Source organism: Bubalus kerabau, chromosome 18 (genome assembly GCF_029407905.1).
Source record: "Bubalus kerabau isolate K-KA32 ecotype Philippines breed swamp buffalo chromosome 18, PCC_UOA_SB_1v2, whole genome shotgun sequence".
Taxonomy (NCBI): domain Eukaryota; kingdom Metazoa; phylum Chordata; class Mammalia; order Artiodactyla; family Bovidae; genus Bubalus; species Bubalus kerabau.
The window spans coordinates 73598816-73837861 of NC_073641.1; the positions used below are offsets into that span (position 1 = coordinate 73598816).

The 239046-nt window shown below is 54.6% G+C and overlaps 4 protein-coding genes across 7 annotated transcripts; 1 reads left to right on the forward strand and 3 right to left on the reverse strand.

Moving 5' to 3' along the window:
* Positions 1-39583: 39583 nt before the first annotated feature.
* On the forward strand, positions 39584-73729 carry SLC9A3 (solute carrier family 9 member A3). Of its 2 annotated transcripts, none has more exons than XM_055554734.1 (16): positions 39584-39825; positions 62713-63015; positions 64709-64869; positions 66114-66192; positions 66789-66966; positions 67454-67674; positions 68666-68868; positions 69313-69402; positions 69486-69556; positions 70300-70429; positions 71457-71572; positions 72005-72134; positions 72318-72494; positions 72622-72694; positions 73088-73198; positions 73482-73729. In XM_055554734.1, the coding sequence occupies exons 1-16, from the start codon at positions 39609-39611 to the stop codon at positions 73727-73729; spliced, it is 2508 nt and encodes an 835-aa protein (XP_055410709.1). In that variant the 5' UTR covers positions 39584-39608. The 2 variants fall into 2 exon arrangements, with proteins under 2 accessions (XP_055410709.1, XP_055410710.1); XM_055554735.1 differs by having other exon boundaries at positions 69340-69402.
* An 8359-nt stretch (positions 73730-82088) lies between these two features.
* Positions 82089-108884, reverse strand: EXOC3 (exocyst complex component 3). Its single transcript, XM_055554678.1, has 13 exons — positions 108818-108884; positions 107518-107720; positions 104867-105086; positions 95316-95997; positions 92167-92284; positions 91766-91891; positions 89257-89357; positions 87352-87462; positions 87114-87264; positions 85940-86062; positions 83854-84015; positions 83515-83642; positions 82089-83176 (listed from the first exon to the last, which is right to left on the reverse strand). The coding sequence occupies exons 2-13, from the start codon at positions 107659-107661 to the stop codon at positions 83005-83007; spliced, it is 2238 nt and encodes a 745-aa protein (XP_055410653.1). The 5' UTR covers positions 107662-107720; positions 108818-108884; the 3' UTR covers positions 82089-83004.
* Positions 108885-115407: 6523 nt separating this feature from the next.
* On the reverse strand, positions 115408-201928 carry AHRR (aryl hydrocarbon receptor repressor). The gene is made up of 11 exons (XM_055554852.1): positions 201838-201928; positions 191728-191800; positions 182275-182456; positions 158006-158121; positions 135574-135663; positions 127657-127786; positions 126709-126845; positions 121735-121934; positions 117055-117116; positions 116715-116856; positions 115408-116377 (listed from the first exon to the last, which is right to left on the reverse strand). Exons 1-11 carry the CDS (start codon positions 201926-201928, stop codon positions 115408-115410), a joined length of 2193 nt encoding a protein of 730 aa, XP_055410827.1.
* A 13696-nt stretch (positions 201929-215624) lies between these two features.
* Positions 215625-231558, reverse strand: PDCD6 (programmed cell death 6). Of its 3 annotated transcripts, none has more exons than XM_055554730.1 (6): positions 231354-231556; positions 230508-230569; positions 224702-224746; positions 223702-223854; positions 219383-219492; positions 215625-216361 (listed from the first exon to the last, which is right to left on the reverse strand). In XM_055554730.1, the coding sequence occupies exons 1-6, from the start codon at positions 231446-231448 to the stop codon at positions 216263-216265; spliced, it is 564 nt and encodes a 187-aa protein (XP_055410705.1). In that variant the 5' UTR covers positions 231449-231556; the 3' UTR covers positions 215625-216262. The 3 variants fall into 3 exon arrangements, with proteins under 3 accessions (XP_055410705.1, XP_055410704.1, XP_055410706.1); XM_055554729.1 differs by having other exon boundaries at positions 223696-223854; positions 231354-231554; XM_055554731.1 differs by lacking the exon at positions 223702-223854 and having other exon boundaries at positions 231354-231558.
* Positions 231559-239046: the final 7488 nt, after the last annotated feature.

Sequence of the window (239046 nt, forward strand, 5' to 3'; positions counted from 1 at the left end):
TGGAAACACAAAAGTCCCAGGATTGCCAAAGCAAATCTTAAGGGAAAAGAACAAAGCGGGTCGCATAACCCTCGCAGATTTCAGACAAACTGCAAAGCTATAGTAATCAAAACAGTGTGGCAATGGCGTAGAAACAGACGTACAGCTCCGTGGGACAGAAGAGAGGGCCCAGAAATAAGCTCAGGCACCCATGGCCGATAATCTCTGACAAAGGAGGCAAGAATGTAAAATAGGAAAAGGACAATCTCTTCAGCAAGTGGTGTTGGGAAAGTTGGACAGCCATATATGAATCGGTGAAGTTAGAACACTCTCTCACACCACCCACAAAAATAAACTCAAAAAGGCTCAAAGGCAAACAAAAGACACAACTCCACAAAACCCCTAGAAGAGAACACAGGCAAACATTCCCTGACATAAATTGTACCAGTGTTTTCTTAGAAAGTGGGAGTCCTGCCAGGCAGAGCTTGTGGGGAAGCTTGGCCCTGCCTCAGAGACCTCCTGCCGCAGGCCTGTAACCTGCCTCTAGTCCTGAGGAGTCCCCCCAACAGACCCAACTCAGGGACTTTCTGCAAAATAAAAGAACTGGAACGGTCAAATGTCACAGCTAAAACAATGCTCAGTGTGGGGCTGGAGTCTCTACTGAAGGACATATGGAACCTGAGGACCGGAGTGTGGTCATGAATTGACTTAGCATCCTGACTCGGATGTACAGGGGGACAAAGGGACATCTCGTTCATGATTTATTCTCAAATGGTCTAGAAAAAGACCTACAAATAACTTTTGCTTCAATTACAGTGTAGAAACACAACAGGCTACCTAGATCCACCCAACAACCATGCAAGCTGTTATTGTTGGCTGTTGTTCAGTCACTAAGTTGTGCCCAATTCTTTGTGACCCCATGAACTGCAGCACGCCAGGCTTCCCTGTCCTCCACTATCTCCCAGAGTTTGCTCAAGTTCATGTCCACTGAGTAGGTGATGCCATCCAACCATTTCATCCTCTGCCACCCTCTTCTCCTTTTGCCTTCAACTTTTCCAAGCATCAGGGTCTTTTCCAATGAGTCTGCTCTTGCAAGCTGATTATGCTACAAATTCATAGTTTTTATAAAACATTCATTTTTACTTATTTACTTGGCTGTGCCAGGTCTTAGCTGCACACGCAGGATCTTTAGTTACAGTACCTGAGTTCTTAGTCCTCAAATTTTCTGTGTCTTCTTTGCTGTAAATCTGGGCTCATGTAGCCTGGTCACATTCAGTGGGTTATAATTTGTTCCTGTCATTCTTTATTTTCCTGACCGAATTGCCCCAGATTCAGCCAGGGGCAGCCTGCTCACGCTGGCTCATGCTCCTCCCACTTGGCCCCACCTTTCTTAAACAGCTCCTCACTTTCTGACCCAAGATTTCTGGCCCCCTGTGCCTCGCTCACCCCAGCCCTGGATCATTCATCCCCCAGGTGGCTCTGGGCTCCTCTGGTGAGGACCGTCCCAGAAACCCAGGTCTGGGCACTGGGCCTGCTCAGGGGTCTTGGGCTTCAGGTCCCTCCCCAGCCGCCCTGCTCTGAGGCAGGGAGCACATAGGCTGTTACATCTCCAGTCCAGTTCAGTTCAGTTGCTCAGTCATGTCCAACTCTTTCAACCCCATAGACTACAGCACACCAGGCCTCCCTGTCCATCACCAACTCCTAGAGCTAACTCAAACTCATGTCCATTGAGTCGGTGATGCCATCCAACCCTCTCATCCTCTGTCGTCCCCTTCTCCTCCTGCCCTCAATCTTTCCCAGCATCAGAGTCTTTTCCAATGAGTCAGTTCTTCACATCAGGTGGCCAAAGTACTGGAGTTTCAGCTTTAGCATCATTCCTTCCAAAGAAATCCCAGGGCTGATCTCCTTCAGAATGGACTGGTTGGATCTCCTTGCAGTCCAAGGGACTCTCAAGAGTCTTCTCCAACACCACAGTTCAAAAGCATCAATTTTTCGGCTCTCAGCTTTCTTTATAGTCCAACTCCCACATCCATACATGACTACTGGAAAAAACCATAACCTTGACTAGACGGACTTTTGTTGGCAAAGTAATCTCTCTGCTTTTTAATAAGCTGTCTAGGTTGGTCATAACTTTTCTTCCAAGGAGCAAGCGTCTTTTAATTTCATGGCTGCAGTCACCATCTGCAGTGATTTTGGAGCCCAGAAAAATAAAGTCAGCCACTGTTTCCACTGTTTCCCCATCTATTTCCCATGAAGTGATGGGACCAGACGCCATGATCTTAGTTACATCTGTTACAGTCTGTTGCCCCTCAGTGATGTCTGCATCCACCTGTGTGTTTTGAAAATGATGCACTTGCACAGGTACCATCATTTCCAATCCAAGACAGAGTTTATCGTCGTTTTCTCTCTTGAAATCTGCAACTCCCTGTGCTGACAGTTGAAAAGTCAGGTCCCCTTGTTCTCAAGGTGCTAACGCCCTTGACCGCTTTGGGAACAAGGGCTTTGAACACCTGCAGGCACAAAGCCGCCCCTGAGGATGGCTCACGGCCCTCGCCTCCTGCGTCCTCCCCTCCCCGAGGCTCCAACAGCCTCATGCAGGGTCACCCATGTGGGTGTCTCTCCCCTGCAAGAGTTCTGACACCGTGTGCCAGGCCAGGCCTCTGTCCCCAGCCCACCTCCCAGCCCCCGACCAGGGGTCCTCACCCGCAGTGGGCACAGGGACGTGGGAGGAGGAGCTGGGATGAGGGCCCAGGAACCTGAGCCCGGCATGGAGGAAGGGGGTCCAGCAGGAGCAGAGGTTCTGGGGCGCCTGAGGACACGGGGAGGTTTGTGACATGCACGCCCGGCTGCAGAGCCCGTGGCGAGGACCCCGTGGCCCGGTGCTGGGCCTTCAGAGGGCGTCATCAGAGGTGGTGCGCCCCCATCCCGAGGCAGTACTCCAGGCAGAGACGGGGGCACCTGATAAAGCACCAATCAAATCCTTCATCTGCTCCTATTTCATGTAATGGGCAGACCAGTCTCCTGATGGGTGGGGCTGGCCTTTATCTCCCAGCACAGGGAAGTGGGCTCCCTGCAGGGCTTTGAATGCCTGCAGGCACAAAGCCGCCCCTGAGGATGGCTGACGGCTGGTGCAAAGGGCGAGAAAGGAGCCAGGCGCTTCTGCGGAGACGGCTGGTGCAGGGCGAGGGTGCAGTCAGCAGAGGCAAGGTGAGGAGAAGGTTCGGTTTCGGATAAATTGGCCCGAGAGAAGCAGGCAGAGTCTCCCGGAGCTGTGGGAACCCACAGTCGGACATCCTGAGTGCAGGGGGGAGAATGGTGGGTGTCCCTCGTCCAGCCTGTGGGCCTGAGACTCTGGCCTGTGTGCCCTGGTGATGCTGGGCTGGCTGGTGGACACCGGGCACCCACGGGTGCTTGCCAGCCCCAAGCCGGGGCCAGTGCCTGCCGCTCCCCAGAGCAGCAGTGGTGGGGTCTCTGTGGCCAGGCTGCAGTGGGTCTGAGTGGCCCTTCCTCATGACTGTGTGGACCCTCGTGGCTCTGTGGTCTGTCCTGGGTGGGCGCATGCATCGGGTCGGGTCCACTCCTGCCTGCGGGGCAGGCCTCCTGGACCGTGTGTGGGTCCTTGCTGTGGTCCTGGGCTCCCTGTGCCTTGTGGTGATCTCAGGTCAGCACTGCCTTCCGGAGCAGCAGGTGGGCCCCAAGGCCTCGGCGCCCCTGCTCAGAGCTGTGGGGGCCGGGCTGAGCCGGGGAGGCTGCTGGGCTTCAGGGACCTTTGGAGGGGCGATGACCCTCCGAGTGCACGGGCCCCGTCCTGGTGGACGCGCCAGCGGTCAGAGCCCAGGGCTCAGTGGGGCCTGGGCCAGGGTCTCCTCGGCGCTCCTCCGGGCATGTGTGCACTTGGCTGCTTCTATATGGGGAGGGAAGGATGAATGGCAGCCACCCCCATATTTCCACAAACTTAAACTGGCGGAGTCTGAAGTGTGATTATTCCTTATAAGCACGTAGCTTTTGGTAAAAGTGCAAAGAATAAATCATTTGGCTCTAAGGGAAAATGGAACTTCAGGGCTATGGTATTAAATTAAATTAAAAACTGGCACCCAGCATGATATCAGTGAAGACCAGACAGACTGTGTCCTGTCTGAGTCCAGTGACCTCTTCGCACACGGGGGTGACTTGGCCAGACCCCTCCCCACGGGGCTGTGGTCTGCGTGGGGCGGTCACCCCGGGCGTGCACGTGCGGCTGTGGGTGGCTGAGGGTCCCTCCCAGCCCACCAGCTGCCAGCGACCACACGTCCTTCCTACTGGTGTGCATGCTGGCCCTCAGGTAGCCGAGTCCTGAAGGCCCAGGACGGTGAAGAAATGAGGGTGGGACGCTCTGCTCCTGGACGGGACGCTGACAAGATGCGGGGCTCCCTGGCCCCAGAAAGCTCCCCGGGCAGGAGCACACGTGCGCTCACCTCCCTGCCGTGGCAGACGGCCGGCCCTTGGGGTCTGGGCGAGAGCCTGGCGAGGCCTGGCCCGACCCGCGTCCTCCCGATGAATGACCCAGGGCTGGGAAGGGACTAAGCCCGGCGGTATCACCCCTGGCCGCAGGGGGCCGAGGCTGTGCCACTCCCAGGCTGGACGTGGGGAGGGGCAGCGAGGCCAGAGCCCCGGGGGCACATGCAGTGCTCCCTGAGTCCAGGCGGGGCTGCGCTGCCCGCCCCGGAGCGGAGACCAGACGCAGGAGGCACCCGCCATCGGCGGCAGCTCAGCGGGGAAATCTTGGCCAGCGCGATAGCACTCTGACGGCGGTGGACGCAGACGAGGCGGCGCTGGGCAGGTGGTCCCCTGGCGGGCCAAGGGAGGCAGGCCATCCTGGCCACTGGCCGCCCTCTGAGGGCTGGAGGACGGGCTTGGGGGCAGCCGGTGTGTCTCGGAGGAGCGGTGGGAGGGAGAGCAAGCGGGCTCTAGCGGAAGCCTTGTCTTTCACGGGGACACACAGCGTGTCCACGTGCGGATGGCATCCTCCGAGGAGGGAGCTGGACCCAGGCTGCCGGGTGAAGGACGCGGGCAGCAGGAGGGCCCAGGATCCGCTTAAACTCGGGGCGCTTTGCCAAGGGGGTCCCAGGGTGACAGTGTGAAAAATAGGAGGCCGAAGAGGGAAACTCGGGGGGCACTCGTGGGCGGGGCATGAGGTGGGGCAGGGCAGGCCTGGGTGTCAGCGACGGGAGGTGCCCATTCGGGGCAGGGGTGGGGTTGGCAGGATCAGGTTGGCCAGGCTGGGGCAACCAGGGCCAGGCGGGTGGGTGCCAGGACTCCCGAGCGGAGGGCCCGGGAAAGGGCCTGCATGCGTCTCCGCTGGTCTGGAGCCAGTGAGCTGAGGATGGGGGGGCGTGGCCTGGGGCCAAGGTCTGGCAGTGGGAGGTCTAGGTGGGACCCCGGGTTTAAGGGCTTTCAGGGAGGATCTAGGGCGGCCCGCTGTGGGTGCACAGAGGCAAAGGGAGGGGGTCTGGAGGCGAGGGCATGGATAGAGAGAAGGGACAGAATGGGGTTGGTCCTGAGGACTCAGGGCAGAGGGAGGCGAGGCCCTGGGTGGGGAGGACGTGGTGGTCTCTTCACCCCAGGGAACAAGGGTGGGTGCAGGCCCAGACCTCGCCAGCCCTGCTCGTGACCCTGGCGGCAGGTAGAACGTGGGGGGCAGTCGCTCGAGGGTGGACTGTGCACAGGCCCCACAATGGCCTCCCAGCGCGTCACCTCCCAGACCTCCGGGGGAGGCTGTCCATCAGCCAAAGGCAGGCGCTGCGGCGTCCGCGGGCGGCGGGTGGGGGCGGTCTGCTGGTGACGGGCTGGTCCGGGTGGGGCTATCCCTCGTGCGAGAGCTCTTCTGGGGAAACGCGGCCGTGCTGCACGCGTGCTGGAACCGAGCTGGGAGCAGGCCGCTGGAGTCGCCCCCTCCCCCGGCCCATCAGCGAGGCAGAGATTCCCTCACCCCAGGTTCCTGAAGCTCAGGGGTGAGCAGGTCTCTGCATTTCAGGCTTTCTGCTAAGTGGTATCTCGCTTTGGTTTTGTTTGGGTTTGCTTGGTTGCTGGTGTCTGTTTACATGTCTCCTCTCCGAGTGTTGGGGTTTCCACGATGACGGCACTGCTGAGCTTTTGATCCGCCCTCTTTGCTCTGTGTGTGTGTGTGTGTCACACACACACACACACACACACTCACTTGCTCAGTACTGGCCGATTCTGGAAGCTCTTTATGTAACCGACACCGATGCTTTTTTTACCCATGTATGGTCACAGGCCTCCAGCCTTTCCTCCCTTAAAACCATGTCTTCTGAGTGCATAGGAGAGTTTCCTTTCAATGCAGTCAGATTTATCTGTGTTTCACGGTTAGTGTATTTTGTGTCCTATGTAAGAAATCTTTCTGAATGGATGCCTAGGCTTTTTTTCCGAATAGACACTCACTTGTCCCAGCACGCTAAACTCACAATGGCCATCCTTTCCCCGTGACCTGGGAAGTACCTTTGCCACGAGTCAAGGGGCCGTGTGCTCTCTCTGGGTTCCCCATAGCTGCCACCATCTGCTCACTTAACCTCACGCCAAATCCAGCCTCTCCTCAGTGCTGTGGATGTTGGCCCAGACTCCCAGGAGTGCACGGCCCCTGTCGCAGTCTGCTCAGGCTGGGCCACTTGGACACAGGCACACGGTCCCTCAGGTCTGGAGGCTGTCCAGCCAAGATCCAGGCTCCTCCCGAGGCCGCTCCCTGGGCAGGTTGAGGGCCATCTTCTGAGGCCCAGGTGACCGTCCTCTGGTGCGGGTCTGTGGCCTGCTCTCCTCTTCTCACAAGGACCCCAGGCACTTCGGATCAGAGGCAACTCGTATTACCTTATTTAACCTTAATTACTTCCTCGGAGACTGCATCTCCAAACACAGCCTCACTGAGTGTTAGGGCTTCAACACAGACACGGGGGGTAGGCACATTCTGTCCACACCACCTGCCTTGTTCACCTTCAAGCGTGTTCTGGGCTCTTCGGGGCCTTGAGTGTGTCTGTCAACTACAGCAAAAGTTTTACTGGGATTTTTAATGGGAATGTGTTGACTCCACAGGTAAACGTATTTTACAAACTGAGTCCTCTGATCCAAGAACACGCTCTATTTCTGTTTTAGGGGCCAAGAGCAGCCCCTCCATAAAAGAAGGGTTTGCGGTTAATCAGCTTGTCCCCGGGTAGCATCCTCTTCTCCCTCAAGCAGGTGAGGTTGTGGCCTCTGCTGTAGACAGACTGGATGTTCAGCAGTGTTGGCAGCTGGGTCAGCCTTGGTATGGTGATGTGGCACTTCTGAGCCCACGTAGAGCCTCTGTCTCTGCGCCTGGGCCATTTGCCCATGGGCTCACTGAGCAGAGGACCACAGGCCTCTGTCTACTTGCTCGTGGAGAGCCCTCTGCTGCTGACCTCCCTCAGTGGGCTTTCAGGAGGGACTCCAACCTCTTAATGCCCTGTGTTTACCCCAAGAGGTTCGTCCACAGCTCCATCTCCGTCCCAAAGGCCACCTTGTCACCAGTCTTGCAACCAGAAACATGATTTGCTGCCCAGGGCAACATTTGCAATGTCTGAAGATAATTTTGGTTGTCCCACCGGGAGCAGAGTCCCCTACATCTAGTGAGCAGAGGTCAGGGACATTGCTAAACATCCTACAAAGTGCAGTCCTTCCCATGAACAAAGAATTACCTGGCTCTGAATGTCAACAATTGAAGTTGGACCCTTACCTCACACCATATAAAAAAATTAACCAAAATGGATACATGACCTAAGTGTAAGACCTAAAACTATGGCTCTTAGAAGAAAGCCTAGGGCAGAATTTTCACAACATTGAATTTAGCAACATTTCTTTGATATGACTCCAAAAGCACAAACAATAAAAGAAAAAAACTGACAAAATGGAATTCATGAAAATGTAAAATTCTTGTACATCAAAAGACTCTATATACAGAATAAAAATACAAACAGTAGAATGGGAGAAAGTGTTTGCAAGTTATATGTCTGATAAGGATTTAACATTCAGAATACACAAAGAACTTCTGAAACTCAACAACAGAACAACAATTCAGAAATGGATTAAGGATTTGAATAGACATTTCTTCAGAGAAAATATACAAATGGCCCATACTCACATGAAAAGACACTCAACATCATGAATCATTAAGGAAACACAAATCAAAACTACAATGAGACACCGCTGCACACTCAGAATGGTTTCTATCCAAAAAAAAAGCCACCAAAAAGAAGTAGCAAGTATTGGCAAGGGTGTGAAGACGCTGACATCTCTGTGCATAATTGGTGGGAAGGTACCTGGTGCCAGCTCTATGGAAAACAGTAGGAAGGTTACTCAAAAAGTAAAAAATAAAATTACCACCTGATCCAGGATTTTCACTTCTGGGGATATAGTCAGAAGAACTGAAAGCAGCCTCCAAAGAAATGTCTGTACATTCACGTTCACAGCAGGATTAGTTGCAAACGCTGAAGTGTGGAAGCAACCTAAATGTCCGGATGAAAAGAGAGCAAAATGTGAGACATCCACACCATGGAATACTGTTCAGTGTGAAAAAGGAAGGGGCTTTTGACATCTGCTGGAACATGGATAAAACCTTGAGGCGCCAAGTAAAATAGGCAAGGCGCAAAAACACAAATACCCGGTGATCCCACTTACATGAAGTCCTAGAGAATTCCACTTCATAGAAATAGAGTTGTATGGTGGTTGGGGGGGACTGGGAGAGGGCAGTGGGTGTTTAATGGGGGCAGAGTCTCAGTTTGGGAAGAGGAGAAAGTTCTGGGGATGCTGCGGGGGATGGTTGGACCGAGGCGCTTAATGCCGCTGAGCTGCGCACTGCCGAGCGTGGAGACCACAGACTTCGTGTTACGTGTGTTTCACCACAGCAAGGACGTGGGGGCAACGACACCAAGGCCAAGGCTAAGGGCCCGGACCAGCCCTCCTGGCAATCTGCCCACGCCCCCAGCAGTCCTGCCCGTGTCTGTGAACCCCTTACCTTGTGGAGCTCGTGACCTGTATTCCTGCCCGCGTCCCCACACCGCCTTTCCTCTTTGGCCCGGTGATCCGTGCGGCCACATGGAGGGTCCCCTTTGGCTGAGGTCGTCTCCTGGGGGTGTCGGCTGTGTCTGTGGCGGATTTGCTTTCCTTGCCTCAGTTCCGTTGCTCAGTCGTGTCCGACTCTTTGCGACCCCATGGACTGCAACATGCCAGGCTTCCCTGTCCTTCACCAACTCCCAGAGTTTGCTCAAACTCATGTCCATTGAGTCGGTGATGCCATCCAGCCATCTCATCCTCTGTCGTCCCCTTCCTCTCCTGCCTTCAATCTTTCCCAGAATCAAGGTCTTTTTAAATGAGTTAGTTATTTGCATCAGGTGGCCAAAGTATTGGAGTTTCAGCTTCAGCATCTGTCCTTCCAGTAGATACTCAGGACTGATTTCCTTTAGAATTATCTGGTTTGGTCTCCTTATGGTCCAAGGCACCTGCCTAGAAACATCTTTATTTTGCTTCACTTTGGAGGACACTCTTGGTATAAGACTCTGGGGTGGCAGGTGCGCTCTCCCTCCATCACCTTTCAGGTGACATGCAGTTTTCTTCTGACTTCCATTTTCAAGGTCAGGAAGACTTGCTGTATTACATAGCAAGGTTTATTATAAAATCCTCTATTAAGAGCGTGTTACCTTGGCTCAGGAATATGTAAATAACAGAATTAGGTTTTTACTTCAAACAAAATATTTGGATTACTTGTCTTTTTCATACCTATTTACAGAAATTCTAGTTTTCCAGATGCTGATCTTTTGCCGATTCTATGAGTTACAAATATCTTTTCACAATCTATAGCTTTTGCTTTTGCTTTTTTCATTTTAAGGTATATTTTCTTGAAGAGAAGTTTTGAAAATTTGAAGTTAACTTACTGCTAAACCTATATTTTGAATTGTTTTATTTTTTCTGTGGTATTTCCCCTCCACCTTGAGGATGATATGATTCTTATTTAGCTTTTGTTTAAGCAAACTTGTAAATATGTAGTCAGTTAGCTAAAGGTTAATAAGTAACCTCAAAGGTGTCGACAGTAAAATCCTCATCCTGAATTGGTCATAATAATGCTTACGAAGCATCTAGCTCATCTCTGCCCCAGAGGAGGGGGGTCTCCATGTAGCAGGTGTGGGTGCCTGTCTCTCCTCAGTCATCGCAGGAACATAAGACACTCCCAGGACCACAGCGCAGCTCACCTTTGGGAAGGACTGCTTGGCCAGGCAGTGGCACAAGCTGTGTTTCTTATCTATGAAATAACACAGTGACAGCGCCTATCTCACTGTCTAGGATAAAGATGAGCTGATACAACGCTTACACTGTGTGCCCCACTGTGTCAGCTACTCTGCTGTTTTCCTAAAGGGCGTTACACTGGACTCTCAACAGTGTTGGTGGTCCAGGCAGCATGGGTGGCCCAGGCTGTGTGGGTGGTCCATGCAGTGCGGGTGGTCCATGCAGTGTGGGTGATTCATGCAGGGTGGGTGGTCCATGGAGGGTGGGTGGTCCATGCAGTGTGGGTGGTCCAGAGAGTGTGGGTGGTCCATGCAGTGTGCGTGATTCATGTAGGGTGGGTGGTCCATGCAGCGTGGGTGGACCAGGCTGTGTGGGTGGTCCATGCAGGGTGGGTGGTCCATGCAGTGCGGGTGGTCCATGCAGTGTGGGTGATTCATGCAGGGTGGGTGGTCCATGGAGGGTGGGTGGTCCATGCAGTGTGGGTGGTCCATGCAGTGTGCGTGATTCATGTAGGGTGGGTGGTCCATGCAGCGTGGGTGGGCCAGGCTGTGTGGGTGGTCCATGCAGCGTGGGTGGTCCGGGCAGTGTGGGTGGTCTGGGCAGTATGGGGTCTCAGCAACGGGGAGATGACCATGGAGTCACCAAACTCTGCTCTTTTCCTCCAGCAAGGCTGCTGAGTGCACTTCAGGTCTGCTCTGGGGGCTGGTTGGCATCCTAGCCAGGCTGTAACCACTGGGCATTTTCTCAAGCCTGTGGCCGCTCTGCTGGCCTTGCCCTCGGCCTTTGCCCCGGGAAGCAGTGGCTGTCCAGCAGGTGGCAGGCCGGTCACTTCCTTGCTGGGCCGCGGGCCTGGAGGTCCTTTGCTTTCTCCCTCCTTTTCGACCCGCCACACAGAAGGAACACTGTCATCCCAGTCACTGTCCTGTATCGTGGGAATATCCATGCTCCTTCGGTTTATTTTTACACGATTTTTACACTTAATAAGAAAAAAGGCTAGGAGGTCAGAATCCAGAGAACACCGCTGAGCACCCTCCCCGAGAAGCTCCAGGAGCCCTGGGTCCCTGAAAGGTGAACGGGGGCCACCACCCCATCCCCAAGTTGGGAGGAAAAGTGCAAGGTCAGGAGGAGGGAGCCTGGATGGGGACTTCCCAGAGTCCCAGGGGAGCAGGCTCTCTGCCTCTCCTGCTGACCCCTGATGCAGAGACATCCCAGGGGCACAGAGGTCAGGTTCCTGGGCAACTCTGGTCTCCAGAAACCTGAATCTTCCCCTCACTTCTCCACTCAGTCACAGAGAGGAGAGACACCCAAACTCCACAGGAAGACAGATGCATAGCTGTACCTTCCTTTTCAGCATCAAAGTCCCCCATGTGCCACTTCTCAGCATCTTACCATCCTCAGCTTAGGGAAGATGGAGGGGTGTGTCTCTGTGATAAGCAGTGGAGAAGCTGGAGGTCTTCTGTCCCTTCACCCTCCAGCACAGAGGGGGCCCGGGGCACTGCTCTGGGCACTTCCAGGAGGTGGAACCCACCCTGTGCGGGGCTCCCCCCTGCTCTGCTGGCCACATCCCTGAGTGTCCATGCGGCTCTCTGCCTGACCTGCATCTTGGCCGCAGCCCATGTGGCCCAGGCACCTTGGAGAGGAGAGATTCGCCCTAGGGACACCAAGGCCCGGACACCACCGGCTTCCTGCCAGACAGTGAGCCCCTGGGCACCCCCTTTCCCATTTCTGGCTAATTTTTCCCTTCAAGTATTGGTGGCTGCGTCTTTTACTTTGGGCTCCCCCGTGGCTCAGTGGTAAAGAACGCGCCTGCCAGTGCAGGAGACACAGAAGACGTGGGTTCGATTCTTGGGTTGGGAAGATCCACTGGAGAAGGGAATGGCAGCCTGCTCCAGCATTCTCATCTGGAGCATCCCATGGACAGAGGAGCCTGATGGGCTACAGGCCATGGGGTCATAAAGAGTCGGATGCGATTGAGCCTGCATGCTTGTCCTTTATAGCAGATGTTCTGAACAGGAAGAATCCACAGGACACAGCTGTTGCCCTTCATCCAGTCCAGCAGGAGGCACATCTGGCTTTGGTTCGTGCTCCAGAGAAGCTCTGGTCCAGTCCTCAACCATGTGGCTGGCGTCTTCTCTGAAAGGAGCTGGGTGTGGGCCCCGGGAACAGGGACATGGCTCTCTGTGTGCGGCGGGGTCCTGGGAGCGGCCCCAGGGTAGAGATGTTTGGGGTGAGCTAGTAGACCCACAGCTGTGGACACCCTGGGTGTCCTGCCACCTGGCCCAGTGACCATCTTCGGGCGCAGTTTGCTGCCTTCTTAAGGTGGGGCCTCGGACCTTCCCAGTGAGGGTGGGGGCCCTGGCCCCTCTGGGAGGGGACCTGGGTGGCTGCCCTGCGTGGTGGGGCTCGGTGCTCATGTGGTTACTCACAAGACAGCAATGTGAGGTCTGCCATGGGTTCATAAAAGTTAAGGAAGCCTCCCAAGGGCCTCTCGGGCAACTTCCCGGGCACCGCCCCTCGGGCTTTCTATTTATAGGAGCTCCCTGCTGGGTCTAGCGTAATTACATGAGCGGCTGAGATTCCTTTGGGAAGCAGATGGGGCGTCCACCCTAAATAACAACCAGAGTGCTTTGGTGAAAGGTAAAGGCTTGTTTATTCCCCACGTCATAAACTGGCTATGGAATGAGCACTCTGCGGCGGGCACCTCCTGGGACCTCACCGCCTCTAGGGCCTTCCCGTAAGGACGTGCTGCGTGGCTGGTCAAGACAGCAAACGGGTTGAGAGGGGGGTGGGGGGAGACACCCTAAGTTGCAGAACCAGGGGCTGTGCCCCCTCCTGTGGCTGGTTTGGGTTCTCCTCAGAGCACGCTTGGCCGTTACCCACAGCTTAGTCTAGACCAGATGCTGGGCACAGACTGTCCGAATAACTCTATTCTATCCATTTGTAAGCCACATATGTTCCCCGTAAAAGATCTGGAAGCTGTGGAGAAGTAAAAGTTAATGAAATAAAAGCATCCCAAGCTGTAGGTCTGGAGCGCTGTGGGGACAAGACGGCAGTCCGCACTCACACGTGACCACCTCTCCTCTGTCGTCACCACCGCGTGGCACCTATCAGGGTCCTGACTTTGTTACCTCATGTCACAGAGTGAACATTTTCCCATGTCGTTAAAATTCTTTCCAATTTTAAAGGAAGCATAACATCCATCAGATGACTACACTGTAATTTAATCAGTTCCTTGTTCAGGCCGCTTATTGAAAAGCACTTAATGGACTTAAGTGCATGTCCATGTGCACATGCCCTTCAGCCCCACCCACCCCAGTCCCAGCACAGATCCCACAGGTGTCCTCACACTTCTGGTAACAAAGGGGCTGTATAAATGACACCTGGCCCAAAGACAAGACTATCCCAGGCCCACATTGAAGTTGCTCCTTCATGGATCACAGCCTAGCTGTGGCAAAGGGGCTTGGGGAACACAGTGAAATGATGAGCCACACTGTGCAGGCCTCCCAAGACGGACAGGTCATAGTGAAGAGTTCTGACAAAGTGTAGTCCACTGGAGGAGGAAATGGCAAACCACTCCAGTATTCTTGCTGCAAGAACCTCATGAACTGTATGAAAAGGCAGAAAGATTTGACACGAGAAGATGAGCACCCCAGGTCAGCGGTGTCCAATATGCTACTGGGGGGAGCAGAGGGCAATTACTAACAGCACCACAAAGAATGAAGTGACCGGGCCAAAACAGAAACGACTTCATTTATGATGCCTGATGCTGTAAAAACAATATTGCACAGGAACCTGGAATGTTAGGTCCATGAGTCAAGGTAAATTGGATGTGGTCAAGGAGGAAATGGCAAGAGTGAACAGTGACATCTTAGGAATCACTGAACTAAAATGAACCAGAATGGGTGAATTTAATTTAAATGACCTTTGTATCTACTACTGTGGGCAAGAATCACTTAGAAGAAATGGAGGAGCCCTCATAGTCAACAGAAGACTCTGAAATGCAGTACTTGGTGCAGTCTCAAAAGCGACAGAATGATCTCGGTTCATTTCCTAGGCAAACCATTCATTATCACAGTAATCCAAGTCTATTCCCCAACCACTGATGCCTAAGAAGCTGGAGTTGACCAGTTCTATGAAGACCTACAAGACCTTCTAGATCTAACACCAAAAAACGATGTCCTTTTCATCATAGGGGACTGGAATACAAAAGTAGGAAGTCAAGAGATACCTGGAGTAACAGCAAGTGTGGCCTTGGAGTACAGAATGAAGAGGGCAAAGGCTAACAGTTTTGTTAGGAGAATGCACTGGTCATAGCAAACACCCTTTTCTAAAAACACAAGAGATGACAACACATAGACATCACAAAACGGTCAATACTGAAATCAGGTTGATCATATTCTTTGCATAAAACAGATTGATTATAAATTTTCTCCAAAGATGGAGAAATTCTATACAGTTAGCAAAAAGAAGACCAGGAGCTGACTATGGCTCAGATCATGAACTCCTTATTGCAAAATTCAGACTTAAATTGGACAAAGTGGGGAAAACCACTAGGCCATTCAGGTATGCCCTAAATCAAGCCCCTACAGTGGAGGTGACAGATTCAAGGGAAGAGGTCTGATAGACAGAGTGCCTGAAGAACTGTGGACAAAGGTTCACAGCATTGTAAAGGAGGCAGTGATCAAGACCATCCCAAAGAAAAAAATGCAAGAAGGCAAAGTGGTTGTCTGAGGAGATTTTATAAATAACTGAGGAAAGAAGAGAAGTGAAAGGCAAAGGAGAAAGGGAAAGATATACCAAACTGAATGCAGGATTCTAGAGAACAGCAAGGAAAGATAAGTAGGTTTTCTTAAATGAACAGTGCAAAGTAATAGAAAAAAAAATAGAATGGGAGAGATTAGAGATCTCTTCAAGAAAATTGGAGATATCAAAGGAACATTTTGTACAAGGATGGGCATGATAATGGGCAGGAAAAAAAAAAGGACCAAACAGAGGCAGAAGAGATTAAGAAGAGGTGGCAAGAATACACAGAAGAACTGTACAAAAAAGGTCTTAATGACCTGGACAACCATGATGATGTGGTCACTCACCTAGAGCCAGACAACCTGGAGTGTGAAGCCAAGTGGGTTTTGGGAGGCATTACTACGAACAAGCTATTGGAGGTGACTGAATTCCAGCTGAGCTATTTAAAATCCTAAACAATGATGCTGGGAAAGTGTTGCACTCAATATGTCAGCAGGTTTGGAAAACTCAGCAGTGGCCACAGGACTGGAAAAGGTCAGTTTTCTTTCCAATTCCAAAGAAGTGAAGTGAGTGAAACTCATTCAGTCGTGTCCGACTCTTTGCGATCCCACAGACAGTCCATGGAATTATCTAGGCCAGAATACTGAACTGCGTAGCCATTCCCTTCTCCAGGGATCTTCCCAACCCAGTGATCAAACCCAGGTCTCTTGCATTGCAGGAGGATTCTTTGCAGCTGACCCACAAGGGTAGCCCAATTGCAAAGAAAGGCAATGTCAAAAAAATGTTCAAACTACCATACACGTACACTCATGCTAGCAAGGTTATGCTCAAAATCTTTCAAGCCAGGCTTCAGCAGTACATGAACCAAGAACTTCCAGATGTACAAACTGGATGTAGAAAAAAGGCAGAGGAACCAGAGATCAAATTGCCAACATTTGTTGGATCATAGAGAAAGCAAGGGAATTCTAGAAAATATCTACTTCCGCTTCATTCACTACACTAAAGTGTTTTGACTGTGTGGATCACAACAGACTGTGGAAAACTCTTAAAGAGATGGGAACACAGACCACCTTATCTGTCTCCTGAGAAACCTGTATACAGGTCAAGAAACGACAGAATCAGACATGGAACAACTGGTTCCAGTTTGGGAAAGGATATGACAAGGCTGTATATTGTCACCCTGCTCCTTTAACTTCTATACAGAGTACATCATGCCAAATGCCAGGATGAATGAATCACAAGCTGGAATCAAGATTGCCAAGAGAAATGTCAATAATCCCAGATATGCAGATAATATCACTTTAATGGCAGAAAGTGATGAGGAGCTAAAGAGCTTCTTGATGAGGGAAAAAGAGGAGAGTGCAAAAGCTGGCTTAAAATTCAACATTCGGAAAACTAAGATCATGGCATCTGGTCCCATCAGTTCATGGCAAATAGATGGGGAAACAATGGAAACAGTGACAGACTTTATTTTGGGGGGCTCCAAAATCACTGCAGATGGTGACTGCAACCATGAAATTAAAAGACGCTTACTCCTTGGAAGGAACCTAGACAGCACATTAAAAAGCAGAGACATCAGAGATGTCTCTGTGTCAACCAATGTCCATCTAGTCAAGGCTACGGATTTTCCAGTAGTCATGTATGGATGTGAGAGTTGGACTATAAAGAAAGCTGAGTGTTGAAGAATTGATGCTTTTGAACTGTGGTGTTGGAGAAGACTCTTGAGAGTCCCTTGGACCGCAAGGAGATCCAACCAGTCCATCCTAAAGGAAATCAGTCCTGGGTGTTCATTGGAAGGACTGTTGAAGCTGAAGCTCTGATACTTTGGCCACCTGATGAGAAGAGCCAACTCATTGGAAAAAACCCTGGTGCTGGGAAAGATTAAAGGCTTAAGGAGAGGGGGACAGCAAAGGATGAGATGGTTGGATGGCATCACTGACTCAATAGATATGAGTCTGGGCTAATCCAGGAGATAGTGAAGGACAGGGAAGTCTGTTGTGCCGTGATTCATGGGGTCTCAAAGAGTCAGACACAGCTTAGCAAGTGAACAGCAACAATATTAAACTTGGCACAAAATGGATATTTATTCCTTGTGCACTTTTTGCTAAAGGACCCTGGGCAGGTGGTGCCTGCAGAATTGGGCAAGGCCACCATGTCAGGTGTCTGGTGGGACCCACAGAGCACAGCCCCAGAGGTACTGGGTCACTTGTGCTTTGCATCTGCCCAGTGTGGTATTTGGGGCAGGGGTTCCCTGTGGCTCACATCGCCTCAGGGGCAGGACCCCAGCCCCAGCTCGATGGCTGACGGCTAGCAGCCTGGGATCCCAGTGCAGGTGGGGGCAGGGCCAAGGGCTTCCTCCACCTGGAGCCTGGCCTCAGGTGAGCAAAGCAAGGAGCCCCTTGGATGCCCCTGAACAGCAGCACCATGCAGAGCAGGCTGTCCCCAGGGGAGGCTGCCAGCAGGAGCCTCATCCCACCCCGACCTCTCCGTGGGCCTGGATGCCCTGGGCCAGACAGCGCACAGATGGGAAGGGCAGGACCCTCCACAGCACTGGGCAGCATCCCCAGACAAGCCACACTCCGCTGGCTCCCAGGGGCAGGCTGGCCCTGCGGCCTGGGCACAGAGCTTGCCCAGGGGATCCCTGCCCCGGCCCAGCCCCCTCCCCTGCCTCACCAGGCTGCCCTCTAACAGCCGTGTCTCTGAGTCCAGACTCCCTCAGGCCAGACCCAGGCTTGTCCCCTCACTGGGGCCGGGCATGAACAGCCTTGACCCTGAGCCCCTGATGTCAGCCCTGGACACGACAGACCAGCAGGTGCCCACGGCATTGCAGCTGCACCTGGGGACGGGGAGCTCCCCTCCCTGGCCCAGTGGGGCCTGGGGCCTAGGGCTGGGACCACAGCCCTGAGGGAGCTCTCTCTGCGGGGGTCAAGGCGGCAGGAGGGAGACCTGGGACTGGGGAGGCTCCTGGGAGCCCCAGAGCATGCCCTCTGCTTCCCAGGCCCCATGCTAGGCCCTGTCTTCTGCCCGGGGATCCTGGGTACCCCCTCTGGATGTGAGCGGGTGGGCGGCAGTGCAGGTGGGAACTGCATTCTGGATCGTCCAGGACACGCCAGGCCCAGCCTGAGCTTAGAGACAGTGGCTGCCTGGTTCCAGGTGCTGGAAGGTGGGGGCCAGTCACACCTGTGACTCCAGGGACTTGACTTGTGGAGAGGGGCCATCTCCCAGACCCACTCACCTGTCTTCTAAAAGCACATGTACAGGCTGCCCTAGGCTGGAGCAGCATCACCCAGTGACAGTGACAAGGCCGCAGTGACGGTGAGAAGGTCACAGTGATGGTGAGAAGGCCACAGGGATGGGGACAAGGCCACAGGGATGGGGACAAGGCCATAATGACGGTGAGAAGGCCACAGGGATGGTGAGAAGGCCACAGGGATGGGGACAAGGCCATAATGACGGTGAGAAGGCCACAGGGATGGTGAGAAGGCCACAGGGATGGGGACAAGGCCATAATGATGGTGAGAAGGCCACAGGGATGGTGAGAAGGCCATAATGACGGTGAGAAGGCCACAGGGATGGTGAGAAGGCCACAGGGAGGTGACAAGGCCACAGTGAGGTGACAAGGCCGCAGTGACGGTGAGAAAGCCATAATGACGGTGAGAAGGCCACAGTGATGGGGACAAGCCGCAGTGAAGTCAAGGGCAGAGCTCGGCCCAAGGCCTGCTGGGACCCCACAGGCCAGCCCCAGTGGAGGGTGCTGGAGGGTCACAGCCTGGGCAGGCTGGCTGCTCACTTCCTGTGGTCTCACAGCCTCCACTGTGGAAAAACCTCATGCGGGCTCCTTGGAGTCAGGGTCACCCAGTGGCGGGCAGGCCTGTGGGGCTGGATTTCCCGACAAGGCCCTGGCAGCCACTCCTGGCTCTGGCAGGACAAAGTCACATTCCTGCACCACTTTCCTGGTACCTGCCCGGTACCTGCCCAGAGCTGCCAGCGGCCGTGGAGGCTGAGCCTGCGGGAGCCAGGAAGCAGCCGTGGGACTGTGGGAACATCCCACCCGCACCCCTCAGGGTCCAGGGCTGAATCTGCAGGCTGGGGAGGTGGCCCTCATGGCCTTGGGGGTGCGGGGAGGCGGCAACCCGAGGCTGTCCTGTTCTGGGCGTTCAGTGGGGCTGGGGGCCCGGACGGGGCCTGACAGGGCCCGGGGACAGGAAGGAGGCCTCCGTGGGTGGTTGGGGCTGCCACCTCCCCTGGGAAGGCTGGCTCTGCACATCAGCTGCAGTAAGGCGGTGGGGTCCTCGGGAGTAGCCGGCGGGCGGCCGTGCCAGGCTCTGTCCCGGAAGCCCTGTATCCGATCGCTGAGCTGCAGGCACTGTGCTTGCCCACCCAAGTCCAGGCAGGAGCCCCTCCCGCCATCAGGAGGGGACAAGCCTCTGCTCTGACAAGTTCCCGGCCCCGCCGCTTTTCCTCGCTGTTTGAACGACACGATGTCCAGCTCTGTCAACTGCTCCTGACGGCTCATTACTTCTCCTTGTTGATGAGGGTGCCATAACCCACTCAGGGCCCAGGGCAGCACAGAGCAGAGACTTCACAGAGCAGAGACTTCAGGGCTGCGAGGGCAGGGGTGTGGCCCGGGTCACAGTTCTTGGGGACGGCTATCACCGCCCCACACCCTTCACCCCATGAGCATGGCCCTGACCACACTGGTTCTCAGGTCTGGTGGTGACAAGGCCCCAGCGAGTGTCCCTGGAGGAAGGTATGAGGCTGGGGGAGCAAAGCCCCTGGGCCCCTGCCTCGTCTTGCCCTGGTCCCACAGGCTGACAGACAGCCCACCCGGCTTTCGAAAGGCCAGCCTGGCGCCTCCAGGCTAAGGGCCTGGACCAGACCAGGGAGGTGTCACCAGCCGGGTGCCACAACCCTGCACGGCCTCAGGCCATCGCCAAGGCCTGCTCATCCTAAGCCTAAATGCATATCCTGTCCAGACAGGACGGTGGCATCTTTTCTTACTTTTGCTGTCGTTTTAAATTTTTTAAGGCTTTATTTTTCTAGAGCACTTTTAGATTCAGAGCAAAATTGAGGGGAAGGCATCTTTTTTTGGGAGCCTCCTGCACTAACAGCCGCCTCCTCTTTGAAGGGGCTTTGGCCAGCTGCCCCGCGACCCAGAAGTAGGAAGCAGGACTGGGCCTGGTCCTCTCCTGGGACCTGGGGATCCAGGCTGGCATGGTGGACCTGGCATACTGCTTTTTCTTTTGTTTTTTAAAATGTATTAGTTAATTTTATTTGGCAGATAATTACTTTACAATATTATTTTTGCCATACATCAACACGAATCGCCCACAAGCATACATATGCCCACCCCAGCCTAAACCCTGCCCCCACCTCCCTCCCTATGGTATCTCTCTGGGTTGTCCCAGAGTACGGCCTTGGGTGCCCTTCTTCATGCACCAAACTTGCACTGGCCATCCGTTTTACAGTCGGTGATGTGCATGTGTCAATGCTGTTCTCTCAGATCATCCCACCCTCGCCTTCTCCCACTGAGTCCAAAAGTTTGTTCTTACTTCTGTTTCCTTTCATGCCCTGAGTAATAGTTTCCAGGTTCATCCACTTCATTAGAAAACTGACTCAACTCAAATGCACTCCTTTTCATGGCTGAGTGATACTCCATTGTGCCTACGTACCACACCTTCCTTATCCATTCATCTGCAGATGCACATGTCTTCAGTTCAGTTCCGTTCAGTCACTCAGTCGTGTCCGACTCTTTGCAACCCCATTAACTGCAGCACGCCAGGCCTCCCTGTCCATCACCAACTCCCGGAGTTCATTCAAACTCATGTCCATCAAGTCAGTGATGCCATCCAGCCATCTCATCCTCTGTCGTCCCCTTTTCCTCCTGCCCCCAATCCCTCCCAGCATCAGAGTCTTTTCCAATGAGTCAACTCTTTGCATGAGGTGGCCAAAGTACTGGAGTTTCAGCTTTAGCATCATTCCTTCCAAAGAAATCCCAGGACTGATCTCCTTTAGGATGGACTGGTTGGATCTCCTTGCAGTCCAAGGGACTCTCAAGAGTCTTCTCCTACACCACAGTTCAAAAGCATCAATTCTTCGGCACTCAGCTTTCTTCACAGTCCAAGTCTCGCATCCATACATGACCAGTGGAAAAACCATAGCCTTGACTAGACAGACCTTTGTTGGCAAAGTAATGTCTCTGCTTTTGAATATGCTATCTAGGTTGGTCATAACTTTCCTTCCAAGGAGTAAACGTCTTTTAATTTCATGGCTGCAGTCACCATCTGCCATGATTTTGGAGCCCAGAAAAATAAAGTCTGACACTGTTTCCACTGTTTCCCCATCTATTTCCCATGAAGTGATGGGACCGGATGCCATGATCTTCATTTTCTGAATGTTGAGCTTTAAGCCAACTTTTTCACTGTCCTCTTTCACTTTCATCAATAGGGCCCACTGCTTTTCACTTGAACCCCACAAAAAACATGCAACTCCACCAGGGCAGTAAAACTGCAGCAGTGCACCATGATTCCCCACGATTTACCCCCAATTTCAATCTGCCTGCAGCTGAAGGGATGAGCCCTGGGGGGGTCCCGCAGCCGGGTCCAGATTGGGCTTGGCCCTGCCCCTGCTCAGCCCAGGCCCCGCCCACTCAGCCCAGGCCCCGCCCTCGCCTGTGGCTCTAATGGGGGGCGTTGCTTAGGGGATGGAGAACAGGGACCTGAGAGCCCCCAGGACAGGGGACAAAGGGTCGAAAGGCCGGCACAGCAGCGCCTGGCCGACTGAGGGCGCCGAGCTCCCCGGAGCCCGCTTGTGATGGGCGGGGAGGGGCGGTTCCCAATGCGCCTATTGTCTCTTCTGCTGCCCCAGACCCCGGGTCTCACTGAGCTGATTCTCAGGCGCAGACGCCTCACCCTCCGCACTGCACCTCCCCAACTCCCATGGCCCCCACCCCCAGCTCCAGCCTCCCTCCACGGCCGGCTGGAGCCAGCCTCCTCCGCGGAGGTCCCTGCAGACTCAGGAACAGGCCCCAGCTCATCTGGGGCCCAGAGCCACCCCAGGTGGGGCTGGTCCACACCTGTCCCCCTGGTGGGCACACCCCGGGCTCGTGTGCCGCCCGCGATAGCTAGGGACAGCGGTCCAGGGACAGGACGTGCCTTTGGGCAGACTCTCCAAGCCTGGAGCCTGTGCTGAGGCTGTGCTGTGGACCCCATCGTGGTCCTCACAGTGGGTAAGACAGGTCTGGGTTGGCTCCCGAACAGGCCAAGGAAAGGGCAGGCAGGAGGTGATCTGGGCTGAGCTGGCTCTGGACAAGGAGAAAATGGAAGGTGTAGAGGTCAAGGCTGGCCTCTGGGGGGTCCCCCATGGTGGGAGGACAGAGAGCAGGGGATGCAGGGGGAGCCCAGAGCCCATGCTGAGTCTCAGAGATGGGCAGGGGCCGCTTCTCCAGCCACAGGGCCTGGGAGACCAGCCTCCGGGACTCCGTGGGTGCCCTCCCCAGCGCTCCTGCTGGTCTGGAGGGGAGGGGAGTGGCCAGTGTGGGGAGGCCTCTGGCCCGGACCAGAGGGGAGGCTCTGTGGCCTGAGGGGCCACCTCTCCTTGGAAGCTGCTGTCCCATTGTGGAGGGCGGTCTGAGCCCCGCTCTGCCGTACACATCAATTAGCAGAGTTAATACATAACCCTGCGCCCGTGGGTATCGCACGAGCGCTGGCAATACTGTTTGATAAGGACTTGATGAGAAGCAGGGGAAACACCTGATAAGAGCCTCCTCTCACCGTGAACCTCACCAAGGTCAGGAGGAAGGTCCAAAGGGAGGGTGCAGACCCGCCCCCGGCCACCCACAGGGGGCCAGCCACAGGGGTGGCCGGGGTCCCCATGCTGAGACCCTTGGAGCTGGAACCCCTGGGACCCCTGCTGCTGGGGTCCCTGCCACTGGGACCGCTGGGACCCCTGGAGCTGGAACTCCTGGGACCCCTGGGACCCCTGGCACTGAGACCCCCCTCCATGCTGGGACCCCCTGCACTGGGACCCCTGGGACCCCTGACACTGAGACCCACCCCCCCATGCTGGGACTCTGGAGCTGGGACTCCAGGCACCTCTGGTGCTGGGACCCCTGGAGCTGGGACCCCTGACGCTCCACCAACATCTGGACCACCCCTGGAGAGCTGTGGGGTGATGCCTCCATGGCCGTCTGTATTAAAAGCTGAGGTTTTCCTGTTCTCACTACTTTGCGCCAATGGCTGCCCCAGGCCACAGCCTTGACGAGGGGCCGGTCACTCAGGTCACCCCTGGGAGCCCAGGCCTTCCCGTCTCCACGGGCTTTTCCCTCTTGGCTCACAGACAGCAGTGCTGGAAAGCAAGGCCGGGGCGAGAGGCTGTAAGGTGACCCATCGGCCTGCAGGCAGCTCCCTCCTGAGCACGTCCCGGCAGCAGGTTGTGCAGAGTGCGGCTGCCGGGGCTTCAGCAGGAACACGCTGCTCAGCAGGAGGGCTCAGCTGTGCCTGTCCCGGCCGGATGGCCAGGGGAGGGGCTGGTGACAGAGTACCCACGCCTGCAGCTCCCCAGGTGCCCCTGCCGGTGGGTGCAACCTCCTGGGGCACCTCCGGCCCTGCCCTCCACCCAGGGCCTCTGCCGTGTTCAGGCCTCACCTCCACCCTCCTTCTCAGGGCACACCCTGCCACCACCCTTCTCGGTGCATGCGGGAGGAAAAGGAGACATGCACGCGTGTCAGAGGGCAGCGCCCATGGACTGCTCTCAGTGGGCCCAGGCACCATCCCGAGTCTCCGAACACTCACACACACACCTGGCCGAGGGCAGCTTTCCACACAAACGTGGGGGCGGCCAGCGCTGGGGGCAGGGGCATCCAGGCAACCATAGAGCAGCGTGGCTGCCTCTGTTCTTTCTGGTTCATTTTCACAGACGCCAAACTGTGTTAAATAAAGGACACTGCGGTCCCAGCACAGAGGGAAACCCAGGGGACTGAGGAACTCCCCACGCCGTCCAGCCTGTGAGCTGATCATGAGCAGACGGTACGCATTTGACACAGTGTCAGAATCGCAGGATTACTGAGAAAATACTGTCAGTGTCCACTCTTGTTCTCAGGCTGGCCACAGGGGAGGTGAGCCGGCCGGGAGGGGATTGACCCGGCAGTTCTTCAGGAGGACCCCGAGCGAGCAGCCAAGAAAAACAGCCTTGTTTTCACAAGCTGAAACACAAGAGCATGAAAGATTGATTTTTGAAAATATTCCTGAAATCTAAACTGCAGCTGGCGTTCCCTGGAAGTGGCTGTTTGGGCATCTCAGGTTCGGGCACCAGGGTCCACCCTGGGCTTGGCTGGAGCTGGTCAAGGAAGCAAGCTCAAACTGGGGAAGAAAACCTTGAATTTCCATCCTGTCCCCAGCATCCCAAATCTGTGCTGTGACCTCTGCACCCAGCTGGCCCGGCCGGGGGGCTGCAGGAGGCGTGGGGAGTTGCCTTTCCACACCCTCTCTGGAGCCACTAAGCGTGACTCAGATGGTACTGTTTTCCCAATTCTTCTTAGAATTACACTCCATAAACATGGCAAATCCTATTTCTGGAAAGAAGTCCCATGGCCATGTCTCCTTTATAGCCCACAATTGACCTCGGCCCAGCCAGGGCCGCCCCAGGATGGCCTGACCCACTGGCACCCTCGCTGCCTGGCCCTGGGCAGTGCCCAGCCTGGCTCCGGGACAGGGGGCGCTGGTGAGGATGGAGCAAGCCCTCCTCAGCAAGCCCCCAGGGAGGGGCCCCCTGAGCTAGTTGGAGCCGCCTGAACCCAGCGGAGGGCTGACAGCGCCCACCCCCGAGCTGCGGACAGCAGGAGGGCTTCTCCGGCCACTTCTCAGGTGAGCGCCTGGGATCCCGGGACTCAGCCCGGGGGTGTCGGCTCCTGCCCGTGGGGCAGCCTGGGGCGAACCTGTGTCTCTGTGGCCTTCCCAGCTCTTGTCCTTCCTGGAGCCGCGTTCGCCCTCGTCTCACAGGTGGGGAAACCGAGCCACCGGAAGCCCACGTGCCCAACAGTGCCCCAGCCCCATGAAGCGCCTGTGTCCCGGGAGCCTGGCACGCAGGGTGCCTGGCAAACCTCGTGCCCAGAGCTGGTCACCAGACACAGGGAGGATGCACCAGGGCCAGGCAGCGCTGCAGAGAGCGTCCCACAGGCCTGGGAGGATGCCCACTGCTGGGCAGCAGGCCGACTCGCTGCCTGGGGACGCTGGTCTCCACCAAGGGCAACTCGGAGGCCGTCCTGACGACCCTGGCTGTGGGGCTGGTGAGCGGCGTCCCTGGGGAGTCCCTGGCAGGGGTGACAGGTGATGAGGGTCCAGGGCCTGGGACATCTCAGGCCCTGAGTGGTGGTGCAGGGGAGGGATCCGTGCCCGCCGGGGCCCCAGCTACGGCCGTGCCCGCAGCTTCACTCGGGACAGTCCTGCGGGAGACGCACAAAGGCAGGTCCTGGCTGACCATGGGGCCCGGCCACCTCCCACCTGGGCTTCGGTGTCCCCTGGAATCCAGTGCACCCCCGAGAGGGCAGCGGTCTGCCAGGGCCGAGGCAGGGGCATCTGGGAGCCTGGGGACAAGCGTTTGGAGACTGAGGTTGCCCTGCCTGCCAGCTCCACCCCCTCACCAAGGAGGCCAGAGGCCCCAGCGCCCCCGCCCCGTCCCTGTGGCTCCCTGGCCTGCGGGAGACACCAAGGGCTTCCGGGGCCAGGTGGCCTCCCTGGGTCGTCTTCCTCCAGTGGGGAGGCTCCTCCAGGAAACTCGTTTCAGTTTGGGGGGTCTCTCAGGGGATTCTGGGCCAACAGGGGTGGCCCCCCTCAAAGAGGCCACAGGGGTCCCCAGACCCTGGGCTGCGTGAAGTGCTTGTGGCCTGCAGCATCTCGACAGAGGACCCCCCCGCAACGGCCCCCCTCCCGTGACCAGTGCAGATTCTGGGGCAGGACGCTCTGAAGGGCCCAGGGACCGGGAGGCCAAGGAGCAGCCACGGGACGGCCTGGGTGCACAGCGGGTGCCGGGGCTGGGGTCTGCCTCCTGCCCGGACACGGATGAGCGCCCCACGCTGCGCCAGCCCCTGCCCACCGCTGGGGTCGCGGCCTCTCGGAGGGTCACTTGGGACACCGTGGGCACAGTGCGTCCCGGCCTCCCCGGGCAGGCCAGTGGCGCTTCTGCCATCAAAGCCCCAGCAGAGGCGTCGGGCCGGGGGGACTGGGGCCCGCGCGGCCCAGCCCTTGCTGACCGTCCCACAGACAGCGCCCTTTGTCCCCCTGCTGTCCTCCCGGCCATGGGGAGAGGCCGTGTGGGGGCCGGCAGGGCCGCGCCCGTGCCCCGGACACCGAGTCCTCCAGGAGCCGCCCTGTGCTGAGCAGTCTTGCGTGAGCGGCCTTGCTATCTAAAAGGCTAATTTGTGCAAATGAGTGTCCCGCTCACCGGCCTCCGCCCAGGAATGCACCTTCCCACCACGCCGCACACATTCCTCTCCCGGAAACTTTCCATCCTCAGCCGGCCTGCTGGGGGCCCAGAGCCGGCCTCAGGGAAGCCGGCTCCCCGCGTGGCGTCTGTCTGCCTTTGGGTCCAGGCGGTACCAGGGCCGATCAGGGCCACTTGACCAGGCGCTCGGGGGATGGAGCAGTTCCGAGGCCCAGGGAAGTAGGGCTCCAGGGTTCAGGACTCAGACTCTGCTCATTGGTTCTTCCGGCGAGTCCCCCACCCCGAGCCTACAGGGGGATACCCCCACAGCAAAGTCCGTGGCACCCCTGGTAATGGGTCAGTCCCACCGGTGGTGGTCCCAAGCTAGCCAGGGTGCCAGCCTGAGCCGCAACGGGGGCATGGGGGTCTGGTCCTTTTCCCAGTGCCAGCAGCCTCTGCCACCCCAGGCCCCATCTCTCCAGGTGCCAGGGCCCCCCAACCCAGCACCTCGGGGGCCATGAACTCCAGGCTCACAGAAGGCCTCTGACTCTGAATCCGAAGCCGGCCACGCAGACGCTGCTCACACTTAAGAATGAGGCCACAAGGGCAGGTGCACGACTGTGTTCACAGGCCCCTCTCCCAGCACGTCAGCAGGTGTTCTGAAGTTACTCCCAGACGAATATCTCCAGGTTCTTTTCTTTCTCTTTTTTCGGCCTTGCTGTGTGGCTGGCAGAATCTTAGTTCCACAACTAGGGACTGAGCCGCCCAGGGAATTACCACCCTGGAGGCTGTTTGAAGAACTGCTATCAGGAGAGAAAGTGTTTAAAAAGCTGACCCCTTAGACTGAATGAAGTAAGTCAGAAAGAAAAACACCAATACAGTATATTAATGCATATATATGGAATTTAGAAAGATGGTAACGATGACCCTATATGTGAAACGGCAATAGAGACACAGATGTAAAGAACAGACTTCTGGACTATGTGGGAGAAGGCGAGGGTGGGATGATTTGAGGGAATAGCGCTGAAACATGTATATTACCATATGTGAAACAGATCGCCAGTCCAGGTTCGATGCATGAGACAGGGTGCTCAGGGCCGGTGCACTGGGATGACCCTGAGGGATGGGATGGGAAGGGAGGTGGGAGGGAAGGTCAGGATGGGGACACATTACACCATGGCTGATTCATGTCAATGTATGGCAAAAACCACCACAATATTGTAAAGCAATTAGCCTCCAATTAAATCAATAAATTAAAAAAAAAAAAAAAAGCTGACCCCTTCTCGGGGAATGGGGCTCATCCCCAGAGCGTGCGAGCCTGTGGCCCGTGGAGCACAGCGGCCTGTCTGGGAGCACGGAGCTCTAGGGGCGATGCCAGCTCCGAGCCCCAGCCTCTCAAGTCCTCTGCATACGCACACCACCAAGCCCAGCCGCCCCGCTCTGCCGTCGTCCCCTGGCCTTCCCGGCAAGGGTTTGCGCTCAGCCTGGGCTGACACTCTTGATAGCTGGGCCAGGGGTCGGGGGGCTGAGGGTGGGGCCAGGCAAGCAAGGCGCTCAGGCCCAAGGGGCGGGCCACGGGCTCCGGCACCCATGGCCGCCTGTGCTACATGCGGCCCTGGGAGGTCAGAGGAGCCGTGCCTGGCTGTCACACCTGCCCCCATCACCGTCGGCTCCCAGGACAGGGACCCGCCGCGGGGCATGGTGCAGGGTGCAGACTCGGCAGGGCATTTACAGCTGTGCTCCGGGCAGGAGGCCGCTCTGGGGAACTCGGTCTGCTCAACACAAATAAGAGCTTGCCTGAGGCAGGTGGAGTCTAGGCCCAGCCGATCCCCCTAGGCCTTCTGGTTCCAGGGAAGCGTGAAGGTAGAGACCTCAGGAGCATCCTGGTTCCCCTGCCCCAGAGGGCGGAGGCACACTCAGCCAACTCCTTTCCTCTTCAGTGACATCCAGGAGCCGCAGTGACCAGGCCTGGGAGGGCGGAAGCCATCTCGAGCAGGGCCCAGCCTCGTGTGACCTGCAGGATCGGGCTGGTGGCCGCCCCTAGACATGCTGAACGCCCTTTCACGCACGGTGGGCACAGCCCCACAGCCCCAGGACTCAGCACCACGTTTCCTGGAGGATCAGACACCCTGCTCACAAATGGCGGGTGGGGCAGGCACTCGGGGTTCCCAGCTAGCACGCAGCCTTGGGGTCAAGCTGCAAGTCCTGTGGCATTGACTCTGGGGGTAAACCGGCCCTCCCAAAGGGGGCTTGGTGGGACTGGGCCAGGCCCAGAGCCAATCTCTGAAATGTAGGAAAATCCGTCAATGGAGCCGACCCAAAGGTCAGCCCTACAAACCCACTGCACCCGGCTGGGACACATCCCAGAGTCCACAGGGGGCTTTGGGCCTGGGGGAGGACAGAGGAGGAGCCCTGGATGACCACTCACCTGTGAGAAGCCCTGGGGACTCCAACAACACCCTTAGTTCAGTTCAGTTCAGTTCAGTAGCTCAGTCGTGTCCGACTCTTTGTGACCCCATGAATCGCAGCACGCCAGGCCTCCCTGTCCATCACCAACTCCCGGAGTTCACTCAGACTCATGTCCATCGAGTCAGTGATGCCATCCAGCCATCTCATCCTCTGTCGTCCCCTTCTCCTCCTGCCCCCAATCCCTCCCAGCATCAGAGTCTTTTCCAATGAGTCAGCTCTTCGCATGAGGTGGCCAAAGTACCGGAGTTTCAGCTTTAGCATCATTCCTTCCAAAGAAATCCCAGGGCTGATCTCCTTCAGAATGGACTGGTTGGATCCCCTTGCAGTCCAAGGGACTCTCAGGAGTCTTCTCCAACGCCACTGTTCAAAAGCATCAATTCTTCGGTGCTCAGCCTTCTTCACAGTCCAACTCTCACATCCATACATGACCACAGGAAAAACCATAGCCTTGACTAGACAGACCTTTGTTGACAAAGTAATGTCTCTGCTTTTGAATATGCTATCTAGGTTGGTCGTAACTTTCCTTCCAAGGAGTAAGTGTCTTTTAATTTCATGGCTGCAGTCACCATCTGCAGTGATTTTGGAGCCCCAAAAATAAAGTCTGACACTGTTTCTACTGTTTCCCCATCTATTTCCCTTGAAGTGATGGGACCAGATGCCATGATCTTAGTTTTCTAAATGTTGAGCTTTAAGCCAACTTTTTCACTCTCCACTTTCACTTTCATCAAGAGGCTTTTTAGTTCCTCTTCACTTTCTGCCATAAGGGTGGTGTCATCTACATATCTGAGGTTATTGATATTTTTCCTGGAAATCTTGATTCCGGTTTGTGTTTCTTTCAGTCCAGCGTTTCTCATGATGTACTCTGCATATAAGTTAAATAAGCAGGGTGACAATATACAGCCTTGATGTACTCCTTTTCCTATTTGCAACCAGTCTGTTGTTCCATGTCCAGTTCTAACTGTTGCTTCCTGACCTGCATACAAATTTCTCAAGAGGCAGGTCAGGCGGTCTGGTATTCCCATCTCTTTCAGAATTTTCCACAGTTTATTGTGATCCAAACAGTCAAAGGCTTTGGCATAGTCAATAAAGCAGAAATAGATGTTTTTCTGGAACTCTCTTGCTTTTTCCATGATCCAGCAGATGTTGCAATTTGGTCTCTGGTTCCTCTGCCTTTTCTAAAACTAGCCTGAACATCAGGAAGTTCATGGTTCACATATTGCTGAAGCCTGACTTGGAGAATTTTGAGCATTACTTTACTAGCGTGTGAGATGAGTGCAATTGTGCAGTAGTTTGAGCATTCTTTGGCATTGCCTTTCTTTGGGATTGGAATGAAAACTGACCTTTTCCAGTCCTGTGGCCACTGCTGAGTTTTCCAAATTTGCTGGCATATTGAGTGCAGCACTTTCACAGCATCATCTTTCGGGATTTGAAATAGCTCAACTGGAATTCCATCCCCTCCACTAGCTTTGTTCATAGTGATGCTTTCTAAGGCGCACTTGACTTCACATTCCAGGATGTCTGGCTCTAGGTGAGTGATCACACCATGGTGATTATCTGGGTCGTGAAGACCTTTTTTGTACAGTGCTTCTGTGTATTCTTGCCACCTCTGCTTAATATCTTCTGCTTCTGTTAGGTCCATACCATTTCTGTCCTTTATCGAGCTCATCTTTGCATGAAATGTTCCCTTGATATCTTTAATTTTCTTGAAGAGTTCTCTGCTGCTGCTAAGTTGCTTCAGTCGTGTCTGATCTGTGCGACCCCATGGACTGCAGCCTACCAGGCTCCTCCGTCCATGGGATTTTCCAGGCAAGAGTACTGGAGTGGGGTGCCATTGCCTTCTCCATGAAGAGATCTCTAGTCTTTCCCATTCTGTTGTTTTCCTCTATTTCTTTGCACTGATCGCTGAGGAAGGCTTTCATATCTCTCCTTGCTATTCTTTGGAACTCTGCATTCAGATGCTTATATCTTTCCTTTATTCCTTTGCTTTTCGCTTCTCTTCTTTTCACAGCTATTTGTAAGGCCTCCCCAGACAGCCATTTTGCTTTTTTGCATTTCTTTTTCATGGGGATGGTCTTGATCCCTGTCTCCTGTACAATGTCACGAACCTCATTCCATAGTTCATCAGGCACTCTGTCTATCATCTAGGCCCTTAAATCTATTTCTCACTTCCATTGTATAATCATAAGGGGTTTGATTTAGGTCATACCTGAATGGTCTAATGGTTTTCCCTACTTTCTTCAATTTCAGTCTGAATTTGGCAATAAGGAGTTCATGATCTGAGCCACAGTGAGCTCCTGGTCTTGTTTTTGTTGACTGTATAGAGCTTCTCTACACATGGACATCACCAGATGGTCAACACCAAAATCAGATTGATTATATTCTTTGCAGCCAAAGATGGATAAGCTCTATATAGTCAGCAAAAACAAGACCAAGAGCTGACTGTGGCTCAGATCATGAACTCCTTATTGCCAAATTCAGACTGAAATTGAAGAAAGTAGGGAAAACCATTAGACCATTCAGGTATGACCTAAATCAAACCCCTTATGATTATACAGTGGAAGTGAGAAAGAGATTTAAGGGCCTAGATGATAGACAGAGTGCCTGATGAACTATGGAATGAGGTTCGTGACATTGTACAGGAGACAGGGATCAAGACCATCCCCATGAAAAAGAAATGCAAAAAAGCAAAATGGCTGTCTGGGGAGGCCTTACAAATAGCTGTGAAAAGAAGAGAAGCGAAAAGCAAAGGAATAAAGGAAAGATATAAGCATCTGAATGCAGAGTTCCAAAGAATAGCAAGGAGAGATATGAAAGCCTTCCTCAGCGATCAGTGCAAAGAAATAGAGGAAAACAACAGAATGGGAAAGACTAGAGATCTCTTCAAGAAAATCAGAGATACCAAAGGAACATTTCATGCAAAGATGGGCTCGATAAAGGACAGAAATGGTATGGACCTAACAGAAGCAGAAGATATTAAGCAGAGGTGGCAAGAATACACAGAAGAACTGTACAAAAAAGGTCTTCACGACCCAGATAATCACCATGGTGTGATCACTCACCTAGAGCCAGACATCCTGGAATGTGAAGTCAAGTGGGCCTTAGAAAGCATCACTACGAACAAAGCTAGTGGAGGGGAAGGAATTCCAGTTGAGCTATTTCAAATCCCGAAAGATGATGCTGTGAAAGTGCTGCACTCAATATGCCAGCAAATTTGGAAAACTCAGCAGTGGCCACAGGACTGGAAAAGGTCAGTTTTCATTCCAATCCCAAAGAAAGGCAATGCCAAAGAATGCTCAAACTACTGCACAATTGCACTCATCTCACACGCTAGTAAAGTAATGCTCAAAATTCTCCAAGTCAGGCTTCAGCAATATGTGAACCATGAACTTCCTGATGTTCAGGCTAGTTTTAGAAAAGGCAGAGGAACCAGAGACCAAATTGCCAACATCTGCTGGATCATGGAAAAAGCAAGAGAGTTCCAGAAAAACATCTATTTCTGCTTTATTGACTATGCCAAAGCCTTTGACTGTTTGGATCACAATAAACTGTGGAAAATTCTGAAAGAGATGGGAATACCAGACCGCCTGACCTGCCTCTTGAGAAATTTGTATGCAGGTCAGGAAGCAACAGTTAGAACTGGACATGGAACAACAGACTGGTTGCAAATAGGAAAAGGAGTACATCAAGGCTGTATATTGTCACCCTGCTTATTTAACTTATATGCAGAGTACATCATGAGAAACGCTGGACTGAAAGAAACACAAACGGGAATCAAGATTGCCGGGAGAAATATCAATAACCTCAGATATGTAGATGACACCACCCTTACGGCAGAAAGTGAAGAGGAACTAAAAAGCCTCTTGATGAAAGTGAAAGAGGAGAGTGAAAAAGTTGGCTTAAGCTCAACATTCAGAAAACGAAGATCATGGCATCCGGTCCCGTCACTTCATGGGAAATAGATGGGGAAACAGTAGAAACAGTGTCAGACTTTATTTTTGGGGCTCCAAAATCACTGCAGATGGTGACTGCAGCCATGAAATTAAAAGACACTTACTCCTTGGAAGGAAAGTTACGACCAACCTAGATAGCATATTCAAAAGCAGAGACATTACTTTGTCAACAAAGGTCTGTCTAGTCAAGGCTATGGTTTTTCCTGTGGTCATGTATGGATGTGAGAGTTGGACTGTGAAGAAGGCTGAGCACCGAAGAATTGATGCTTTTGAACAGTGGCGTTGGAGAAGACTCTTGAGAGTCCCTTGGACTGCAAGGAGATCCAACCAGTCCATTCTGAAGGAGATCAGCCCTGGGATTTCTTTGGAAGGAATGATGCTAAAGCTGAAACTCCAGTACTTTGGCCACCTCATGCGAAGAGCTGACTCATTGGAAAAGACTCTGATGCTGGGAGGGATTGGGGGCAGGAGGAGAAGGGGACGACAGAGGATGAGATGGCTGGATGGCATCACTGACTCGATGGACATGAGTCTGAGTGAACTCCGGGAGTTGGTGATGGACAGGGAGCCCTGGTGTGCTGCGATTCATGGGGTCGCAAAGAGTTGGACACTACTGAGCAACTGATCTCTCTCTGATAGAGCTTCTCCATCTTTGGCTGCAAGGAATATAATATAACAACACCCTAGATCTGCATGAACAGCGACTCGGAACACAGCAGGGCAGGGGCGAGTGAGCAGGGACCACGGGAACTCGGATGGGGGGTCCCCGTGTGGCCACCGCTGCCAAGGCCAGCCCTGCTTGTGTCTCCAGGGCTCTGCTGTGCTGTTCTGACACGCATGTGCAAGGACCCACTTCCCGTGGGTTGACTGGGCAGCTGGGGTGTCGCTGCTACGCACACAGCCTAGCGGGTCAAGATAACCTTTGCTGACGGGAAGTGAATAAAGAAATTCCTGGGAAATGAATGAGTCCCAAAGGCAGAAGAAAACATTTGTGCGCATGGAGGCATTTGAGCTAAGCCTGAGCAAGCGACAGAACAGAGTGGAGCTGAGCCCTGGGTGAGCGCTGTGGCGGCCGAGAGACGGACGCCTGCTGCCCAAGCGCGCGGCAGGAGGCCCCCTGGCAATGCCTGGGCCCTGACCCACGGTCACCAGTCACACACGCTGGTTACAGGTACGTGCACGAACATAAACCCCGTCAGACCCGACGAAAAAACCAACGACGCACTTGGAAAATAAAGACACAGGTTGAAAGCCAAAGAAAGGAGCAGGGTGCTCCACGCACACATCATCAAAAGTGTCTGCAGGGCGCCGGAGGAGACGTCAGGCAGGAGCGTTAGGAGAGAGGAGGGGGCCGTCCACGAGGACACAGCCGTCCTGCAACACGGCTTGAACACAGAGAGCAGAAGCTGACAGACTGAAGCACAGACAATTCTCCTCCAGAGAAGAAGGTTTTAGCATTTCTCTCAGGTACTGAAATTAGTAAAAGTACAGACTTGAACAACACAATTAATCAACTTGACCAAATGGACTAATAATGGAATGCTACATCCTTCAACTGCAGAATACACACTTTTATCAAGCGTCCGTGGAATATTTACCAAAACAGCCCAGACTCTAAATCACAAACAGAGGTTTAACAAACGTGGAAGGGCTGAAAACACATGCTGTGCATTGTCTGGCCATGCTGGAATTTTTTATTAGATTTCAGTGACAGAAAGACAGCAGGAAACACCCTGCCCCCAAATATTTGGGAATTTAGCGATTGCCACATAAGCCTCACACATCTAAGTGACCTTTGTCAAAGGAGAAACGACAATGGAAATCAGAAAATATTTTGAACTGATAAGGAAAAGCACAACATATTAAATCCACCAGAATGCAGAAAAGTAGTTTTCAGGGGAAGCTTTACAACTTTTTTTTACTGGAAAAGTCATACATTAAAAAAGAGAAACACTGAAAATCAGTGAACTAAGGTTTCAGTTCAAGAAGCTAGAAAGAGAGCATCAGAGAAAAGCAGAGAAAGAAAGAAAGTGACAGTCATGTCTCTGAAGCAGAAGGAGGACGGCAGAGAGCGTCAGCAGGGCCGGAGCCGGGGCGCCGAGCAGGCTCTGGATATGGACAAGCCCCCAGCAGGGCTCACCCCTTCGAGGGGGAAGACGGGAGTCACCAGCAGGAGCAAGCAGAGCGGCACGTCACCCAGAAACGTGCAGACTTAAAAGGGATCGCAAAACACGATGGCGGCTTCCCCGGTGGCTCAGTGGTGAAGGATCCGCCTGCCAATGCAGGAGACACGGGTTCAGTCCCTGGTCTGGGAAGATCCCACAGCAGTGGAGCAGCCAAGCCAGGAGCCACAACTACTGAGCCCCGAGAGTCCTAGCGCCTGGGCTCCACCGTGAACACCAGCACGCCACGTCGAGACAGCAGCCTGACTCGGCGCAACTAAAGAAGAGCCCACACGGCACTAAGACCAGGCACAGCCGCGGAGAAACAAATAACAAAAAAAAGCAACACTCTGGTGAGCTCTGCATCAAATAAACACGATGTTTTTGATGAAAAGGCAAAATCCTTGAAAATTCAATTTACCAACATGGACACAGACAAAACACAAAGTCTGAACAGTCTGAGATTGATGGATGAAATTAAATCTATAAAGCTTTTGCGCCTAGAAAAGTCCCTGGAGAATTCTCGCACAGCGTCTTGCATATCTTGCACGTCTGGAGTTTTCCAGAGGTATTTCTTACGTTTGATGTTGTGTAAATAGTACTTTTCAATTAGCTTTCACTTCCTAAAGAATTTGCTGCTGGGGGCAGAGCTGGAGGCGGTTTGCAGCTGGCAGCCTTGCACATCCACTGTTTAATTCTAACTGTGTGTCCAAGTTCTTGGGATGTTGCCTGTGGGCAGCAATCTCACCTGCCAAGATGGCCAGTTTGCTCTCCCCTCCCATTCCTAGCCCTTCTGTTCTCTCTCTGAAGACAGCGGGCAGGTGCCCTTGACAGGTCCTGGCCTCGGGACAGCCTCTCAGAGATTCTCCACTAACTATTCAGTGATTGAAGATACTACTTATGATGACAGATGAGTAATAAAACTCACTCGGTTCTAAGTTTGCTACACTTTTCTTCTTGCCTTTCTTGGCCAGAGTGGATTTTCCATTTTAGTGAAGGCTCTTTTGGTCTCTGTTGGTGGTCACAGGGTGAGTCCAGAAGTCAGGCTGTCCTGGGCTCCGTGGGCTGGCCTGGGGGCTGGGGGGGGGGCAGGTCACCAGGTATGAGGTCCAAGGTGCCCCCAACTGAGGGGTTTTCATGGGTCCCAGGAGCACGGGCTGCGGGCAGGGTCCAGGGAGGGGGAGGATTGGCATGGCCCCTGGTCGAGGTCAGGGTCTGCACTCAGCCCAGCCCCTGAAGTGCGGACTGTGCATCGCCCTGCGGGGCCCATGAGCCCTGGAAACTCCATCCCACCTTGGACCCGGGTCTGGTGGTGGGACCTGGCAGTGACGGGAGTGTGAGTCCAACCCCAGGGCTGAGGAAAGGCCACGTGGGGGCTCATCACCAGAACCAAGCCCTGTCGGGCTTGACCGTGGACTCCCAGACTCCAATCCTGTGAGAAAACAGGTTTCTGATGATTACCCCATCCCATCTGGGGCGCTTCTTTCTGAGGCCACGCCTCTGCAGGCAGACCCCCTGGTGACCCAGGCTGGGGGGACGGAGGGGAGGCGGGCAGAGGGGGTGGCTCATGGCTGTCTGAAGGCCGCTGTGAGCAGGGCGGTCATCAGGGTCCTGAGGACGCTTCTCAAGGCACCCCCCCCCAAAATGCAAACAGCCCTCTGGGTGCACTTGGTCTTGCCACTTGTCCCTCTGTAGATGGCAGCCTGGGACCAGGGCAGGCTGCAACCCTGCCTAAAACCACATACCCTGTTAGAGGCTGCCCACCCACCCACGGCCGCAGTCCAGGGCTGACACTGGAGAAGTGGTCGGGGGAGGGGCCGGCAGCTGGGCGCGGGGTCGGGAGGGGTCAGGAGGGGACGGTGCACACCCCACACCGTGATGCTGACCAGGCTCTCTGGGGAGGCTGGCATGGTTCTCAGACCATCCACCCTGGAGATGCATTCATCCTGCAGATGCCCACAAACACAGCCACGCAGCCAGATTCCTCACCTGAGCGCTGCCCGCTGCACAAGCTGCCCCAGGGCTCACCCACCACTGCAGGGGCTCGCTTCCCTTCCTCTGTCCCTGGCAGCCTTTGGTCACCTCTGTAACACCCTGGCCATGGCCAACAATGGCACTGCAGAATCTGTGAGTCCACACAGTAACACTCTGCTCTTCTGCCCCTTGAACGGCTCCGTGGGTCTCAGAGCAGCCCCTCTCAGGAGGAATGCCGTGAGTTCTTAGGACGGGGGACCAAACCCCAGGGGCTGACAGGACACACGGGGCACGCATCATCCCAGCAGGGATGGGAGTGTCCTGTGTGATGGGAACACGCAGAGGCCACTCTTCCTGAAGGCTTCGCTCGGAGCCCCAAGAAAGGAACGGCGTGGACTGGGCTGCAAGCACCCGAGCTGGTTCGATGGCTGTCTCTGGGACAGGAGGCTGAGGGTGGAGCTGGGGACAGACACACGGCCACGGCTGAGCCGCCACAGCCCAGTGCTTGGGCCGTGTTCCTGCTGCTGGGGGCCACCCCCACCCCGTGCTCATGGCAACCTTTGAGGCTGGCCTTCCTCCCCCTGCCAGGACCCCCAGGCTACCTCAAGGCAGAGGGACACCCAGGGAGCACTGAGGCCCTTGGCAGCATCTTCCCAAAGAGCCAGCCAGCTTCACCCACCACTCAGAGCTCAGCCACTCAGCAAGCTCCCCCATGGAGCAGAATTTGAACTTGCTTTCTCTCCACCACACCACTGGTGGCCACTTCCCACCAGCAAGAAACAGGGGACGACCCAAGGGGTAGTCACAGTGTTCAAGTCTCCTGGGACCCTGACACAGACTCAGGTATTAAAAGATGCCCCCACCCACCTCCACACCCACGCATCTGCCCACCTGTCTGTCCCTGCATCCAACCAGCATCTCCCAGGGGCTCTGTGTGTTGGGCAGTTTCAGGGCCTTTGTGGAGCCCTTCACTTGTGGAAAGATGTTCCCATGGGGACAGCAGACCTGCCCGGAGCCTGGAGGAGGGGAGACCTGAGTCACCCCTGTGAGCTGAGATTAGCAGCGGCAGGAGGAGAAGGTGACATGAGAGCAGGCGCCTCAGGAAGCAGCGGGGACGCTGAGGGGGGTCCCCAGGGCAGGCGCTGAGGGGCTCAGGGAGGGGCCGGGGCCTGTCCTCTCAGAGCGGGGCCCACAGGAGCAGACAGGCCGCTGAAGGAGGCGCAGGGCTCTGAGCCGCTGTGGGCTGGCCACAGGCACTGAGCAGCCGGCAGGCTTTGGGGAGTTCTGAAGGTGCTGTGGAGGGTATGCTGGGGGCTTGGAGGCTGGGGGCCCGGAGGCCAGAGGGACTGGGGGCTGAAGGACCAGAGGCCAGGGGCCTGGAGGCCTGCAGGTGGGCTGGGGTGGGGGGGGAACTAGAGGCCAGGGGCCTGGAGGCTGGGGGAACTGGAGGCTGAAGGATTGGAGGCCGGGGGATTGGAGGCCAGGGAGCTGGAGGCCGGGGGCCTGGAGGCCGGGGGACTGGAGGCCGGGGGCCTGGAGGCCGGGGGACTGGAGGCTGGGGGCCTGGAGGCCGGGGGACTGGAGGTGGGCGCCTGGAGGTGGGCGCCTGCTTCTGAGTCCTGGGGGAGCCACTGGCAGAGGAGCCGTGGTGGGCTCTGGGAGACAGGGCGGCAGCGTGTGCCTCTCCCGGGCCAGGTGCGCCGTCCAGCTGGCAGCAGAGGCTGGCCGGGGCTGAGGCCTGGTGGTGGAGCTGGCCAAGCCCTGGGGGAGAAAGGGCCCCAGAGTCCCTCCACTGGAGGTCCAGGGATGGGGGGCAGCGCGGAGCTCCCAGGTCAGAGGGAGGGGCCCTCAAGAAAGGAGGAGGGGAGCCCCCGGTGGGGAGGGCAGAGGGGCTTGGTTCCACCCACCCGAGGCTCTGGGGGGAGGCCCCGGTTTGTCGCCCAGGGGCTCCCATCAGGAAACACAGGTTCCAGGTGGACACAACAGCAGGCGGCTGGAGGCCTAGCCCCTGCCCGGCAGGCTGCCGGGAGGCTCCGGAGGGCCCCTCGCACGGCCTGGAGGGCTAAGGAGCGCCCGCAGTGGTGCCCACAGCGGCCCGGGCACCTCTGGAAGCCGGTCAAGGGCCGCCGAGGGGCGCCCAAGGCACCGCGCCCCGACCCCGACGCGGGGATCCCGGGCCCCCGACCCCAGCCCCTCCCGCGCTGCCCTCCCCCTCATGGCGAGGCGGCTAGCGAGGCTGCGCCCTCCGCCCGGGTCCCAGGAGGGCGGGAGGAGGAGCGCGCGGGGCGAGGACGGAGCGGCGGATGAGGGGCAGGGGGCGCGCCGGTGGGAAGCTGGGACAGGCGGCCGGCCGGGCCGGGTGGGTGTGCGCCGGCGGCGGGCGGGCTGGCAGAGAGCCGGCGGCTGGGTCTGCGCTCGCGTGAGCGCGGGGCGGGCGGGAAGGCTCCGCCCCGGGGCGGGAGGGGGCCGCCGGATTAAAGGCCACCCCGGCGGGCGGGGATCCGGACAGCAGCCTGTACCCAGAGCGGGCTCGGCTCCGCGCAGCCCAACGCGAGTTCCGCGAGCGTCCCGCCGAGCGCACCAGGGCTCCCGCGTCATGAGCATCCGGACAAGGCGCTGAGCGACCACAGAGATGTTGGGGCGCTGGGCTCCGGGTCCCGGATGGGGGGTCCTGCTGGCGCTGCTGCTGGCGCTGGGCGAGCTGCCGCGAGCGCGGGGCGTGGAGGAGGAGCCCGGCGGCGCGCACGGGGGGACACAGGGCTTCCAGGTGGTCACCTTCAAATGGCACCACGTCCAGGACCCGTACATCATCGCGCTGTGGATCCTCGTGGCCAGCCTGGCCAAGATCGGTAAGCTGCCCGGGGCTCCGCGGGCGCGGTGGCGGGCCGCAGGCTCTGCAGGCCCCCTCCTGCGCCCCCAGGTAACAGCTGGCCGTCCGCGCCGCCTTCCTCCCCGGCTCCGCCGGCTCCGCGGTCTTCCCTGTGGAAGGGGCGCGTCTCAGCCGGCTTCCGGGAGGTCAGGTCGGGGACCGCAGCGGCCAGTCCTGGGACTCAGGTAGCGCAGGCAGAGGCTCAGAGACCGGCGAGCCTGGCCGGACCCGGAGCGCGTTGCGCGTGGCCGACAGGAACCTGGTCCTGGCCGGGCGGGCGCAGCCTCTTCCCGTCCCTGGCTCCCGGGTCTCCGCAGTCCCGGCTCCTTCTGCCCGCAGACGTCCATGGTTACTCCGCGCTGGGGCTCCGGCAGCCAGCTTTTCTGTGTGTTGGGCTTGTCCGGGTCGTTAGTGTAGGACGGAGGGAATGTCCTTGCCTTCCAGCGCTGGAGCACTCCGTCCCCAGTGCAGAAAGAAAAACGGTGCCACTCAACATGAAGTGCAGTGAAATCCTATTTATAGGAGCGAGTTTTCCATTGACAGTGTTTCTCTATTAAAAATCCTGGTCTGAAAGATCGCTCTTCTCTTGACTTGCTCCACTGAGCCGGCAAAGTGGGAATTGCAGGAAACTCCAGGCAAGGTGACAGGAAGGTCAGCTTTCTCAGGAGCAGCTGAGGACCAAAGTTTCCACACCAGGGAGGGTCTTCCGGGGTGGTGGACATGTGATGGCGTGTGTGTCTTAGCAAGTGAAGCGGGGGAAACTCTGTTGGCGGGGGGTCTGAGGACACCCCCACACACTCACAGAACAGCCGGGACTGGGACGGGTCAGCAGTGGTTTCCAAATGGGGGTCTGGAGGGCACGGCCTCCTCAGCAGGATGGGAGGGGCAGGCTCTGGGGAGAGTCTGTCCGAGGACTCTGGACCTGGCTTGGGGGGTTCCTGGTGGCGGCTGGTTACAGATTGCTTCTGCTTCAGCCTCGCCTGCGTGTGTCCGCTCTGCAACCAGCTTCCTTTTAAGTCCGTCACGTCTTTCTATTTCTTCAAGCTCTCTGGTCTCTTCCTTACCACTCTGAAGTCTGTTCAGTTCCCTGGCCCTGCCTACCTGGCCTTGAGTGCCCTCCACTCGCTGGCTTTTTGTGGGAGTTCCTGATGTCAGAAGTGAAATGTGAGCAAGGGGATATGGTCTCACATGCTAAGTCTGCCCTGGATGTCTTTGCCTCGGGGAACCTACCAACACTGGTCACTTGCTGGGCAGGTCCAGCCTCCCCGGGGCTCTAGGAGCACCCTGACCTGAGGCTCCTCTGGGAGCAAATTGCACAAAACTTTCTGTGCAAGTCCAGCCCGGGTCCAGACGCGGGGCATGCACGTGGAGGGCCGGTGTTACTCTCCAGGAAGAGCCTGCCCCATGTCTCCCAGGCACACCTCCCGAGGGGACCTTCTCTGGGAGGGTGCTGCCTTCTCCAGCCTGCTCCGTCCTGAGTCTTGAGGGGGGTCTTCCTGCCCCACCCCTTGCCCTTTCAACAGCTCCACCTGAGGGGAACTGCTGGTTCCACTTGAGGGGGCGCGAGGCAGACATTGGGGGAGGCTTGGGTGGGCACGCCAAGGAAACTGAGGGGGGCCCCAGAGAGACCTGAGGGGCTGCCCTCTGCCCTGGGCCCCCGTGCTGCCCTGCATTTGGTGGCTCCCCCTCCCCGCTTTCTCATCGTAGAACGCAAGCCGGGCCCACGCCCCGTGCCCAGGCCCCTCCCAGCCTCGCCCCGTCCTCCGGGACCTGATGCACCGACTCCCGTGGGTCCCCAGGGCCCGCGCCTGGGCGTCCTGTGACCCCACGTCCGGAGCCCCTCCTTCCAGCTCTGTCCCCTCCTGGCCCCTCAGCTGGTCCCCCCCCTTGCAGCCCCGCCAGGCCTCCCCACCCGCACCCAGCCACCTCCAAGTACCCATGTGCCTGGGGACCCCACGGGGGGCAAGTCCTCCTTCTCGGCCAGCCCGGGGCCCTGGGTGGGTGACGTGCTCCCCGGGGGTCTTGAGTCTGCAGCCACTGACCAGGACCCACTGGGGCCTCGGAGCAGGCTGGACTCCTTCTTCCTCTTCCTGTTCTGTCTCCTTCGCCTCCCCTGGGGGCCGATGCTCCGTGGGCCCACATCGGCCGAGTTGGATCCTGAAGCTGGGGCCACACTGAATGGGGGTCCGCCTGGGATGGGGTATCCGGGCAGCTTCCAGAACCAGGGCCTAGAGGTGGGCAGAGGGCAGGACCCCCCTCCCCTGCCCTCCCGCCTGGACGCGGCGTTCCCAGGGCGGGGGGCAGGGGGTGAGGGCAGCACTGATTTTTGGCCGGAGCTGCTGGGAGCTGCTTTCTCCCCCTGAGCCAGCAGCCACAGGGGCAGGCGGGGATTCACCACCTCCCTCCCCACCGCCCCTCTCAGGGCGGCCCCCAAGCCACCCCCGCCCGACCCCAGCAGAAACACTCCAGGGAAGACGAGTGCCTGTGGGCCCCCTGGCTTCAGAGGAGGCGGCTTGGGTCGGGGGCTGGCAGGGGCGGAGGCCCCAGCCGTGGTGGTCCTCGGAGGCCTTGGCCCTGCCCACGCGGCCCCTGGGTTTGCAAGGGGTTCAGTCGCCTCCTCCCTCTTCACCAGCCTGGGAGGAAGGGGCTCTGCAGGGGGCGCAGGGGGAATCTTTCCTAATCAGAAGGGTCCCCTGGGCACCCTGAGGAGTAGCTGGGGGCCTCGGGCGTGACCCTCTTCACACACACCCCCAGCCCCGCCCAGACCTGGGACTCAGAGGCCGCAGCAGCCTGGCCCCTGGAGACGTGAGCCCCTCTCCTGTCCGTGTGCCCGCTGGACTCCAGCCTTGGGGTCACAGCTCCTCATCCACCAGGCTCTGCTCCCCGGGCCCCGGCGCCTGGCACTTGGAAACTGTCAGCGCAGCTTCTCACTGGGTCAGCGCGACTGCGGCCCGGCCCAGCCCTTGCCAGGGGAGGGGGCACAGACCCCCGCGCTGGGACACCCAGGGCCTCTGTGCTGACTGGATGCCACGTCAGTGGTTTCTCTCAAGGGCAGCCTCCGGGCGCCGGTGTGGCCCCTGGGTGCCGGTGTGGCCCCCGGGCGCCGGTGTGGGCCCCGGGCACTGGTGTGGGCCCTGGGCACCAGCACGGGCCCCGAGGCGTGCTCCCGGGCTTTGGGGAGTGGCGGACAGTGCTGACCTCCTGGAGTCGAAACCAGGCGCCTGTGGGAATTCCCCAGTGGTGCAGTAGCGAGGACTCTGCACTCACGGCTGACGGCCCTGGTCCTATCAGCACCCCACTGCTGTGTCCAGCCCCTATTCCTCTTTCCTGCGGGAGCACCCTCCTCCTGTGGCTCCCACTGAATTTTCCTCACACCCCTGAGGGGGTCTGTGAGAGGGTCTGGAGGAGGGGGTGACCGGGAAAGGCTGGGTGAGCCGCAGGACAGCTTGGTGGGTGCTCCCTGGTGTAGACGAACCCGTGGGCCCTAGTGGACCCCAGCCTGGCAGGACAGATGGACCAAGGCCCTTTGGCCAAGGCCTGGGATCAGGGCCGCTCCCTGGAGCTGCCTCAGGGCCGGCGTCCCTGTGCTGAAGTTGTAAAGTCTCCCTTCTCAGGAACCGCCTGCAGGAGGATTACTGCGGCTGTAAAACAATCGGCATTTGGAGCTAAGGTGTCTCTCTGGAGTGTCCCAGGGACGAGGGGCAAAGGTTGGGAGGTGCTGACACCCCAGTCCTGCCTGCTCGGCAGACGGGACGCCCTGGGGAGCAGTCTGTCTGGCAGCTTCCCACAAGGGCGTCCAAGAGAACCACACGGGACTACAAGACAGGGGCCCGAGCTTGCTGACCCCTCTGCTGGGCCCTCCCGGCCCGTGCCCGACCGGACCCCGCATCGTCTGCCCAGCGTCCCAGCCCCCTTAGCGGGAGCATGGAGCAACCAGGGTCCCCGCAAGCCAGGGCCAGCTCCCCTGGGCCCTCCTCCGCCCACCCCGCCATCCCTCAGGGAAGGGGCTCTTCTGTCTCTGCCCCTGCTGGGCCCAGGGACTGACTTCCCCGCACTGGGGCCCAGGCTGTGGGGTCCTCCCCGGGCTGAGGGGGGCTCAGCTGGGGGCCTCACCCCCGCACCAGGAAGCCTTGAGGGTGGCCTGGGTGTGCTCCTGAGAGAAACCCGCTTCGCCAGGGTGGCTGCACACCTGTGCCTGCTCCATCCAAACCCCCCTCGCCGACCCTGCCCATGGTCTCCTGTCCCTGCTCCACCCCTCTCATGCTGGGAAGTCTGTCTCCCTCCATCTGTTCAGGGCGGGGGGTCAGAGGGGTGCCAGGGAAACCCAGGGGCCTGCGAAGGTCACTCTCCCCACCAGCCCTGCCTGCAGAACCCATCAGATGGGCCCTCAGGTCACCCCTCAGCACCCAGGCCTTCTGTCTGAGGCAGGGCAGCCCCACAGAGGTGGCACAGAGCCCCAGGCCTGGAGGCTGGCCCGCCCGGCCCTGCTCCTGCAGGTCTCTGCGGACACTTGTGCTTGGCCGGACAGCGCTGGACAGTGAAGGGACAGACATGGCAAACCCTCCAGGAGCTGGCCCAGCAAGAGGCTCCTGAAGCTCCTCAGTCAAATTCTTAACCGAATTATCACACAGCCTCCCGTGAGGGGTGCATCCGGTGACCACCTGGTGGGCTTGCAAGGCTGGACCTACTCAGAGCCCGGTGGGCGTGGCGGGGTTCTGGGGTTCTGCGGCGGGGGCAGCTCACCCCTGAGGCCTGGCCCATAGCAGCTCCCCCACGAGCTGAAATTCTGTGCATTCACACCCAGTCCTGCCTTCTGGCACAAGACTGGACAGAGCAGACCCACAGGCTCAGACGCGCGGGCCACAGCGTCTGCACAGCCAGCTCACGTGCCCCCATGAGAAGCCTGGCCCAGGGTGCACGCGCAGCGATGACCTCTGGGCCTGAACGTTTGTTTATTACTGAGGCCGACGTGCTGGGTTCTTTGCAGCTGTAGCTCCTAGCGCTCGTTTAACATTCATTTTGCCAACACTAATGCTGCCACGTGCCTGGTAGTACCCCGGCTTCTGATAAAACAGAGCAGACCTCCCTCAGGGTGCGTCAGTCCCCAGGGGCAGGTGAGGTCAGCCACGGGACCTAGCACCATGTGCCAGCAAGGGCAGGGAGGGCGGGCGGAGGCCTGGGCAGGAGAGAGCCCGCGGCTGGTGGGTGCCTCCAGGGTCCAGCTGGCCCTGAGGTGGCCCCAGGGTCCAGGTGGCCCTCAGGTGGCCCAGGGTCCAGCTGGGCCTGAGGTGGCCCCAGGGTCCAGGTGGCCCTCAGGTGGCCCCAGGGTCAAGCTGGCCCTGAGGTGGCCCCAGGGTCCAGGTGGCCCTCAGGTGGCCCCAGGGTCAAGCTGGCCCTGAGGTGGCCCCAGGGTCCAGGTGGCCCTCAGGTGGCCCCAGGGTCCAGGTGACCCTCAGGTGGCCCAGGGTCCAGCTGGGCCTGAGGTGGCCCCAGAGTCCAGGTGGCCCTGAGGTGGCCCCAGGGTCCAGGTGACCCTCAGGTGGCCCAGGGTCCAGCTAGGCCTGAGGTGGCCCAGGATCCAGGTGGCCCTCAGGTGGCTCCAGGGTCTTGCGAAGGCCCTGAGGTGGCTGTGGGGGGCACGTTCTGGCCTCCAGGCCCCTTGTGCCCTGGGGCGGGGTGAGGTGCCATCTCACCTCTGCCAGCCTGACCAGCCTGTGGAGCCAGGGCTGAGGCCCCGGGTGGTGCCTCAAGGTCGTGGGGTCTGTGCTTGGAACTGCTATGTCTCAAGTCCACACCTGCAGGCCAAGTGTTTATGTGCCCGTTCTAGAAAGAATGGAGAGGCCCCGGGGCTCGCTGGACACGGGGGGTCAGAGTCCAGGCTGAGGGGTCAGGTGGTGGCCAGGGTGCAGGCTTCCCGTCTGGGGGACAGTCAAGACGGGCCGCAAAGGGTGGGGCTGGCAAAGCAAGAGGGGCTGGGGAAGGTGGTTCGGGCGAAGACGCCAACCAGGGAGCAGAGCATTGATGAGAGGGATGGCCAGCAGGACCTGGGGAGCCTGCGGGGGGTCAGTGGGGAAGGGGACAGGCTGGGGGCGTGGCCTCGGGCCGGCCTTGAGCCCGGTGGGCCAGGTCCCAGTCAGACTCTGCGCTTCAGGCGCAGACGTGGCCCGGGCAGGGGAGGCCGGGTGTGGGCTAGTGGAGGAGGGCGGGGCAGGCTCCCTTCCCTCTTGGATAAGTCGGGAAGCTCCAGGGAGCTCGCCACCTGCAGAGATACCCTGCCGAAGTCCAGCCAGTTGTGAGCTCTCAGCTGGGAAAGAGAGGCAGGACATGGAAGCTGGAAACGTCTGTCTCCAGCAGCTTTCAGGACAAGGAGGAGGGTGAGGGGCCACCAGCTCACAGGGCTCTGCTCCTTCTCAGATTTAGCGAGCCTGGATGTCGGACCGGAGTGGACACGGGCCCTCAGCCTCCACAGCCACTCTCCTAGAACGTGGCCCTAGCACGGAGGGGGCGTGGTGCAGCTCAGCCCCCGCTCCTGCTCGACATGGGCCCGGCTGGACAGGGCCACCCCGGGGCCGTGCGCTCATGCCCGTGGGTTGAGAGTTTCACCTGTGGCACCAGCTCAGATCTAGCTTCCGTGTGGCCGTGGACCTGGGGACCTGAGGTCCCCTCATGTGCCTCTGGGTCCCAGCTCTCCCTGCCAGTGTCCATGAGAGGTGTGTGAGACTGGCTCGGGGTCTGGTGCGTGCTTGTGTTGCTTTTGGCCCCAGGCCCCGGTAGCTCAGCAGAAAAGAATCCACCTGCCATGCAGGAGTCACAGGAGACACGGGTTCAGTCCCTGGGTGGGGAAGGTCCCCTGGAAGAGGGAATAGCTACCCACTCCAGTATTCTTGCCTGGAGAATCCCACGGACTGGGGAGCCTGGCGGGCTACAGTCCATGGGGCTGCAAAGAGTAGGACACGACTTAAGCGACTTAGCACGCACGCACATACCCCAACACAGTCAGGAGCACTGGCCTGGACACGAAGCACCTCCGTGCAGCAGGAGAAGCTGGCCCTCAGGGAGGGCTGCTGCAAGGAGCCTGTTGTGGGGGGGGGAGGCAGGGGAAGGATGCTTGGCCCCCGAGAGTTGTGTACTGGGCTCACAGGGGCCTTTCCAGCAGGAGTAGTCACCGGACATCCCCTCCAAGGGCAGGACCCCAGAGCTGATGTCAAGGACTTAGCTTTTCCCGGCACCAGAGCTCAATCGAATCTCAGAGTCTGGGGTGAAGTAGAAAAGGAGAGCTTTATCGCTTTGCCAGGCAAAGGGGTCTACCGTGGGCTCCTGCTCCCAAAGCCATGTGTCCCCACTGGGGAGGACAGTGACCCGTTTCACAGTAATTGTTCAGAGGGCGTGATCAGCTCATGGACATTCTTCTGATGGGTGGGTGGTGAGCTAAGTAGGAGTTCACATCGTCAGCCTTCAGGTCCGACTGGTCTGGGGTCTGCATGCTTGCGGGCAGCATATAGTTAATCATTAATGCTCCCACCTGGAGGGGTTTCCGTATCTGCAGAATGGCTCAGAGACACCGGTGTGTGTCCCTTGATGGGAAAACAGGACCTTGCCCCAAGGCTGCTCTTGATTGTCCCTCCCTGGTCTCTATCCCCTCCCTTCCCTAATGAACAACTGCTTGAATCTGCCCCTTAGAACTCAGGGAAGGTCATGGAGGCGGAATGAAGGCTGCTTCCTGTAGCCAGAGAGTGGGGGACATAAGGCCTTGTGCCCCGGGGGCGCTGCAGGGCCCTGCACAGAGTCAGGCCTGCTGTCGCTCTGCCTGCGGGCGGGGTGGGGGTCCATCTGCCTCCAGCTGCTTTGCAGAGCCAGTTCGGACGGAGGCTCCTGGGAGGCCATGTCCTACCCTGGCCACACCTGCAGGGACTCGGGGGCCAAGCGGGGTGAGCCCAGGAACGTCAAGTGTGCCTGCCGCCCCTTCCACACCCCCGAGGTGGCAAAGCCGTCCTCCTGCTCCTTCCTTGACGGTTCATTCGGGACCGGCCACCCAGCAGCCCCGGGCGGATGTGTCATGGCCTCAGACTGCCTTCAGCTTCTGGGAAGCTGGTGAGACCCCTGGTTCTCAGGCCAGTTCCAAGAGTTCACATCAGAGCTTCTGGGGTGAGGCTGGGGCCAGGCCGGGGCTCGTGGGGCTCCAGGCTCACAGGGCTTCGGGGTGGGCAGTGGGCACTGCCTTGAGTAGGCACGGCTGGGCTGAGTTCCTGGAGGCTGCCTTCAGCCTCATAGGACTTGAGGCTCCACAGGGCCCCCCACGCCTGGCTCCTGCCTGGGCTGTCACTGCACGTAAGAGGCCTTGTGACAGGCAAGAGGCCTTGCTGCAGGCAAGCTGCTGTCCCCTCTTTACCCCAGAAGCTCTGATGTGGGGTGTTGGGACTGGCCTGAGAACCAGGGGTCTCACCGGCTTCCCAGAAGCTGAAGGCAGTCTGAGGCCGTGATGCACCTGCCTCGGGCTACAGGGCAGCGGGTCCCATCTGCACTGTCAACTGTCAACTTCAGCCTCCCCTGGACACGGCCAGGTCCAGCATCTTAACAGGTGCTTAGAAGGTGCCTGGTGGACATTCCGTGAACTCGTAGTCACCCTGCACAGCGCCCAGCTTAGTAAGAGTTCAACAAATAATGGCTGAATGAAAATGAAAATGACAAAACAGACGCAATGACTCCAGACACTAAGTCTGAGGTCAGTGGTGGGAGGCAGGACCTCACGGTGGCGGCCAGGACGGGGCCAGGGCCCTCTAGTGCGGGTAAGGTGGGGCCGGGCACTCCTACCCCCACACCTGTCCCTGCAGCTCCAGCCCCCCTGGTGGGGGTGGGGGTGGTTTAGCGGCCCCATCAGGGCGCTGGCTTTCACCCACTGAGTCTGTGGCTGGAGAGGGTGTTGCATGGAGCCAGCCAGGTGAGGAGTGACCTCTGTGGACCCGCGTCAGCCCCACGCAGGGGCACCTCAAACCCCAACTACTAGTGACCCTCTCAGTGCTGGGATCTCCAGTACCCTGTTGCTAGGATCTGGGGGGAGGGGTCAGCTGACTGCCATTTAAAAGTAGAGTTAGTGAGCAGGCCTCAGGGGTGAGCGTGTGAGGTGGGGCCTGTGGACACACCCCCACGTTCAGCAGTACCCCAGCCCCCCACACCCTACCTTCAGAGGATAAGCTGGAAAAGGTGGGTGGTTTTTCCGGGCAGGCCCTGGGATGGAGAATGTGGCACCCCTTGTGGAAATCTTTTACTCATTAACTCGACAGAACCAAGAACGTTTTGCAGGTCGGGCGCTCTCAGCTCCGAGTCCGGCCTACGCATGGGGGCCCAGAGGCCTTCCCGGCCCAGCACCCCCTCTGCCTTCCCCGGGGTGCTCGCGCAGGGCGCACGGGAAGGTGCAGGGTGGGCGCGCATGGCGGCCGCCCAGGGACAAGGCCCAGCTCTCTCAACAGACCGGGGAGAGGGTTGAAGTCCTGGTCTCCCGCCCCTGAGCTCTGGGACCTTCTTTCCAACATCTCCCCCGCCCCACCCCACCGCGGCGTCCAGCTGGTGCGGGGGGTGGGGACCCCTGCACTGGTCTCTGCAGGGCCCCAGAGGGTACCCAGGGGACTGGCTGTGAGAGGCACCCCGAGGCTTTCCATGGGGACCCCGTTTTCCCCGGGGCCCCTTTGGGTGCTGACGCGCGGAACTTCTCTGGAGGCGGATGTGACGCCTCGGAGCCTAACGCACATCTCCGCGAGGAGGGAGGCGGGCCCGAGGGAGGGGGCCGGCGAGGGGCCGGCGGGGGACCAGCCCCGCGCTCTGTCCCTGGAGGAGCCTGGCCCTGCGCCCACCGCCGCGGTGCCCGCGTCCGAGGGCGGGCTGCCTGGGGCGCGTGGGACCCCTGCATCACCGCCCCCGCCCGCCTCCGGGAGCCGCGGGGCCAGGGTTGGCTGTTGTCAGCCACATCCGCACGGCCCCAGCCTTACCGCGGGCAGTTAAAGTTAAACGAGACGCACCGTCCGGGAGCAAGGTCCTCGGCCCACGGCCACGCCCTGGTCCGCGCTCCGGCCCCCCTCCCGTCGCGGCCCCTGAGGTGTGTGCGGGGCGGGGGCCACAGCCTCCAGCGTCTTGTCCAGGCAGGGAAGTCCAGGGTCGGGCGGCAGACGTGGACCCTGGTCTGGGCCTCAGAGGACCGTCTCCCCTGGAAACCCTCTCGGCCCGGTCCTGCCGAGCGGAGCCGAACCGCGCCCCCCCCCACCCCCCGCCTCGCCTCCCGAGGAGGCTTGCGGCACAGACTTCAGCCCTCGCGCTTAAGGACACAGAAGGTGGCCATGGGGGCAGCACGCGCGCTGTTCTGGCCCCTGTGGGCCCGTCCGTTTTCCTGAAGCAGGTGCCATCCGGGGTCAGCGGTGCAGTTTCCTCCGAACTGACACTGAATGTCCTATTTATGCCCCCCTCTCCCCGACCCAGGCTGCCGGCCTCCAGCCCCGTGCTCGCTGCTTCCAGCCTTCTGCAAGGCCAGCACCTGCTCTCAGCCTCTGCCCTCCACTGGCACCTCGCCTGGCACTCCATGCCTTCGGCCTTAGGGAGACCCCTTTGTGTGGACTTATTCTCCACAGACGCGACTCTCCCACTGCTCCGGGCTTGGCTGTGTAGTGGAGGTGACACTGACCGCCCCCAGCAGCCTGTGACCCACGGGGTTCACGCTGGGGACCCCCGCTCCCCGGCGATGGTGCTCTTCAGGGGCACGTGTCTGCCTCACGGTGCGGGGCCCCTGTGGGCAGGTCACCTGGAGCCCGTGGCAGCCTCCCCGCCAGCTCCCCTGAGAGAACGTGTGCGCCTTCTCCTCTTGAATTTCCTCCCCTGCGCTGGTTCCTCTGTCTTCGTCCTCTGTCTCCTGAGAGACCTCTAACTTCATCCTCCAGCTCCTCCGTTGAGTCTTCAGTTTCTGCTCCAGTATTTTCTCACATTTAACAAAAGGTTTGTAATCGCTGAACGCACTTTTTGGTCGAGGTTGAGGCTCCTTTTCCCTCAGGTTTTCTCACATCATCCGGCCACTGGCTTTCGGGCCCCAGACCTCCCATCCCCACCCCCAGTGGCGGCCAGTGGGGTGTTCTTGCCCGCGGGCGGCCAGACCTCACGGGGCCCAGCGGGAGCCTGTGAGCTGCGTGGGTCAAGGGCTGGGATGCCAGCATTTTCAGGTCCCTCCTTCCTGCTGGCCCTGCCGAAAATCTAAGTATAAAGAAAATAAATGACACTATCGCCCTTTTATCTTTTCCTGATTACACCTTCCTTGCAGGAATCTGACTTTCATCTTTATGGCCGCCCAGAAAGGTCTAGCCTTATCCTCATACGATGAGGAAACCTAGTCTACAAGGGATAAAACAGTAACGTGCTAGTGACCTCAGAACAGAAAGCACTCTAATGTGCAGAAACCCTGACTCTTGATCCCTCAGACAGGTGGGGCTCCATTGAGCAGCCCCAGCAGGGGGGCCATGGGGGCCCCTGGGGGCCAGCAGTGGTGGGTGGGGGGCCATGGGGGCCCCTGGGGACCAGTGGGGGGAAGCATTGGCGGGAGGGGCAGCATCCGGGGACGGGTCCTGGGGCAGCTGCTGCACTTGGTCCTCAGCCTCCTGCGTGCTGGGGGTGCAGAGTGGTCCCAGTGAGGGTGTTGGCAGTACTGTTCTCCTCCAGGGATGAGAACCAGCTACTCATTCCAGCTTCTCTCATGACCTGGTGCCCATGTGGGGTCCTCTGATGGCCTCCCTGCCTTGGGAACCCTTTGCCCTCTGCAGCGCGGTGTCCATATCAGAAATCGATAGTCCCACGGCTTCCTGCTGCTCTGGCTCTGGGCAGTGGCCCATGACAAAGTCCTGGCTTTGGGGGCCATGCTGGGAGCACCTTGATAGCGGTGGCTGCAGCAACAGAGCCGACCCGTGAACGGCAGGCATGGTTTATGACACCTTGGAACATTGACCACACACTTTATCTGCAGAAAACATGTCCTTGCAGAAAACACCTTGCTGAAATTTTTCACATGAAAGTATAAAGGTCGATGGAGGGCTTCCCTGGTGGCTCAGATGGTAAAGGGCAATGAGATGTATTCCTGCTCCCCTACAGGAAATGTTTGCAGATTCTCCAAGCCCAGCACCACCCCCTCCTCCCACCCCCAGCAAAGTGAAGTGTCCTGTGTCCTGGCTCCAGTGGACTTCAAGGCAAATCTGATTGTTATCCTCAGTCTCCAAGCCAACCACCAGCCCCACTGAGGTTGGCTTGTCTCCTCCCACGATGGCTTCCTGTGATGTAATTAACTTTCTGTTCTTGAATCTTAGAACTGTAAAAAATGCCTTTTCTGGTTTGTTTGGCCTCCAGGGCCACCAGCCTCTAGCTTCCTCATTCTATAATAGCAGAGTCACTGAGTACATGCCATTCTGGGCCCTTTTTACATCTCGTGCAGAGAGGGTTCGTGTGGTGCTGGGGTCTGTGTGACCCTGATGGAAACCTTACTTCTTCCTGCCTTGGCTGTTTTTGCTGGTGTGTGCCTGTCATAGCTCGTGTTCAGTGAATCCCTTTGTGGAGTGAGGTCTCAGTGACCTGATCACCAGCTACTCCAGCAAGCACGCCCTGTGACTGTCTGCATGACCCATCTGCACCTGGGCCTCTGCCATGGCTCCCCGCTCGGGGCCCAGCTGGAGCAGCTACTCAACCCCCCTCTTCTGAGGCCCTGGCCCCTCAAGCTTACCTGCCCTGCACCCTAGTTTTTCCTCACACCTGCTCCAGCTTCACTGGAAGACAGATCAGTAGAAATCATCTAATCTGAAGTATTTCTCAAGTCTCTGAGTTTATATTTTTCATCAAATCAGGGACACTTTTGCTCATCATTTCTTCAGATTTTTCTACCCCATTTTCCCTCTTCTCTTTCTAGGGGCCCAACTTTACATACACTGTATCTTTGGTTAGCATCACACACAGCACTAAGGCTCTGTCCACTTTTTATCTTTTTCTTTGTACTTTGGGTAATTTCTACTGTTGTCTCTATTTGCTGTTAAGCTTACCTGTTGACTTTTTTTGTATCAGATATTGAATTCTTCAGTTTTGGAGTTCCAATTTGGTTCTTTTAGATATGTTCTATTTCAAGGGCCAGCAGATTACACCCATGGGCTGGCTGGCTGTGCCAACGGGAGCACAGTGCTGTCCGTCTGTTCATGTCTGCCGTGGCTGTTTTTGTGCTACAGTGACAAATTGAGTGATTGAAAACCAGAATTATAGCCCACAAACCCAAACAATTTACTATCTGGCTCTTTTAGGAAAAAAGAAAAGAAAAAAACCAAATCCTATTCCATTCCACTGCTGAGATTGACTCTTTGTTAATTCATTACAAATATATTTTCCTTTACATCCTTGAGCATGGTTGCAATAGCTTTTTAAATCCTTGTCTGCTACAATGATTTAGCAACGTCTGGGTCACCTTGAGGTCTCCACTGGTTTGTGGGTCCTATTTCGCTGTTTCCTCACATGTCTAGTGCTTTTGCATGGCTTCCGGGATGCGTGACTGAGGCACTGTAGAGACTCTGTCCTGTTAGCTCTTCTGGAGAGCACTGAATTTTGTGGTTGCTGTTGGTCACTGTTACTTTGCCAAGACTGGGCTGAAACTCCAAGTGTGTCTCCCTGTGGTGACAATAGCTGAAATCTCTGGACTTTTAGCTTCTGCAGGCATCTCAGGACCTGCCTCTTGTGTGTGATTCGAGGGTCAACCAGATATTTCAAGAGTTCATACAGAATTTGGGGTTTGGCCTGTCAAGCTCTTTCCTTTCTGGGATCTGCCTCCTCCCTTTTCAGTTACTGTGATCACCCTGAGCTCTGATTTTTCAATCCAGTCAGGCTATAGGCTTCCGTTTGAGTGTCGGCTACTCTGCATGACCCCCAGTAAGACCTGCCCTTTGCAAAACAGCCATAAGGAAACATGGAAATTGATTCGTGCTGGTCTCTTCCTCAAAGCGTGGGTCCCTCTGGTTTCTGTCTTTGGGCTCTCTTCAGCGTTGTGGGTGTTTGTTCCAGACCTCATAGTCATTAACCAGGGCACAGATGGCTAGACGGCTCTGGACAGCGGTTCCTTTGCTGGGACAACGGGAGCGGCTCCACTGGCGCCGTGAGGTGCAGCTCTCACAAACCCCAGGTTACAGCCAGCCGTGACAGCACACGGGAGCAGAGCTCAAGTGTGCGCCTCCACATGTGGAGCTCGTAGAGCAGACTGACGCGGAAGACGGGTGAGAGGGCTCCTGGGGAGAAGGTGCAGCTTGTGGAGAGGGGCTGGTGGCTGCAGACCCACCTGTGGGCAGGGACAAGGCTGCTCATGCGTGGCTTCATTTGAAAACACTGTTATTACTTTTAATATGGTGCTGGAGAAGACTCCTGAGAGTCCCGTGCACTGCAAGGAGATCCAATCAGTCAATCCTAAAGGAAATCAGTCCTGAATATTCATTGGAAGGACTGGTGTTGAAGCTGAAACTCCAATACTTTGGCCACCTGATGTGAAGAACTGACTCATTGAAAAAGACCCTGATGCTGGGAAAGATTGAGGGCAGGAGGAGAAGGGGACGACAGAGGATGGGATGGTTGGATGGCATCACCGGCTCAATGGACATGAGTTTGAGCAAACTCTGGGAGTTGGTGATGGACAGGGAGGCCTGGCATGCAGCAGTCCACGGGGTCACAAAGAGTCGGACGTGACTGAGTGACTGAACTGATTCTGACTGTGTGTAATTATATGCGGCATCATCAGTCACACTGCCATGTGGTTGCTGCCTGCCCTGTAGGGGACGGCATCTGGGTGGATGCCTCTGAAGACAGAATGAGGGTCCTTGGGCCAGTGTCTGTCCAGAAAGGGGCCTCAGGGAGACCACAGCATGGCTGTAGAGAGGACTGGAGAGTCAGAACTGGGGCCTGTGTGGGTTTGAGTCACTGCATGTGTGTGTGGGGTGTCCCTGTGTATATGTCTGGGAGTCCTTGTGTCTGAGCGTCTCTGTGTGCATGTCTGGGTTTCCCTGAGTGTGTCTGTGTGTCCCATGAATGTGTGTCCCCGTGTGTGTGTCTGTGTCGTGTGTGTGTGTCTGTGTGTTTTTGCCTGAGTGTGTGACATCCCAGGTCCCATGTGGACCCACTTGTCCCCTGGAGCAGGCAGAGCCCCGGGCCTCCCACCCTTCTCTCTGGAAGCGTTGCACTGTTTGGCTGCTCTGAAGCAGGTCTGGATGTACACGTTAAAGTAAAACCAAGGGATTTACCGTGCCTCTGCATTGCGTGGACTCAGCTGAATCTGCTGAGAGATCCTGGGGGCGGTGGCCTCGGACAGCCTGAACCCAGGCCCGAGGTCCCAGGCCACGATCCAAGCGGGCGTGAAGATGGTTGGCAGTAACTTCCCAGCGCCCGCCCTACTCGGGGCCCCTCCAGAATGGCTGGCTGGTGCGGGTGCCTCTGACCTTTAACATCAGTCCGAGGGTTGTAATTACAGGTCGAGGCACGTGTCCCGTGCTGTGACCATCGCGTGGCTGAGCTCAATTAGCTGTAACTCGCCAGGCCTCCACCGTCAGTGACCTGTGGGCTGGGAGGTCCCTGTGGAAGGCTGGGCTGCCCCAGGCCAGCCTCACACAGTTCCTGGGGACCAGCCTCCACGAGGCCCCTGGTCTGTCCTGCACAGAGAGCTGTCCTGTCTCCCTCAGGCACCAGCACTATGCGTGGTCCTGGCCACCCCCATAGCTCCTGCCCATGAGGTGGCCTGTGGGTCTCGACCTGGCCCTGGCCCCACAGTGGACGCACACTCAGGCCCCGTGTTGGCCCTTGACACACGAGGTGCTTGAGTCCTGGAAACCTCGGGTGGTCTCTGTCCTCCCAGCCAGTGGGCTTCTTGGCAAACTTGGCTCTGATGGGAAAGGCTGCCCCCAACACTCGCTTCCCAGGGCACTCCCCCGGGACAAGGGCCCTCTGTGTCCACGGCCTGGCTCCGTGTCCTCCACCCAGGCTCTGGGGTGCTGGACGCGGAGATTGCACAGTGGCGTGGCTCGAGGTGCCAAGTTCACTGCTCTGACTTGCTTTGTGGGCCCTTCTGTCTTCAGAGTAAAGGAGATGAAGGTTAGGAGGGTGATTGGGCCCTTGGCCACCAGGCCCTCCTCAGGTCCCCCCAGTGCAAACCGGGGTGCTGGGAGGCGGCGGGGAGGAGCAAGTGGCAATCCTGCGATTCCACCACCATCCTCCCGACTTCCCCAGGAGACCCAGCCACCTGGGGCCTCAGTAGGCGGGAAGGAGAGGGCCCAGCAGCTGCTCTGGCCGCCGGTCGTCCCAGTCATCTCACGGAAGCTGTGGCAGGAGTGTCTGTCCTAACCACACTCAGGCCGAGGCTGAAGGGAGGGTCTGGCCCGCGGGAACACGACCCCACAGGGAGTGGCCACCCTCCTGGTGGGTGGACAGCATCTCCGGGCTGGCCACAGCAGGTGTGCTTGCCCAGGGCGCTTGGAGCTTGGCCCGCTAGCTCCTAAAACGCCCATTATGGGCTTAATGGCTGAGCCACTCACAAATTGCCATTTAAAATCAATCAAGTCTTCAGCTTAATTAGCTCATTACCATGCAGACTGCTGTCTCGTGGTCACGGGAGAAGGGGAGCGCCACCCGCAGCCTGACTGCCGGGTTGGAGGATTGCTCGCAAGGAATTCCCATCATGCAGAGACCCAGAGCTACAGGCAAGGACAGAGAACAGGAGCCCCACACCCACCCCACGGACTGTTGCTTCCCCCTCCCCAAGACCAGAAAGACCAACTGGGAACCAGGGGCCAACCATACACTGGAGCCCTCAGACCACAGGGAGGGCCAGCCCTGTCTGCCCCGAGCGCTAGCTCCAGGCATGGCCTGTGGACCACATGGCGGCAAGCCTGCCTCAGGGCAGCCTCCTGCTGTTGGGGGCGGTGGGGCGGACAGAGCCACGTGATGGGGTGGGAGCGGGAGCAGGGGATGGAGGGCTGTCCCAGAGAAAAACATCGAGAAACGGGAAAGGTCCCGCGGGTTTTGACATCACAGACACAGTAGGGCCGGAGCTCACACTGAGACAGTGTCAGTGACGAAAGTAAAGGCTGGAGAAGAGCGAATGCAGTGAGATCCTAGAAGTAAACTACATACACTAGAAAAGACCCTGATGCTGGGAAGGACTGAAGGGGAGAAGGGGACAACTGAGGACGAGATGGTTGCATGGCATCACCACTCACTCAATGGACATGAGTCTGAGAAAGTGCCAGGAGTTGGCGATGGACAGGGAGGCCTGGTGTGCTGCAGTCCATGGGGTCGCAAAGAGTTGGACACGGCTGACTGAACTAAACTGAACTGACCTTTGAAAGTGAAAATGCACCCGTGCACGTGCGTGAAGAGCTGCCCATTGATAAGTAAAGGCTGATAACTCAGTAACACAGTAGCAAAGGCCACAATACACGGGTCACAGAATAGGAAGAAATGTCTCCCAAATGAGATCAGACACTCAGCCTCACTCACAATGAGACAGTCAGATTAAATCTCCGGGAGATGCCCTTTCCCACCTGCCTGGGATGAGGGACAGGTGTGCCTCCCACTGTGGGCAGGTGAGGCGGGTGTCTGTTCAGGACACAGATGAGTGCTTAGCAGGCCCTGTCCTGCTCAGAGGCGTGTATCCAGTGTCGATGGACACAGAAATTGGAATAGCATGCCCGTCTGTCCACATTGTGTGTGTGTATGTGTGTGCATGTGTATATGTATGTATGTGTCTGTGGTGTGTATACGTGTATGTGTGTAGTGTGTGTATGTGTGTAGTGTGTGTATGTGTGTAGTGTGTGTGTGCATGTCTATGTGTGTGTATGTGTGTCGGAGAAGGCAATGGCACCCCACTCTAGTACTCTTGCCTGGAAAATCCCATGGATGGAGGAACCTGGTGGGCTACAGTCCATGGGGTTGCTAAGAGTCTGACATGACTGAATGACTTCCCTTTCGCTTTTCACTTTCATGCATTGGACAAGGAAATGGCAACCCACTCCAGTGTTCTTGCCTGGAGAATCCCAGGGACGGGGGAGCCTGGTGGGCTGCTGTCTATGGGGTCGCACAGCATTGGACATGACTGGAGTGACTTAGCAGCAGCAGTGTATGTGTGTGCGTGTATTTTTTCTCAGTGGGTGAAAAGTTCAGATCCCTTTTTCTGTGGGTTTTCAGGGCTTCCTTCCAAGCAGGAGCATCTGGTCAGAGGTTAGCCTGTGTCTTATCCACCCTTTGTCCAAATTATGAAGGTTTTCTAGTAGCCACACAGGCATGTGGCGGAGGGTTAGGCTCCGAGCCCCAAAGGGCAGGGTTTTGTTGTTGCCATCATTCAGGGTCACCTGGCTCCTTGGAACCTTCCTGTCCCGCTGGCCCCACAGCTGCCAGAGACAACTGTGATCTGAGACCCGCCGTGAACGTCTACTTTGGGGAGATGTTTGGCTGAAGAGCAAACTCTGAGCCTGAGTTGAAACCAGCCTGCTGTCTCGGCAGGGGGTGTGCTGGGGTTGGCTGGCACTGGCCACACCTGGCCCTGGACCTGACGACCCTGCACTGCTGGCCTCTTCAGAGGGGCCCCCAACCAGTGGTCACCAGATGTGGCCCCCTGGAGCCTGGCCCGGGCAGGAGGCACAGGTTTCTGGGAACAGCAGCTGGGACTGGCAGGGTGGCCCTCCATGCAGCTTACTCGGGGCTCATTTGGGCTTTTGAGGTGCAGGAGCAGAGGCCATGCGCAGCCCGGGAGAAGCGTGGCCTCACAGCAGCCCAGCAAGCTCAGGCTGCACCGTGGTTCTGGCTCTGGGTGGACTTTGTAACTCAGCTCCCAGATGCCAAGCAGCAAGAGGGAAAGGAGAGGACACGCCACCATCTGTGGACTCAGTGAGCCCCTGTGAGGCCAGGCAGGAGCCCAGGCCTTTCTGTGACGGCATCACTCCAAGGGACCAGCACAGACTCCTGGGTCCAGGCCCACTGAGCCTGGCGTCCAGGTGGGGCCTGGGGCCCACAGGGAGGGCTCTGGGCCAGGCTGAGGCATGGGAGCAGGCCGTGAAAGAAGAGACGCATCCCTCTGTCCCTGGTGGGCAGCCAGCTGGGCATGCACGTGCAGGGAGCAGGTGCAGCGAGGCCTGGGCTCCTGGGCTTCTGCCTGTCTCCCCGTCAGGGACCCTCCCATGCTGGGCTCGGAGGGCCCTCTGGGGGATCGAGAGCCTGCAGACCTCAGGGAGACCAAGCTCAGGCCTCCTGCTGATGGGCAGGGCGGGGCCGGAGGGTTTCCAGGAAGCACGGCCCCTACTCTGGCCCCCCAGCCCGAGCTCACAGGCAGTCTCCTGCGTGGGCACCTTGGGCCGTGCAGCTGGCAGCCCCCCTGTGGGCTGGGAACCGTGTCCCATGGAAACAATGAGGCGCCAGCCTCCTGGCCTCTGAGATCGTCCGTGAAGGCAGGATCCCACCCTGTCTTCCTGGGTGGCCGCCCTCACAGGACTCCCGTGAAAACTATCAGAGAAAGAAGTGGGACCTCGTCCTGACATCCAGATGACCTGCTGCTGCCGCGGTGCCTGAGCCCAGGAGGCCTGCGGGCTCCTGGGGGACACCCAGCGGGTCCTCAAGGCCTCAGGGCCCATTCTGCCCCACTGGCTGAGACCTGAGGCTCCCTGGGCTACAGAGCAGAGCCCACTTCTGCCCCACTGCACCTCAACCAGACCCAGAGAAGACTGTCCTGGGGAAGAGAGACAGACCTTCTGAGAGCCAGCATCTAGCCCCCAAATGTCCCAGGTCGCCAGTGAGGAGTCAGGCCGAGGACAGGGTGTGGGGCTCCGGGATCGGAACCCAGGTCCCAGGGGGCTAGGGCACGCTGGCTAGGCTGTTTGCTGGCTGGACCTCGTGGACCACACCCTGTGCTCTGCCTCCTCCCTGACCCCGCTGCTCCTGGGTCCTCGCATCTCAGGAGACAATCCTTAGAATACAAAAGAAGACTTCTTAATAAACAGAACTTTGTTTTCCAGTCACACAGTCATGTCCGACTCTTTGCCACCTCATGGACTGTAGCACACCAGGCTTCCCTGTCCATCACCACCTCCTGGAGTTTACTCAAGCTCATGTCCACTGGTCAGTGATGCCAAACAACCATCTCAGCCTCTGTCGTCCTCTTCTCCTCCTGCCTTCAATCTTTTCCAGCATCAGGGTCTTTTCCAATGAGTCAGCTCTTCTCATAAGGTGGCCAAAGTATTGGAGTTTTAGCTTCAGCATCAGTCCTTCCAATGAATATCCAGGCTTGATTTCCTTTAGGATTGACTGGTTTAATCTCCTTGCTGTCCAAGGGACTCTCAAGAGTCTTCTCCAACACCAAAGTTCAAAAGCATTAATTCTTCGGCACTCAGCCTTCTTTATGGTCCAACTCTCACATCCATACATGACTACTGGAAAAACCATAGCTTTGACTATATGGACCATTGTAGGCAAAGTAATCTCTTTGCTTTTTCATACACTGCCTAGGTTTGTCAGAGCTTTCCTTCCAAGGAGCAAGCATCCTTTAATTTCATGGCTGCAGTCACCAACCTCAGTAATTTTGGAGCCCAAGAAAATAAAGTCTGTCCCTGTTTCCGCTGTTTCCCCATCTATTTACCATGAAGTGATGGAACCAGATGCCATGATTTAGTTTTTCAAATATTGAGTTTTAAGCCGGCTTTTTCACTGTCCTCTTTCACCCTCATCAAGAGGCTCTTTAGTTCTTCATTTTCTTCCATGAGGGTGGTGTCATCTGCATTTCTGAGGTGATTGATTTCTCCTGGCAATCTTGATTCCAGCTTGTGATTCATCCAGCCTAGCATTTTGAATGATGTATTCTGCATATACTTTACATAAGCAGGGTGACAATATACAGCCTCCATGTACTCCTTTCCCAATTTTGAATCAGTCTGTTGTTCCATGTGGCTGGTTCTAACTGTTGCTTCTTGATGTATATACAGGTTTTGCCAGAGGTAGGTAAGGTGGTCTGGTATTCCCATCTCTTTAAGAATTTTTTTGTTGGGATCCAAAACAGTTTGTTGTGATCCACACAATCAAAGGCTCTGGTATAATCAATGAAGCAGAAGTAGATGGTTTCTGGAATTTTCTTGCTTTTTGTATGATGGATGTTGACAATTTGATCTCTGGTTCCTCTGTGTTTTCTAAATCCAGCTTGTATATCTGGAAGTTTTCTGTTCATATACTGTTGAAGCCTAGCTTGGAGAATTTTGAGTGTTACTTTGCCAGCATGTGAAATGAGTGCAATTGTGTGGTAGTTGGAACAGTCTTTGGCATTGCCTTTCTTTGGGACTGGAATGAAAACTGACATTTTCCAGTGCTGTGGCCACTGCTGAGTTTTCCAAATTTGCTGGCATATTGAGTGCAGCACTTTCACAGCATCATCTTTTGGGATTTGAAATAGCTCAGCTGGAATTCCTTCATTAGCTTTGTTTATAGTGATGGTTCCTAAGGCCCACTTGACTTCACATTCCAGGGTGTCTGGCTCTAGGTGAGTGATCACAGTACTGTGGTTATCTAGGTCATTAAGATATTTTTTGTACAGTTCTTCTGTGTATTCTTGCCACCTCTTCTTAATATCTTTTGCATCTGTTTGGTCCATACCATTTCTGTCCTTTATCGAGCTCATCTTTGCATGAAATGTTCCCTTGGTATCTCTAATTTTCTTGAAGAGATCTCTAGTCTTTCGCATTCTATTGTTTTCCTCTATTTCTTTGCACTGATGACTGAGGAAGGCTTTCTTATCTTTCCTTGCTATTCTTTGGAACCCTGCGTTCAGATAAGTATATCTTTCCTTTTCTCCTTGCCTTTCACGTCTCTTCTTTTCTGAGATATTTGTAAGACATAACCATTTTGCCTTTTTGCATTTCTTTTTCTTGGGGATGGTTTTGATCACTGTCTCCTGTATAATGTTACAAACCTCCGTCCATAGTTCTTCAGGCACTCTGTCTATCAGATCCAATCCCTTGAATCTACTTCTCACTTCCACTGTATAATTGTAAGGGATTTGATTTAGGTCATACCTGAATGGTCTAGTGGTTTTCCCTTCTTTTTTCAATTAAAGTCGAATTTTGAAGGAGTTTATGATCTAAGCATGAGTGAAAAAGAGAACTATCTCAAACACCCATCTCTTCTGTCAATATTTCAATTATTTTGAAATCAGACTTAACACGGGATTCTTACCACTTTTTCCTTGGAGTCTTAAAACAAAGGAGGAGTGGCCCCAATAGTGGGACCTCCCTTGAGGTCCTGGCAGGGCTGATGGGCAAGGGGGCCGAGGGATCTGACTGTTGGTGGGCAGACCTTTGGGGTCCTGCTGTCCCCAGGCACATGACTGTTGTGGTGGGGGTGGCTGCAGCTGGGGCGCCCTGGAGCGCCTGGCCTTATAGGCTGTCTTCCTGGAGGGCAGGGGGGACATCCTGCATGGGGGTACTCCCATGCAGATACGGTGGGGCTTCAGGCAGGGTGGGGGTCCAGGGCACCAGATACAGCATGGGGGGTGAGGTCAGAGGGGGTCCGTGGAGCCTGGGGCGTGGGGGCTCTGCTCACCTGGCCTCTGTCAAAGCAGCCACGCAGCCCCTCCAGCCTGACTCTACCATGGGGACTCCCTGTGAAAGGGGGCCATTTTCTGAGCAGGAGGCAGGAGACCTCTGAGGAGGGTGTCCCAGGGCTGGGTGGACTAGCAGGGCCTCTCAGCTGCATGAGCAGGGGCGGGAGGCAGGTGGCCACAGCCCCAGGTTGGGGGCCTTGTTTCCCGAGCTCAAGTCCTCTCCGTGGAGCCAGGCTGGCCCCCTGACTTTCGCTCCCCCCGCAGGCTTCCACCTGTCCCACAAGGTCACCAGTGTGGTCCCTGAGAGTGCCCTGCTCATCGTGCTGGGCCTGGTGCTGGGCGGCATTGTCCTGGCAGCCGACCACATCGCCTCCTTCTCACTCACGCCCACGGTGTTCTTCTTCTACCTGTTGCCGCCCATCGTGCTGGACGCCGGCTACTTCATGCCCAACCGGCTCTTCTTTGGCAACCTGGGCACCATCCTGCTGTACGCGGTCATCGGCACCGTGTGGAACGCGGCCACCACTGGGCTGTCCCTCTATGGTGTCTTCCTCAGTGGCCTGATGGGTGAGTGGGTACCACCACCCGCCCAGGGGTGGGGGGCTCTTGGAGGGTCCCGGGGGTCCTCGGGGTAGGCTCCCAGAAGCTGCGTCTAATAAAGCACAAGACAAAGGAGACAGACTTAAAAGGAGAGTGAGGGTAGGGGTCATTCAGAGATGTCACCAGTGGCCACTTAACCCTCCTGGGTTTTAATTCATCAACAGCCAGTCCACGCCCGTCCTCAGGCCGAGGCATGTGTCCTGCTTGGGAATGAAGTCTGGTCCGACCAGGTTGGCTGGTGGGTGGGGTGTTGGGAACGAGCCGACTGCTGTCCCTCCCCCTTGACAGGGAGGTCGGGTCCAGCCTCAGACCCCAGGGAAGGAGGAGGCGGCCTCTGGCAGAGGGCAACACCTGAGCCCCACGCCCGTGGAGCCCAGGTAAACCTGCCCCTGCGCAGAAGGTTGGGTATCGTTTCTACTCAATCCGGCGGGGAGAAGGCGGGCAAGCCTCTCCTCCATCATGTGGGATCTGTGTCTGCGGCTCTTCCCCTGCCTGTGTTTCCTGCCAGTTGGTTACTAACCTCAGCCCTGGCGTACCTCTGAGGTGCACCCCACCCACCTGGGAGTCGGTCATTATCCACCCGGGAAACGAGCAGGTGGGGCCCTGCTCACTGAGGCCGCAGATACGTGCCGGATGGCACAGCCCTGAACTCAGCCTGGTTCCCGTGTGCCTCTGGGCTCCACGGGCTGAGCTCCCAGTGTTGGGGGTGACAAGGGAGGTGGGGGTGCTGGCACCTCCCTGGGCAGCAGTCTCGGCTCAGCTTTGGCCTCAAACACTTCCACCAGCTGAACCAGACAAGGGACAGGCCCTCTGACAGAAGAGCATGCACCCCCAGCACTCCCAGTGGGGCTCACAACCTTCCTTGAAATCACAGTGACAAAGAAGACACATTGAGAAACACATTGAGGGCTAAGGCACCCCATCTGCAGGAGTCACCTAGGACTTTGTCCTCATCCCTGGACAGTGCGGGCTTCCTCAAGTCCCCACAGCCATCCAGCACCACCCCCAAGCCCAGCCCTGGAAGCCCTGCAAGGCTGGCGTAATGCCAAACACACCTGGCCAGTTCTCCCCAACGCCCGGGCCACAGGGGCCACGCAGGTGACATTAGACTGCCATCCCTGGTGGAGCCCTCAAGTAGTTGGGACAGCCTAAGGCCACTTCTGGCCCCCAGGCCCAAGGGAACGTTCTGGGGTTTGGCTCCCTGAGGGGCCACAGCCATCTGAGGCCTATGCTCCGTTCTTGGGATGGAGTGGTTATGGCTGGGTGTCAGCCAATGTCATGGAGCAGGGCAGCGCCCAGGGGACACCCGGAGCCCGGCCCTGCAGCCGGTGGACAGGGATTGGTCTCTGCTGTCAGTCCGTTCCCGGCTCTGAGGTCTGCCCCAAGGCTGGGGCACACCTCCAAGGAAGGGTCACCCTGGGTGGCCACAGGTGGGCCAGGCAGCAGGTGTCCTGGGGGCATCTGGGCACAGCAGCCCAGCACCCAGAAACCCCGGGCCCCACGGGTGGGCAAGGCCGAAGTGGGGGAGGGTCCTGGAACACGCAGTCCAGCAGCCGTGAGCCCACAGTCCTGTCCCTGGGACCTTCCTGGCAGGGCCGGTGCAGGGAGGACTGGCCCTCCAGGGAGGAGGGCTCCCCCTGATGGTCCACTCGTCTTGCAGGAGACCTGAACATCGGGCTATTGGACTTCCTCCTGTTCGGCAGCCTGATCGCCGCTGTGGACCCAGTGGCTGTGCTGGCCGTGTTTGAGGAGGTGCATGTCAACGAGGTGCTGTTCATCATCGTCTTTGGGGAGTCCCTGCTCAACGACGCTGTCACCGTGGTAAGTGCCCAGCAGGATGCACCTCCTGGTCCTGCTTCAGGGTCTCACTGCTGGCATCCCAGCTTCAGCTGCAGGCCAGGTGTCTGCCCTTGACTGTGGAGTTGTGGGTGATCACGGTGTCATGGAGATCAAGGAGGGGAACTCAGCCAGGCCCAGTGTGCCCCGGCCTGAAGGCTGGTGGTCCATGTTGGCTCTGGGTAGCCCAGAGAAAAGGGCGGCCTGTCCGGATATCAGAGGCCATCCTCCCCACGCTGGCCATGGGCTTTGGAGCAGTGTGGTCCCTGGGGCAGCACAGAGGGCCGGCCAGCGGTGTGGCTGAGCACCTGCCTGGGGTCTCCTCAGCCCTGCAGGTTCGCAGACTTAGTGGGCGTCCAGCCTCCTCTTTGCTCTAAAAGCCCTTCAGCCTCCATGTCCTGTAAACATGTGAACTTCTGCTCAAGCCAGGAAGCTCCTCCCTGGCTCCTGTGAGGCTCATCTTCCTTACGAAGGAGGAAGCAGGAGAAGCAGGGCGCTGTGCTCTGCTCCCCCAATCTTCACAGCTGTGGCATCCCTCCCACACAGTCCCCATGCAGCAACACCACCAGATTTCCTTCCATAAACACAGCTTTGCGATCTGCCCCATGAGGTCCTTCTCCCCCCTGGAGAGCACAGACCTGGAGACACAGAAACATTTCTTCCCAAGGGCCCCACAGCCCCCAGACCCGGGTCGCCCCCAGGCCGCTCCCCTGGACGTGGAGCCAGTGCATCCTTCAGGAGCTTCGCTCAGAGCACAGCGGGCACCTCCCACACACACAGCCCCGCAGCCTTGGATGAGGTGTTAGGCATTTATCGCCACGTCATAGCAGGATGAGGTTTGAATGTCAACAGGCAAAGATGCCAGGGGTGCCTCCCCACTGACGGGGGCCACATAACGGCAAAGTCACTGCAAATGCAACTCTGGGTGTGTCTTGGGAAGCAAACTAAAGATCATCACAGCAGGCTGGCTTTGTGGCCGCCCTGCTTCACTGAGGGCGGGGAAGGCCAGGTTTTCTCTGAGGGTTCTTGTTCCTCCCAGACTGTCCTCCCGCCCCAGACCCCACACTACTGCCCCAGATGAGTTTCCCCCAGTGGTTTTCAGTTTCCCTTCAGATTGCTGCCATGGTCTTCTCACTCGGCCCAAGTCTCACTAGGCCTGGGGCCCAAGACGGGGAGGAGTCAGTGCTGACCGCAGGCTGACGGGGTCCTGTCTGTCTCTGTCCCCGCAGGTCCTGTACAACGTGTTTGAATCTTTTGTGACGCTGGGTGGTGACAAGGTGACCGGCGTGGATTGCGTGAAAGGAATAGGTGTGTGGCTGGCGGGTTGTGTTCCAGCGGGGAGCCAGGGCCAGTGTCTTCTCCGGAACATGGACCCTGTGGGGCAGCATCTGTGCCAGGCTCGAACCCACAGCCTGTGCAGGGAAACATGCTTCCATTTCAAAGTCTCGGTGACAGGCCCCCTCCCTCCCCGGCAGGTTCCACTAATCTGGTTTCCCAGGCCCCAGCCACCCTGGGCGGTGAGGATCATTGCCCCCACAGACCCACGGGAGGATGTGGATCCTGTATCCGGGGTCCTGGGAATCCCTCTGGGCAGGAACAGTTACAGATGGCATTCCTGGGAGCCCAGAGCCTGGTCCTTGCTGTCAACCCCCCACCAATGCTGCTGGTCTCAGCGCTGCCCCCGCGGTGCAGCAGCCGGGCCTCCTTTGGTGCAGCGCTCTCCCCTCCCTGTGGAGCCAGAGCCTCTGTCCGCCGAAAGAATCAGCCTCTTGTTTGCTGAGCTGCTGGTGCCTCTGGGGTCACCCAGGACCTCAATGGGGAACGGTCAGTCAGTCAGGCCAGCTCGCCCACGCCGCAGCCACAGAGGGCCACTCAGAGGCCAGCGGCACTCCTTGTCCTTGCAGTGTCCTTCTTCGTGGTGAGCCTGGGGGGCACCCTGGTGGGCATCGTGTTCGCCTTCCTGCTCTCCCTGGTGACACGCTTCACCAAGCATGTGCGCATCATCGAGCCTGGCTTTGTGTTTGTCCTCTCCTACCTGTCCTACCTCACGTCTGAGATGCTGTCCCTGTCGGCCATCCTGGCGTGAGTGCCCCCTCTCTGGCCGGCCACCCACCAGCCCCTGCATGCCCAGCGGACCTGCCCAGGGGAGGCCTGGCCACTTCCCCGGGCGGGCGGGAACTCCCTATGGGGGAGAAGAATTTGATCTATTTAGTCTTTTAATTAAGGAGTTGGCGTCTTCATAGAGCTGTCCAGGGGCTGCAGCGCCTGCTCTGCCCCCACACAGCCCTTCCCAGGGCTCTGACCCTCAGAGCTGCCCCTCTTCCCTCCAGTGTGGGACCCAGGCCCCCAGAGGCCCATAGACAGTGTCAGGGTAGCCAGCCCAGGGCACCAAGCCCCTAGGAGGAGCCCTGTGCTCACAAAGAGGAGTGCTGATGAGTAGCAGGGGATGCTTGCCCCAGGTGTAGGGGCCCCAGGGTGCTACCTTCCGGGAGACGGGCTTGAGCCCCACGGGGTCTGGTGGCAGCTGAGCCCTGGCCTGAGCGCTCATGGCGGGCTGTCCTGTGTGCAGCATCACCTTCTGTGGCATCTGCTGTCAGAAGTACGTGAAGGCCAACATCTCAGAGCAGTCGGCCACCACGGTGCGCTACACCATGAAGATGCTGGCCAGTGGGGCCGAGACCATCATCTTCATGTTCCTGGGCATCTCGGCTGTGGACCCTCTCATCTGGAAGTGGAACACAGCCTTCGTGCTCCTGACGCTGCTCTTCATTTCCGTGTACAGGGCCATAGGTGAGGGTGTGCGGAGCATGGGGGGTGATGGAAGGACAATGGGAAATGATGGGGGGATGATGAGGATGATAGGCGGATGAGGGGACGAAAGGAGGGTGATGGGAGTAGTGGGGACGATGAGGGGGATAATGGGGATGATGGAGGGTGATGGGGATGATGGAGGGTGATGGGATGGGGGGACGATGGAAGATGACAGAGGGGTGAGGGGACATAATCAGCCAACAGCAGGGATTGGCCACGGGGAGTCTGCAGAACCAGGGACACACATTGGCCCCTGGCCCCCAGCCCTATAGCACAGTGAATGACAGGTTCAAGAGACCTTGGGGAACCTAAGGCTGGCCAGGACATTGGTCACCCTCAGTGAAAGGACAGGCCTTCTCAGTCTTATAGCCTCATCACTGAAATAAGACCACTTTGAGGTACAAGTGGAAGGTTGCAGAAGCCAGGGGAACCCATGTGGCTTCCCACTGACTTACTCTGGATGTGGTCACTTGGGGACAGCGTCAGTCACCATGGCACGTGAGAGGCAGGAGCCCCTGTGGCCCCACCCAGCCCTGGTCCCTGGTCCCTGGTGTGCAGTGCTGACCCAGGGCTGGGGAGGGGAGAAGGCAGTTGGGTGACCCCTACCTGCTCTGGCTGCAGTAGCTGGACTGAGGGCTCAGGGAAATAGAGGCCCTGTGGTTGGGTGGCCTCTTGTCCTGGAGCTGCTGGGCAGTCACATACGTGGTCACACTGAGACCTGGGAATTTCCAGAGCAGCTGGAGCACAGCTTGGGGTGCAGAGGCAGGTGGGGGCCCAGAGAGCTCCAAAGAGGACAAGGGACCTGTGGGCGGGGCTACAGTGGTGCCTCCTGGTCCAGCTCGCTTGCTCGCTCGTGGGAGGAGGCAGCTTCCCAGTGTGAGTCCTCCCCCACTGCGGCTGCAGGGGGTGACGGCAGGGACAGAGGGGCTGCATCGCCCCCCAAGTGCTGAGTGCACGCTGCACCCCACAGGGGTCGTCCTGCAGACCTGGATTCTGAATCGGTACCGGATGGTGCAGCTGGAGATCATAGACCAGGTGGTCATGTCCTATGGCGGCCTCCGAGGAGCTGTGGCCTACGCCCTGGTGGTCCTCCTGGACGAGAACAAGGTCAAGGAGAAGAGCCTGTTTGTCAGCACCACCATCATTGTCATCTTCTTCACCGTCATCTTCCAGGTACAGGTGGTGGAGAGGCCTCACCCTCCCAGGTGCCAGGCCTAACTGGGTTGATAATTTTAGTAACTAGGTGCAGTTTTGTAGGTTTTCATGTGGCCCCACAGGAGGTGCAGCACGATTTGGCCTCGAAACCTCCTTCCTTGGCTGTTGCTGGTTAACAAAGCCCCAGTTAATGTTTCATTGACCAGGAAGGAAAGGGCCCCGCTTTGCCTGGCTCTTGGCTACTCTAAGGAGCTGGCCAGGGGTGTCCAAGGATGTCCAGTGACCCGCAGGTGGCAGGGCCTCCTCTGCCAGGAGGTGGGCACAGATCACCTGGGTCCTGGCCAAGGGGTGGCCCCTTCTGCCCCTTTGGGGTAGGAGGGCTCGGGATCAGTGGGCCACAGTGGGGTGTGGGTCTGGGGTGAGGCCTGGCCCAGCCTCAGGGTCAGGATGCCTATCTTCCAGGGCCTGACCATCAAGCCCCTGGTACAGTGGCTGAAGGTGAAGAGAAGTGAACAGCGAGACCCCAAGCTCAACGAGAAGCTGCACGGCCGGGTAGGGGGAAGGGCTGAGGCAGGAGGGAGGAGAAGGAAGGGGCTGTCCAGGTGACGCTGACCCACTTGCCTCTCCTTCCAAAGGCTTTCGACCACATCCTCTCGGCCATCGAGGACATATCAGGGCAAATCGGACACAATTATCTGAGAGATAAGTGAGTGGCTGCAGTGGCCCCTGACAAACTGAAACAGGAAAATTCAGAGGCACGTTCATCTCAGTTGTTAGTCCCCTTCTTCTTTAACCAGCGACTGTAGGACCCACAGGCCATAGAGCGAATCTCTGGCATCACCATGACCCTAACCCCACTGAGCCCCAGTGACCTCAGAATACTGCCCTCGGAGGACCCAGAGCCACTCACCACCTTGTTCAGGTCCCCGCTTCTCCCCTCCTGCCCCCGGGGTCCCCCCAAGCCCCTTCTCCTAAATACCTCTGCTTCTCCTCCTGGGACTCCCCTTCCACCTTCCTGCCCCTGGAGCCCCTTAAACCCCTTCTCCTCCTAGAATCCTCCTACTTCTCCTCCTGGGACCCCATTCCCCCCTTTAAATCCCCCCCTCCTCCCATCTTCCTACAGGGTTATGCAGTCAGAGGAAATCTGCATGACCGCATTACAGAAGAAGGTTAATCCCACTTTCACGCACACACCATGACCCTGCCGTCGGACAGGAAGGTAGAGCGGCCACAGGGCCGTGAGGCAGCGTTCAGCAGCACATGGAGGGTCATCTCACTTCAAAGCTTGCCTGTGTGGCTGTCACAGTAAATAGAAACTGAGTATCCCACCCAGCAGCTACAATGCTGTGTCCATCACGAGTCTGGATGTTGCTAGGGTTCCATCCCAGGGCTTCACCCAGACCCCGCCAGGTGCTGACCACTATTGGTTTGACCCACCCGTCCTCGCAGGTGGTCCAACTTTGATAGGAAATTCCTCAGCAAAATCCTCATGAGAAGGTCAGCTCAGAAGTCTCGAGATCGGATTCTGAACGTTTTCCACGAGCTCAACTTGAAGGATGCCATCAGCTATGTGGCCGAGGTATTGGCCGTCTCGTCTGCTCTTTTGTAGGCGTGTGGGGGGAGGGCAGGAAGAGGCGAGACAGACCTGTGTGTGGACAGTGCTGGGGTCTGCACCCTGAGGCCCGGCAGGGGTGGGGGCAGCTGGTGGGCGACACACGGTCTTCTTGTTGCCCCAGCTGCAGTTCACCTGAGCTCAAGGGCCCTCAGGCACCCTGAAAGTGGGGTTCACCACAGCTCCCGCTCTGCGGTGCTGGGATGGAGGTCACAGACCCCAGTGAGCACAAGCTCCAGGCTCCAGCCGGGGCGAGGCCATGGGCGGAAGGCCTGTCTTCTGCACCTCTGACCAGCTGAGGAAGTTCAGAGCAGGAATCCCAGCCCCTCTGACCACGAGCCTTTGAGGCCTCGCTGCCTCCCTGGGGCTGGGAAGGTGGGTGGTGACCCCTGCTGGCCGCATCCTCTCCTGGGGACCCTCTATGGCTCCCAGTCCCCACTGGTGACAGGCTCCCAGCAGGGTACCAGCCTCCCTCCCCCCCCTGCCGCCTGCCACCTTGGTGCCTATGATGCAGCCTGTGGGCTCCTCTGCACCACGGTTGTGCCCGTGAGCAACGCCCACAGCACCAGCTTTGCCATAGCAGGTTGACCCTCACCTGGCTGCCCTCCCCAGCTCCACCCTCTCCCTGGAGGTCCAGCTGCTCTCCTAGGGCACCTCACTCGGCAGTGTGACCTCCATGCCTGTGGACTGTGCTCTGCCTGGTTTTCGTCTGTCTCTGGAGGCTGGGGTTTTTCTTCTGGGGAAAACTAGGGCAGCTGGTTTGGAGCCCCCGTGGGGACAGGGCCTCTTCTCCCATCCCGTGGGGATTCCCCACGCTTCCCGAAGCACCAAGTCCTTTGCACAAGCCTCCATGAGCCTCCCAGCTCCAGCGAGGCCTCCACCGTGGTTTCTGGGGTCTTGGCTCTCCCAGGTGCCTTGGGGTCAGTGAACAGCACCCCAGAGTGGGACTCCCTGGGGCCAGGCCAGTGACTGACAAGGCCACCTCCTCTTGCAGGGAGAGCGCCGTGGGTCCCTGGCTTTCATCCGTTCCCCCAGCACAGACAACATGGTCAACGTGGACTTCAGCACCCCACGCCCCTCCACTGTGGAGGCCTCTGTCTCCTACCTCCTGTAGGTCCCCAGAGCCGCTGTGGGCCAAGCTCTCTCCAGGCTCCCCGACCAAGCCACAGGCATGGCCAGTGGGCCTCTTGGGGCTGCCCACGTGGGAAACAGGGCCAGAGCCGGTGGCGTCTGTCACCTGTCGTGTCAGTTGGCTGGCTGGAGTGAGGCAGTGAGCCAGGGTCCAGTAGCCTACTTAAGGAGTGCCCCCTCCCCCACCACCAAAGACAGGGGTGCTGGTCCCAGATTCCAGGCCTCCAGCCTCTGTTCTGCCAGTGCAGGGCAGTTCTGGGCATCACTGCTGGTGCTTTGGAGGGGCAGGCACGCTGCGGGGTCAGTCTTAAACCGGAGGCGGAGAAGGTCTCACCGGGATGACCCCAGGCCCCAGAGGTGCAGGAGGGAGGGCAGGTGGTTGTGCCCACTTGCTCACCAAGGCCCCCGCAGGAGGGAGAACGTCAGCGCCGTGCGCCTGGACATGAAGTCCCTGGAGCAGCGGCGGCAGAGCATCCGGGATGCGGAGGACATGATCACCCACCACACGCTGCAGCAGTTCCTGTACAAGCCCCGGCAGGAGGTGGGTGTGCCCTCGCCAGAGCGGCGCCCCACCCGTCCTGCCCCAGGGCAAAGCACGTCCCTACTTAGTGCAGGTTGCTCCTGGGAGACTGGGGGTTCAGGCCTGCATCCGGGGACGGCCCAGGCCCTGCGGACACGACCAGCTCACCCTAACCACCCCGCCTCCCCCATCCCCCCTGCACAGTACAAACATCTCTACAGCCGGCACGGGCTGACCGCGGATGAGGACGAGAAGCAGGACACCGAGATCTTCCACAGGACCATGCGGAAGCGCCTGGAGTCCTTCAAGTCGGCCAAGCTGGGGATCAACCCCCACAAGAAGGCCGCTAAGCTGCTCAAGAGGGACCGCGCCCAGAAGCGGGTGAGAGGGCACACTTGGGCAGGCACTATCAAGGGGGCACCCTGGCGGCAGGGCAGAGGCCTCCCTGGGGTGGACAGGCGGATCAGGCAGGACCCAGAGCTGTGAGCGGTTTCCTTCTGCTCCTCAGAGAAACAGCAGCATTCCCAATGGGAAACTGCCGATAGTGAGCTCCCTGCAGGACTTCACCATTAAGGAGAAAGGTAGGCTGGGCCATGGCTGGACGCTGGTCAGCAGGAGCTGAGGGGCACCTGAGGGCAGCCGGGTGCCGAAGGCTGTACTTCCAGGAAGCCCGCCCCCTCAGCACCAGGGCCGGGACCACAGGCTGCAGTCACTCTGGGGGCAGGGCGGCGACCTGGGCCATCCCCTTCCTCTGTGGCCCGCCCCTCCTCGAGAAGACCGAGCGTGGTCCTCTCTGCCCAGCTCCATCGTGGTGCGGCCACGTGGGCACCACGGTCCACTGAGCTGCCCAGAGGTGGGGTGGGGGTGGGGGTGTGTGTGGCAGTGAACGGGTCCGGGGCAGTTGGTCAAGGGCTCGGACGAGGTCATCTGCGCTTCCAGCCTTTCCGCTTACGCTGTCCCTTGCCTGTCACCAGATTTGGAACTCTCAGACACGGAGGAAGCCCCCAACTATGATGATGAGATGAGTGGCGGGATCGAGTTCCTGGCAAACATCGCGCAGGACACAGCGACGGACTCGCCCTCAGGTGAGGGGCTCGGCCCTCCGCTACCCACAGGTGATCCCTGGCGGGAGGCCCCGGCGGCGGAGCGCGGTTCACGCGGCCGCGCAAGTGCGGGCACAGGCAGAGGCCTCCGCGCTGAGAGAGGAGAGCGAGAGCCGGCGCAGGGCCGGAACCCCGGAGGCCCGAGACCTTCCAGGTGACCTTCCGTGTGGCCGAGGACCAGCTGCCGTCTGACCCAGGGCTGCTGCCGCCCTCTCTGCCCTTCCGGTGAGCGAGGGAAGCTGACGACCGCCGCCCTCTCTCCTAGGAATTGACAACCCCGCGTTTTCCCCGGAGGAGAGCCCGGGCGTCCTCTCTGGGGTGCCGCCCTGGCTGTGTCCCGGGGAGGCCGTGGTGCCCTCCCAGAGGGCCCGTCTGCAGATCCCCCACTCCCCCGGCAACTTCCACCGCCTGGCGCCCTTCCGCCTCAGCGGCAAGTCCGTGGACTCGTTCCTGCTGGCCGACGGCCCCGAGGAGCAGCCGCACGCCGCCCCGCCCGAGTCCACACACATGTAACTGGCCCGCCGGCCCCCGCTCTGTCCCCCGCTCCTCTCGGCGCCGCCTCAGCCCCGCGCGTCGCGCTCTCAACCGCCGCCTCCGCTTCACTCTGCTCTCACCAGCCTCAGCCTCTCTTCCAGCCGCGCTTCTTTCTTCAGGCGCATCTGACTTCCTGCTTCTCCCGCGAGCGGGGGCCGGGGCGTCCCCGCTGAGTGAGGGTCCCTGTGTGTGAGGGTCCCGCTGGGTGAGGGTCCCGCTGAGTGAGGGTCCCGCTGGGTGAGGGTCCCGCTGGGTGAGGGTCCCGCTGAGTGAAAGTGTGAGGGTCCCGCTGGGTGAGGGTCCCGCTGGGTGAGGGTCCCGCTGGGTGAGGGTCCCGCTGAGTGAGGGTCCCGCTGGGTGAGGGTCCCGCTGAGTGAGGGTCCCGCTGGGTGAGGGTCCCGCTGGGTGAAAGTGTGAGGGTCCCGCTGGGTGAGGGTCCCGCTGAGTGAGGGTCCCGCTGAGTGAGGGTCCCGCTGGGTGAGGGTCCCGCTGGGTGAAAGTGTGAGGGTCCCGCTGGGTGAGGGTCCCTGTGTGTGAGGGTCCCGCTGGGTGAAAGTGTGAGGGTCCCGCTGGGTGAGGGTCCCGCTGGGTGAGGGTCCCGCTGAGTGAGGGTCCCGCTGGGTGAGGGTCCCGCTGGGTGAAAGTGTGAGGGTCCCGCTGGGTGAGGGTCCCGCTGAGTGAGGGTCCCGCTGAGTGAGGGTCCCGCTGGGTGAGGGTCCCGCTGGGTGAGGGTCCCGCTGAGTGAAAGTGTGAGGGTCCCGCTGGGTGAGGGTCCCGCTGGGTGAGGGTCCCGCTGAGTGAGGGTCCCGCTGGGTGAGGGTCCCGCTGGGTGAGGGTCCCTGTGTGTGAGGGTCCCGCTGGGTGAGGGTCCCGCTGGGTGAGGGTCCCGCTGAGTGAGGGTCCCGCTGGGTGAGGGTCCCGCTGGGTGAAAGTGTGAGGGTCCCGCTGGGTGAGGGTCCCGCTGAGTGAGGGTCCCGCTGGGTGAAAGTGTGAGGGTCCCGCTGGGTGAGGGTCCCGCTGAGTGAGGGTCCCGCTGGGTGAGGTCCCCGCTGTGTGAGGGTCCCGCTGGGTGAAAGTGTGAGGGTCCCGCTGGGTGAGGGTCCCGCTGAGTGAGGGTCCCGCTGGGTGAGGTCCCCGCTGCGTGAGGGTCCCGCTGGGTGAGGGTCCCGCTGAGTGAGGGTCCCGCTGGGTGAGGGTCCCGCTGGGTGAAAGTGTGAGGGTCCCGCTGGGTGAGGGTCCCGCTGGGTGAAAGTGTGAGGGTCCCGCTGGGTGAGGGTCCCGCTGGGTGAAAGTGTGAGGGTCCCGCTGGGTGAGGTCCCCGCTGAGTGAGGGTCCCTGTGTGTGAGGGTCCCGCTGAGTGAGGGTCCCGCTGGGTGAGGTCCCCGCTGTGTGAGGGTCGCCTGTTCCGGGCTGTCGGTTAGGAGAGCGCTGGCTCGCGGACCCTGGCACCGAAGGGCACGAGCTTTTCTCCCTCAAGTCCCGCGGCCCCGCAAAGCCCGGAGGAAGCGGGCTCGGCAGACACCCTCACTCGGAGGGCAGTGCAGCAGGCGGAGCAGGGAGGGGTCCCCGAGGCCCGGCTCGCCGCCTCAGGCAGGCGCCCGTCTTCTTCCCGCAGCTTCGCCTCCGGGCCTCGCACCCGACTTGGGCCTGGGGCGTGACCCCCGCTTCCTGACTAGGCGGGGGGCGTCGCGCCGCCCCGCGCTCACGCCGGCTCCTCCCACAGGTGACACCGGCTCCGACGCGCCGCTGACCGGACGCTCGTCCCCGCCCGCCGTCGAGAAGCCCCCTCGCGCGCGCGCCTCCAGCCCGGCCCCGCCCAGCCCCGCGCAGGCCCCGCCCACGCCGCGAAGCCCCGCGCCCGCGGCACCGCCCGAGCCCGATCCCGCGGCGGGGCCCGCGCAGGGGGCGGGGCCGGAGCGCCGCGGGCTGCTGGGCGCACACGCGCGGTCGGCGGCGGCGCGCCGCGTACACAGCCGGCGCTCGTTCCAGCGGCCCCGCGCGCGCCGCCGCCCCGCGCTGCTCAAGCTGGCGTCGCTGCCGCCGTCATGCCACGCGCCGCCGCACGCGCTGGAGCAGGAGGAGACACCGCTGTGACTGCTGGCCACCCCCCGCTCCGAGGTCTGCAGGCTTGACGTCGCCCCCGGGGGTGACCCCCACGGGCGCGCCCCTGGGGGCTTCCACTCCGCCACGGCCGCGCCTTCGGAGGGCTCCACTCCGCCACGGCCGCGCACCCCGGGGGTCTCCACTCCGCCACGGCCGCGCCCCCGTGGGGCTCCACTCCGCCACGGCCGCGCTCCCCGGGGGGCTCTGCCCCAATCACGGCCACCCTCCTAGGCCTTTTAGGGGTTTCCACCTGCCCCTCCCAGCCGAGCCACCGTCACTGCCTGCCCCCACGCATGGTCTCCACTCCGCCACAGCTGCCCATCTGGGGGTCTGCTCGCATGGTCGTATTTTCTTGGGGTTGTACCCTCCGTAGCCTCACTCCCAAGGGGTCTTCTGGTGACCTGCAGTAGCCCTGGACAATCACTGATCCGGTTAGGTGCTGGGATGTACAGGAGCTGAACTCGGGACCAAATGAGCTGCAAGATCTGAGCCGAGGCATTCCCCGGGGTTCCTGTGGAGAGGCCTGCTGCGGGTGGGAAGTGGGCGTGAGCCTTCCCCACCGTCCGGGAGGCTCCCTTGTGGGCCCTCTGTCCACCTGTCCTGGATTTGAGCTGAGCCGGTATTTGTGTATTGCTGTTTCCATGGTCACCCCTGACTCAGGGACAGTTTCTGCTTCAGTTCCTGCCACCTGTGTCCATTCTCATCAGCTCTGCTGGGGAAACGACCCAGATGAGACTTGCCCACCGTGATACCCACCCAGGCTGGCCTCTCCCAAAGCCCCCCTGGACTGTCAGCCCTAGGGTGGGGGGAGCCCTGACCCCAGGGTGGGATGTGACTACTGACCAGGTCTTTGAACCACCTGTCACCTTAGGGACCGTAGGCACGGCTGCAGAAGCATCTTTTGTTTGCTTGTCCTTTTCATGTTGAGATTCCCGGAGCCTGATGCTTGCTCACCCAGCACAGACCTAGCCTCAGAATGGGGCCTCTGGGCACCAGGCCCCAAACTTCCCCAAGCCCCCTGGTCTGTGGCCTGAGCTGCCTCACCTGATGCTGGACGATGGCCCAGGCTGGGTTAGGGGTCGCAGTGACCCAGTGGGCAGGCCCACACAGCCCCAGCAGACATGTGGGCCTGTCAGCAAGCAGTCCTCTTTAGAGTCACAGCTGGCCCTTGGAGGCCCTGAGTCTGCTCACCACAGAGAGGGAATGAGGGGGATTGGATGCCCCCCGCCACCTCACCCACCTCACCCTCAGGGGCTCAGGTGCATGGCCTTGAACAGAGGCCTTGGTCCTCACCTGCTTCTCAGGAGGGTTTGGAGGCAGTCAAGGAGCAGAGGGTCGGGCCTCCTGGAAGCTTCTGTGCAGCAGCTCAGCCCTGCTCAGGGAATTGTTCGCTGTGCTGTGACCATGTCCTCTGTGCGTCCTTGCAGCACCCCCCCACCCCCGACAACTCCGACCATGGCAGTTCGCAGGGCCCCAGTGGCCCTGGTGTAAAGTCTACACTGAGCTGTTGAGAGAAATGGGGAGCAGCAGGGAGGGTGGCTGTGGCCCATGTCACCCAGAGACGGTCCGTAGGCTGATGTGCAGGTCTGCTCACCACCCGAGTTGCTTGCTCAGCTGTCACCAGGACAGGAGTGACATGGTTTGCAATGCTTGTTCTCACATTCACAGCCACTTTGACCCACTCTCTTGAGTACAAGAGCCAGCCTTCGTCTGTCCCACAAACCTGGCGTAAGGCACATTCTCCATCCACTTCTGCAGGGGTGGTTCGTCCGGAGCAGGCGGGCTGGTCCAGGCGCCACAGCCCAGCCGTCCAGCATCTCCAGCTGCCTTAACAACTCTCTTGGACTGCTGGACCCAGATCTGGTTCCTCACTGCAGGGCCAGAGGTTGAGACACCCACGTGACACTGTAGACACTAAACTTCTGCCTGGCCGACCTCCCCTGGGCCAGCTGTGCCGTGGGCAGCAGGCACTGCCTGTTGTCAACGTGCACAGGCTGAGCAGTGTCCGAGGTTCCAGCGAGACATCCAGCCCAAGAGACTGTGTTTGGTCTGTGACACAGCGCTATAAACTGTAGTACTGTGGACACATTTCATAAATGAGAATCTGAGCTGTTCTTGTCATTGTAAAACAGAATGTAAACAGTTTTATGAATGTATTTCCTTAGGAAAACTTGTAAAATTTTTTATTAGGAAGATTATTTATTTAATACTGAACTTTGGCCGACTTTGTGATATAAAGTACACAAATTTAGGAGTCATTCTCTCACTTCTACATTTTCTTGAAAATAATTTTAGTGCAGTGCTCAATGAACTATTGATTTCTATTGTCAGAGATTTAATGGAGAAATTTCATTGAAGCTGGAATGGGAATGTATTTTACATCATGAGTGGTGAAAATTGTGAACGCTGGTTTTGTGAATGTAACCCTGTCAAGCTGTGTGACCCTCATCACGACCATGTGCCTTAAAGCACTGCCCATGTGCTGTCAAAAGTGTCTGGGCGGAGCCCACCCAGACCCTGCAGCAGCCTGATCAAGTCTATTAAAAATATTACAAGATACTTTGGGTGAAAACTTTGTTTACAAGTGAGATCGTATCAAGGAGGTCTTGAGGGGCCGCCTCTCCTGCAGGCATAGTATTCTGGCACTAAAATTAACATGGATGCGCCTCGTGTGTGTGTTTGTGTATGAGTGAGGGTCATGTGGAGGCATCTGTGTGTGTGTGCGTGAGGCTCAGGCTTAGTGCAGAGGCTGAGGGCACAGGCTGAGCACCAGATGTGTGTGTGTGTGTGTTATGTGTGAGGCTCAGGTCTGGTGCAGAGCCTGCATCCAGAGTCTGGAGGGGTGTGTGTGGGCGGTAGTCATGTGGATGTGCCTCTTTCCCAGCATCAGGGTCTTTTCAAATGAGTCAGCTCTTTGCATCAGGTGGCCAAATTATTGGAGAAGTACTGGAGTTTCAGCTTCAGCATCAGTCCTTCCAATGAATATTCAGGACTGATTTCCTTTAGAATGGACTGGTTGGATATCCTTGGAATCCAAGGGACTCTCAAGAGTCTTCTCCAACACCACAGTTCGAAAGAATTAATTCTTCGGCACTCAGCTTTCTTCACAGTCCAACTCTAACATCCATACATGACCACCGGAAAAACCATAGCCTTGACTAGACAGACCTTTGTTGGCAAAGTAATGTCTCTGCTTTTGAATATGCTATCTAGGTTGGTCATAACTTTCCTTCCAAGGAGTAAGCGTCTTTTAATTTCATGGCTGCAGTCACCATCTGCAGTGATTTTGGAGCCCCAAAAAAACAAAGTCTGACAGTTTCCCCATCTATTTCCCATGAAGTGATGGGACCAGATGCCATGATCTTCGTTTTCTGAATGTTGAGCTTTAAGCCAACTTTTTCACTCTCCTCTTTCACTTTCATCAAGAGGCTTTTTAGTTCCTCTTCACTTCCTGCCATAAGGGTGGTGCCATCTGCATATCTGAGGTTATTGATATTTCTCCAGGCAATCTTGATTCCAGCTTGTGCTTCTTCCAGCCCAGCGTTTCTCATGATGTACTCTGCATGTAAGTTAAATAAGCAGGGTGACAATATACAGCCTTGAGGTACTCCTTTTCCTATTTGAAACCTGTCTGCTGTTCCATGTCCAGTTCTAACTGTTGCTTCCTGACCTGCATATAGGTTTCTCAAGAGGCAGGTCAGGTGGTCTGGTATTCCCATCTCAGAATTTTCCAGTTTACTGTGATCCACACAGTCAAAGGCTTTGGCATAATCAATAAAGCAGTAGCAGATGTTTTTCTGGAATTCTCTTGCTTTTTCCATGATCCAGCATATGTTGGCAATTTGATCTCTGGTTCCTCTGCCTTTTCTAAAACCAGCTTGAAGATCTGGAAGTTCACGGTTCACATACTGCTGAAGCCTGGCTTGGAGAATTTTGAGCATTACTTTACTAGCGTGTGAGATGAGTGCAATTGTGTGGTAGTTTAAGCATTCTTTGGCATTGCCTTTCTTTGGGATTGGAATGAAAACTGACCTTTTCCAGTGCTGTGGCCACTGCTGAGTTTTCCAAATTTATTGGCATATTGAGTGCAGCACTTTCACAGAATCATCTTTCAGGATTTGAAATAGCTCAACTTGAATTCCATCCCCTCCACTAGCTTTGTTCATAATGATGCTCTCTAAGGCCCACTTGACTTCACATTCCAGGATGTCTGGCTCTAGGTGAGTGATCACACCATTGTGATTATCTGGGTCGTGAAGATCTTTTGTTGTTTCTTGACCTACATATGGATTTCTCAAGAGACAAGTGAGGTGGTCTGTTATTCCCATCTCTTGAAGAATTTCCAGTTTGTTGTGATCCACACAGTCAAAGGCTTTGGCACAATCAATAAAGCAGATGGTTTTTTTTGGAACTCTCTTGGTTTTTCGATGATTCAGCAGATAGTGCAAATCTGATCTCTGGTTCCTCTGCCTTTTCTAAATCCAGCTTGAACATCTGGGAGTTCATGGTTCATGTACTGTTGAAGCCTGGCTTGGAAAATTTTGAGCATTACTTTACTAGCATGTGAGATGAGTGCAACTGTATGGTAGTTTGAGAATTCTTTGGCATTGCCTCTGGGACTGGAATGAAAACTGACCTTTTCCAGTCTTGTGGCCACTGTGGGTAGACCTGGCCTTAAATGTCCCAGTGGGCCCCAGCCCCCAGGTAGAGCCGCCCGGGGCTGGTAGTCTTCTCTAGTGGGTCACCCTCCAGGCCTCCCTGTCAGAGACACACCTTTAAATAGTTGAATTTTCTAACTTTATTGTAATTGTTTATTTTCGCCTGCACTGAGTCCCAGTTGTGGCACACAGGATGTTTCGCTGCTGTGAGGGCTTAGCTGCTCTGTTGTTTACTTCCCTGACCAGGGACTGCACCCACATCCCCTGCATTGGAAGGTGAATTCCTAACCACTGGACCACCAGGGAAGTCCACTGAAATTTTATTGTATAAAGAAGCTAGCAATTTGCTGCATGGCTCAGGGAACTCAAACAGGGGCTCTGTATCAACCTAGAGGGGTGGGTTGGGGAAGGAGATGGGAGGGAGTTTCAAAAGGGAGGGGATATACATGTACCTAAGGCTGATTCATGTTGAGATTTGACAGAAAACAGCAAAATTCTGTAAAGCAATTATCCAATAAAAAAGAAATAAAAAAAACTAGCAAGTCAAAATCTAGGCCATAGACGTTCTAAGAGGACTCAGTAATTACAGTCCTTTCCATGTTGACGGAAAGCATAGTCTCCAGCAAGGAGGGGGCTTTTTCCTGCAGCTGCCCCCCGCCCCAAAACATAACACTTATTGCTGGAGTTGGCAATCAGGGCTGGGGGGGGGGGGGGCACGGCCAGGGCTGCACCCCCTGAGCCCTGTAGGCAAGTCCTCTGGCCTCTGCAGCCTCTGATGGTCCTGGGCTGGCAGAAGCCTCACCGCGACTCTGTGTTCACCGGGCGTCACCTTCTCAGGACAGTCATGTCTGCTTAGGGACCCACGGCCTCTTCCCACGCAGGAGGGCCTCAGGGCAGCTGGACACCCGTGCTGCCCACCAGCCCTGACTGAGGTCCTCAGCAGAGGAAGAAACCCACCCCACTTCCAGGCCCTGCCTCCGTGTCCTCACTAGGGGAGCGCAGTCGCATGAGGCAGGGGCAGGGGCAGCACCAGGCAGTGTAACGAACACGTGGGGTCAGGAGTCCCTTCTCCCGGCATTTTGGAAACCCGCTAAACAAACCCGTGTCAGAAAGTTTCTGACTTGAAAGGTGTGCTTCCACTGAACAGCAGTGTTTCTACAAACAATGCCAAGACTCGATGTGTCTGTGAAATCAGCTCCCACCGTCAGACCAGGCTGCCCACCGTTGAACCCACTTCCTCCAACGGACACATGGGGCCTGAGCAAGGGGCAGACGCTGGCCTTCAGCACAGGTGCCTGCGGGCCTTGCACTGAGTGGCCTGGAGATGCCCCTTCCCTGGGCGTCAGTGTGGACACCATACCTGGCCACTGGGAGTGGCCCTCTGCCGTGGCCCCCACCATGCCACCCAGCGCATCCTCGCCCTCGGAATGTGGTCGTGTCCAGCATTCAGCTCAGGGCCCACCATGGGGCAGGCGTGTGGTGGCCACCACAGGGCCGGTCACTTGGGTCAGCCGCCACAATCTGCAGTCACCGTGGGTATTTTACTCAAGAAGTAACTCAGAGTGAAAATTCTCTCATTAAGTGGAAAAACAAATGTATTTTCATTATCACGAGGCGCAATAACTAATGACTGGTAACACTCAACTTCACTAATTCAGAAACCATGCACGACTGAATCCTAGACTCTCAGTCTGGTCAAGCAGGAGCTGGACTGGACTGACGTGCTAGCAGACAGCAGCTGGCAGGAAGCCTGGGAGACAGCCATGCCTCTCCTGTGCCAGGATCGGCTGTGAGAACCGCCTCTCACGTCTCCATCTAGGCTGCGACTCCTCCAAAGAGAGTCTTCCCACCAGGATCGGCTGTGAGAACCGCCTCTCATGTCTCCAAGGTTGTATGTAACTCCTCCAAGAAGAGAGCCCTCCACGTGAATTTTCTGCCTCTCGTGAGCAAACAGCACGGCATGCACTCTGGTTCTAGATGGGTGAGGAAGGACGGGGCCCTCAGAGCAGCCCAGCACCCACACACTGTCTGCTAGGAGGAGAAGGGGCGAATGCCGGAGCCATCCTGCAGCCACCTTGGAGTGTGTCCGCCAGGAGCCGCGTCCAGCCAGGTGGCGCCGGGTCAAGACTTCGCCCAGGGCTCCCTGCTCCTCAGGTGCAGGTCTGTAATTCGCTTGGTGTAAAGGGTAACTCGCGGGCGCTCCTGGCATCGTCCACCTGCCTGTGGGTTCACCCACCACACCCACCGCATCACCGGCTGGCAGGTCTGCTCCAGGGGAGGCCTGACCTTGAGCTCAGGCATCTGAAACCTGAAAGCGGCTTCTGGGCGGGTCTGCAAGGTCATCACCGGTGAGGTGGTGGCAGGAAGCTGTCAGTCCCTGACAGCAGTTCAGCGTTTTTATCGAGCAACAGTTTGGAAGTGTGCACACAGGGCGGGGGGTGGGGAGGGGAGTGCTTTCTGACGCGCAGCCATCTGAGGCCGGGGTCACAACGGCTACTTGAGGAGCTTGGCCACGTTGAGGCTGGGAACCACGATATCCTTGAAAATGGGCACGTAGTCGGGGCTGGCCTGGGCCGGGCCCTGCTCCAGTGTCTCGATGATGGTCTGCTTCATGTCCCGGCTGGCGTCTCCCCGCATGGCCAGCAGTGCCCCGATGTGGTCGTCCCTGGGGGCGAGGGGGCATCGGGGTGCAGCTGCAGGGGAGCCCCTCCCTCCCTCCCCCACTAGCCCGGAGGAGGGCCCAGAGACAGCACAGGATGAGCATTCAGAAACCTGTTTGCTTGGCTACCTTCTCCCTGGCACACCATGCCAGGGACACCCGGCACCATGACTCGAGAGTCTCACTATCAACTCGGAAGCATGCTCTGCCCACGTCGCCATCTGCAGGCCTCAGGGTCCTCACAGAAGCCCAGAGCTGCCACACTCCCCCCACCGCGGGGGCTCCCACCTAACACCTGGGACCCTCCCCCTCCCCAGCGACTTCCGGGGAGACTCTGCTGGTACCTGATGTCTGGGTACTTGCTGACCAGAGTCGAGACCTCCAGGTAGAGCAGAGAAGGGTCCGTGAGCTTGATGACCTCTGCGACCGCGACGATGGTGTCACAGCAGCTGTCCATCTCCTCTCCAAAGCCCTGCGGGACAGCAGGGCGCTGAGCGGCACACTACCCGGGGCTCAGCCCCGCGCCCACCTCTTTCAGAGCAACCCCTCAGGACTTGCTCCCCAGAGAGGGCTCAAGAAGGGGTAGGGGGGCAGCCTGAGCCCTCTGACGGACGGGGACACTAAGTGCCCAGCCCCCGCCCCCAGGCCAGGCAGGTGCCAGCAGGAAGAGGCAGTGCACTCACGGAAGCCAGCTTGCGGAAGAGGAAGCGCAGCTGCTCGGCCTCGCGCACCATGCGCTCCGCGCCGTCCTTGCGCTCCTCGGCGCTGCGGAAGGAGATGCGCTTCTGCATGACGGCCCGCAGGTACTCCTGCACCGCGCGCCGGTGCGCCTCGGCGATCATCCGCTGCGGATGGGGCGCGGTCAGCCTTCCCGTCTCAGTGACACGATTCAGTGTCTACAAACTGAGCTTTTCTGAGGCTTTCTTACAAACTCTAATTTAGCAGGGCAGCAAGTTCACCGTGTTTCACGTCTGGGAAAAGGGCAGGCGCAGCAGCCACGGGGCCATAGCCAGAAGCTGGCTCCGCTGGGCGCCCTGCGGCTCAGACCTGTCCTAGAATAAAGAGCCCGCGGGGGCGCCTGCCTGCAGCCTCGCCGGACATGTTCTGGGCACAAACCAGCGCTGTGGGGTTAAGGTAGTGGGCGGCAGCTGGGCCTGCCTGACTGAGACCCCTTCAGGGGTTCGCGGGCCACCTGGAGGGCACTGGGGCTGGTCTCCTCGCCCTGCCGGGCTTGCACACACCTCTGAGTGTCTCAGCTCAGGGGGAGTGTGGAGCTGATGGGAGGACTGGGCTCCGGCCAGGCCCCTGCTCGGCCCCTCCCACATCACACCCGTGCTCAGAGAGCTCCTCAACACTGGTCTCTGCAGACAGCACGATTCTGGAGCATTTTGGAGAAGGCCGTGGTTCTCCCCAGAGCCCACCCTCGGTGACAGACAGACCCCAGGCAGTCACCTGTGAACATGTGAGCACAAAAGTGCTGACACGACACACATCATTAGGGCCCCGAGACACTAGAAGCCCCTTCTAGCAGGGAAGCCAGGAAGCTCCTTCCCGCACTGAACCGAGGGGGACCCCAAGGGCTCCAAACAAGACAAACTGAGATGGCACCCAGCAACTCAGGGACCCAGGTGAAGCCAGGCTCTCAGCAGAGCAGACAATCCCACAGAAGAGGGCGAACCACAAGCCCAGGCTGAGCACGTTACACATCATCGTCAGATCAAAGCACAGAAGGTTCAAAAAAACAAAAGGTGGAACCAAAAACTCTACAAGCAACAAGAAATTCAAAACTGAAAGAAATGGTCCCACCTCTAACCACCAGAAGCTCCCGACACTGGACCATCAGGGACTCCCCTCGAAGTCTGGTGGTTACGACTCCTCGCACCCAGCACAGGGCCCTGGGTTAGATTCCTGCTCGGGGAACTAAGATCCCACATGCTGCAGCTAAACACAGGCGACTATCGAGTCCGCACACTCGAGAGCCCTCGAGCCGCAGTGAAGGCCCAGGGCAGCCTAAACAAACAAAAAAATAAAAACCCAAAACACCAGGTTCTCCCTGCATTACTCTGATGGCAGAGTTAGAATTTAAACTTTCAAGGGGCAAAGATGCCCCTTCCTAGGGGTCCCAACCAGGGCAGCAAGACGAGAGGATACAAAGACACGAGGACCAGACAGGAATCTGCAGGGTGACGCTGCTCACAAATGCAACAAGCGTTTCCAAGGAGCCCTGAGGGGACCTGGAGACCCACCTCTGAGTGTCTGGGCCTGAGTTCCCTGTATTGAAGCACTCATGCTTCCGTAAGGCAGAAACAGAAACCCTGATTTTAAAGCAACAATGGCAAAAACCACCCCACGCCCTGACGATTATCCCTGAGCTTCCCCAGCGGCTGCCTGACACCTGAATGGGGATGGGGGCGTCTCACGGGGCCCGGAGGGACTGGTGAGCCCTGTGCTGAGCGCGGCCCGCCGGGCCCAGAGCACAGACGTGCAGCGGGCACTGCCACTCCCCGGCCTCTCATCAGAGCCGTGGCCGGTGCCCCACCCTCGCTCGGCCCCTCCGCCATGGGGCTCTGGGCCTGCAGCTGTGTGGTGTGCCCACGGGCAGCATGGTGGACGCCCCGTCCCCTCCACGCCCTCCACCTTCAGACACCAGTGTCTCCAACCTGCCTGGGGCACAAAACCACCCCTGAATTCTCACCCTGAGAACTAATGACACCAGATTCTACAGGAGATGCCTGGAGGCTGAGACCACATGGGGCCCCATGCTCTTACCTTTCTATATGGCTTCTTAATTTTGGCAAAATCATTGAAATAGTCTTCCACAGTGACACAGATGATGTCTACAGCGTTTGACCCTAACAGCCACTTCTTTGTCATCAGTTCATTGAGATGTTGCTGGAAGCAGAAACCACAGAAAACATCCTCGTGCCGGCCCATCATGGGGAGCGGGGAGGGGGGAGCCAGGAGTCCATCTTCGCACGCCTGCCTGAGGCTGTGATCATGACCGCCACACTCGTGCAGAAACTGCACACACACACACACACACTTTACCCACACGAGACTGACACTACACCTGATGGAGGCATCTGTGCATGAATGTTTCACCTGCACTGACTACATCTATTTATCGTGTGCATGCTCTGTAACTTATGCACTCAACTATGATGGACATTTAAAGTGTCTCATTTTTCAATTACAAAGAAGAATGCGGTGAATCTGTACGTTTCTGCAGGTGAAATTCCCAAAACCAGAACTGCTCAGTCAAAAGGTAGCAAACTACAACCCTCATGACTGCTGCCTCCAACACATACCAACTGCCCCCCAAACCGCACCAATTCACAGTGCTGCAAAGAATACAAGAGTCTCTTTTTTTCCTCAAGCCCTATCACTGTGTGGTAGAAATGTTCTTAATCCATGCCATCCCGTAAGCAACACAAACACCGCTTTAATCTGCTTTTCTTAGAAGATCGGTAAGACTGGGCATTCTGTCTCCTACTCAGGACATAAGATTACTCCCTTTCCTGTGAAATATTACTCATGTCCTTTGTCTGTTTCTCTACTGTCTTTTTAAACAGTTCGTTTGTTTTCTAACCATTTTTGAGACAGACATCATGAAATATCCCGCCCATAACCCCAGGAGCTCCTCCCTGCAGGACCCAAAACATCATGCCTCTGCTTTTCAGCATATCCTTGTTCCTGCCATCCCTGAATAACGTGAGCCATTTCCCTGTTTCTAAGGAAACTCACTTGCTCGTCACACTCCACGCCTCTGAGGTGACCTGCCTGGGCCTCACTCCTGACTGTGCGCTGTGCTCGGCTCAGTCCAGAACTCGCCAGTGAACACCACCAGCTCCCACCCCGAAACTGACGGGACACTTCCTGGAAGCGTGTCTATGTGACACCGTGTCGGGAGGGCCCAGCGCAGGGCGGGGGAGAGGGCGCCCACCTCCAGGTCCAGGAAGACTTCCTCCAGCAGGCTGCCGCAGCCCTCTTTAGCAATGGCATCCAAAACCCCATCCATGCTCGGCTGGCTCAGAGACACGCCTTCTTCCGCCTCGTGCTTCAGATACTTCCTTTTTAAACTGACTATGGACTCTCTGCAGGAGACAGGGTGCCGTGAGGCGCCCGCCTGCCCGCCGCCCGCGCCCGCGCCCGCCCGCCGGCCGGCCTGCCCCGCGGCTCACTTGAAGGTCTGGCAGTTGTTGACTGCAGCCACCAGGTACTGCACGTAGCAGTGCGGGTGCTGCCGGTCCCGGAGGTGCTCGTCCCTGTACAGCTGCACCGCCTCCTTGTACCTGCGGGACCGGGCGGTCAGCACGGCCTGGCTGGCACCATGCCCAGCGGACAGGCCCACCACTGGCACCTCAGCGGGGGCTCAGACTGAAAGGCTGCGAGGCGGGGGGGCGACCTATGCCAACAGCAGCTCATCAATTAAAACAGAGTATTATAAATTTCATATCAGGCCTTGAAATATGACTCCATATTCTGCTTATACAAATATTCTGAAACATTTTTAACTGGGAAAGTATTATTTTATCTGACATTTAACTCGCCTAGAAACTCATACAGTAGTGTTGGGAATATGATCAAATGTTAGATAAAACATCCTTTTCTGAAACTTTCCCCAAAGAAGTCAAAAGTAAAAATACATAAGACTTTAAGATGTCAAGAGCAGAAACTGAAACGGCCGCACACTTCACTTCTGAACGTTTTCTGGAGATTCTCAGACAGACACAGAAGCAGAAGAACACAGCACACCTGCGTATCTGTGTATGTTTTCAGAGGATCTTTAGAAAGGAGCAAACTGAGAACTGGTGACTAAAGGGGAGTAATTAAGCATTAACTCCACTGTTTTGCCCAAAGCATGGCTCAGTTAACCATACAGCTGAGGCTGACGAGGAGAATGTCAGCTTCACAGAAGAATCCCAACAAGACGCCCTGCTCAAGGGACGACTCTTGCGGGTGGAGGCCCACGGGGACTCCGTGCAGGGCCGGGCTGTCAGCACCTGGGCCACCGGGGCAGGAGTGCGGAGAACGCCTGCTGCATTCCGGCCCAGCAGTGAGGAGACACAGAAGGGCCTCGGCCTTTAGAGTCAGTGTCTGGTCCGGGGCAGACGGCAGGCTGAGGCCCGGTGGGAGAGCCCTGGGCGCTGGACAGGAGGGCGTGTGGTCTCTACGGGCCAGGGGCCTGGGGGCAGGCCGTCCACGGACCTGGCCTGGATATACAACTGTGTGAGCAGGGAGGTCCAACACCAGTGGGGACCCCAAACGCAGCGCGGTGCCGCGGGGGGGCCAGCAGCCACTCGTGGCTGTCGTGTGCAAGTCAATGGCACTGAGGTCAAGGCAGGCAAGCAGGTGAGCCATGCCACAGGGTCTGGCGTCCAGTCAAGCACGGCTGACCCCTGAACAATGTGGGTTTGAACCGCACAGGTTCGTGGTCACGTGCATTTTTTCAGTCACCATGCCCGCTGCCCAATGGGAACCGAGGCTGGCTGAAGCTGCAGACTCAGGACAACGGGCAGGACAGCCGCTTGGGAGGTGCTCTGTGGACCTGCAGCTGCAGCCGCCCTCCAGGGCCCGGATCTTGCTCCGAGTCAACCGTACTTCAGCACAACGGGGGGAGAGGGTGGCTTTAAACAGGCAGCTCTGACGCTGGACAGTGGGCGAAGAGGCTCTTGTGTCACTCTGCTTCTGTGTCTGAAAACCTCCTTCATGAACAGTTCAGAGGTGAGGTACTGGTCTTTGAGTACCTTCCTTCCTTCTGAGGGAAGGTGGCCTCCCCAGCCCCCTCAGAAAATCGGACACCAGGAAGGCAGCCTGGAGGAGGCCCCCGCTCCACCCTGGCAGGAGCTCCACCCCCCTCCCCCTACTCAGGCCCCCCCCACACCCGGGACCCCAGGGGTGCACCCGCACAAAAGGCAGATAGTAAGACAGGGTGTGAGTTCTAAATAGCAGGAGCAGCTGACTATGATGAGTCCAGCCTTAAATTCTTTTTAATACTAGCTAGACTAAAATCAACACAGTTTAGCTTTTCATTTAAAAAAAAAAAAAATACACTTTATAATTAGCGCACTGGTAAGAATACATACCTACTTAAGAAAGAATTCATTTGCTGAAGACACAAAACTAGTACCTTTGTTTTCAAATCTTCACTTATCTGAGCAGCAACTTGAAGGTTCTGCTCGAACATCTAAAAATTGGAGAACTTATGAACTTTGATGTAAAGTCACGAAGATACAAGTTTCCCATATCAGTCCCCCAGAAGTTAACTGATAGTTAGGACAATTGAAATTCAGAGAAAAAAATGAAGCCACTTGAAAAATAACAAATTCAACAAACACACAAAACTTTCTCAGCAGGTTGAAAAAAAAAAAAAAACCCAGTGAACCATTTCCTGATCACCTACAGACAGGCTGACCTCCCCCAGGGGAAACACACGTTCTCACGGGAGATGGGGGCTGGGGTAGCTGAGGTCACATGAGGACCGGTCCCGGCACGCGGGTTCCTTAGAAGAACTGGGAGAATACACCCTGGAGCGGGGGTGCCAGATGAGGACAGGTGGGGAAAGACTAGAAGGCAGAGCCTGCCCCCGTCATCACAGGACATCAGTCTCCAAATAAGGAGAGGGTGGGCCCAACATGCCCGGGACCAGCTTCGTGTTTCAGCAGGAGAGTGTGTGAACATGGCCAGCAACTTCTGAAAGGAGACTGGACAGGCCAGGAGGAGGCAGGCAAGCACACTTGAGGACACAGCAGGCGTCAAAAACCAGACTGCCCCTAAGAGCGCATGATTACCCTGAAAACCCACAGGACTCCCCCAAAGTACACTGCATTAGACTCGCCTAGGCAGTGTTTATGAAGACAAGCCTCGGCCAGCTACCTCAGGAAGTAAGCGCCAGACACATAATGTAATTACTGGGTTGGCCACAACACCCGTCGTTTTTTCCGTAAGATGGCTCTAGTAGCACTCAGTTGTCTTTAGTTTCATTCAAACAATTCTGTTAGACGGTATCCAGACAGCTTCGTATCAGCGTGCGTTTTTCAAAAATTGGTGAATTTTTGTGAAGCCATTTTAACATTGAAAATGGAAGAAAAAAGTAATTTTTTGGCATATTATGTTTTACTACTTCAAAAGAAGTAAAAACACAACTGAAAGGCAGAAAGGTTCATGCAGATGTATGGCAAAGGTGCTGTGACTGACCAAAAGGGAAGCGGTTCGCAAAGCTTCGTGCTGGAGATGGCTCGCTCCACAGCGGGGCCAGGCCAGCTGAAGTTAACAGCAATCATATCGAGACATTAATTGCAAACAGTCAATGTTCTACCACATGGGAGACAGCCAACATACTCAAAATAGCCAACTCAAGTGCTGAAAATCATTTGCACCAGACTGGTTATGCTCATCACTTTGATGTTTGGGTGCCATGTAATTTAAATGAAAAAAACCTTCCTAACTATATACCACATACTATGTAACAAAAACGTTTCATTGTTAAAACAAATTGTGACAGATGGTGAAAAGTGGATCCTATACAATAATATGCAACAGCTGAGATCCTGTGGCAAGCAAAATGAACCACCACCAACCATACCAAAGGCCAGTCTTCATCCAAAGAAGGCAATGTTGTGTATATGGTGGGACTGAAATGGAGTCTTCTATTATGAGCTCCTTCTGGAAACCAAACAATTCCAACAAGTACTGCTCCCAATTAGACCAACTGAAAGCAGCACTCGATGAAAAGCGTCTGGAATTAGTCAACAGAAAATGCATAATCTTCCATCAGCACAACATAAACCCGCATGTTTCTCTGATGACCAGGAAAAAGCGTTACAGCCTAGATGGGAAGTTCTGATTCATCTGCTGTGTTCACCAGACAACGCACCTTCAGACTGCCATTTATCTCAGTATGTATAAAATTCTTTTAGTGGAAACAATTTCAGTTCTCTGGAAGACTATAAAAGGAACTGGAACAGCTCTGTGCTCAAAAAGACAAAAACTTTTGGGAAGATGGGATTATGAAGTTGCCTGGATATATGACAGAAGGCAGTAGAACAGTGAATTTGTTGATTAATAAAGTTCTTGGTGAAAATGAAAAATGTGTCTTTTATTTAAAAGTTGAAGCACTTTTTGGCCAACCCAATAGCTTCTAGTTTGAAATAAAAAACCACTAGGAACACAGAAAATGTAAGGTTTTGCGACCATGGGCAAAACTACTTGGCAAGCCTGACCCCTGGCTCTCCAGCTCTGGAGAGAAAAAGGCTCTCCCTGAGGTCAGCGCGCAACTATGTATGTGTGAAGCCCCTCAAGGCCCCATGAGGGGTGGGGGGTGGTATGTGTGTGTCTGTGTGTGCACGAGGCCCCACGAGGGGTGGGGGGGTAGTGTGTGTGTGTGTGTGTGTGTTTGTGAGAGGCCCCTAGAGGCCCCACGGGGTGGGGGAGTGGTGTGGTGTGTGTGTGTGTGAGAGGCCCTTAGAGGCCCCACGGGGGGTTGGAGGTGGTGTGTGGGGGGGTGTGTGTGTGCGTGTGTGTGGCCCCTAGAAGGCCCATGGTGGGGTGGAGGGTGTGTCTGTGTGTGTGTGTGAGAGGCCCGCGGCTACGCACCTGGAACACGATGGCGGGCAGCGTCGTCTGATAGTAGCCGTCCTGGTCGGCCTCGGGCTCCGTCTCCTTCATCCAGTCCTTCTTGTCCGTCTCCAGGGCCTTCCGCAACCAGGCAATGATGTTGGACTGAGCCGCAGGGAGGACAGAGCCGGCCATGGAGTCAGCCTGCCTGCGGCCCCTCTCCCTGGGCCCCGAGGGCTCGGGAGGCACCGCGACCCGCCCGCCCGCCCTTCCCGCTCCTGGCTCAGCACTGGAGGCGGGCAGGCCCCCTGCGCATCCAGGCGGCTGGTCTCAGCCCAGGGGACAGGCAGGTCCATCCTCCAGCGGAGCAGGTTCCGACCAGTCCAGAAGGGGCCGCCTTCCCTCCACCCCGGCTCCGTGTGGGACCAACCGTGACTCACGGTCAGAGTGGACATGTAGGTGTCCAGCAGCGCGGAGACCACGTCTGCAGAGAGCAAAGGCTCCAGGAGGGCCACATCCACCTCGGGGGCCAGCTCTGCATTCCCCATCATTTCCACGCTGCAGCAAAGGGGGGAAAAACAGACAGACTGACCACCAGGGAGGCGGGAGAGACAGACAGACGGACTACCAGGGAGGCAGGAGAGACAGACCTACAGACGGACTACCAGGAAGGCGGGAGAGACAGACAGACTGACCACCAGGGAGGCAGGAGAGACAGACAGACGGACTGACCACCAGGGAGGCAGGAGGATGAGACAGACAGACTACCACAAAGGCAGGAGAGACAGACATACAGACGGACTACCAGGGAGGCAGGAGAGACAGACAGACTACCAGGAAGACAGGAGAGACAGATCTACAGACGGACTACCAGGAAGGCGGGAGAGACAGATAGACTGACCACCAGGGAGACAGGAGGATGAGACAGACAGACTGACTACCACGAAGGCAGGAGAGACAGACATACAGATGGACTACCAGGAAGGCAGGAGAGACAGACAGACTGACCACTAGGGAGGCGGGAGAGACAGACAGACGGACTGACCACCAGGGAGGCGGGAGAGACAGACAGACGGACTGACCACCAGGGAGGCGGGAGAGACAGACAGACGGACTGACCACCAGGGAGGCGGGAAGACCAGACAGACTGCAGACTGACTACCAGGGAGGCGGAAGGACCAGACAGACAGACTGACTGAGTACCAGGGAGGCAGGAGGATGAGACAGACTGATCACCAGGGAGGCGGGAACCCCTCGGCAGGGCTGCTCCCAGGCCGGGGCTCGCTCAGCTCCAGGACTGGAGAGAGGCAGCCCCCTCCTGCCGCCCCAGCTGCCCGGAGGCTGGAGGGGAGGTCCGTCTGCCCCTCATGGCACCCTGGGGACGCACAGGGCTCAGCAGGCAGGAGGCCCTAGGAGCCGGGGAACGAGCCCTGGGTTTAGACGCGAGGCGTGGGTACTAACCCTGATGCTCCTGCGAGAGGACGGGGCCCAGAGTGGGCACCACCTGACGTTTGCACCCGGCCCGCGGGGCCCAGGAGGCCAGAATGCAGACTGGTGGACTGAGTGCTGGGAAAGAGCTTTCACAAAAAAACATTACAGTGAGGTAGGAGGCTGGGTTCCCAGAAGGCCGGGGCTGACTGCTCCGATGACTCCTTAAGCACAGGTCCAGAGACAGCCCCAGATATTAACAGCATCCCACACCCGTAAGGAACCCCAGGTCTTCCTGCGTGAAAAAGTACCTCGTGACATTCTGCAAACAACCAAAGACCATTTACAGTCTAGACTATTTCTGCCCCAAGAACCTTAATTCTGCACGAACATGTTTCTAGTGTGGCAACAGCCCAATGTTTCCCTTGAGAAAGTCCAACACAGCAGAACATGATGAGCAACAGGAGGCTGTCAAGGAACCGCCACTGACAAGACAGTGCTGACCATGCGGTGGGCGAGAGACAGATGAAGCCTGAACCACGCAGCCATGCAAGTGCACGCTCCGCAGTCTGGGGGCTCGAGCACGACGGGAGCCCAGACCCCAGACTCAAGTCTGGCTCCCCACCGGATGGCCGACTGACCCTGGGCACAGTTCCCCCAGGCCTCAGGGTGAAGGGGACGGTGAGAGGCCTTCCGCGGGGGTGACCCAGGGGGCCTGTGCGCTGGGGATGGCTGTGGCGGGCGGCCAGCACACAGGGAGCTCGGAGGCCCCAGCCCCGCCCAGCCGCTGCCAGTACGTTAGCCACAACCAACAGACGTTTTCTCTCTCTTCACGTTTTCCTGTACTGAAACGTACACACGTACACGTTCCTTACTCTAAGTGGTTACCAAACAACAAAACGCAAACCAAAGAAATCCCCAAACCAGGCTTCCATGGTGGTTAAGAATCTCCCTCGCAATGTAGGGGACACTGGTTCAACCCCTGATCTGGGAAGATGCCACATGCCGTGGAACAACTAAGTCTGCACGCCACAGCTGCTGAAGCCTGCACCCCTAGACTGCATGCTCCACAACAGCAGGAGCCCCCACGGTGAGAAGCCCGCGCACCAGACTCAAGAGGAGCCCCACCCGCTGCACCTGGAGAAAGCGCATACACAACAAAGACCCAGCACAGTCAAATAAGCAAATAAACAAAAGCAATTAAAATTTAATTTAAAACTAAATTTTAATTAATGAAATCAAAATTTATCAATTAAAAAAATACTTAAAAAAAATCCCCAAACCTTACTACTAAAACAAGAGATGCAATTTCTACACATTAGCGACAAGACAGGCTAGGATAAACTGTGCTTCCCTCTCACTGCTGCTGCTGCTGCTAAGTCGCTTCAGTCATGTCCGACTCTGTGCGACCCCATAGAGGGCAGCCCACCAGGCTCCCCCGTCCCTGGGATTCTCCAGGCAAGAACACTGGAGTGGGTTGCCGTTTCCTCCTCCAATGCATGAAAGTGAAAAGTGAAAGTGAAGGCGCTCAGTCGTGTCTAACTCTTAGCGACCCCATGGACCGTGGCCCACCAGGCTCCTCCGTCCATGGGATTTTCCAGGCAAGAGGACTGGAGTGGGGTGCCATAGCCTTCTCTGTCCCTCTCACTAGCTAACCTTAAAGACTCTGAGAACACCCTGCCACCGCCTTGTTCTTCAAGTCCAACCTCAAAATGCTGCTGGCACACAGCGGCTCACGGCCCCTCATGGGACAAAGCCTCAGGCCGAAGAGCAAAAGGGTGGCTGATGCTCTGCGCACCAGGGGAGAAGAAACCAGACTTGGGCTGTCGGAAGCCCGTGAGAGCGACTGGGGCCCCTTCAGCACGCGACTGTGCAGGTCATGGAGCCTCTGGGTTAGATGGCCAACACCTCCTGCTCCTGGGGTCACTGTGGGGCACACACAATGCTGAGCTGTTCCCCACTGTCCAGGCACAGGAGCCCCTCAAGCACAGGAGCCTTTGCACGACCCAACCCCAGGTCACAGGCAACCCAGGAAGGAGATGCGTCCACCAGAGGCAATGCCTGTGGGTGCCAGGTGCCCGCCCTGGGTCGAGGACCCAGCAGCTGTGCAGACTGCCAGCAGCCTACAAACAGGAGATGTCAGGTGTGAAGGGGGCATTACCTGGTATAAGTGTTCAAAACCCAGGTCAGCAGGCTGACGATCTCGTTTGCTTCCAGGTCTTCTGCCGCGAGGTCCTGCATGCGCGCGCTCAGGGCCTGGTGGTAGGTGTGCAGCAGGCTCCGGAAGATCTCGTAGTGCGGCGGGAAGCACTGCGCCAGCAGGTTCTTGGCGACGATGAGGTCGTCTAGCACGTACTTCCGTATGATCTCCAGGTGGCGCACGAGCCACATCCTGTCTGACTCCCTGGTGTCCGCCTGCGTGCCCTCGATCCTGGTGGTCACTGTTCTGTCCAGGATGGTGAACATCTTCTCCTTCCAGTTCTTGGGTCTCCCGGGAGGCACGAAACCAGTTTGCTTTTTCCGGTCAAGTATGCGCCGGTCAATCTTCTCTTCCCTTTCGATGATCCTGACGACAGAGACGAGCAAGGTGGGGTCGCGGCGCACGGTGACCAGCGACCTCTGCAGCACCATCCACAGCTGCTTGGCCAACTCGTCAGACAGCCCCTGCGTGCTCCCGAAGTAGCTGTGGATGAGCGTCATGTCACGTGTGTTCCCGCTGTCCATGCGGTACTGCTCGTACATCAGCCCGTCCCGGGAGCACTCCAGGTCCATCAGCTTCCGGTGGGCCTGCAGCAGCTCCCCGTGCTCTATGAGGTCCTGCGTCTCCCTCACAATCTCGGGCACTGGGGGGAAGGCAAAGATGGCACCGTGAAACACCAACGTGGAGCAGCTTGGGGTGCCAGGACGGCGGCAGACAAGGGCAGCCAGGAACCTGCTCCCACTGGACAACCAGCACACGCACAGGACTTGGGTGAGGGGCCACACACTGCAGGGCTGTGGAGGCCACTGAAGGCTCACACCTTCCAGGGAAAAGCATGAACAGTATATCAGCTCTCAGCACAGTACACACGTAGAAACTGACTGCAAATGACCAGGAGAGGCACAGGCTCAGAAAGACCTGAGAAGACTTTAAGTTTACATGCCAGCCTGGTCCTCAAAAGAGACGCAGCCTAAGAAGTGGAAACAGCAAAAATGATAATAAAATCGGCATACCCTGGCAAAGAGGAACATCTGACTCCAGAGCTACATGTTAATTAGATTCAAATGTCCACTGCTCAACAGCAGCACAAGGCAAACAAGGATGGGAGCAGAGAAGAGAGATTCAAAGAAAAAAAAAAACAGAAACCATCCCTGAGAAGGACTAGACAGTGGACAAGACAAGGACTCTAAGATGAGCGCTTCAACATGCTCAAAGAACTACAGGCAAACGTGGACAAAAGCGTAACTGAATGGAAAATTTACTTCAGATTCTCAAAACAGATTTGAGTGAGCAGAAGAACGAATCAGCAAACTTGAAGACAGGACAAAGAAAATTATCAATCATGAGGCTAAAAAGGAAAAAAAACTAGAGAAGAGAGGACAGAGCCTCAAGGGCTTGTGTTTCTCCACTGGGCTGACCGAGGGCACATGTGGGAGCCGAGGCGGCGGCAAGGGCGGGCACACCTGCCTCCCAGGGGCCGCGCGCCCACCAGCTGAAGGTCTGCAGTGACCCTGCATCAGGCAGGCGTACTGGCACCACTTTCCCAACATCACTTGCTCACTTCATGTCTCTGTGTCACATTTTATTCTTTTATTACCTTAAAACATCTCACATTTACAGGACATTCCATCTGAGAGCAGAACACGCTCTCCTCTCACAGCACACAGAACGCTCTCCGGGATAGGTCACGTGTGCCGGCGAAGCCCCTGCATTCACACCCACTCTCTGTGACCCTATGGCCCGTAGCCCGCCAGGGTCCTCCGTCCATGGGATTCTCCAGGCAAGAACACTGGAGTGGGTTGCCATGCCCTCCTCCAGGGCATCTTCCCGACCCAGGGGTCAAACCCACGCCTCTTAAGCCTTCTGCACTGGTAGGCAGGTTCACCACTCGTGCCACCCAGTGGGTCATGAATCAAGCCCTCGTAAACCTAAGAAAACTGAAATAGTACCAAGTATCTTTTCTGATCAGAAGGTTATAGATTAGAAATAAATTACAGAAAAAAACTGCAAAAAACATAAACACATGGTGGCTAAACACCAGGTTTCTAAATAACTAAGAATCACTGAGGAAACTGAAAAATACACAGAAACAAATAATGACAAAGACACAACAACCCAAACCGAAGGGACGCAGCAAAAGCAGTTCTAAGAGGGAAGCTTGTAGTGATTCAACCCTACCTCAAGAATCAAGAGAAGTCTTAAACAAACAACCTAACCTCACACCTAAAGCAACTGGAGAAAGAATAAACAAAACCCAAAGTTACCAGAGAAAAGAAATTATAAAAATCAAAATAGTAAATGAAATGAAGAAAATAATAGCAAAACGCAATGAAACTAAAAGCTAGTTCTTTGAGAAGACAAACAAAATTGATACACCTTTAGCCAGGCTCATCAAGGAAAAAAGGGAAAGGATTCAGATAAAAGAATCAGAAGTGAAAATGGAGAAATTATTAAAACAACTGACGCTGCAGAAAACAAAGATCATGAGAGACTACTGTCACCAACTCTACGTCAATAAAACGCACAATCTAGACGTGAACAAACACTTAGAAAGCATAACCTTCTAAGACTGAGCCAAGAAGAAGTAGATAATATAAACAGACCAGTCACAAGTGATGAAATTGAAACTATAAGTAAAAATCGTTCAACAAACAGAAGTCCAGAACCAGATAGCCTCTCAGGCAAATTCTACCAAACATTTAGAGAAGAGCTAACACTCATCCTTCTCAAACCCTTCCATAAAATTGCAGAGGGAGGAACACTTTCAAATTCATTCTATGAAGCCACCATCACCCTGATACCAAAACCAAAGTTTAACAAAAAAAATTACAGACCAATATCACTGATAAACATAGATGCAAAAATCCTCAACAAAATACTAGCTAACAGAATCCCACAATGCATTAGAAGCATCATACACCATGACCAAGTTGGAGTTATCTCCGGGATGCAAAGATTCTTCAATATATGCAAATCAATTAATGTCATGCGCCATATTAACAAATTAAAGAACAAAATTCGTATGATCCTCTCAATAGATGCAGAAGAAGGTTCTGCCAAAATTCAAAACCCATTTAAGATAAAAATTCTCCAGAAGGCAGGCAAAGAGGGAACCTACCTCAACACAGTAAAGGCACATACAACAACCCACAGCAACCATCATTCTCAAAGGTGGAAAAACTGAAAGCATTTCCTCTGGGAACAAGACAAGGGTGCACACTCTCACCACTATTATTCAACACAATTTTTGAAGTCCTAGACAGGGCAACCAGAGAAGAAAAAGAAATAAAAAGAATCCAAATTGGAAAAGAAGATGTAAAACCGTCACTGTCTGCAGATGACATAATACTACTATATTCATAGAAAATCCTAAAGATGCCATCAATTAGAACTAATCAATGAATTTGGTAAAGTTGCAGGATACAAAAGTAATAAACAGAAATCTCTTGAATTATTAAGGAAACAATCCCATTTATCATTTTATCCAAAGAACAAAATACACACAAATAAACCAATCCAACGAGACAAAAAGAAATGCAACAAGGCAAAGTGGCTGTCTGAGGAGGCCTTACAAATAGCTGAGATACGAAGAGAAGTAAAAGGCAAAGGAGAAAAGGAAAGATACACCCAATGGAATGCAGAGTTCCAAATAACCAGGAGACAGAAGAAAGCCTTAAGTGAACAATGCAAAAAAAAATAGAAGAAAATAGAATGGGATTTAGTGATCTCTTCAAGGAAACTGGAGATACCAAGGGAACACTTCATGCAAAGATAGGCACTATAAAGGAGAGAAACAGTAAGCACCTACAGAAGCAAACAGGATTAAAAAGATGTGGCAAGAATACAAAGAACTGTACAAAAAAGATCTTAATGACCTGACAACAATGATGGTGTGGTCACTCACCTAGAGCCCAGACATCCTGGAATGCGAAGTCAAATGGGCCTTAGGAAGCATCACTACAAACAATGCTAGTGGAGGTGATGGAATTCCAGCTGAGCTACTGCAAATCCTAAAAGATGATGCTGTTAAAGTGCTGCCCTCCATATGTCAACAAATTTGGAAAACTCAGCAGTGCCCACAGGACTGGAAAAGGTCAGTTTTCATTCCAATTCTAAAGGGCAATGCCAAAGAATGTTCAAAATACCAAATAATTGCACTCATTTCACATGCTAGTAAAATAATGCTCAAAATCCTTCAAGCTAGGCTTCAGTAGTACGTAAACCAAGAACTTCCAGATGTTCAAGCTGGATTTAGAAAAGGCAGAGGAACCAGAGATCAAATTGCCAACATCTGTTGGATCATAGAGAAAGCAAGAGAATTCCAAAAGAACATCTACTTCTTCACTGACTATGCCAAAGCCTTTGACTGTGGAGCACAAGAAACTGTGGAAAATCCTTCAAGAAATGGAAATACCAGAACTCCTTACCTGTCTCCTGAGAAACCAGTGTGCAGGTCATGAAACAACAGTTAGAACTGGACCTGGAACATCAGACTAGTTCAAAATAGTTCAAAATTGGGAAAGGAGTACATCAAGGCTGCATATTGTCACCCTGCTTATTTAACTTCTATGCAGAGTACATCATGCAAAATGCCAGTCTGGATGAAGCACAAGCTGCAATCAAGATTGCCAGGAGAAGTATCAATAACCTCAGATATGCAGATGACACCACCCTTATTGTAGAAAGTGAAAAGGGACTGAGAAGCCTCTTGATGAAAGTGAAAGAGGAGAGAGAAAAAGCTGGCTTAAAACTCAACATTCAAAAAACTAAGTTCATGGCACCTGGTCCCATCACTTCATGGCAAATAGATGGGCAAACAGTGGAAACAGTGACAGATTTTATTTTTCTGGGCTCCAAACTCAAGGCAGATGGTGACTGCAGCCACAAAATAAAAAGACATTTGCTCCTTGGAAGAAAACCTATAACAAACCTAAACAGCGTATTAAAAAGCAGAGACATCACTTTGCCAACAAAGGTCCGTATAGTCAAAGCTGTGGTTTTCCAGAAGTCACGTGTATGGATGTGAGGGCTGGGCCATAAAAAAGGCTGACACCAGAGAGCTGAGGCTTTCGAACTGTACTGGAAAAGACTCCTGAGCACCCCCTGGAGTGCAGGGGGGCTTTCCTGCTGGCTCAGATGGTAAAGAAAGGTTCAATCCCTGGGCCAGGAAGATCCTCTGGAGGAGGAAATGGCAACCCATTCCAGTATTCTTGCCTGGGAAATTCCATGGACAGAGGAGCCTGGCGGGCTACAGTCCACGGGGGTCACAAAAAGTTGAACAAGACTGAGTGACTAGTCATGGTGGGTGGACTGCAAGGAGATTAAACAAGTCAATTCTAAAGGAAATCAACTCAGACTATTCACTGGAAGGATTGATGCTAAAGCTCCAATACTTTGGCCACCTGATAGGAAGAGCCAACTCACTGGAAAAGACCCCGATTCTAGGAAAACCTGAGGGCAGGAGGAGAAGGGGGTGACAGAGGAGAAGACGACTGGATAGCATCACTGACTCAATGGACATGAGTTTGAGCAAACTCCAGGAGATAGTGAAGGACAGGTAAGTCTGGCGTGCTCCAATCCAGGGGTGGAAAGAGTCGGACATCACTTAGCAACTGAACAAGAGTGACAATAAGGAGACAAACGATCTATACACAGAAAACTGTTAAGACAGTGAGGAAAGACATCAAAGACGACACAAACAGACGTAGAGATACACCATGTTCCTGGATAGGAAGAATCGATACTGTGAAAATGACTATATTACCTAGAGCAATGTACAGATTCAATGCAGTCCCTATCAAATTACCTGGCATTTTTCACAGAATTAGAACAAAAAATTGTACAGTCTTTATGCAAACACAATAGTGGTACAGAACCCACCTGCCAATGCAGGTTAAATGTAAGAGACACGGGTTCAATCTCTGGGCCTGGAAGACAGAAATTACAGCTATATTGGCAAATTACAGCTATAAACACTTACATTAAAAAGGAACAAAGATTTCATATCAACAACCTAACTTCACAACCTAAGGAACCAGAAAAAGAATAAGGTAAACCTTCACCTATAACGGAAAAGAATATGAAAAAGAACAGAATATACATACATATATGTGTGTAACTAAACCACTCTGCTGTATACCAGAAACTAACACAACACTGTAAGTCAACTATACGTAGTTTTTTTAAAATATTCTCCCAATCCCAAAGAAAGGCAACGCCACAGAATGTTCAAACTACCACACAATTGCACTCACCTCACATGCTAGCAAAGTAATGCTCAGAATTCTCTAAGCCACACCTCAACAGTATGTGAACCGAGAACTTCCCGATGTTCAAGCTAGATTTAGAAAAGGCAGAGGAACCATAGATCAAATTGCCAACATCTGCTGGATCACTGAAAATGCAAGAGAGTTCCAGAAAAACATCTACTACTGCTTTATTGACTATGCCAGAGCCTTTGACTGTGTGGATCACAAGAAACGATAGAAAATTCTGAAAGAGATGGGAATACCAGATCACCTGACCTGCCTCCTGAGAAATCTGTATGCAGGTCAGGAAGCAACAGTTAGAACTGGACATGGAACAACAGACTGGTTCCAAATCGGGAAAGGAGTATGTCAAGGCTGTATATTGTCACCCTGCTTATTTAACTTATATGCAGAGTACATCATGCAAAATGTCAGACTGGATGAAGCAGAAGCTGGAATCAAGATTTCCGGGAGAAATATCAATAACCTCAGATACGCAGATGACACCACACTTATGGCAGAAAGCAAAAAAGAACTAAAGACCCTCTTGATGAAAGTTAAAGAGAGTGAAAAAGTTGGCTTAAAACCCAACATTCAAAAAACAGAGATCTTGGCATCTGGTCCCATCACTTCATGGCAAATAGATGGGGAAACAATGAAAATAGTGACAGACCTTATTTTCTTGGGCTCCAAAATCACTGCAGATGGTGACTGTAGCCATGAAATTAAAAGACACTTGCTCCTTGGAAGAAAAGCTATGACCAACCTAGACAACATATTAAAAAGCAGAGATGTTATTTTGCCAACAAAGGTCCCTCTAGTCAAGGCTATGGTTTTTCCAGTGGTCAGGTATGGATGTGACAGTTGGACCATGAACAAAGCTGAGCTTTTTTTTCTGGGCATCAATGAATTGATGCTTTTGAACTGTGGTTTTGGAGAAGACTCTCAAGAATCCCTTTGAATGCAAGGAGATCAAAGCAGTCAAGCCAAAAGGAAATCAGTCCTGAATATTCACTGGAAGGACTTATGCGAAAGCTGAAACTCCTGATGCAAAGAACTAACTCACTGGAAAAGACCTTGATGCTGGAAAAGATTGAAGGCAGGAGGAGAAGAGAACGACAGAGGATGAGATGGTTGGATGGCATCACTGACTGGATGGACATGAGTTTGAGCAAACTCCGGGAGTTGGTGATGGACAGGGAGGCCTGGAATGCTGCAATCCATGGGGGTCTCAAAGAGTCAGACGCGACTGAAGTGAACTGAAAGGAAAGAAAGCTAAACCTAAAGCTGTCAACATAAATGAAGTAAGACTAGAGCAGAGATAAACAGAAAATTGAAACACAAAACAGAAAAATCAAGAAAACCAAAGGTAGTTCTTCGAAAAGATTAACAACTGACAAACCCTACCCAGATGAACTAAGGAAAAAAGAAGACTCAGGTACTAAACAGATAGAGCGAGGAGACTACTGCCAACTCTGCAGGAAAAAAGGGTTAGAAGAGAGCACTGTGAGCAAACGCAACCCAGCTGGGTAACCAGATGAAGTGCACGTCCCGAGAAACACAAAACCTAAACCACCAAGAAATAGAAAGTCTTAAACAACCAGTAAGCGGCTTGGCGGAGGGGCCATGGGGAGTATCATTAACAGCTGCAGACTTTCAGGTTTTTCTTTCAGTTTTACTGAGACATAATTCACACACAGCTCTGTGCAGAGTTCCAGTTTTCAAGGTGAAGACAGTCCCTGAGATGGACTGTCATGACGCCTTCACAACGATATGAAAGTACCTTGTCTACAACTGTTCACTTAAACGTGATCAAGACGATAGATTTTATATTGTGCATATTTTATAGTTTTTAAGAGTGGAAAAGAACAAACAGGCTTTGTTCATAATACTACAGAATTACAGGCAATGATAAAAGTCTGAAGGGAGACAAACAAACACAACATTTTCTCAGTAAAAACACGCTCCTAACAAAAATGACGTCTACATCACAGCCTCGCTTTTCATCAAAAGAACATTATTCTCAACCTCTATGGCTGAACTGGTCGTTTCTTGATCACTTGGGTTATGTGGATCCAAATGCCATGTGGATGAAAGGTAACTTTTTCGTCTTCTGGTGTTCATTTTACAAAACCAGAAGAAAATGACAGTCAACAAGAAATTATAAGATGGAAATCAACTAAGTAGGCTCTAAACGTCATGAAGGAGATCCTGGCAGGGGGGCCGGTCCGATTCCAGGCTGCCAAAGGTCACCAGGAGGGACTGCTGTCAGGGGCCAGCGCAGCAGGCGGTGCTGGGCCACCCACGGGGGCAGAGCAGGGCCCCAGTTGTCAGGCCCAGGGTGACGAGAACGCACAGAGGGATGGCCGAGTACGCAACAACGCTGCCACCAGACACACGCACCCAGAGGAACAGGGCCACCCGTGCCGTGGTTCACAGCGGTGGGCGGAGGGCAAGAACCGCACCGGGTTACACGCAGGCGCCAAGCAGCATGAACACGCGGAGACCAGACACCACAGGAGGGACGGGAAGGGGCCAGGCCACCCTGAGGCTTCTGGCCGGGGTGCTGACGGCTGTGACAAAGGCGCCGGAGGGACGCGGGGGGGGACACGGGGAGGGACGCGGGGGGGGAATGCGGGGAGGGACGCGGGGGGAGACGCGGGGAGGGACGCGCTCCCGGGGGCAGAGCACGAGGAGGCTGGCCAGACACAACAGAGCCCCTGCCCTGGTGACGGCTGACACGGGGCCCAACCGGGCTACAGAGCACTCTTCTTCATGCCAATGAGGTACTGGGACAGGATTCTGAAAGGGCTACTTCTATCCCCGCCACCCCCTTGCCACCCCGATCGGGCCCAAGGATTCCTGCAGGCCCGACCTCCATCGGGGCTGGGTCTAGGGCGTGCCCACCCCCAGCCTCCGGCCTGTGCACAGGCCTCCTGTCTGGGAGCTGCTGCTCAGGGATCTCTCCCGCGCCTGGCAGGGTCCCGCGTGCCACACGGCGGCGGAGGGAGAGCGTGCATCTCTCCCCGTGCACACGTGTTCAGCTCTCCATCTGTCCCTTGGTCCCCACAGACTCAGAACCACACTCTACCAGCCCTCATCTACTCAGCAGACCACCCATCCACGTTCAAACAAGACCCTAACCGTGCAGGCCGAACCACACCTCTCACCCACTCTGGGGGGCCCACAAAACATGTCGCCCCAGGACAGCTGAAACCCCCCGCAACACAAGCAGGCCGAGGACACACGTCCGCCGGCGGCTACCTGAGAAGATGTTCTTCAGGTTCTCCACGGCGGCAGCGAGCTGGCTGTGTCGCACGACCGCGTCCTTCACATCCTTGAGGCTCTCGATGGTGTTGATGCTCTGCCTCCAGTCCTTGCTGACATCCGCCAGGGACTGCTGGATGTCCTTGACGTCATTTAGCGCATTATGGAGCTGGCTCAGGCCCGTGCGCACGCCGTCCAACTGTGACTGGATTGCAGCCTAGGGAAGACACCGGGGGTGAGCAGAGCCAGGCCGGACCTGGAGGCTCAGAGAGTAGAAGACAGGCGCTGCAGTAACAGAGACAGTCAATAAGCAGAACAGTAATGCTTTTAAGCTTTGTCGAGAAAACCTCCCAACACTCCTCATGCAGCCCTTGGTCTGAAAATGCTAGACTCCACTGTGGGAATGCCCTGGGTCCCATGGCCCCCCTTAAATGGTCTCCTAGGACTCTGCACACCATCTCGCAGGCATCCTCAGCTTCCTAACAGGCCTGATCTCAATAGAGAAACAGTCAGGACTCGTCATTAACTTAAGTGGAGAGGGCGTTTCTGCCACTCAGCCAGAACCAGACTTCACCCTAGGATGGCGGGCCCCAGACACAGAGCTGGCCCATCTGATGTTCAGACTCACTCTGAGAGCCCATGGAAGTGCTGCCCAGGGAGCCGCACAGTCAGTCAGAAGGGAGAGAGCATGCAGGAGCAGCAGCAGGTGGATGGGAATAGGAAGGGAACGACAGGGCAGCACAATGGAAGTCAGGAACACCTTTCACCCATAAATCGTAAGTAGCGCTTAAAAATAACTAATGATTTCAACAGACCACACAACTGTTAGTTAATCCATGAGTTTCCAGAAGAGATTAAAATTCTGGATAAGAATGCAGCAGGTCTAAACTATGTTTTTAAATTGATATGAAACTGTTTCAAGTTAGTCCAACAGGTCTTTGGCTGCTTTGCTGTTGCAAATGAATGACCCACATCCTGTCTCGTCAAACCTGCCATAACCTGGGCACCAATGTTTTCAACTGGACAGGCAACTTCACTACCGTTATCAGTGCAAGAATTCAGTTCAGTTCAGTTCAGTCGCTCAGTCGTGTCCGACTCTTTGCAACCCCATGAATCGCAGCACACCAAGCCTCCCTAACCATCACCAATTCCCAGAGTTCACCCAAACCCATGACCATCGAGTCAGTGATGCCATCCAACCACCTTATCCTCTGTCGTCCCTTTCTCCTCCTGCCCTCAATCTTCCCCAGCATCAGAGTCTTTTCCAATGAGTCAGTTCTTCCATCAGGTGGCCGAAGGATTGGAGTTTCAGCTTCAACAACAGTCCTTCCAATGAACACCCAGGACTGATCTCCTTTAGGATGGACTGGTTGGATCTCCTTGCAGTCCAAGGGACTCTCAAGAGTCTTCTCCAACACCACAGTTCAAAAGCATCAATTCATCAGTGCTCAGCTTTCTTCACAGTCCAACTCTCACATCCATACATGACTACTGGAAAAACCATAGCCTTGACAGACCTTTGTTGACAAAGTAATGTTTCTGCTTTTTAACATACTATCTAGGTTGGTCATAATTTTTCTTCCAAGGAGTAAGCGTCTTTTAATTTCATGGCTGCAGTCACCATCTGCAGTGATGGAGCCCAGAAAAATAAAGTCAGCCGCTGTTTTCCCATCTATTTGCCATGAAGTGATGGGACTGGATGCCATGATCTTAGTTTTCTGAATGTTGAACTTTAAGCCAACTTTTTCACTCTCCTTTTTCACTTTCATCAAGAAGCTCTTTAATTCTTCACTTTCTGCCATAAGGGTGGTGTCATCTGCATATCTGAGGTCATTGATATTTCTCCTGGAAATCTTGATTCCAGCTTGTGCTTCATCCAGCCCAGCGTTTCTCATGCTGTACTCTGCATATAAGTTAAATAAGCAGGGTAACACTATACAGCCTTGATGTACTCCTTTTCCTATTTGGAACCAGTCTGCTGTTCCGTGTCCATGCGAGAATTAATCTTCCTCAAACGCACTCTCTTAAATCCTCAAGACTGTTGTGCTGCCAGTCAGCAGGCCGTGGTCTTAACATTTTTATAACTATACCAGGCATGCATTGTTTTAATAAAACCCAATTTCTCCATGTGAATTAAGTTGAAAGCCAATCCAAATCATAAAAGACTGACTTTCTTTCTTGCCTCACTTTCACACACACTAATAAATGTGTAGCGCTCTCTTCCTTCCTGCCCACAAGGCCAACAGAATGCCTGGTACACAGTCAGCGCACTACAACGTGTGCTAGAAGAACCCAAACAAAATGCTCTCTGGACATACTCGGTGGAAGAGCATTTGCTAAAGAAGAAAAACCGTTATTCTGCTAGTGTTTTTTAAAAAGGTAAATGGACACTTCGGGATGCTTAAAGGGGTTGTTCCTTTGGTGTTTTCAACATCCCCCTGTCTAGTTTGTCAATCTACTAACTGGCAATATATTATTGGAAAAAATGTGCTAAATCAAGGTAATGTTCATGTCTGCCTTCTTCCACATCCTCATAATGTCCAATTTGGCAAAATTATAACTTTGTTAAATGAACTTGAACCTCAAGATAAAAGGCCCTGTCCCGCTGGGGAGTGCAGCAGGCGCTGGTGGCCACTGTGACCTCGTACCTTTAATCTGGCCTCCACAGAGGCCTTCTTCCGGGCCTCTCTTCTGCGATACTGCTCCACTTTGTCCAGCTGGTCAGGGCGCTGCAGCATTCCAGCAACCCTCTGGACCGCAGTTGCGACAGCCTCCCGGTCAGTTTCCTTCATGGTTACAAAGCAGGGAGGATCTCTTCACCTGTCATACCAGAGGCGTCCCGTGTCCACAGCTAGATGGGGAACAGGGAGGCGGGATGTGTTAGAAAGGTAGAAATGTTAGTGACAAAACTTACCCCCTCGACCAACAGTCAGCTGTCCACGGCAGAGCTATAAGAAGAGCATCTGAGAGCATTAACCCAGTAAACTGAAATCAGAACTAGGATTATGAACTCCTCGATAAGAAATACAAACTTTCAGAAGTCAATTTTACCGTCAAGTGGAGCAGGGGCAATTACAGGCACAAGATATTAGCACATAGAGGAAGCCAGATTACTCACATCAGACGTCAGTCTCCAGGGCACTTCCCTCCCCTAGACAGGTCCCCTTTCCCATTTCCAGAGCCTTTACACCGGCCCTGAACTCCCTGGAGGGGCGGCTGTGCCAGGAAGCCCCGGTGAAGATGCGGAGGCACAGGGCCAGTACACACCTCACCATCCCCGCGAAAGTTTCAGCACCCACCCTACGATTCCCCTCAAAAATCACTACCTGTAGAGCCTCAAATCCCACGTCTTACTATTCAACAGCCTGAGTAAACAGGTGAGCGGGCAAACGACGCTCTCCTCAGGACAACGCACTCCTGCCTTCGTGCCGGCTCCACCAACATCCGACCCGGGGAGCTCGGGAGCGTCCGGCAAAGAAGAGAGCGGACATCTGCCGTTAGCCGCCCGTTTCTACTCATGTTTGCCGTGCACCAATCCAGGACGCTCCCCATTCCCTCCGCAAACGCTCTCGGAGCAATACCCAAGTCCCCGCAGACCCAGAGGGGCGGGACCCGAGTGCCTCTGGCGCCCTCACGGTCCTGGGCTGGGGCGCCGTGTCTCCTCGCCCCATTTCCGGGCCCTGGGCTGCGCCGGGGCCGAGGCGCCAGGGGCGGCCGCGGGTCTCCCAGCCGCCGCCCGCGCGCTCAGGTCCGCACCGGCTCCCTCCTCCTGGCCTGGCGCGGCGTCGGCCCCGTCACGGACGCGAGCCTCTCGACGGGACTCAGAAGCCCCCGGGGCCCCCCGGCCGCCTGCACCGCCACCTGGGCGCGCCTGCATAAGCCGGGGAAAGGGACGGCGGGCGGGGACCGCGACCGCCGCCCAGGCGCCACAGCTCGCCGCAGCCTCACCTCGCGGGTCGCCGCCGCCGCCTCCGCCGCCCGGAAGTGAGCGCTCCGCTGGCACTTCCGCTTCCGGCCCCGAGACTGGGAGGGCGGGGCCTGGCGGTTCGGACGTGGGGCGCGGGGCGCGCGGGCTCAGTGACCCTGAAGGCCGGCTGCAGATGGGGCCACGGCACCTAGAGCGGGGCTGCGGCGCGCACACACGTAAACACACACACATAAACACACACACAGACACTGCACACACATAGACAGACACATAAACACACAACAGACACCCCAGACACATATCACATATAGACATGCCACACACTACACAGCGACACACCACACACAGAGACACATAAACACACAACAGACACCACACAGATATACATATCACATGTAGACATGCCACACACTCCACACATAAATGCCGACCCCGCACCACATGCACACACCACACACACACACAGACTTCCATACCCACACGTACACCATAGACACCACACACGCTTGAGTACACAGACCCAGGTCAGTATCTGTGTGCAAACGCCTGGGCTCACAGAGGCAGGGGCAGGAAAGAGGAGGTGTGTGAGCCCCCTACCTGTGGCCATGCCAACCAGAACCTACAGTCAGCTGATAGCAGATAACTCTCCAAGGGCCAGGACTTGAGCGCCTGACCGGCTCTGAGGGCTGATCCCTCTGTTATTTCATCTGTCCCTAATAATTTGTGAAAATATAGTGCCATGCTGGGTCAGGAAGATCCCCTGGAGAAAGTAATGGCAACCCACTCCAGTATTCTTGCCTGGAGAATCCCCATGGGCAGAGGAGCCTGGCGGGCTACAGTCCATGGGGTCGCAAAGAGTCGGACCGACTGAGTGACTGAACACTAGAGGAATGAAGAATGTAAACAGAAATTATAATTATGTTTGAAGTTCTAACTGTACAGGCATTTTGAAACATCCTCAGTGCACGAGTGGACCAGGGGAAACAAACAATGGAACCCCAAAAAGCAATGTCTCCCAGGTGCTGGGGTCCCTGGGTCAGGAGAGGATCCCAAGAAGACAGAGCTGGGGGCCTGTGCCTACCTGGGTTTGGTGCCTTCCTCAGCGGAAAAACTCTCTCTGAAAGCCAGCACTCGGCAGAAGACACCAGGAGCAGTTCTTGAGAGGCTCTGACCCGGCAGACTAAAGAAGGGAGCGAGGTACATCTCTGCAGCGTTCTGAGAGAACAGAGGTCTTGTTACGCTGTAGCTTACAGTCTGTTACGCTGTAGCTTACAGTCTGTTACGCTGTAGCTTACAGTCTGTTACGCTGTAGCTTACAGTCCTGTTACGCTGTAGCTTACAGTCTGTTACGCTGTAGCTTACAGTCTGTTACGCTGTAGCTTACAGTCTTGTTACGCTGTAGCTTACAGTCTTGTTAGGCTGTAGCTTACAGTCTGTTAAATATGAGAAGAAAGTGCAAGCAATGCCATAGTGATACTAGGAAAAGAAAAGCCAAAGGATCATCGGTAACTAAAACACAAAAGGAGGAGTGGAAACATGTTCAAATATATCAATTATCAGAACCCAAGTTTAAAACAACTAGTTATTGTAAGAAAAATATGTGAAACATGAAAAAACAGGATGGTTAAGTTTGGAGGAGGTTTGCACACCGGTCTGGTCCCGAGAAAGCGGCTGTGGTGATGTTGCTGCTGCTGCTGCTGCTAAGTCACTTCAGTCGTGTCCGACTCTGTGTGACCCCATAGACGGCAGCCCACCAGGCTCCCCCGTCCCTGGGATTCTCCAGGCAAGAACACTGGAGTGGGTTGCCATTTCCTTCTCCAATGCTTGAAAGTGAAAAGTGAAAGTGAAGTCGCTCAGTCGTGTCCGACTCTGTGCGACCCCATGGACTGCAGCCCACCAGCCTCCTGCATCCATGGGATTTTCCAGGCAAGAGTACTGGAGTGGGGTGCCATTGCCTTCTCTGGTGGTGATGTTAATACCAGACAAATGGGCTTTATGTCAGAGGCACTGACAGAAAGAGTTATTTTAGGATACAAACACATAAACCACCAGGAAAAAGATAGTTTGCTGTGTCAAGATTTTAAACTCTTGTGTCTATTTTAGTCCTTAAATGAAAAGACAAGCCATAGACTGAGAGAGAAACTTTAACTGACAAAGCGCAGCTATCCTGAATTTTAAAATAATGCCCACGGTTCAACTAAAAAGAGCAAACAAGTGCAGGACAGACAGCAGAGGACCTTTCACCTCACTGGGGAGGAAATCAAGATGAGGGTGCCTCGCGGCACCGGCATGGTCTTTGTGGAGGCTGGGGGCCCTCGCCTTCCTGCAGCCTATCTGGCCCTCAGACCACCGCCCGGGGTCATTTTCACTGCAAGCCCTCTGGTGGCCCCCTCACCCAGACCTGCCTGTGACCTGCCACCCCTGCCTGGCCTCTTCCCCGCTCTCTCCTCACCTTCTCGCTCCAGCTTCCTCCACGCGCAATCCGTGTTTCTGTCAAGTCTTGGTCGGAGGCCGCCTCGCCCACAAAACCACCACCTGGGTCATCAGACCCCAACCGACCCGCCTGAGCAGCACCCAGCCCCTCCCCACGCACCACAGAACCTACGCAGTCCTTTGGCCACTTGTCTGTCCCTGCCCCCTGGCCGTGTGCATGGGGACGCGGCTTCAGCAACCTGACTCTGCATCTCTTCTTCCCCAGCGTGGCCCCAGCCCCGGCCCTGCGGCTGCTGCTACGTTGCTTCAGGCGTGTCCGCCTCTGTGCGACCCCATAGACGGCAGCCCACCAGGCTCCTCCGTCCACAGGATTCTCTAGGCAAGAATACTGGAGGGGATTGCCATTTCCTTCTCCACAGCGCCGTCCCAGGACCTGGCATTCAGCATGGACTCAACAAGCAGTTGAGTGAAGGAAGGAGATGCGCATGAAACAGCTGAGTGCCCCCTCACGCCTCAGAGAGACCCAGCAACCTGGAAGCCCGCTGTCAGCAGACCCTGCCGCCACCCAGGTCTCGGACTCCCAGCCTCCGAAACCGTGAGAAAGAAATGCTTGTTGTCTGTAAGCCACCCAGCCTCTGGCGTCTTCATTCCACAGCCTGGAATGGGCTGTGCGGATGCTGTGGCAGGGTCCCTTGGGTGCTGAGGAGGACGCCTGGGTAGTGCCTGGTGAGGGGAGTGCCATCAGCACCTCGGGGGGCGTCCTCAGTCCCACAGAAGCACACAGAGGGCGCGGGGCGGCTGCTGGGCAAGCGGAAGTCTGGAGACAACCCTCACATCCACTGGTGGCAGGCTGGGTGGTGGGAGAGTCATGCGGTGGGGTGACGCCAGCCTCCAGGTCTCCCCGTGATGAGACTGAAGAACACAGGGAGAGGAGGTGGGTGTGGGGACGGCAGGCTGGGCTTCTGGCCCCCAGGGCCAGGGAGCAGTTGGCTGGGACTCAGCAGGTGGGGGCAGGCTGGCCTAGTCTCCCCAGGAGGGACACGGAGTCGTGGAGAAGGGAGGGAGTATGGCCTGTAGGGCGCAGGAAGGGACTGGGCTGGGCTGGACTGGCACCGGGGCAGCTCCAAGTGCCATACGGGGCGCTGAGTGCTCATTCGGTTTGGAGGTGCTCTGCAACCAAACGAAAGAAATGAAAACATGACTCCCTTGACCCTGGGAGGGGGGGGTCTCTGCCTGGACCCAGATGACCTCCTGGCCCTTCCCACACACTGGTCCCTGGGTCCTGGGCAGAGACACATGTGACATTGGGCCAGGCGTCTGCTCCTCACAGCGCAGTCTGAGTCTGGGGTGTCCCCCAGCCCTCGGTGCTGGGCAGGAGGTCTGGCAGGAAAGGGAGGCGGGCTGACAGCACAGCTGTGGGGGCTCCTCCTGGGACCCCAAGTCCACTCTCGCTCTTATCATGACCCCGAGCCTGACGGCAAAGGACAGTCTTAGAATGTAAATTTGCCTACACACACTGTAAAGGAAATAAGGTATTTCATTTGGAAAATTAAGAAGATGTTTCCATTTACAGTAAACACATATAACATATGATTTATTTTACATCAATATCATAAATTTAATACAAACCACAGTATTGGAAATTGAAAGCTCTTTCTAAAGGCACTGGGGAAATAGTACGAAAGGCTGCATTATAGTGCATCTGTGTTTAAAAATTCAACAAGTCTGTCCAGATATTAAAAACTTTTTTCATCCAATAGAAACTACAAAAATATAAACTATAAGTTGTGTTTATCACCTCCCTTCCATCCCATTCCTACATCATCTTTGATTTTAATATTTTTCAGCTATATAGGCAAAAGCTACCAGCAACAGAAAATATAGGCCTGAAATCGGTGCTGTCCCTGACATTTTAAAGCAGGGACGGCCACATCTGCAGAAATGGCCACATCTGACATTCCACATTCCATCATCACCTTCCGCACAGTTTCTCAGGGGGGCAGGGCTGTAAAACAGCAAAGTGCTGATGGAGGCAGGCTCTGTTGCCACTGTTCCAGTGCGTCAGGACCTGGGCCTCCAGAGTGACAGCATCTCTGGAGCACGAGACTGGAGCCCCGATGTCCAGGCGCTGGATTCTGCACCGACAAAGCGTGAGTCGCCACGCGCCACACACCTGCTGGGACCAACTTGGCGCACGTAGTCCAGGGGAGTGGGTGCATCTGAACGCTCGGGCACCATGGCCCTGGAGGCAGACTGCTGCGCCTCCTCAAGCTGCAGCTGTCCTTTGCTGGGTTCCGGCTACAGTGTGCAAACACGCAATGACGCCTCTCCACTCCATCTTTCTGGTCCAAGGTTGCACACATGCAGACTGCCGGCTACCACACCAAGACAGGAAGGGGTGCCCCTGTGCAGAGGGTGCGTTTGAGGACCCTCCCTTCGCAGAGGGAGCTCCAGAGAGGCTGACAGTCACTTCTGAGAGATGGCACAGTGCTTCCATGAGGAGCTGGGCACTTGGTGTGAATAGAAAGGAAGGAGGAAGTTTCTGAAATTCCACGCTGTATCTTAGGGATGAAATGTACACGGTGGGCTGGGCTCAGTATGAGAACCAAGCAGAGAGGGGTGCTGAGCCGGCAGGGGCGGGAAGCAGGTGGTCCTGACAGGCAGCTGTGCTGCCAGCAAAACAGGGGAGGGGGAGACTCTGGCAAAGGCGGGGGCAGCACGGCACCAACGTCACTTTCTGTAAGGGCCCTGCAAGGGGTGGGCACAGAAGAGAAGGCTGCTGGGGATCCTATGAGGCCATGAATTGACAACGCCCAACCCGGACTCTGACGGGTAACTTCTGTCACTCTGGGAAGAAACCTTCCACCCCCACCACGCCCCTGGCGAAGCCCTTCCAAGAAGCAGACTGCTGAGGGGTAAGGGCACCCCCAGGTGTGCCTAAGAGTCCAGCAGACACAGTCCTGCTGGCCCTGTCCTGAGTTCGACAATGTGAATGAAGCAAATAGCTTCACCACCAACTCAGGAGCTGAACGCTGACACCCCAGAGCCACAGATGACAGAGAGAAAGACCCCTTGCTGAATGCGGTGGGACTGCAAGTCCCCGCTGGGCTCCCGCACGTCCTGAGACTCTTGGGGCTGGGGGTGACTGAGGACAGATGCTCGTGCTGTAAAGAGGAAGGGTCTCCAACCAGCTTCCTCCTGCCCCGTGGTGGCTCTGTCCCCTGGTGTCACATCCTGCACAGACTGCACCCATGGGGTGGGGTCGCCCCGAAGGTGTGGTGAACTTTGCCCTCAGCCATGAGCTATCCATGGTGACTGCGGGTGGCCTTCGCCTTCTGATTTCTTCTTTTGCACCTAAATTCCCTACATTCAGAATGTGTTCCCTTCACAATTTTTTTCTTTTTTTCTGGCCACATCCTGTGGCATGTGGAATCTTAGTTCCCTGACCAGGGATCGAACCCACACCCCCTGCAGGCATTTAACCGCAGGACCACAGGGGAAGTCCCCACAATTTTTTCCTTTTTATAAAATGCTGCCTGTCTGTGTGGTCTCGACTAATTCCTTCTGGGATGATGATCAGAGTCATCTGAAGACCTGCAGTCAGCAAGGCAGCCTGACACCTGGACCAGCTCCTTCCTTCCCCTCATGCTGTGCTTCTGGACTCGACCCTGTGCACCAGGTGACATGATGCAGCAGGGGGCAGATAAGCACAGACCCCCGTCGGAGGCCGCTGAAACCCCAGAGACTGCAGCAAGAACCGCACAAGATCTGGCCAATCCCAGCTCTGGGCCTGCCTCGGCCTAGGCCAGCATTTTGAGCACACGCTGCATGTTGGAGTGGAGGGTGGCCCGGTGCCATCAGCCTCTTCTGGCTGAACTTCTAGATTCCTCCCAGGCACGAGCATGTGGCCACCTGCCATTCAGTGAGCCTTACTCCCAATTAGCTGTCTTGGCAGCGGGCCACCAGGGTGCGGCTGTTCCCTGAGGTCTGCTCCCTGCGAGGCGCTGGGGAGACGACCTGGGGTGGGGATGGGGAGCTGTGCTCCTCAGAGGAGAACCTTGCCGCCCTCGAGCAGCTGACGACCACCCTGCACTTAGGACCTTCGGTGAACTTGCCATTGCACGTGCTTCCCTCGGGGAGGGCTCCGGCCGGAGCACTGTCCGTGGGGCCGGCAGCTCTAGGGCAGGAAGGCGCGCTGCGCGTCCCTGGGGGGCATCCCCGCTGCCTGGGCGCTCTTGGAGAACAGCCCAGGTGGCCCGCCCTGGCCGTGAGCTGCCCACAGGGGCGAGTCCAGGGGCTCGAGCTTGACTGCCGGAGCTGGCCCGGGAGCCCGGCAGTTGCAGCCCAGGTTGAAGGGCTGGTGGCCCCGCATGCAGAGGCGGGGCGGGGGCTCCAGGCAGGCACAGGATGTGGGCTGCAGAGGGGCCAGTCCCCTGCCGGGTCTTGGGGGGGCGCCCAGCAGGCCAGGCCCTGGGGGTGGGGTGTACAGGGGGAGCCTGGCGCCCGGCTCCGTCTTAAGGTGCATCCTGGTCGGGAAGGTGACCAGCTGTCTCTTGGCCGGATTGCCAGCCCCCAGCCACATCTGGGTTGGGGACACGCAGTAGCCATCAGCTGCGTCCTCGGACCCTGAGTCACTCTCCATCTTGATGGGCACATCGAGCGACAACGCGGGGTGACTCGGGGCTCCCGGGGGCATCAGAAGGCCTCGCAGCTTGTCCTCAGCAGGGTAGCCGCCCACCGGGAGACGCTGGACTGCCGGCCGAGGGACCCTGCTGTCCAGGCCCCCCTGGGGGAAGGGGCTGGGTGTGGGGGGCGGCGCTGGGCCCTGGTGCCCGTCCCGCAGGGCTCTGCTGGTCCGGCCGGCACAGGCCCCGGGGGGCGGCCTGGGTGGGTGAGAGCTGGGTGAGCTCCGGAGGGAGTGGACAGCGCCTTGCGCACCCAGGTAGGGCAGGCAGGCGCCGCGGGCCGGGGCGGTGGGGAACGGGTCAGCCTTGCCGGGCTCCAGCTTCAGCTTGGTGCTGCCATCGTCCTGACCATGCCTCCCGGCCGCCCAGTCCAGGTGCTTCACAGGGCCCAGGGGCTCCAGGCGGCAGCTGTAAGGGGGCGCATCCCGCGGGAGCCCCCCGAGCTCCTCTCCTTCCTCTGCCCTGCGGGAAGGGACTCCCGTCAGACAGGACAGGCCGCGGGGGCGACCCTGCATCGGGCGGGTGCCACCTGCAGCCCCGGGACCACGGGCCAGCCCCTTCCTTCCCCAAAGGGCCCCTCCCACAGTCCCCCAGCACCCAGGGGTGCAGTGGAGGGACCTGGGATGGGAGTGATGAGGACAGAGGCTGGGGCGTCAGTGTCCCTGGCCAGTCCCCACGCGGTGAGGATGACCTCCAGGGCGAGGAGCGGCTGTGGGTGCCCTCTGTGTCCCCCTGTCCCACCCAGGGAGGCTCAGCTGCTGAGGGCGAGGGCTGCTGATGCCCTGACTCAGTCACTTACCCTGTGGTGCCCTTGGGGTCAAGGACAAGGTCAGGGCCGCCCCGGAGGCACAGGCAGGGGACCCGGGCTGTGACCCGGCCCCAGCGGCAGGCGTCCTCTGGTGTCCTGAACAAGGAGAGGCCGTTTTCTCCATTGCTTCTCCCTGTCAGGATTTGGGAAAGTGAGGCTGAGCAGAGCCTGGAGTGGGTGGACACTCACCTTCCGCAAGGTGACAGAAACCTGAGAGCCCGGCTCTGCCCGCCTGCCCCGTGCTCCCGACACTAGCAAGCCCATGCCCGCCTCCAGGGATTCGCTCATTTCACCCGTTTGAAAAGGTGGTCGAGAGAATTGTGAGGAGTACCTGCTGAGTAATTGGGGTTTCCAAGCAATTCTGATTCGCAGAGACTTGAGGCAGCTTTTGCTCTGCAAAGGACAGAAGAGAGCAAAGCAACAAGCAGATTAAATGTGTGTCAAGGGCAGAAATTACACACGACAGTTTTGCTGCCACCCAAGAGCATAACTCCCTGTGTGAAAGTCTGTAGAGATTGGAAAGCCTTCTCTCAGTTACAGATTTGCTGGAAATTCCAATTCACATCATCTTTCAGGCCAGTGAAGCACTAGCGAATTCGCTTCAGAAAGCAGACACTCGTGGCTGCCGGAATGGGCTCTGGCATGTTTGCTTTCTTCTGGATTTCAGAATGAAGACGCAGATCCCTGTGACCCGTGGTAGCTGTTTGCTGTAGTTTACAAAGTCACTGTGAGCACTGAGCTAGTGACACTGAACACTGACTGCCCAGGGCAGTGTGCACACACACACGCACACACACACACACACGCACGCGCCTGCATCTCACAGAACTTACAGTCATAGATCCTAGGGCAACTTGCAACTTATCGCGCAGATCATATTTGGTTTATATTTCCAAAGAAAAAGACGAGGCTCTGAAGTGTTAAGCGACTTGCCTGAAGCTGCCCCCACAGCAGGTGCAGGAGTGGGATTCAAACCCTGGCCAGCTGGCTGCACAGCCAGAGCTTCCTGCCCTGCAGTGGCCCTGACTCTCCATTTCGTGAGTGTCTCTGCAGGAGCTGAGACTGAGACAGAGGAAGAGACAGAGACAGAGGAGGAGATGAAGACATGGGAGAGACAGAGATGGAGACAGAGACAGAGGAGAGACAGAGGAGGAAGACAGACACAGAGATGGACCCAGAGACACAGCAGAGACAGGACAGAGGTGGAGAGCATGCGGCTCGCACACAGGACCCGTGAACATTCAGGAGCAAGGCTCTGTCACAAAGGCCCCTTCAGGAAGAATCGTAAAGGACCTGAACCGGGTCCAGCGAGCACGATGCTCCATCCAGAGCCAGCCTCCTGGGCCTCAGACTCCCTGGGTTCACTCCTCACGGCCTCTGAGCTCAGAGGGGAATGGACGGGAGGAGGTGCTCCGGCAAGTTCAGCTCAGGGCAGAATTAGGCTCCAGAAAACCCAGAAGGCAACAGAAGCTTCTTTCCCAAAATGTTGGAGGGCTCTTCCTCTCTTCCAGTTTTTTTCTTTATTTTTAAAATTTTTACAACGTTGGCTTCTGTCACACAACAATGTGAATCGGCCATAATTATACACATATCTCCTCCGCTCCCCCCAGCTGAACCTAGAGCTTGTTATACAGTGAAGTGAGTCAGACTGAGGAAAACAAGTATCCCATATTATCGCATATATGGGGAATCTAGTAAAACAGTACTGATGAACCTATCTGCAGGGCGGGCATGGAGATGCAGATGCGGAGAATGGACTTGTGGACCCAGTGGGGGAGGGGGGGCCTGACGGAGAGGACTGCGTCCACACACATGCACCGTCCTGTGTAAAACCAAGAGCAGACACGATGTTGCTGTTAACACAGGGCACCCAGCCTGGCACTCTGTGATAACCTCCCTGAGTTTTAATGATGTTTACAACGTGTCTCTAGTATTCGCTCCACAGTCCCCCTCTGTACAGCATCCTAGCCTCACCGTGAAGACCCTCGCCAGCCCTCCGAGGGACATCCAGGCGTCCACGCCACCCGGGGCAGTGGCAGGTGGTCCGGGAGTCCACACCCGCCGTGGAGGCTGGCCCACCTGCGCTTCCCCGCATGGCCACCAGGGGACAGCACGCCTCCTGGAGAAGTGATCAGTCCAGTTCAGTTGAATTGCTCAGTTTTGTCCAACTCTTTGCAACCCCATGGATTGCAGCACCCCAGGCCTCCGTGTCCATCACCAACTCCCGGAGCTTGCTCAAACTTATGTCCATCGAGTTGGTAATGCCATCCAACTATCTCATTCTCTGTCATCCCCTTCTCCTCCTGCCTTCAATCTTTCCCAGCATCAGGGTCTTTTCAAATGAGTCAGTTCTTCACATTAGGTGGCCAAAGTATTGGAGTTTCAGCTTCAGCATCTTTAGGATGGACTGGTCGGAACTCCTTGCAGTCCAAGGGACTCTCAAGAGTCTTCTCCAACACCACAGTTCAAAAGCATATATTCTTCAGTGCTCAGCTTTCTTTATGGTCCAACTCTCACATCCATACATAACCACTGGAAAAACCATAGCTTTGACTAGCAGACCTTTGTCGGCAAAGTAATGTCTCTGCTTTTTAACATGCTGTCTAGGTTGGCCATAGCTTTTCTTCCAAAAAGCAAGCATCTTTTAATTTCATGGCTATAGTCGCCATCTGCAGTGATTTTGGAGTCCAAAAAAATAAAGTTTCTCACTGTTTCGCTTCCCTGATAGCTCAGTTGGTAAAGAATCTGCCTGCAATGCAGGAGACCCTGGTTCAATTCCTGGGTTGGGCAGATCCACTGAAGAAGGGCACCTACTCCAGTATTCTTGGGCTTCCCTGGTGGCTCAGCTGGTAAAGAATCCACTTGCAATATGGGAGCCCTGGGTTCGATCCCTGGGTTGGGAAGATCCCCTGGAGAAGAGAAAGGCTACCCACTCCAGTATTCTGGCCTGGAGAATTCCATGGACTATATAGTCCATGCAGTCACAGAGTTGAACACAACTGAGTGACTTTTACTTTCACTGTTTCCATTGTTTCCCCATCTATTTGCCATGATGTGATGGGACTGGATGCCATGATCTTAGTTTTCTGAATGTTGAGTTTTAAGCCAGCTTTTTCAATCTCCTCTTTCACTTTCATCAAGAGGCTACTTACTTCTTCTTCACTTTCTGCCATAAGGGTGCATATCTGAGGTTACTGATATTTCTCCCGGCAATCTTGATTCCAGCTTGTGCTTCATCCAGCCTGGCATTTCGCATGATGTACTCTGCACAGATGACAAGCTGCAGCCTTGACGTACTCCTTCCTGATTTGGAACCAGTCTGTTGTTCCATATCTGGTTCTAACTGTTGCTTCTTGACCTGCATACAGATTTCTCAAAAGGCAGGTCAGGTGGTCTAGTATTCCCAACTATTGAAGAATTTTACAGTTTGTTGTGATCCACACAGTCAAAGGCTTTGACATAGTCAATAAACCAGAAGTAAATGTTTTTCTGGAACTCTCTTGCTTTTTCGATGATCAACAGATATTGGCATTTTGAGCTCTGGTTCCTCTGCCTTTTTAAATCCAGCTTGAACATCTGGAAGTTCTTGGTTCACATACTATTGAAGCATGGCTTGGAAGATTTTGAGCATTACTTTGCTATGGAGAAGCAATGGAGGGAGGATTTTCCCTCCGTCTGATCACAGGGCTGGGAATTTGAGAGTCCAGTGTATGGGCTCAGTCACCATCGCCAGCCCAGAGAGTGTGAACATGCATAAGACTCTGAGAGGCAGGGGCAGGCGGAGAGTGCGCGGGTCTGGGGTGTGGGCAGGGCCGTCCCGCCCCACGAGACACACCCAGGTGTGCTGGGGGTGTAGCCTCTGTGCCTTGTTGCACCTCATGTTTCAGTTGCTTCATCAGTTATTTTTACAGCTTTTTCCCGTGAGTATCCTGTTTTTCCTTCCTCCTATTTTAATTTTTCTACCTTTAAAAAAAAGCATATATATTTAATTTTTAAATGCTCCAGAACACTGCTGCCCTAGGGTGCGGGCCCATGGGACCTGGAGGCTGTGATGAGGTGCCTGTGCCTGAAGGCAGGGCTCCCCCAGATCCCCATGAACCCCAAGCAGGAATGGGAGGTTTCCCGGGCCTGTGAACTGGTGCTGAGGTCCAAGGGGAACCTGAGTGCTGAGGAGCAACAGAGAAGCGGGCTGGGGACTCGGTCTCCTAAGGGTCTGTCCCTGGACAGGGCACGGCAGGGGGTACTGAGGAGGAAGACAGGCAGACCTCAGACATGGCCCTCCCCAGGGCCTCCTCACCCAGCAGCAGACACAGTGTCCAGGCACACAGAAGCTCGACCTGCCCCAGAACCTGACCCCACGCAGATCCAGCCGTCCCAGAGAGTGTAGCTGGGAATCTCCTAGAAAACCTAACTCTCTGAAAGTGAAAGTGTTAGTCGCTCAGTCATGTCCAGCTCTGCAACTCCATGGACTGTAGCCCGCCAGGCTCTTCTGTCCATGGGATTCTCCAGGCAGGAATACTGGAGGGGGTGGCCATTCCCTCTTCCAGGAGATCTTCCCAGCCCAGGGATTGAATGCAGGTCTCCTGCATTGCAGATGGATTCCTCACCCTGAGCCGGAAGGCCAGGACACCTGTGGAGTCCCTGTCCCCAGCATGTGCCCCTGTGAGCCTGGAGTCGATGGAGGGGACAAACGGAGGCTGCAGCCTCGCCCCCATCCCCGTGGGGAGCGGGGCCCCGGCACTGCCTCCGAGGCTCTGAGTGGAGGGTTGGGGGATGACGAGAGGCAGGGAGAAGTGTTCGCTGCTGCGGTTGACAAATAGTAGTGACAGGCTTTCTTTTTCCTAATAGCTGCTTCTCCCATGATGTAGCAGCTTTAAAAACAGCAAACTTTTTTTTTATCTTATTCCCTGCTGGAAATGAAGTGAGAACAGACAGAAAATGCACGTGTGCAGACAGTGTGTGTGGCCCAGCAGTAACGAGGATGGGTTTGGCTGCCGGGGCCTCTACTCACTTTGCGTCGGTTGAGGCCGGGACGTCCGCCCTGTGCTTCGCCCTCAGGTACACGGTCTTCATTCTCACCTCCATGCTGGGCGGCAGGGCCAGGGGGGCTGCCACGCAGAACAGGGCCAGCCGCGGGAGCAGGGCCGCGCCCGAGGGCGCCCGCCTGTTCTGACCGAAGAGGAACTTCAGTCGTCCTTGAAACTGCATCGTCTGGTGTTTCAAAGACAGAAACGAAGGCACAGTCACAAGATATATTAGCTAGGCTAACTGGTCAATGGCCAAAGGCCTCAGAACTCACATTCCCAAGGATGGAAACCAACACGTCTTCCATGCTGGCCCCTGGGGACAGGTGCTCCCCACTGCTTTCGAATCATTGGGGTTTCCCTGTAGCTTTCTCTAAACTTCCAGCGTGTGTGTTCCCGTGTGTGCATTCGTGGGCATGTGAGTCCTCATTCAGGCGCGTGAACATCCCTAGACTCGGCCGGAGTCACCAGGCAGCACCCTGGGAGGACGTGCTGGAGCCAACCACCTCTGAGGACTTGCCCCATGACCCTCCATTCCCCAAACGCCATCCACTCATGGCAATAAAACTCAGGGACAACTGGATTTTCCTGATCTAGAGCATATGAGTTCAGTTAGTTAGCTCAGTTGCTCAGTCCTGTCCGACTCTGTGATTCCATGGACTGCAGCACACCAGGCTTCTCTGTCCATTATCTCCCGGAGTTTGCTCAAACTCCTGTCCATTGAGTCAGTGATGCCATCAAACCATCTCATCCTCTGTTGTCCCCTTCTCCTCCTGCTTTCAATCTTTCCCAACATCAAGGTCTTCTCCAGTGAGTCAGCTCTTTGCATCTGGTGGCCAAAGTATTGGAGCTTCAGCTTCAGCATCAGTCCTTCCAATGAATATTCAGGCTTGATTACCTTTAGGATTGACTGGTTGTATCTTCTTGCAGTCCAAGGGACTCTCAAGAGTCTTCTCCAACACCACAGTTCAAAAGCATCAATTCTTTGGCACTCAGCTTTCTCACATCCATACATGACTACTGGAAAAACCATAGCTTTGACTAGATGGACTTTTGTTGGCAAAGTAATGTTTCTGCTTTTTAATATGCTGTCTAGGTTGGTCATAGCTTTTATTTCATGGAGCAAGTGTCTTTTAATTTCATGGCTGCTATCACCATCTGCAGTGATTTTGGAGCCCAAGAAAATAAAGTCTGTCACTGTTTCCACTGTTTCCCCATCTATTTGCCATGAAGTGATAAGACCAGATGCCATGATCTCTATTTTTTGAATGTTGACTTTTAAGTCAGTTTTTCACTCTCCTCTTTCACTTTCATCAAGAGGCTCTTAAGTTTCTCTTCTCCTTCTGCCATAAGGGTGGTGTCATCTGCATAACTGAGGTTATTGATATTTCTCCCAGCAATCTTGATTCCAGCTTGTGCTTCATCCAGCCCAGCATTTTGCATGATGTACTCTGCATATAAGTTAAATAAGCAGGGTGACAATATACAGCCTTGTCATACCCCTTTCTCAATGTGGAACCAGTCTATTGTTCCATGTCCAGTTCTAACTGTTGCTTCTTGACCCAAATATAGATTTCTCAGGAGGCAGGTGAGGTGGTCTGGTATTCCCATCTCTTGAAGAATTTTCCACTGTTTGTTGTCATCCACACAGTCAAAGGCTTTGGCATAGTCAATAAAGCAGAAGTAGATGTTTTCCTGGAACTCTCTTGCTTTTTCGATGATCCAGCGGATGTTGGCAATTTGATCTCTGGTTCCTCTGCCTTTTCTAAAACCAGCTTGAACAACTGGAAGTTCATGGTTCACGTACTGCTGAAGCCTGGCTTGGAAAATTTTGAGCATTACTTTACTAGCGTGTGAGATGAGTGCAACTGTGCGGTAGTTTGAGCATTCTTTGGCATTGACTTTCTTTGGGATTGGAATGAAAACTGACCTTTTCCAGTGCTGTGGCCACTGCTGAGTTTTCCAAATTTGCTGGCATATTGACTGCAGCATCACCTTTCAGGATTTGAAATAGCTCAACTGGAATTCCATCCCCTCCATGAGCTTTGTTCGTAGTGATGCTTCCTAAGGCCACTTGACTTCACATCCAGGATGTGTGGCTCTAGGTCAGTGATCACAGTCACAGTGATCGTGATTATCTGGGTCGTGAAGATCTTTTTTGTACAGTTCTGTGTATTCTTGCCACCTCTTCTTAATATTTTCTGCTTCTGTTAGGTCCATACCATTTCTGTCCTTTATTATGCCCATCTTTGCATGAAATGTTCCCTTGGTATCTCTAATTTTCCTGAAGAGATCTCTAGTCTTTCCCATTCTATTGTTTTCCTCTATTTCTTTACATTGATCACTGAGGAAGGCTTTCTTACCTCTCCTTGCTATTCTTTGCAACTCTGCATTCAGATGGGTATATCTTTCATTTTCTCCTTTGCGTTTTGCTTCTCTTTTTTTCTCAGCTATTTGTAAGGCCTCCTCAGACAATCATTTTGCCTTTTTGCATTTCTTGTTTGGGGGATGGTCTTGACCACTGCCTCCTGTACAGTGTCATGAACCTCCATCCATACTTGTTCAGGTATTCTGTCTATCAGATCTAATCCCTGGAATCTATTTGTGACTTCCACTGTATAACTGTAAGGGATTTGATTTAGGTCATACCTGAATGGTCTAGTGGTTTCCCTACTTTCTTCAATTTAAGTCTGAATTTGGCAAGGACTTCATGATCTAAGCCACAGTCAGCTCCTGGTCTTGTTTTTGCTGACTGTATAGAGCTTCTCCATCTTTGGCTGCAAAGAATATAATCAATCTGATTTCGGTATTGACCATCTGGTGATGTCCATGTATAGAGTCTTCTCTTGTGTTGTTGGAAGAGGGTGTTTGCTATGACCAGTGCATTCTCTTGGCAAAACTCTGTTAGCCCTTGCCCTGCTTCATTTTATACTCCAAGAGCAAACTTGCCTGTTACTTCAGGTATTTCTTGACTTCTTATTTTTGCATTCCAGCCCCCTGTGATGAAAAGGACATCTCTTTTTGGTGTTAGTTCTAGAAGGCCTTGTAGGTCGTCATAGAACCATTTAACTTTAGCTCTTTCAGCATTAGTAGTTAGGGCATAGACTTGGATGCCTGTGAGCATTTGGTGGGAATTAAAAAGCCAGATAGTAACTCGAGTGTGTGATAAAGAAAATAAAAGCTCTCTCTATGATGGAAAGTTGATCTGTAACTGAGTAAGTTCGCATGGCTTCAGGGCACCCTGCCCTGTGTGGACGAATAACGCTGCATGCTCTTCTTGCTCCTCACTTGTCAGTCAGTCTCTCCCTCCATCCCTCCATTTGTCCTTCCCTCCATCCACCCACCCATCTTTCCATCTCTCCATCTGTGCATGAATTTATGGGGTGAACAAATGCCTGAAATTCTCTACATGTGCTGGCCATGAGCTTGGTGTGCAGCAGTTCTGGCCATGCTGGGACACCTTACATCCGGCTCTGGGGGAAAAGCTCTGATCTGTGGCCCCGGACAGTTTCTTTGGTGTGAAAATTCCCACCATGGCTGACTTAGAGCTAAAAACCCAACATCAACTGCATGTCCTGAGATTTCGACAAGGGCTCTCGGGGGCAGCCCTGGCCGCTGGGTGTGAGCAGGCTGAATGCAGGCAGGGGGGCTGGGGTGAGCCCGGGATCTGAGCTGCCCACCCCACCCTGTACTCGGAGCCTCAGTCCCCACTCCAGAGCTCTTCCCTGCATGTGCCGTGGCCAGCCTTGTGCTAAAATATGACGAGACACTCTAAACTGAGTTCTTTGCTTGTTTCCTCTACTCTGTGCTTCAGACATGGCTTCACTTCAACCTAGGTTTCAGCCTCTGCCTCAGTGTTAGGTAAAATCTATCTACATCACGTGGAACAAAAATCATCTTAGTTTTCCACAAAACTGAAAACCAAGTATGATCAAAACAAAAGGCCTTCTGGACAACCAACCGACCGCCTGAATAAAGGATGAGCAGGGGTGGGGGGTGTCACCCCTGCAGATGCCCCACTTCATTCTCATTAACCTGTCGTGACTCAGCCCTGCCCCATCAAGGCCAGATCCCCCCTCCGAGGCACCCACACCCCACCCCTTGCTTCGCCAACTGTTCCCATGGACCTTGGAGCCCTGTGCCAGGCCCAGGCCTGGACTCACGCAGCGCTGGCCCTGCGCCCACTCTCTCACCAGGAAGCCCAGGTGCCATTCTGCACCCACTCTCTCACCAGGAGCCCCAGGTGCCATCCCCACCCTCTCACTCACCAGGAGCCCTGGGGTGCCATCCCCACCCTCTCACTCACCAGGAAGCCTGAGGTGCCATTCTGCAACCACTCTCTCACCAGTAGCCCCAGGTGCCATCCCCACCCTCTCACTCACCAGGAAGCCTGAGGTGCCACCCTGCACCCACTCTCTCATCAGGAGCCCCAGGTGCCATCCCCACCCTCTCACTCACCAGGAAGCCCGAGGTGTCACCCTGCACCCTCTCACTCACCAGTAAGCCTGAGGTGTCATTCTGCACCCACTCTCTCATCAGGAGCCCCAGTTGCCGTCCCCACCCTCTCACTCGCCAGGAGCCCTGAAGTGCCATCCCCACCCTCTCACTCACCAGGAGCCCCGAGGTGCCATCTTGCACCCTCTCAATCACCAGGAGCCCTGAGGTGCCATCCTGCATCCACTCACTCACCAGGAAGCCCGACGTGCTGTCCCCACTCTCTCACTCACCAGGAAGCCCGAGGTGCCATCCTGCACCCTCTCACTCACCAGGAGGCCCCCAGGTGCCATCCCCACCCTCTCACTCACCAGGAAGCCCGAGGTGCCATCCCCACCCTCTCACTCACCAGGAAGCCCAAGGTGCCATCCTGCACCCTCTCACTCACCAGGAGGCCCCCCAGGTGCCATCCCCACCCTCTCACTCACCAGGAGGCCCCCAGGTGCCATCCCCACCCTCTCACTCACCAGGAAGCCCGAGGTGCTGTCCAGCAGGCAGCGCACGCGGCAGATGAAGCAGCGTGTCAGGAAGGCCGAGTACTCGGTGGGCGGGTCTGTGTCCCCCTCCTGGGCCCGGAGCAGCCTCCCCAGGACGGCATCCTCTCCTGGGCACAGACGGCGGGTACCAGGGAGAAAGCAGAAACACACCCTGGTCAGCAAATTCGTGGTGCCAGCAGCAGCTCTTGGCATGTAACGCACAGGCCTCCCTCCCGGAGCACTGCCCCCCACTGGCCCCTCGTGAGTGTCTGTTAGCTTGGGCTTTTGCTCTGAGCTTGTGAAGCTGGCCGGCGCCTGGCACTGCATCTCCTCTGCCTGTAGAAGGCGACACACGCTGCCGTGTGAAGGCGTGCTGGAAACTCCCAGAGTTCCTGACCACCGTGAGGAACGTGTGGTAGACCCAGGACCCCGTTTCCCTGCACTGCACCCCAGGGGCGGCCACTCGCCCTGCCCCCTAGTTCTCATCTGCTCTGCCATCTCAGGGACCTGGGCGCCTGCCTGGCATGTCCACTGGGCAGGGGCCGCAGATCTGGGACACCTCGGGGGTCCTGCCCACAGGGGGCAACGTCCCCGAACAGACAGCAACATATGGGAGACTGTTTCAGGTAAATCTCAGGTAGGTGGAGAGAATTTCCTAGAAGATGTGCATCTGAGGAGGCATTTGCAAAACTAGAGACAGGGTCCCTGGCTTCTGGGCCTCACACCCTACACAGCAGGAGACACAGGTGCCCTGGGAGCCAGAGAGCCCCCTGGGGAAACCACCTGAGAAGGGAGGGGGCATGAGAGGAGGTCTCCGAGGAGGAAGGGGCGTCAATGCCGCTTCAACAGGATGAGGGGGAAAGGGGCAACCGCTGCGGAGGTGTCCACGTGTCTCAGGAGCCTCCGAGTCTGCATCAGACCAGGGCCCCCAGGACCCACCTGCCTCCGAGAGCAGCGGCTGCCCGCACCCTGCCTGGGGAGGGTCCATGGCCCAGTGCAGCTGCCGGAAGAAGTCCTGGCGGTCATCCACGTGGATGTAGTCATAAATATTCTGGTGCATCACATCTGTCTGGAACATGAGACAGTCATTTTAGCCTTACCCCAAGGGAATGTCCACACTGTATTCCAGGGTTAATGACCACAAAAACATCTCATCCATCTGTCAAAGGCAAGTCACACCCGTGAAGAGAAAGTCCCTCCCCACAGGAGGCAACGAACACTGCCTGGAGTCCAGGCGTCCAGCCCACAAAGTGCCCTCCTAGGCCAGGCAGTGCCTCCAGGGGCAGATCAAGGGCTCAGAGATCAAACTTCATTTGGGATCAAGATTCCCACTGTTCAAAGCTGACTCCAACTGCATCGAGCCGTGTGCTTATGTCTGGTCACCTTCCAGCCTCTTTGTTACACTTGGATCACAAAGTTAATTAGGGAAGCACACCTGTACGGTGAGACAGGGCTGGGCTGGGGTCCCCAGGCCTGACCGCTGCCCCGGCAGGATGTTGCAAGGACTCCGACCCACAGCCCTCTCTCTGGTCCTGGGTCCCCCCACCTGCTCAGGCCCTGAGCGCTGCCCCACTGCCCAGGTCCACGCTGAGACCCCGCAGTCCGGGGCACCAAGGCCCTGCCTCGGGTTATGAAGGCAGACCTCAGCGGACTCGATTGTCGGTACTGTTGGCGAAAACATCCAGAGTGTCGACAAACACCGAGGCTGGTGCACGTCTTCCCATCTGAACTGAATGGCACCGCTCATTAACCCCTGGGACCCCCGTTCCGCAGAAGCCCCTCGGCCCCTTCAATTGGCCCGCTGCTGAGTTTCAGTTGTTTCTCAACTGGGTCACTGTAAAAACCAGACGGAGGAAAAGTTTCTGAGGATCAGGGCTTCACAAAGGAGGCTACCTTCTTAGGAGGTAATAGGCAACCTTACTCAGAATGCATGGGGGGGCCACAAGGTGAGGGAAGAGCCTCCAAGTGAGGGGGGGCTCCAGGTGAGGGGGGCCTCCAGGTGAGGGGGGCCTCCAGGTGCGGGGCCTCCAGGTGAGGGGGGCCCCCAGGTGAGGGGCCCCCAGTTGAGGGGGCCCCCAGGTGAGGGGCCTCCAGGTGAGGGGGCCCCCAGGTGAGGGGGGCCTCCAGGTGAGGAGGGCCTCCAGGTGAGGGGCCTCCAGGTGAGGGGGCCTCCAGGTGAGGGGGCCCCCAGGTGAGGGGCCCCCAGGTGAGGGGGCCCCCAGGTGAGGGGCCTCCAGGTGAGGGGCCTCCAGGTGAGGGGGCCCCCAGGTGAGGGGCCCCCAGGTGAGGGGGCCCCCAGGTGAGGGGCCTCCAGGTGAGGGGCCTCCAGGTGAGGGGCCTCCAGGTGAGGGGGCCCCCAGGTGAGGGGCCCCCAGGTGCAGGAGAATCAGAAGGCGCTGCAGGTGTCAGCAGGAGGGAAGGTCTGGTGTGTCCCCGCCCCCCGTGAGTCCTCATTCATGCCAGAGCCCTGGACAACACTGACCAAGGACTACAGCACTCCTGACCTTAGTGTCCGCTTCTTTCTGTGAAACCTGTGTCTTAGACTGTGGGGGGGAGTGTGCGCACATGATTAGAGTTTAGCCTTCGAGTTACAATCACACTCATTTTCTACCTTCCTGGGGTTACCTGTTTGACATTCAAGGGCCACAGTTACAAGAGGAGCCCGAGGAGAGATGGTGCCCGCCTGGAGGCTCCCCCTCACCTGGAGGCTCCCCCTCACCTGGAGCCCCACTCACCTGATGTCACCCTTCACCTCGAGGCTCCCCCTCACCTGATGTCACCCCTCACCTGGAGTCTCCCCCTCACCTGAAGTCACCCCTCACCTTATGTCACCCCTCACCTGGAGCCCCTCCTCACCTGAAGTCACCCCTCACCTGGAGCCCCTCCTCACCTGAAGTCACCCCTCACCTGATGTCACCCCTCACCTGGAGCCCCTCCTCACCTGAAGTCACCCCTCACCTGATGTCACCCCTCACCTGGAGCCCCTCCTCACCTGAAGTCACCCCTCACCTGGAGGCTCCCCCTCACCTGAAGTCACCCCTCACCTGGAGGCTCCCCTCACCTGGAGGCTCCCCCTCACCTGGAGCCCCCCTCACCTGATGTCACCCCTCACCTGGAGCCCCTCCTCACCTGAAGTCACCCCTCACCTGATGTCACCCCTCACCTGGAGCCCCTCCTCACCTGAAGTCACCCCTCATCTGGAGGCTCCCCCTCACCTGAAGTCACCCCTCACCTGGAGGCTCCCCTCACCTGGAGGCTCCCCCTCACCTGGAGCCCCCCTCACCTGATGTCACCCCTCACCTGGAGCCCCTCCTCACCTGAAGTCACCCCTCACCTGATGTCACCCCTCACCTGGAGGCTCCCCCTCACCTGAAGTCACCCCTCACCTGGAGACTCCCCCTCACCTGAAGTCACCCCTCACCTGGAGGCTCCCCTCACCTGGAGGCCCCCCTCACCTGGAGGCCTCCCTCACCTGATGACTCCCCCTCACGTGACGGCTCCCCTCTCACCTGGAGGCTCCCCCCTCACCTGGAGGCCCCTTCACCTGAAGTCACTCCTCACCTGGAGGCCCCCCTCACCTGATGACTCCCCCTCACCTGATGGCTCCCCTCTCATCTGGAGGCCCCCCTCACCTGGAGGCCTCCCTCACCTGACGACTCCCCCTCACGTGATGGCTCCCCTCTCACCTGGAGGCTCCCCTCACCTGGAGGTTCTAGGGTCATAAGGGCATGTCCCATAGTGAAGCTCTCCTCATGCAGTTATGTGATGCAGGCGTAATGCAGAATGTGAAACGTGCCCACATCATAGTCATGCAGTCAGGACTCAGAACCCTTCCCTCCGCCCTCCGCGGAGGCGACCACGGCACAGACCCCACACCCCGGGCTGGTTCTGTTCTCAAACGGAGCCCTGTGCCCTCTGTGCCATCTCACGATGGTGGCGCGGCCCCTGGTGCCTGAGGCAGTGATTCAGCCCCTCCGTGGTGTGGCTCTGGGGAGGCCGCTGGGGAGTCCCTCCCTGCCGTCTGGGCCTCTCACCGGCGCGGCTGCTGTGTCTTCCAGGGCGGTTCTGCTGGGCCTGCACCCCAGCCTGGAATGTGGGCCACGGGGTGGACAGGGCCTCAGCCCCAGCAGAGCGCGCCGCCAGCCGCCAGAGTGAGCGTGCAAGCACACCTGCTCCAGCCGTGTGCGAGCCCAGGCGCTCCGCGTTCTTTGTGAGCCATGCGCCCCCGCGTCACGGTTTCTGTTTAATGTTCAATCGGCACATCAGGAGGACTAATGAAGCAGAGCGCCTTCCCACAGATTTATTGGTTTTCGGATGAATGTATGCATGCACACCGCCTGCTGCTGTCGTTCTCTCGAATCTCCACGGGGCCGCCTGGCTGCTCCGTCACCTTCTGCACCCTCCCGGGTGGGAGTCCTGTCTTGGGTGGACGCCTTGGCAGACATCTTCCCCGCTCCTGGGCCTGCTGTGCTCCTCATGGCTCTGACACGGCTGGATCTGTCAGTCTGTCCTCATGGTCAGGGCTTCAGGGCTTCCGTCCTCTCTGTGTGTTTGTTCCTCAGATACCTCCTGACTCTGCCCTGTCATCTTCTAGAAACTTCCACCATCTACCATCGCCTCTGTGTGGTGTGAGGCAGGTGTAAAGATTCAATTTTTTCAAGAGGATCCAGTCCATGAGGCACCATTTACTGAAGACCAGCACCTGCCCACCTCCTGGCAACATCGGCTTCACTGTGAACCAAAATCTGCTGTGAACCTCCCCTGTCTTACGAGGCCGTGTGTCCTTCTTTGCACCAACCCCACTGGCCTCAGCCACTGAGCTGGACATGAGGTGCTGTGTCTGGGAGTGTATGTCTCAGAGACCATTGATGCCCTCCCCCATGGTGCTGGGTTTGCTCAGGTCTCTGCATTTCCAATCAGCTTGTCCAGTTTCCTCCCAGGAAAGCACAGTGCTTGTTCTTTGGTGTGGTTGTTACGTCGCTAAGCTGTGCCCGACTCTTAGAGACACCATGGACTATAGCCCGCCAGGCTCCTCTGTCCATGGGATTCCTCAAGCAAGAAGACTGGACTGGGTTGCCATTTCCTTCTTCAGGGATCTTCCTGACCTAGGGATTGAACCTGTGGCTCCTGCATTGGCAGGTGGATTCTTTTCCACTGAGCCACCAGGGACGCCAGTTACTCTATAACTTGATCTGTCACCTTTATGATAATAATATTAAGTCCTTCATTCACAGCATATCTTTCCATTTTCTTGTTGTTCAGTTGCTAAGTCATGCCCGACTCTTTGCGACCCCATGGACTGCAGCACACCAGGCCTCCCTGTCTTTCCCTGTCTCCTGGAGCCTACTCAAACTCATGTCCACTGAGTTGGTAATGCCATCCAACCATCTCATCCTCTGTCGTCCCCTTCTCCTGCCTTCAATCTTTCCCAGCATCAGGGTCTTTTACAATGAGTCAGCTCTTTGCATCTAGTGGCCAACGTATTGGAGCTTCAGCTTCAGCATCAGTCCTTCAAATGAATATTCGGGACTGATTTCCTTTAGGACCGACTGGTTGGATCTCCTTGCTATCCAAGGGACTCTCAAGAGTCTTCTTCAGCACCACAATTAGAAAGCATCAATTCTTCGATGCTCTGGATCTTTAAATTTCTTTAAATAATGCTTTATATTTTCTGAGTGGAAGTACCATGTCTGATTTGCTTGACTCATTACTAGGAATTTTCCGTCCTTCTTTGATGGATGGCATTTTCCCCTCCATGGTTTTGATTAAAGGAAAAAAACTGTGCTGATGTCTGAGCACTGGATATTTCTCACTGTAGACTAATAAGTAGGCACTGTGATCCACATATTCCTTGGTGAGTTTCAGCAGAACCCCAGGGGCACCCTGCTGCCCCATTTGCCGTCTCTGCACACCTCAGATAATCCACGAAAGGGATGCAAAGGGTGGGTCCGAGGCTTAACTTACACAGGAGATCGACTTGGAGGGGGACAAGCAGAGCTGAAGGAGGCATCGCAGATCAGGCGACTCTGAAGGTGTTAGAGAAGCCTGGAGGGTTACTGTGCACGGAGTCACAAAGAGTTGGACACAAATGAACAACTAACACACACACACTTAAATGTCGACACTTTCTGGGATGAGAAAACCGAGATCGTGGCAGTTAGCCTGGCTTCCCTTCGTCTTTCCTAATGTCTAGGGTTTGATTCCTACAAACGAGGACAAGAAGAAATGGTGGGGGATCTGAGAAGCAGGGGAGAGTGACGTGTCAGCTGTTCACAGAGCACAGAACAAGCCTGCTCTGGTCAGGTCAGAGCGTCTCATCTTGGCTCTGAACCACCCTCCGCAGAGTTGAGGATAAAAGCACAGCCATTTTCACAAACAGCTCATTCCAGTAGTGACCATCTTTGCCTTTTGTGCAGAGAGAGCGTATATCCGCTCTCCATGCCCGCGGGCCCTTAACTGCTTCCTGCCACAGGACCTCACATCCGTCCTGATTCACCTGGGGATGAGACGCTCCCACTGCTGACCTTGGAGAGAATGGACAACGTCTTGTAGCAGCAGAGGTCAAGGGCAACTAAAATATACATCTAAAGCCTATTTGTTCATCTCAAAGACACTGAAATGCAAGATGCTGAACCGATGCACTCAGGTTGCCACAGGAAACGGCTGGTTCCTGACTTTTTGTAAAGCACTTTGCCCAAGAAGCTGACAAGAATAGCACAGGGCTGGTCTAATATGTTCATGAAACGTTTTACATAAACTAGAGGCACTGCCTGATTTAATGGCATTTGGAAACAATTTCCTTATAATAAAAGGCAAAACTTTTTTTTTTTTTTTAACTTCTAACACTTCAGAAGAAATAACCCAGTTCCAAGAAAACAAAAGCTCCAATTAGCAAGTTCAGACCTGGAATCAGGTCTCTACAGGGCACCTGCATTTCCCACTGAAACCCAACACAGGGGTGGGACCTTCGAATTACACAGTCAAAGGCAGGTGGTGTGGGTGTCCTGAGAATTTACAGAGCAACTCAGGCAACAGCGATTGGGGCAAAAAAGGAAAATTCTCAAGGGGCACACGCAACCACATCACATTTTCCTAGATCCAGGTGCTGCACACGCCGTCCAGCGGCGCGAGGAAGACTTCATTACTTGGGGCTCCAATCGTCGCGCCCACGGCCTCGCTCCGCCCCGGCGGGCCTGGGAGAGGGGCGCTGCTCGAGAAGGGCCCGGCCCCGTGAGCGCGGCCTCCGTGGAGCGACCATGGAAGGAGGTCCCGCAGGACGCAAGCAGGGGGAGAGGCGCTGAGCGCGCCCGGAGGCCGGTCTGGCAGCTTGCGGGGGGGAAGGCCGGCGTCTAAGGGGCGGAGCCGGATGCCCGCAGGCCGCCCGACCTCTGACCTCCGGGCTTCTCCCCGAACCCCGGCCAGCGGCAGTAGCTTCTGGCCCATTGGGAAGATTTTCGGTATTAACTGCACGTCTTGCCCCCCATCTCCTTCCTCGCTGGGCTCTGACCCGGGTGCTGCGAATGTTTCGCCTGGCCCGCAGAGGTGCCCCGGCTCCTCGGGGTGGTCTCCAGCCTCCAGGCAAGCACACCAGCGGGCGGGCCCCTTGGTGAACTGTCCACCTCCCAGGGGCCACCGTGGCATTGCAGGCGAGGGGGTCTCAAATGTGCTCTAGGGCCGGCTCAGCCCCGCTGCCCTCCACCCTTGGTGCCTGCACCTCTCTCTGGCTCACCTTGTGTATTTAAGCTTACAGTCATTCTCTATAGTCAAGTGCCCCCGGATGAGGGCCTGAGCCCAGACACACTGTATTCTGGGTTTTTCCAGGTTCTGTCTTGTTCTCTCTCAAATCCACCTGTTTTTATCTTGAATTCCTCGGGGAAGGTGCCAGGGCTGGCAGTTGGTGGCTTCCTGGAGTTTATAACCCTGTGCTGTGAGCTCCCTGCAGAGGGCTGGGGTGGGGGGCAGGTTTATTTTTGGGGGGGGGTGGCCACACTTGTGCCCAGCTTGTCCTCAGACCCCAGCCGCCCAAGTTGCAGAGCCAGGAGGTTTCACCAGTGTTTGACTCTGGGCTGGGATTGCTCGTGAGACTTTTCCCTCCCAGAGGCCAAGCTAGGTCCCACTTCCTTTCCTGGGGCTTCTCACTGAGCCGCCTCCTTGGACCTAGGGTTGGATGGACTCCATCCTGCTCTGCCCTGAGGTTCCTGCTCTGCCCTGAGGTCTGGAATCGTCCAGGCTGTGCTGACCCGGGGCAACATTCCGGGCGAGCTATCTGCACACCAGCAAGAGTGATTCTGGAGCACACTGCATCCTGACTGTATGTCGCATCCGGGGTTTGAGACACTGAAGTGCAGCTCAGGACAGGTCCCTGCCCTGGCCCTGACCAGCCTCTCGCAGCAAGGAATGCAGAGGTAGGGCTGCAGGCGCAGAAGTCGCTGCTTTGAGACTAGGGACACCCAAGACAACTGTCATGCCTCTCGCCGTGACCCTGAGCCTCAGACAAAGCCGGGTGTGCAAAATCTCATCTGACAAAAAGTCGGTGATTTAAAAAAAAAAAGTTTGATTTTAGAGACATTTTAAACCTTGAAGTTTAAAAGTTCAAGGTCCTTGGTGGCTCAGACAATAAAGAATCCGCCTGCAATGCAGGAGACCCGGGTTTGATCCCTGGGTTGGGAAGGAATGGCAATCCACTCCAGTATTCTTGCCTGGAGAATTCCCTGGACAGAGGAGTCTGATGGGCTACAGTCCACAGGGTTGCAGTGTCAGACATGACTGAGCAACTGAGCACACACACCCCTTGAAGACAATGCACGCCTTCAAGGCAGCGGGACTGAAACGTAGCAGATGGGGCGCTGTGCTCACCTGGTGGAAGCCCAGGTAGTCCACGATCGTGGCCGATGCGTAGAAGATCATCCCTTCCGCGCTCACCACCAGAGCGAAGCCGTGGAGGGACTAGAACAAAGAGAACACTGACGTCACTCACATGACATCACTCGCAGTAAAAACATCAGGCACTGGTTCTGTTTGGCTTTTCAACCGTTTCCTCCCTGTTTTGTGGTCTGAATTCATAACCTCCAGAAAGGCCCGCGTTGAGTTTTTTATGACTGTTCGCAAAATGTCCTGAGCCAGCAGGTGACATGAGAACTTGGTCACCGTTTATAAGGCTCATGACTTGGGTTCTTTTTCTAATGATTATCAAATGATGTTTTATAAAATACAAACATCACCATGGTGAGATGAGACACATGGATACCTGGAACACAACAGGAACGTTTGCACCACGAGGTGGGTTTTCCCGTCCTCTTCTATACCACATTCTGGTTTGTCTAGGAGTTTTTATCATGAAAAATGTTGAGCTCCAAAAAGGGCTATTTCTGTATCTACTGAAATCGTCACATAGATTTTCTGTAGTCTATCAATGTTACACTAACAGATCTTCTGATGCTGCATCATTCTTGCCTATGGAGGGCAAATCTTACCTGGTCATCATTCTAATGTGTTCTTGGAACTGACGCATTTCACTTGGGAAATATTCATCTACATTCAAGGAAATCCACCTATAAGCTTCTCTCTTTATTTTGGTGTTCAAGCGTACCTAATCATCAAACATCCTTTCCCTCTTTTTTCATTTTCTATACCCACTTATTTATGATGAGAAAATGTATTCCTAGAACATCGGGTTCACCTCACCTCTAAGATCCTCCAGTCTGAGTGCATTTTGGGGAGATGGTGAGTGAGAAGGGGGTGAATTTTAGTATCATTATTCACAATATCTTACTGATTGTTAAATCTGTTATGTCTGTAACTATTGTGGCATGCACTGTTTGGGCTCATTTAACGTTTCCCTTTTTTTGAAAAGCAGGCCCTCCAGCCCCTCCTGCACAGGCTTCCCAGAGCCACGGCTAGTGAGGGTGCATGAGGGACCACAGGCACGCGAGCATGTGATCAACGCCCACCCTGTCAGCCAGCCGTCTGCCTGCCCGTCTGTCTGGCGTCCTCCTCGTCCTGACAAGGCAGGCAGCAGCCCGGGCGCTGTGGGTCCTGGCGCGCGCAGGCGCCACGTGTGCAGCGGCCCACTATGCTGTGTGCCACCCCCTGCAGGCGGGCACCAGCAGTCTGACTCTCCTGGGCCAGGGCAGAGCCGGAGGTTAGGGAGGGTTAGGCAGCTGGACGGTGGAGTTCACAATACCTCAGCTGGAATCTTTAACATGCAGACATTTAGAGACTTTGCATTAACTTCCATGAAGCTTGCAGCTATCAGCAATACATTATAATATTCATTTCTCTTAATTCTTGACCATGCTGGGTACTTCTTTCTTTTTTCTAATCTTTGCCAATTTTATGTGATAAATTATTTTACCATCATTATAATTTTCATTCTTTGATTATTAATTAGATCAAAAAACATTTCACACATTCGTTGGTAACTTGTATTTCTTTTTTGGTAAAATACCTGTGCATGTTATGTGCTGATTTTTCTATTAGGATTTATAAATATCAATTTCTAGGAGCTTTCAAATTACTGGTATTGAAGATTTCTAGGGAGCCCAGGATAATGTTGTTGTTCAGTCTCTAAGTCATGTCTGACTCTTTGCGACTCCATGGACTATAGCCCACCAGGCTCTTATGTCCTCCACTATCTGCTGGAGGTTACTCAAATTATGTCCATTGAGTCAGTGATGCCATCAAACCACCTCATCCTCTGTCGTCCCCTTCTCCGCTTGCCCTCAGTCTTTCCCAGCATCAGGGTCTTCTCCAATGAGTCGGCTCTTCCCATCAGGTAGCCAAAGTATTGGAGCTTCAGCATCAGTCCTTCCAAAGAATATTCAGAACTGATTTCCTTTAGAATAGACTTTAGTTTGATCTCCTTGTGGTCGAATGGGCTTTCAAGAGTCTTCTCCAGCACTATAATTTGAAAGCATCTATTCTTCGGTGCTCAGCCTTCTTTATGGTCCAACTTTTACATCTGTACATGACTACCACTAGCAAAACCATAGCTTTGATTAAGCAGACCCTTCTCGGCCAAGTGACATCTCTGCTTTTTAATAGGCTGTCTAGGTTTGCCATAGCTTTTCTTCCAAGGAGCAAGTGTCTTTTAATTTCATGGCTGCAATCAAGGTCCACTTGGAGCCCATGAAAAGAAAATTGGTCACTGCTTCCACTTTTCACCTTCTATTTGCCATGAAGTGATAGGATAATGGCAGCCACCTGAATCCAAAGGCTCACACTTCTAAAAACTGATGGAGAACCACAAGGACAGGTTAAACTACAAAACTCTGCACCGCGTCATGATGAGGACACACAGAGGTGATGAACTGCAAGTTACATATGATCAGAAAAGGCAACGTAAAGTCCCAGTAAGCTTACGATGACTGCTTTAAAAGAACAAAGTGTGTAATTCCTCCTCAAGAAACTAGAGACAATTAAACACAATGTAAGGAGAAGGATAAAGCACAAGCTGGAATCAAGATTCCAGTATCAACATCAATAACCTCAGATACGCAGATAACACCACCCTTTTGGCAGAAAGCGAAGAGAAACTAAACAGCCTCTTGATGAAAGTGAAAGAGGAAAGTGAAAAAGCTGGCTCAAAGCTCAACATTCAAAAAATTAAGATCATGGCATCTGGTTTCATCACTTCAAGGCGAATATGGGGAAAAAATGGAAACAATGACAAACTTTATTTTCTTGGACTCCAAAATCACCGCGGATGGTGACTGCAGCCGTGAAATTCAAAGACGCTTGCTCCTTGCAAGAAAAGCTGTGACCAACCTAGACAGCACATTAAAAAGCAGACACATTGCTCTGCTGACAAAGGTCCATATAGTCAAGGCTATGGTTTTTCCAGTAGCCATGTATGGATGTGAGACTTTGACCATAAAGAAGGCTGAGCACTGAAAAATTGATGCTTTCGAACTGTGGTGCTAGAGAAGACTCTTGAGAGTCCCTTGGACTGCAAGGAGATTGAACAAGTCAATCCTAAAGGAAATCAGTCCTAAATATTCATTGGAAGGACTGATGCTGAAGCTGAAGTTCCAATACTTTGACCACCTAATGCAAAGAGCCAACTCATTGGAAAAGACCCCGATGCTGGGAAAGATAGAAGGAAGAGGAAAAGGGGATGACAGAGGATGAGATGGTTGGATGGCATCACCGACTCAATGGACATAAGTTTGAACAAACTCTGGGAGATGGTAATGGACAAGGAAGCCTGGTGTGCTCCAGTCCATGGGGCAAAGAGTTGGACACAACTGAGAGACTGAACACGAAGAAGAAGAAGGAGAGAAAAATTAAAAAGAGAAGAAACAATGAAAACTCTTAAAATAGTTAAATAAGAAAGATTGTTACAAAGTGGAAAATTGCTTATTTAAAAAGATTAATAAAATTGATAAGCTCCTAGACGATTTATCAAGAAAAATACTACTGACACAAGGAGTTTTAAAGAATACATCATTATACCCCCTACAGATGCTAAAAATACAGTGAGGAAGTATTAAAAATGATACTCAAGAAATTAAATAATTTACCAGAATTAACCCGTTAGAGATGGAAACCTTGAAGCACAATTTCTGTAGAAGAAACAGTTATCAAGGCACTAGCCCAGGATAACATGCCTGACCCAGGTGCTTTAAAAATCTTTAAAAATAAGATAATAACAATGCCCCCTAAATTGTCTCAGAAATAGAAAGTGAAGAAAAGTCTCTAATTCTTAAGAACTATAATATGGACAGTTAATTATGATAAGGAAATTCAATAAAAATAAAATTACAGACTTTGACTATTGATGCCAAATATGCTAAATAAAATATTAGCAAACAGATTTCAATTTCACTTTATGAAAACAATACATTGTGACCAAGATAATTTATTCCATGAATGCAAGCTTGGCTCAATATTGGGAAATTCATCAATATAATACACCAAGCTTATCGATCCCTGGGTCAGGAAGATCCTCTGGAGAAGGGCATACCCTTCTCCCATTCCAGTATTCTAGCCTGAAAAATCCCATGGGCAGATAAGCCTGGATGGCTACAGTCCATCTGACACCAAAGTCAGACATGACTGAGCAACTAACCAAACAAGCAAGTTTATAGATCTAAGGAGAAAAATCTATAACTTTTGCCATCTTCATAGATGGCCAAAAAAGCTTTCAACAAAATGCAACACTAATTTCTGATTAAAAAACACTCAAGAAAATAGGAATTATGAATACATTGTAACATGATAATGCGTGTGGACATGTGTGTGTGTGTCCATGTTATTCCTAAGGTAGCAACTTAATTAATGAGGAAAATGCTGGAAAACCCTGGCTTGCCTGGCTTCCTGATCTTCCAGGAGGATCAGGAAGCCAGGCAAGGATGCCCTGACATCCCTCTCCAGGGGTGTGTGACCTACAGTGCCCCTCCAGTCCACCTTACACTGTGGCCAAACCTGCTCATTTACATACGTGCACTGCAAGAGCAAGGCTGAGTAGCTTTGCTCAAGTTCTGAGAGAGACAACATGGCCCGTGGAGGCTGAAACACCACCTACCACTTACAGAAAGGTTTGCTGAGGCCTGTCCTGTAGTTTCTGGGGTGTTAACTGTTGCAACTAGAAGGGAGCTCAATGGGAGGTTTAACACTGAGAAGGTAAAAGGATCACTACCTGCAGAGGACTCCTTCGTTTATTTGGAAAACCCTAGAGAATCAATGATAAAGTGACCCAAGTGAAAGTATTTAGTAAACAGGAAGGATATAAAATTAAATACATAGTCAATAGCCTTTCAGTTCAGTTCAGTCATTCAGTCGTGTCAGACATTTTGTGAACCCATGAATCACAGCACGCCAGGCCTCCCTGTCCATCAACAACTCCCGGAGTTCACTCAAACTCACGTCCATCGAGTCAGTGATGCCATCCAACCATCTCATCCTCTGTCGTCCCCTTCTCCTCCTGCCCCCAATCCCTCCCAGCATCAGAGTCTTTTCCAATGAGTCAACTCTTCGCATGAGGTGGCCAAAGTACTGGAGTTTCAGCTTTAGCATCATTCCTTCCAAAGAAATCCCAGGACTGATCTCCTTTAGGATGGACTGGTTGGATCTCCTTGCAGTCCAAGGGACTCTCAAGAGTCTTCTCCAACACCACAGTTCAAAAGCATCAATTCTTCGGCGCTCAGCTTTCTTCACAGTCCAAGTCTCGCATCCATACATGACCAACTGGAAAAACCATAGCCTTGACTAGACGGACCTTTGTTGGCAAAGAATGTCTCTGCTTTTCAATAGGCTATCTAGGTTGGTCATAACTTTTCTTACATGCTAGAATAATGACCATATTAGAGGACATTCTGATGGATAAAGTCCTCTTTAGAAGACCTAACACTTGCAAACTCAATCAGAAAAACGCAAAATTGATGTGAAGAAAATGTTAAAACATTTCAAGAGACACCAAATTATATGTGAACAATAGAAAGACATCCTTTGGTCTTGGACAGGGTGACTCACCGTCATAAAGATGAAGTTATCAATGGAGTGCAATCTCCGGCCCAAAAGGAAATCGTGTGTTCTGCCCAACCTGACATCACACAAGATTCCCAAGGAAACCCCCAGAAAGGGACACAGCCTCACAGCTGCACACGGGACCTTGCTCTGCTGTGAAACCACACCTTATCTGTTAGAGCGTAACTCAGAGAAGAAACATCACAGCACTCAGGCAAACATACAGTAAACATTCAACGAAGGATCTTATTCAAAAGGGAAGCACTAACCGGCTCCCTAGTGGTTCAGTGGATAAGAGTCTGCCTGCCAATGCAGGTGACATGGGCTCGACCCTTGCTCCGGGGAGATCCCACAGGCCAAGGGGCAAAGTTCATGAGCCCCAGCTACTGAGCCGGAGCACCTAGAGCCCATGCTCTGCAATAAGAGAAGCCAGCACAGCGAGAAACCCAGGCGCCACAACTAGAGAAAACCCATATGCAGCACTGAAGACCCAGCACAGCCAAATAAATGAATAAATAAAAAATTTTTTTAGAAAAAGAGGGAATCACTAAAGCAGCTTAAGACATATCAGAGATGCCAGGGGCTCACAGCTGAGATCAGATTGCTGCCTCAGATGCCGACGTCACATTCCCCCGGAGAATCCTTGCGCAGCCTGTACCCACATGACTTGAAAAGCCACAGCCCACGTGAGCTGTGACACCCGACGGCTCGCCTCAGCGCACAGCTCTGGGTGAGTTTCTGACACACCGGTGCAAACATCAGGGTGGTGATCTGCAGTCAGATTTAGACTTTGCACTGAGTCTCCCGCACGAGCAACCCAAGTTCACACAGCCCCCCGAGGCACCCCTGCCCCCAGCAGTCTGCTGCCAGCGACCACATCTCACCAAAAGCCTGTTATCAAAATACCAGCCACAACCCCCCGAACTCCAGTGAAGTGACAGTCGACCCTGTGCACTGTGTCCACCGGAACGTCCGCATTCCCAGACAGACGGCAGCATTTGTCACGAGTTCCTGTGCGGTTCCAGGGAAGTGCCTGTTCCCACTGCCCACACATCTTCAGGCAGCGGGGGGGAAATGTCCAGCGTTTGCCTGCACTCGTCCTGGTGGAGGGTCACAAGTCTGTAACCATGTCTGAATCTCCCCCACGCGCCTCTGCTAGGAGGCCCCAGATTTCTTGGTGGGGGTGGGGAGACCCGTGAAACGTCTGGGCTGCTACACAGTGTAACAGAGGCCAGGTTTTCCTGTGTGCTGACCGGCGGGGTGTGGGTCGATCTCCAGGACAGGAGGCTGGGCATGGAGAGCCCCGTCTGTGAGTGGTCCCCACGCAGACTGAAGGCGCCCCCACTGGGCCGTGTTAAGTCCGGACAGTGCCCCTCGTGGTTTCTGCACCACTTCAGACATACTTCGCCTAAAAACACAAAACCTGCGTGTCCATGTTCACCAGCCTGGAGGACTTTTGGAAGCACCATCAGCCTCAGAATCTATGATGAGCTGAACCACTGAGGCTTGGACACACATGTCCCTCAGACACCAACACATACAAGAACTGCACTTCAAAATACCAGCTCTTCTCATATTGTGGTAAAACGTATGCAGCAGAAAGCTCACCATTTTAGCCACACTCACGTGCACAGTTCATCCCCACGAGCCCTGTGGTTGTACGGCCGCCAGTGGCATCATCTCCAGAGCCTTCTCATCTTCCCAGGCTGACAATCCGGCCCTCCCCAGTCCCGGCTGCCACCATCTGCTTCCTGTCTCCAGGAGCCTGACTCCTCCAGGGGCCTCCTGAGTGGACTCACAGGACTGGCCCTTCCGGGCCGGGCTCGAGCTCTCAGCACGATATCCTCAAGCTCATCCGTGCAGAGCCTGTGTCGGAATTCCCTTCCTCTTCAAGACTGACTAGTACTCCGCTGCACCCACATGCTGCGTTGCATATCCCCTGCTGCTCAACGGGCATCTGGGCTGCTCTCAGCTCCTGGTAGGGGCTCCCGGAGACACGCGCGTCTGGATGGAAGATGCTGCATGGATGGATGATGCCTAAGGCAAGGAGGAAAGTCCACCACCTTCCCTTGCTGCAGCGCTGCTGGGCACCTGCTGGGCACCTGCATGGTGGAGCCTGCTGCCCCCAGAGCGGGGCATCCCCCAGGACGAGGGTGGTGCTGGTGCTCACACCGCTGCCCATGGCCCTCCTGCAATGGCTTCCAGAGCCTGCCCTGCACACCTGGCCTCCTGTGACCCAGGGACTCGGCAGAACACCCGCTCAGGGTGCCTGCCTCCTTCCCCACCCTGCCCCGCGGCCGGCAGGTTCTGGTGGCCAAGGCCCTGGGGGCTGGTGCAACCTGCTGCCTCTGCCACCGTGACCAAGCCCTCTGGCCAGGAAAGCCGGAGCGGGCAGCCATGGGCCTCGCGCCTGACCCAGAGCTGGCAGGAACATCTCAGGAAAGGCCTGCAGGCTGCCCATCTAAGTCCCACCCCGGAAATCTGGGCAGAAGCAGGGTGGGCCAAGCTAAGGCCACCGCAGGCTTCGGTGGCCTTGTGGTGTGGCTCCATTACTGTGGCAACGAGGTTACTGTCCCTCCTTCTTATAGACTCACTGACCAGTGGTCACGTGGCCCAGGTGACTGAGCCCAGATGCCACGTGGGGCTGGGCAGTGGTGGCCTGAGAGCCTTGTCCCCCTCCCCCGGGCAAGCTGCAGGCGTGGGGACCCCCACTCGCCCCCAGCAGTGGGAGTGGGCGAAGTGGGCGCCACCAGCTGTCCACACAGCATTTCCCGTCTCAGAGGCAGCCCAGACTCACAACGTCCCACTAATAATAGTCCAAAGACCAAAGAGATGCTCATGGTCTGAGTGCATCAAATGCCGTCTCAAAAAAGATTTTACGAGATTAGTCACAGCCGAAAACAACCTTAATTTTAACTCACCAGGCAGAAATTTTAAAAAGAAAAACGACCGTAAATGCTCTTTGCCGAGTCATATGGATTCAATATCAGATCGACGTTCCGGCCTGGAAGCCTCACGCCAAATAGTGCTGCACATGTGGGACCGGCCGGAGCAAACACGCAAACGTTCGTTCGTTTTCTCTCTCTTTTAATCCTGCAAGACTTTTGTGTTTGTTTTAATATGGTACATGGAAAATGAGATCACTTCTCCAAGCGGAGAAAAGAATTGGGCCCCAAGCTGAAGGCTGCGCTTTTTTAAGAGCAGAAACAACCGCGTCCACGTTCAATGACAGCCAGTCACGGGAGCTGCACCTGCCACTGCAGGGCCGGCCTGCGCCCTGCCCCGGACGCCACCGGCAGCCCCACGGCAGGGGTCGGCGCGAACGGCTGAGCAAGCGGGACTTCCTCTGGACAGCCCTTGAACATCCTGATGTCTTCCAACACAGGCAGAAAAAAATAGCCGGCGAGCACTTCAAAGATTGCTCGTCAAGGTCACAGCAGAGGAAAAAGAAGAGGGAAAAGGAACAGTTCCAGCAGCCCCTGTCCTCGCCCCTCCTTGGAATGAAGGGAAGTTGGGAGCTGGGCCCTCCCCTGAGAGCTGTCGCCACGGCAACAGAGCAACACCACAGGCCGGCCATAGGCCGCCAGTCACGCGAGCGGGGCACCGGCGCTGGGCCTGCTGGAGCCAGATCTCTCGCTGGGCCTCGCCGCGGGCCCCGTGTGCGTGCGAGGCGCTTCTGCTGGGGATGGCTCGCTGGCTGTTTATAGATCCCACAAACAGTAAACTTGGCCTTGGGCTCCAGCCTCGGAGAGCGACAGCGCTTGCAAACAGTTCTCGAAAAGAGGCAGTGGGCTGCCAGGGCAGAGCCGTGAGGGTGCAGGCAGGTGCAGAGCCCCGGGCACTGGGAGCTGGCCCCGTGCTAGCCCGGCCCTGCTCCGCCAGCCACGGCCCCAGGGTCGTCCTCTCCAGGTGAGCAGCTGGACAGTGCAGGTGTCTGGACAGTGAGGCTGGCCCTGGGCCCCCCTGCGGACAGTGGGAGGGGAGCCCAGAACCAGACACAGAATGCGGCCACTGCAGACGTTGCCTTCCTTCCCCGGGTGGGCGTGACCATTTCAAAAACACCTCAACCAAGAGCTGCTTTTTCAACAGCTGTGTGACCTTGGACAAACTACTTAACTTCTCTGGGCCTCAGGTTCCTCATCTGAAAAGCAGGGATGACAGCAGGGACTGTCTCTGAGCTCAAATAAGCACCCACGTGGAGTAAGGGCAGAATCAATACCGGTCCTGTTAATTTGAACCTGGGGCTTTGTGCTGGAACGAGTGATTTACCCAAAGTGCTGGCAGTGTTTTCTAAAGAGAAAACAAAGCCTTTTTGAAGATTGGGATGACTCTGAATGTAAACTTGGTTTAGCTCCTGAGAAGCAGTTATGGGCAATCGATAAACAGGTGCTCCTGATGACCCTGAAGGAGCGGCAGTGCTCCGTCTGAGAGGCAGGTCCATCCTGCAGGGCTCCTGGGGTGGGAGGGGTTGCCCCCACTCACCCCCCCCAAATCTCCAACCGGGAGCCACCAGCCTCAGCCTCATAGCCGAGGGCCACTCCAGACCTGTGGACACGTTTTAGACCATTCCTCTGCCCCTGGGGAGCCCAAGGGGGCCTGCAGGAGGGAGGGGTACCACTGGGAGCCGGAGAGAGCCCCTGTGGAAGAGTCATCACATAGGAAAGCCCAGCCAAGCTGGCCCGACGGCAACAAAGGGTGCTGCCACCGCGGCCCTCAGGAAGGAGCTGGTGTGAGCCCTCAGACTGCACGTGGAACAAACCGGGGGTGAGCTGGGCTCCATGGGGGTGGACCGGGCTCCATGGGGGTGGACCCGAGCTCCATGGGGGTGGACCTAGGCTCAATGTGGAACAAACTGGGGGTAAACCCGGGGTCCATGGTGGGGGAACCCAGGCTCCACTGTGGGGGAATCTGGACACCACGTGGAACAAACCAGGGGTGAACCAGGCTCCACGGTGGGGGAACCCGGGCTCCACGGTGGGTGGACCTGGACTCTATGGTGGGGGAACCCAGGCTCCACATGGAACAAACCAGGGGTGAGCCAGGCTCCATGGTGGGGGAACCGGGCTCCATGGTGGGAGAACCCGGGTTCCATGGGGTGGGGGTGGACCTGGGCTCCATGGGGGTGGACCTAGGCTCCACGTGGAACAAACTGGGGGTAAACCCGGGCTCCACGGTGGGTGGACCTGGGCTCCATGGTGGGGGAACCCAGGCTCCACATGGAACAAACCGGGGGTGAACTGGGCTCTGTGGTGGGGGAACCTGGGCTCCATGGGGTGGGGGGAACCCGGGCTCCATGGTGGGGGCGGGGGGGGCGACCCAGGCTCCATGGTGGGTGGACCTGGGCTCCGTGATTGGGGAATGCAGGCTCCACATGGAACAAACCGGGCCACAGCCTTGGCTGTGGGACAGGCAGGTTCTCAGGCCCCACGACATTCAGCTGCTCCTCCATGAACCCAGGGTGACCCAGAGTGAGCCAGGAGCTTTTCCCTAGTGATTAAACCCTGCAGATGCCGCAGGCCCACAGTGTCTCAGTGCCCAGCGGTGAGCGGTAAGGCTGACAGTGAGGCCATGCAGCGGGCGCAGCCTGGCCCGCAGGTCGTCCTTCATGGAGCCGGCCTGCGTCCTCACCTCGGCTCAAGTCCCCACCGGGACCCTCCCTATGACCATGGGCTCAGTGAGGGCAGACCCTGGGGCACACACGTCCAAGCCCGGGAGAGCCCAGGGCAGAGCAGAGCTTGAGTGGCCACAGGGGTAAGCTGACTAGGAAGCCCTGCTTGGGGACCACGGACGATCAGGGGCTCAAGGTGAACAGCTGGAGTGACCATGGACGGCCAGGAGGCACACAGCAGAGAGCTCTAGGTCTAAAAGCCACAGAGTGGCCCCAAACAGCTAAACTTATCTTCATGGGTGGGGCCAGGAACTGTGGGCTTCTGACCGCAGGGAGACTGCTGGATGGACAGAAAGCACTACCGTGCACCATGGTGGACACAGCCTGAGGCCGGTACCGCCGTGGACACTCAGTGGACGTCAGATAGGCCCCGAGGTGGGGCCCGGGGTCTGCTGGGCAGTGAGGGCAGCCTGCCCTTCGGGGTTGTGTCCACCCAAAGGCCAGCCCCCAGGGAATTTACACTTTTACTTACGTCTGTCAAGTCCCTGGAAGAAGAGTCACATCAAAGAAGTTTGGGAACAACAGGGTCACAGCAGAAGGTGAGACAGTATTTCTCGGAGCACAGAGACCAGAGTGGGAGATGGAGCAGCCTCTGCAGCAGCCCGCTCAGTGGATCCAGAAAATGCGTGGGTGCAGGTACGCGGACATCAAGGCACTCTCCCCAGAGCCGAGGGGTAGGAGGGCCTGGGATGCCCACGCCATGCCTCAGACGCAGACCTGCGACCTTGCCAACACCACCCTCCAGCAGTCGGGACCCCAGGTGTGCGACGCTCCCTCCTGAAGCCTGCACCGCCCCCACCCTGCGACGGCAACCTTGAGACCCCTCCCCCAGGCCGCCTGCCTCCCACCCCTGCCAGCTGACTCTGTGCCCCACTGTGCGGGCTCTGGGGTTTTGTACCCCTGTCCCTAGAGGACCCGTGGGCCCAGCACCAAGTGGAGGGAACTGCAGCAGGGAGTCCTCAGCCACAGCCACCAGGAGCGGGCACTCTTGGCCCCCACGGTTCTCCCAACCAGGGGAAGGGGTTTCTAGGTCTTCCTCTAGGATCGGCTCCCACGTTCTCCCAACCAGGGGAAGGGGCCTCTAGGTCTTCCTCTAGGATCGGCCCCCACATTCTCCAAACCAGGGGAAGGGGTCTCTAGGTCTTCCTCTAGGATTGGCCCCCACGTTCTCCCAACCAGGGGAAGGGGTCTCTAGGTCTTCCTCTAGGATCGGCCCCCATGTTCTCCCAACCAGGGGAAGGGGTCTCTAGGTCTTCCTCTAGGATCGGCCCCCGCGGTTCTCCCAACCAGGGGAAGGGGTTTCTAGGTCTCTCTCTAGTATCGGCCCCTACGGTTCTCCCAACCAGGGGAAGGGGTTTCTAGGTCTCTCTCCAGGAGAGCAACAGCCTGGAGGCGAGAAAGTCTGCACTCTTGTTCTCGGCACATCTCTTGTGGTTCCTGAGAACTTCCCGGGAATTGTGCTGGCTTTTCCAGAAACCGCGCCAGCTCAGTTGGCACAGGTCAACAGCCTGCTAAGTGAGCATGGTCGTTGGGGCTCTCAGACATGCAAGGCCCTCTCACGGTGCTTCCTTGAGGCCCATGGGTGCCACAGGGTCACGTGAGTCACCTGCCCGGGCCCAGGGCCAGTGGCAGGAACAGCAAAACCCCCTCACTCGGGAATCAGCACGCCGGCCCGTTCGCCACCCCTCCCCAGAGGATCTTGACTGCTTTAACCCAAGGACGCTACTGTGGCCTCAAAGGCAGACACAGCACAACCCAGTGACGCTGTGTGCCCCTGCCCTGCAGCAAGGTTCAGGCTTCTGTGTCTGCACAGGGCAAGCCAGCATAGGCTCCACGTCCCCTGCAAAGTCACCCCCCTTATCCTAGTGGTGGCCCAGGGCTGTCTGGGTCAGGATGAGGAGGGCTGCGGCCCGAGCCCAGGGCGGGCGTTTGGGGGGAGCAGAGAATAGAAGAAAGAGCCCTTTTCCTCCTCTGCTGGGCCCCTTGGGTTGCCTGGTGGGATAAGGGAAGCAGGGCTTCAGGGCACAGCTGAGCCGCACCCCCAGGCACTCACCCCTCCCACCCCATGCACACCCCAGGCCAGGGTTCCTCCCAGGGCAGCCCTTTCTAGAGGAGACTGTCACCAAGGAGGCAAGTCCATCCGGCCCACCCCCCCGCCGACCCTCTGGCCCCCAGCACACATGCGCCAGGACACAGTCCGGGGAATGCTGGCGGGTGGGGCAGCACAGAGCAGAGGATCAGATGAGCATGAGTTTAACATACAGATTTAAGGAGGTAAATGAATAGCAAAATGAAATAATAGGAAGAAACTGAGCAAATCAAGGGCAACCACTTACTAGGTAAGAAAACGCAGGGAGGAAGAGGAGACTGGCGGGTTACAGTCCAGGGGGTTGCAGAGAGCCGGACAGGACTGAGTGATTAAGCAGAGCACAGAGGACCGCGGAGGTCCATGTGATGGGCGCAGCCTGGAGGACTGGCCCTGGGGCAGCAGAGAAGGACAGCAGACAGCACGGGAGAAAGAGCTGTGGGTGGGAGGACCGCCCAGGGGCCCCGGGCGCGGAGCTCCAGAGGTGGAACCAGTAACCGGGAAAAACATCCAAACTGAAGAAGAAAGACCTCAGGTGGAAAGAACTCAGAGCACCAAGCAGGAAGAACAAGACGAAAGACACATCCCAGTGAAATTCAAGAGTATCAGGCCCAAAGACAGGCTCACAAAAGCTCCAGACAGAGCCAGAGCGGACCTGCCACAGAGAACAGGTCGCGGAGCCCGGTGGCAGACTGGGTTGCAAAGCGTGGGATGGGACTAATGAAGGTCGAGGGGAAAACTTCAAACCTAAAAGTCTGTACTCAGTCAAGTTGTGATCCAAGTGTGAAAGCACGGGTGTGATGCAGAAAGATTTCACAGGAGCCCCACGGGGAAGCGCTCGGGGGCTGTGGAGAGGGGGGCCGCGTGCGGAGCCTCAGAGGGGCTGGAGAACTGAGGACAGCGGCAGGACCTGTGCCGGCCAACTTCTGGACAGTCACTGTGTCCACGCGGGGCCACTGGGCGGTCCCCAAGAACAAAAGCAGAGTGTGCGACTCCTTTAGCATGAGAAAGCGCAGCCTGAATGGGGAGCTACAGAGAAGGACAAGAAACCCAGGAAAGCATAGTCAATAGAAATTAGAAAATACAAGGGCAGAAATTAGCCCTCAGCAAGAGTAATTACACGAACAATAAAGACGCTAGACTCCCAGCCAGGGCCCATGGTGCACGGGCAAGGCCAGTTAATGAGAGCGGGAGCCTGGTGGTGACAGCGGGGGTGTCCCAGCTGCAGGATGCCGGAGAGCAGGGCAACCTGGGCGTCCAACGGACACCCAGCGAGTAAAAGCGCAGAGTTCGAGGGCTTCCTGCTCCGGCAGCCGCCTGGAGCCGGGGCGGTGGAGCGGCCTGCTCGCAGCTCCCTGAGTGGCTGCCCCCGGGCTTCCCAGGGTTTCAGGTGTCTGCATGCCCTCACCGCCACCACAGCTCGCTTCTGCTCAACTGAGCGGCATCACGGCTCTGCTAGAACCTGAGCTGCTCGGTGCTCTAGACGCTTCTCAGCAGGGGTAGGGGGGTGCACTGTGCTTAGTGACCGCTGGGCAATGACTTACCCCTGCCCTCCCACAGCGAGCAGTCCACCACCTCCCCACCTCCCAGTGGGCCTCGGGCTCCAGGTCCCCACCTGCCACTTGGTCACGGCCTATTCCACGTGGAGAAAGTGGAACTGGGAGGCTCAGGAGTGCCCCCACCCCTCCAAGGCAGGCAGGTGCCCCCTCCCTTCAGGCACCTCCCCGTGGCCTTCCCGACTCCGCCTCCTTGTCTCAGAGCCAACCCTCCTGTCCTGGGTGTGGAGTTTCAGAGAGGCGAAAGCTTGGTATTGGAGCTTCAGCTTTAGCATCAGTCCTTCCTATGAATATTCAGGACTGATTCCCTTTAGGATGCACTGGTCTGATCAATACCTGACTCTAATACATTGGCCACCTGATGCAAAGAACTGCCTCATTTGAAAAGATGCTGATGTTGGGAAAGATTGAAGGCTGGAGGAGAAGGGGATGAGAGAGGATAAGATGGTTGGATGGCATCAACGGCTCGTTGGACGTGACTTTGAGTAAGCTCTGGGAGTTGGTGATGGACAGGGAGGGCTGGCGTGCTGTGGTCCATGGGGTGGGACACGACTGAGTGATTGAATTGAACTGAACTGAAACACTTGGTCCTTCTCATTCTCTGTACTGGTCACCCATGGGGCCTTTGGGCCGGAAACTCAGTCCTGGGTTCTGGGAATCTTCTGGGTCACTTCCTTGACCATTTCCTCCCCTCTGATCTTTCTGGAGCTCTGAGTGCACAGGTCCCTGGGGCCTGGTGACTTCCCCAACTTTCCTGTTTTTCTCCGCCTGTTCCTCAATTACGAGCGGGAGGACTCAAACTCTGGACCCTTCCATGGATTTCCAGGCTTTGCTCTCCAGCCTTTAAGTTTTGAGCGCTGTTAAGATCTCCAGCTGGCCTCTCACGGGCGCGTGTGTCCCCGTGTCTGAGGAGCCTGAGGGCTGCCTGGCCTGCCTGTGCACCCTCTCCTCTCCGCACGGCCGTCTTCATGCAGCTGCTTTCTCATGGTTCCTGGGTTTGGCTCCATAAGCCTCTTCCCAGAGACCTACAACCCCTGAGCGTGCCAGACCTGAGGAGCGGGTGCGGGCCCCTGTGCAGCCTTGGAGCTGCGAGCCCCACGGGGAAGCCTGGACATCCACGCCTTTGGTCCTGCCTTTAGTTTTGTGTAACGTAACAAGTTCACAGGCTCCAAGAACAGGTCAGGAACCCACGCCTCACTCAGCCACCGCACAGCCACAATTACTGCACATGCATAGACCCAGAATGTGCGGGTCACACTCAGGAGACAGGAAGCAGTGGCCGCCGACCGGTGGTCAGGGAAGGGATGCAGGACGGCCAGCCTCCTCCAGGAGAGAAGGGTAAGCACTGAGAAAGGAAAACACCAAGAAAGATGCAACATCTCAGAAGAGAAACAGACGCCATGAAAAAAACTGAGGATTTCAGATGAGAAATAAAATACATGAAGTAAAAATTCCACTGGATGGGCTGAAGAGCAGGATGGAGGTGACAGAGAAGAGCCAGTGAAGACACAACAGGAAGTGATCAGCCTGAGAGAGAAAATACGGGGAAAAAGTGAGGGGTGCCTCAGTCCCTGTGGACAGGATGAGAAAGCCTAACAGCTGGGCAGGGGGTTTTTGAAGTGAAAGAGACTGGGGCAATAGAAAATATTTGAAGACTATGGCTGAAAACTTCCCAAATTTGGTGAAAGACATAAATTTATGGGCTCAGGTAGTTCCCACATGCTTGCTGAGTTGCTTTGGTTGAGTCTGACTCTTTGCGGCCCCGTGGACTGTGTAGCCCACCAGGCTCCTCTGTCTGTGGGATTCTCCAGACAAGAATACTGGAGTGGGTAGCCATGCCACTTCTCCAGGAGATCTTCCAGACCCAGGGATCATACGTGAGTCTCTTTCGTCTGCCGCATTGGCAAGCAGGTTCTTTACCACTAGCTCCACCTGGGAAGCCCTCAGAAAGCTCAGTGAACCCTAAATGGGACAATCTAATAAACCCAGCATATACAAGCCCAAGCATATCAAAATTAAGCAGCAAAGGTCAGTAGAGATACTGAAATGGAATACTAATAAGTATTACTAAAATCACAAGGAAGGTAGAAAAGAAACAAAACATAGAAAAACTATGAAACGGTAGACTGAAATCCAATAATATCAATGATTACTGCAATATAAATGCCCTTAAATACACCAATTAAAAAAAATGATGCTGTAGGACTGGACTCAGAAAAACAAAACCAAAAAAAGGCCCAAAAATATACCATCAATACATTAAATGTAATAATACAAATGGGTTAAGATGAAAAGATGAAGCAAGGTATGCCAAGGAAACATTAACTAGAAAAAAGCTGGCACGACTGTATTAGTATCAGACAAAGCAGACCTCAGGAAGACTACAATAAAGAGGCATTTAATGATATGAGGTGTATAACGATAATGATAGAAAGGCCAATTCAAGAAGAAAACATGATAATCCTAAGACGACAGAACTCCAAAGAACACAGAGCAAAAACTGATAGAACTTAAAAGAGAAGTACAGAAATCCATAATTATACTAGAAGGTATCTTTCAGGTTAAGACCAGACAGAAGATCAGCAGGGACATAAAAGTCGTCAGCGTCATCAGATGACTTGATGTGGCTAATGTTTCATGGACACCTCATCCAGGACCAGCAGTCGGGCTCACAGACAGCCCTGTCCTTCAGGAGGGAGGGGCAAGGCCTCTCTGGGGCCTCTTACAAGAGCACCAACCCCATTCATGACCACCTCACCTCCAAACACCGCCACACTGGAGGGAGGTCTCCAGTCTAGTGTGAATCTGAATTATATTAATTTTGGTGGGGGTCAGGGGGACACAGTATCCAGCCCATAACAACGATCAGTGAAACTAAGAGCTGTGTGTCTTTGAAAAAAATCAATAAAGTGAATATACTTCTAGCCCAAGTGACTAAGAAAAAACAAGAGAAAACACAAATTACCAATGAAACGAAAAATGAGACATAGCTACAGAACTCACAGACATTAAAAGGGCAACATGCGAAAACAGTGGACAGCACTGTCCTCATAGAATCAATACTGTAGATGAAGTAGACCAACTCCTTGAAAGATGCAAACTATTCAAATTCACACTAGAATAGATAACGTAAATAGTCCTTATTAATTAAGGAAAATGCACTCACAGTTTAATCTTCTATGATTTAAACTGAAGAAAATCTAAAGAAAATCCCCAGATCAGTTGTTTTCTCTGGTGAATTCTATAATCACTTGAAGAGGGATAACATTAATTCTACACAAGCTCTTTCAGGAAAAAGAAGAAAAGGGAACACTCCCAACCAATGTTACGAAGCCTGCATGAGCATGCCACCACAACCAGACAAAGACATCACGAGAAAACAGCAAAGTAGTTCTCATGAACATAAACGCAAAATCTCCAAAATATTAGCAAGACTGAATCCAGCAATATATAAATAAGGGCATGCAAGGTTGAGTAAGAATTTGAAAACCAATGAATGTAATTCACAATATTAAATATAGAAAGACTCGGGAAGAAAAACCACGATCTCACTAGATGCAGAAAAAGCATCTAACAAAACTTAATATCCATTCATAATAAGAACTCTCAGAAATGAAGGAATAGAGGGGAATTTCTTAATCTAAGACATCTATAGAAAGCAAAATGAGCATGATAAAAGGCAGACACAAGACTCTGCCAACAAAGGTCCACCTAGTCTAAGCTACGGTTTTTCCAGTAGTCATGTATGGATGTGAGAGTTGGATCATAAGGGCTGAGCACTGAAGAATTGATACTTCTGAACTATGGAGTTGGATAAGACTCTTAAGAGTCCCTTGGACAACAAGGAGATCAAACCAGTAATTCTAAAGAAAATCAACCCTAAATATTCCTTGGAAGGACTGATGCTGAAGCTGAAACTCCAATACTTTGGCCACCTGATGTGAAGAGCTGAATCATTAGGAAAGACCCTGATGCTGCGGAAGATTGAAGGTAGGAGGAGAAGGGGACAACAGAGGATGGCATCACCGACTCAATGGACAGAGTTTGAGCAAGCTCTGGGAGATGGTGAAGGACAGGGAAGTCTGGTGTGCTGCAGTCCATGAGGTGGCAAAGAGTCGGACACGACTGAGCGACTCAACAACAACAACAACAACAACATAGTAATCTAGACAGCAAGGTGCTTATTTGTGAAAGGTTAGACATATAACCTGGAACCCTCCAGTGTTCTTGCCTGGAGAATCTCAGGGACGGGCGAGCCTTGTGGTCTGCCGTCTATGGGGTCACACAGAGTCGGACACAACTGAAGCGGCTTAGCAGCAACAGCAGCAGACATATAACCAATGAACCAGGTGAGAGTCCAGAAACAGACTCAGAAATATGACCAACTTATTTTTTTATGAAGGTATAAAGGTAATTCAATGGTGAAAGGATCAACTTTTGAATAAATGGTTCTGAAAAAACTAGAATTCATATGCAAAAATAAACAAATCTTGCCCTATGTCTCCTACCTTACCCTAAAGTTAACTAAAAATAGATCACAGACTTGAGTGTAAAACTTAAAACTGAATGCAACAGTCTGAAACATTGGACTCAAACATATAAGAAAAGTCTTTATAACCTTGGAATAAGTAAAGAGTTCTTATATCTGACACCAAAATCATGATCTATTACTAAAAAATGGATAGACTGAATTTTGTCAAAGTTAATACTTTCACTCTCCAAGACCCTGTCAAGAATGAAGACAAAAAAAAAACCCAAAAAACAAAAGAAAAAGAATGAAAAGACAAGCCAGGCTGGGAGCAGACACTACAGACCTACACACAGGGAGACATGTGGGACATTCACACGAGCTCAGAGCTCAACAGTTCAGAGAGCAAACAACCCAATCTGTGCTTAATGGACAAAGACTTGAGTAGATAGCTTACAAAGAGGACCTGTGAATGGCAAAGAGACACACGAAAAGATGCTCAACGTTATCGGTCATGAGGGAAACACAAATTAAACCCACATGTGGCCCAGCTCCTAAAACAGCTTGGTACACCGCGCAGACCAGGGACTTGGAGCAGCTTAGAGCTCCGTCCCTGTGGTGGGGACGCACCAGCGCAGCCGCCCAGGCAAACAGCGTGGCCGTCTCTTGCAAAAGTTAAGCACACACACGTCCATCATCCGAATCAAAGGAAAACCTGTGTGCAGAGAAACTTGTGTGTGAATGTTCATCACAGCTCTACTCACAGTCCGCACAGCCTGGAAACAATCCGGAGGCCTCAGCGGCTGGGAGGGCCAGTGGATGAGACACCCACACTGCAGATGCCGGCCGCCTGGACACAGGTGCAGGATGTGGAGCCGGGGGCAGGTGGGGGTCTGGCTGCAAACGGAGAGCATGAGGGAAACCTGGGGGGAGGACCTGCTCAGTGCTGTTGCCCTACACCGCCAGAAAGAACACAGTTCAGAAAAGTCCCGTGCAGCTCAGGACACCTCATCTCTAGCCAGGGTCAAGGGGTCAGGGTGTCTTCAGCCAGACAGGAGACACCCTCCTTGGTGGGGGTGGCCCAAGGCCCACGACACGGCTGTGAGCACAAAGGCCCAGGCCTCTCTCCCCCATGGAGGCAGGACAGCCCGGAGACAGCAGGGGAGTGTGGCCCCAGGTGGCCCCAGGCACAGGACGGTGCCTGGCACTCTAACCGGGCAGCGGGCTGTGTGCATTGGCTTCTGCCTTTATAGTGCAGAGCGAAAGTTTAAACACGATTTTATGGTTAAGATGTCATTTTAATCTTGAACATGAATAGGGAAGGAGCGATGCCAGCTATCATCTGGTGAGAATGAAATCCAGGCTGGCAGGACGTTCTCCATGTTCACTAGAACTAACAGAAAAAAGCAGCTTCAAAGGAAAAATAACATTTAAGATTTGCTTCCTACAAACCCGATAAGTAATGAATACGGGAATGTTTCCTCTTCCGAAAGCACAACATTTGCAAAAACACTCTGCCTTAGGCCTACTCTCTGCTCCACAGGGCCCCGGGGTGGGAGGCCCCAGCACCCTGCGAACTCAAACGCAAACCCTGTCGCCTGCGAGAACACCGTCTGCCCTCACGTGTTTTCACCTCTTTAGAAAAGAGATGGTCTGTAAGCTCCTAGGGCCTCCGAGCATCCAGACCCCTCGGCAGGGCCGAGGCCCGGGGGCTGTGGGGCGGGGGTGGTGGGGGCCACGTGGCCTGCACGACAAGGTGCAGCGTGACGCAGGCCGTAGGGGGGCCCGATCGGGGGCAGAGGGCTGCTGAGCAGACATGGGCAGAGCCGGGCCGGGAGGCAGACCCCGAGGAGTCAGTCAGCCAGGTCCGCCTGTCCCTGCCATGCACTCTTCCACCCTCTCTTCCTCGTCCACACCTCTGACAAAGAGCTGAGGCAGGAGCCTGGCTGAGATGAAAAGATGTCTCCTGGGCCCCCCTTCCTCACAGAGGAGGCTGCAGGGGGAGGAGTTGTCGGGGCCATGGGGGAAGGAAAGCCCTGTGGCCACTTCCAAGGTCACTGCGTATCCCCATGCAACATTCAGACCCCAAGGGGGCGCTGGCCCGGCGGGCGGGGGACCCGAGTGGGCACGAGCTGGGGAGCACTCTCATGCCCGCATGACTGGCAGGGAGAGGGATGTGGGCTGTGGAGCAGCCTGGGGTGCAGACCAGCCGCCTGCAGGGACCGAGCTGCTCTCAGAGGCGGGGCTTCTCCCAGCTGAGCAGCACATGCCCTCCGTCCCATCACCTAACAGAGATGCCGAACTGGGGGGCCGCGGAGGGCACGAGGCTGCGGCCGGCTTCATCTGGGGGCAGAACTGCCCGCCAAACAAGGCTGAGGGCCCAGAACCAGAGGCTCAGCTCTGGGCCCGCGGGCAGACACGCAGGGGACATGCGGGCCCAGGAAGACAGCCAGAGCAGCCCGGCTGCAAGGCCACCGCGGCTGCCGGTTACGGGGCAGCCTGCTGTGGGCTGCTCCCCGCACCCCAACCCCTGGGGAGGGACGGCCTGCACCTCCGCCCTCCCGGGAGGGCCTGCGTCTCTGGTGGACACGCAGCACTCTCACCCTATAAGCAGTGACTGATCCCACCCGGGAAGCCCCACCTCCCTTTATCTTGTCAGGAAAAGCAGTTCAGAACCACCTGGCAGACCCGGCTCTGGTGAGAAGGCCCGTCCCGCCCGTGATGTCTGGTGTGTAGTGTCAACAATGGGGACAACCCGGGACTAACAATGCATGATTTTCTGTCCTCAGTCTGAGGGGAAAAGCCCGCTCGGTATTTTATTAGGTTCTCGCATTGACAAGTAAAACCAGAAAATGCAGAAGGGAAAGCGAGGTTCCCATCTGAAGCCCACGGGCCTGGGGGTCACCCGTGTGTGCTGCCCAGAGGTCCTGGAGCCCACCCGCAACCAAGCCCTCCAGAGACTGAACTCCCTGGTGGTTGTTAACGGTCACGACTGACGCCGCAACACGGCCAGGAGACCCAGGGGCGCGGGGCAGGGGGCTCACCTCCAGCAGCAGCCTTCCCTCCAGCACGGCTGAGCCTGCAGACCCTCCACGTGGACCCCGGTCTCCCGGCGAGGGGGCAGCAGCCGCCGGCTGCCTCGGGCACCTCTCCTGCAGGGCTGAGGGGGGCACAGTCAATCACGCTGTTCCTGCGTCCCCGGCTCCCACCATCTGCAGGCATGCCGGCCCAGGTCTGCTCTCCTCCCGGGTACCCAGGGCAGCGCCGGGCAGCTGGTGGGGGACAATCAGGGACGGGGTTTCTCGGCTGGCCGCACCTTGAGAACCCCGCCCCACCCTGCTCTCCGCCTCCCCCGGTGAGCCTCTTAACCACCTTCCCCGCTTCAGCGGCCCTTCAGGGGTCCCAAAGCTCCCCTCTTAAGACCCAAGCCTGGGCAGGGCCCCAAACTGGACACCACTGTTCAAGGGAAGCAGTCACCAGGAATCCTGCACACACCTCCCGTCCCTCCGTCCCGGAGCCCCGGCCTGACCCAGACTGAGCAGCAAGTGTCCCGCGGACCCCACCCCTACCAGAGCCCCCTGCCACCTCTGCCCCCACTCTGGCCTCATCTGCACTTGAGGTGAAGCGCTCAAACAGACGGACGTCCACATCCTAGCCCTGAATTCCATGCTCTGTCATCAGCTCCTGGAATTATGAGGGTCCTGGCCAGGGCCGGCCTGGCGCTGATGCCTCCATGGAGGCCTCCAGGGCTGCGCTTCCATTCCCCCTGATTTGGGGGGTGTTAGTGCCACCAAGGGCCCTGCAGGCCGTCACCGCCTCATCTGGTGTTGGGGTAAAATACAAGCACACCGCAGAGCTCCCCAACATTTCTTCCCAAACCAGAAGTTGTGCTGAACACTCCCTCCAGGGGCCATGGGCGCCCCCAGGAGCTGGTCAGAAATGCAGGGTCCCAGGCCCCCAGTGTGCCCTCCAGGTTGGGTGGGGACCACTGCAGACAGAGACCCCTCACACACACATTCATACACAGACACATGCACACACACACAGAGACACATAAAAAAACAGACACACACAGACATACACACACACAAAGAAACAGACACACACAGACACACAGAGACACACAGACACACACAGAGAGACATACAAACACACAGACGCATGCACATACACACAGAGACACATAAACAGACACACAGACACACACAGAAAAAGAAACACAGATATGCACACACACACACACAAGGGGACACACACAGACACACAAATACACACAGACACACATACAGAAACAGACACATACGGACAGACATACACACACACAGAGATACACAGACACACAGGGACACAAACACACACACAGACACATATAGAAACAGACACACACATACAGACAGACGTACACACACACAGACACATACAGAAACACAGACATACACACACACAGAGACACACAGACACACAGAAACAGACACACACACATACACACATATATACAGACACACACAGACACAGTGAGACATACACACAGACACACACAGAAACAGACACACAGAGACACACACAGTCACGTACACACACAAGGGGACACACAGATACATACAGAAATAGACACACACACAGAGACACACAAAGACACGCACACACACAGACACACACACACACAAGGACACACACATACAAAGAGACACACACAGTCACGCACACGCACACAGAGACACACACAGATATGCACACACAGACACATACAGAAACAGACACACACAGACACAGACATAGACACACACAGACATGCACACACACACACACACACACAAGGACACACACACAGGGACACACAGGCAGCAACCAAGCTGACCCCTCCTCCACGCCCCTGGTCCAGACTGAGGGTGTCCACAGGGAGAAAGGGCTCCTCCGGAGGTGCTCAGCCCCACCCGCGCGGTCCCCTCGGTGGCCCTGCCGTGGCCTCTCCATCCCTCCTCTTCAGAAGCTGTGCTGCATCCCCTCCCTCCTCCTCGGAAGCTGTGCTCCATCCCCTCCCTCCTCCTCGGACTGTGCTCCATCCCCTCCCTCCTCCTCGGACTGTGCTCCATCCCCTCCCTCCTCCTCGGAAGCTGTGCTCCATCCCCTCCCTCTCCCGCACTAAATGGAACAAGAGACGAACCCGTTTCCTCAGCAGAAGGTACTGAGTTCCGGGAAACAGGACAGTCCACTGCGGCCCTGGGCAGAGACACAGACGGCCGGCCTCCCTGCCCCACGAAACGGAAGGTTCTCTCTTCCTCCAGCAGCCGAGCCCCCCTCAGGGTTGCTGGTTTTCAAGGCACCAAAAAAGCTCTGAGCTCAGAAGCCAGAGGCGCTAACACTTAGTCCCTTGTGTGTGCCTCTCTGCTCAGAAAGCTGAAAGGTGAGTGCCCAAGACTCCTGGAGCCAGTCCTCCCTGAACAGAGGCTCCGTGAGACCAGGAGCCATGCTGGGGTCCACAGGAACCTCCTGGGGCCCAGGCGCCCCCCGCCTCTGACTGAGGACCACACAGCCCGGCTCGGAGGCTGAGAAAGACCCAGGAGGGTGCGGGCCGGGGCCCAGGCCCACTCCCACCCCTTCTGCAGGCTTCCCAGAGGGTCCAGCCCAACAGCCCACCCAGAGGCCACGTCTCCTAGGTGGTCTGAGGCCAGGAGTGGGCGGCAGCGGGGGGCAGGGGGAGGCAGGACCCCACTTCCCCACCCAGTGCACCAGGGCTGTCCTCTCCAGGACCCAGACCAGCAAGGCCTCCCAACCGACCAACCACAAAGCCCTCTGTGGGGGCGCCCCCCGCCCCTCCCCAAGGGGAAGGGGACGTTTGGGGTCGGGCTTCCGGGCTCTCCTGCTTGTCAGCCCTGCAGCCCCGAGTGGGGGTGCTGTTGCCCACAGCTGGAGGCTGGGGCATCCCCAGGCGGTGACATCACCAAACTGGGGATTCGCTGACCCCTGCTGGGACCCTGCCCCCCAACTCCAGAACACAGGCTTGCAGGGGCCAGAGCCGACAAAGGCGGCCGCGGGGAGCAGAGGTCGCTTCCGGAGGCAGAAGTGGGGGTCCCCTTCCAACTTCCCTCCGCCCCCCTCTCCGACGGCGCGGCAGCATCGCGTGCGCCCCCAGCGGGCACCCCCGCTTCCCGCCTCCGCAGCCACATTCCGCGGGGCACGCCCGGCAGGGCCTCCGCGGGCCGCTGTCACGCGATGGGGCGTCAGCGCCGCAGTGACAGCCACCTGGCCCCCGGCCAGGGCCTCGCGTGCGAGCAGGGCCGCCCGCGCGCCCCACCCCCAGGCCTGCGGCGAGACTGGAAGAAGTCAAATGCGATTCCGAGGCTGTCCCGGAGGCCCCGCCAGGGCGGGGGCGGGGCGGGGGGGTGGGGGTGGGGGGCGCGGCCTTCCGAAAACCCTTCTGAGGCACAGCCCCCCAGGTCAGGGGGGCCGGAAGTGCCAGTCCTCTTAATGGGGGGGATGGCACAGCAGTGGGGGAGTGGGGACGGAGAGAGAGTGGGGAGCACCCCCAGGGTGGGGGGGGTGCGGGAGCACCACCAGGGGTGCGGGGGGAGCAGCCCGCACTCCCCGTGGCCCTGCGGCCAGCATCTGGGTCTGCTCTTTCATCTCAGCATCTCTCTACAGGGCCGGCCTCTCTCCCTCCCTGCCATGGCGGGCAGTGGGGGGAGGGGGGGTGTCACCCACGATGACCTGGGACTGAGCCCAGCTCCGTCTGAGTGGGGCCCAGAGGGGAGCCCAGGGCTGCAGGCAGAGTCCCTGCAGACAGCCCCCAGCCCCACTGCTGGCACCCTCCCTGCCAGGCCTCCTCTTAGACAAAGGGTGAGCCCACCACCAGGCTGCCCTGCCTAGTGCTCCTGGTTGCCCCCGGTAACATGCCAGGGAGAAGAGCTAGCGGAGAGCAGGTGTGTGTGGGGTGGGGGGTCCAGGGGGAAGTTTGTGGAAGTTGAAGAGGAGTCGCTGCGGCCTCTGGGCCCCGTGAGGAAGGTCTTGGCAGGGGTGCCCCATGGCCCAGGGCTCCAGGAAACCCTAGGGTCCAGCCAGGGATGGGAGCCTGCGCGTCTAAGGGCCTTGTGCCCCCTCTGAGCTGCTGTCCCCCCCAGCCGGCTCCACGTTGTCCTCAAAGAGGGCCAAGCCACGTGATGCAGGTTCTAGCCAGCACCAATGACCCTCCCGCCCCACCCCGCAGGCAGGCGGCCTCCTCCCCACAGCCTGGTCTCCGAGGGACGGTGGGAGGGACCACCAAGACCCCCAGCCCCACAGAAGCCATCCTGGCCCAGGGCAGAGCCTGGGATCAGCCTCCACACCATCTGTAGACACAGCTGAGGGCCTGCAGGCAGAAGAGGAGGCCGGTCAGGGCTGCCCCCTCCCAGGAACGCACGGACTCCCTGAGGCTGGCACAGCCCAGCCTGAGCCCTGAGACTGCCCGCACCCGGGGCTCAGCCGGAAACCCTGGGTTCCGTCCCCTCCACAGGCCCCAGAGCTCCGGCCACTGCAGAGGTTCTCACTGCCCTGTCTGACCCATCCACCAGTGGTCCACAGAACCAACCGGAACCAGCTTCCCTAACTTCACTGACTCCCTGCATCCCTGAGAGGCTTCCCTGATAGCTCAGTGGTACACAATCCGCCTGCAATGCACAAGACATGGGAGATGCGGGTTTGATCCCTGGCTGGGGAAGATCTCCTGGAGGAAATGGCAACCCACTCCAGTATTCTTGCCGAAAAACCCCATGGAGCCTAGCAGCCTGTAGCCAAAGGGTCGCAAAGAGCTGGACACGACTCAATGTCCAAGCACATCCCTGAGCGCCTTGCCTGGAGAAGAGAGGATGTGTGTGATTGTCGGGCAAATGGCGGGTGTCCCTGTGTGGGCTGGGCTGCACACCCAGCCTAGCGGGGAGACTGGAGAGGCCACTGCCCTTGGGGGCTCAGCCCTGCCATACCTCACCTCCTTCCCTGTCCTTCACGCAGAGGAGACTCAGGGCAGCTGCCACTCTGGGCCGAGCCACGTGCCACAAGGACCCAGCCCCACCTGTCGCTGCTCAGGGTCCTGTGCTCGGGTCTGGCCGCCGAGAGGTGCCAAGTGTCCCTGGTGGAGGAGAAACCCGGAGATGCCCCGTTTCTGCCTCTGGAAGTGCATGATTCTCAGAAGCCACCTTGCTCCCGGCCAGCTGCCCAGGGACAGGACAGGCAAGTCCAGATTATGGACACAGGGAATATGGGGTGGAGGGGACTGTCTGGGCTCGGGGTGCAGGAGTTCCGCCACCAGGGTGACGAGAGAGGAGCCAGGGTACCCCGGGAAGCTGGGCTGGACCTCAGCTCCGACGAGCAGCAGCTCCTGGAGTGGACAGGTCACCACACACACAGCCCGGCTCCGACCCTCCAGCCCTGGTCCAGCAGCGCACCACCCCGGCCCGTGTGCCCAGGGCCGGGTTCACGCTCAGCTGTGTGTCGCTCTGGAGGCAGCTGCTGTGACCACAGCGCAGCCCGGCTCCCTCCATGCTGCGGAGGGAGGTCAGCGTGGAGGGAGGCAGAGAGCTTGGAGCCCCGGAGACCCCAAGGAGCAGGCCTGCCCCCCACTCCTGCACGCTTCCAGCCCAGACGCCCTTCAGGGCCTGCTCGGCAGAGGAGCACAGGCTCAGAGCAGCGGTCCGGGGGCCTCCGCGCCTGTGTGCCCACATTCCTGTCCCCTGAGGGGGAGGGGCTCTGGGCCATGAGGGGAGCCCCACGAGCAGGATGAGTGTCCTTATAACAGACTCCAGGGGTACCTCACCCCTTCCCGGGTGAGGACAATTCAGAATTCAGTCCTCACCAGAGCCCAGCCACGGGGTGCCCTGACCTTGGAACTCCGGCCTCCAGGACTGAATGGTGATGTCTGTGTGTCTGTCCAGCAGCAGAGCTGAGACGGGAGTGACCACAGCCACATCCATGGTGGCCGCTCTTGGCCGTCCCCTGTCAGCAACTGAGACCAGGCCCAGGAAGCAGGTGAACTCGACCCTCCGATGGGCACCCTGTCACTTCCTTCAGGGACCGCATGCCCTCCTTGAGACAGGGGCCCAGGACATGGAGAACCAAACTTCCTGAGAGACTAGGGGGTTAACTGGCTTCACTCACCCCTGCCCCCACCACCAGCCCCTCTGGGTGACCCTGGGGACACCACTGAGGGGTCCAGAGGCCCCATGAGTCCAAGAGCACGTGTGGGTCCCATGCATTGCAGCGCACCTGCCGAGGGAACCAGTGGCCAGGCCTGGGGGGCAGATGGAGAATGCGGGGCCCCAGTCTGACCCGAGCTTCCACCCCAGCATGCCTGCAGACCCCGCCCCAACTCTGGCATCAAATTTATGGAGCACCTCAGTTTTCAGACATTCAAACTCTCGCCCACGCCTCACTTTTCAAGAACTAAAAGATAAACTCTTTGTCTTGCCGTTGGAGGATGACCGTGAATCACACAGGCTGGCAGAAAATGCTGTCCTGTGACTCGACAGCAAAGGGGTCCACAGAGGGCAGTGGTTTTCTGCATCTGTGCTGCCAAGAACAGATGTGCTCGCAGGGTTATGTGCTGTCGTGCCAGGGTCTGCCCACCCAGCTCAGGAAAGGTGACCGGAAGCACGAGGGCATAAGTGGCTGGGGCTGGACCAGCTCTCATCTCAGCCCCAAGGGAGGGGGTGGGGGCGTGGGGGTGTGTCCTTCTGAGCCCCATGGTTAGACGGGTGCGGAGGAGGGACTCAAACTGGATTCAGAGCCCCAAGCTCAGTTAGGTGAGAAGAAACATCATGCGTGTGAATAAACATGCCTATGTTTAGAAAATAAGAGTCCACCCCAGGACACAGACCACATCAGCTTGTGGGTTTTCTACAGAAAGAATTTCCCTGTTTTCCACAATGACCAGGGAAGCCCCAGAGGTTTCACAGCTCAATCTGGCTCCAACAGCACCAGGAAAGCGGAGCCCCCGCCTCCACAGGTGCCCAGCCCACTCCTCATCACTGGCTTTCTGGGGTCCAGCAGACAGGAGCCCAGGGCCACAAGTCCTGCAGAGGAACTGTGCTCTCTCCTTAATCCCCATGCTGCAGTGCAAGACACAACCATTTTAGGGAAGTTTTCAACTATTATCTCCTCGACTGTTATCTCCTCAAATACAGCTTTTGCACAACAAAGGAAACTATAAGCAAGGTGAAAAGGCAGCCCTCAGAATGGGAGAAAAGAATAGCAAATGAAGCAACTGACAAAGGATTAATCTCCAAAATGTATAAGCAGCTCATGCAGCTCAATACCAGAAAAATGAACAACCCAATGAAAAAGTGGGCAGAAGCCATAAACAGACACTTCTCCAAAGAAGACATGCAGATGGCTAATAAACACGAGAAGACGCTTAGCACCACTCACTATTAGAGACGTGCAAATCAAAAGTGCAATGAGATTTCGTCTCATGCCCGTCAGGATGGCCATCACCAAAAGTTTACAAATAATAAATGCTGGAGAGGGTGTGGAGAAGAGGGAACCGTCCTACGCTGTTGGTGGGAATGCAAACTGATACAATCACTATAGAGAACAGTATGGAGAATCCTTAAAAATCTAGGAATAAAACTACCATATGATTCAGCAATCCCACTACTGGGCACATATCCCAAGGAAACCAGAATTGAAAAAGACACAGGTACCCCAATGTTCATTGCAGCACTGTTTACAATAGCCAGGTCATGGAAGCAACCTAGATGTCCATCAGCAGACGAGTGGATAAGGAAGCTGTCATTCACATGCACAGTGGAATATTACTCAGCTATAAAAAGGAATGCATTTGAGACAGTCCTAATGAGGTAGACGAATCTAGAGCCTATTAAACAGAGTGAAGTAAGTCAGAAAGGGAAAGACAAATACCATATATTAATGCATGTATGTGGAATCTAGAAAGATGGTACCAGTGATTCTACGTGCAGGGCAGCAAAGGAGACACAAACATACAGAACAGACTTTTGGACTCAGTGGAAGCAAGAGATGGTGGGATGATTCGAGAGAATAGCATTGGAACATGTACATTACCATATGTAAAATCGATGACCAGTTTGAGTTTGGTGCTTGAAGCAGGGTGCCCAAAGCCGGTGCTCTGGGAGAGCTTGGAGGGGTGGGGTGGCTCAGGATGGAGGGGACACACGTATGCTCATGACTGATTCATACTGATGTATGGCTTCCCAGGTGGCCCAGTCGGTAAAGAACCTGCCTGCAGTGCAGGAGATGCTGGAGATACGGGCTTGATCCCTGGGTTGGGAAGATCCTGTGGAGGAGGGCCACTCCAATATTCTTGCCTGGAAAATCCCATGGACAGAGGAGCCTGGCGGGCTACAGTCCATAGGTCACAAAGAATCAGACACAACTGAGAGACTTAGACATGGCAAAAACATCTCGATATTGTAAAGTAATTATCCTCCAATTAAACTAAATCTATAAATTTAAAGAGAAAAAGGAAAAAAACACAACCAAAAGTAGATCTTTGGGAAGAAAAAGAAAAGGGGATTTTATTTACACGCGTTTTGGTTCCGCACGCTGTTCGTGGTCAGTCAGTTCAGTAGCTCAGTCGTGTCCGATTCTGTGCGACCCATGGACTGCAGCCCACCAGGCTCCCCCGTCCCTAGGATTCTCCAGGCAAGAACACTGGAGTGGGTTGCCATTTCCTTCTCCAATGCATGAAAGTGAAAAGTGAAAGTGAAGTCGCTTAGTCGTGTCCAACTCTTAGCGACCCCATGGACTGCAGCCTACCAGGCTCCTCCGTCCATGGGATTTTCCAGGCAAGAGGACTGGAGTGGGGTGCCATCACCTTCTCCACTTCGTGGTAGAAGAGGTCAACTATTCGGGTTTCTCACTAAGTTTCAACAATCTGAAGGGACGTGTACAGTGGCAAGCCCAGGGTTCAAGAAACATTTGGAAAAAGCAGACAAAACCAAAAAGAAAAAAAACGGTGCTATAAAGTCAAATAGTTATTCCATGAGTAACTGCATGCTGTCAAGATAAGCAGGACACGGGGACTTGCCTCATGGTCCAGGGGTTAAGAGTCCACCTTTCAATGTGGGGGATGAGGGTCCCATCCCTAGTGGGGGGAACCAAAACCCCACAAGCTCTGGGGCAAATAAACCCACCCACCACTGAGGCAGGAGGAGATGCCACCCCGCAGGGTAAAGCAATTGGACAGTCATTCCCTGTGGACTAAAACTCCAAAATGAGGATAGCAGGACAATTAAGACAGGAGGCTGGGCCCTGCCCAGACCACATATATCTCATTCTAGAAGTCAGGAGACCTCCCCAACCACATATGCACATAAAGGCTCCTTGGAGGTCAAAGGGGGAGTTATGTCAAGGGATGTCCGTATGCCTTGTAAAATCCATCTTGGCTAAGGGATGCATGCAAACACATGGGGGGATCTTGAGATACATCAAATGTGGACTGTGAACCAGGGAGATCAAAATGATTGGCCAAAGGAAACCCAGAAGAAATGCCCCATGAAAGTAATTCAAACTGCCACGAGGGCACAACTCTAGAGACTCTGAGTTCGCCCCTGTGTCTATCCACATACACTGTACTCTTATTCCTCCTAATAAACACTTGCTTCACTACTTTCCGTCTTTGTGGGAATTCTTTTCTGCAAAGCTGAAGGGCCAGAGGCCTGGTCACTGACCACTGGTCTGGCGGCCAGGATCTGGGGCTCTCACCGACACGACTTGGCCTCTCTCTGGCTGGGGACCCAAGCCCCACTGCAAGCCGTCACAGGCCGAGGCCAATCGCCACCACTAGAGAGCCCTTCACCACAGTGAAAGAGCCCACAGAACGCAACGAAGATGCCACAGCTGCAACTCACAGACAGATAAGAGGATGCTCAGAGCACTCGCTGCCCTTGCACAAGGACTGGTCCCTTCCCCCAAAAGCTCGAGGGAGCTCTAGGAGCACCAGCTCCTGCCCGCCCCCACCCCACCCTCCCCGCTGCTCCTCCTCCAGCTCCTGCTCATCTACAATGACACCGAGTCAGGCACTCCAGGTCGAAGGGGCTTGAAGGGGCAGACTGTCCTCAGGGCAGCTCCAGACAAGGACAGGCCGGATCTGGAGGAGTGGCCAGCTTGGCTGTCACAGTGTCTGATGCATGTGCACGGGCTGAATTTGTAAATAAAGTTACAAAGAAGCCTCCAAGTACAGAACTTGCCCGTCACCCAACCTGGAGCCCACCGGTCTCCACCAGTGACTCCAGGGGTCGTTTCCACCAGAGTCCTGCCCAACTCACCACCCACAGGCAGGGTTGATTGGGCAGTGGGTGTGGGGAGGTCTCTGCCCAGGTGCTTGGGGCCTTCTATGGCTGGGTCAGTCTCCATCCCCGTCCGGGGACACAGCCTAGCACTGAAGGTCCCTGTGTGGCTGGAGGAAGCCTCCAAAGAGGTGACTCTGAGCAAACGCTTGGAGAAGGGAGACCTCGGGGCCCGGTCATGAAGCGGCTGCAGGTGAGCTGGGTCAGATGCCCCCAGAAGCCCCCTCCACTCCCTCTCAGCACTTGTCCCCTCAGGGGCCCTTGGCTCAGCCTGTGGAACCGCTGGTGGTACGTGGCTGCAAGAAACCCTGCTGCTCAGAGCACACTCTTCCCTTGCAAAAGGACTGGTTCCTTCCCCTAAAAATTCGAGGGGAGCTCTAGGAACATCAGCTCCTGCCAGCCCCCAACCCCACCCTCCCTGCTGCTCCTCCTCCAGCTCCTCCCCTTGACTCATACCCTCAGCAATTTCCCAGGTCCACAGTTTTCTCTATTCCTTCTTTTTGTTTGTGTTTTGAGACAATATCAAGCTTGCAGAAATGTTGTAAGAACGACACCCAATGTCCTCTGCCCAGAGACGCCCCCTCCACCCCGGGACTTCACTGACTGCCCAGAGCATCCTCTCAGCCAGGCACGGGCCACTCTTCATCCAGATGGCCTTGGTCCTTCTTGACTCAAGATGGGACAAGCCGCTCTGTAGGCTGCCCTGAGGTCCAGTTTGCTGATGAGTCCTCAGCCTGTCCAGCGGGAACATCACAAAACTAAGAAGTGTCCTCACACACCCTGCGGCCTGGCACACAGCGTCAGTTTCTTCCGGGACTGGTGGGGCCACGTTTGGTCATGGGGACAGTGTGTGCTGGCTTTCCCCACTGTAGGGCTTCCCTCTTTGTAGCTAATTAATACTTTGTTTTTCAAGACTCAAACATTCCATTTCTCACTTTCACCAATTTTAGCATCCACTGACATTTCCAGCCTGAATTATTCCTACAGTGGTTACCAACTGGGCGTCTTATATTCACCTCCACTTAAAGGTCGCCCATCTAGAGCCCTCTCTCCTGGTGCTCTGGTCAGATATCGTGGTGTCCGTTTAGTTGTTCATTTACTTATATCCATGCGGATTTAGGGAATCCCGTCTCATTTGCTGGATTATCATCTGTCACCACCCTTGTTCATCTTAATGCTGAGACTGTTCCGACGTGGCCAGGGGAGGCCCTCAGGAGGCCTGGGTCCCGGGGGAGCCCCTCAGGAGACCTGGGTCCCGGGGGAGCCCCTCGGGAGACCCGGGTCCAGGGGTACGTCCCCTCAGGAGGCCCGGGTCCCAGAGGTACGTCTCCTCAGGAGGCCCGGGTCCAGGGGTATGTCCCCTCAGGAGGCCCGGGTCCCGGAGGTATGTCCCCTCAGGAGGCCCGGGTCCAGGGGTATGTCCCCTCAGGAGGCCCGGGTCCCGGGGGTATGTCCCCTCAGGAGGCCCGGGTCCCGGGGGTATGTCCCCTCAGGAGGCCCAGGTCCGGGGGTATGTCCCCTCAGGAGGCCCGGGTCCGGGGGTATGTCCCCTCAGGAGGCCCGGGTCCGGGGGTATGTCCCCTCAGGAGGCCCGGGTCCCGGGGGTATGTCCCCTCAGGAGGCCCGGGTCCGGGGGTATGTCCCCTCAGGAGGCCTGGGTCCGGGGGTATGGCCCCTAGTGCTCTGAACACAGCCCTGCTGTCCAGCATGGACAGTCTAGGCTCATCTTGTCCTTTCTCTGCTCTCGCTCTGGGCAGAGGCCAGAAGGCATGAGTCCCTTTCAGTGGTGAACTGTGTCTGAAAACCGAGGTCTGAAGGCCAGCTGTGTCCCCTGTACTGGGGTGGCCCCTTCAGCAGGCAGAACTGGGACACACATACACAGGCACACACGCACAGGCACACGTGTGTGTGTGTGTGTGTGTGTGTGTCTGTGTGCATAATGTGAGTTCACATCAGAACCTCCGTTACAATTCTGTACCATGGGCTCAGTATAGGGTGGACTTATTTTTCCTTTGACATTTAGTAGAAATTGGTTTAAAACTGTCTGGGCCTAGATTTTTCTCTGTGGGAAGATTTTAACCACTTATTCAAATAGCCATATGACTATTTGGGTGTTTTATTTTTTCTTGAGTCAATTTTAATAAGCTATATTTCTAAGCATTTACTATATTTTCAAATCTACTAGCACAAATTTCGGAGAGGGCGATGGCACCCCACTCCAGTACTTTTGCCTGGAGAATCCCATGGACGGAGGAGCCTGGTGGGCTCCAGTCCATGGGGGCGCTGGGAGTTGGACATGACTGAGCGACTTCACTTTCGCTTTTCCCTTTCATGCATTGGAGAAGGAAATGGCAACCCATTCCAGTGTTCTTGCCTGGAGAATCCCAGGGACTGGGGAGCCTGGTGGGCTGCCGTCTATGGGGTCGCACGGAGTCGGAAACAATTGAAATGACTTAGCAGCAGTAGCAGCAGCATAAATTTGTTCATAATAATTTCAAGCTATCTTTTAAATATCTGCAGCATATATCATGCTTTATATATAATATGCTATATAATGTTCCTTTTACTTCCTAATACTGTTTGCTATTTTTCCTTGATCAATCTCACCAGATCTTTACTGTTTTATCATTTTAAAGGAATTCTATTGTATGTTACCTTTCTATTTCACAAATACCTTCTGCTTTATTATTTCTTATGACTGTTTTTTATTTATTTCACTTTTTTTTTTTAGAAACACTGAATGTTTAGCTTGTTAATTTCAGCCCTTCTTCTTTCACTTTAGACTCTCAAGTTGATTTATTTCTAAGAATTGCATTAGCTGCAGCTACACATTTTGATGGACAGAGCAGCCTGGTGGTATTCAGTCCACGAGGTCACAAAGATTCCAACACAACTGAGCTCACACATTTTGATTTGCAAACATTTCCTCAGTTCTGTTGTGTTTTCCACTTTGATCTATGTTATTTACAAATGTGTTTATTTCCAAATGTAAGGGCTTTCAAGTCATCTTTTCTACAGATTTCTAGCTTAACTGGCTTGAGGGCTCACCATGCATTCTTCATGATTTTGTCTTTTGAAATTTATTGTGATTTGCTTTATTGCCCAATATATTTTCAATATGGGCTTCCCAGGTGGTTCAGTGGGTAAAGAATCTGCCTGCAATGCAGGAGACACAGGTTTGATCCCTAGGTTGGGAAGATCCCCAGGAGGAGGGAATGGCAACCCACTCTAGTATTCTTGCCTGGAGAGTCCCATGGACGGAGGAGCCCGGTGGGCTACAGTCCATACAGTGGCAAAGAGTTGGACACGACTGAAGTGACTGAGCATGCACGCATATTTTCAGTATATTTACAAGTTACATGTGGGCTTGAAAAGATGTGAGTGTAAGTTTCAGAGTACAGTGTTATGTATGTCCATGATTAACCCTTTTTTGCATTTCTCAAATCTTCTTTAATTGTTACTGATTTTTATTTCTCTGATCTATCAAGTACTGAGAGAACTATCTAAAATCTTTCTCTCTGATGATGAATTCATGTATTTTTCCTTATACTTCTGTCAATATTGGTCTCATATTTTTGAGGTGGTTTTATTAAAAACACACAAATTTAAAATTATTCTCTTTGCTTGATAAAATAAAATGCTTAATGACTTTTAAATGATATGCTCTCATGATCTCAAGTAATATTTTTCACCCTATAGCTTTAGCAAATGTATTTCAGTTAGTATTTTTCCAATGTATCTTTTCCCATCCTTTTACTTTCAATCTTTCTGTGCCTTTTGTAAACAGAGATATTCACTCTAACAATCCTTATCTTTTCAGTTCAGTTCAGTTCAGTTGCTCAGTTGTGTCCGACTCTTTGTGATCCCATGAATCACAGCACGCCAGGCCCCCCTGTCTATCACCATCTCCCGGAGTTCACTCAAACTCACGTCCATCGAGTCGGTGATGCCATCCAGCCATCTTATCCTCTGTCGTCCCCTTGTCCTCCTGCCCCCAATTCCTCCCAGCATCAGAGTCTTTTCCAATGAGTCAACTCTTCGCATGAGGTGGCCAAAGTACTGGAGTTTCAGCTTTAGCATCATTCCCTCCAAAGAATACCCAGGGCTGATCTCCTTCAGAATGGACTGGTTGGATCTCCTTGCAGTCCAAGGGACTCTCAAAAGTCTTCTCCAACAACACAGTTCAAAAGCATCAATTCTTCGGCACTCACCTTTCTTCACAGTCCAAGTCTCCCATCCATACATGACCAACTGGAAAAACCATAGCCTTGACTAGACAGACCTTTGTTGGCAAAGTAATGTCTCTGCTTTTGAATATGCTATCTAGGTTGGTCATAACTTTCCTTCCAAGGAGTAAACGTCTTTTAATTTCATGGCTGCAGTCACCATCTGCCATGATTTTGGAGCCCAGAAAAATAAAGTCTGACACTGTTTCCACTGTTTCCCCATCTATTTCCCATGTAGTGATGGGACCAGATGCCATGATCTTCATTTTCTGAATGTTGAGCTTTAAGCCAACTTTTTCACTCTCCTCTTTCACTTTCATTAAGAGGCTTTTTAGTTCCTCTTCACTTCCTGCCATAAGGGTGGTATCATCTGCATATCTGAGGTTATTGATATTTCTCCCGACAATCTTGATTCCAGCTTGTGTTTCTTCCAGCCCAGCATTTCTCATGATGTACTCTGCATAGAAGTTAAATAAGCAGGGTGACAATATACAGCCTTGACGTACTCCTTTTCCTATTTGGAACCAGTCTGTTTTTCCATGTCCAGTTCTAACTGTTGCTTCCTGACCCACATATAGGTTTCTCAAGAGGCAGGTCAGGTGGTCTGGTAGTCCCATCTCTTTCAGAATTTTCCACAGTTTATTGTGATCCATGCAATCAAAGGCTTTGGCATAGTCAATAAAGGAGAAATAGATGTTTTTCTGGAACTCTCTTGGTTTTTCCATGATCCAGCAGATGTTGGCAATTTGATCTCTGGTTCCTCTGCCTTTCCTAAAATCAGCTTGAACATCAGGAAGTTCACAGTTCACGTATTGCTGAAGCCTGGCTTGGAGAATTTTGAGCATTACTTTACTAGCGTGCGAGATGAGTGCAATTGTGCAGTCGTTTGAGCATTCTTTGGCATTGCCTTTCTTTGGGATTGGAATGAAAACTGACCTTTTCCAGTCCTGTGGCCACTGCTGAGTTTTCCAAATTTGCTAGCATATAGAGTGCAGCACTTTCACAGCATCATCTTTCAGAATTTGAAATAGCTCAACTGGAATTCCATCACCTCCACTAGCTTTGTTCGTAGTGATGCTTTCTAAGGGCAACTTGACTTCACACTCCAGGATGTCTGGCTGTAGGTGAGTGATCACACCATCGTGATTATCTGGGTTGTGAAGATCTTTTTTGTACAGTTCTTCTGTGTATTCTTGCGTCCTCTTCTTAATCTCTTCTGCTTCTGTTAGGTCCATACCATTTCTGTCCTTTATTGAGCCCATCTTTGCATGAAGTGTTGCCTTGGTATCTCTAATTTTCCTGAAGAGACCTCTAGTCTTTCCCATTCTGTTGCTTCCTCTGTTTCTGTCTCTGCCCTTCTCTCTTAGCTGCCTGTTCAGTCCACTTACATTATTATTATTATTATTATTGAGCCCATCTTTGCATGAAATGTTCCCTTGGTATCTCTGGTTTTCCTGAAGAGACCTCTAGTGTTTCCCATTCTGTTGTTCCCTCTGTTTCTTATCTCTGACCCTTCTCTCTTAGCTGCCTGTTCAGTCCACTTACATTGGCTGTAGCTAATGGCACACTGGGAATTCTATGCTTTCTGTTTGTTACACTCGTCCACCTTTCTTTTTTCTTCTTTCCTGTCTTTTTCTTTTGATTAATTACATTTTCTCATTCTACGTTTTTCTCTCCATTATTTTGAAAGTTAAACCTTTCTGTTGTATTGATGATTATTCTGAAAATTCTATGATGAATTAGTTACTCAACCTCCAAATTTAATTAATACAAGAAATGTTGACATCTTTAACTCAAATCTCCCTCTCCAAATGTATATGCTGTCATGGCCAGGGCTTTATTTTTCTCATTTTTTGCCCTTACCATATGCCATTATTACTATTCCACACATCAGTGTTTGCTATGATTGACACCCTTCTCCATCCCTCCTTGCAGCCTAAACCTTGCCTTCCTTCTGCATTTTAAAGGAGGTACATCCTTTAAAAATGTTTTAAAAAAATTTCTCTTTGGGTTCTCAACTGCACTTAGTTTTTAGTCTCTTTGAGTATTCCTTAATTTGCTGCCGACTGAGCGATACATGTTTAAAGGTTTCAGATATTTCGTCTTGTATTTCACATGTCATCTGCCTGATGGCTACAGTTACTCGACATTGTACCTTCTGGAAATGGAAGAGTCTGTGTGTTTGGTGGCAGACCTTCCCCACTGGACTGTAAATCCTGGGAGGTGAGGACCATAGCCGCTGTCTTGTTTACCTGCATTAGAGCTTGCTGTTAATGTGAAACTTTCAGTCTGAATTTGGGCCAAGGCCCCACGACATGTGCCAACTGTTGGCCTCAGATGACCTTGGCAAGGCTTCAGAGAGGATGTCAGAGGTGAGAGATGTTTGAGGCTGGAAGGAGGACTTCCTTGCAGGGCGGTGCTGTTGGTCCCACCCCGCCACATGCGCCAGGAGAGGGCTGGGGGCCCCCGCCCCTGCTGGCGCCCACCGAGAGGAGCTTTGTGATGGCCCTGTGAAGCCTGCACGTGCCTCCAGAGGCCCGTGGGGCGGGTGTCTCTCTATATTCAAGAACTCCAAAGGCGTTTGGGCTGCAAGTGAGAAGCACCATGTGTCAACCAGGCCCGTCAAAGACGTACGTTTCCTGTGGAGCAGGTGGGGCCACAATATCCAAACACTGGCCGAGGGTATCTTAGCTCCTCCCGGGAGGATGCCTGTAGGCATGCAGCTGTCTGACACTTGTGTTAAAGAAGAAAGTGCAAGGAAGTGACTAGAGAGGATGGGTGACCCATGTCAGCCACTGAGACAGACAGACACCCCAGGCATGTGGTCCTCAGAAGCTGGGAAAACACCAAGACCACCCAGCCTGGGTGCCAGCTCCCGGCAACGCCAGGCAGACTTCTCCCAACCTCACCTCTTCTTCCTGCTGCTGCTCTGACCTGGAAAGGCCAGAAACTGTGGCTCTGGTGAGGCAGGACCTCAGGGAGAGGCAGCCAAGCTCACCATCAGGCTCCCCCTGCCCCAACCCTGCCTGCCAGACTCTCAGACTAGGCAGCGAGAAGGCTCACATTTGAAATTCTTTCAAGATTTAACGTTTGGCTGGACTGATGATCATACAAGTACCAGGGACTGAAAGACCCTAAATGACCCAGAAGGGACAGGGAAGGTCCGGGACTGCCCCCGGTTCATCCCACGGCAGTGAGAGAAAAAGCAACGCTCTTTCCTGTTTCCTGGGGGACAGATGCCCTGGGGGGACTCAGGAACCAGGAGACAGTGAACAAATGAGGGAATGAACTAGGAGCCTGCTCCTCCCCTGGGCTAGACTCCGCCTCCAGAGGCAACTAAGAGACAACGGGAGAAGTGGAACCAGCACAAAACGATCCGGGGTGATCTTTCTGAATGATGGCTATGCAGGGGACCCGCCTGGGGTAAGAGGCAGGTGTGCACACAGCCTGACATGACCCAGAGCAGTGTACCTTTGCTGGAAAGGCCCCGGGGGCCGTCCTCCAGAAGCTGTCCATGCTTGGGGGAAGGGGCTCCCGCAGCGGAAGGGCTGGAGAGGAGACACAGCCACAGCCACATCCCCTGGGGAGGAATCCATGGAGCAGCCCCTTGAAGGCAGGAGAGTCCGGTCCCAACCCGGCTCTCAGCATCTCAGGCCTCGCATGCCTCGCCGCTCAGAGGCGGGAGCGCCTTGCTCGCAGAACACAATGGGGAGGGCCCCCTGGAGCCTCCATTTGCAGGGGTGCTCATTCTCAGGGACGGGGCCCCACCTCACCTGTATCCTGCTCCAAGCCCCTCTCGGAACCCCGTCTTCCCCCGCCACCCCTGGCACAGTGGGGCCAGGCCTTAGGACGTGCTCTTCAGGGTCACAGACACTCATTCCCAGCAGAGCTCATCAGGGGAGGATGACTCGTCAGTGAAAGCTGAGAACCTCACAGTTTAGCTCAGCTGCATACACTGCACTCCTGGGTCACAGGTCCCTAAGTCTTGGGGAGAATTTCATCTCTGACCCACAGAAGAGGACAGCATCCTGCGTGTCCCGGACACAGCTCAGGACGCGGGGCCTGTGGACCTGCCACCTGGAAGGGATGAAGCAGACCCACCCAGCTCAGGCGAGCCCAGGGCCAGGGTCCATCCGGCACAGAGCGTGCAGGTAGGCTGACCCCAGGCCCGGGCCAGGCGGACACTGAGTGGGGGATGGGTGCTCAGCACTGAGGGATCTCTGGATCATCCCTGGAGGCCGAACCTGTGCTTCCCCCTCCTGGTTCTGTCTGCTGAGTGTCCCCTCTCTCTGTTCATCCCAGCCAGGCTAGGGTGACGGGGGATCCTTGGTCTTACCACCTGCCAGGCTAGGGTGACGGGGGATCCTTGGTCTTACCACCTGCCAGGCTAGGATGACCGGGGGTCCTTGGTCTTGCCACCTGCCAGGCTAGGGTGACAGGGGTCCTTGGTCTTGCCACCTGCCAGGCTAGGGTGACAGGGGTCCTTGGTGTTGCCACCTGCCAGGCTAGGGTGACTGGAGGTTCTTGGTCTTGCCACCTGCCAGGCTAGGGTGACAGGGGTCCTTGGTCTTGCCACCTGCCAGGCTAGGGTGACAGGGGTCCTTGGTCTTGCCACCTGCCAGGCTAGGGTGACTGGGGTCCTCGGTCATCTGCACACTGGTCCCCATTCTAGGCCCTTGAAGCCCAGGTCCAGAGAGTCTCCTGCCCAGGTCAATGCCACAGTGCTGAGTGCTGGGCCTTAGAAGGGGGTGCCTGGGCAGCTGGGACCTCACTTACTGGGCCACACGTCCTGGAGAGAACCTGGCTCCCGCCCCCTCAGGGTCCTTCACGTTCTCCACCCACCCTTCCTCCCTTTTCTGTGATCAGCTCCCAGTTTCCCCTCTTGCAAACAGTGAAACTTGCAAGAGTGGAAAATCCCTCTCTTTGGTACAAGCAAAGGGTTTATAACTAAGAAGCACCAGCCCTCAGTCTACGCAGAACCAAGTTAAGTAATTAAATAAGCTCACTGCCTTTTAAAAATTCATGAAAGTTGACACAAACATGACACTACAAGCAAGTTTGCAGGCCGTTATTACTCTTGGAGGCTGGAACTTTCCAGTTCATGTCCTTCCCAAAGGTGACTTTTTATGGAAGCTTTAATGAAATTATCCATTTCTGAGTCAGGAAGCAGAGATTAAGATCCAATTTTTAAGCTCGACTTTTTTCTAACTATGCAGAGGGAATGAATTCAGGAAAATGTTTAGAACTTCCCCTAAAATGTAAAGCTTGAGGAAGATCACAAACTTGGGAATCCTTGGGAGAAAAGGGTGATACAGAAGTCAAATTCATTATCTCCCCCAGCTGTGACCAGCAGGGCAGCCCACTGGCAGCGTGCGGGCTCCGCAGACCTGATGGGGCATCCCCCTGCCTCGGGGCAAAAGGGATCGGGCTCAGTGTGGGAGGAAGACTCTGCTCCTGGTTTAGAGGGACCATGCATTCAGGCAGACACCTGGCCGATGCCTGAACTCCTGGAAACAACAGAACCGAAGCCTTTCCAAGGCCACCAACCCTGGCCTGGCTGGACACAGCTGTACCCGAGGAAGTGACCAGAGAGGGAGTGACCAGTCCGCTATCAGTGTCCCAAAGGCAGATGGCAGCCTCTGTGGGAGGAAGGTGAACAGAAAACCCCTCCTGGGCAGCCCCAAACCTGGCCCAGCTGTCCACATGGGTCACTGAGGAATCCCTGGGCGTGGGGAACCCTGGGGACAGGGATGGGGTCCCTGGAATGGGGGGTGGAGACCCCAGAAAGGGAATGGAGACCCCACAGTGGAGATAGAGACCCCACAGTGGGGATGGAGGCCCCACAGTGGAGATAGAGACCCCACAGTGGGGGATGGAGGCCCCGAGGTGGGGATGGAGACCCCGCAGTGGGGGATGGAGACCCCACAGTGGGGATGGAGGCCCCGCAGTGGGGATGGAGACCCCGCAGTGGGGATGGAGACCCCGCAGTGGGGGATGGAGACCCTGCAGTGGAGGATGGAGACCCCGCAGTGGGGATGGAGGTTCTGCAGTGGGGGATGGAGGTGCCGCAGTGGGGGATGGAGGTCCCGCAGTGGGGGATGGAGGTCCTGCAGTGGGGATGGAGACTCCACAGTGGGGGATGGAGGTCCCGCAGTGGGGATGGAGACCCCGCAGTGGGGGATGGAGACCCCGCAGTGGAGGATAGAGACCCCGCAGTGGGGATGGAGGTTCTGCAGTGGGGGATGGAGGTCCCGCAGTGGGGGATGGAGGTCCTGCAGTGGGGATGGAGACTCCACAGTGGGGGATGGAGGTCCCGCAGTGGGGATGGAGACCCCGCAGTGGGGATGGAGGCCCCGCGGTGGGGATGGAGACCCCGCAGTGGGGGATGGAGACCCCTCAGTGGGGATGGAGGCCCCGCAGTGGGGATGGAGGCCCCGCAGTGGGGGATGGAGACCCCTCAGTGGGGATGGAGACCCCTCAGTGGGGATGGAGACCCCGCAGTGGGGATGGAGTTCCCGCAGTGGAGAATGGAGACCCTGCAGTGGAGGATGGAGACCCCGCAGTGGGGATGGAGGCCCCACAGTGGGGGATGGAGGCCCCTCAGTGGGGATGGAGACCAAGCCCTGGGAATCGGGGTCTGAGAGTTTCTGAAGATGGGCCCGTGAGGCCCCAGCATCCCAAGGCCTTCGGAGAGGGCCCCTCATCCCTTCACGGAACTCTCTCCTCTGTGAGCACAGATGGGGCTGGAGAACCGGCAGCACCAGCAGGGCCTGTGGCTCCAAGACAAGGGCCCTGGACTCCACACCAAGACCACACCAGTGCTGAATGACTGCTTTTGCTGTTTCACACATTTGCATTTTTCCTACCTAAAGACCTGATGCATTTTCAGTAAGACTTAGAAACCTGGATAGTAAAACAGAACTTCTGTAACCGCCTCTTAGGGATAAAGGCTTATCTATAGCCATACCACCCTGAATGTGGCCAATCTGTCCTGACCTCAGAAGCTGAGCAGGGTCGGGCATGGTTAGTACTTGGATGGGAGAGAAAAGCTTTGGCGAGTCTGTGCGTCAGCCCCAGTGGGGGCTTGGCCGGGTCTGCAGTGCCCCCACCAGGGCCCTGGGGACGGAGCCCTCCCCAGGAGGCACTCAGGAGGGGCTGAGAGATGCCTGAAGGCCTGACCCCAAAGCAGAAAGCTGGCCGCAGCCCCTGGTCTCCTGAAGCCCCCGAGAACTCAGCATCCGGAAACCATGGAGTCCACGGTGACTAGGAATCACGTGTCCTGGGCCCCACGCTGCAGGTCCCAGCAGCTGGAGGTACTGATGTTTAATTTAGGAGTAGTGTCACTGGAAGGCTTCCCCAGGGGCTCAGCAGTAAGGAATCGGCCTGCAATGCAGGAGCCACAGGAGATGTGGGTCGATCCTTGGGTTGGAAGATCCCCTGGAGGAGGGCATGGCAACCCACTGCAGTATTCTTGCCTGGAGAATCCCATGGACAGAGGAGCCTTGTGGACTAACAGTCCAAAGGGTCACAAAGAGTCGGACACGAGTGAAGTGACTTAGCATGCACACATGCCACGTGTGCATGTGTGTCACGTCACGAGTGAAGTGACTTAGCATGCACACATGCCACGTGTGCATGTGTGTCACGTCACGAGTGAAGCGACAGCACACACGCCACGTGTGCATGTGTGTCACGTCACGAGTGAAGCGACTTAGCACACACGTCACGTGTGCATGTGTGTCCCGTCACGAGTGAAGCGACTTAGCACACACGGCACGTGTGCATGTGTGTCACGTCACGAGTGAAGCGACTTAGCATGCACACACGTCACATGTGCATGTGTGTCACATCACGAGTGAAGCGACGTAGCACACACGCCACGTGAAGCCCTGTAGAGCTGCCGCTTTCAGCTTCCGCCTGGAATAGAGAAGCTGGGAAAGTGGCCACCCACTTCACACAAAGAACCACATAATGCTCGAATTTCCCCATTTTCCTGGGCCCGTCACAGTCCCGGGCAACCACACCCGAGATCCAGGGAAATACAGGTGCTTTAAGGAGGGACAGGAGATTGTGGGCATGGGAGGGACTCAGACAGAATTCAGGCCCAGTTCTGCAAGTGGGCCAGTGGGACACACAAGAGAAGGCAGGACTCCTGGCGGTTGCAAGAGGTGTAGACCTGGGAATCCGCGGGGGCCTCGGGGCTGACCGCAGGGAGTGGGGCCAGCAGGGCAGGGTGCCAGGTGCTGGGGGAGGGGCCCAGACCACAGCTGGGGAGGGTGGGGCCTTCTCAGTGCAGGACTGCAGTAGCAAGGGTAGCATAGAGGGCGGCCTGCAGACCACACCGCCCCCTCGCCTCCTCCTGGAAGCCCTCCAGCCTGCACAATTCTCCTCGTGACCCCCCAGATTCCTGTCCCCATGGCACCCACCATTCTCTGCTGTCCTCCAAGCCTACTTTTCCAAAAATGCCTCCTAAGCTTGTGCCTCCAGCCATGGGGGGCCAGGGGGTCTGGGTGATTTACTGGGGGATGAACCTGGGCTGGTGCTGGGTGAATCCCAGGCCAAGCTGTCAAAACTCTGCCTATGTCCCCACCCTATGATGTCCACGAGCCCATGTGCCGGGGTGGGGGGTGGTGGTGGACACAGGTGGGCGTCACAAGGAGCAAGGACCTCCCCGCCCCCAAAGCCAAGCCTGGGTCAGCAGACACAGCTCTGAGCACTCAGCCTCCCCCGGGGACAGAGGTGCCTTTCTACGCGAGACAGCTCGGCTCACCGGGGTCAGCACCACCCAGCATGCAGTGTACCCCCAGCAGGGGTCCAGCCCCAGAGCAGAGCCGGGCACAGGGGAGGGGCCACGGGACCCCAGGAGTGGGACCCAGACCCGTCAGCGCCCTCACACAGAGGGGGTTCCCAGGGCCAGCCTCAGCGGGACGACTGGGGTTCCCACTCCTGGAGACAAAGGGAGGGCCGGGCAGGCCCTGTGCCAGGCTAGTCGGTGCTGGCCCAGCTGGAGGGCACGGCGAGCGAGTCCCTGGGGGCGTCGGGGTTGAAAGCAGCCTGAGTCCTCAGGAAATATGCCCGCCCAGGCCGAGAAAGCCAGCAAGGCACAATGGCTGCCACACCTCAGGCACGTCGGACGCACGCACATCCGTAGCCCTGCGGCAGGGCCGGCACTGCACAGGCCCAGGTCCCGTGGTTCCGGGCCGCAGCCTCAGCGGCCGGCCCTCCTAACCACAGCCTGAGACGGGTTTCAGTCGCAGGAGGCTGTGCACGCTTTGACTCCCAGAGCCTTGAGCAGAGCATGAGCGGGCAGTCGGCTGCCGTCCACCACCCCCTGTGTCCACGCGTGCCCCCTGTAAACACTCGTCTTACCTCTGCCCAAAGACACAGAATAAATGCACAGTTTTGTAAGAAGTTCAGACTTGGCTGAGGGCTGATGGCCACGGTCTGGGCTGCTGAAGCAGGCCGGGGATAACCACATTTCTTTCCCAGGAGCTCAGCCAGGCCACGCGAGGAGTAAGGCTTGGCCGGGGGCACCGGACATAAGCAAGTACCCAGTGCACTGCAAGGGCCCGACGGACACATCAGCTGCCCTGCACCGAGGACGCTGCACCTGGCAGCACAGCATCCCCAGGGCTGGGCAGGCGAGCCAAACGGGGCGGGCCGGCCCCAGCCCTCCCCACCAGAGCTGCTCTCTGCCTCTAAAGGGTTCCAGACAAGAAGTGAAAACAGGCCCATCCCGGGGAAGCCAGGTGGGCCCAGGTGAGACCCAGGGGACAGAGGTGAGGGTCCTACCTTGGAAGAAGCTTTTCACCCTGAGATAGCTGACGCTGAGACGCAGGACAGAAAGCTTGTCGAGCTTAGAGATGATGTCGGGCGGCAGCGGCAGCAGGCTGGCCAGGTGGTCCAGCTCGGCATTGAGGCGGTCCCGGTGCCGCTTGGAAGGGTTCGACTTCTCAGCGCCCACGGCAGGCCTCCTGTGAGGGGAAGACCACGGTCAGGCTGGGACTCCCAGGCGGAAAGTGTCCCAGGCAGTGACCTCAGGAGGAGCACTCGGCTTCAAAAGGCAGCTTCTGGCAAACACGTGCCTGACGGGATGAAAAGGCACTGGTTCCCGGAGATGCACAAGCTAGACTGCGGCCATGCTGGCCACATCAGCTACACCAGCCACAGAGGCCACGCTGGCCACATCGGTGATACCAGCCACAGAGGCCACGCCGGCCACAGAGGCCACGCTGGCCACATCAGCTACACCAGCCACGGAGGCCACACTGGGCACAGAGGCCATGCCAGCTACATCGGCCACACCGGCAACACCAACCATGCCGGCCACTGGTCGCAGCTCTGGAGGGAGGCCCAGAGACAGGGAAGAGCCAGCAGGAGGGCCGTGTGGCCTCTCTGTGACCACACCCGCCAAGGTAGCCGTGGGCACCAGCCCTGGGCACACTGCTTAGCTCTCTCGGGAGCTCCACTGGGCCCTGCCCTCTAGGCCTGCGTGGCCCCTCTGGGCCCGTGTCCCCCTGCTCAGCAGGGCAGGAAGGTGCTAATAAGGCCAAGGTGAGCAAGGCGGCCTGGGCACCATGGTGTCCCCTCCCCGCCCCTCCACTCAGGAGGGGGAGGCCAGGGCCCCTCCACCTCCCTCCCTCCGAGGGAGCGGCCCTACCTGAACGTCCTGCCCACCGCAGCTGCCCTCACGGGCCCTCTCACCCACCCTCAGCCCTGCCCCCTCTGTGCAGAAACGTCTGCTTAACCTCCTTCCTAGAAAGCGAGGCCAGGCCAGTTGGGCAGGGGCCGCCTCCCCCAGGCTCGCGCTCCCCAGGTCAGGGGCTGCCTTCAGGGGCTCTGGGCTCCTGGGTCCAGAAGGTCCTGTTTTTCTACCATGTACTCACTTGTAAGAACGTGGAAACCTGTCCCACACAGTCCTTTGGGTCGGAAACCCCCAGGCACCCCCCACCCCATGGGGCCGTGGGGGCCAAGACCACACAAAACCACACAAGAGCAGAAGCTCCACCTCGGCTACTTCTTTCTCTTGACTGAGCTGTAATTCACGTAACATAAAGCTGCTTTAAAGTGAAAGCGTGCTGGCATTTAGGACATTCACAGAGCTGTCAACCTCCACCAAGCTCCAAAACATCTCTTCACCCCCAAGTAACACTCCTACCAAGCGGATTCTCTCATCTCTCAGGCCCCAGCGGCCACAACCGGTGTCTGTCTTTCTGGATTTGCTCGTTCAGACATTTCTGTAAATGAAGTCAGACTTCTCACACCCGGCATCCTTCACTGACCATCACATAGTCAAGCTTCTTCCATCCGGCAGCCTGTGTGGAGTGTCACTGCTTCTCAGGGCTGAGTCATGTTCCATGGCCCTGCGATTCTATGTTTAACTTTTTGAGGAGTTGCCAGACTGTCTTCCACACCAGCCATACTTCACAGCCTCACCAACACTTGCTATTGTCCTTTTTAAAATAACATTCCCATCTGTGTGATGGTGTAACAGTGTGATCACTCACCTAGAGCCAGACACCCTGGAGTGTGAAGACAAGTGGGCCTTGGGAAGCGTCACCATGAGCAAAGCTAATGGAGGTGATGGAATTCCAGCTTAGCTATTTCAAATCCTAAAATATGATGCTGTTAAAGTGCTGCACTCAAAATGCCAGCAACTTTGGAAAACTCAGCGGTGGCCACAGGACTGGAAAAGGTCAGTTTCATTCCAGTTCCAAAGAAGGGCAAAGCCAAAGAATGTCCAAACTACCTGCACAATTGCGCTGATTTCACATGCCACCAAGGTCATGCTCAAAATCCTCCAAGCCAGGCCTCAACAGTATGTGAACCGAGAACTTTCAAGTGTACAAGCGGTTTAGAAAAGGCAGAGGAACCAGAGATCAAATTGCCAACATCTGCTGGATCATAGAAGAGGCAAGAGAGTTCCAGAAAAACATCCACTTCTGCTTCATGGACTATGCTAAAGCCTTTGATTGTATGGATCACAACAAACTGTGGGAAATTCTTTGAGAGATGGGAATATCAGACCATCTTACCTGCCTCCTAAGAAATCTGTATGCGGGTCAAGAAGCAACAGTTAGGATCAGACATGGAACAACAGATTGGTTCCAAATTGGGAAAGGAGTATGTCAAGGCTGTATGTTGTCACCCTGCTTATTTAACTTACATGCAGAGTACATCATGCTTAATGCCGGGCTGGATGAAGCACAAGCTGGAATCAAGATTGCCAGGAGAGAGATCAATAACCTCAGATAGGCAGATGACACCACCCTTATGGCAGAAAGTGAAGAGGAACTGAAGAGCCTTTTGATAAAAGTGAAAGAGGAGACTGAAAAAGCTGGCTTAAAACTCAACATTCAGGAAACTAAGATCATGGCATCTGGTCCCATCACTTCATGGCAAATAGATGGGGGAACAATAGAAACAGTGGCTGACTATTTTTTGGGGCTCCAAAATCACTGCATATTAAAAGCAGAGACATTACTTTGCCAACAAAGGTCCGTCTAGTCAAGGCTATGGTTTCTCCAGTAGTCATGTAAGGATGTGAGAGTCGGACCATAAAGAAAACTGAGCACCAAAGAACAAATGTACTTGAACTGTGGTGTTGGAGAAGATTTAAGAGTCCCTTGGACTGCAAGGAGATCAAATCAGTGAATCCTAAAGGAAATCAGTCCTGAATATTCATTGGAAGGACTGAGGCTGAAGCTGAAACTCCAATACTTTGGCCACCTGATGGGAAGAACTAACTCATTTGAAAAGACCCTGATGCTGGGAAAGATTGAAGGCGGGAGAAGAAGGGGACGACAGAGGATGAGATGGTTGGATGGCATCACCATCAATGGGCCTGAGTTCGAACAAGCTCTGGGAGTTGGTGATGGACAGAGAGGCCTGGCGTGCAGCAGTCCATGGGGTCACAAAGAGTTGGACACGACTGAGTGACTGAACTAACTTAATGAATGAATGGCCAAAAATGTTGGGCATCTTCTCACGTGCTTGTTGGCCATCTCTGTATTTCTTTGGAGAAATGTCTACTCAAGCCTTTTGCCCATTTTTAAATTGGGTTGTTTGCTCTTGAGTGGTAGGAAATCTTTATATATTCGGGATACTAGATCCTTAACAGATACACAAATTTTCTCCCATTCTCTGGTTATCTTGTCACTTTCTTCAGTTTCTTTTCTTATTTCTTCCTTAATGAGGTGCCTACACCAACGTTGGTCATCTGCTAACAAAATGCAGAGCCAGGAAATGTGGGGAGACGGACTCGTGTGGACTGGACTTGCCACCCAGAGGGGAGCCCCGCCCAGAAGTGAGAGAACTCAAAGCCTCCCCAGAAAGCAGAGCAGCACCGAGGGCAGGTACAGGGGCCAGAGGAGGGCAGGTACAGGGGTCAGAGGAGGGCAGAGACCTCAATGGGGCAGACCTGTGGGGAGCAGGCCCCCAGCCACACCTGGGATGGACTGAGCAGTGACTGTCCCCACCCCCACCCCGCAGGGCACCAGGGGACACTCCTGACTGAAGATACAGGTGTTGGGAAGGCCCTATTCCTTCCAGCTTTCTCAAACCAAGCGTCCGGCTGCCCCTCAAACCCAGCCCAACATGCCTCCCCAGGCTTTGGTTCCAGGGGCCAGGGCAGAGACCCTTGCCCCCACAAGGTGGGTGAGGGGGCCACTGGAGGGACACGGCCCTCTGAGCTGACCTCGGGTTTGGGCCCAGAGCCACGGTGGGAAGCCCCAGTTCTGCAGGGTGGAGACTTGGGAGGAGGTGAGGGGCCCAGAAACCTAAAACAGCCGGGACAAGTCCAACAGGAGACACCCCGACACCTAAACAGCGCCGAGCAAAGAGACACAAACAATGGAAATTCAGCCAGTGAGGCTGGGTACTGTTCAGATGGTGTTACCCCCAAACTGACCTGTGGACTTGATGGGGCCTCGACGGAAATCTCAACAGGACTTTTTGCAGAAACAACAAGCAGTCTAGACTTTACGTGGACGTGCGGGGGATCGTCAGTCAGAGGGCAGGGTTGGAGGACTTACCTGACTGACCATAATCCTCTCGGAGTTAAGTGTTCCATTTTGGTTTGGTTTCAGACAAAGATGGAAAAAGATCAATGGAACAGAAGAGAGGGTCCAGAAACAGAGCCACATACTTTTGGTCAATTCACTTGACAAAGACACTAACGAAATTCAATAGGAAAAGAAACTCTTTTCAACAAATGGTGCTAATCAACTGGACAGCCAAGAAAACAAGTAAACATCAACCCTTACCTCACGCAATACCAGAAATTAGATCAAAACAGACTGTAGGCCTAAATCTAAAATGTATCATAAAACTTTACAATAAAACACGTTAGAAAATCTTGGAGACCCTGGAAGGAGTCCTGGGACTCTCAGGGCACACACTAAAAATACTGTGAAAGAAAAAAATGATAAATTGATCTTTCTCAAAGAATTTAAAATGACTTTTGAAAGTCACCATCAAGAAAATTAAAAGGGGGCTAAAAATATTCACAAGAGCCTATATCCAGAATAGTAAAGAAGTTTCACAATTCAACAAGAAGAGAAGCAGTCCAATAAGAAGACAGACGAACTCTTTACCAGAGAAGCTCTGTGGACAGCAGATAAGCGCAGGAAAGGCCAGGAGCGCCGTTCCTCACTGGAGAAAGGCAATGTGAAGCCACGGCGAGCCTCCACCACGGCCCGTCGGGGAGCTGAGACCAGGACAGACACCCAGGTGCTCTGAGGAGGCAGACGAGCCCCGCGTCCTGCCGCCAGGAGCGTGGACGGTGAAGCTGCTCAGAAAACCGTCTGTCTGGCGGATTCTCAGAAAGCTGAGCCCTTCTCGACTGCACACGGACCCACAATCCCACCCAAGAGAAATGAAGGCACACACCCGAAGGCTCAAACATAAGCGTTCACAGCAGCTTTGCTGGTGACACCCCAACCTGGGACCCCCCAACTGTCACCTGAGATGAGCAACCACACGTGGTTTACCCGCACGACGGCACACAAGTCGCGGAGGAAGCTACTTCATCACCACAGGGGACTGAAGACCCCACTCGGAGAAGGTCCCCTTTGTGGAAAGTCCCAGGAAGTGCAGACCAGCCTGCAGGACGGGGGTGCAGGCAAGGTGCCTGTGAGGCCGCAGGAGGAGGGGCAGGCACAAGGAGCCTCAGAGCCGCTAACCTCAGTTTCAGGAGGGCCTTCTCAAGCCGCTCGTGTCCCCACATGGATCAGACCGTGTGCAGTGAGTGCTCTCAGCCCAGGGCACTCTGGTCACAGCCAGTCATACGAAGACAGAAGCAGAGACGAGGGGGAGCCCCGTAGCTCACACAGCTCTGAGCTCAGAGCGCAAGGTGCCGCCCCCAGAGCACGAGACCATCACCGCCACAGTCACCCCCCACGCGGGGCGCGGAAGGGGCCGGTCACCCCTCGTGGCGGGGGGCGGGGACACGGTCACCCCTCGCGGTGGGGGCGGGGGGCCGGTCACCCCCCACAGCGGGGGGCGGGGACCCTGCAGCCCGCCCTGCTTGCTCTGGTGTGGGCCCACCCTGGGCCTCGGGGGAGCACGTTGTTACTCGGGCTTCTAGCAGGTTCCACCTTGCAGTCCATTGGCAGGCTCCAGACTTTCTTTGCCCACCCACAGCCCACAGCCTTGGCGAGGGGGCAGGACTGCAGCTGGCACGTGGGGCTCACACTCACTCCCAGGAGAGCCCAAGGGCTTTGGCCCAGGCACCTGGTACACATCCCAGCAGCCTCCCCAGCCTTTGCAACCCACAGACGCTGGTGCCCAGACAGGCCGGCAGGGCCATGTCCACAGGCATAGCTGAGTGCGTGTGTTCAGGTGTCCTTCACTGTCCCTGAAACCACAGACCTAAACACCTAATACCATGACAAATCGGTGAGGAGAACACTGCTCATCCAACAGAAATCCTGGGAACAACCGGCAGCCACAGGGAAGAAGAAACAGATTCAGAACACACACCTTTTTTTTTTTTTCCTTTTATCATTTTTTTAAATTTTATTTTTAAACTTTACATAATTGTATTAGTTTTGCCAAAGATCAAAATGAATCCGCCACAGGTATACATGTGTTCCCCACCCTGAAACCTCCTCCCTCCTCCCTCCCTATAACATCCCTCTGGGTCATCCCAGTGCACCAGCCCCAAGCATCCAGTATCATGCATCGAACCTGGACTGGCAACTCGTTTCATACATGATATTTCACATGTTTCAATGCCATTCTCCCAAATCTTCCCACCCTCTCCCTCTCTCACAGAGTCCATAAGACTGTTCTATACATCAGTGTCTCTTTTGCTGTCTCGTACACAGGGTTATTGTTACCATCTTTCTAAATTCCATATATATGCGTTAGTATACTGTATTGGTGTTTTTCTTTCTGGCTTACTTCACTCTGTATAATAGGCTCCAGCTTCATCCACCTCATTAGAACTGATTCAAATGTATTCTTTTTAATGGCTGAGTAATACTCCATTGTGTATATGTACCACAGCTTTCTTATCCATTCATCTGCTGATGGACATCTAGGTTGCTTCCATGTCCTGGCTATTATAAACAGTGCTGCGATGAACATTGGGGTACTCGTGTCTCTTTCCCTTCTGGTTTCCTCAGTGTGTATGCCCAGCACTGGGATTGCTGGATCATAAGGCGGTTCTGTTTCCAGTTTTTTAAGGAATCTCCACACTGTTCTCCATAGTGGCTGTACTAGTTTGCATTCCCACCAACAGTGTAAGAGGGTTCCCTTTTCTCCACACCCTCTCCAGCATTTATTACTTGTAGACTTTTGGATCACAGCCATTCTGACTGGCTTGAAATGGTACCTCATAGTGGTTTTGATTTGCATTTCTCTGATAATGAGTGATGTTGAGCATCTTTTCATGTGTTTGTTAGCCATCTGGATGTCTTCTTTGGAGAAATGTCTATTTAGTTCTTTGGCCCATTTTTTGATTGGGTCATTTATTTTTCTGGAGTTGAGCTGTAGGAGTTGCTTGTATATTTTTGAGATTAGTTGTTTGTCAGTTGCTTCATTTGCTATTATTTTCTCCCATTCTGAAGGCTGTCTTTTCACCTTGCTAATAGTTTCCTTTGATGTGCAGAAGCTTTTAAGGTTAATTAGGTCCCATTTGTTTATTTTTGCTTTTATTTCCAATATTCTGCGAGGTGGGTCATAGAGGATCCTGCTGTGATGTATGTCAGAGAGTGTTTTGCCTATGTTCTCCTCTAGGAGTTTTATAGTTTCTGGTCTTACGTTTAGATCTTTAATCCATTTTGGGTTTATTTTTGTGTATGGCAGAACACACACCTTTCACCAGGAAAGACTCCAAGGGCTCAGAACTTCTAAATGTATATTCAAGATCTTCTAGGAAAATTCTCATAAACTTGACACAGGGAAGACCTTTCTAAATGTGACATAAAATTAGCCACAGAGGAAAAGATTAATAAACTCAACTACATGAAAATTAAGTGCTTTTTGCATGGCAAAGAATACCACAAGTAAAATAAAAACTGACAGAAAGTATGTGAAACACGTTCAGGAGCCTGTATCCCCAGTGTACAAAAAGCCCTCACAAATCACAAAGCACAAAAACATAGACAATCCGATAGAAAAGTGAGCGAAAGCTGTCAACACAGACAGTCACAGAAAAGGAGGCAGCATGTCTGCCAGGCTCGAGTCTGAGAAAAGCACCCACATTCCCCAAAGCCCAAGGAGCACCGTGCGCCCGGCAGGACTAGGTTCTAGTGCCAGCCAGCGTGTGACACCTGTGAGGTCACAAGCGCCACACTCCTGGCCCGAGCAACGCACTTGTAGGAACACGCGTGCCTGTTGGGTCTGGCCTTGATTCACCTGCTTGCAAGCTGATAGCTTGCTGCTGGCTACTGATCCTGGCTGAGGCACCGGCTCCCCAGCTCAGCAGGAAGCTCACTGCTCACAGCACAGCAGGGCACAACCCTCCGTCTGCATCACTGACCCCGCCCCCAAGTCCACGAGGCTGACACAGACGCGGCCAGGCAGGGGCTGCAGAGCGGGCTCTGCGTCAAAGCCGAGGCGTCCAGCACTCCCACCGTGAACACTCAACGAGCTTGCTTGGCCCACGAGGAAAGGCCAGCGTGTGGCCAGAGCCGCCGCCTCTGCAAAGACGGGCGAGAGCGCAACACGAGGCCCAAAGTCACAGCAGACACCAGTGAGATGGCCTGAGCAGGTGCTGGCAGAGGGCTGGGGCCAACACACCGTGGTGCATCCTGAACTGCTGGACAAGGAACCCTTGAGGAACAACGTCACAGGCACACTGCCAGGTGTGCAAACACAGCCAGCCCCTCGTGCACAGAGGCAGGGAGCTGCCCTGATAAACACTGTTTTGGCTGGTTTGTGCGTTACTGCTCTCAGCCCCCAGGTGTGGACATGGCCCCCGGATCCTGGTGGACACACCCCTGCCCCCCGATCCCAGGGCACACAGCTGTGTCTCCAGGTCCTTTCTTTCCCTATCTAAGGAGACAAGTGTTCTCACCAGAGCAGAGGAGCTGAGGAGAGAGAGCTGCCCCACCTCTCCCTGGGTATACAACTCTGCTGTCCCCCCGCCTCCCGCAGACTAGGGTGCACACTTGCTCCCAAGCCCCATCCCAAGGTCACAGAAGCCACACAGCTGACTCAGGTGACAGCCACTTTCCAAAGTCCAGCCTCACCAGTCTTGCAGCCCGTCCTTGGGGCTGGAGGGGCCCCCATTCCTGTCAACCTCTCACGGGTCCTACAGCCCTCAGGGGCCGGAGGGTGGCCTGGGTCACAGAAACCCAACGCCCACACAGACATGACTGCAGGGTGCCCTCATGGTGGCCCCGAGCTGCACTGGGCAGCCATAGACGGGGCTGGCGGGGTTGCACCTGGGGTACCCCTCAACTCAGCCTCCTGGAGGCTTGGAGGATGAGCCCCAGTCTCCTTTCACTTGGGGTTAAGCCCTGGGGCACTGGGGTGTATCCAGCCGGAAACAGTCTCACCCGGGCAGGGGGGTACCCCTTGGCCGGACCTAAGCTGCAACTGGGGCTGGGAAGGCGGCCCAGGGTCCTGCCCCCATGCCCCGCAGCCAAGACCCCAATGTCCTGAGGGTGCCTGGCCCTCAGGAAGGCCTGACAGAACCCTTGCCTCACTCGCTTTCTTCCTAAAATTCACTTTTTCCAATGAAAGCACAAGGCCTCCCCTCCGTCAGTAGCCATCAGCAAAGACATGATACTTTACTGTTTCTGAACGGGCTTCCTGCGTTTCCTCCCGGCGTACAGGCACTCCCCCGGTGGGATCATCGTCTCGGGCCCTAAAAGAGAGGGAGCATCAAGTTGGTCATGTGAACGGAGCCGGCGTCCACACATTGCCCCAAACCCCAAGGCAGCGGCTGGGGCGTGCCCCCCAACAGTGAGGCATGCGAGGGCATGATGCCCCGGGTGTGAACCACGGCCCCCAGGCCCAGGCCCTGAACGTGGGAGTCGGCTCCTGCCGCGCCCCTTCTCCACAGGCAGCCCCTGGGCCCCCAGGGTGGCCCGAGCACCCGGTCCTGTCACCGCATTCCTGAGACGACAGCCCTGGCTGGGAAAGCTCCCGGCAGGTAGACCCCCTGAAGCGACTGGAAACAGGAGTCGCTGGTCCAGCAGGACACCAGGCTGCGGGCACAGAGGGCTGAGTGCTGGGTCGGGGCTCCGGACAGGTGCCCCTCTCCTGCTCCCTGTGGCCCGTCTGTCCCTCCCAGCAGCCTACCTCCCCCAAGGCCTGCATTTCTGGGCACACGAGCTTTCTCTTTTCTACATAAAATCTCTCTCGATGCCACCACACCGGGCATCCACTCTGGCTGCTAACTCAGAGCTGCACTGAGCCTGCTGACCATGCCTGGTGGCCACCACCTGCAGTGTGGACGCGATCACTGGCTGAGGGAGCAGCCCTGTGACCGTGGCCCGAGGCTGGGCAGCCTGCCCATCACCTCTGGACACACGTCAGAACCTCGGTTTCCCGTGCAGTGGGGCTGAGCCTCACGGACGCCCTGCAGACCAGCCCTCTGCGTCAGGCTCCGGGCCAGCAGACGCGGAGAGGAGGCCAGCGGCCCTGCCAGGCCTCAAGTGTCCAACCTGGAAGAGGAAGCAGATTCAAACTCACAATTTCCACCCTTTCCTCCACGTTCAGCAAGTGACGCGAAAATGCCGGAAACATGTCATGAATCCACTCTAAGCATAAGAAACACACTTTGACTACTGGCAAAAGTAGGTAAAGGAAATGGATCAAAAAGGATACACCGATCCAAAGTCCAGCTGGAGTAGCTGTGTGAGTAGCTGAGTGAGTGTCAGACAGAGCTGACTTCAGACAAAGGACAGTCACCAGCACAGAAAGGGACGCCGCACATGAACGGCCGTCTTTCTCAATGACAATACGCCACCCAGAGCTTCAAAATGCATGAAGCAAAAACTAAAAAAAACTGAGAAGATAATTCATCAGTGACTTCAACATTCCTCCCTCACTAATCGATCGTTGTTCAGTCACTAAGTCGTGCCCAACTCTGCGACCCCATGGACTGCAGCACGCCAGGCCTCCCTGTCCATCACCAACTCCCAGAGTTTACTCAAACTCCTGTCCATTGAGTCGGTGATGCCATCCAGCCATCTCATCCTCTGTCGGGCCCTTCTCCTGCCTTCAATCTTCTCAGTAATCAATATAGCAAATAAACAGAAAATCACAAAAGTTGTGGAATATCCACACCACAGACGTAGACTAACTGAAGTGTATACAGACCACTCCACCCAACAACAGCAGAGTCCACACTCTTTGTAGTTGCAACACTCAAGACAGACCATATTCTGAAATGTAAAGCAATCCGTAACGGACTTAAAAGAATAAAAATCATACAAAGTATGTTCTCTAACAATAATGGAATTAAACTAGAAACATATATGGAAAATTCCAAAGTATCTGGTAAGAAAATAACCACAGGTCAAATAGAAAGTCTCAAAGAAATTTAGAAGTATTTTGAATTGAATGAAAATACTTGATGGATGTGAGTTTGAGTGAACTCCGGGAGTTGGTGATGGACAGGGGCCTGGCGTGCTGCGATTCATGGGGTTGCAAAGAGTCGGACACGACTGAGCGACTGAACTGAACTGAACTGAACAACACATCAGACTTTATGGGGTACAGCTGAGCAGTACTTTGATGGACAGTGGTAACATTAAATGTTTATAGTAGGAAAAAATTAAATGTTCCAGGTAAGTAACCTAAGCTTCCACTTTAAGTGACTACAAGAAAACCAATCCAAATCAAGGAGAAAGGTGGAAATAATAAAGAGGAAATATCAATAAAACTTATGTTTCTTCTGTTTGTTTTGTTTTGTTTTGTTTTACCTGGAGGCATGTGGGATCTTAGCTTCCCAATCACAGATCAAACCTGCACTCCCTGCATTGGAAAGCAATGTCCTACCCACTGGATTGCCAGAGAAGTCCCTCAGTGAAACTTAAAACAGAAAAACAGAGAAAAATAAACGAAGCCAAGAGCTGATTCTTTGAAAAGACCAACAAAATTGATAAACCTCTTGCCAGGCTGATCAAAAACTAGAGGAGACAAATTACCAATATCATGAATGAAAGAAGGTGAAACAGAGGAGGACCCTATGGTCCTTGCCCCCTACCAATTCCTCTGCCTGTCTTTTGTCTGCAGAAAACTTTAGTCAAAGAATAAGTTTAATCAGAGAAGTGAGAAATGCAGAAACGAAGGAAAACAGACTAAATAATAATGCAGTCATTAAGCACAGTCAAGGACCTTCAGCTCTTTCTCAAAGGCTATATATATAATATTCTGAGCCATATCCTGTGAGCTGTCTTATAGACACTAAAACACCAGATGGAGAATTTAAACTACATGATGACCAGACTGTACCCAGGAATTGGCCTCAAAGAAATGGTAACAAACTGACCCTGGAGCTGAAAATTAACTGTACCTAAAACAACCAAGATGGTGTTGGTCAGACCACTGATGCCCAATTTGAAGACGACTGTCAGAGCTGACTGTGCTGTTTCTGCTGTTTCTGCATGTAGAACCTCCCCACCCCCACAACTTCTATCTATAAAAGCTCTTGCCCTGTTGGTTGCCAGTAGGGGGGTGGGAGTCAGCCTTTGGACAGACGTCTGCCATCCTTTCTCCGTCCCAGCTGCCAGCATCTGAAATAAAGCAAACTTTCCTCCAACCTGGCCTGTTTACTGGCTTTTGTGCAGTGAGTAGCCAGACCCCACATAGCTTTTGGTAACAGATTCTGCAGCAAGCAGCCCACCTCACTCTTTTGGTAACAAAGGAACATCACTACAGATCCCACAACCACCAGAAGGAAAGCAAGAGAACACGGCCATGAACTCAGCTGTGTGCCCTGCAAGTTCATGTGTTAAAGCCCTGGTCCCACATCTGACTGTCCTGGAGATGGGCCTTCAAGGAGGCTATTAGGGTTAAACGGGGTCTTCCAGGTGGAACCCTGCCCTGCCAGAACTGTTGGCCTCACAAGAAGAGGGAAAGAGAGGACAACACTCTTCACTGTGTGTGAGCTAAGAAGCCCCTTTCCACCAGAAGTCAGGTCAGCAGGCACCTTGACCTTGGACTTCACAGCCACTGGAACTGTGAGAAATAAACCTTCACTACTCACAGGTGTTGTTAAGCCACGGAGTCTGTGTGTTTTGTTGTGGCAGTCCAAGGAGACTAAGGGGCTTCCCTGGTGGCTCAGATGGTAAAGAATCTGCCTGCAATGCAGGAGACCCAATTCAATCCCTGGGTTGGGAAGATCCCCTGGAGAAGGGAATGGCAACCCACTCTTGCCTGGAGAATTCCATGGACAGAGGAGCCTGGCGGGCTACAGTCCATGGGGTTGCACAGAGTCAGACATGACTGAGCAATTAACACGTTCACTAAGGAGACTAAGACAAACACTCTCCCCACAGATTCAACAGTTTAGATGAAATGGACCAGTTTCCTGAACGACATAAACTAACAAACTCACTCAAGAAAAATAACCTGCTTAGCCTGTATCTACTTCTACGACAAACAAAAGCAAAAGCCCAGGTGGAGTCACTGGTGAATTCTACCAATTTAAGGAAGAAACCATACAATTCTCTGCAAAAAACTAAAAATCAAATTTAAAACTGGCAACTAATTTATTTAAGTTCAGCATTTCCGATACTAAAACCAAAGATGTTTTGGGTAAACTATAGACAAAAATCATCCCTCATGAACACAGGCACAAAAATCTTCAATTAAATGTTAGCAAATGGGAACCAGAAATATATAAAGAGCACAACATATCACAAGTGAGGTTTGCTCAAGGAATTCAAGAAATTGAGTATAATTCACTTTATTTATGAACAAAAGAAAAATATATATGGTTACCTCAACATATATTGGAGAAGGAAATGGCAACCCACTCCAGTGTTCTTGCCTGGAGAATCCCAGGGACGGGGGAGCCTGGTGGGCTGCCGTCTATGGGGTTGCACAGAGTCGGACACAACTGAAGTGACTTAGCAGCATATATAAAATGCTTAGCAACATATATAAAATGTTTAGCAACATATATAAAATGCATTAGGCCAAATCCATGTAAAATAATTTTTAAAACTGTCATTAAACTAGGAATAGAAGGAACTTTATTAACCTGATAAAGTGCTAGTCACTCATGTGTGTCCAGCTCTTTGTGACCCCATGAACTGTAACTCACCAGGCTCCTCTGTCCATGGACTTCTCCAGGCAAGAAGATTGGAGTGGATTGCCATTGCCTTCTCCAGGAGATCTTCCCAACCCAGGAACTGTAACCAGGTCTGCTGCATTGTAGATGGATTCTTCACCATCCGAGTCATCAGAGAAGCCGACCTGGTGACAGGCGGCTCCGAAAAGGCTCGCAGCTGGCATCACGCCAAGAGTGAAAGGCAGGGCGCGTCCCCAGAGAGCACGGACGAGACGGACGCCCGCTGCCATCACTCCCCGTGATGCTCACAGACAGCACGACGGCACACACGGAAATGACAAAACGTGGCTGCAACAACTCTCTTATAATAACTGAGTTCAGCGAGGTCACAGAGAAGAAGGACAATATAGAAAAGTCAACTGTGCTTCCATACACTAGCAACAAACAACTGAATACAGATATTCAAAAAAACCATACCATTTACAACAGCATCAAAATAAAAATTAAATATTTAGATATTTCAAGAGGCTTAATATGTGTAACTGGGGCCCTAAAGAATAGGAGGGCAAGGGAGGTGACAGAAGTAAGTAATAATAGCAGAAATTTGTCCAAACAATGAAAACTACGAACCTACAGATTCAAGAAGTCAATGTATCCCAAGCGTAAGAAAGAGGAAAAAACTATACAAGGCACATCAAAATCAAACCACACATAACCAGCAATAAAGGGGACAATCTTAGAAGCTGCCAGAGACCACAGTGTTGGGCACAAAGAAACACAGGTAAGTGTGACCACAGATGCCTCCTGAGAAACACGGATGCGGAGGACGCAGTGAGCCGCATCCTTAAAGCGCCGAAGGAAGAGGCATGAAAGTAAAATTCCTGACACTGAAAATCACTGCGAAAAATTAAGGCTAAATAAAGACTTTTTCAGACATGAAAAAGCTGAAGCATTCGTTGCCAGCTGACCCACACTATAAGAAATGTGAAAGAGTGTCTTCAGGCCAAAGGAAAATGATACCAGATGGAAACGTGGATCCACAAGCGAACAGAAAGCACAGGAAGTGGTAACTGCATGGGCAAAAATGCGGGACCCCTTCTTACCATTTAAATATCTTTAAAAGATAACTGACTGTTTAAACAACGACAACAGTGTGTTGTGGGGTTTGCGACCTACGCAGATGAGCACGGCAGCTACAGCACAGAGCCCAGGAGGGGCCGTGGCGGCGCCCTGGCAGCGGCGGGACGCGCGGGACGGTCCCCAGGGACCCCGCGTGCCAGGCACCTGCCTGCTCCACGGGCCAGGCCCTCCTGGCACCTCTCCTCCGCAGTGAACGCCGTGGGACACCGGCCACCACCAGGGGCTTCTGGCTCCCACCACCTGCATGCTCCTGCCCACCCGTGGCGGGGGCTGGGAAACGGGGCGACCACCCCCACTCTCCTGGAGCCTGAACCCCCACACCCAAGCAAGCCTTCTGGGTGCCTCCCTCAGTCCTGAGTACCCTTTTGAGCTCTCTTTTCACTGTTGCTGATACTTCTTTCAATTAACTAAAGTCTCTCAATTTTAAAAAATTAAGTAAAAAAAAATAAAAGGCTAATTTTTAAAGTCTACACATTTTAGAGATACATATACGCTAACACCTGTGAAAGAATGACATATCAGCGATTGTTTCTACGTAATCTGGGGAGTAGGGTGGGGTTTATGCTGCTTGATGAATAAATTGGGCTCGTTATAAAACCCTCTCCACATTTGTAGAAGGTCTGAAAACTTTCATAATAAAAGGGTTTTAAAGGCCTTGAAGAGAGATGTGGCGTAAGAATAAACATGTGTGGTCTATGGATTTTCAACAATGAGGCCCTTTGATGGGGAAGAAGGGCCCCCTCACCAAATGATTCTGGACAACTGGACATGCACACACCGAAGGGCGGGGACCCACCTACCACCAACAAAAATCAACCAGTTAGTTAAAGACCTAAGGGTACGAGCTAAAACTGTAACACTCTTGAGGGAAACATAATGCTATGTTTCGTTCAGCCTTAAATTTGGCAATGGATTCTTAGATATGTCACCAAAAGCATAAGGAAGAAAAGGAAAATGAGATAAATTGAACTTCATCAAGATTTAAAACGTGGACTTCAAAGGACATTATCAAGAAAGTGAAGGGACACTCACACAGAGAATATTAAATACAAATCACGTATCTGATAAAGTCTGTATCCAGGCTATAAAAAGAACTCTTAAAACTCGACAACAAAAAGACAAACAACCTAATTAAAAATGAGCAAAGGACCTGAACAGATATACAAATGGTCAACAGGTACATAAAAAGATGCTCAACATCATGAGTCACTAGGGAAACGCAAATCAAACCCACAATGAGATACCACTCCACACCCATGATGACGACTATAATTTTTTTAAAAAGGAAAACGACAAATGTTGGTGAGGATGTAGGGAAAATGGGTCCCAAGTGCCTTGCTGGTGGGGATGGAAAATGGCACAGCTCCTGTAGAAAGCGTTTGAGAATGTCCTCAAAAAGTGCAACACAGAGTCACTATACGACCCAGCAATTCCACTCCTATCCCAAGAGAACTGAAAACATATGTTCAAAGAGTCACTATATGACCCAGCAATTCCACTCCTATCCCAAGAGAGCTGAAAACATGCACTCAAACAAAATCCGGCTCACAAATACTCAGAGCATCATTATTCACAATAGCCAAAAAGCAGAAACAACCCAAATGCCCATCAGTTGATGAACAGATAAACAAAATGTGGTCCATCCACACTGTGGACTACCACTCAGCCGTAAGAAGGAGTGAAGCCCTAATGTCCCTACAACACGATGGAGCTTGGAAACATGATGCCACGAGACGGAAGGCAGGCCCCGAAGGATACACATTGATTCCATGTAGAGGAAACGTCCAGAAAGTAGATGAATGCCAGGGGCCGGAGGCAAAAAGAAGGGGGAGTAACTGCTTGAAGGGTATGGCATTTCCATTTGGGATGAAGAAAATGTTTTGGAATTAGAGGTGGGAGTTGCACAGCTTTGGCAATATACTCAATAAATACCACGGTACTGTAAAGTCTTTAATGGTCAATTTTATGTAATTGAATATTACCATACTAAAAACAAAGAATACAAATTTCTATATAAATAGAAATAAAGTGTCTGGAGTGGCCAGGAAAACGGGGAGTGGAAGAAAAGGACCAAGCGGTGGCAGTGCTGGTGGGGTGTTCCTGGCAGGGGCAGGGTGGGCTGGGCTGGGGTGTTCCTGGCAGTGCTAGGGTGGTTTCTGGGCAGGGGGGCGGCTGCAGGGCTTGGGGGGCAACAGCTGGCTTTGAAGCTGCGGGGTGACGAGTCTGAGGAAACGAGAGCTCGGGAGACGGGCTGGAGCGGGTGAGTGGGGCCTGGTGGCTGCAGGCCGGAGAAGGGACGGGTGGGCAGGTGCTTGGGAAGGGTCCAGCCTTCTCAGCTCACCCGGAGTCACAGCTACCAGGCCTGCCCTTCTCTGGGAAGCCAGGTCAGAGCCTCGGGGGCTGGAACCCGGAGGGAGAGGTCATGCCATCTGAATTGCAAGGCCTCTCAACGCCAGCAGGAGAGGACTGAGCCGCACCCAGACCAGGCCCAGCCTCAGGGGACACTGGCCAGGGGCACTCCCCTGTACCCGAGAGGGGCCGGGCACTTAGAGACCCGCTGAACCCCATCAGGATCCACAGTGGCGGGGGGCTGACCAGCACTGGCCCCAGGAGACCCCTCCCCAGCACCACTATTCCCCAAATGAGCCCAAGGCTTGGATCAGGGGTGGCGCGGGGTTGGGGTGACAGGGAAGATGAGCTGGGGGACATCGAAGGGGTGGTGCTGACCCCTCACTCCCCTCTGTACAAACCCCCTCCAGCAGCAGGACTTGAGATGGATCCAGGCTCCCCGGTGTAGCCCTCCCCCAGCATGCACACAGCCAGCCCACAAAGCCCCAGGATGGTAAGGCCCTAAAAATGCAAGTTATGGCAAAAAGCACCAGAACAAACAAGCACACGCCAGGCACCCCGTCAAGGGTGGGAGAGGAACCCCGGGATGCCGCTGTTCCCTGGAAGAGCCTCGTCGTGCCCTAGGAATCCTCACTGCGGGCTCCATTTTCCTGACCACTTGCACACTCTCCTCAAACAGATGCAGCCCTGGTGGGCCTGAATCATCCTCCCCAGAAACACACCACCGGGCAGTGCAGGGCCAGCCTCCCGGAGCTGTGACCCGACTGCTGCTCGGAGGAATCTGGGCTTTCCTAAGACCCTTTCATGGTAAAAATAATAGTTGTCCACTTCACAAAACACACATAAGCAAAAAACAAAAATAAAAGAGCCTCCCACACCACAGAGCGGTGCCCACAGCTCCCGCCCAGTGTGTGTGCGCCTGTCCACACGGCCGCCCCACTCTGGGGCCAAATCAAGAGGTGGACAATGCCCAAGGTCCAAGTCCAAGCTCTGCCCAGGACTACCCCGAAGTCCTCACCGGCACACAGACCACAGGCGTGGTCTGCTGGCTCCGGCGGCTGGAGATAGCACAGACCGCCCCACCCCGGGGGGCAGAAGGCCGCTCACCTGCCCACGAGTGGGTCCCGAGACCACCGGGAAGGGGCTTGGACCCAGGAGGCTGCAGAAGTCAGGCTGGAGGCCCTGATGGCGGACGCTGGGCGGAGACCCGCCAGGCTCAGGAGCCCGCCTCCGCCAGAGGCCCCTGGAGACAGCCCGGGTGGGCCGGGCTGCTGACCAGGCCAGGAGAGGTCCAGTCGCGACTGTTGAGTACCTGGAGCGAGAGGGCAAGTGCCCAGGGTGCGCTCTCACGCCTCCCGTCTGCGCCTGGCCCCTTGAGGGTCAGAGCCTGCGGCCAGTCACACAGAGGCCCCACGTGAGTCACTGGGCGGCCACAGCTGGAGACCCGCTGGACGCTTCCAAGGGGGCAGCCTCTGGCGCCAGCCCCTTAGACCAACCAGGAGACAGACAGAGGGAACCCCAGAGCTAACCTCCCAAGGCCTCTGGCCTCTGACCTCTGACTGGTCACCTGCCCTGTGGGCAGCCCAGTGCCTTTCACAAAGTGCCCACAAGCTGGGGATTTTCCACCACTCAAAATAAGACTTTAGGGAGAAAAATTTTCTTGGTGCCACTAACTGAAGCCCAGCGAATTCCTGGAACACATGCCTTCAGCCTTCTCGAGTGTGAGAACCAAGGCTGGCGCTCCCTGCCGGGAAGGAGGGGGCTGAGCTGCACACCCCTAGCTCTGGGGCCCCCCACCCTCACCAGCTGCCATGGGGAGGGCTCAGGGGTTCGGTTCCAAGTCTCCCCCCAACCCCTAGCATCTGCCCGAAACATTTCCGAGGGAAACTGGGCCAAGAGCTAAGGGCAATTGGCCCAATTCTCCCAAAGCCGGGGGAGGGGGCTGTCTGACGCTCCCAGGTCGGGAAACTGACTGACCACAAGCAATGGAAGTGCACTGACGTCCCTCGAAAGTTCTTGTTTTATTTTTAGGTGAGGAGCTGCCGGTTGGACCCCCGGGCCTGGAGACGTGAGGATGGGGTGAGTGGAGGGGGACCCTTGGCGGGATGGCTCTGCGCGCGGGTCTCCACCGCGGAGCCGGAGTGGCGGAGCGCGCCCGGGGCACTTACCCGGCCGGCGGGGCGCAGAGGCTCGGGCGCGCCGGCGGGAGGCGTCCGCCGGGACCGGGAGCTGTGTTGGCACGGCTGCCGGCGCTCGCATCTCAGGGACCAGGCGGCGGCTGCCGCCGCGAAAGGACAGCTCCACCCCGGCACGCGAGCCGCCCCGCCCCGAGACGACCGAGCCCCGGCGGCGGTAGGGGGCGCGCGCGTGCACCCCGCGCGGTCCTGGTCCCCGGGTCGGCTCGTGCATCCCCGCCCGGATGGTCCTGCCCTGCGCCCCTCTCTCCCCGTGGTCTCCGAGTCCGAGTGAGCCACGGTGGGCTCGTGCCCTGCGTCTCTCGCGTCCTCGTGGAACACTCAACTCTCTGTCGCCTCCAGGCTGCGCTGTGCCCCTGGGGGCCCGCATGCTCCCCGCGGGAGCCCCGGACTCTATTCCTCGCCTCCAGTCAGGGGCCCCTTCCGCCCGGCCAGCTGAGGCAGGTGCGCACCTAACCGCGGTGCGGAGGTGCAGGGTCCGAACTCCCCTAGCCGCTGGGTCCATCCGGATCAGAATGTGTAACGTGAGCGTAGCATGTCCTGCTCTACCTGCTTCGGTGGGGTTATTGCTAAAACCAAAGGGTCTTACAGTTTCAAATATTAATATAGTACTTTTAACCTTGCACCTTCCAGGAGGAAGTCTTGATCCAGACTTTTCTGGTTCACAGGAGCTAAGGCCTCCAGGTGACCCTTCCCATCTTTCTGGCGCTCCTTCCCTCTCTTCCACCCTGACCCTACTACCCTCCCTCCATCTTGGTGGACATGTCCGGACTTTGGAAGGCCCGCTTTCCCTCACTGGGTTGGAGCTGCATATCTGGCCCAGTGCCTCCCAGACATCCATGAGCCTCACCTCACACCCTGGGCTCTCCACAAAGTCTGAAGGGTCCCCGGAGACCTTGGCCCAGGGAACTCCTTGTGTTGCCATGGCAATCCAGACCCTCCCTAGTCCCCAGGGAACCTCGCACTATCTTCATGCAAGCCCACAGCCAGCCCTGATCCCACCCCCACCCAGAGCCCCGGTCCCATCCTGACCTCACAGACCACAGGCCTCAGGACCTTGGCACTTGGTCCTGCTCCCGGATATCTCTTCTGCAGATACTGGCAGGACTGGTGCTCTGATCCTCTGTCCTCAGAAAGAACATCCACCCCAGATCAAACCCTGCTGTCCATCTCCTCTGCCTTTCACAGGGCTTATTCTTGCCTAAAATCACACAGATGTTTCTTGCTCCAGTGTCTAACAGGCAAACTCACCAGTTCTATTCACTTCTACCTGAGGAAAAGCAGAGTCCCCACTCCAGAACAGGGACTCAAAGTGTCATCTTTTATTATTATTATTTTACATTATCTTTTGACATGGAGCAACATGCAGCTATGTGGCTGTATTTTTTAAGTAGTTAAAATCAGCTGCTGTATCTTGATCCAATTTTTGTAAAGTGCATTATGCACAGAAAAACTCTGGGTGCCTAACTCAGATTACAGGTGAACTTTCATTTCTTTTTCCTTATTAAAAGTTCCACAATTTCTGATTATTTTGCAGAAGCATGGAGTACTTTTGAACTACTTTCATTGTTTTCCTTTTTGTTAAAAAGAAAGAGTAAACACATGTAAGACGTTGGGAGGGTACATCTTGGATGGCAGGGGTAACAGGGTCCCCTCTGTGAAGGCCAGGCCTGTAGGGGACCCTCAGAACAGGACGAAGGGTGGAGACCCCTGGGTGGGTGCCCGAAGAACACGGAGCTTTGTTTACAGAGACCTGCATCCACTGCGTCCTCTGGAGCTTGCTGCCCGGGCATCATTCCTACCCACCCACCAGCCCTCTGGGGAGCCCGCCTGAGTGAGACACCTCAGTGCTTCTTGCAGCCTCTTCCCAGGGCCGCCCTGCACCTAGTGCAGGAGAAGCCAGTGTCCACACCCTGCCCCCGTCCCCCCGCCACTCCAGTCACCCCGTCGGCTGTGCCTGCCCCAGAGCCCATGGCCTCTGCAGACCTGGGGGCCGTCACTGGGACTGGACACAAACACGGCACCCCTTCCCAGGGCGGTGAACCCTCTGAAGTCCCAGGGACTCAGGGTGACCCCCTTTGTGAGAGTCCCTGGGTGCCATTCCCACCACGACGAGGGTGACTCTAGGCCTCCTGGGCAGTGTTCTCAGGAGGTCAGCAGGACACAGTCCACACAGATCGGGCAGACACACGACAGTTTGTGGGTGCCCTGTTTTATTCACCATCATGTGGAGAAGGAAATGGCAACCCTCTCTAGTGTTCTCGCCTGGAGAATCCCATGTACAGGGGAGCCTGGTGGGATGCAGTCCGTGGGGTCGCAGAGAGTCGGACACAACTGAGCGACTGAGCAGTGTGACCACCCTGCCCACTGCCCCCCACACTGTTTCCCTCTGGGGCTGCGACTCCGGCGGGGTTCTCTTCAGAACCTCCCCTCCCTCCGAACTCAGGAATCCCAACTGCAAATAGGCTCCAGGTTGTTGAGTCTGCCCCTTCTCTCCGCCCTCCTCGCCCGGGCAATGAAGGTCCAACCAGCCGGGACAAATTCCTGTTGCCTGGATCATTTGTCCTTCTAGGGTTGGAGGGCAGCCACTACCTGGCTTAGAAAAGAGACCACCCCCCCAGGTGCCTTCGCTGCTCACTGGGTGTCTGCGTCCATGCCCCAGACTTGCCATCCTGGGAGGTGGGTGACAGGACCACTACACAAGCCTGAGTGCCATCCCTGCTGTGCCCGCCTGCCCTCCCCCAGGGGCTCACCGGTCTGCTCCAACCCCCCCACCCTGCCCTCAGACAGCCAAGGCCTCCTCAGGGGTGGACAGGGGTGTGCGGTCACTCTGCAGGTGCCCAGCACAGGAGCCAGGCCACACAGGCCCGGGGGACAGCATGTTGCCCAAGCAGCCCTCGTTCAGGGCTGGGCTTTCTCTGTCCCCCCGCTTGGGGGGGGCACAGACTGCCGCAGTGCCCCCTCCCTGCCTGAAGCCCATCCCTGAGTGTGCCTCGCTAAGTGTGCCTCGCTGAGTGTGCCTCCCTGAGTGTGCCTGAGTATCCCTGCATGTGCCTCCCTGAGTCTGTCCCGTGTGTGTATCCCTGAGTGTGCCTGAGTGTCCCTGAGTGTGCCTCCCTGAGTGTGTCCAGTGTCCGGTGCATGGCCAAGCAAGGCTTCCCACTCCAGGGCACAGAACGGACGAGGGACTGTGCTCTCCGGCCTGGCAGGGGGTCAGGATCCCCAGGAGCCCTGCTTGTGAAGAGGGTGCAGCCAAGACCCCCAGGCTCTGCCCTCCCCTCCTCTTGCTCCAGGGGCCTCGCAGTCGCTGCTCCTTCTGACTGGAATGATGTCCTGCATTTCCTTCAGCTTCAGGCAGAGGCCACCCCTGCCTGCCTCACTCCCGACCTTTGGGTTTTTTGTTGTGGGGTTGGTGGGGGGGTACTTTCACCTATTAACTTCATCCCTAACCTGCTACAACCTCACAGCGCTGAACCAGCCACTGTGGGGGCAGAAGAGAGGGGGAGGGGAGGGGAGGGGAGGGGAGGGAGGGAAGGAGAGGGGAGGGGGGAGGGGAGGGGAGGGGAGGGGAGGGAAGGATGGGCAGCTTGCTACAGCTACTTCCTTTCTTGCACAACCCGCTCCCCATGAACGATGACTCACTTGGTTTTCTTTGAACCTGCCTTGTTCCCCCACATCCTTTGGTGTCCAAGAAGCGAGCCTTCTGCAGCTCCTTGAGTCAGGCCGCCTCAGCCCCCGCCCCGCCCCGCCCCGGGGCCCCCCTCCAGGCTCTGTCCACCGGGGGCCAGGCCCCTTCTCCATCTGGGCTTCGGAGCATCCTGCAGCTTCCCAGTTCGAGGATCATGGGGGACCTTCTCAGAAACTGTCCTGTTGGGCTGAGGGCGGCTCCCCAGAGTTCCCTGCTCCTGTCTGCGCCCCTGCTCCCCTGCGGTCCTGAACGCACCTTAGCTCTGGAAAAGGCTCTCTTCTGTTCTGAATTTCTATTCCCCTCAGTTTGCTCTGTTCTCTAGCTTTTTCCCTTCCAGATGTTCTACTTCCATTGTGTATCATTTCTTTTTTTTTTCCTATTAGAAACTATTTTATTGAAGGATAGTTGATTTACAATGTGTTATTTTCTGCAGTATGGCAAAGCAATTCAGCTATACATATATATCTGCATTCCTTTTTATATTCTTTTCCATTATGATTTATCACAGGCTATTGAATATACTTCCCTGTGCTGTATACAGCAGCATCTCATTGTTTATCCATTCTGTACATACTAGCTTAAATCTGCTTACCCCAAACTTTTACTCCAACTGTCTCCCTATCCCCCTTCCCCTCGGCAACCACAAGTCTGTTCTTTATGCCTGTGAATCTCTTTCTATAGAAACTTAATTTCTTGTTGGTAAGAAGAGGAATACTGTCTTATTAGCAGCATTTTATAATTTAATTTTACATTCTTACTTGTAAAATTTCATAATAATATTTAGTCTAATTTTTTTTTCTACTTTACAATATTGTATCGGTTTTGCCATACATCAACATGAATCCACCACGGGTGTACATGTGCTCCCCATCCTGAACCCCCCTCCCACCTCCCTCCCCATACCATCCCTCTGGGTCATCCCAGTGTACCAGCCTCAAGCATCCTGTATCCTGCATCAAACCTGGACTAGTGATTCATTTCATATATGATATTATACATGTTTCAATGCCATTCTCCCAAAACATTCCTCCCTCTCCCTCTCCCACAGAGTCCAAAAGACTGTTCTATACATCTGTGTCTCTTTTGCTGTCTCGCATACAGAGTTATCGTTACCATCTTTCTAAATTCCATATATATGCTTTAGTATACTGTATTGGTGTTTTTTGTTCTTTGAGTAGAAGTGGTTCTTTTCTAACAGACGCGATGTCTTCGGCCGTCTCCGAGACTGTGGACGTCAGGAGTTCTGAGCTGTTCCTCAGATCCTTGCTCTGCCCTCTTACAGGTGCCGAGTGAACCGTCCGGCGCTTCTCACAGAGGGAGGCACTGCTCCGGGTGGACAGAGCGCTGGGCCTGTTGGGCAGTGCATACCTGTGGGCACTATCTCAGAGGGTGGCTCCTGCTCAAGGGTGGAGGGGCTCCCTGTTCAGGGAACCCTCAGCCCCCACCAGCCCCTGCCCTCCTGAGCCTCCCCAGGGTCTTAGGACACTGACTGTCAGTTTTTCCCTGGAATTTGCCGTTCCTAGATTCTGGGGGCAGACGTTTACCTCTCTGCTTCTGTGCATTGTTGGAAGAAAATTTCAATGAGACCTCATTGCTAGAAACTAGTCTGAACCTATATGAACCAGGTGAGGGCCCAGCATAGCTGGCCTGGAGTGGGGCCTGGTGGGAAGAGTGGCTGGGTCCAACGGGCCCCCTGTGCACCCACCTCTGCACGAATAGAGCAGGGCCAGGGCATCCTTCCTCCAAACCCCAGTCTAAGCACCACTTACCACATGACCTTGGCCAAATTATGGGTCCTCTCTGAGCCTTCACTTTCTCATCTATAAAACAGGCAAATATAGACCAACAAAACAGACAGCCCAGAAATAAATCCTCACACTATAGTCAGGGATGCTTGACAAGGGTGATGTCTTTGCTTTTTAATACACTGTCTAGGTTTGTCACAACTTTCCTGCCAAGAAGCAAGCGCCTTCTAATTTCATGGCTGCAGTCACCGTCCACAGTGATTTTAGAGCCAAGAAGAAGAAACCTGTCACTGCTCCCACCTTTTCCCCTTCTATTTCTCATGAAGTGATGGGACTGGATGCCATGATCTTACCTTTTTAAATATTGAGTTTTAAGTTGGCTTTTTCACAGATCATTAGGGAAATGCAAATAAAACCCACAAATAAGATACTACCTCACACTTATTAGGATGGCTACTGTCAAAACATTGTGCAGTTGCTTCAGTTCAGTTCAGTCGCTCAGTCATGTCCCTCTCTTTGCGACCCCATGGACTGCAGCACACCAGGCTTCCCTGTCCATCACCAACTCCCAGAGTTTATTCAAACTCATGTCCATTGAGTTGGTGATGCCATCCAACCGTCTCATCCTCTGTCGTCCCCTTCTTCTCCTGCCTTCAATCTTTCCCAGCATCAGGATCTTTTCCAATGAGTCAGTTCTTTTCATCAGGTGGCTAAAGTATTGGAGTATCAGCTTCAGCATCAGTCCTTCCAATGAACACCCAGGACTGATCTCCTTTAGAATGGACTGGTTGGATCTCCTTGCAGTCCAAGGGACTCTCAAGAGTCTTCTCCAACACCACAGTTCAAAAGCATCAATTCTTTGGTGCTCAGCTTTCTTTATAGTCCAACTCTCACATCCATACATGACTATCGGAAAAACCATAGCCTTGATTAGACAGACCTTTGTTTGCAAAGTAATGTCTCTGCTTTTGAATATGCTGTCTAGGTTGGTCATAACTTTTCTTCCAAGGAGTAAGTGTCTTTTAATTTCATGGCTGCAGTCACCATCTGCACTGATTTTGGAGCTCCCAAAAATAAAGTTTGATACTGTTTCCACTGTTTCCCCACCTATTTCCAATGAAGTGATGGGACCAGATGCCATGATCTTAGTTTTCTGAATGTTGAGTTTTAAGCCAACTTTTTCACTCTCCTCTTTCACTTTCAACAAGAGGCTCTTCAGTTCCTCTTCGCTTTCTGCCATAATAGTGGTGTCATCTGTGCTCTGAGGTTATTGATATTTGTCCCAGCAATCTTGATTCCAGCTTGTGCTTCATCCAGCCCTGCATTTTCCCATGATGTGCTCTGCATATAAGTTGAATAAGCAGGGTGACAATATACAACCTTGATGTACTCCTTTTCCTATTTGGAATCAGTCTGTTGTTCCATGTCCAGTTCTAACTGTTGCTTCCTGACCTGCATACAGGTTTCTCAGGAGGCAGGTCAGGTGGTCTGGTATTCTCATCTCTTGAAGAATTTTTCAGTTTGCTGTGATCCACAGTCAAAGGGTTTGGCATAGTCAATAAAGCAGAACTAGATGTTTTTCTGGAACTCTCTTGCTTTTTTGATGATCCAGCAGATGTTGGCAATTTGATCTCTGGTTCCTCTGCCTTTTCTAAACCCAGCTTGAACATCTGGATGTTCACGGTTTACATACTGTTGAAGCCTGGCTTGGAGAATTTTGAGCATTACTTTGCTAGTGTGTGAGATGAGTGCAATTATGTGGTAGTTTGAGCATTCTTTGGCATTGCCTTTGGGATTGGAATAAAAACTGACCTTTTCCAGTCCTGTGGCCGCCTCTGAGTTTTCCAAATTTGCTGGCATATTGAGTGCAGCACTTTCACAGCATCATCTTTTAGGATTTGAAATAGCTCAACTAGAATTCTATCACCTCCACGAGCTTTGTTCATAGTGATGCTTCCCAAGGTCCACCTGACTTCACATTCCAGGATGTCTGGCTCTAGGTGAGTGATCACACCATGGTGATTATCTGGGTCATGAAGATCTTTTTTGTACAGTTCTTCTGTGTCATCTTGCCACCTCTTCTTAATATCTTCTGATTCTTTTAGGTCCAAAAAATTTCTGTCCTTCATTGTGCCCATCTTTGCATGAAAAGTTCCCCTGGTGTCTGTAATTTTCTTGAAGAGATCTCTAGTCTTTCCCATTCTATTGTTTTCCTCTATTTCTTTGCATTGATCACTAAGGAAGGCTTTCGTATCTCTCCTTGCTATTCTTTGGAACGTTGCATTCAAAGGGGTATATCTTTCCTTTTCTCCTTTGCCTTTAGTTTCTCTTCTTTTCATAGCTGTTTGTAAGGCCTCCTCAGAGCGCCATTTTGCTTTTTTCTGTTTCTTTTTCTTGGGGATGGTCTTAATCACTGCCTCCGATACAATGGCACGAACCTCCGTCCATAGTTCTTCAGGCACTCTGTCTATCAGCTCTAATCCCTTGAGTTTATTTGTCACTTCCACTATATAGTCAAAAGGGATTTGATTTAGGTCATACCTCAATGGTCTAGTGGTTTTCCCTATTTTCTTCAATTTAAGTCTGAATTTGGCAATAAGGAGTTCATGATCTGAGCCACAATCAGCTCTCGGTCTTGTTTTTACTAACTGTATAGAGCTTCTCCATCTTTGAAGAAGATGCTTGGTTGTGTCCAAGTCTTTGTGACACCATGAACTGCAGCACACCAAGCTTTCCTGTCCTTCATTATCTCCTGAAGTTTGCTTAAACTCATGTTCATCGAGTCGGTGATGCCATCCAATCATCTCATCCTCTGTCACCCCCTTCTCCTTCTGCCTTTAATCTTTCCCAGCATTAGGGTCTTTCCCAATGAGTTGGCTCTTTGCATCAGGTGGCCAAAATATTGGAGCTTCAGCATCAGTCCTTCCAATGAATATTCAGGATTGATTTCCTTTATGAATGACATCAGGGTAATCGAAATAGATGCCCCAACCACTAATGCCAAAGAAGCTGAAATTAAACAGTTCTATGAAGACCTATACTGTGGAAAATTCTGGAAGAGATGGGAATACCAGACCACCTGACTTGCCTCTTGAGAAACCTATACGCAGATCAGGAAGCAACAGTTAGAACAGGACATGGAACCGCAGACTGGTTCCAAATAGGAAAAGGAGTACGTCAAGGCTGTACATTGACACCCTGCTTATTTGACTTATATGCAGAGTACATCATGAGAAATGCTGGGCTGGAAGAAGCACAAGCTGGAATCAAGATCGCCAGGAGAAATATCAATAACCTCAGATATGCAGATGACACTTTCTTATGGCAGAAAGTGAAGAACTAAAGAGCCTCTTGATGAAAGTGAAAGAGAGAGTGAAAAATTTGGCTTAAAGCTCAACATTCAGAAAACTAAGATCATGGCATCTGGTCCCATCACTTCATGGGAAATAGATGGGGAAACAGTGGAAACAGTGTCAAACTTTATTTGTGGGGGGCTCCAAAATCACTGCAGATGGTGACTGCAGCCAGGAAATTAAAAGACGCTTACTCCTTGGAAGGAAAGTTATGACCAACCTAGATAGCATATTCAAAAGCAGAGACATTACTTTGCCAACAAAGGTCCATCTAGTCAAGGCTATGGTTTTTCCAGTGGTCATGTATGGATGTGAAAGTTGGACTGTGAAAAAAGCTGAATGCCGAAGAACTGATGCTTTTGAATTGTGGTTGTTGGAGAAGACTCTTGAGAGTCCCTTGGACTGCAAGGAGATCCAACCAGTCCATTCTAAAGGAGATCAGTCCTGGGTGTTCTTTGGAAGGAATGATGCTAAAACTGAAGCTCCAATACTTTGGCCACCTCATGCAAAGAGTTGGCTCATTGGAAAAGACTGATGCTGGGAGGGATTGGGGGCAGGAGAAGGGGAGCAGAGGATGGCTGGATGGCATTACCGACTCAATGCACATGAGTTTGGGTGAACTCTGGGAGTTGGTGATGGACAGGGAGGCCTGGTGTGCTGCAATTGATGGGGTCGCAAAGAGTCAGACACGATTGAGAGACTGAACTGAACTGACTGATGAAGACCTACAAGACCTTCTAGAACTAACACCAAAAACCAGTCAAAACATAAAAGTTGGCAAAACATAAATGTTGCAAGATATGGAGAAAGTGGAGCTCTTGCCCACTGTGGGTGGGAATGTAAAATAGTGCAGTCAAGTGGAAAACAGAATGGAAGTCCCTCAAAAAATTAAACATAGATCTACCATATAATCCACCACCTCTGGGGTTATGACTGAAAGAACTGAAAGCATGGTCTTGAGGAGGAACCTGTCCACCTGGGTTCACAGCAGCACGTTCACGACAGCCAAGAACTGGAAACAGCCTGAGTGTCCATCAACAGATGAGGGATGAACGCACGGTGGTCCATTCATACAACAGGTGAGTATTCAGTCTTAAAAAGGAAGGAGATTCTAAGACAGGCTCCAGCATGGGTGAGCTTTGAGGACCCGGTGCTCAGCGATGTGCACAAGTCACGGGAGGACAGACCCTGCAGGACTCGCTCACACAGGGACCCAGAGGAGTTGGGTTCTTGGAGAACAAGGGGTGGTGGGCGGAGGCGGGGACTCAGTGTTCACGGGGACAGTGCTGCAGCCTCATAGGATGAAGAGTCACATGGAGGGTGGTGTGAGGCTGCACAACACTGAGTGCACTTCATACTGGTGAGCTGTGCACTTCAGTCCAGTCCAGCTCAGTTCAGTTCAGTTGCTCAGTCGTGTCCGACTCTCTGCGACCCCATGAATCAGAGCACACCAGGCCTCCCTGTCCATCACCAACTCCCGGAGTTTACTCAGACTCACGTCCATCGAGTCAGTGATGCCATCCAGCCATCTCATCCTCTGTCGTCTCCTTCTTCCCCTGCCCCCAATCCCTCCTAGCATCAGGGTCTTTTCCAATGAGTCAACTCTTCTCATGAGGTGGCCAAAGTATTGGAGTTTCAGCTTCCGCATCATTCCTTCCAAAGAACACCCAGGGCTGATCTCCTTTAGGATGGACTGGTTGGATCTCTGGATCCTTGCAGTCCAAGGGACTCTCAAGAGTCTTGTCTAACACCACAGTTCAAAAGCATCAATTCTTCGGCGCTCATCTTTCTTCACAGACCAACTCTCACATCCCTACATGACCACTGGAAAAACCATAGCCTTGACTAGACGGACCTTTGTTGGCAAAGTAATATCTCTGATTTTAGCTGTGCACTTAAAACTGGTTAAAATCGTAAACTTTTCATTATGCATATTTTCACCATCGTACAACAGGTAAGAATCTCTGCCTTTACCCATTTTCCCAAGAGGTACGTTCAGACTCTCACACAGGCTGGCTTACTGGAGCCTCTAGCCTGGACACCGATGAAATCCTCACGCATGCCCTGGCACACTTTCATGCTCACAAGTCACCCTCACACTTCCCCTTAAGGGGAGACGCAGTGATGCGGCCATGCCGCACACTGCTCCTCACATCAACTCCACCTGTAGCCCCCGACCCCCAACCCTGGGCCCCTGCCTGCTCCCACTTTGACCAGGCTTGCCTGGACTGAACAGGTGGCTCCCCCAGCTGGCTGTGGTGATGAGCGGTGATGAGGGTGGTGACCAGACGACCACCCTCTTCGTGGAACTGGGCTTGGAAGCTGGATGAGAAAGGTGGCATCTCGGGCACATCCATCATGTTCCTGGGAGTCAGGGAGCTATGCCTGTGGAGAAGGAGTGTGAGAGCAGGCAGCCAGGGGTGGGGGCTGAGTGACCAGGCTTGAGGCAGCAGATGGCCTGGCCCCCTGCACGGCCTCGCCCTGAGCCCCCCAAGGCTGAGCTGGCTTCCGGGCAGCCCTTCCTCTGCCCCATTCCCGAGCCGACTCTCAGGGGCTCCGGGCCGGCCTGAGCGTGGAGCATCCTGACAAAGGAAAAGGCCCAGAGCTGTTTCCATCCTCACGACCGGTGACCCGATCCCTCGGGTTTCTCTGTTGCTTCTGGAAATTCCACGCCTGAGGTCAGGGCTCAGGTCTGGGTGAGACCCAGGGTCAGGCAGCCCTCCAGGCGGCACAGCACCGCCCCCGTGTGGCCAACTGGCACTGAGACCAGTCGGGTGTGGCCCTGGAGGGAAGGGGTCCCCATCTTCCTGTGTGCATGCCTGGGCCGGGCTTGGAGACCCCCAGCCTTTAACCCACCTGCCTCTCCCGCGGCAGCCGCACCCCCAGCCCACACACCCCCACCTGTAATGCAGTGGTACAAACCCGAGAGTCCACTGAGAGGGTCCATGCAGAGCATATACCAGACCACCCCACCTGTGCACCTGAACTGCCGTGTGTACCCCTACTACCCACCTGTGTGTCCCCACCACCTGCTTGTGTACCTACACCAACTGTGTCCTGTGCCACCTGAGTACATCTGTATCACATCAGACCTCTTTGCAATTCTGCAACTTCCCTCTCCCTCACTTCCCTGAATCAGGGGACATCCTCAATCACATGTGCACAGGTTCCTGCCTGCAGCCGACCTGCACTGAGAGCAGATGAATCAATGTCTGCTCTGTCTGGGCACAGGCCCCAGGGATCTCCAGAAATTAAAGGCAGACCGTGCACTGGGCAGGTTCCTCAGTGAAGCTGGGAATTGCTGTCACCCCAGACCAGCTTCAGAGATCCCAGATCCTGGGGTCCAGGGGGAATCCAGGGCCTAAGGTACTGCAGGGGTGGGGGCAGGGAGGACAGAGAAGCCAACATGAGAATGGATGAGGGGCCCACGTCACAGGGGCCCAAAGTGCAAATGTGGGATGCCTGCCCTCGCTCTAAGCTTGCAGTCTGTGCAGGCCAGAGCTCACGGGACAAACAAGCATGGCACCTCCCAGGGGAGAGGGACCATGCTGTCCACACCTCCATCCACTGGAGGCCAATTATCCATACCCGGGGACCCTCAGGGGAAGTGGGCCCCACTGTCTCCACCTCCATCTACTGGGGAATCACCAGGGGAGGAGGGGCCCACTGTCTACGCTTCCATCTACTGGGGAACTTCCAGGGGAGGAGGGGCACACTGTCTATACTCCATCTACTCTGGAACCTAGAGGGGAAGAGGTGGGCCACCGTCTACTCCATCTACTCTGGAACCTCCAGGGGAAGTGGGCCCCACTGTCTCCACCTCCATCTACTGGAAAACCTCCAGGGGAAGTGGACCCACTGCCTACACTTCTGTCTACTGGGGAACCTCCAGCAGAGGGGCCCACTGTCTACACTTCCATCTACTGGGGAACCTCCAGGGGAAGTGGGCCCCACTGTATACACCTCCTGCTACTGGGGGAACTCCAGGGGAAGTGGGCCCCATTGTCTACACCTTTATTGGGGAACCTCCAGGGGAAGTGGGTTTCACTGTCTACACCTCCATCTATTGGGTAAACTCCAGGGTAGGAGGAGCCAACTGTCTACACCTCTGCCTACTGGGGAACCTCCAGGAGAGGAGAGAGACCACTGTCTACACTTCCATCCACTAGGGAACCTCCAGGGTAGGAGGGGCCCACTGTCTACACCTCCATCCACTGGGGAACCTCCAGGAGAGGAGGGGCCCACTGTCTACACCTCCGTCTACTGGGGAACCTCCAGAGGGGAAGTGGGTCACACTGTCTACACTTCCATCTACTGGGAGACAGGGAGATAGACTAGGGGCAGTTTTGGCTGAGGCAGTGGGTACCAGGTACAAGATGAGTCCAGCTGCACACCCAGACGCCCCAGGCCTCAAGTCAGGAATTTGAGTTCCGACCTCTGGAGTACAACTTGTAATCGTGGGCTGGTGTCTTCAGAAGTATTTCGAAGTGCAGAGATCCATGAAGGGTAAAGGCGTGGAATCCTCAGAGAACCCCTTGGACCTTCGTCCATGAGCTCACAAGGCCAGTCGGAGCCCAATAGATTCTTCATCTCAACCCCAGGTACTGTGTTCAATGACGTTCCTTGTAATCACACTGCAGATAAAATCCACAGTCCCTCAGGCTCCGATCTCCTACCAGCACAGGTCCCCCAAAATGGACCCCCAGTTTCTGGCACCCCAGATCCATTTATGGGTCGCTGACACCGCCCAGAGGCCCACCCCGAATCCTGGTTTAGGGAGGCGCATTTTAAAGGGGGCGGGCACAGGAGCCCGAGGCGAGTCTGGGGGCAGCGCAGGAAGCCTGGGCTGGCTGGGCACCAAGCGCACGGGGAAGGGCTGGTGCACCCCCTGCACACCTTCATGCGTGACAAACTCTGATCAAGCCCATCAGAGGACAGAGGCACATCATTAGTAAGTGGAAGAAAAACCACTCCTTTCCAAATCAAATTTGGATCTGTATTTCCAAAGAAGTTTTACCAAATGTAAAGCAACTCCTGTCACAGAGGATGACAAATCTTGGGATTCCCATGACCAGGGCCAGGGGACACCCCGGGCTGCCAGACCCCTCAGAGCTCCAGGTGAGCGCAGCTGAGACGGACAGGCACAAGGGTACGTGTGCTTTACGCTTACGCCGCACGTTCAAGTGAGTACAGTGAACCCCCTTTAAAAAGTAAGGCACATGAGTGGCCTTCTGTGCAAGTTCCATATTATTTAAAGTTCCTATTGGCTAATAAAGTATTTCTACTCTAGAACTAGAGCTATCTGAAAAAGCACATGATAAGTTTTTTGCAAGCAGAATACCTGAAACATTATTATATGTTACCTCATGGCACAAGTAACAGCCTCGTATCAAATGTCTGTATCTGAGGAAAGACAGAACTATTGTGACAACTGGGAAACGTTAACCAGCTCATCCACATATATACAGCTGGGTCCCCAAATAGTAGTTATACAAAATCTAAAGAAAGAACTGTATCTAACTACATTGGTGCTTGTTTCATTAAAGGTACGAGATTTGGCATTTTCAGTCTTTTTTCCCATAAGTCATGCTGGTATTTGCAGAAAGGCAGGGTCATACGATGCTGAAGACCATGGACAGATACTGTTCATATGACACTTGGATCCAGCCGTCCTGGTCTGTATCGTAGCGTCTGAATATATCCGTCAACCTCTGAGGAAAAACAGCAGGTATTTAGACCTGACACTTACCAACAGAAGGAACACAATGTATTGGTAAATAGACATTCAGGAACCCAATTTCAGAAGAGTCCCTGTCTCCACATCCCACACCCCCAGCGCAGGGACGCAGGGCAGGTGTCCCTGACCACCCACAGGGCAGGCCGGTCCGCTCAGGAGATGGGGGGGATCAGGCAGGACAACGGACGACAGGGGGAGCCCAGTGTGTGGGCCACAGCCCCGGGTCCTGGCAGGGCCTCTGGCCCCAGAACAAGGTTTCCCCACAGTGGGTGATGTGCCCGGGTCCTCCTTTGCCATCATAAGACCGTTCTCCCAGGGCCTTCCCTGAAGGCTCATCCCTGTTCTGGTGACAGGCTGCTCAGAACGAAGGGAAACCAAACCCCAGTGGGGCCCCCCGGGGGAAGCCTGGCTGTAGAGCCAGAAGGGCGGGGTCTCCTGTGCAGCCCAAGCCCTTGCCTTGATGCCCCAAGAAGGGCGGGGTCTCCTGTGCGAGCCCAGGCCCTCGCCTTGATGCCCACCCTCCCCATCTCCTCCTGGCTGACCAGCCCCCAGGGCTCCCCCTCAGTCTGTTCACAAGTCTAGCCACTGGACAACAGAGACTGGGGCAGCTAGGTCAGTGCTGCCCTGAATGACAGAAGCTGGAAACCACCATGGGTTCGGAAGAGCCCAGACTGGAGAAGACAGTGCCCAGGCTCATCAAGACCTTGGCGGCCTGTCCACCTGCCCCAGGGCTGAGCAAGGCTGCAGCCTGGCCTGTGTGTGAGCTGAGCCTCCCGCTCCCGGCTCCAGTTCCAGCCCTCTCTGCCCTGAGCTGGGCAGGTCGATGGCCAACAATCAACAAGCTGACAGAGGTGACAGTCAGCGGGGGTGAACTGGAGCTTCCTATGTGGCCAACTCTGGTGTGACACAGACCACAGAAACCACAGTAGCAGTGCCCTCTGCTGGGAGCGCATGGCATCATTTCCCTTTCTTTGTGCTTGAAGATTTCTACCACTTTTCACATGGCTTCATATAAAAACAACTTTCAATAAGGCTTTTTCTTTCTCGAAAGGGGCAGATGGAAGAAGACCTCTGAGGGCTCCTGAGGACTTTCTGCAGGTGGCCTGCAGCTGAGCCTTTCCTTTCTGACCCCCGTGTCTGTGCAGAGTTTGGGTTCCTTCTCCAGGGGGTGGGGGCAGGGGCACCAGGCCCAGACAGCGGCAGGCTGCGGGCGGCCCACGGTCTGTGCTCAGTTTGCAGGCAGTGGGGACTCCAGGGGCTGAAAGCGACACAGGATGACCTTTGCTTATGCAGACATAGGGATCAGCTGGTTACTTAGGGGACATAACCTCAAGTGAAAATCCTAACCCCACAGATCCTGGTGAAATTTCTACATCACACCTATTCCTGACATATTCTGACAGCATAAAAGTGAAAGTTTTGGTCGCTCAGTCGTATCTGACTCCTTGTGACCCCGTGGACTGTAGCCTGCCAGTCTCCTCTGTTCACAGGATTCTCTACGCAAGAATACTGGCATGGGTTGCCATGCCCTCCTCCAGGGGATCTTTCCAACCCAGGGATCGAACCTGGATCTCCAGCATTGCAGGCAGATTCTTTACTGTCTAAGCCACCAGGGAAGCCCTGTAATCTCACCTCACCAGACCCTGAGAGGGAGACACCTGGCATTCCAATGAGTCACTGAAGCACAGGGCCTGGCGGGCCCAGATTCCCCAGGAAATCAGGACAGCAGGTCAGGGAGAGAAAGCTCAGTCATTCAACCATCACTGCGACAAGGAGAGCCCTGAGAGTGCCCCCCAAGTCACCAGTTCCACTGAGACCGCGTGCCCTGCACACCTCTCCGCAAATTCTGCTGCTGCTGCTAAGTCTCTCAGTCGTGTCCGACTCTGTGCAACCCCAGAGACGGCAGCCCACCAGGCTCTGCTGTCCCTGGGATTCTTCATGCAAGAACACTGGAGTGGGTCGCCAGTTCCTTTTCCAATGCATGAAAGTGAAAAGGGAAAGTGAAGTCGCTCAGTCGTGTCCGACTCTTCGCGACTCCATGGACTGCAGCCTACCAGGCTCTTCCACCCTTGGGATTTTCCAGGCAAGAGTACTGGAGTGGGTTGTCATTGCCTTCTCCATTTCTATATTATTTCTATGCCTGATTTTAGAATCTTCTCTGCAGATTCTAAAGACAACAAAATTTGACAACAAAATAGTTTGGATGTAAACAGCAAGGGTGTCTTTCAGGGCCGGGTTCTACTGAAATACTTCTGGAAAACACATTTGCTTCCCACAAATGGAACTGTGTCAGAATTATGAGCGAGTGGAGTATTATATGGACTTGGCTGTGAGTTGGTAACTGCTGACTCTAAACAATGGGCACAGGGTTGTCTTCGCTATTATTATTATTGAGCCTTCTCACAATGAAGAAAAGGTTTACACCAATTCACCGTGCTTTCTAAAGCTGAAATCTAAGGAACTTGGCGCCCCGCCTGGGGACAGGAGCGGCCCGTGTGGGAGCAGCCAGGTGGGTCCAGTGCTGCCACCTCCACCCTTGGAAGGCATCCCGCGCCCGGTTCCTCCTGGGCAAAGCCGAGGGACCGCAGGAGGAGCCAGCTCAGAGGGGCCTGCGAGGCAGTGGGCACTGCGATCAGCAGCCTGCCAGGCACTGCTCCCGACTCTCGCTGGGGAGCAAGCCTCCCGTGAAGGGCGCAGAGCGAGCCTCACGACAGAACCTTCTCCAATTCTCAGGAAGAAACACAACACAACACCAGGTATTCATGTGAACCGCCCGCTGGATCCCTTCCAAATGGATGGCTCTCAGGGTTTCCAGGGGAGGAGGGACACGCTGTCTACACCTCCATTTATCAGGAGAACTAGTTACTTCTCCAAGAAGCACACTCACTTCTGTAGCTTCTAGAGCCAGTCTTATGTGTCTGACTCGCTTCAACTGCCCAAGCGCGGGGCCTTGGGCACCCACTGCCCACCACCCCGGGCCTTCCGGCGGCGGTACCTGCAACACGATGCAGCCCTGGATGAAGTCGTCGAAGGCGATCTGCCCCCGGCCTTGTCGGTCGAACTTCCGAATGAGGATGTCATGAAACTGGTCAGAGAGCCGGTACCCTGCAGGGGGGCGGGCAGAGTCAACCCCATGCCCACCCCAGAACCCAGTCTCCCCCACCCAACCCCCAAGAACACAACGTGGGCCCCCCAGGCAGGCCCGGGGGCAAGCACACGGCAAGGCGCTGAGAGCTCTGCAGAGTCTCTGCACTGTGCCCTTGGCCCCACGGAGGTGCCCTCCTGGAGGGACCACGGAATCACTCATTCACACCAACTCCAGCGCTACAGTGGCCCTGCAGGGGCTTCTGGAATGTCAGCCTTCTTACAAGCCTTCATTGGTAAATTTTACTTCATTGTTAACAAGCTAGCCGTGAAGTTGTGAATAACTCAGCTGTCCTGGATTATTCGCTGCTAGAGAATGCTTTGCAAAATAAAAGCTCACTAAGGCTCCCAAGGAGACAAAGTGTAAACTTAAGGACAGGAAGTTAACTGATGGTCCCTCCCCTGCATCAGCTGCTCACTGGCATCAAGACATCAACGTATGAGGGCGCGGGATCCGATGGAGCTCCGGAAGGGCCATCCTGGTGCCTTGACTCCCCCTCCAATGCCCGAGCGGCCTGGCCCCCAGCAGGGCAGCAGGGATGCCCTGGCTCTCTCAGCCCTGCCCTCCCCGCCCCCAGTCTCACCACCTGTGTGACCGTGGCTTCCTTACTTATTCAGGAGACAACATCCAGGTGCAAAATATTTTTACCATTTTTCAGTCCCGCTGGAATCTTTGCAAGGATATGTACACCTATTATCTGAGTGAATGTCACAGTTAATTACCTCTATAAGCGCTTCATCACTTTACTGAAAAAGTCAAATGTGCACACACGTGACAGTACCCTCCAGAGTGGTCAGCGAGCTCCTCACATCCGTGAACTAATCCAGGCCCCCGCCCTGCAGCTGAGCAGCAGACAGGACCCTCCTACACCTGGCACAGCCTGTGGCCAGACAGAGGCCAGGCTGGGGAAGGCCGGCGAGATGGCCACAGGGACACAGCATCATGGAGAGCGGGGCTTGTGGAACCAGGCAGGTGCCACTGGGCCCGATGAGCCACTAGGCCGGCTCCGCCCTCCGAGTCCCACATGTGGACCCACCTCAGCAGCCTGTTCTCGGCCAGTGAGGCAGGTGGAGACCACTGTGTGTCCTGTAGCCAGCAGGAAGGGCTGGCCACCTCATTGGGTGTCATGCACGTCCTCCCAGAATGCCCCCTCCCCCAAGGCTGCACTTCCAGCGGAGGGAACTAGCCCTCCTTCCCCAAGAGCTAGCGAGGCGGCCTGCTGCCTCCACTGGCCACCCAGCACCCACTCGCAGTGCTAGGAAGAAAAGCCAATGCCAGTTAGAAACTATGGCAGAGGACAGACAGGGCGAATGGCACAGAGACGGGTGGGGGCTGCCGTGGCCCTGTCAGGGCCGTAACTTGGTCAACCTGACCGTAAAGATGCTGTTGACCTGGGCAGGGTGGCTGATGGCTGATGGCCCGGGCTCCGGGACGCAGAGTCGGTGTGTGGGTGTCAGGGCTTGGGCTCCGCTGCATTAAAAGGGGCAGAGCAGGCGCAGCACAAGACGGAAAGCAGCCGACGAGGGTGACGAGTGAGCAGAGGCTCACTGCCCCCGTGTGACGTCCCCTCAAACCACGCTGGCTTCAGGCTGCCAGGGTCTGGGTGCAGGGCTTGGGCGGGAGTGCTGGAGGGGTGCTTGTGGTGGGGAGCCTGCCTTTGTCAGGGACAACAGGACTGTTTGTCCCCCACGAGTGGAGTGTGTGGCCTTGCCTTACACACCTTGTTACTTTCTGGTCTCTGTACCTGGCATGCAAAACATGCTGTTCAGTCACTCAGTCGCATCCGACTCTTTGCAACCCCATGGACTGCAGCACGCCAGGCCTCCCTGTCCTTCACCAACTCCTGGAGTTTGCTCAAACCCATGTCCATTGAGTCGGTGATGCCATCCAACCATCTCATCCTCTGTCATCCCCTTCTCCTCCTGCCTTCAATCATTCCCAGCATCAGGGTCTTTTCCAATGAGTCAGCTCTTTGCATCAGGTGGCCAAACTATTGGAGCTTCAGCTTCAGTATCAGTCCTTCCAATGAATATCCAGGCTTGATTTCCTTTAGGATTGACTGGTTTAATCTCCTTGCTGTCCAAGGGACTCTCAAGAGTCTTCTCCAACACCACAGTTCAAAAGCACCAATTCTTGGGTACTTAGCTTTCTTTACGGTCCAACTCTCACATCCATGCATGACTACTGGAAAAACCAGGGCTTTAACTAGACAGACCTTTGTTGGTAAAGTGATGTCTCTGCTTTTAAATACACTGTCTAGGTTGCTCATTGCTTTTCTTCCAAAGAGCAAGCGGCTTTTAATTTCATGGCTGCAGTCACCATCTAGAATGATTTTGGAGCCCAAGGAAATAAAGTCTGCACTGTTTCTATAGTTTCCCCATCTATTTGCCATGAAGTGATGGGACCAGATGCCATGATCTTAGGTTTCTGAATGTTGAGTTTTAAGTCGGCTTTTTTATTCTCCTCTTTCACCTTTATCAAGAGGCTCTTTTATTCCTATTACGGAGCACATAATAGGAATAAAAGCCTAAAAGATGAACAGATGGACCCTCAAATCCAGCAGGTGGGCCGTTCAGGGTCACACAGCCCTGCCAGGGTCAGCCTGAGACTCCATGTAGGGGGGTGAGAGGTCAGAGGGCACCTTAGGGCTTCAGCCACCCTGACTCCCTCATGCGTCTGCTGAGCTGCAGTGCAGCTCCAGCTTGACTGACAGACACTTGTTCTTAGAAACCAAAGAGGAAATTTCACTCCCAGGGCAAATTCTTTGTCACTAACAAGTAACCGGCAAAAGGTTGACAAGTCACCTCGGGTGGGAGACGAGGAGCCAGAGGAGTCCTGAGAAATGGAGGACCAAGGGCAGGAAGGAACCCCGCAGCATAACTGAAGAAATGCTGCAGCGGAGTCTGTCCTTTCTCCGGGAAAAGCTGAAGGTCAGGGAGGCTCTTGGCTCCACCCCGCACCATGAAGCCTATCAGCGTCTGACCTCCTGGATCTAACTGGGACTTGCAGGCCCGAGAGCCAGAGACCGGCTGGCCGACCTCAGCGTTTCCAACCCGAGTCCAGGAAATGACGGTTGCTGGCACTAAGAAAAAGCGGGCTGCAGGCCTGACAAGGTTAGAAACACTGTGGTCGGTGCCGAGATCACCAGCCTGGAAACGAATTTAGAGGGTCCAGGTTCCAGTCAGCCAGGCCTCCAGCTCCCTCCTGCCCAGGACTGCTCTGTGAGGGACGCCCCTAACGCTCAGCCCCCCACCTACTGGCACAGCAAGGTCAGCCACATTCCAAGTTCCAATCCAGAGAACCCAGGGCCGAAGTCCTGCCCAAATCCTGACCTGCGCCTGGTGGCAATACAAACTTCTGTGGGGTCCCACAGCCTCTAAAGCAAAAGAGAGACAAAGAGGAGAAGACAGCCATAAAGGACAAACGCAGAGGAAGAAGGGTGGGGAAGAAGCACAGCGATAACCACAAGGACCAAAATGTACTTTGTTATTAAAACCAGAAACAGCCAGAATAAAGTACACTGGACTCTAACAGAAGGGCCCAGAGAACACAGGGCCGGGGGATTCACGCCCGTCAAACCAGAATTCTGGTGCGATGACTGCGTCCCTCCTCACGAACCCTGAGCTGCCCGCAGGCCCACGTGGGCCCCAGGACCAGGCCTACTGACCGCTCTGGAAGGTACCACAGGAGCATGCTCACAGCACAGCAAGCAGGCAGGCTGCACACACCTGAGAATGCGGGCTTCCGTGCTCACACCTGCACTCCATGCAACCCACGGGCTCGTCTTTTGTGAGCATTTTATCATTGGTCCGTGTATTCTCATGTCAGGGAACAGAAGGTGCTTTACATATGTAAGCTGTTTTATCTTGACTTGTTCACTTTAAACGTTTTGAAAACCACATTCTCAGTGTGCCTGCGACACCACTTCACAAAAGAAACGACTGCATAGCCCTCATCTCATTTTGGATGGAAAACCGCATAAAAGCCCCCAAGTCAAATATAAGCCTGTATGATAAAGAAACCTCAAAAATGTACAACTGCAATGTAAACAAAAATTTCACATAGGCTACTTTCAAATGATTAAGCTGAACAAAGCAACAGATACACCATATGGCCCTTGGCTCCAAAATGAAATAGCTACGCAGTCAAGACAAGTGTTTTACCGAAACCTGAGAGGGCTTGCTTGAGCTCGTTCTTGTCGATCATGCCCGAGTTGTCCCTGTCGTATGTGCGGAAGACGTTCTGCCAGTCCGTGATGTACTTCCAGACGCCAGTGAACTCACTGAAGTTCACGCCGGCCTTGTTCTCTCTGTCAAACATGGCTGAAGCGAAAGGGCACGGCTCAGCAGGAACCAGGGCAGAGGCACACCCACAGCTCCGCAGGCTGGGTTCCTCCAGGACCAGCCCGGAGCTCGGCCAGCAGGTCCCCAGGGGCTGTGGTGACACCAGCCCTAATTAGCCAGGCAGGCGTGAGGCGGCTGTGAAGAGGATGTGCGAGCCGAACACCCTGATAGATCCACAATTAGAACGATTTACACCAAAGGATGTTCCTCAAAAGCTGGGCACGCCCGCTCTCGGGAAGGAACCGGGGTGCAGAGGGGTCAAGGGGCCTACCCCAACCCTCCAGGCTCAGGTCTGGTTCCTGGAGCTGCCCGTCCATCCCCCAGAGGATCCGTGTCCCCGAGGAGGAGCTCCTTAGAGGGCTCGGTCAGGGAGGCCCATTCCAATGAGAGAAAGACTACTGGCTTTTGGGTTTTTTTTTAAGCAAGACCCACCTTTCATTTTAAAAAAATCAGCCTCATTCCAGGTCCAAATAAAAACTTATAACTACATTTACATACAACTGCATGCAAAATGGATAGAGATGCCTATAGGAAATCTCAGTCTGAGACATTGCTACCAAAACGTAGTGCGCCATCTGCCTCTTCAGGAAACCGAAGTGCTCCTGGTGTGCACAGAAGTCACTCCAGCTGAGTGACTCGTCACGTGAGAACTCAGCTGCTTCTTCCAGTCACAGCCACGCAACCCGGGGGGAACGGAAACGTGTGCGGAAATGAGGGTGGGGCGCACAGCGAATGCTGAGCGAAGGCTCAGGGATGGTGGGGCGGGCGGGACACCCAGAAGAGAATCAGCCGGAAGCGCAGGCCCGACAGGGTTGCCCATACTTACATATGATTGATCGGACAGTCACTGGATTAAACGGAGTCCAGGTGCCTGAAACAAACATTAGGAGTTAAGACAGAGCGGAATCTCTGAATCCCGTCTGCAACCCCAGAGGCCAGAGAAGCGAGGAGCTGCCAGCATCAGGACCTGAGAGCCACGGGTCTCAGCGGGGAGGCCGCCCCTGGACGATGGGCAGCCAGGGTCCTGTCTACACTGCCTGAGAGTCACTCTGGTCCCGCCACACGTTCACAGCTGCTCATGAGCTGCGCCTGGCAGCTCGCCCTCCTCACGTTGTAACTAGAGACGGCCATCTTGCCACTCACTGAACTTCCCAGGCCCACAGCACCAGGCGCGCTGAGCCCCACTAGGCCTGTCACAGCTGCACTGCAGAGAACCCCACGCCCAGGGGCACCGCCGCTGCAGGGCCAGGGTCGTCCACGCGTCCACAGGGGCTGCACATGTGGTGAGCGAACCTGCCGGAGTGCTCGGGAAAGGACAGCGTGAAGACAGGCTTCCGTGCTCCTCCTAAAGTAACAGGCTGGCAACACACTATCTTTTCTGAAACTGTGAAAAGGATGCATCATTCCATGATTCATTTCAGAACAGTAGTGGGATCTTACCAAACATTTGTTATAAAGGGAACTGTTCACTCTGACAGATTTGGTAATTTAGAACCCTTCATAAGCTGTGACGATGGAACGTTCACCAGGTAACTCTGTGCCCAAGGATCTGTTTTCAGAGTGATCAATGCTGACTAAAACCAGGGTAAATGTTTTTTATGTGCCGTGTTCCCCCATCCCCCCTTGTACAGTAACACCCCACCTCCCCTCCTGTGTACAGACCGCTTCAGCTCTAGGGGCACAGGCCCCTCCCGACCCCACGCAGGGCAGCACCCCGGGCTCTGAGCATGCCCAGTTGGCCCACACACACCCCCGATACCCCATGTGGCCCCACCTTCACCCCACCCCTACTTCTCCTCAACCTCAGTCTGTACGGGGCTTTGCCAGGGAAGCCGCGCTGAGCCCCGAAGTCACCCCACCGGCCCCTTGGGGCCCCGACACTCGTGAAACCGCCCCTTCTGCCTGAGCCAGGCCTGCAGCCAGGGCCCCTGTGCGCTGGGCAGGCATCTCTGGCTTCTTCGGGGTCCGAGGGAGAGTGGGTAGGTGGATATGAAGGTTCTGGGGAAGGTCAGCTCACTAAAACCAGGCCACAAAGGAGTCATACACAGAGGGGCCAAGAGGAGGCACCGTCTGTGCACAGGTTTCTGACATCCCAGCTGCTCACGCACTGGCCGCTGTTTCCACAGGATACAACCCACCCTGGACCAGGAGCCCGAGGGACCAAATGCAGCTGCTGGACTCTTCCTGCCTTTCTCAGCTCTGATGCCGGCTATGTCCACACCAAGAGTCCTCAGGGACCGCCCGCTGGGGGCCTGGGTGCGGCTGCGGCGATTCCACAGACTGGAAGAGGCTGTGCCCACTGCTCATCCCGATTGTGAGGAGGGCATCCTGGTCACGTCAGCAAATGAATTTTAAACACAAGTGACTTGAGTAAAACAGTTAAACGATGCTGCAAACACAGGCACTTTGCAAGGTAAGGGCCAGGCCCCTGTGGAGGCAGAGGGACATGTGGGTGGATCGGAGCTCCAGTTGGCAGAGCTGGAGGACGGGAAGCTGGGGACAGCAGAGGCCACCCTGGGCCGATCTGGGCATGGAGACAGGAGACCCGCAGGCTGGCCAGCTCAGGAGGCAGAGGCAGGCTCCTGGTCCCTTAACTGGCCCTTCCTGTCACCCAAACTGGGCTGACTCTCCATGGAAACCAAGGGGTAGTGACAACCCCAACAGTGAATGGACTCTTGAGTGCCAGGTTCTGTGGTCTCAGACTGAACGACAAAGCTTGACAGCCCCTAGTGATGCCGCACTCAACGCTTGGGTAACGCTAGCTGTTACACACACCAGAGCGCCAGCCTGAAGACCTACAACCTCTGTAAGAAAATGCACTGCGACACGGAGAAGCAGGCCTAACAGAGCCTGCTGGGTGCCCAGGACACACTGAGCAGGAAGAGTCCCTTCGGCACGAGTGACCCTCACATGGCTTTCAGGGCCAACCCCAATTTCAAACATTCCCACCCGCTTCCCTCGGTAACCAACGCGTCTAGGAACGTCACAGCCGCCAGCCTGAGAAAGATTTTCTGTTAGACTTCTACTTAGAAATATGTGCTCTCTGTTCCTCTAAGTCTTGCCTCAGTCTGATCTGCAAGAACCAAAGAAAACAGAAACACACACAGAATCTCCATGTACACTGAGGACATGTAACTCTTTTCACCCATAATTTGAACATGAAAGGGCCACAGCTCCAGGGCGGCGGGTCGGGGGCAGGGGGTCACACTGGGCGCTCAAGTGTTTTGCCTGTAACCCTCAGGAATACAGACGATTTTAACCAATTTATATTGGACCCTTTCTTAAAGGAGAAAAACGCCACTCTGCTCTGTGATAATATATTCTTCTTGCTCTCCAGAGAGTTTTCTTTCTAGAAACTGCATCCTGTTAGCACAGACTTGGATTGCAGCGAGAGGTGCACGGGTGGAGTCGTCCTGCACCCTGCAGCCACATGGAATCAGCGGACGAGCGGGCCTTTCACAGCACCACCGCCGTCCCCTTCCTCTTCACCGCATCAGAGCCGCTGCCCAGCCCTTCTGGGGGAGGCAGGAGCCATGCAGGCAGGCTGGGCGCACCCTGCAGGCTCGCGTGGACTCTGCCAGGACCCTGGTGGCTCTTCAGGATCAGGAATTCTGTACCCCACCAGTCACCTTCACCTACAGCCTCAAAGAGCCACGACTGCCGGGTCTCTAGGAGAGCTGAAGTCCATTTTGATAAAAACACCTCAAAAAGAATGTATTATATGACCTATTATTTAAAGTCCAACTAGGGCTTCCCGGGTGGCTCATGGTAAGGAATCCACCTGCCAGTGCAGAAGACACAGGTTCGATCCCTGACCCAGGAAGATCCCTCAAAGCACAGAGCAACTAAGCGCATGCTCCACGGCTACTGCACCCCAGAGCCCGTGCTCCTCGACAGGAGGCGCCGCAGTGAGAAGCTGGGGCACCGTAACTAGAGCGACCCCACTCACCGCAACCACAAAGAATCCTCTGCAGCAACGGAGACCCAGAACAGCCATAAATAAATAAAGTCCAATTTGAAAAATGCCTTCTCAAAGTATACCAATGTTATGTTACTGCAAACCTAGAGAAGCACAAAAAAAGGGCTTGAGCAAATTTAATTTCCAATAATTCGAAGTAACAATGTGGAAGTAAAAATTTTTTTAAAAAGTACCTGACTGAAGATGGTTTGTGCTGTGTTATTTCAGACGGCAAGACAGTCCTGCGTCTCTTCACACCTCTTAACCACACCTCCCTGAGAGCAGCCATGGGAAAGTTCCCCCAGGGAAAGAAGACATAAAGGACTCGGTGTGCAGGGCCCACAAGGACTCCTTCAGCGGTGGTTTCATCTGATTTTAACAGTGCCTCAGAGGCACACAGCTAACAGAAGAGAGAAATCATGCTGTTTTGTGCCTTCAGTTTTTCCACCAGTAATAAACTAATTTCCTGAAATAACTTAATATTCTAGTCCTAATATGAAAACAGGCTTTCCAGGTGGCACTAATGGTAAAGAACCTGCCTGCCAACGCAAGAGACCCAAGAGATGCAGGTTCCATCCCTAGGTTGGGAAGATCCCCTGGAGAAGGAAATGGCAACCCTCTCCAGTATTCTTGCCTGGAGAATCCCATGGACAGAGGAGCCTAGTGGGCTGCAGTCCATGGGGTCACAAAGAGTCAGACCCAACTGAAGCAACTTAGGAATATGAAAACAGAGGTCCATTCTGGGGAGAAAACTGAAAGTCAAAATAACTCCAATGTTAACAACTCTGGGAATTCGAGGAGCAGGAAGAGAACTGACTCGTGTCCATCCTCAGTGACTGAGGCCGGGAAACATGACACAACCGGAAACGAGAGACCGGCTGGAGCTTCCTCTAGGAGCCAGAGACAGCTGCAGAAACGACTCCAGCAGAATGAGAGGAGGAAACAGGCAGCACCCAAGAAAAGGGAGGAGCCGTGGGTGCAGAGACAGGAGCCGCCCAGCTCGGGAGCAATGGTGGGTGTCCTGGCAGGAGGAGAGGAGCCCGCTCAGTCAGGGTGGGAGCCACAGCCAGCCTGTGCCTTCAGGGAGCCAACAGGAGGAGGCAGGCTGGACGGCACCAGGTGTGGGGGGAGCGCCTAGCTATGCAGGCACACACCTTGATTCCAGTGTGCGACCTACCTCTACTCTGGGGCTGAGAAAGGACGAGCGACCGGCACCCATTCATAACCAGACTTCCTGCAGAAAAAGCCTAATTGAATCTACAAAGATATTCACAGCACAGCAAAACAAAGCAAACTCTGGTTATGCAGGATGGGAGGACAAAAGCCTAAGAAAGTAAGGGGTCCCTGACTATCAGTAAAATTCACCTCTTAAAATTCTCAGCTTGCGGCACTGGTGAGCTAGAAATTTAAAAATTTTAGCAGCTAATTTGAAGAGGAAAATATGATTGGTTAAAAAAAAATCACAGTTTATAAAATACACACAAAACAGGTAGAACAACCATCACAAGTTGCTCCACACAAAAACCAGCACACCCCCAGGGAAGAGAGAGGCAGCCATGGCAGGTGGGGGGAGGGAGTCCCTACCTCCCTCTGAGCTCAGTGACTACCAGTAAGCTCTTACCCAGCCCCAGTAGAAGCCGAGGAATCCCTCAGGGCAAATCAAGAAAAGTGACTCCACAGGATCACCGGAGCAGGCCCTGATACACACTCAGTGGCTGGGTTAAACACGCTCCCTCTCCAGCAGGCTCCTGCTTCAAGGCTGTGTTCCGACAGAGCCATTTGCTTTAACAACCAGCTGAACTGTCAAGCCTGACATCCTCTAGAGACAGTATTTCCTGTATGATCCTGTAAATACCAACCCTTCACCAACAGCAACAGAGGAGTACCCACAGTGGAGGCTCGCCTCCCTTCTGACCTACACGCAGGCCTGGGAGGCACCGTCCACCTCCCACAACACCAGCCTGCTCCCGCTGGTAAGGTGAGCCTTTCAGCACCGTCATTACCTCTTAAAATCAATCCCTCTTCGGATTTAAATGGCACCCCTCTGGAAGACACCACAAATCTAAGGACCAGAAAAAGACAGTGGTGTCTCACGGATCAAAAGAAGGGCAACACAGTCAGGTATTTACTGAAGTAAGGTGTCCACGTCAATGGATTAATCACACTGAGACCAGCAAAAAGGTGACTCCAAAGTGTGCCCCCAGAACTGGCACAATGAGCTGGGATCCTCTCGCCCCAGTCTGGATGACTAGCATTCATCCACTGAAGAGCCTGAGCCCCGAGATCCGGCTGCAGGGCCACCAGCATTCCCAGTTACTTCCTCTTTGGTGTCAGTGGGACCCTGGTGCCTCCCCGGAAGTCAAAAGACGCAGTTACCAGAGAAATTCAACAGCCTTCAATAAAGCAGAGGACCGTCTGCTGTACAGAGCCAGGCTCCCTGTGCTCCTGAAGCCCACACCCCAGCCTCCAACTCGCAGGCTTTCCCTGTGACCTCCATGCAGCTGCCCCCCAAGCTCAGCAAGGACTCAGAGAAGCACTGACTGGACACCCAGGAAAACCCTCCACAGGCCACGGATTAAGTCTTAATGATTCGGAAAAGAAATCCAGGAAAGAAGTTATTTACTACGGGTGGTCAGGCCTGCAGTTCCGAGTCCAGATGGCCGGGTGCACTCACCATTGGACAGTGCTTGCTGAAGCTCGTTGTCAGATATCACACCGCTTCTGTCCTTATCAACCCTACAAAATTAATATCAGTTAAACTGGCGATTCAAAGTGCAGGAAAAGCAATACAGGACCAGAACCAAGGTTTAACTCTCCTGTCAACCTAAATTAATTTCCCTGCTTCTTTCCCTTTGGCTGCTAGACTATCTCACTCCCATAGTCCGCTGGGGAATAAGCAAGCCTGTCTCCTTCACTGTCTGAGGTCCCCCTGCTGAAGGCCAAGCTGCTTCTCCGATTCTCTCAAGCCTTTCTCCCACAGCCTGTCTGAATTCCACCCAGATCGTGTCCTTTTCACAAAGAGGAAAAGGTTCTCTTAGACAACTAAGTCACTCCCTGACCCTGAATCACTCTAGCATGGGGCGCCAACTCGCTGGAAGGACGACCGGGTACCGAAGACACTGCGGTGACGTCCCCTGCGCACAGCCAGGGCCTGGCTTCCCGCCTGGTGGCCGAGGCAGCTGCAGCGAGCCCGCGTTTCTGCTCCCCTAACTGAATAAGCGTCCCCGGGAGACCCTCGCCCCTGAGCAAAGGCCCTGCTCTCGGGGGAGAAGGACGGAGGCCGAACCTCCGGGCGGCCGCTCTGCGCTCCGGGAAGTGCCCAGGGGCGGAGAGGAGGTCAAAGCTGAGGACACGGAGCAGGCCGGGGGGCCAGAGTGCCAGGAGGGGGGCCGGACTGCGGGCCGAGGGGCCAGGGCGCCAGGGTGAGGCCGGACTGCGGGCCGAGGGGCAGGACGGGCAAGGCCCGGGGCTGACACCGAGGGAAGGGGAGGCCTGCCCGCGCCCGCCCGCCCGGCCGCACCTCTGGAAGACGTTCCACAGGAAGCTCTGGTCCGGCAACGCGGCGCCCGCGGCAGGGCCGGCGCCAGGGCCCGGGCGGTACGGGTAGGCGGCCATGGGCCGAGGCGCGGCGGAGTTGAGGTGCGGCTGAGGGGCGGCCGGGAAGCGGGCGGTGGCAGGTGGCTCCACTTCCGCCTCGGCGGGGACGGGGCCGGGAGCGCCACTTCCGGGGCGGTCACGGGAGCGAGCGCGGCCAGTCCCGTCGCTGCCCCGTTGCCAGGCAACGCCCCCGCGTCCGGCCAGCGTGTCAGGGTCCAGCGAGCGGCTCGGAGCAGGTGGCCGAGGCCATGCGGCCTCCAGGGTCACGGACGCGCGTGGGAGCTGCTTCTCCCGCGGCACAGAGTGGACGTGAAGGGCGGGGGAAGTTCCTTCGAACATGGACCGTCCTTGCACCAAATGAAGGCCATGGAAGAACGGTGATGGAGCGGAAGAACGCGCCGGAGATTCCTGTGCTTTCCGAACTTCTCTCCCGGCCCTGCCCGCGCTTCTCTGCGTTCCTTCCCCACACCCACTTCCTTCTCGGTACCACACGACGTCCCCTCCGGCGTCTGACAGGGCCTGGAGCTCCCCAGCTCCGTCTGCACGTACGTGACCAGGCCCTGATGCCCCTGCTGATGGGTGGCCAGCGTGTCCCTCCGGCCAGTTGAAGACGCCACCGCCTCCGTCTGGACTTCGACTGAGCGCAGCGCCCTCCGCGCAGGGAAGCCCAGCTTCAGGGCGCTCCCACCGCCGTCCAGGCTGTCAAGAGTGTTGAGCTGCTGATGCAATCTCGCTGACTTGGTTCATCTTCCTCCCCTGCTTAGTTTGTGGAAGGGCCGAGCACTAAGGAAGCCCCTGACCCTTCCTTTCCTGAAGGGATTTCATTATTCAGCACTCCGAAGCTCTGCAGAAGACCCTGGTTCGATTCCTGGGTCTGGAAGAGCCTCTGGAGAAGGGATAGGCTACCCACTCCAGTATTCTTGGGCTTCCCTTGTAGCTCAGCTAGTAAAGAATTCACCTGCAATGAGAGAGGCCTGGGTTCGATCCCTTCGTTGGGAAGATCCCCTGGAGAAGAAAAGGCTACCCAGTCCAGTATTCTGGCCTGGAGAATTCCATGGACTGGATAGCCCATGGGGTCCCAAAGAGTTGGACAGGACGGAGTGACTTTCACTTTCATTTTCCAGGGTTCTGCATCTGACCTGTTGTTATTCTCCAGTTATATTGTCCTCAGCCCCTTTTAACCACCAAACCATATGCTGGAGAGTTCTTTAAACTCTTCAAAGAGATTAAGGTATTCTGACTTGGGCACTCACACAGATTATTACTCTACAAACCTCAGCAATGTAGCTTTTTTCATGACTTAATGAATTCAAGTGCTTTTTAGTTTTATCCTCCTAAAGCATTCACATCACTTGCTGACTAATCCTTTCTACAGTTTTCCAAAGCTCTTTGATCTGTAGTTTCTGAAATCTGCTTATTCTGTCTCCCACCTCTGGCTCATTTTTCTCTAGAACACTACAAAATTAATAACTATAATTTTGCACCCAATTTGTAAGTTTTCCAGCACAGAGTGTACAGGGCAACTGCTGCAAGGAACTCGTCAGCGACTCTAGCTGGCCTCGGTCTCCCTCTCCCGACAGTGACACAGCCTCCACCGAGCCTTGGTTGGGTCTCCAGCCTGGTTGCCACAGCCAGCACCAGCCGTGGGGCCCAGAACTGCTGCACCTACGCTCTGTTTAGTTCCGGGGCTTGGAAATGATTCATTCAGGGAAGAATCAACTACTGAATCAACCCTAGTGTTTAAATATTGCTGTTTATAATCCTTATACCAGAACCTCATGGCAAGGTACCAAAGTTCACATTTAACTGATGAGAAAACTATGCTGGCCTAAAATCTGTCAACTAAGAAAAGATGAACAACATGAGAGCTGCGAGTTTAGTTTTATCTGGGGCAAAATGAAGCAAACAGCTCAGGAAACAACACTTCAGATAGTTCTGAGAAACACCTCCAAAGAGGTAGGGTGGTGGGGCGGGGGTCAACATATGTGATTTTGGCGAAGGGGGAGTTCATGCAATCAAGCACTTATCTTGCAAAAAGTGTTCTGCTAGTTACCAGAAGCTAACTTTACAATGAAGGGATTTAGTGCTTCTCTAGACATGAGATGCTGGCTTCCCTGATAGCTCAGTTGGTAAAAAATCCACCTGCAATACAGGTGACCCTGGTTTGATTCCTGGGTTGGGAAGATCCACCGGAGAAGGGATAGGCTACCCACTCCAGTATTCTTGGGCTTCTCTTGTGGCTCATCTGGTAAAGAATTCGCCTACAATTCAGGAGACTGGGTTAAATCCCTGGGTTGGGAAGATCACCTGGAGAAGGGAAAGGCTATCCACTCCATGATTCTGGCCTGGAGAATTCCATGGACTGTATAGTCCTTGGGGTCTCAAAGAGTCAGATATGACTGAGTGACTTTCACTTTCAGACATGAGATGCAAGGATTGGGATCAAAAAATCAGTTCCTGAAAATATCTTTCTAAAGACCTGTTCCACCAGTTTTCCTGGAGCACAGCATGCCTCAGTCTCCACCCTGGACTCATTTCAGGGCATGTCAAAGGTCAGCAGCTGCAGCAACACAGGATCCAAGCCCAGCTGAGGCAGATAGCAGATGCCCTTACCTTGCTTAGTCGCTAAGTCATGACCATCTCTTTGCAATCCCATGGACTGCGGCACGCCAGGCCTCCCTTTCCTTCACTATCTCCTGGAGTTTGCTCAAACTCATCTCCATTAGAATCAGTGATGCCATCCAACCTTCTCATCCTCTGTCACCCCCTTCTCCTCCTGCCCTCAATCTTTCCCAGGATCAGGGTCCTTTCCAATGAGCTGACTCTTCCCATCAGATGGCCAAAGGATTGAAGCTTCAGCTTCAGCATCAGTCCTTCTAATAGTCAAGAAGCAACAGTTAAAACTGGACATGGAACGGACTGGTTCAAAATTGGGAAAGGAGTGCATCAAGGCTGTATATTGTCACCTTGCTTATTTAACTTATACGCAGAGTACATCATGCAAAATGTCGGGCTGGATGAATCACAAGCTGGAATCAAGATTGCCAGAAGAAATATCAACCTCAGATACGCAGATAATACCACTCCAATGGCAGAAAGTGAAGAGGAACTAAAAAGCCTCTTGATGAGGGTGAAAGAGGAGAAGGAAAAAGCTGGCTTAAAATTCAGCATTCGAAAAACTAAGATCATGGCATCTGGTCCCATCCCTTCATGGCAAATAGAAGGGGAGTTCTTGGGCTCCAAAATCACTGCACATGGTGACTGCAGTAATGAAATTAAATGACGCTTGATCCTTGGAAGGAAAGCTATGACGAACCTAGACAGCATATTAAAAAGCAGAGACATTACTTTGCCAACAAAGCTCTGTATAGTCAAAGCTATGGTTTTCCCAGTAGTCATGTATGGGTGTGAGACGTGGACCCTTAAGGAAAGCTGAGCGGCCAAGAATTGATGCTTTTGAATTGTGGTGCTGGAGAAGACTCTTGAGAGTCCCTTGGACTGCAAGGAGATTAAACCAGTCAATCCTAAAGGAAATCAGTCCTGAATATTCATTGGAAGGACTGATGCTGAAGCTGAAGCTCCAATAGTTTGGGCACATGATGCGAAGAGCTGACTCACTGAAAAAGACCCTGTTGCTGTGAAGACTGAAGGCAAAAGAAGAGGGTGGCAGAGGAGGAGATGGTCAGGTAGCATTACCAACTTAATGGACATGAATGAGCAAACTCCAAAAGTCAGTGAAAAAGATAGGGAAGCCCTGTGTGCTGCAGCCCATGGGATGGCAGAGTCGGACATGAATTAGCGACTGAACAACCAGTTTGTTGTAGCTTTCCTTCCAAGGAGCCAGCATCTTTTAACTTCATGGCTGCAGGCACTGTCTGCATTGATTATGGAGCCCAAGAAAATAAAATCCACCATCTTTTTAACTTTTCCCCCCTCTATTTGCCATGAAGGAATGGGACCAGATGCCATGATCTTAGTTTTTTGAATGCTGAGTTTTAAGCCAGCTTTTTCACTCACTCTCCTCTTACACCATCAAGAGGCTTTTTAGTTCCTCTTCACTTTTGGTCATTGGAGTGGTATCATCTGCATATCTGAGGCTGATATTTCTCTTGGCAGTCTTGATTTCAGCTTGTGAGTTATCCAGCATTTCACACGGTGTACTCAGCATAAAAGTTAAATAAGTAGGGTGACAATAATATAGCCTCGGTGTACTCCTTTCCCAATTTTGAACCAGTCCATTCCATGTCCAGTTCTGACAGTTGCTTCTTGACCCGCATACAGGTTTCTCAGGAGGCAGGTTAGGTGGTCTGATGTTCCAGTCTCTTTAAGAGTTTTCCTGGATGGTGAAGGACAGGGAGGCCTGGCGGGCTACAGGCCATGATCGCAAAGAGTCGGACGTGACTGAGCGACTGAATAGACACAAAGGCTTTTGTGTAGTCAAAGATGAAGATTTTTTTTTTTTTTTTTGGAATTCCCTTGTTTTTTCTATGATCCGACTGATGTTGGCAATTTGATCTCTGGTTCCTCTGCCTTTTCTAAATGCAGCTTGTATATCTGGAATTTTTCAGTTCATGTACTGTTGAAGCCTGGCTTAAAGGATTTTGAGTATTACTTTACTAACATGTGAAATTCTATGGTAGTTTGAATATTCTTTGGCAATGCCTTTCTTTGGAACTGGAATGAAAACCTTTTCCAGTCTCATGGCCAGTCTTAAGGGGAGATTAATTTAGGAAATGAAGATTAAATACCACCCCCTGCCCACCCAATGTATACCCCTATATATGTACAAATGAGTCTAGGATTCATCAGAGACTAGCCTGGTCTCTTTCACCTCAGCCCCGATGGCCCAGACTGCAGCTCTAGAGGTGATGGGAGTGGCACCTGGGCTGGTTCCAGCGCAGGACTCAGCCTGCAGTCCTAGCCAGATGGCTGCCATCCACTTGGTGGGGTGTGGGGGTGGTGCCACGGTGGTACCTTGTTGCCTGGAGTCCTGACACCACCTTACAAAGATGTACAGCAACAGTGACGGCCACCTCTGCAACAGGAAGAGGCTGACCATCTACCTCTGGCTCTGCTGAAAAGGTGCAGGTTGCTCAGTCCATGGAATTCTCTGGGCCAGAATAGTCATTAAAGTATTCATGTGCTTGCCACTATCTCCTTGCCCATCTTGGGATTCAATTCCCTCCTAACTAGGTCTGTTCTAAGCTTTCCATTTAGATGGTGATTCTGGGTGGAGCAGAGAAATGAACTGAAAGACGACACTCCCCTAATTATTGGGCGTCTTTCCTTTGGTCTGATTTCTCTAATCAGAAAATGCCTGTTATCCCTAGGATTTTTCTGAACATTGGTTCTAAACAGAGTGCTAGCACTAACATGCTTAAATCACCCCTTGTTCATCTTTGGTCACAGTAAGTCCTCAATAAACATGAAACATGAATGGACAACCAAGCCTATGCACCCTAGTCCTGTCCTTGTATACGTGTGTGCACACCTAAGATCTACCTTACCAGCTTCCCCTGGAAGCCACTCTGGCTCATTCAGTTCACTAGCTCAGTCATGTCCAACTCTCTGCGACCCCATGGACTGCAGCATGCCAGATTTCCCTCTCCATCACCAACTCTCGGAGTTTACTCAAACTCACCTCCACTGAGTCGGTGATGCCATCCATCTTCTGCTCTGTTGTCGCCTTCTCCTCCTGCCTTCTGGCTCATTACTTGCCTTTATTTTCTTATCAGGGCCACTATGACACCTGCACACTGCAGACCCGTCCTTCTCTCTGCCCTTCCCAGCCTGCATGGAGTTCCAGGACACAAGCTTTCTGTGTCTACCCTGCCCTTCCTTTCCAACCAGTATTCTTGCCAGAATCCAGTATGAAAGTCAGTGACCTTCCAGTTTTAACTCTGGCTTTTTACTGAGTAGCAGTCAATGCATTGAACAGAGGTTTAGTATATAGTTTTAGAGCTACAGTGGTGTTGTCCCCCAGAATTTTCTGCAGTGATGGAACTGCCTTTATCTGCCATCCAGTGTGGCAGCCACAAGCCACATGTGGTTCTGGAGCACTCGAAACACACCAAGATGACTGGGAATAAATTCTTAGTTTTAGTGACCTTATTTAACTTATATGCAGAGTACATCATGAGAAACACTGGGCTGGAAGAAGCAAAAGCTGGATTCAAGACTGCCGGGAGAAATATCAATAACCTCAGATATGTAGATGACACCACCCTTATGGCAGAAAGTGAAGAGGAACTCAAAAGCCTCTTGATGAAAGTGAAAGAGGACAATGAAAAGCTAACTTAAAGCTCAACATTCAGAAAACTAAGACCATGGCATCTGGTTTCATCACTTCATGGCAAATAGATGGGGAAACAGTGGAAACAGTGTCAGACTTTACTTTTTTGGGCTCCCAAATCACTGCAGATGGTGACCGCAGCCATGAAATTAAAAGACGTTTACTCCTTGGAAGGAAAGTTATGACCAACCTAGATAGCATATTCAAAAGCAGAGACATTACTTTACCAACAAAGGTCCGTCTAGTCAAGGCTATGGTTTCTCCAGTGGTCGTGTATGGATGTGAGAGTTGGACTGTGAAGAAAGCTGAGTGCCAAAGAATTGATGCTTTTGAGCTGTGGTGTTGGAGAAGACTCTTTAGGGTCCCTTGGACTGCAAGGAGATCCAACCAGTCCATCCTAAAGGAGATTGGTCCTGGGTGTTCACTGGAAGGACTGATGCTGAAGCGGAAACTCCAATACTTTGGCCACCTCATGCGAAGAGTTGACTCATTGGAAAAGACTCTGATGCTGGGAGGGATTGGGGGCAGGAGAAGGGGATGACAGAGGATGAGACGGTTGGATGGCATCACCGACTCGATGGACATGAGTCTGAGTGAACTCCGGAAGTTGGTGATGGACAGGGAGGCCTGGTGTGCTGCTATTCATGGGGTCACAAAGAGTCGGACACGACTGAGCAACTGAACTGAACTGAACCATAAACAGCAATGTGGCAACGGCTATTGAATCTTTTACGATGTATCTTACCTTTTCGCTTTTTTTGATCCATATTAGAAATTATCTACAGCTCTCTGGGCAGTATTCTATTTTCTTGTTATCTTGACTGTTTTTTTTTTTTTTTTTTCTTCTCTGGTTTGTCAATTCGCTTAACATTTTTAGTATGAAATATTCTGTCCTGCATTTCCTTAACTAAAGGAATTCCATAGAGACTTACATTTCCAGATTACCCACTCCCCGGTGGTTTTCTTATGTCAGAATACTCATGAAAACAGGTTTGTTTTTGGTTCAGAATTAGTGGCAGACATCAAGAAACCAACCACCCTCATCAGTTACTCCTTTGCAACCATCAGCCCTCCTGTTACCCTCTCATGCCTCAGGGGTACCCATGCCAGCTTTAAATTCCTTGTCCTAACACCTCAATGTTGCTCAATGCTCATGTTAACACTTCCACCCAGCTTACAAAATGCCCTGGCACATACTTCCTCATAGTAGCCACTGGCTGGGCAAAGTGGTCTGAGGTTGTCACGCAGTCGTTCCACATGTTCTTTCCTCCTGAAAATTACCTCCTTCATATTTGTTGGACCACATCATTCAACACAGGTGGTT

What these genes read in the sequence shown, in the direction of transcription:
- SLC9A3 (XM_055554734.1), top strand. Translation starts at nt 39,609, where the DNA reads ATGTTGGGGCGCTGGGCTCCGGGTCCCGGATGGGGGGTCCTGCTGGCG. An exon ending in TTCCGTGTACAGGGCCATAG is followed by an intron (nt 67,675 to 68,665) that starts GTGAGGGTGTGC and finishes TGCACCCCACAG; the next exon opens with GGGTCGTCCTGCAGACCTGG. An exon ending in GGGACCGCGCCCAGAAGCGG is followed by an intron (nt 72,495 to 72,621) that starts GTGAGAGGGCAC and finishes TCTGCTCCTCAG; the next exon opens with AGAAACAGCAGCATTCCCAA.
- EXOC3 (XM_055554678.1), bottom strand. Translation starts at nt 107,661, where the DNA reads ATGAAGGAAACTGACCGGGAGGCTGTCGCAACTGCGGTCCAGAGGGTT. An exon ending in ATGAATTCTTTCTTAAGTAG is followed by an intron (nt 87,463 to 89,256) that starts GTATGTATTCTT and finishes CCGGTCCCGCAG; the next exon opens with GTACAAGGAGGCGGTGCAGC. An exon ending in AACAACTGCCAGACCTTCAA is followed by an intron (nt 87,265 to 87,351) that starts GTGAGCCGCGGG and finishes TGTCTCCTGCAG; the next exon opens with AGAGTCCATAGTCAGTTTAA.
- AHRR (XM_055554852.1), bottom strand. Translation starts at nt 201,928, where the DNA reads ATGCGAGCGCCGGCAGCCGTGCCAACACAGCTCCCGGTCCCGGCGGAC. An exon ending in AGGGAAGGCTGCTGCTGGAG is followed by an intron (nt 135,664 to 158,005) that starts GTGAGCCCCCTG and finishes TCTTTGTTCTAG; the next exon opens with TCCCTCCACGGCTTCGCTCT. An exon ending in AAACCCCAATTACTCAGCAG is followed by an intron (nt 116,857 to 117,054) that starts GTACTCCTCACA and finishes AAATCCTGACAG; the next exon opens with GGAGAAGCAATGGAGAAAAC.
- PDCD6 (XM_055554729.1), bottom strand. Translation starts at nt 231,448, where the DNA reads ATGGCCGCCTACCCGTACCGCCCGGGCCCTGGCGCCGGCCCTGCCGCG. An exon ending in TCAGCAAGCACTGTCCAATG is followed by an intron (nt 224,747 to 230,507) that starts GTGAGTGCACCC and finishes TGTTTGTTTCAG; the next exon opens with GCACCTGGACTCCGTTTAAT. An exon ending in GCAAGCCCTCTCAGGTTTCG is followed by an intron (nt 219,493 to 223,695) that starts GTAAAACACTTG and finishes GCCCCCCTGCAG; the next exon opens with GGTACCGGCTCTCTGACCAG.